Source organism: Carassius carassius, chromosome 46 (assembly GCF_963082965.1).
Source record: "Carassius carassius chromosome 46, fCarCar2.1, whole genome shotgun sequence".
Taxonomy (NCBI): Eukaryota; Metazoa; Chordata; class Actinopteri; order Cypriniformes; family Cyprinidae; genus Carassius; species Carassius carassius.
The window spans coordinates 6,678,075-6,899,841 of record NC_081800.1 but is presented as its reverse complement, the minus strand read 5'-3'; the positions used below and the strand labels follow the sequence as shown (position 1 = coordinate 6,899,841).

Below are 221,767 nucleotides of genomic sequence, written 5' to 3'. Positions count from 1 at the left end.
CATATATTTTATAGTTTTCACATTATTTGATATAATTGCATTGATTAGTTTAAAAAAAAATTCACAAACTTTATCTGTTTGATTATTGTCTTATATTTAATACAGTATATCTTCAGTTTAAACCAAACGCATGCTGTCCACTCAAGTGGACATCTGAAGATCTCTTTGAAAAATTTGTAAAAAAATTCTTGTTTTTCATGCCCTAAGAGCAATAAAAACACATAGGAAAAAATCCTGACTGAGGTTATCATAATTCATGCATGAAAGGGTTAATTCATTAAAATGTAAATTGCAAAGAAAAAATATATATATTCATGACAATTATATACAACTGTTTATTGTGTATTTAAAACACATCCCATTTATTAGCAATATTACAGAAATGAATATGCATTACATTAAGTTGATCAGTTTGTTTATGGTGAAACTGCATCCAAATGGAAATAGAAAACTCATTTCAAATACACAGATTTAAGGCCTAAATATGAATGATGAGTGTGTATATTTTGAAACGGTCACTGGCCAGCTGTTCATCGGTCAGGGATTTGAGCATAGTTATCGACCAATGCAGATAATCTGAAAATGGCCAAAGATGATATCTGTCACTGATCTCAGGACTGGGTCAGATCTGAGCCCCAGTCTTGGCCTGGTTGGAGGTACAGTACAGTACAGTCCAGTCCAGGTGACCTTCCAGCCATAAGTGACTGCAGGAAGTGACCCGCCAGCGGCAAGTGACCGCAGGAGGAGCCACACCCACAGGAAGAACAAGACAAGTGATCTTGGAAAGTATATAAATGTATATATAGACCAGGCTTTTGTGACCTTTTTTGGTGCCAGGGACATATGTATTGTTTCTTCCTCTACTAGGTGACAGTTTCATGATTGATCAAGGGCTCATCATCAAAGAACTCAACACCAGTCTGTCAGTCACTCACATACTGTCATTTAAATTTACAGTGCAGCCTTATGTGGGAAGATTAACACCCTCGACGCTCTGCTCACAGGAACACAAGAAGGTTTCTCACGCCTGCAGCCAGCAGGTCTGAAGAGGAGAGCGATCAAAGAACAAGAACAAAAGTTTAAAGACAGTTGCAGGAAGGACACGTATGAGAGAACAGGAGCATCATTCCACTTGTCTGTTTTAAGAAGTCACATTATTAAGTTCAGTATCTGTATCTATGCAAACATTCTTGTGATATCAAGAAGACATTTTCTCAGCTGGCGGGTTCTGACTGTTAAAGGTTTCAGGTCTGGTCTGAGAAAAACAATGCTGAATGCAAAAAAAATAAAATAATTTTGCTGGACTTATATGCGATTCCCATGTTTGAACAAATTTCAGTTTATGATTGTAGGGACATTTTATTTGTTATTTTTGGTAAAACAACAGTGTTGTTTTTATATTATTATTATTATATACTATTATGGTATTTATTCATATTTTGAATTAAATTTTATGTTTATATTTTCAGGGATTTTTGTTTTGCTACGCTAATCTTGTTATGTGCTTTTGACATTTTATATTTCTAATTAGTTTTTATTTGAGTTATAGTTTAATAATTTTAGTAATTCAACTGAAATTTCAGTTTTCGAATTTATTTTAGTAAGTTGCGAAGGCCACATTTCTAATTTTTATTTTTTGTTATCTATATTTCTATTGTATTGTATTTTAGCTTTATTGCATTTCACAAAAAATATTTTTTATAGTTACAATTTTATTTGTATAATTTTAGAGTTTTAATAATTTTTATTTTTATATTTTAAAATGTAAAATTTCAACTTTTTCATTTAAGAACCAGAGATCTCATCATCTTGGACAAACTGGAAAGTGACAGTATAGTGGTTATATATATATATATATATATATTGCTGGTTAGTAAAGACAGTATTCACAAACTAACAATAACAATACTGCAAAACATTTATGATTGTTTCACTATTTTATTTAAAATGTGGGTCTTGGATTAAAACCAAGAGTCACTGATTTAAGAAACACATTTTTACCTGTAGGTCTTCAATGAATAGTTCACCCGTAATTAAACATACGTCCATCATTTATTCACTCCTGTGTGGTTGCCAGCCTGTATGACTTCACTCCGAAGCACAAAATAATATATTTTAAATATCTTGCAAAAAATGTCATTTTTGCATATAAATGGATAAAATGTTTTTGTCCATTTTAAGGACAAAACAGTCCGAGGAGTGAGTAAAATGATGACAGAATGAACTTTAACACACAGGTTTGGTGTACATCTGCCATGTGTTTACATCTCTTCCCCTCTATACATCAGGATAAACTTCACACACAATGGCAAAAGCCAGTGTCCAACACATCTGTCATCAGTCTAACACGCCACAGCAACAATGGTGCCAGTCAGAGCGAGGCGCAGACAGGCTCCACAGCACTGTGCTGCTTTCAGCTCCTCGCTTCTGCCTCAGCAACTGTGTCTTACAGCTGAGTTTGACCTCAGTGCTCTTGAAGACAGACAAGACAAGTGAAAATCTTCAGAGGTTATGCCTCCAATATACAGTAAGACTCCTGGCAAATCTGTTGAGGATTACTGAGACGAGTAAGATTTATTGGCACGTCTTTGCTAAATCAGGCTTTGGTGTTGAACCCTGGTGGAGACCTCGCACCCTCTCCAGCCTCAAAGACTGTGACCTGCAGTTCTTCACACCTCTCAAACCTGAAAGGAACGGAAAGACCCTTTGTTTGCAGACAAATGTCTCTATCCAATGACTTTAACCCCCAACTCAGAAGCACCCAGGAGACCTTCTTTTATTTTTCCACTGGTTGTAGAGTATTGTAGACTAGTGTAGTACTGTATTATAATCAGGTAAGGTACATGATTCTGTAAAATGTTAGCTACATATCATTCATTACATGTAAAACCTGTATTGTTTAGGTCGCACATCTTGGCTGTTTTATCACAGGAGGATATAAGACTTGGGTATCCCACTATGTGTTCTTTAATTGAAGGTTTTCCCCAGATCTCAGGCTATAAAATCAACTGGACAATGTCAGAAGTAATGTCCTTATCTACTAACTGTAATGAGATTAGAGAGAGGTGGCCAATTAAATGGGTGCTATCAGGCATGGTTTACTTAGGAATTAAACCTGTACCAGGACTGGAGAATATTATGCAGATTATTTTCAACCAGGGATATCCAAAATTTATTATAGAACTGGAGTAAACTCACAGTATCTATATTCCATGTCTCATCTTTTTTATGCCTATATTAGGGATGAATGATAATGCACCTAATTTAAATGGGCTCAAAGTGGCATGGGACAGGGATCTGGGGGATGATTAAAGAAGAAATTTGGAAGCCGGCTGATAAAATTTGAACAGATGCTACTTGACTCCAAGCCGATTGGCTAGACTTAAACTGAAAGATATTGCAATCTGCTGGCATTGTAATACAGAAACAGGAACTATGGGTTATATGAATGTGACAAGGTGGAGCGATATTGGGATAAAATTTTACTCTTTGTTAATGATATTTTTAGTCTGTCATTATACAAGAACCCTGCCTTGTGCATGTTGTGTTTAATGCTGGTGGAGATGTGTATATCATGGAAACAGATGCTATGGTTTCTGGATGTAGAGTCATTCTGAGAGACTGGAAGTCAGATGCCTTCCTCATTTGATGAATGGATGGAACTATATCAAACATTGCTATGAAGGTGTGATCTAGAGCCTCAGGACGTTATGATTTGTTTATGAAAACATGGAGCGCCTTTATCGTCCTGACTGAGGAAGTATTATAAAAAGAGAGATGACTTCCTCTATAAGCGTTGCAGGCTTGATTTTGTAGCTTGTTTGTGGAGAGTGTCAGTTTCTTTATTCCTCAGATCATTGGCTCAGGACCACAGTGAGGAAGCTCCCAGGCTGAGGCCAGACACATGATGTCATCTGGAGGACGCAGAATTAATCAAATGACATGCATCAGATAAATAAATAAATGAAAGACGACACAGTATGAAGCATTCATAAAAAATTAAAATCTGTAATTAGTATATAGTTGGCAGAAAAGTCTTTCAAAATAGTTGTGCAATGCTCATTTGAACGCAGAAGCTTTATGTTTATATTTATCAACAAGTTACTTTCCACAGCATTATGCACAATTTGAAGAAGAAGAAGAAGAAGAAGCTCTACTATCATGGTTAAACCTCACAACCTAAGAAGAGTCAAAGTGTGTCGTAAACGTTTTCTGAATAGAACAAACCTGAGTAAACAGCGTCCTCTGGCGCTAAATAACAGTCATTACCTCAATGAGATTCTGATCCTATGTATGTATATAAACTATTAAATATCAAAGTGTAAATATTACAAAGTGTAATACTTTATTAGCCTACTTGAATGAATGAATCAGTGTTTCATGAGGGAGTTCCCAAGAAATGGAAGAGCTCGTTTATTTAGCCTTTTCCTCATTCACAGCCAAAGCAAACATGTGACATTCCAGAGCAGTTTCAACATAACGGCTCAAATGATTTATAACATATTTGAGCTCATAGCTCACAGTCTACAGTGACGGAAATCAAACATACCAGCTTATCTGACATTCAGCGAGATATTCATCATGAACACAAGCAGAACATGCTCCAGCAGAGGGCGCAGGTACATGTGCTTCAGTCTCTGCATTGATTCTACCTGAGAAATGACACAAACACATAGATCACACCACACACTACTGTCACATTCTCAGAGGAAACATCTTTGGGCTTTACAGGCACCTCTCTCTCCCAGACAGGTTCGCATAGCCTCAAGCTGTTGATTTTCCTCTCATCTTCTGGAGAAAATGGAATCATTTTTTTCTTCTGGTACCATGAGAACTTATGCATTCATAATCTAAACACAAACATGATCTAAGTCATTTACACTTAGGCTACATATAGTGGGTTTAGAAAAGTATAAGTTGCACTGAGTAAATACAGCAGGATAAAACAAAAACGGTCTCTGTCAGGCTGCAGAGCAACAAAATGTGATTGTTTTAAAGGGAGGTGATTATTTTCTAATATGAAAAATCATTACTCACTGGCCACTTTAATTAATACTGGTGTTCACTGATGCAGACCGAGGAAAATACAAATCATGCGACTGGATCTAATGTAGGAATATTCTGGGTTTAAGACAAGTTAAGTTGATACTACAGTACAATATACTTTGGTCTTCCCTTGAAGTCAACAACTCGAGGGTAAATTATGACAGAATTTTCATTTTTTTTATTAACTATCTCTTTATGTCTGAAGTGAATGTAATATTTTCTAAACGGACACTTAACTGTAATTAAATGCAAACTTATAACAGTTCAGTTTTCTATTAAATGCAGTTAGTTGAACCTTTTTGACCCACTTAAGTAGGCCACTTACATTTTTATTTGCAATGATATATATGTGTATTGACAAGCATTTATGGTAAAGCAAAATATACTTTAATGTCACTTCGGTTAAAACTTGCATAATGTATTTAGATATAATTACACATTTTTAATGATAAAGTTGCAATTTAGTAAATTTAGAATTTATTAGCATTAAATGTAATATTTAATAACAATACAGTCAAAACTATAACCAAGTACTTGCTTTACATGCTTCAGTAATGCCTCAAAACAAGTGCACTTCTTTAAAGCACAACCGAATTAAAACGTACCTTTAATTTGAAAGAATCAGTCATGAAAGTAACTCTCTTTAAGTACACTTAAGTGGCCTTTTATTTAATTTATAATTATATTATCTGCAAGTACAGTTTACAAGTACATATTCAAGTGCAATCAAGTGTACTTTTCACAGTCTTTTCGCCTCTTCTTTTTTATTTAAAAGGCAGAAATCTGGCTTACAGTAAGCCACTTAAAATGATGTAAAAACCCAAGACACAAACAATATGCATGTTAATATGATTGTAGTGTGAAAAAAAATTAAATCTTAAAAGATATATCCATACAACTTTCTATGACAATTGCATCTGAATCCTAAAGCCCAAATATTCCATTCCAAATCCAAATTAGTTTTTGTGGTCATCATTCCTTTAAGCTTTCAGACATGATCATAAAGTGTTGCAGATGTTAAAACATCAGAAATTGGAAGGTGTGTGAACTTGGAAGATGCCTTTTGCTGGTTCCCACATTTGAGAAACAACTGATGTGCTGAGATTTTAGCAGGCACAAATATTAAAATAAGCTTGGTTTACAATAGCATTGTGCTAAGACCAGCCCAGCATCAATTTGTTCGTTTATCAGACTACGGCAGATTAAAACTGAGAACTATTTGAAATACTATTTGAGAACTATTAATGAGTCCATTAAATCCAATGCTTTCGTTCTGTGAAATGCGAGCAGTAGATTCAGTACTTGGCCAAAGCAACTGTTTTTAATTTTGGGTAGATCTTAAGTGGGTTGTTCTAAAAAGCATGCTTTTTCTCAAGCTGTTTTCACAAACATGACATCAGTGTGTTGCAATCGTATGCATATGTGCAGGATCTCAGTCCAGTAGTGCTTTTGGGTCGAGGCGGAGCAGGAAGTTGCCAGTATATGAATGTGCTGATGCTGTCCAAATCAGAACGAAAATACCTGAGGATGTTTCCAGGGCTTTTTTGAATGCATGCTGGGAAGGATTCCCTAAACCGCTGGCCATTTGTCCATGCAGTTTGTGCATTTCAGTACAAAAACCTACAAAAAATCTTTTTAGTGCAAAGACTGCACTTTCCTATGCAAATAAGGGTTAATTATATAGATTCATCAAGTGCTATTTGCCAAAATCAATGTCGTGGTTTAACTAAATAGAATTTTATTTGTAAATGTATATTTTCTATAGATCATCAGATGAAGTGTCAATTGGGCTTAAATCAAAACTCACAGTGTAGTCAAGTGGACAGCATTTTAAAGAGCTGATTCAGTAAAGAAATATTGTATGGTAAAGTACACCAGACTGCGGTAATCTGCTGAATCCAGATAAGAAGATGGAAAATTATTTTCGGTAGTGTGCCATTAATTAAAGATTAAAGAGCCCAGTGTTTATCATATCATATACGTTCTGCCAACAACTGCAACTGACATTTCTGTCCTCTGTATTTCACTTTATATTCCTAAAAAGAGGTTCTGATTTCTGAGGTCCACGACAGTCGACACATCCACTTAAAATAGCTTTCGAAAGGAAGGAGATAAAAAACAGCAACAGCAACAAAAACCAAAACAAAAAACCACCAGAAAACGGAAACCAGAGCAAGCCCAGCCTCGATCACAAACCACAGAGCAGAGTAATGAGTTGACTTTCCCAAACCTCTGGATGTCTGAAGGCAGGAGGCCCAACCACAGCACACTGGGGACAGACAGACTGTGAGCCTCGAAGGCCACTGACTGTGGAGGACAGATGACAGCTAGAGTTCATAAAGCTGGACATTAAACCAGCCTACAGGATTCACTAAAGCAGCTGAGCACTGGACAATTGAAAGTATAGCAAATTATATACTGTGTGACAGAACGTGAGAAATGCTAGTCACCACATTTATGCTTTCATGTGCTGAATGCTGGCAAAAAAAATGTTCAATAAATATATGCAAACATCTTTAAATCAGGATATACTGTATTTAATTGAGATGCAAAACTGTGTAAAATAATTAATGTTTTAAATTAAGTTAAGTTTAGTTCTTTCTTGTTTTGAAAATTAATCTCTGTAAATTTTGTAAAAAAAAAAAAATATATATATATATATATAAACACACACACACACGTTTGGAGTCAGTAAGCTTTTCTTAATTAATACTTTTATTCAGTAAATATTAAATTGAGTCAATCTTTTAAACTTTTTAGTCATCAAAAAACCCTGAAAAATATAATAAATAAAAAATGTTGTATGAAAATATAATGGTTTCACAAAAATATTTTTTTTTCATCATTGATATAAGAACATTGAGCATTTATTGAATAAATTACAATTTTAATATATTAACATAAAATATTTATTTGATATTTTTTGATTGTCCAAAAACTCATTATCTTATTATTTGTCTTATTATCTGACAATTGTCTTGCTTCTGAAACAAATATAAAATCCTTTAAGGATGTTTAGAAATTTTTATTCGAAAACGACAGAAATACTCATTAAGAAACTGATTTTTGAAGTGCAGGATTCTGCATGTGAACATGAGTTAAACAGCCAAAATGTAGTCACATACTCTGCAGATGTGTGTCACACATGTAGAAACGCTTTACTTTTTCCACAGGGTAAATTTTAAGTTCATGAACGAGTGCTTCCTCTTTTTTGTCTTGCCACAAAGAGAGAAGAATAATTACATGTCGCCGCAATGCAAAAGCCTCACTGGAAATTGCACAGAAATAGCAGGAAACAGGACTTACCCGTGAGCTGTACTTGCAGATGCACATGATCTCCATGCCTGGGAAAAAAAAAAAAAGAGAAACACTGATTCTGCAATCACCACCATACCCTTGCAATTATCCTTTGGGACAGCTTAATTCACCCTAGAACAAGTCAAGCATTACACATGCACAGAGAGCGCTGGAGTCATTGATTATGACAGTGTCAGAAATAGCAGGGGCCTCAACGCTCCTCATGCTAAACCATACTGGACCTGCCACAAATGAAGATCACTGCAGGGCTGCTTGTTCTCAAAGAAACCATCAGCTCTGAGTGCGCCTGTGTTTGTTGACTTTGCACTAAGTGCATGTGTGTTCATATATGTTCATTGACTTTACTCAGTATAAATGACATTTTTCAGGGAACGTGATGTTTTTGAAGTGACCTAAGCACTGAATAATTCAAGACTTTTCATTGAGACCTTGAGAGGTAGTTTGCTTGACCTAGTAAGCCAGGACAATTAAAGGAATAGCTCACTCAAAAATGAAAAGAATTCTGAGAAATCTCAGATGTAGCTGAGTTTGTTTTATTCATCAGAACAGATTTGGAGAAATGTAGCATTGCATCACTTGGTCACCAGTGGATCCTCTGCAGTGAATGGGTGCCGTCAGAATGAGAGTCCACACAGCTGATAAAAACATCACAATAATCCACAAGTAATACACAACACTCCAGTCCATCAGTTAATGCCTTGTATATGCCTATATATATATATAATTATAAATGAACGCAGAAGGGGATTATATAAATCATGCACTGGCATTAAGTGAGTTTTACAGAAAGGTTGGCTGGAGATCTAGACAGCAGTCCACCTTTGTGCCTCCAGGTAACACAGATCACCTGAGATGAAGCCTTTGGATGTTGCAAGCTGTGAGGATTATTAAAATAAATGATTTACTGTGAACACATTTTCTTTAGTGCATATGCAAAGTCAGTGTATAAGAGTGCGTGTATAAAAATCTCCGAAATTCAAATATCACACAACAAAGGCACATGCACATACCACATGCAAACTCCTGCGAGGAACCTTGAGCATGCACAAAACGTCATCCACGATGGAATCCAAGATCCTCTGTGACCCAAACAGCTGTGGATCATTATAGTATATGTCCCTGACAGATAGAAAAGAAAACATTTCAGTGCACAGGTGCACTTGACAAATCACGTCATAAAAAAAACAATCAAGCTCCCAATATCAAATGATTTATAATCAGATCATCATTTATATCCACAGGTGGTTTGAATGAAATGGTCTGCAAAAGCTGACAAAAATGTTAAATATTTAGACATGAAACAGGCAATAACTAAAAGGTGCTGGAGTAAAACTTGCCAAAATCAAGATCTTGGGTAGTTGACATGAAATAGTTTTAAGAAAGTCCCGCAGTACGACAAGCTGCACTCTGTCTAATACTCTTATACAGAGCATTTTACTCATGCTTTGAGCAGTTTTATGGAAGAAAATATGTAACATGGATTTTTGTACTTTTAAAAATGCATTTGGTTCAACATAAGACCATGTAAAATTAACTACTGAAGGTAAAAAGTTGAATAAAAATTGTGAAAATAAATGATCACATTTTTTTACATAAGTTTGTATCGAATTTCACTTACCTTTTAGTAGCATAGAAGTCACTTTGTACAAGTTTGTAAATAACAGACAAGAGCTTCAAAATCAGGGCTGTAAAACAGAAACAAATCAAAAACAGGTATATCGCACAATATGAGGTCCAACTTAATTATTTATTTTTATTTTTTGCCTGTGCAAAACTCACTACCACATTGCTATGTGCAGGTGGTTGCCAGAGGGCCGCTATATGGTTTCTAAGATGTTCTTAGTGGTTTTTGGTGTGTTGCTATGTAGTTGCTAGGATGTTGTGAGAGGTTACTTACTGGCCCAAGTCAAAAGAGCCTCTAAGATACACTCTAAGAAAAGTCCATAAAAACAGGACCAAATGTACTGTAAATTTAAAATTCCAGGGTGATCTTTCCAAATCTGTTGGCTGATAAAGGGCAGTCACATCGGAGAGACATGTGCCTTCAGTCCCAAACCAACAGACTTGAGAAATTTGAAAGTAATAGCAACAACGGTTTTATTCATTTCCTCTTATTTATTTTCAGACAATTAGATTTGTTGTCTAATATCGGTAATAGTCATAACATAACATGAAACATGCATGAGAAATGAAGATGACTTCAGAATTAACTTCATATCTGGGTGTACGGGTGAAATGTTTTGGGGAAAACATCTCGATGTGTCATCAATTAAATCTTATGGTGATCATAACCAAATGTTACTCTGTGAAAAATGTACTGCGAGGTTTCATTTCTGTTTTTTGTTGTTCGGGATGAAATGATTGCCTTAAATGAGTGTTCATTTTCATATCTGCTATTAAACCTATCACTCATTAGGCTTGCCCGAAGGATAACAGTCATAAGGCAAAAGCCAAGGCATTCTCCAAGTTGTCAGGCCCCTCGCCCTAGAGAGGCCCAGTTGAAACCTGCTTTAAGCCTTATGGAGGGTTGATGTAGATCTGACCATACAGTTTTATTTGTTCTGCACAAGAGCTATTACACATTGAGCAGAGTGAAAACCTCCTCAGAGGATTTTAAGTCGGTCTATGTCCAAGAGAACGAGAGTGGGGAGGCGGGGTCAATCCTCTCATGAAATAACACCTATTTAGAGTCAGGAAGTTAATTCATTTGAAAGGACAAAGGTTCAGATGAAGTACTACAGACAGAGGGATAGCTATATAGAGATAAACATAAAGAACTTTACAGCCATGACTGAAGATAAAGATAAAGTACTACGAGAGGGACAGACTGCAGGTATGTGTGGATGTGCCACATCCTGAGAGACAGCTGACAGGTGAATTTTATAATTATAACATGAATTGTTATAATGTTTTCTTCTATTATTTTGATCTTTCATTGTTATTATGTTTCACAGACAGACAGACAGACAGATAGATAGATAGATAGATAAACAGACAGACAGATAGACAGACACAGACAGACAGACAGACAGACAGACAGATAGACAGATAGATAGATAGACAGATAGATAGATAGATAGATAGATAGATAGATAGATAGCATGTTTTAATTAGGCTTTATAAATAAACATGACACACACACCTGACATTGTCCCAGCTGGATCATTACTCTCAGCACAGGTGCTTCACCTTTAGAGACGCTGATGACGCCAAAACATCTGGTCTGTAGATGTGGGACACGTTACGATTATAATGCCCTTCAGACCAGAGTAAAGGTAAACTAGAAATAACACATGACATGTCTGCTCCCAACCCGTTCTCATCAATCTGCCTATAAATAACACGACTTTACACTTTCTAGTTGCGTGTAATGCATACGCCAAATGGCAATTTTGCGTGCATATGATACGCCAATCCTTCACATTAATTTCGGTGGAGAGCAGATGCGTCCATATAACACGCATCATCTTCAGCGGCAATGACGTCACCAGCGAGGCTCGTCCAGTTCACCTGATGCGCGTACACCTTCAAACAGGTAAGCAAGGGTAACAATCTTTTTTTTCTTCTTCTTTTTGTAATGATATCACGTGGTTAACCGTATTGTTTTAATTATTTCAGTATTTCTGCATCACGTTAGATGGGGTCGTGTGTTTAAAGGGCAGCGTATGCTCAAATTATGGGACAGTGGGCTGCTCAGCTAGCCTACCATTGTCATTAGCCTAAGCTAACCTCTACTGTATATAGACTTGTTGCAGTTTTAAATAATAATGATGTGACATGGGTCTTCAGCTTTTAGACATGACTGATGCAAGCACAACAAATCAACCAACCCAATATCGCGTGATAATCGTGATCGTGTAAAAAGTCCACACATTTACCATATTTTTACAATAGTAGCCTAACTGTTGCTCGACCACGTCATGTGTAGCCAATACACATTAACTACAACATATTTACCATGCTTCTCCTACTGTAACCGTAGTTTTACTCTGGTATTTGTAGTTACTAACGCACAATAACCACAACATTTTCTATGGGTTTACCACGTTAACCTAAGTTTTACTCTGGTATTTGTAGTTACTAACACACAATAACCACAACACTTACCAGGATTTTACCATAGTAACTGTGTTTTTACTCTACACTATTTGTAAAACACAATAACCACTAAGTTTGCCACGCCTTTAATACCTTTTTGTGAAGTTATTGTAATTCAGTGTTTTTTCTGTCTTGCAGTTACGTCGGATTACATACTCCACAACAACCTGTAATCCAGCAGCTCTTTAAAGAAGCCATCTCTTGTAAAATCTCTCTCTCTCTCTGCTAGAATTAACAGGGAACTTCAACTCCACGCTCCCAATGCTGATTTTGAAGAAGCTGTCAAAGGTTCAACTCTTCACAGGTAATGTTGAAGACTTTTAGTTATAACTGATTTGCTTTAATGAAAGCATCCTTATATTATTTGTTAATCAAATATTTTGGTCACAGATCATTTTAACACACTGTCTCAACATGTTTATATTTCAGGAATTTGACCATCTTGTGCATTCATGAAGAAGTCCAAAAGCTGCAAAGGCAAACACTTCCAATGGTACGTCTGTGCGTCTGAGCACCTTGACTGTACCTTACTGCAGATACATTTTTCTCAGCATTTGATGTTTCTTCAATTTTGGTTCACATAGCCCATCAGGAAGAACAGTCAACAAAGAGCATGTTGTAGTAGTAATAATTCATACAATAATCATATTATATTGTACAAGCATACTTGTACAAAATTCTACAACTTTTACTCCTACTGCTGTTATTGGCCATTACCACAACTCCCATCAGATTGTGCCCATTGTAAGAGTTTTTATATCATGAAGTTTATATTAAGTCCATTGTATTCTTTATTATTCTTTACAAATTGGTGCCGTCTCTTCCTTTTTCAACAGTACATGATATCTGTCCACACCTCATAGTCTGCCTTTCTTTCTATGGTGATTTTGCTGAACACATCTGTCTTAGAAGCAAGAGAATGGAAATGCTAGTTTAACTTTTCAAGTGCTACAAATCAGATCTTCAATGAATTTGGGCAAATCAGATCACTTAAAGCTGTTCACACAAAGACCAATAACTATAATGAGAAGTATTTTAGCATCACACCAACAGACGATTTGCTTTCATTAAAGCAAATCAGTTATAACTAAAAGTCTTCAACATTACCTGTGAAGAGTTGAACCTTTGACAGCTTCTTCAAAATCAGCATTGGGAGCGTGGAGTTGAAGTTCCCTGTTAATTCTAGCAGAGAGAGAGAGAGATTTTACAAGAGATGGCTTCTTTAAAGAGCTGCTGGATTACAGGTTGTTGTGGAGTATGTAATCCGACGTAACTGCAAGACAGAAAAAACACTGAATTACAATAACTTCACAAAAAGGTATTAAAGGCGTGGCAAACTTAGTGGTTATTGTGTTTTACAAATAGTGTAGAGTAAAAACACAGTTACTATGGTAAAATCCTGGTAAGTGTTGTGGTTATTGTGTGTTAGTAACTACAAATACCAGAGTAAAACTTAGGTTAACGTGGTAAACCCATAGAAAATGTTGTGGTTATTGTGCGTTAGTAACTACAAATACCAGAGTAAAACTACGGTTACAGTAGGAGAAGCATGGTAAATATGTTGTAGTTAATGTGTATTGGCTACACATGACGTGGTCGAGCAACAGTTAGGCTACTATTGTAAAAATATGGTAAATGTGTGGACTTTTTACACGATCACGATTATCACGCGATATTGGGTTGGTTGATTTGTTGTGCTTGCATCAGTCATGTCTAAAAGCTGAAGACCCATGTCACATCATTATTATTTAAAACTGCAACAAGTCTATATACAGTAGAGGTTAGCTTAGGCTAATGACAATGGTAGGCTAGCTGAGCAGCCCACTGTCCCATAATTTGAGCATACGCTGCCCTTTAAACACACGACCCCATCTAACGTGATGCAGAAATACTGAAATAATTAAAACAATACGGTTAACCACGTGATATCATTACAAAAAGAAGAAGAAAAAAAAGATCGTTACCCTTGCTTACCTGTTTGAAGGTGTACGCGCATCAGGTGAACTGGACGAGCCTCGCTGGTGACGTCATTGCCGCTGAAGATGATGCGTGTTATATGGACGCATCTGCTCTCCACCGAAATTAATGTGAAGGATTGGCGTATCATATACACGCAAAATTGCCATTTGCCGTATGCATTACACGCAACTAGAAAGTGTTGCTGCTCCTGCTGTCACCTGCTGATGTCCTGCCTGTTGTCAGCCTTCTCCAGACTCTCTCTTAACTTACCCCAGTAAACTGGTCAGCAATTTAAATGAAGTATCTGAACCGCAGTCCAAATTGCTACATATGTTCTCGCTGTTTGTTTGTTTGTAAGTGGGAAACAGTTTAGCGGTTTGCAGCATATTAGCGTCAGAAGTAATGAAGCAAGAAGTCATCGGAATACTAGACACTTTATGGAGATTAACAGCTAAGCGAGAACCCAGCTAACACAGTTACGTCGTGACGACGTAACTGGACCAGACCATATTCGTCGCAGAGACGTCCCAAATAACGTTCCAGCGACGTAACTTTGTGATTCCCATATCCGTCGTGGCGACGTTATAGTGGAACGTTGCTGGAACGTGATGAGTACGTCCTAACGACCAAACTGGCACGTTATGAGGACGTTACTATAAAGTACCATATTGGTCGCAGCGACATACCAAATAACGTTCCAGTGACGTAACTTTGTGATTCCCATATCCGTCGCTGGGACGTTATGAGTATGTCCTAACGACCAAACTGGCACGTTATGAGGACGTGACATTACCGGATCATATTGGTCGTAGCAACGTATTTTCACCTCACCATTACCTTGAAATACATAAAAAACTAATAAACTCAATCCATCTCTAGTGCAAAAAATAAACCTTATGAAATCGAATCGTAATCTAATTATAGGGGATTCATAGTAAATACATCAATTACATACATGAAATGCAAACCAATACAAAAACATTACATTCTAATATAAAAAAACACACTGCATTCATTCACAAATCAACATTTATTCAGCACTACGTTCTACAAATACTAAGCCAAAACATTTTGAACATTGCACCTGTTCTTTAACCATGCAAAGTGTTTCTAAGTCATGAGCACAGAAAACACATCAATTCACAGATTACACAATATAAACAATAGAAAATGTTTGTCTTATTAAGGATGGGGATAGTTAATGACGTTATCAGTGAAAATGATATATAATTATCAGTACACTTATTGATACAACTCTACATAATTTGGTGCAACAAAAAAATACATGATAAATAGATATGAAACAATTCAGCAGATACTGCAGTGAGCGTCGTATATGAGGCTCCTGGTATAAATGTCTGGTGGTGATGTGCTTTAATTACACGGCATGCAGGAAAAAATATAGGCTAATTCATGCGCACGATTTTCTATTTCATTCCCTCGATTTGCTAAATCATGTACACTATTTATACATCAAGAGAACGAATTAGTAAATTGTGCATACGATTAAGCAAATCAATGAAATGTAAAAGTAATCATGCACGTTTTAGTACATCGAGGGAACGAATTAGTAAATCATGGACATTATTTTTTTTCTTTTTCTTGCATGTCATGATCAGGGCTCTGTGCTCACTATCAGAGGATAAACCTAAACAATATAGCAATTACCAAAGAACCATAATTTTTGAGTTTCTCAGAAGAAAAACATTCATAAAGCATAAAGATATGAAAAATGAACAATATAGAGATTTCTAGCATCTCTCCTGTATTATTTGTCCCACCCGAAAAAACAAAGTTTTTTAAGAGAATGAGCGTATTGACTTTCTCAGAAGAATCTGTGATCTCTGATTACTGACTGTGGAGGAGACTCTTTCAGACAGAGCTGAGGAGGCAGAGTTAGGTGTTGGACAGCCGATAGAGACGAGGAAGAGTGTCTTACCCCAGCAGCAGAAGACAGGCTCTTCTGAGGGAAGGACAGGAGGCTTGATGCAGTGTTTTGCTGTAATAACAATGCTTCTTCTCAGCACCTGATGTTCTTCAGAAAAGAGTTCCTCTAGTGTAGAGTCAGACACTCAGATTTCTTGCAAACTGGAATCTTTTAATAACATTTAGCATATTATTGTAGTCATGTTCATTGTTTTTATTATAACACATGGAAAGTTTATGAGAAAATTGTTAAATGTGTTCTTCCTCCTCTTCTTCATCCTGGGCCTGCACGGTCAATATCCTTCTCTGGCAGCTGAAAGGAAGAATCATCTTGTTAATGTTGCTCATGTATGTTCACAACCAGTCAAAATCTGGAATCTTTTCTTTATGGTTTTCAAGACAAGTCTCTTCTGCTCACCAAGGCTATTAAAAATTAATTTAATCAAAATTACAAAAAAAAAAAAATTGTAAAAAGAAATAACAGTTTTCATACTCTTTTTCGAAATATACTTTAAAATTTATTTATCGAAATAATTATGAGGCAAAGCTGAATTTTTCAGTAACTTTACTCAAAAGGGTAAAAACATTTTGATCAAAGTGTACATCTGCTCATGACGTACATGATGTGAATCACATCTGCAGTTAGCTTACTACGGTCATTAGGTCCACTGAACTCTATTGGTAACGATGGAACTTGTGACCAATATTTTGTTTTGGGAAACGCTCCCCATAATAGAAATGATGGGGAAGAAAACTTCTGGAGAGTCAAATTTTTTCTTCATGATTACATGACAAAGTTCAAAACATTGGGAAAAAAAGGTAATCTTTGGTAAAATTACAAAAGTCTTCTTTACCACTGGTATTCAATTTTTTTTATTGCCCCCCCCCAAAAAAAATAAATAAATAAATGTAACTGTAGTTTAGACAAAAATTTTGGGCAGCATAACGGTTTTCAACACTGATAATAATCAGAAAAATTTATTGAGCAGTAAATCATCATATTAGAATGATTTCTGAAGATCATGTGACACTGAAGACTGGAGTAATTAATGCTGAAAATATAGCTGTGCATTATAGAAATAAACTATACTTTTAAAACGTTTGACCATTGTGTACATTGCTACATTTAAATGAAAACTCAACTTGTAATAAACAATGCACACATTCTCAAAGAACTTACATTCTGGTGATTACTTCCTTCCCTCACTGCTGTCAGTTCCCTTCAGTCATTCCCAGACCTCCTTGTATTTAATCTTTCCCTCAAATCTACAGAAACAAACAAATAATTTTATAGACAATTTGGATGTCACGAATTGCAATAGTTATATAACTATAATCACAATACTCAATTATATATATAATTATAAATATATATTAAATCGGCACACAAGTATCTGTCAGGATACGATGGACTCAGAGATCGAGGTGATGTTAAATAACACAACTTTATTGAATTTTAGGATAGCAGGTGTAAGGGATTCGGGGAAAAAACCCGGAGCAACAAAACATAGTATTTCGGGATCCACAGCGGGTAATTTTTCACTCAACGGGTTAGGGACTCAAATTATCTTTCAGAATAGTTCAACAAAGGGTATCAGAATCCACCACGGGTGAGTATTCCTCTTCAGATCAGTGAATGTGAATTGTCTTTTCCAGACGAGAGGATTTAAGTGAACATAAGATGCGGGATCCACAACAGGGTAATGCACATTCTTGAAATCATGTATTCCGTGAATCCAATCCCAGAATGATAACACTGGCCTTCCTTCTTACAGGATAAGGTGAGGGTTCAGCGGGAGAAACCGAGGTATCAATGAGCCTTGGATGAGTGCTGGAAGCTAGGACGTCGGTGATCAACAGCAGCTCTTCTGAGGATTACAGACAGAGTCAGAGGTTAGTGATACACAGGTGAGTATTTTCAGTGAACAGAGTATTCAACAGGTTTTCTCTAATAGACAGAGGAAATACGGTCAGTTCCTGTTGGAGGCTTGACGCTAGACTGCAGTGAGTGTGAGTGTTTTATGGAGCTGGTTGATGAGGTTACTGATTGTGAACAGGTGTGGGTGATTAGAATTCTGGGGAGATTGAACGTTGTGTGGATCGTGATGCAGAGTCTGCTGATTGGTTTCTGACAGTATCGGGATAGTATTGAATTGGCAGATTAGCATATCATTCCAGCTCTAGTTACTATAGTCAAAACAATGAAACTCTCTTCAAGAGCGCACAATAACTAAGATTTAAAACTGTTAAAAGAAAATGCTCAAAATATTGCACACATATAATACACAACATCAATATCTCTTCCCTTGGCATTTTGAACATTTCTATGAGTAATGCTACACGCTGTGACTCTGTGTTGCTTCAAGTGCATCATTCTGCGCACTGGTTGTGTATAAGCACTGCGCACTGTATAAGAGCCATACCCTTTCGTATTATAATACATTAGCACAATGAAAGATTATTAAGTCTTTCTTGTTCTGTCTCATCTACCACACGTTGCTGCCTTCATTACTGTGCTATACATTTAAAAGAAATGTATTTTACACACACACACATACATATATATATATATATACATAAATAAACACACACACACTTTTGCACATCCTGTCATACCAGTGACTGGATGTTGCTGCAATAGACTCATTTTGCAGCATTAAGGTTAACGATTAATCGATTAATTGATCGTTAATTTAAACGATGAAAATTGACATCCCTACAATGAAGTATAGAAATTCTACATTGATTTAAAAAAAAAAATGCAAAAAACGACACTGATATCGGATCGGAATTACTGTCTCTTCTCATAGTGACAGCCAATCACATTAGTTTTCTGGTATTGCATGCACTCGATTGGCTTGCGTCTGCGCTAGGGTATTTGCATAAGACGTTCTGACTGGAGGACGGCTGCATTGGCGCTTGAAAAGTTTTCAACTTCTGCCACGACCAACGGACCCAGAACTAATTTCACCATGCTTGACGTCACTCCATTTAAAAGTAAACGAGAGGCGTTGACTCCCCGTGTGAATGGGGCGTTATATGTCTGGATACCGCTGCACAAATCTTTCACCCATGAGAAATGTATATCCAGCACGGCCTTACATCCAGAACAGCAGAATGGTCAGGATGACCTGAAACACATAACCAACTGAAATCAATTTAAATGTATTTAGTCTTGCCTGAGTGATGCTGAAACAACCAGGTTTAGTTTTTCACCCAGGATAAACTGCTTCCTGTGGAACAGTCTCCATGATGAATGATCTCTTGATCCTGGATCCTTGCTGCCATCCACTCTGAGATGATTTACATGATATGTGGTTGTGTCTAAAGGGTAATGAATCAATGTTACAAGAATACTGATAGCAGCACTATTGATCCTGTAGCTTATATAAATGTTTTCAGTACCGAACAAGTCAGGAACCAAATTAGTACCAGTTCTTGAAACACATCTCTACTTGTAATAGTTGTCTTGTTGCTGCTGCCCAAACTGTCTCTTCACCTGATGATAAATATATGTGTTCATTTTGAAGCAATAAGTAATACATTTAAATTACTAAGTGGTAACAAATATATTTCCCCATAAGGAACTCACTGAATCATTGACTCAACTGGTGGCAGCCAGGCCCTAAAAAAGTGAACAATTTGTTTACTTTTTGTGAAACGAAAGTATCAGATCTATTTGAGAATTAAACTAGCATTAAAAAGCGTGCATGTGAAAAACACCATCAACACCAATAATGAACAGATGACAGAATTTACAAGCCTGCCACTTGAGGGAGAAAAGGGGAAATTATTAATCCCACATACACTGAACATGATTTCGGCAGCCTCGGTCTAATTAACGTTAAACTTCATACAGCGGTTTATATTCAAGTTCACAGCATGGCTAGCATGAGCATCATCAAGAGCGAGCAGCAGACATTCAAACAAACTAATTAACGTTAAGTTACTACGTTAAAAAATATATATAATTAGAAAGTGAATACTGTATAGTTTATCGTGTTAAATTTCAAATAATTTAAAACAGGAAAGGTTATATTAGATTTTAACAGTTAACGTTACCTTAGACCACCTCTGGGACTGATTTTGAGCTAATTAACGAAACAGAGCATTTATTTATTAAATTGAATAAGAAAACCTACAAAAATACAAAACACTACTCCTCTTTGATGGCATTTAACGTTATATCAGTTAAAATCTATGAATAAAAGTTGATTTATAGCGCTTACCTTTCCTCCGTGTCCGTCTGCTGGAAGTTGACCGTTACAAAATGACGGGCACGCGCACGTCGCGCACTTCATTTAGAATGTGACGTGCGCTGCTAGTTTAAGGTTTAAATGTTCATTTGTCCTGTACTCTTTCATTAACAAACATTATCACCATTTGCTAAGTAAATTTTTTTTGTTCTTAAACTAATGGCATATATACATATATATATATATATATAATTCATGCCATCTTTTAACATGCTTGATGAATTTTTTGTATAACTTATTTCCCAAAAAATAGGCTGTTCAAATGGTATCTTAATAATAATAATACATGTAGTGCAATAATATTAAAAGTTATCTGAAGACCAACTGACCACGTCGCTACATCGTCCCCAAAGGAACTAACTAGCGACGTCTTTTGAGGACGTGCCCACGACGTTTCTGGGAAGATAGCCGAGATTCCAAAAAATGGAACTTTACCACGACGTCCTCACAACGTCGCCATAAAGTAATGTCGCGCTGACCAAATGACGACTAACTGGCGACGTCCTCACAACGTTCTGTGTTTGCTGGGAAAATAAGGTGAAACCACTGAATCATGCTTAATAATGGTATGTTAAGTCTTTTGTAAAAAATTATCGCGGGAACATCGCCGTGCGCGCGCTGCGCTGATAATCTGCCGCGGGCGCTTGACTCAATTTAACTTTAATTAAAAATGAAAAATTGCATTTAAGAGTGTCTTTTACTTAAATTGTGTATCATATTCACTGTTGAATAGCATATGACAAGCATTTACGATAAACTAAAAATGTTTGTTCCCGTTGAAGCTGTCATGTATTTAAATATAGCCTATACAATTTATTGCATTTAAAATATATTTAATTTAAATATTTAATAGCAGGGAAAAGTTAAAATTGTAAGGTATTTAATGTGTTTTACTATTAGTGCACACATTACATCACAGTGTACTTATTTGAAGCACAAGAAAAAAATTATCAAAACAATGATTTACAATGTAATTAAAGTTAGATTGTAATGTAGGCTAATGTAAACTCTCATTACATACAGTGATACATTCTTTGAATACAGCTGTTTCTTGAATAGGCAGTTATTCTTACAGCTGTTTCTTGTTGTGTTTTTACTGAGCAAAGTATAAAGCTAGTTTGAAATGAGTAGAAGAATTGTGTTATTAGTATGTCAAGAGAGGGATCTGATCTTATTGACAATGTGTGAAAGAAATTGTGGACTAAGGGAGACAGAGGTCCTTGCCCCTGACCTGACCTAAAAACCTTCTTACGGCTCCTCGCTGAGCATCTGGGCATCTTCTCCTCTTTTCTTGAGTGACATTGACAAGCAGTTTCCGTAACACTTGAGTTTAATCTACAGATAATTGCTATCTTTCCAAAACCAACACAGCAACACCTCACAGCCGGCTCTAATAGATTGTGAAAGGGTACAAAGAGAAAGACTATCTCTCTTCCTCTGGGCTGAGGTTGTAGTCAATCTCACAAAGTGTGAGGCTTTTTGTTTGAGGGTAAGGGTTTGCTTTGTTGGGCCGAAGTGCAGGGTTATAAGGCCACAGAAGGAGGAGTTTGAGACTTTTTGAAGGGTGGGGGGCATCGGTCTGCAGGTGATGAGGATTAGCTGATGCCAGAGGCCTCTCAGAAACCAAATACAGATCTGTCAGTCTAATCCCCACAAATAGAAAACAGAGCTGCCTCGACTCTGCCTCTCTCATTCTTATTTGGCACATACCCCGCCACTGCTTCATCTCTTTCACATCTGTTCTTTGCCAAACACTGCTTGCCCTTAGCCTGTTAATGGGACCCAGAGAAGCATCCCAAAGGAGGAAGTGACTGATCGGCCCTGGCAGTAATGGACAGCTCTGCATAACCTCACAGAAGATATGAGATAAAGAATGTGGGAGGGCTTTATCATTAGCGACGAGAGCTGTGCAGCCCCTCAGGTTCAGGCATCAGGAGCATACTACCATCCTACTTTATATTTTCCACTTTATAAAATATTCATAGTTGTGGTCAAGTGTACGTACAGAATTTGTGAAATGTTTATAATTTTGACAGACTTTATTCAGACAAGTTAAGGCTGTTCTGTGGCTGCTCAAAATTCAGTGTAAGTCAGATGGAAATTATGCCTTTTCTTATACCCACTTTAGCCCTTAATTTAGTGCGTACTGTGTAAATGGATTTAAGAAACATCCCAGCAGCGTTAAACAGTCTGTGTAAAGACACTTAAATGCCACTTCAGACACACTTCTGTGCCACCTTTGCAGTGTAAATTTGCAGTGTATTTACATTTGCAGTGTAAATAAAGTTAAATGTAAATATAAGGTACAGCTGGAGGATCCAATTTGCAACTTATTATGTCAATTGGCAACATGATTGGGAATAAAAAGTGCCTTTCAGAGTGGGAGTGTCTCTCAGAATTCAAGATGGGCAGAGGATCACCAATTCCCCCAATGCTGTGGCGAAAAATAGTGGAGCAATATCAGAAAGGAGTTTTTGTTTTTTGGAATCGGGTTTGTATTTGGCCTTCCGACAGTAGATGCATTTAGGAATCTTTAAGATTACGTAGAACAGAACAGAAAAACATTTTATGGACGACCGTTTCGTGGTAATTCTGACTTTGCTATGACAATCTGGCGCTTCTGAATCAGCTACTATGTTTTGTTATTAGTTTAAATATTTGCTATTGACTGTTCAAATGCAGAGTGTGTGTGTGAGAGAGAGAGAGAGAGAGAGAGAGAGAGAGAGAGGATCACACAGTGGAGTCAGCTGTCCTAACCGTCTATGGCTTGTGTACTGCAAACACATATGAGCTTCATCACTGTGTCTTTCACACAACTCTGTTCCTCTTTCGGGCTTGAACTGATGGTAAAACTAAGGACATTATTAACTGTCTTATATGAACCTCATATGAACCCTTTAACAGAAAATGTAACAGAAAACACTCACTGGCTCTTCATGTATTGGGGTGCCTTTTTGAACTGTTATAGGACATGTTTACACATGGCAGGTTTAATTAATTTGAAACAAACTCAGGTGTGATTGCTCTGTTGGAGTGGTTCATTTGAATAAGTGTGAACACAGTCATCCGACCCTTGGTGCATACCAAACGATGAGACAATCTTTGTCTCGGTCAGCTTCCAAATTAACTCTGGTAGGGTTTTACGATATATGAATGCAACACGGACTACAAACATCTAAAATAACCAAAAACAAGACATGGTGTCACAAGATGTGACCCTAAAACTGACAGAATGCTCAAGCATATCTATTTCTTCTGGATATAGGTGATACAGTATGTTACCCATTACAGTTGGTAGAGGCATCTGAAATGCTGTCTCTTTACAGCAGATCTCTGTGAGCAACAGAGGAATTCCTGCAGCTGTTTGACTCCTTTACAATTTTATAATCTCTTCATGAGTTATCAGCTGGTAAAACGTCTCTGTACAGCACATATCATGACCACATTTAGCTTTGCACACAGCATTGTTTTGGGTGTTCAGTAAGTTTGCAAAAGCTGTCCAGTCAGGTTGTCCATATGCCTTTTGTTTGGTATCTCTAGGTTCAGTCTTAAAATGATAGTGTGAATGCTAAGCGAACCAGGACTAAATGTATTATTTTCTTTTTTGGTCTGGAACAAAAGAACCAAGTGATCCAAACTACAATACTAAGCACACCCTTATTTCAGTTGACTGAGTGTTTTGGGAATAATAAAGACAATAAACTTACTGATTGATTAACCACTCTTAAATTGATTAATTTGACAAATGCTTTTAAAAAAACAATTTAAAAATATGGAATGATACAACATAGTGTAAGCAATTTGTCACACAAGAAGTCAGCAATGTTTAAAGAACTGCAAAACAAAGTAGGCCAGAAAGAGATAAAAGTGCAGGGTTCAGACTCAAGAACGAGTATACAAAGTCCAAATTGTTTTGCAAAAACTGTCCAAGCATAAAAGAATGGGAAACTAAAGATCAGAGACCTAATGCAATTACATACAAACACATGAGCGGAAACAAGAATCTCTCCAAGCTTTCAAACAGCTGCCTGAGTGGCCATCTTGCACAAATATGTAAATCACACGGCAGAAATGTAGTGTTCCAGTCAATGCATGTGAGAAACCCATAGGACAGAGATCTGAAGCACGTTTTCTTATTTCTTCCTTCCCCCTTTCACAGCTGTGTCTCATATGTTTGTGCGGCGGTGTCAGCTTTGCTATCGCCAGTGTTTTAACAGCCTGCCGTGATGCTGGGTGTTCACCTTCAGGGTGTCTTGAAAATCTATCCAGGTAATGTAATGCATGGAGGAACCCAAATCTTTGTTGCTTCATTTGAGAGTCAGTTTACCTTGAAAGAGTTTAACTGTATCCTTCACAGGGCCGCCCCACTGTCTCCCATCCCGCTGCCTTCAAAAGGCTGCCCCCTGCCTTGAACCAGAAAACATGCGAAATAAATATTACTCTGACCCATGTCTCCAACTCTTGGTGCCAGAGTCAAACAGAGAGATTGTAAAAGAAAAAGAAAGAAGAGAAGCTTCAGAAGGCCTTTAAGTTGGTTTGGTAGAGTGTAAACACAAGTGTAAATGTCTGTTTTTTCACACTGGTATTAGCACATCTTTTGATTTCAGCGTTGTGTTACAACCTGCAGGAGCTAAACTGATTATGATTTAGGGAGACAGATTCAAGAGACAGTGGGATGGATTTAGAAAAAAATTTGGTAACACTTTCTGAATACTTTATTCAGCAAGGATAAAATAAATGACAGTAAAGACATTTATAATGTTACAAAAGATTTTACATAGGGTAAATGTTGTTATTTTATACTTTCTAGTTATCAAATGTCTGAAAAAACAACAACAAATGTATCACAGTGTCCACCAAAATATTAATCAGTACAACTGTTTTTACAATTGATGTCACGGAGCGTACGCCTGTCACTGAGCGCGCGCCTTCACCTCTCTCCGGTCTCATGCGCTCCTTGTCACCTGAGTTCTAGGACTGCAATTCCCATCCTTCCCTTCTGCTATCATTGGTTTCCAGCCCTGTCTGGTTTTCTCATCAGTTTTCTCATCATATCCACCTGTTAATCATTATCCCCCCTTTATCTGGACTGCCTGGTTCTGTGTTTCTCTGTGAAGTGTTGTTTTACCATGCTGCATGTTGCTTCGTGCTACCTTAGTGTTTTATGCTCTGTGCATCCTTGGTTTGATACCTGCTTCAATAAAGTCCTGCAGATGGATCCGACTGCCTCTACTTCGTCATTACAGAACACTTCACCACCACAGGATCCAGCAGACTTCCTGAGTCTTGCTTCCGAGGTTCATTCCCAGGCATCTGTGTTACTCACACACCAACAGCAGCTGACCAAGTTAACGAATCTCACCGAAGAACTTGTGAGGTCTGTTCATACTCTCACTCTGCAGAGTGCGGTCACTAATTCAGCTCAAGCTCCCGCTGCACCTGTGCCCGTCACATCAAGCGTGAGTACGGCTGCATGCAATCCCAAATTATCTCTACCAGAGAAGTTTAATGGCTCACCAGCTGCCTGTAGAGGATTTCTGTTGCAGTGTGAATTATTCGTCAGCCAGCAACCCCAGCTGTATCCCAATGACGTGTCCCGCGTTTCATTCATCTGCTCACTAGTCACCGGGAGGGCGTTGGAGTGGGCGACTGCTCTCTGGTCTGGGGGTCATCATACCTTTCCCTCCTTTAATGTGTTTATGTCTCAATTCAGAGAGGTATTTGAACATCCCGCTGGCGGCAAGGAACCAGGGGAACAACTCCTCACATTAAGTCAAGGGAATTCCACCGCGGCGGATTACACGCTTTCCTTCCGCACCCTGGCAGCGCAGACGGGGTGGACTGAGTCACCGCTTAAACTGCTGTATCGTAGGGGGCTGCAAACGCATCTGCAAGGGGAATTGGCGTGTCGCGATGATGGGATGAGATTTCGTAACGGATTTACCTCCGTCTCAGGGATTCACCACAGTGCTGTCAGTCGTGGATCGCTTCTCCAAGTCCTGTCATTTCATTCCCCTTAAGGGTCTACCCACTGCCATGCAGACTGCGGAGGAACTTCTCAATCACGTATTTTGTCTGTTTGGTCTCCCTTCCCTGGTAAAGCCTGCCACTGGTCTAACGCCCTTCCAATGTGTCTTAGGTTTCCAACCCCCTCTCTTCTCGTGGTCAGGAGAGCCGTCAGACCTCCCTGCAGTGGATACGTGGTTGCAACGCAGCGAGGCCACTTGGAATACCGCTCATGTCCATCTGCGACGTGCCATCCGCCACTTTCAACGTCATGCGGATCGTAGGAGACGTGAAGGTCCGCGGTATAGGCCTGGATAGTGGGTGTGGCTCTCCACCCGTGATCTGCGTTTAAGGCTCCCAAGCAAGAAGTTGCCTCCTCGCTTCATTGGGCCCTTCAAGATTCTTCGACAGAGGCTCAGGAGGGGATCGGTTCCATGCAGGCTCCCCCAATTGAGGTCGGAGGCGAGGAGGCATACCGGGTACGAGACATCCTGGACTCCAGACGTCGCGGCGGGGTACTGCAATACTTGATTGACTGGGAGGGCTATGGCCCTGAGGAACGTTCCTGGGTCAGGTCTCAGGACGTCCTGGACCCTGCTCTTCTTACCACCTACCATCACACTCACCCAGATCGTCCCGCTCCAAGACCTGCTGCTGAAAATTGCTGAGCTTTGCATCAAATAAATTTTTTTTTTACACATATTCAAGCAGAAAACAGTTATTTTAAATTACAAACATATTACTCGATGCATGGAGAGAAAGGACTGAACTATACTACATGCGTTTGAGCTCCGTCACTATATTCTTTTCATTGACTATTTTTAACTCAAAAAACAATTGTATACATCATCGTTTCTGTTTATATAACGTGTGAATATATCCTCTATTGTATTCTACAACAAAAACAATCAGAGCGCCTCGCTATCACTAGTTTTATTTTGATCTCCCGGGTCCGCTATTAGCTTTTAGCCCGTTAGCATCAGCGGCGTGGTTGCAGCTAACTGCGCTAACATTGCTAATACTCTATTCACACACATTACCACTGCTGTACTCACTGTTACTTGCTTTAATGGCGGATGAATGTCTCCACTCTGTGCAGCTCGAGCTCGAGGCCGTGGGAAAGCAGATTCGCGACCTGGAGGTGAGGCAGGCCCAGCTGAGAGAGCGGAGAACCGCGCTGGAATCATCCCGGGCTGACGCTCACAAGTCCGGGGTAAGTATACAGCGATCTGTTAACAGTCCCACCACGTCTACTCCGTGTGTTTCTCTGCACAGGCCCGGTGCACCCAGGACGCAATCTTCCCAGATGTCCTTCACTGCGACGCCGGGACACCACGGACCCTGGGTGCATCCACAGCGGAGGACGCGAGCCGGGTCCCGGGCGACGACTTCTCCCCCTCCTGCCTTCGACATCTCCATCCGGAACCGCTTCGCTCCCCTCCGCAAGACAGGACGCGACGCTGTGATCATCGGAGACTCCATCGTCCGACACGTAAGTGCTACGTTAGCCGAAGGTAAAGTGCACACTCATTGTTTGCCTGGTGCTCGTGTTCTCGATGTTTCTGCGCAGATACCCGCGATCCTGAAGGTCGACGAGAGCCCCAGAGCGGTCGTGCTTCACGCCGGGGTTAACGACACCACGCTGCGGCAGACGGAGACGCTGAAGAGGGACTTCAGCAGCCTGATCGAGACGGTTCGCAGCACGACGCCCGCGGCGACGATCGTCGTGTCAGGACCACTGCCCACGTATCGACGAGGACACGAAAGGTTCAGTAGACTTTTTGCTTTAAATGAATGGTTGTCATGGTGTAAAGAACAGAAACTGCTATTTGTTAATAACTGGAATCTTTTCTGGGAGCGTCCTAGGCTGTTTCGCGCTGATGGATTACACCCCAGCAGAATCGGAGCGGAGCTGCTCTCTGACAACATCTCCAGGACACTTCGCTCCATGTGACTAGTAAGACAATTCTCTAATAACTATTATGATGAGTTTTGTTCCACCCGCTTAAATGATAAAAGTACTTGTGCTGTAAAAACTATTAAGACTGTGTCTGTTCCCCGGATAGTGAGGTCAAAATATAATGTAGGATCTAGAAAAAATCTTATCGTAATTAAACCAGAAAAATGTAAAGTAAATGAACAAAAACAATTTTTAAAGTTTGGGCTCATAAATATTAGATCACTCACACCCAAAGCAGTTATTGTAAATGAAATGATCACAGAAAATAGTTTTGATGTACTCTGCTTGACTGAAACCTGGCTAAAACCAAATGATTATTTTGGTCTAAATGAGTCTACTCCACCAAACTACTGTTATAAGCATGAGCCCCGTCAGACTGGTCGTGGAGGAGGTGTTGCAACAATATATAGTGATATTCTCAATGTTACCCAGAAAACAGGATACAGGTTTAACTCTTTTGAAATACTTCTGCTAAATGTTACACTGTCAGACATGCAAAAGAAATCTAATGTATCTCTTGCTCTGGCTACTGTGTATAGACCACCAGGGCCGTATACAGAATTCCTAAAAGAATTTGCAGATTTCCTCTCAGACCTTCTAGTTACAGTTGATAAGGCGCTTATCATGGGAGATTTTAATATTCACGTTGATAATGCAAATGATACATTAGGACTTGCGTTTACTGACCTAATAAACTCCTTTGGAGTCAAGCAAAATGTCACCGGGCCCACTCATCGTTTTAATCATACACTAGATCTAATTATATCGCATGGAATCGATCTTACTGCTATAGATATTGTACCCCAATGTGATGATATTACAGACCATTTCCTTGTATCGTGCATGCTGCGTATAACTGATATTAACTATATGTCTCAGCGTTACCGTCTGGGCAGAACTATTGTTCCAGCCACCAAAGACAGATTCGCAAATAACCTGCCTGATCTATCTCAACTGCTATTTGTACCCAAAAATACACATGAATTAGACGAAATTACTGACAACATGGGCACTATTTTCTCTAATACATTAGAAGCTGTTGCCCCCATCAAATTGAAAAAGGTTAGAGAAAAACGTACTGTGCCATGGTATAACAGTAATACTCACTCTCTCAAGAAAGTAACTCGTAGTCTTGAACGCAAATGGAGAAAAACTAACTTGGAAGTTTTTAAAATTGCATGGAAAAACAGTATGTCCAGCTATAGACAGGCTCTAAAAACTGCTAGGGCAGAGCATATCCACAAACTCATTGAAAATAACCAAAACAATCCAAGGTTTTTATTTAGCACAGTGGCTAAATTAACAAATTACCAGACGCCACCTGATTCAAATATTCCACCAACGTTAAATAGTAATGACTTTATGAATTTCTTCACTGATAAAATAGATAACATTAGAAATACAATAGCGAATGTAGATTCTACAGCGTCTAACACTTCAGTTTCATCCATCGCACCCAAAGATAAACTGCAGTGCTTTACAAATATAGGACAGGAAGAGCTAAATAAACTTATCACTGTATCTAAACCAACAACATGTTTATTAGATCCTGTACCCACTAAATTACTAAAAGAGCTGTTACCTGTAGCCGAAGAACCGCTTCTCAATATCATTAACTCGTCGTTATCTTTAGGTCACGTCCCAAAACCATTCAAGCTGGCGGTTATCAAGCCTCTTATTAAGAAACCAAAACTAGATCCTAGTGTACTGGCAAATTATAGGCCTATTTCAAATCTTCCATTTATGTCTAAAATTTTAGAAAAAGTTGTGTCTGCTCAATTGAGCACCTTCCTGCATAAAAATGATCTGTATGAAGAATTTCAGTCAGGTTTTAGGCCCCACCATAGCACAGAAACTGCACTTGTTAAAATTACAAATGACCTGCTTCTTGCGTCAGATCAAGGCTGCATCTCATTTCTAGTCTTACTTGATCTTAGTGCTGCGTTCGACACCATAGATCATGACATACTCATAGATCGATTACAAAACTATACAGGTATTCAAGGGCAGGCTCTAAGATGGTTTAGATCCTACCTGTCCGATCGCTACCATTTTGTTTACTTAAATGGAGAGTCATCTCATTTATCATCAGTAAAATATGGAGTGCCACAAGGATCCGTCCTAGGTCCCCTTCTATTTTCAATATACATGTTGCCCCTTGGTAATATTATTAGAAAATACGGAATAAGCTTCCACTGTTATGCTGATGATACTCAGCTATATATTTCAACGAGACCAGATGAAACTTCCCAATTATCTAAGCTAACAGAGTGTGTTAAAAATGTAAAAGATTGGATGACAAATAATATTCTCCAATTAAATTCGGATAAGACAGAGATATTAATTATTGGACCAAAAGACAGTACACAGAATCTTGTAGATTACAATCTGCAACTAGACGGATGTACTGTTACTTCCTCTACAGTCAGAAATCTGGGTGTTATATTAGACAGCAATTTGTCTTTTGAAAATCATATTTCCAATGTTACAAAAACTGCATTCTTCCATCTTAGAAACATTGCCAAGCTACGAAACATGTTATCTGTTTCTGATGCAGAAAAGCTAGTTCATGCATTCATGACCTCTAGACTGGACTATTGTAATGCACTTCTAGGTGGTTGTCCTGCTTCGTCAATAAACAAGCTACAGGTAGTCCAAAATGCAGCAGCTAGAGTCCTTACCAGGTCAAGAAAATATGATCATATTACCCCAATTTTACAGTCTCTGCACTGGCTACCTATTAAGTTCCGTATCTGTTACAAATTATCATTACTTACCTATAAGGCTCTAAATGGTTTAGCTCCTGCGTACCTAACTAGCCTTCTACCACGCTACAACCCATCACGCACCCTAAGGTCACAAAACGCTGGACTTTTGGTAGTTCCTAGGATAGCAAAGTCCACTAAAGGAGGTAGAGCTTTTTCACATTTGGCTCCCAAACTCTGGAATAGCCTTCCTGATAATGTTCGGGGTTCAGACACACTCTCTCTGTTTAAATCTAGATTAAAAACGCATCTCTTTCGCCAAGCATTCGAATAATGTATCTCTTAAATTGTGAGTGTAGTTGCATCTGCATTTTTATTCTTTAGCTTGGGTTAAACTAATTTTACTTTGTTGGATCAGCAGCTATGCTAATGATGTCTCTATCTTGTTTCTATGTTTTGCCACGGGGTTTACATCCCGTGGTAACTAGGATTTACACAAGCTCCAGTCTGGATCCAGAACACCTGAGAAGAGATGATGCTGACCCTCAGAGGACCCCAGATGATCCTAACCTTGAATCAACAAACAGAACTAACAATTATTGCTACATGTGTGACTGCATCATATAATTACTATTAATTAATAATATTGATAGTTCATCATCTAGCTGACTACGTCTTGTATTATTATTATTATTATTTTTATTTTTCTAAAATCCTGTCAAACGTGCACAAACTACTAGCTACTACTAAATATTGTAGAAACATAATTTTCTGTAAAGTTGCTTTGTAACGATTTGTATTGTAAAAAGCGCTATACAAATAAACTTGAATTGAATTGAATTTCACAATATAAAAATTTTTACTGCATTTTTGATCAAATAAATGCAGTGTTGGTAAGCTTGGTGAGACATCATACAAAACCATTCCTAAACATTTTAATATCAGTGTAGATTTGACTGCAAATTCTGCAAACTCACAACTTTATATAAAATTTCATTTTATATTATATTTATCAGTATATACTGTATATATTTTGCTGTGGCTCTGTTTTTCATGCTGACCGTGAAAACGTCCTACTTTCTTCACTTGATTACTCAAATTTATATCAGTCAACTGTTTGCAGTGTGGTTTGAGCTTGTTAAGATTGAGCAGAACTGTGACTTTTTTTTATCTTGCTTTTAAAACATGATGCAATGTCAGTCTTCTATAGTGTGTAAACAATAGGGCTGTGAATCTTTGGGTAGGCAGAGATTCGATTCGATTCACGATTCATAGGTTTTCGATTCGATTCAAAAACGATTTTTGCAAATTTAGAATGATTCAATTCGATTCACAATTAAATTTGATTCGATATGATTATAACGATTCGATTCTGCATTCTTTAAGTGCATTCACAGGTTTATTTAAATGCTTCCCCTAAATTCTTTAAATGCTTAGTCAGGGGGCAAATTACACCAGCCTTTATGGCCATAGGTTAGAAAAAAAAACAAAAAAACTTTTTGACCGTATATATTCATTGGATCACTTGCTGGTGACGATGCAGAGTCCACACGCCGCTGATTGGCTGAGAAGTTTTCACTCAAAGCTTATCTCGGGCTGCTTATTGGATGAACCGCTATAATGAAAATCACTCACTACTCATAGGCCTGGGCCAAAATTCAATTCAATTCAAGTTTATTTGTATAGCGCTTTTTACAATACAAATCGTTTCAAAGCAACTTTACAGAAAATTATGTTTCTACAATATTTAGTAATAGCTTATAAGTGGTGACTGTCAGTTTGTGCACGTATGACAGGATTTGTAGAAAAATTTATACAAGTCGTATTCAGTCACATGATGAACATATTATTAATAATTAATAATTATTATATGATGCAGTCACACTTGTAGCAATATTTGTTAGTTCTGTTGTTGATTCAGGGTTAGCATCATCTGGGGTCCACTGGGGGTCAGCATCATCTCTTCTCAGGTGTTCTGGATCCAGACTGGAGCTTGTGTAAATCCTAGTTACCACGGGATGTAAGCTGCTGTTCCAACAAAGTAAGATTAATTAGTTTAACCCAAGCTAAAGAATAAGAATGCACATTTGATCAGATACAACTATACTCACAATTTAAGATACATTATTCAAATGCTTGGCGAAAGAGATGCGTTTTTAATCTAGATTTAAACAGATGGAGTGTGTCTGAACCCCCGAACATTATCAGGAAGGCTATTCCAGAGTTTGGGAGCCAAATGTGAAAAAGCTCTACCTCCTTTAGTGGACTTTGCTATCCTAGGAACTACCAAAAGTCCAGCGTTTGGTGACCTTAGGGAGCGTGATGGATTGTAACGTGGTATAAGGCTAGTTAGGTACGCAGGAGCTAAACCATTTAGGGCCTTATAGGTAAGTAATGATAGGTAATAATAGGTAGCCAGTGCAGAGACTGTAAAATTGGGGTAATATGATCATATTTTCTTGACGTGGTAAGGACTCTAGCCGCTGCATTTTGGACTACCTGTAGCTTGTTTATTGAAGAAGCAGGACAACCACCTAGAAGTGCATTACAATAGTCCAGTCTAGAGGTCATGAATGCATGAACTAGCTTTTCTGCATCAGAAACAGACAACATGTTTCGTAGCTTGGCAATGTTTCTAAGATGGAAGAATGCAGTTTTTGTAACGTGGGAAATATGATTTTCAAAAGACAAGTTGCTGTCTAATATAACACCCAGATTTTTGACTGTAGAAGAAGTAACAGCACATCCGTCTAGTTGCAGATTGTAATCTACAAGATTCTGTGTAGTGTTTTTTTGGCCCAATAATTAATAACTCTGTCTTATCAGAATTTAATTGGAGAAAATTATTGGTCATCCAATCTTTTACATTTTTAACACACTCTGGTAGCTTAGATCTCGTTCGTGGTCTCGTTGAGATATATAGCTGAGTATAAACAAAATGGTAGCGATCGGACAGGTAGGATCTAAACCATCTTAGAGCCTGCCCTTGAATACCTGTATAGTTTTGTAATCGATCTATGAGTATGTCATGATCTATGGTGTCGAACGCAGCACTAAGATCAAGTAAAACTAGAAATGAGATGCAGCCTTGATCTGACGCAAGACGCAGGTCACTTGTAATTTGTGCAAAATGGGTGGGCCCGGACCTAAAATGGTAGAGCCGCGGCTGATCTGATTATCAGATAAACCTCGCACTCTTATTTCAAGGTCGTTGTTAATGCTGTGGTTATTTTAACAGTTTCCTTCGTACATTCGGTTCATCAGCATTGTGATAACACATTTATCATTCAATGGAACTGTGCGTGTACTTTAGACACTTACATTTCTGCTCCGTCCATGCAATAAATACGCAGCTTTCAACTGCTCAGGTAACGGCGTTGGTTAGAAGCAGAGAGCCTTTGACAAACTACAGAAAAGTAAAGCTACTTCACTTTAGTATTACTGGCCATGAGTACTGAGGAGAAATCATGCATCAGCTGCGTCAGAGATGAACAGAGCGCGAGTGCAATCCTGTGACAGTCTCGGGTGGTAAACAGTGGAGCGTGTGAAGGATAGATGCGAGGCACGAACACTGTTCAAGGTCTCCATTTATTCGTGCATGTAGTAATTTAATGTGTGTATATTTTGAAAGCATTGAATCACTATAGAAATCGCGATTCATTCGATTCTTAGCGTTTTAAATCGATTACTGTCAGAGATCGGTGATTCACGATTCAAAAATCATGTTTCAAGATCGATGCGTATGAATCGTCAAGGTTTGTAATCGATACATCGAGAAAACGAGTGAATCGTTACACCCCTAGTAAACAATCAGGAAAGCTTCATTATTTTTTGTTTCATTTGATCAAGATGGCTAAAGCCCCTTTCACACTGCCATTCCGGCAAATACACGGGTAAAGTGTTCCGGCAATTGTTCCCGGGTCGCTAGATTTTGCACTTTCACACTGCCAGTGATTACCCGGGATATGTGCATGCTTTTACACACAACCCATAAAGATCCCGTAACGACACGTGACATCAGGGCGTGACGTGTAATGTACGAGTCAAAAACGTTAGGCACGTTATACTTTCACTGAAGCAAGCGAATGATCTCGGCATCAGCGCGGAAAGTGAGGAACTAACTGATCTCTGCTTCATTACAGTTTGTGCTATCACTTCGACATGGCATTAGATCTGGCTTTTGTTCACACAGCGCTCTTCCCGGGTTGAACCCGGCAAAGTTACTAGGTCCCCGACCCGGGTTCAATGCTGGAATCAATCCCGGGATGTGTTTGCTTTCACACAGAAGTCGACCCGGCAATGTTCCGGCAATTTGCCGGGTCTGACGTGCAGTGTGAAAGGGGCTTAAGTGGCTAGTGATGTCCGATTCGCGAACCAATCGTTCAATTTAACCGGTTCTTCTTAGTGAACCGGTTGAACCAGTTCACCAAATCGAACTGAATCGTTTGAAACGGTTCGCATCTCCAATAAGCATTAATCCACAAATTACTTAAGCTGTTAACTTTTTTAACATGACTGACACTCCCTTTGAGTCAGAATATGCCAATATCCCGGAGTAATTCATTTACTAAAACAGTACACTGACTGAACTGCTGTGAAGACCAAACTGAAGATGAACACCGAGCAGAGCCAGATGATGTGGAGCAGTTCTCGTTCTCGAGTCAAGAACCGGTTGCATCGGTTTTCGGATCACCAGTAAACTGAACCGAGAATCGTTTCTGTCCGACGCGTCCAATTTGAGAACTGATGAGCTGATTCTCGTTCTTGAGTCAAGAACCGGTTGCATCGGATTTCGGATCACCAGTACACTGAACCAAAAACCATTTCTTTCGGACACTTCCAATTTGAGAACCGCTGAACAGATGATACTGCGCCATGCATGTAATTTTTCAAGTATTCTGTTAAACATCGGAAAGTGTGATAAAATAACTATTTTATTTTGCTTTTTTTTAAGATGAATGTTTTTAATCTGTATATTGTAGATTATGTATAGGCCAAAGGGGTTTTCAGGGAAGTTGGACAATAATTAAGACTCTAAAGACTCTATGTTTAATAGGAATAAGGGATGATTTATGAAATATCTGTACTGTATTTATAGTTAATGATGACACATTCACAAACAGAGTTTGTAGTAAACAAAACATGAACACGAGTAGAGCAGCTGATGATACTGAACTTCAGCACGTGCCGGTAAGAGCGATTCTCGTTCTCGAGTCAAGAACCGGTTGCATCGGTTTTCGGATCATCAGTACTCTAAACCGAAAACCGTTTCTTTCGGACGCGTCTGACTCGAGAACAGCAGAGCTGATGATCTGCGCATGCGTGATTCAGCGTAAAGCAGACTGACACACAGAGCGTCTGAACCGAACTGATTCTTTTGGTGATGGCTTCTGAACTGATTCTGTGCTAATGTTATGAGCACGGGTAAACCGAGGGCTTGAATGAAGGGCAGTCTGGCGAAACGTAAGTTCATGTAATAACAAATACATCGCAATGGATTATGTATAGTAAGTGGATCATGGTTTCTGCGCTGATGACACCTAATTTATTTTGGCTACTTTATATCTTCAAGACTTAAATCCTCGTATGCACATTATTGCTGTTACTGTATTTGGGTGCGTTGTTGCAAAACTTAATGGTAAACTTTTCATGATTTTAAGGTTTTTAACTGACTAAAGTTATGATTACTGACTTTATATATTTCAATGTTTGATAGACGTGACGCCATTACGTCATCGGCAATGACCTCATTACGTCGAGCGTAAAAGTACCGGTGAACCGTTTTTTTCTGTAACAGAAATGGAGAAAAAAACCTTGGGGAAACCAGGTTCAGTTAGGGGTGCCAGTTCTCCTCTGGCCAGATGAAACCAACATGGTGTAGTTTAATTCCTGGCTGCAACACAAGTCAGATTGTGCAGAGGGCTCGCCTGGTTCCCGTGGTCTTGTCCTGATGGCTGTCTAGTTGAAGAGGTCTTTGCAGAGGACTTGTTCCTGGGGCTCATCTAGTTGACATGGTCTCTGCTGACATCCAGGGCTGCAGAGGTCATCTCTAGGTGCTGATCCACCATCTGATCTGGATTTGGACTGGATCCAGGTATTATATGGTGACCATCTTGTCTGGAAACGAACTGGATATGGGTGGCTACAGTTGACCTCAGAATAAGAATGAAACAAACTAATATTAGCAAAGATGCCCCTCTTTTTGTGGTGGGTGTTAGGGGAAGTGTACTCGGTTCCAGCTGACATAATTAATGCAGCCTTACATTACTTTAACGGTTCTGAATTATAGAAATGCAACAGTATATTATGTGAATCATGTCCTATTGCTCCATGGACAACTCTTCAGTTGCTCCACTGCACACCTCAGACCACTTCCTCATTACTGCTAACCTAGTACTCACTCCTGAAGCAGCACACACTCCAATGCAGGTCACCTTTCGATGGAACCTATGCTCACTCTCTCCATCTTGCCTATCTTCTGTGGTTTCATCCTCACTTCCTTCACTCTCTCAGTTTTCAGCTTTGGACACGAACAGTGCTATGGACACTCTTTGCTCCACTCTAACCTCTTGCTTGGACAACTTTTATCCGCTGTCGTCTAGACCAGCACGCACCACCCCATCTGCCTCCTGGCTGTCCGAGGTTCTCCGTGAACATCGCTCTAAACTCAGGGCTGCAGAGAGGAAATGCCATAAATCAAGAAACTCTACCGACCTCAGTGTGTATCAGTCTCTCCTCTCTGCCTTCTCTGCAAATGTGTTCACTGCTAAAACATCCAACTACCACAACAAAATTAACAACTATTGTGACGCTCTGACACTCTTCAAGACTTTCTCTTCTCTTCTTAATCCGCCTCCATCTCCTCCTCCATCAACTCTTACAGCTGACAACTTTGCAATTTGCTTCACAAATAAGAAAAGAACCATCAGTGACCAATTCTCCACACCGCAGACTGAGGATAACTTCACAATGACCAATGCACACTCTCTCTCCTCCTTCTCCCCACTCTCAGAGATGGACGTTACCAAACTTATCCTGTCCAATCATCCTACTACTTGTCCACTTGATCCGATCCCCATTCACCTTCTTCAAGCGATCTCTTCTTCAGTCATTCCTTAACTTACTCACATTATCAACTCTTCTCTTCACTCTGGAACATTTCCCTCATCATTTCAGCAGGCTCGGGTAAGCCCACTGCTTAAGAAACCATCTCTAAATCCAGTGCTTCTAGAAAACTACAGACTGGTATCCCTTCTTCCATTCATTGCAAAGACACTTGAGTGAGCTGTGTTCAACCAGCTCTCTATGTTTCTTGTACAGAACAACCTCCTGGACAGCAACCAATCTGGCTTCAAAAGTGGCCACTCAACTGAGACTGCCTCTCGGTTACTGAAGCCCTGCGACTGGCAAGAGCATTCTTCAAAATCCTCAGTACTCACCTTACTTGACCTGTCTGCTGCTTTTGACACCTTTAATCACCAGATTCTCCTGTCTACCCTCAGAAAGATGGACATCTCTGGAACCACACTCCTGTGGTTTAAGTCCTACCTCTCCGATAGATCCTTCAGCGTGTCTTGGAGGGGTGATGTTTCTAAGTCACATCAACTTGCTACTGGGGTTCCTCAAGGCTCAGTACTTGGACCACTTCTCTTTTCCATGTACATGAGGTTATTAGGATCTGTCATTCAGAAGCATGGCTTTTCTTATCACTGCTACGCTGATGACACCAAACTCTAGTTCTCATTCCAACCAGATGACCCGACAGTAGCTGCTCGCATTTCAGCCTGTCTGAGTGACATTTCTAGATGGATGAATGACCATCACCTTCAGCTCAACCTTACTAAGACAGAACTCCTGGTGGTTCCATCTAACCCATTGTTTCATCACAACTTCTCTATACAGCTGGGTTCGTCAACCATAACTCCTTCCAGGACAGCCAGAAACCTAGAAGTTGTGATGGATCGTCAGTTAAGCTTCACAGACCATATTGCTACAACGACCCGGTCCTGCAGATTTGCCTTATATAACATTAAGAAGATTAGACCCTTCCTGTCAGAGCAAGCCACCCAACTTCTTGTCCAAGCTCTTGTTCTCTCCAGACTGGACTATTGTAATGCTCTCCTGGCGGGCCTTCCTGCATGTACTATCAAGCCTCTGCAACTGATCCAGAATGCAGCAGCAAGGGTTGTCTTCAATGAGCCAAAAAATGCTCACGTTACTCCTCTCCTCATCAGGTTACACTGGCTACCAGTAGCCGCTCGCATCAAGTTCAAGGTACTGATGCTTGCCTACAAGATGACCACTGGTACAGCACCAACATACCTAAACTCACTAGTTCAATCTTATGTACCCTCCAGAAGTTTGCGCTTTGCAAGTGAACGACGCCTTGTGGTGCCATCCCAAAGATGCTCAAAATCACTTTCACGAACCTTTCCCTGGACTGTCCCCAGCTTGTGGAATGACCTCCCAATCTCAATTCGTACAGCTGAGTCTTTACTCATTTTCAAGAAACATCTAAAGCTCATCTTTTTTTGCCAGCACTTAACCAACTAATTCTAGAACTTTTCTTGTCTTTCATAGAGAAAAAAATAAATAAAAACCTGGCTATGCATTCTGTACTTGTCATGGCACTTGTATGTTCTCTTGTTGATCTGATTGCTTCTATTGTTCTCATTTGTAAGTCGCTTTGGATAAAAGCGTCTGCTAAATGATTAAATGTGAATGCTGGGTTAAAGAGATGGGTCTTTAATCTAATTTAAACTGACAAAGTGTGACTGCTTCCTGAACAACGCTAGATAGATTGTTCTAGAGCTCCCTTTCAATTGGTCACTTTTGACGTCGATGGATTGGGAATCTTGCCAGAAAGACCATCTTTGAGTGTAAACTAAACGCGCCAATGCACATAGATGATTTCATCCAGCTACCAATCATTACAGCATGAGCATAAATGGGCAGCAGATGCAATGCTTATTCAGCTTTTCACTTCAGAGCCGAGCGGGTGTTATCAGTCTTCTTACCAAGGATTTTTTCTGTTCTGAACGAGTCTCTGTGATGAAGTTCTGTGTGGGTGTTATGGCGCAACAGCAACTGGTCGATACTGTTGTGTTGCCATCTCCCCTGTGCGCTTCAGCACAACTAAAAGAGCACTTTCATAAAAGAGCATTTACACGTGCATCTTTGTAAAGATGATGTTACATATTTTTAAAGATGTCATTTCACATGTGCATTTCTGGGTGCGGCCTTTACCTGACACACGGGGGCTATACCCGCACATAGCGAACCCGTGGGCGGTAAGACAGTAGGGAAGCACGACTTGGGGGGCGAGAAGATTAAATCCTCCTCATCCTCCCTCCATACCCTCTTGGGACCTATGTCTGGGACTTAGAACACTTCAGCAGGTCCCATCTGAATCCTTGCAATCAGTTGAGCTGAAGTTTCTTTCAATGAAAATTTTGCTCCTGGTTGCTTTGGAATTCATCAAGAGGGTAGGGGACCTTTTGGTTGATGAATCGTGCCTGGAGTTTTGGCCGGCTGACTCCCACGTAACACTGAGACCTCAGCCCTATGTGACCAAGGTTCTTTCTACTCGCTTTAGGGCTCTGGTGGTGAACCAGCAAGCGCAGCACCCAGAGGAGCCAGATCCAGTCCTAGCTTTGCTCTGACTGGTTGTACGTAGAACGGACACAAATCTTTAGGACCTCAGAGCAGATCTTTGTCTGTTAGGGAGGTGGCCAGGAGGGGAAAGCCATCTCCAAGCAGAGGATGGCCCACTGGATAGTGTATGGCATCGCTTTGTCTTATCAAGCACAAGGCGTGCCATGCCCACTTGAGTTGTGAGCTAACTGCACCAGGAGTATGGCTTCCTCCTTGGCACTGGTGCAGAGAGCCTCGCTGACAGATATTTGTAGAATTGTGGGCTGGGTGACACCCAACACTTTCGCTAGATTCTATAGCCTTCATGTTGAGCTGGTATCCTCCTGTGTTTTCACCTCAAACAGGGAAAGAAATGGAGAGGCACCAGTCTAGTGTCGGCTTGCTATGTCACATTTTGTTATTTTTATCTAGTGAGTTCCCTGTTGGGCAAACCCTGTCGAGGTCCTCTGTCACCTTCAGCAAGCCAGATGTGGCAGAGTGTCTGAGGCCAGGCCTACACTCAATGTATTCTTGAAATGACAGTCCCACCCTGCCATCTCTATAAATGGTTTGAACCACCTTGAAATCTACCATTTGTTGTTAGCGTCCGTGCTGTCCGTGTGCGCTTCCAGATCGCTTATGTGGAAAGTGTAACAGAGGTTCAAGTGCCACCTACAACGCCTCTCATGGAGGATGTGGCTTTCCCGGGTGTTCCTTTTCCAACGAAAAAGGGCATGCTTTCCCAGTGTTATCCAAGTCTTCCTTAGTGGTAGTGCAGAAATTGCAGAGGCTGGCCCTTTTCCGGCATGATCTCGGGTTCTAGCATGGGATTAGGAGGCTTGTGCAAGGCACTTAAAGGGGAAACACCAGTTTTGCTTTGGTAGGGATTCCAAATCCTCTGTCATCAATGTGACGTAGAAAGTGACCGACTAAAAGGAACATCTCGGTTATGCATGCCACCTTCATTCCCTGAAGGAGGGAACGGAGAAATCCAGCCATTGAGTGATGACAGTCTACTATGTATCTCATGTTCCTCTTCAGGAACTCGAGCTGCGTTGAAGCGCTATGGAGAACGTGTCTAGCGTGAGCGACTCTGAATATTGTGTGTAATCAGTCCAATGGAAGAGCGTGACGTCACGGGCGTCGTGACGTAAGCGACCAGGAAGCTATCAAAGCAGGTGCCGCGCAGCTGGCGTAAGCTTCGCGTCTTCAGCAAGCACTCTGTGTGTGAATGTCCTCTGTTTGTCTTGTGAGTCTTATTTACTGTTGTCTGTCAAGTAGAGCTCCAAGTCATGTCTAAGTTTGGGTTCATTTCCATGTCCATGCCTGGATTCGAAGCACACTGAGTCGGCTCTCGAGGGAGCCGACTGCCCGCACTGTGAGAGAATGTTGGTGCGGCTGCTTCGTTCCCGGAGGGCTCTCTTTGAGGAGGGAGCCTTCGCCAGCGTTCCCCGCGGTGCTGGCCCCCCTTCTGCTGAGGCAGGTTGATGTGGAATCTGTCGACAGGGATTCGCCACCCCATTCGCCACAATACGAGGAGCTCTTAGAGGTGGTTACTCGCGCGGTGGCCAAACTAAGCATCGAATGGCCCGCAGAGAAAACAACTGAACCGCAGTGAAGCAAGCTCGATGAACGCTTCCTGCGGGTGAGTCAACCACCTCCTAGCCGGGGCCTTCCATTCTTTCCTGATCTGCACAAAAAAAAGCCTGTTTTCAGCCCACCTCTACATCCCCTCATCAGATTATTATGGCAATGTGGTGGGGATGGGAGAGTACGGCTACAGAGCGATGCCTCGGGTGGAACAGACATTCGCGAGCTATCTGTCCCCCAGAGCCACATCATCTCTGAAGGCCCCGGCGTTGTCCTCCAAGCCGCTCAGAACAACCTCGGCTTTTGTGGGCAAAGGGTATGCGGCAGCAGGGCAGGCTGGTGCGTGTCTGCACACCATGGCGGTGTTACAGGCGTACCAAGCAGACCTGCTTAAAGAGCTAGACGAGGGAGAGGAGATCAAGTCCCATGATATATCTGAGCTAAGAAGGACCGCTGATCTCTCCCACTGCACCACCAAGGAGACCGCCTGAGCGATTGGGCGGTTCATGGCAGTTATGGTGGCCGCGGAGAGACATTTATGGCTGACCCTCTCCGAAATGAAAGAGCGGGACAGGGTCTGCCTTATGGACGCCCCAATCCAGCCTTCTGGCCTGTTCGGCAATGCAGTCAGTACTGTCGTCGACAGGTTTCAGGAGGCCTCTGCTGGGGTAGACCGCAATACACGTTGCCCGTCTCGCCTCAGCGCCCTCTGGGGGCCGATCTGCCAACCCTGCCAGTGTTCCAGCACGCAGCGGTCCCCAGCGAGCCTTGTTATCAGTATCTTCCACCTGTGCGCGTAGCGGGGCTGAGACTCTCGCCGCCCCTGCGGGGGCCTCTTACACCAGAGGTCAGTCTCGAGAGACTGATTCCCTTAGTAGATTATTTAGCAGCATGGAAACTACTGCCAAATGTATCTCAATGGGTCCTGCACACAGTAGAAAAAGGCTACCGTATTCAGTTCGGCTCTGCACCGCTGATATTCAACGGGGTTACTCCGACGATAGTCGGTCCCGAGCAGGGTCTGGTTATGTAACAGGAAGTGAAAACCCTATTAGAGAAGGAGGCCATCTAGGTGGTCCTTCCTCAAGACAGGGAGTCCGGGTTTTACAGCCTGTATTTCATAGTTCCAAAGAAAGAAGGGGGGTTGCATCCAATCATAGATCTGCGGGTCTTAAATTGATCAGTTATGAGACTGAAGTTCAAAATGCTCATGATCACGCATGTTGTAGCTCAGATCAGGTCCGAGGACTGGTTTGTCACAATAGATCTCAAAGACAGGAAGTTTCTGAGGTTCGCTTTCGGGGGCGAAGCTTACCAATATCAAGTACTTCCCTTCGGACTTGCACTCTCACCCCGCACGTTCACAAAATGTGTAGATGCAGCTCTGGTCCCCCTGCGCATGCAGGGCATCCGCATTCTCAACTATATCGATGATTGGTTGATTTTAGCTCAGTCAGAGCAGGTTGCTGCTGGGCATCGAGATTTCGTTCTCGCACATATGGGGGAGCTGGGTTTGAGACTGAATGCCAAGAAGAGTGTACTTTCTCCAGTTCAGAGAACCACCTATCTAGCCGTAGTATGGGATTCGACCATGATGCAGGCACGATTGTCCTCTGCTCGTATCGAGTCGATCTTCATCTCAGTCAAGAGAGTCAAAGAAGGCCAGTCTGATGGCAGTTGCGTCCAATGTGATACCTCTTGGCCTGCTGTACATGAGACCCCTACAGTGCTGGCTCAAGACCAAGGGATTTTCCCCGAGGGGCAATCCACTTCGAACTATCAAGGTCACGCGGCGCTGCCTCCGTGCCTTGGAAATGTGGAAAAAACCTTGGTTCTTGAATCAGGACCCGGTGCTGGGAGCTCCTTGTCGCCGTGTAATACTAGTGACGGATGCATCCCTCACCGGTTGGGGTGCGGTCATGAGTGGCCACCCTGCCCGTGGTCTGTGGAGCGGTCGCCATCTGACATGGCATATCAATTGTACTGCACTGAAGCAGACCTAAGGGGTCACCATGTGTTGGTGCGCACTGACAACACATCGGTGGTCTCTTATATCAACCACCAGGGAGGTCTGCGTTCGCACCCCTTGTACAAGCTGGCACACCAGATCCTTGTGTGGTCCCAGAGCAAACTCCTCTCATTAAGAGCAGTATATATTCCTGGGAAACTAAATATGGGAGCAGACATACTGTCGAGGCAGGGGCTGAGGCCCGGGGAATGGAAGCTTTACCCCCAGGTGGTGAAGCAGATATGGAGAGTTTTTGGCAGAGCTCAAGTAGACCTCTTTGCGACTCAAGAGACATCACAATGTCCCCTTTGGTTCTCTCTAGTTCATCCAGCTCCTCTGGGACTGGACGCTATGGTACAGACCTGGCCAAGGCTTCGCCTGTACACTTTTCCCCCTATTGCTCTGCTCCCGGGAGTACTGGTGAGTGTACGCTGGGACGGGGTCCGTCTGTTGCTAGTAGCCCCGTTCTGGCCAGGCCGAGTATGGTGCTGCAGTGCTGCAGGCCTTCTGTCCTCCTCCCTTTCGGGAGCCCGACCAAGAGAAGCTAAATTGTATGTGTCCAGTTCGAGTGCTGGATGCATACGTCCACAGAGCTGCACTGTGGAGAAAAACAGACCAATTGCTTGTATGCTACGGTCCCCCCAAGAGGGGTTTTCCTGCTTCTAAGCAGACTATTAGTCGTTGGATAGTCGAGACTATCAATGCCACCTATGAGTCCTCTGGTCGTCCCTCACTGTCGGGAGCCAAGGATCACTCCACACGGGGTATGGCCAAGGCCTTCCTAGCAGGTGTGTCCATGCTGGACATCTGCAATGTTGCGGGGTGGTCCACGCCTTCTACTTTTGAAAAATTCTATGACTTAGACATGCCAGTCACTCCAGACGCTTCAGTCCTCTCGTCCTAAGCTGTGCTCTTTGGATACACACTAGGCAGGGGTTTGGTAGTCTGGCAGCGTTGGTATTAATTCCCCATAGCGCTTCGATGCAGCTAGAGTTCCTGAAGAGGAACATCTCTAGGTTACGTATGTAACCCTAGTTCCTCAAGGGAACGAGATGCTGCGTCTCGAGGCCATACCCCCGGCACCCCTGCAGGCGCTTGCTGGTACTCGAAGCTGACACCAGCTGCGCGGCACGTGCTTTTATAGCTTCCTAGTCGCTTACGTCATCCCGCCCGTGACGTCACGCTCTTCCATTGGACTGATTACACACGATATTCAGAGTCGCTCACGCTAGACGCGTTCCCCATAGCACTTTGAAGAAGAGTCTCGTTACCTCGACGAACTAGGGTTACATACGTAACCTAGACACATTTTTATAGCCTTTTGGGCCTTGGCATGGAAATTCTCATATTTTACTCAACTGCTTCGCATTTACATGACTTTCTTTCTTCAGATGAACACAAATTAAGTCTATACAGTGCAAGTGGATGGTAACCCAAAAACTGACACTTTGTAGACTATAATGATTGCTTCTGGGCAACTTTCATACTAGGGCTGCGTGATAAATCGCATACGATATTTAATGTGGATCTTGTCAGTAAAGCTGGTTCTGTAATCAGCAGTAAATCTTTCTTTGTGCTCATCTGAAGAATGAAAGTCATATAGGTTAAATATAAATGCATCATTCATTCATTTACGGGGTTGGACAAAATAATGTGAACACCTTGCAAACCTGCAATATTTCTTTTGTTAAGGTCTTTTACCCACATTTGCCTTTAATAAAGCTTCCAGCTTTCGTAGAATGGATTCATACAACTTGTCTGAACAGTCTCCAGTTGAATCAAAACATCTGCCAGTTGCTTTATAGATGTTAAAGGAAGGGAATCTGCTTCTCACTCTTCTCTCCTACAGTGGTTTATGACCCCATCTTTTTCAAAGTTTTAGCAGTTTCAGCTCTTTCATTTCTCATTCTCATTTTCTTTCATTTCATTTCTTTCAGTTCTCTTTGTTTTTTTTTTTTTTTTTGGAAACAGTAGTTAAGGTGAATATTGAGGTTTGCTGTCACTTTGCTGCAGCAGTTCTGTGTTATTTGGACATAAGTGCTTGACAGTTCCTAACATTCACTTTTGGTTTTATGGTCACGTCACTGAATAAGTCTTGCCATGCTTTGTGTACCATAATCATAATGATACCAAAAATTGGGTTTTTGAGGTTTCAGGCTTCCATGATTTGCTTTTCTTGGAAGTCTGACAAATCACCCATTTCACTTACGGCTTATGATAAACACTGCTGACTTATACTTCTGTACACTGATATACTTGTCAAACTAGAGAATAAAAGTGAAAAGTGAAGTGACTTGACGTAGCCATACAGACAATGAAATATAGGCAATGAAACATTAAGTAAAAGACAATCGCAGGGTTTTTATTTATTTATTATTTTTTTTTACTGAATCTTACACAAATTATATTACCCAATAGAATAATAGGTGCTCACATTGTTTTGTACAACCCCTGTATATCCCAATTATTCAGTACATGGGTGATGTTGCCCTTTTACATATAAGAATAAACACCCATGCATTGTTTTTCTTTTTTCTCCATCTCCTTTACATAAATGCCTGGGTTTTCTATACATTCCCTGGTAATAAAAGTTTGTTTTCAAGAGGGTGAGTGAGGCTGAGAGAAAGATTGTGCTTGAAAGAGAGAATCATTGGGAGATCTCAGGGTGCTGTTCTGCTTAACTTCCCCCAGTCAAAAGCTCCTCAGTGTGGCTATCCATGCTGGCAAATCAGCCTGTGCCCGCTGTTTACTGTGCCGGTCATAAGGGCCACCAGAGCTGGAACAAAGGGGGGTCTGTTCCTATTGTCCTTCCCCAGAATGACAGCTCTCTGTTGGGCTGAGAGACAGACTGGGGGCCCTGGCTCCCACATACAGGGACTGAGGAAAGTTTTAACTGAAACCAATTCTTTCTCTTTTCAACCAAACGCTGCCTCAATGTAAACACCTGCAGCAATTCACTGATTCTATCTGATAGAACCGGAAATCGATGTTTACATGGTTCAGACTGCTACTAATAGGCATTTAATACTGATCGAGGCATAAATTGATTTTAGGTCTAATGAAGATGGATTAACCACATTTATTTTCATTTCAAATCCAAGGACTGAAAGTATTCCTAAATGAGAAATGAACACAATAAAGGGCATAAAGCAATCTATCTTCTGAAAACATAAATCAAAGCAGCTGCTGTTCACATCTGGGTTTGCCCTGTTCCCCTGGTGCTGAAGCCACTTTAATGAGTGTACCTGACACCTGTGCCCAAGGCGAAGCTGTTGCAATATCTTTGCAACTGGGTCCTTTTACACGTGACACTAAAATATACTGAGCATCTGGAGGTTAATGTGTCAGGGGGGACAGAATAAACAGCTTAGGTGAGCTTCAGAAGCATTGCATTAAACTGAGTGTTTAAGAGGTGCTGGGCTGTAAGAGGCAGGTGGGACTGGCCTCACACAACAGCTGTCTGCCATCTGAGTCCCTACTTCTGGCTGTTTTGGTCATTATGAGCATTTATAAATCACAATGGAGTTCTCTGTACCTTCATTGTTCCTCAGCTATGAGATTAAATGGAGACTTTTGCTCAACCTTCTGCATCCTATATTCTCCCTCTTGAGACAAAGGCTTTAGTGAAGTTTAAATTTACATTACAAGTTAATTTGTTGTGGATTTGAACCCATTTAAATCCAAACTATTTAAAGGTCCCGTTTTTCGTGCTTTTTTGAAGCTTTGATTGTGTTTACAGTGTGCAATATAACATGTTCATGTTTCGTGTGTAAAAAAACACAGTATTTTTAACACAATTCACCTATCTGTATACCGCTGTTTTCACTGTCATAAAAACAGGCTGATCTCTTCCTTGTTCTATAAAGTCCCTCCTTCAGAAATACGTAACGAGTTGTGATTGTGCCAGCGGTTCCTGTGTTGTGATTCGACAGCAGCTGAGCACGCGCTGCCCTCCTGGAAACGCAATTGGGCTAGTTTTGAGAAGCAAGTGGGCAGAAGCATGTGCTGGAGATGTACTTCTAATCACAGGAGCATTTTTACTGACGAGATGCGCATGAAAATCGCGTTCGATTTTTTTTGCACAGCCCTAACATCTAGTTAACAAAGCTAAATAGCGTTGCCCTTTGTGTAATAAGTTACAGAAACTGTTAAACACACCAACTTAAATAATAAAATACACTTACCGGTTGTGGTCCATAAACAACGCCTTCTCCAGACAAAGAGGGAACTGCTCTATCTTTCAGGAATAATCTTTGTGCGAATCCGGTATTAAACTGATTGAGATTGAGGAAGCTGTCCTCAGCAAGATGTCCTCAGCAAAATGTGCTGCATATAGTTTTACATGTGGATTATAATTTTCGGGAACCAAGTTAAACATAAATTGTAACCATTAATCTCCAAGTACAGCGCCCCTGGGAAGCCCAAACAAAGATGATTGGACTCCGAGATGAAAATAACAGCGTTTCGACGACATGGCGACAAACACAAACGTAGCTCTTCCTCCTTCTCCGTCGGAGCGCAACAAGACCACGCCCCCTTTTTGTGTATTCATGTGGGCAGAGGTTAGTCAAAAAACTGTTCTAGTGACGTCATTACTGCAGGGACTAGAGGGATGTAGTCCAAACAGGTCGTTCGTTGTAGGCGAATTCTGTTAAATAAAATATCTCGCTTGGCATTGAACTTTGAGCTTCAGAATTTTACAGATATTATTTATACTCTAACAACAACATTACACACTAACTAAAGTTTAAAACATGGGATTACGAAGAACGGGACCTTTAATATTCCTTAATTTCATGTTTGTTTTTATTAACCACAACATGAAGATTGGTGAAATGAAACAAAAGCATACTATAAAAATAATAAATTTTTCAAAATTGTAAATAAAACAAAGATTATTGGAGTACTTTTTATAAGAAAATACTATTTCAGGCTACTTAAAAATTATACATTTAATTCAAGGTGTTACTTGCCATTTTTTTGTAATGATTTACTTTCAATTTCTGTATGAAAATGTATTTTTAAGTAAATCCTACGCCATTTTTATTCAGTTAAGTATATATTTAATTCTGTATTGGGACATAAATTCATGTGTAACAGATTATCGAAAAAAACTTGATTCTATGCATTGATTGTTCTTTGAATTTTTATATGTGGGCATAGCCGTTGCCAATTTGGGGATTTTGCCAACAAATTTACTGACTTTCCCATTGTTGCTGCGACTTTCATTTATTTGGGTGATATTTAAATATATTTGGTGATTTATTTTTAGCTTTTTTTGGTGATTAACATAGAAACAAACAAACAATACATAAATAAATTTAAGTCAGACAATCAGTAATTTGTAATGTTTTCTCTGTTCTCTTGTTATCATTATCTGCTATCATCAGATGCTATCAAATACAGCTGAATTCACAGCAAAGACATTGTCTTTAACATATGTGTATGATGATTTTGTCAGACGACGCCTGAATTTTAGCATTGCAGAGCATCAGATGGGAAGTTACTAAATATAGTCGCACTGGGTCATGTTATCTAAAAACAGAAACATAAAAGTATGTGAATGAGAATTGTTTCATTGGGAATTTGGGTGTATTAAAATAGGCACTTGCACTCAAAAGTGGAGGCAGATAAGCGAAAACTTATAGGGGTAGAGTTTAAAGAGACTTTTAAAAAAAAAAGTCTGTCATTTTAACTGGAAGGTCCAGTTATGACATTATGACAGGGCGAGTTTTCATTCCACAGTCTTAACAGTTAAAAGAATTAATTTTGCTGTAGCGTCATCAATGAACCATTCACATTTACAATATGAAAAGGTGTTCCCATCCGGATCAAGCTGTAAAGGCATGTGTATACATGCAGCTTTGTAAAATTGTTCAGCAGCCTTCACCGCAGGCAACTTTATAAAGGTATTTCTGTTTTAAACAAAACAAAAAAAACTCTTTAATTATAATTATTCTCTATAAAAGATTTACATTTACACATCTGGGAGATGTTTTATCTAAAGTGACTGCATTTAACACAGTTTTATCAGTTCTTGCTTTCCTCAATCGACCTCATAACAATACCACTTTATTTTTTATTTTATCGACTTGTTACTTCTATTCAGACGGTTGCAGGCTACTACACGTTTAAAACATAGGGTCAGACAGACCTCCTATTACAGCCAGCGTGTAACTAATGTTCCCTCCTTGCTTTTGAGATGTTCTGATTGTAATCTCTACCCTCAGGTAAGATCTCCAGCACTACAGATAATAACAGCAGTATAATTCACTCTCTCTGACATGTTGCAATATCTTTCCACGACGGGCAATGATGTCGCCGCAGGTGCATTTCTGAAAACGGGCGTCCATGAAGCGCGTAAGCAGCCTCCACCCGTCATTTCAGTTCAGAGGCAATCTCTGTCTGCTGATAACCCGGCTGCCCTGCCGTTATCAGTCGCCTGCGTCCTCATACCTCCCACTCTCCGCTTTGTTAGCGGAGTTTAATCGGCTCCGCTTCGCTCCTCCTCCTCCAGTTTGCCATCTACACTCGGAATCTCTGCGCGTCTACAGGTTGCGCGCTCTGGAAAGTCAAAGGATTGGTTTAAAACACACGCAACAGGTTATAAGTGCGCTAATGAATCCGAGAGCTATCTCAAGAGGGAGAAATGTGGGAACAAAATAATTAAATATACCAGCGATAACATTTCAGTCATCAACTATTTGGATTGGCTCATTTGTATTAGCGTGAAACTCTGCGCGAAAGTTCATCATGGTTTCTTTGCTGGATTTATGCGCTCTTGTTTTGTCGCTGGTTTGGGGATATTGCGTCCTGGCAGACACGGGCTTTACAAACTTTACTCTGGACAACGAGGTCCACTCTAGTTTCATCCACCGGCGCTTGAAGAGCCAGGAGCGCCGGGAGATGCAGCGGGAGATCCTGTCAATCCTCGGGTTACCGCACCGGCCACGGCCGCACCTCCACGGCAAGCACAACGCCGCGCCGATGTTCATGCTGGATCTGTACAATGCCATGTCCACTGAGGGAGACGAGGAGGGCTTCTCGTACCCCTACAAGCCTGTTTTCACCACCCAGGGACCGCCGATCGCGACCCTTCAGGACAACAACTTTCTGAACGACGCGGACATGGTCATGAGTTTTGTTAATCTAGGTAAGATGGTCACCCGCGCACTGACAGTCCTGGGATGGCAAATGCCATATTTTAACCCTGCCAAGTGAAACTGGGCCCACCTATGATGCTTATATTGAAACTAATATTAGGCTATATTAAAATAAATTAAAAATCCATAAATTCTTGTTTACTGTGCAAATTCACTTAATTGGTCATAATGAGTGTTGAGATATAAAATAATTAATTGAGTTATAATTTGAGTAAAAAGAAGCACTCAAGAACTTTTGGACACAATTTTGACAAAAATGTCCATTTAATAATCATTATTACAAGGCGCTCTTGAATGCTTTATTCTGATTGGTCAACTCATCAGTAAAACCTATTTGTTTGTAAAACGGTAATAGTTTTAATAAAATAGTTCTGGGCCCGTATTCATAAAGAATCTTAATGCAAAAAGTAGCTCTTAGTGACAAAATTCTAAGAAAATTCTTAGAAATCTGGGCGTTTCCTCTTAAAATTAAAGGAAAAATCCTAGTAAAGAAAAAAGTAATTCAGAAAGCATCTTAACCCTTAAAAGAGGTCTTAAGGTCAAACTTGTTAGGAGCACGGACGAGGACTTTTAAGAGGCTTAAGAGTTTCTTTAGCAGAGGAGAAAATGGCAGAAAGACGAAGAGGCAGAAGAAATATGTTGCAGACAATGGATGACAGTGAGTTAATAAGACACTATAGATTAGATCGTGCAGGGATCATGTTTGTGACTGATCTTATTAGAGAAGTGCTAACATCTCCAACACAGCGGCATAGTGCCAGAAATTAAAGTAGTCACTACATTACGATATTTGGTAACTGGGAAAATGCAACAATGCAATAGTGATGATTTGGGTCTGTCACAACCTTCTGTAAGCAGAGTGATCACACAAACAATTACAGCACTTTCAGAACATCTTATTGTGTCGCTGTTCATTTTGTTTCCACTGGAAATTCCCACCTTGCAGGCTCAAAAAACTGCATTTATGAATATAGCAGGCTTATAGGTGCGCACAAGCAGGGGGAATGAACCGTTAATAGTTTGTGCTATACGCTCCCATGTCTGCTTCTTGTCCCTTGCTGTGACACCCAGCCCAAATTTTCCTTTAAGAATGGCCTTGTGTTCATCCACTAACTGGGCTAACAGTAAACACTGTTCCTCTGTCCAGTTTGGCTTTCTCGCCCTTCTTGTTTTTGATTCCATGTTTGATACATTAAAACCAACATTCAAACCGCCACTTAAATAGACAGCAATCACTGTAATTGGAAAGAGTGGAACAATTTTTATCATTCTAAGCCAATCAAATACCTTATAGGAAATTAAAAGCATGGTAAATAAAAAAAGGATTCATAAACATAGATATAATGTGTGTGTGTGTGTGAGAGAACGGTCAAATAAGGAAAAATTACGCATGTAAATTCAAAGTGAGAATTAGAATAGACCCTTTGCATAAAAAAATCACTCTTTTTTTCCTTCTTGGACAACCAACCAATCACAGTCTTCAAAAGATTGTGTCATACATAGCAACAGGGTCAACCCCGCCTCCTCACTAAGATGAAAGTTTTTGTCTTTTCCTTACACAGAGTTGCTCTCAGATCGGTCCCTAGTCGCTCTTAAGCTAAGACTCCTACATAAAAGTTTTTAAGCTAAATTAAGAGTTTTCTGAGAGGATTCTTAGAATCTTTATGAATACGGGCCCTGGTCTTTGCTTCTGATTAGTTAACACAGGCTTCAAGCTGTTCAATATATTGAAACAGCTGTGGGGCAAAACACCTGCCCCTTCATGAGTTTGCTTAATAAAAGTGAAAAGCGAACATTCTAATAACAGTTTGTGCCCTCAATGTTTTTATATGTAACCATTTGATAAAATCAAAGAACCATGCCACAGTTACTATAACTACTGATGGAAAATTACATCCTTGGAGATTTTGGCCCCATTGCACCCTATCACTGAGAACATTATTAGGGTTAAAACTTAGAAAAAAACATATATTTTTGAGAAAAATTGGACTAATAGTTTTACAAGAAACTATTTAAATCTGCATAACTGTGCTTTCAATTGTTTGTTTAGATCTTGACAATGTCACAAAGTCTGGTTCCAATAGCTAAACTGGTGTGGTTTATTTTGGAAGGCAAAAAAAATAAAAAATAAATAAATGATTATGAATATGAATATGAAACATTATTATGGGGATTATATTTCTGTTCTATCTGATAGTTAGTTGAAATAAAAGCCAAAACTCAGATTGATCCTCTGTCTCTTCATGTTTTGGCATCGGTAGAAAAGACCTGACACAGAAATCAGATAATAAGAGAGCTGAGTGAATAATAACTGGTCAAAGAATGGGGAATTTTTTTCCCACCGAGAGTCTTAGATGTTTTATTTGTTCCTGGGCCAAATAGCACGCATAGTTCTCTCCTTCATTGCTTGTTTGATTTTATTAGGCCACTTATCTCTGGACAAAGTCTTAACCTTGGCATGATTTCCAAGCCCCTAATGCTGGTGAACACAAACCTATATTTGCATTGTGTGTTTTGGGGAGTGATAATAAAACTCTGTCGCATTACCAAGCGTCTGCTGTCTCAGTGCCAGCTGTGTCTTCTACTAATGTTCAGGTGTTCAGAGTTGGCTGTAAAGTCTCTTTATCATTTTTTTCTCTGCAGTAATGATATCAGCTGACAGAGGCACAAGTGTTTTGCCAAGTGCAAAGTCCGTCTCGTGCCTCATTTGCTTAACTGCAGTGAAAAAGCCTATGGGGCTGCTCACATATATACTTGCATTCAAAAGCGACAATGGAATGACACTTAACTATGGAAACCATAGTTTCTGCCAATAACAACATATAGTTGCTACTATAAAACCATGACACTTAATATATACATGTCAGTTTGATTAATGCCTTTTCTTAAGCACCATTGTAGCTACGGTTCACTGTTTTATTCTAAAAACAATAACTGTAATAACTCTGGTATTTTGCAACATGTCTTGTAAGAACGCTCCCAGGTCACCATTCAAGCAGCTTTTAGTCATCCACCTTAACCTCCACCTAAAGTGTAATCTGTGACGCCGCCTAACTTTGCCTGCCTGAATGTTTCATAAGAACCTGACTTGTCTTATCAGCGAGCTTGTTAGGTTCCTCATTAAAGCGTCATCATCTGCACGCAAGCACAACACTGCCATGCAAAGTGTGATTTATTGTCCGATAAGAGCAATTATGTTGTTAAGGGTGTGATTTGTATCATTGTTTATTGGTAAGATGGGTTGGATGTGATAGTTAAGTGACGATCTGAATTCTTCTGAAGCTATAAAACCTTTATGACGTTCCAAACCTGTATGACTTTCTTTATTATGCAGACATAAAAGAAGATATTTGGGCTGATTTTGTCAAATACAAAAAAAAAAAAAAAAACACTGAAAAGAGGGTATGCAAATGAGTACAGAATTTAAACTGTTAGGTAAACTGGCCCTTTAAAAACTGATTAAGACTTAAAAACATATTTTGTTTAGTACAATGAAAAGAAATGATTAATCTGGGAAAGGCTAATGTGTGTGTGTGTGTGTGTGTGTTTGTGTGTAAGTAAGTGTATGACTATAGGGAGGGAGGTGACAGCGTTTCTTATTCTGAAATGTGTAATTATCTAGAGGACTGCTGTATTGTGTCTATTCTGGACAAGCACTGACACAGATGGATTTGACCACAGAGGCTCGTAGATTTAAGGGCCTCTCTCTCTTTCTGCTCCGCTTGAGCCCTTCCCGTCCGTCAGCTATAATGAAACAACCTGCTGCAGCCGCTGCCACCTTTTATATTAAACACAGTGTCAACAGAGACTTTCCCCTTTGGCATTTTGCAGGAAGAATGTGCAGATATATGTATATATTTACTTAATTCTCCCCGTGGTGGTTACGTAGTTGCTATATTGCATTAGGCCCAGAGAACACCGCATGGATACCATACGATACGAGGGTTTTGCTTTCTTCACTGAATCTGTGATCCATAAACCTGACAGTTAATCATAACAAAGATGTTTTACATAAGCAAAATGAACACAAGGAAAACAAAACGATTTCACACAGAAACCATATGCGGTCCAATAACATCTAAAGGGTTTTTAATGTTTACTGGAATAGGATTTTCCCCAAATCCCTTCAAATTATGAAATGCACCATTATGTTCCCAATGGTTTTAAGAAGGAATGCATTATTTGAGCTGTTTTTTTTAGCCAATCATAATGCTGAATCTGCTATTTTGTCCGACAAACAAACCAGACAGGATGGTGTGTACTGATGTCTTTTCGTGGTTGAAACAAGATACCTTCTAATATTCATTCATGTTTATTTAGGTGCGTTGTCAGTTTCCAATGCATGATGCACATGTAACATAATGGACATTTTAAAACAGATTTACTCCTTTTAATGGCTCTTTTTCGACTTATCATCTTCATACCTTCGAATGCAAACTGAAGTTTTTCAATTCAGATACACCATTTTCAGATGAAGCAAACAAAGTGTTTCTCATAAATGGCGAAAAGAAATTGTACTTCTTGCACCCTCCATCTTTGATCACTTGTACCCTTTCCTTCTGAATGAAGCTGGGTGGCATTTGCCGCTTCTAAAATATTATGACAACACTTGTGGATCTGATTTCACAGATACTCTTCAAAAGCACAGTGGGGAGGCCTGCTGAACGACAGGCTTTAAACAAGCTTTGTTTGGCATGGCCGGACCCTCTTTATTCCTACAAATTTTCATAAGGCTGGGGCACAATTTACGACAGATATGTGGGTGCCTTGCTGCTCCAAGAGAATGAATCTTTCCGTCTGTCAGATGAAGTGTGTTTCAATTCCAGCACAGGTGTGAATGTTTGTAGTAGCACTGGAGGCAACGGCTTTGTACTTGAGTTCTATAGAGCCAGCTGTGTCTGAACTACATGTCTGTGACTTGAGTAATGTTAAGGATATAGTTTTGTCTTTTGATGATATTCAATGTCTATTTTTAATGTCATTCGTTTTAATATATATCTCCCAGTCTTAGTTGTGTCATTTGATTGCCCCATAAAGGATCTCGTACTGTTAGGTTTAAAAGATGTTAGTGTGCCTGTGTGTAGAGTAAGTGGGTAGGTCTCTGATTTCTTTGGACCCTGGGGACTGGGACATTTTGTCTCTGAGTCACCTTAGTAAAAAGCCCAGCTGTGTAAATGACCTACAGCATGTATGTAAAATGTAAACGGAACATGCAGCACACGATACGAGTCAACACTGAGTGTGTGTGATTGCTCCAGGGATCAAAAACGTGCTTTTCAGTGTGTGAAATGTTGATTCTCTTCAAGACACTCAGCAAGATACTACTCAAAGAAAACCACAAGAAGTTAAAGGGTTAGTTCACCCAAAAATGAAAATTAGCCCATAAATTACTCACCCTCAAGTCATCCTAGGAGTGTATGACTTTCTTCTTTCAGATGAATCCAATCAGAGTTATATTAAAAAATGTATTTGATCTTTCAAGCTGTTTAATGCCACTCAGCAGGGGTTGCATGCATCAGTCCAAAAGAAGTTAAATAAAAAACGCCCATCCATAAAAATAGTGTCTCACACAGATCCAGGGGATCGAACGAATCAATGCATTTTTGTAAAAAAAAAAAAAAAAAAAAATATATATATATATATATATAACGTAATAATCAGTTTAATGTAGCTTGCACCAACAGTGATCTTTTTAAAAGTGTATTTATGTGTGTTGCAAAACAGTCAAGAATGTGAACTCAATTTAAGTACACTTTGTGGCCTTTCTTCAGTTTTATTATATTATCTGCAATAGATTTTAAAAATATACATTTAAGATTTGACACGCACTACAAGTGCACATCACATACCTTGAAAAGCAGGGCAGATATCAAGGCCTTTAACTGAGTCTGTCAGACCACTTTGTAGTTCATTCCTTTAAAGCCAGAGTTACATTTTTAGGTGAGATGTCCCCATCCTAGCATGTCAGGACACTTGCAGGCATGTCCGAAGAGAGAACTATAATTTTGGCCTCTACAATATCCTTTGAGGATTCATCGTTTATATTCACCTCGTGGAAGCCGAGATGCAAAAAGGCACGAGAATGAGGCATTGGAGGCAAAGATGTGCAGAAAAGGGGTTGGAGAGCTAAAAGAAGCCAGGGGTTGTGATTGAAAATGCAGGACTGAGTGGAAGAACGACCTGCTGTGTAGTCATTTTATTTCTTCTTATGTTGTGACAGCCCATATTATGTGGATGAAAACAAATGCAGACAACACTTCATTTTCATACAGGGTCACTGGAACACCAGAACTTCATAGCAGTAACACAGAGAATGTGAAGTTCTGTTCACTATGATCAACAGTACAAGAGTACAGAGACTAGAGAGTTGCTTCTGGACTCTTCCTCCACACAAAATAACCTGTTTGTGAGTGCCTCTAAGTCACAGTTTTATGTAACAGCAGCGGATCATGACATTTGACCTAAATTGCAAATCATATTGATTGCCCAGTTTTCATCGCAGTGCTGTTAGAGAAATTAGATTCAAATCTCAAATCTGTCATATTGATGGCATGTGAATGTTAATGTTGGTCTGAACGGATGTATTAACAACCGTTTATTGAAATAAACATTTTAGTTTAGGGACCAATTCTCACTATTGACTAGTTGCATATTAGAATAGAATGACTAGTTGCATACTAGCATATTGACTGTTTATTAGTAGTTATAAAGCAAATATTAATGTCTTAGATCCCTTAATCCACCCCATACCTAAACTTAACAACTATCTTACTAGCTATTAATAAGCAACAAATTAGCAGTTTAATAAAGAAATAAATTGTTACTGAACATTTTTATCACACTGAACAGGACATCGACATTGATGTTGATTTGAACAGGTCTTAAGCCAATGGTTCTCAACCAGGGGGCCGGGACACTTGGGGGCTTTGGGGAAAAAGTAAATAAATATAAAAATAAAGAAATAAATAAATACATTCATACATACATAAATTATTAATATATATATTTTTCCAGTGCATCGGAAGATTTCTTTGGAAAAGAGTGTGCTAGAGTTCTCAAGTGCAATCACATTAAGAAGCCGTTTACCAAAAAATGACTATTGTCTTCTCACATTCATCTCTCAAAACATACATGAATTAACAAATAATGGCTCAAATAGTCAATTTTCAATTATATTAAACTATTTTCAACAATACCTTTTCTCTGTCAAATAAACTACAAGTATGTTTGGTAAAAACGCGATTAATTACAATCAAAGTTTAAAGTTAAGAATCTTATAAGTCATCACAATTATGTTGTCTACCTTTTGAAACGCCTTCAAATTCAGATGGAGGTCTAACTGGGTTTTGGGAAAGACCTAGAATTTTGCTTCGACCTGCAGTGTCTCAAAATCCAGGTGCATTTTAATATTCCAGTCAAAACCAGACTTCCAGCAGAAATGAGTCCTGATGATCTAACAGGATCTCATCTATTATGAATTAGACTGCCTCTTTCTGCAAGCACTCATACGTCCAGCAGTCTGAGAGTAAGATGGAGAGGGGTGAATGAGTCTGACCTGACCTGACCCCCGCCGTTAGCTCAACCGCACCTCAACACTTTCCACACGTCAGCTGACCCCATGCTGAGAGTCCCGTCGGGCGAGGAAATGGCCAGTCTGCTACCTGTCACGAGAAAGAGACGTCATTACCCCATCAATTTTTTTATGGGTCTGTTTTCCGTCTCTCAGCCTTGCTAATGCGCTATTGAGCGCATTAGTCACAGCTCGCTCTCATGCGATCCTCTGAATAGCATGCAAGTGGAATCTCTGATAGATAGATAGAAAGATGAGAGGAATGGAGGAAGAGAGTCTTAATAACACACTCGTGTGAGGGCTTCTCAGTTATTAAGCCTCTAATTGATTCCTGTTCTTGTAATAGGTCACATTTACATCACAGTCTCTGGAGGATTCATAAAAATCACCGCTCCTGGTAACATGAGCCACACATCCGATCATGGTGAATAAAGGTGAATGAACTTGCGTGATTTACAAATAATACTTTGCAGATGTTTAGAGTAAATGGACAATGGTGATTAAGAAATAGTCAAGTCAAGTCAAGTCACATTTATTTATATAGCGATTTATATGGTGCAGATTGTTTCCTAGCAGCTTCACAGCAATAAACAAGAAAATAACAGTAATTATGAAACAAATACAGAATTATGAAAGCAGCTCTATAAACACAATAGTGTCATTATGTAGTTCGGTTTAGTTCAGTAACAGCATTAAATGTTACAAAGTTTATTAGTAATGAAGCAAATTTGATTTAGATTTCAATAGTGCAAAATTAATTAAATTATGAAACCAGATTAATTTAGCTATAAGCAGCTCTACAGAAGACAACAGTGTTGTTATTCCCCTCAAGTCAGTTCAGTGTTGATTCAGGTCAGTTAAATCACAGTTTCAGTGTTCATCGATTATGAAAAAAATTAGATTCAGCTATAAAGCAGATCTATAGAAAACATTAGTGTCATTATCCAGCTCAGTTTAGGTCAGTTTGTTCTCATACTAGTGTGAGTGCCATCAAATTAATAAGATAACTGAATATTGTCTTGTAAACAGAGCGTACAGTAAATAACACAATTAAAAGTATATAGTTCGTTCAAAAATGGAAATCGTCAGCTACTTACCCTCATGTTCACCCCCATTATTAATTCACAAGTTTTTGAGGAGACATGTCATATGATGTTTTACGACTTATTGATAATCTGTGAAGTAGGTTGTTAAATTCTTCTTCTTGTTTGGCATAACAAAATAAAATATTATGCCAAACTACTTAAAGGTTTTGAATATATTTTTCTAAAATATTACAAAAACACATTACAAAAAAAAACCGAAAACCTACCTAATAACTATATAATAATATTTTTGTATTCTTGTTTTTTTTCACATTATTATTTTAGGACAGTTGTATTATTTTATACTATTGTACTAACTTTTTATCTTTATGCCCTAAAATATATATTAAAATACATTTTATTTCAGACACTCATAGAGGTTTATTCAATTTATTGTATGAATGAACTGCATGTATTTTTCAGTAAATTAGAATCCTGGATGTTCTACTACATGACAGTCAAACGGTTTTAACCTTTTGTTGTGAGTCACAAGAGCTGTCTCCTGAGGTTTGCTGAAAGCAGACACATGTCTGTGTTTGTGTGTGTTTATATATATATATATATATCAGTGAGCCTCGTTAACGCACAGACTCTCTTGAGTCTCACTACAACAATGGGTAATCCTTCTGGACATTGTTTTTACACACACAGATGCACGCACGCACACACACACAAACACACATAGATCTCACGCTGACACTCTGCTGGCTCACGGCTGGCAGTCTGTAATGTTTTATAGCGGCTAGGTAATAAGAAGCTTTGTTGGGGAAGCATAACGTAATAGGTAATTATGTTAGGATTAGCAATGTGCTGTCATTAAAAGGCGTCTGACTCAGTGCATATTCACAAGTGAACACATCATATCTTTGTTTTGCTCTTTATAAACTTGTATTTATCATTCATCCTAGACTATTAACAAGCTCTGTCATGGAAAGTTAATGATGCCTCATTCAGGAGGGATTCTAGGACTTTAGTCCAATGGAGGTCTTAGTCCTAAAGTGATCATGAGCTGATGTATTACACAAGTTTGAATCTCACTTTAATTACAGCACCTGTTTTGACGTGTCAGTTGTTTGCAACTTTCATCATTTTCTCATTTTCATCTCATTTTAAACCCATTTGACCATCGTACATGGCGCACAAATGGAGATGTTCTGCAGAATGTCTGAGCTGCTCTTTTCCACAGAGTGGAAATGAAAGGATGAAAGGAAGCTCATACTGGTGAGCTTCAAAAGGTTCAAGATTTCTAAAGCAACACAGATTTCTGAGAGGAGAAGTCTGAAATGATGTACTTCAAATCTATCTCTCCATCAAATGAGTTGTTTGCACTTCTTTCGTGGTGCTTTTTGTCCTTTTTGGAGCTCCACAGATCATTCTGTTGAAGGTTTCCTTTTGTGTTCTACAGAAGAAATAAAATTGTGCAGGTTTGGGACATCATTTTTGATTTTCATTTTCAGTTGAACTATCCCTTTAAATCCCTTTCTGGGCTTGTATCTAAACTCTTATGAAAAAGAAGTGCATTTAATTGTATTAAATGTGCATGCATTGTACTTTAAACGAATATAATATTAATAAAATAAAACGTTTATTTAAAAAGAGTTCACTTTAATGACTGTTTCTTAACATGGTGCACTTTGCAATAATGTCAAATTAAAAGCTTTAAAAGATTAAAAGTACATAATTATCATTATAAATAATAGTAAATCATTATAATTTAATAAGTTTTTGTTGTGCTTTAAAGAAATACACTTATTTTGATGTGTCTTTGACTAACATACTAAAGCACATGTAAAACACATATATTTTGAATGCTCTAAATTTCAGCTTCATTAGAAATATATTTAAATACATACGTTTCAATAAAAATTACATTAAAGTATATTTTTTATAATTTAGCATAAATTATTGTCATTCTTCAATACACTTTAAAGGCATAGTTCACCCCAAAATGAAGATTACCCCACGATTTACTCACCCTCAAGCCATCCTTGGTGTATATGTCCTGGCTCTTCCAAGCTTTATAATGTCAGTGAATGGTGGTTGAGATTTTGAAGCAAAGGAAAGTGCATCCATCCATCATAAAAAGTGCTCCACGTGGCTTCAGTAGGTTAATAAAGGCCTTCTGAAGTGAATCAATGCATGTTTATAAGAAACATTTCCAGCGGATGATGTACAACATAGCCGCGGAGTAAGCTCTGGTGAGAATATGCTAGTCTTGCGAGAACCAAGTTTGGTTTACAGCAAAGAAAAACCAGTTTCTTCTTGGCTTATATCTTAATCCTCCGACATTTTTCTTTACAAATCCTCATTTTGTACTTATTTTTTGTACTCTAATTTGTGATTGATGTTTTATTTTGCTGTCTCCTCTGTGCTACTGCATTCATCTCTTCTCACCAGAGATTCTTTATTAACAGAAGGCCTTTATTAACCCACTGGAGCACTTTTTATGATGGGTGGATGCACTTTTTTGAGATTTAAAATCTCAACACCCATTCACTGCCATTATAAAGCTTGGAAGAGCCTGGACATTTTTTTCATATATATCTCTGATTGTATTCGTCTGAAAGAAGAAAGTCATATGGGGTCAACTATACCGTTAACCATATTTCAACAGACAATAGAATAATGACATTTTATATAAAGATGTTTTTGAGTCCTATTTAATTATGTCAAACTTAAGTTCAGCTACCTGCATTTAATATAAATGTAAAGTATAAAACATTTCCCTTTAATTGCGAAAAAATGCAGTGTCTAAAAACATTATATTCAGTTATTTTAAATAAAATTATTTTTACATTATTTCCTAAATAAGTACTCTTTTTAAAAGGTATGTTAAAGTGTACTTTTTTCACAAAGGAAGGTTTGCATGTTTGAATCAGTTATGTGTCAATAAATGATGATTCCAGACGAACAGATCCATATTTAGTTCAGTATTTGCTTATGTTCCTCTAAAGCTCCACAGCAGGTAGGACACTTTCAGCACAGAATCATGTGGCACCATTTATTCACGATTTTCCATTTTTCACTTAAAAGGATTAGATATGTTTTTTAACCCAAGTCCACCAGACAAAACTGTAAAATGCGTTACTTTTACTGTATATCAGGCCAGTCGGATATGGCCCTTCCGGTCTTCACTGGTCAGCTGGCTCTTAAATATTCAGAGCAATGATTAAAGTGCCATGTGAGATGGATAGTTATGGCATAGCTGTTGTTGCTAAACGCTAAAACATTCAGCATAGTGTCTTCCTTCCTAATGCTTTTCTTCTTTGTTCCTCTTTCTGTTGTTTCTCCATCTCTGGCTCTGTGGAAGGGCCTTCCTAGCATTCCTACTCTCAGCGGGCTGCCCTTGGGACACTGCCAGAGGTTAATACAGATGTTTCTGTGCATCTGCTGGCCTAAGCAGCTGTGCGGGGAACTTTATCAGCTCATAGTCCACACACACACACACACACACACACACACACACACACACACACACACACACACACACACACACACACACACACACACACACACACACACACACACAATTACCCCCCACCTCCTTCTGTCCCTGTTTCTTCACACACACAATCTAATTTGAAGCACTGCTTTTCCAGCACTCCTTTCAAAGTGTACAAACTGTAGGTCTAGACATGTCAGTTCCTTCTGTGTAGAGCTAGTGTTTGCTGGTTGTTGATGTGACTGGTGCAGATGGACTGGTCTTGGAAGTTATAACAAACAATAGAGAGTGAGTGAGAGGAAGATTACCTCTTATTAGGAAGAAAATTTTCCCATCGGCCTGCTTGGCACCAAATAAAAGGGACGTTTTTGACAGAATTGGTTTCCTCTTGTTGAGTTTGATTAGTACTCTTGCCGTGGCATGTAGTCTTGTGGAACTGAAGTGCTACTCTTCTACCACTTCGGAGATCATAATTGCTGCTTTCTATTTAATGCATTTCCTTTTGCATTTGTTTTGTCACATTTGTTGCTTTTTCACTCTTCTATTCTCTTTGTGAGTAGAGTTGCAACCTGCCCGTTTGTTGTTAGTCTGAGTTCAGTTCTGTCTTACTCCCTCACACAGCTCCAGATCATCAACATTGAGTAACATTGTTACAGAGAAGCAGGCCGCAGATCTTGCTGTGCTAGGAAATATCAGAAAAATCACAACAAAAGATTCCACAGCTGTTTTCTTTTGTCCAGTCGACACAATATAAAAAAGAACAAGAAAAATGAGGAGAACAAATAATTATATATCCTAAAATAATTTTAAATAAGTTAAAATAATTAAATATCCTAATGTTTAAATATCAATTTTTTTTCCTAAAATTAAATATCCTTATTATTATTAACTTTTGTGGAATTATGTGACAAAATGTTGAAATTATAAGGTACTAAGTTATAATCATGCAATAAAAGTCAAAATAAAAAAATCACAGATTATGACAAAATAATGAAATTTTTGTCTTCATCTCATAATTACGACTTTGTCAAAAAATATTTTGTTTCTTGTCATAATTTAAATGTTTCATGTCTTAACTATAATCTGTTATGTCATAATTCTGATTTATGTCTTTCATTTTGACTTTTTATCTCATAATTCTGACATAATGTCATATAATTTTGGCTTTTTATCTAATAATTGAATTAGTATCACACTTTGACTTTTTATCTCATAATTATGATGCAGTATCTCATAATTCTGACATAATTTTCCATACATTTGGTAGCCCCAGCATATCATGTAATTCATTTAATAATTTTTTTAATCAGCCCCGCTAAAAAAAAAGAAAGAAAAATAAATGCAAGGAAAATATTATTAAATTACATTATCATATTATATTTTTAATTTGACTATAAAGAATGCTGCTTCAAATATACAAAATTAACCTTAGCAATGAATAGAAATTCGATTTTCGACTTTAATTTCCAAACAGACTTAAGACTCACTCAACACTGCAGAGAGTCCAGAAGATGGCTAAAACCCAGCCAGAGACCCGATAACCGATCACAGGCATTTCAGAAAATAAACACAGACATAGATAGATACACACACTCATACATAACTCATCGACTCTTCACAGCTGAGAGGAGAAGAGAGCCAGAGATAAAGGATGTATTAGTAGCAATGTTTGTGCTCAGATGCCTGTCTTCTTGAACTGATGCCAAACCAAACCCTGAGATCTGCACTTCATTTGGAAGAATTAACTTTTTAAAATGAAAAAAGCTTCTACAAAGAGAAACTTTATTATTCTGTCAGCTCAAAAACACAAGAAAAGAGCATTTGTTTAAAGAAAAAAACATTAAAAAGTCTAAGTGTGACATGTTGTATTTGCATGTATTCCCTGCAAGCGTCTGTAAACTGGATCTTTTTATACACAGAACCCCATAATACATCACAGGATGTTAGCACATGCCAATGAGCTAAATGAAAGCACATTACTCTGAAGCTGAGCAATAACTGCAAGCCATTGTTTACGATGACCTGAAACGTGTGTCAAATTAGTCTGAAAAATGGAAATGGCAAATATTACATCAGTTTATGCTTAAACTGCTGGCAGCTTGGAGCTGAACAGGATTCTTTCATTAATTCACTAAGTGTTTCTGGATCTAATTAAATTAAATAAACAACAGTGCAACAGTACAATGCAAACAGACTGTGATGTGTGTGATAGCGCCTTTGCTAATGTGGATTGTTGCTTACTTTGTGTGTCTGTGTTAGCTTACGCCATTCATCTGTACATTTGCATGCATATTTATGAGACGAAAAGAACAGTGTATATTGTTGTCTCTGCACAATGTTTTGGTCTCAGAAAAACACCTGGTTTATAGCATGTAATTATGTTGCTTATTCATTCATTCAGAACATGAAAGATATGCAAGGCGTTTGACTTATGTGATGTTAATATTAATCTTCACGCATATTGAGTTTAAAGGGATAGTTCACCAAAAAATTACAAATTCTGTGATCATCTACTCACCTTCAGGTTGTTCTAAACCAGTCTCTTCTACACCAATATGAGTTTTTGAAGGATGTGGGTAACCATACAGTTGATGGATCCCACTGACCCCTAATTGATTAGATGAGATTGGGGAGTCTGACATACAGCTCTGCTAGGGAGACAAACAAGAGGAGATGTAAAGTGTCAAGGACTGTGAAGGATAGAATGGGGAGAGAAGCTGAGAAAGAAAGAGTGAGGGATTGAGAAGGAGTTTTTAGGTGTCCTGCTGAGAAGCGGAAGAACACCAGTTGGGGCGGCGGGTGTGAAGTGGCTGACGGGCGTGTGCACTAATCTGTTGTGTCACCGCGGCTTCTCCTCTCATCCTTCCTCAGAGGTGTCAACCTCCTGAAACGTGTCACACTTTGACAAGGCGCTTTTTTGCCCCGCCTGCTCCATATCCCACAATACTTTGCTATTAATAAACCACTCACTCATTCCCCATACTGGGAATGTCACATAATTCACTAGACCAGATGTTTGAAATGAATCACACAGGGCCAATCTGTATAATTGGTTTGCTATTTTCAGTAATACACTACACTTCAAAAGAACAGATTTGCAGAAATGTAGCATTAAATAACTTGCTCACCAATGGATCCTCAGCAGTGAATGGGTGCAATCAGAATTAAAGTCCATACAGTTGATAAAAACATCACAATAATCCACCAGTGATCCACACTCCAGGCCATTAGTTAATGTCTTGTGAAGTGGAAAGCTTTGTGTTTGTAAAGCCCCTTTCACACTATGATTCCGGAAAATACATGGGTAATTGTTCCCGGGTCGCTAGATTGTGCTCCTTTCACACTGCCAGTGATTTCCTGGAATATGTGCGTGTGTTCACACACAACCTGTAAAGGTCCCATAATGACACATGTCACCAGGACATGACGTGTAATGTACGAGTCGAAAACGTTAGGCACGTTAACTTTCACCTAAACTGGTGAACGATCTCAGTTTCTGCGCAGACAGTGAGGAGCTAACTTATCTCTGCTTCATTACAGTTTGCACATAATTTTTATGTTGCGAATGTTGATCTGCCTTCAAAACACCTGGTAAAAGATTTGCACGATAAACTGAGTCATCACTACGACACACCCTTTACGGGCATTAGTTCTGGCTTTTGTTCACACAGAGCTTGTTCCGGGACTGAACACGGCAATGTTACTAGGTCCCCAAACCAGGATCGATCCCAGAATCAATCCCGGGATGTGCTTGTGTTCACACAGAAGGCGACCTGGCAATTTTCCAGGTCCAACCTGCAGTGTAAAAGGGGTTTAAGAAACAAGTCCATTATTAAGATGTTTTAACAACCTGTTTTTGCTTTTAAATGGTGCATGATCTGTGCATATTTCTCTCCTTATTCAGATGACACAACTTTTTCACTGCAGAAAGCAATATTACAAGCATGAACCGTCTCTAGGTTACTAATGTAACCCTAGTTCCTCGAAGGAACGAGACGCTGCGTCAAGCGCTTTTGGGAAACGCCTTTGGCAAGATCAACTCTGAATATTGTGTGCAATCTGTTCAATGGAAGGTCATGACATCACGGGCAGGGTGACGTAGCGACCAGGAAGCTATAAAGGCACCTGCCACGCAGCTGACTTCAGCTTCGAGTAGGGAAACAAGTGCCAGCAGGGGTGCCGGGAGTATGGCTCTGCGACGCAGCGTCTCATTCCTTTGTGGAACAAGGGTTACATTCATAACCTAGAGACGTTCCTCTTCAGGAACTCGAGCTGCGTCAAGCGCGTTGGGGAACGACGGCCCTGTCCCGGCGTACTCTCGCCAGAACTCCCGGGAGCAGAGCGATAGGGGGAAAGGCGTACAGACGAAGCCTCAGCCTGGTCTGTACCATAGCGTCCAGTCCGAGAGGAGCTGGATGAACTAGAAAGAAACAGAGGGGACATTGCGATGTCTCTTGAGTCGCAAAGAGGTCCAAAAACTCTCCATATCTACTTCACCACCTCGGGGTGAAGCCCCCCGGGCCTCGGCCCCTGTCTCAACAGTATGTCTGCTCCTACAGTCAATCTCCCAAGAATATACACTGCTCTGAACGAGAGGAGTTTGTCCTGGGACCACAGAAGGATCTGGGGTGCCAGCTTGTACAAGGGGCGCGAATGCAGATCTCTCTGGTGACTGATATAAGAGATCGCCAATGTGTTGTCGGTGCACACCAACACATGGTGACCTCTCAGGTCTGTGAGGAAATATTTCAATGCTCGATGCACAGCTAGCATCTCTAGACAACTGGTATGTCATGTCAGATGGCGACCGCTCCACAGACCGCGGGCAGGGTGGCCACTCATGACCGCACCCCAACCGATGAGGGACGTTACACGGCGACCAAGACCTCCCAGCACCGGGCCCTGATTCAAGAACCAAGGTTTCTTCCACATGTCTAAGGCACGAAAGCATCACCGTGTGACCTTGATAGTTCATAATGGATTCCCCCTCGAGAAAAATCCCTTGGTCTTGAGCCACCACTGTAAGGGTCTCATGTGCAGGAGGCCAAAAGGTATCACGTTGGACACAGCTGCCATAAGCCCTAACAGTCTCTGAAATTGCTTGACAGTGAGTGACTGGCCTTCTCTGATGATCCGAGCAGGAGACATACCTCCCTGCATAATGGTCGAATCCCACACTATGCCTAGATAGGTGGTTCTCTGAACTGGAGAAAGTACACTCTTCTTGGCGTTCAGTCTCAAACCCAGCTCCCCCATATGTGCGAGAATGACATCTTGATGTCGAACAGCCATCTGTTCTGATTGAGCTAAAATCAACCAATCGTCGATATAGTTCAGAATGTGGATGCCCTGCATACGGAGGGGAACCAGAGCCACATCTACACATTTCATGAACGTGCGGGGTGAGAGTGCAAGGCCGAAGGGAAGTACTCGATATTGGTGGGCTTTGCCCCCGAAAGCAAACCTCAGAAACTTCCTGTGTTGTGGAAGGATGGATATATGGAAGTATGCGTCTTTAAGATCTATTGTGACAACCCAGTCCTCAGATCTGATTTGAGCTACAACCTGTTTGACAGTGAGCATTTTGAACTTCAGTGACATTACTGAGAGGTTAGATGACGTAAGTCTAAGATCGGACGCAACCCCCCATCATTCTTTGGAACTATGAAATACCGGCTGTAAAACCCGGACTCCCTGTCTAGAGGAGGGACCACCTCGATGGCCGCCTTTCTTAATAGGGTATTCACATCTTGTTCCATCACCAGAGCCTGCTGGGGGCCGACTACTGTCGGTGTAACCCCATTGAATGTCGGCAGTGGATGGCCGACGATAGCCTCTTTCTATTGTGTGCATGACCCATTGAGATACATTTGGCAGTAGTTTCCACACTGCTAACTAATGTACTAAGGGAATCAGTCTCTTGAGACTGACCTCTGGTGTAAGAGGCCCCCGAAAAGGCGGCGAGCGTCTCAGCTCCGCTACGCTCACGGATGGAAATAACTGACAGCAGTGCTTGCTGGAAGCCGCTGCGCCCTGAAACTCTGGCAGGGTCGGCAGACCCACCTCCCGAGGGCACTGAGGTGAGACGGACACCGTGTAATGAGGTGAACACCGCTCTACCCCAGTAGGGGCCGACCTCTGTAGTCGTGACTGAAATGTGTCATGACTTCTTGGCCGTTGACCTCCCAGCCTGAAGTACGGAATAGGCTGGGAAGTCGCTGACCCAGAGCATTGCTTCAGCCTCTGGTCCCGAAGCGGGGAACACGGACGGCAACACTCTGTTTGTACGCGGAGGGGGCTGCTCCCGCCCAGCAGTCCCTCCAGTACATCTAACTTCACGAGTTAAATAACTGTCATTATATTCCGGTATCGCGGGACCGGTACAATCTATAGCGCGATCTGGAATTGCCCTTCAAATGTCGTTTCTTTGCTTTGCTCTTTGGCATTATGTTGTTTATTGGGACAGACAACAATAAATAAGACTCACAAGACAGACTTTAGACATGCACACACAGAGCGCTTGCTGAAAGACGCGAAGCTGAAGTCAGCTGAGTGGCAGGTGCCTTTATAGCTTCCTGGTCGCTACGTCACCCCGCCCGTGACGTCACGCCCTTCCATTGAACAGATTGCACACAATATTCAGAGTTGATCTTGCCAAAGGCGTTTCCCACAAAGCGCTTGACGCAGCTGGAGTTCCTGAAGAGGAACCAAAATTTAAAAACACAAGTAAAATTATATTGCACAAATGTAAAAATGAAAGCAAAGTTATCCGAATGGCAAACATTGGTCACGGATAAGTAAATAAATAAGTGTAAATCAAATTTTTTTTGACGCATTTAAAAAAATAATATGCTTGAATCAAAACTTTACATGCATTTGAAATACAAAATACAAATACAAGTACAAAAAATACAAAGAAATACAAAATCTTGTTTTTCTTGGTTATATTTTTATGTGTTTTTATTTGCTCTCAGACATTTTCTGCACGTTTATTTTTTGTATGCTTATGTTGTTTTTCCCTTCACTCTTGTTTCCACATTCTGCGCTTGCCTTCCCAAATGCTGTGGTTAGAGTTTCATGTAAATCAGGGCGGGGTTAAGCGTCATCATTGGTCTACTAGTTCTAGATTGACAGCTCCTCCTCTGGCCAATCAGATGAAGAGGGGCTGTGACATCAGTCCAACATGTTCGATTACTGCTGATGCTCAGTGTTCTGTTCACTTGCACAGGTGAAAATGGATGACTGTCAGTTGGGTTAACATATTCACATACAGGACACTGTTATATGTGTCTGTCTGTCACTGCTGTACACCTACCTGTCAATCTGTTAATGTGAAATCAGATGTCCTAGCGAGCTGTTTTCGGTTATATTCACCTGTATTTATTTGCCTATGATTACATTGCAAAAGGGAGCAGCCACTAAATGCACCGGCCTCGCGATGTCATTGATGTCCCTGGCTCAATTTTACCTGACTAATTATAAGTCTTGTTATTGTTATTACGGTTTATTTGCTATACCGTATTTTCCGGACTACACATCGCATTATTAATCTTCTGAACTTGCTGATTTATATTCCAAAGTGACTTATATAATGCATTTAATGTAAAATAAGTAAAACATAAACGTGTAAAAGCGGGCACTTCAAGGTTGCCCTGGAAAACCATTTTGTATGTTTTCTTTATTTTACAAAAGTACAACGTTTCACTGTTATTTTGAAGGTACATAAATATAGAATAAATCATTTTGAATGATGTCTTGCTCTTATCTGATGGATATAACATCTTCCGCTAATAAAAGGAACCCAAGTGTTTGCACCGGTGCCTCCCACAAACATAATCCGTTCTAGCGTTGCAATCTGTACATCGCAACCTCTTCATCATCAAAGTAAATGAGACAACTAAACATAAAAAAAGGTATTGGTGACTCAATTTAACTTGTCTTTTGTACAATATGTATTTTTGGCCGATACGCGTGAGCATTGCCTCAGCATGCATTAATTACATGCTGTGGTGTTTTTCCAAACACATTTTTTGCATATGTGAAGGATGTTGTATAGATATTCAGATACGAGAGAAGTACAAAGCCAGGCTAATAGTTCATCAACCAAATGTTACACAATGTCTATTCAAAATTTAAGGTATGTAAGCCCAGCAGGAGGTTCAGTTTTTAGATTGGTTTAAACAATATATAGGCTTAGCATTTAAAATAAAATTTTTAAAGAATGGCACTATAATGTATTTTATAAATGTACAATTAAGCATTGACATACAATTAAGCAAAACACGAGGAAGAGTGTTTTTCCTAATATCAGGAACATTGCAAATGTTTATTGAACTGTATCAATAAAACAAGAAGTACATTTCGAGTGAGCCATTAAGCATAACCATTTTCTTATTTTGCTCTATTTCGACGTAGAGTCCAAACAAAGCCACAGCAGAACAGTTTCCTCTATGAGCAACACAGTAGCATTTCATATTGAATGATTCACTTTATTCCTCACGGAATTAATCAGCAATTTGAATGAATGATTTAATGTTTTACTCCAGCAGTTCCCAATTCCAGTGTCTCTCTTAGTTAACACACCTGATTCAGATAACCAGCTAATTAGAAGTGAGCTCCGTGCATGAACTGTGTTCTGATTGATATGATCCCTATAGTGCATCCTACTCCCGGAGCAGGGGAAATCTGTTGAAGTTTACTTCACTTCTGAACATCCATTCACGGATTTGGGCAGTGCCGCTGTCTGCAGCGTCTTCACACACAGACGAGTGTGACATAATATACCTTTCACATCTCTCACAGTTTAATGCCCTCTGAATGGAACAATGACGTGAGGACTGGAATTGAGAACTGCATTTTTACTCTAAAGATAGCAACTTGCCACAACCTACAGGCTGTTTTACTTTCATATTGTTGTTATGTTCAAACGTTATATATTTTTTAAACATTAACATGATAGTTTTAGGCAACTGTATATGTAGCTATTTAAATAAACACAGTATGCAAATAAATCATGTTTATCAAATCCACCTGGCCTCTGTAACTTTCTACTCTGTAGCACTTTCGTTATCAATGCAAAAACATTACATTCAAAAAATAATTTACAGATTTACTCATTTAACATTAACAGATCGGCAGGTAGGAGTACAGCAGTGGCAGACAGACATAACGGTGTCCTGTATGGAAAGATGTTTCCCAGCTGACAGTTATCCATTTTCACCTGTACAAGAACACTGTACAACAGAACACTGAGCATCTGCAGTAATGAGATGCTATTATAGCCAGAATCAGTTTAAAGTTTAAAAAACATCTTGATGGATTTGCTTCTTACAAACATGTAGCTTTTTTTTTTTTTTTTACTTCCAACAAGTTATTAACTGATGGACTGGAGTGGTGTGGATTGTTTGTGGATTATTGTGATGTTTTTATTCGCTGTTTAGACTCTCATTCTGATGGCACCCATTCACTGCAGATGATCCACTGGTGAGAAAGTGATGCAACTTTTCTCTGAATCTCTTTCAATGAAGAAACAAAGTCATCTACATATTAAATAGCCTGAGGGTGAGTACAACATGATGAAACATTTTTTTTGAAAGGACAACATTACAAAATAGCCAGTACACAAACTATACAGTACAGTGAATGAGAACACAGCACAGATCTAAGTGCCTTGTTGCAAGCTGGGTTTGAAATACAGGAGGATGTTAGTGAGCTGTTTGGTGTAGGTTGTAAGTGATGAAGAGTGACATCATCTCTGTGGTTATTCTGTGTGTGTGTGTGTGTGTGTGTGTAACTAGAGCAGCTGCGCTCAGTTTAAATGTGAGAGGTCTGCTCGTAATCCCACATCTAAACAGGGTGTGCGTATGTGTGAAGGAAGTGCTTGGTGAGATGCTCAGCAGCTCCAGTGCTTCTTTCCTGTGCCCAACACATGTGAGAGACAGGGAGCAGCTGCCAAATTGAGTGGTTTGAGCATGTGCCCTTTAGAACAGCTTATTACAGCAGAAAAAAAGCAGACAGGAAATGTACCTCATACTTTATAAAACAAAAACAATGTGGTGACAGTAATTTAATATTAACAATGAGGGGAATGTAAGTCTATGTAGAGCAACAGACAAAGAGTATTAGAAAGACATGAGGGATAAATGATGTGTGTTTTCATTTGTCTGTGTTTGACGGTGTGTTTCCAATTAGAGGTCACATTCATCTCATAATAGCTTTGCGCACACACACACACACGCACGCACGCACGCACACACACACACGCACGCACGCACGCACGCACGCACGCACGCACACACACACACACACACACACACACACACACACACACACACACACACACACACACACACACACACAGTGTGTGATGAATCAGTGGGTTTTGGTCTGGCTTTATTGATGTGATTCAGTGGAGGAAGGAAAGCTTGATTTATGTAGTAATTAAATGCAGCACATTACAGTACAATTAAATTTGTAACATAAAACAAAAAGAAAAGGTTTTCTGTTTCTTACAGATATTCTTTTCAGTACACTGAAAAAGAACGAAAGTCATTGCATTAGGTAAAAAATAAAGATAACACATAGATAAAAGACAGCCACATTTTTCAGGCTAATCATTTAACAAAGAGAAGTTTGTTAAATCCTATATTATTAAAGAATATTCTACAGCTATATAATTGCATCTGAAATCGCACGAGTAGGTTCTTTTGTATAAATAATTTCTTTGCAACTTGTTAAAAAGTATCTTCTAAAAAGTATGAATGTAATCTGGACGTACTACATTTGCCATGTGTCTAGCAGCATCAGTTGTGTCGCTGAACATTCACAACTCATGGGATAGCAAAGTGCCCATCAGGAGCACACTTCAGAATCACATTATCCGGCTACGTTTCAAATTTGGACATACTACTTTGTTCACATCCAGTTTTTTTTTTTTGCCTGCTAGTAGTTATGTTGAATGTTTCTCTAGTTAGTTCCAACCTTCAAATTTGATTGGCTGAGCCGGTTCCAGACACGCTGTTCACCTGTGCAGTACTGGTGGGGATTTTCAGTCATTCTTCCTGCAGATTATTCATCAATACACCAGTAGGTAGCAGTGGACTATATTGTGAATGAGTCATCGAATCATTCACTCAGAAGATTCCTGCCAACACATTGATTCATTCAGGAATGAAGCACAACTACTGTTTACTCAGAAGTGGAATTTGTTTATTCTTTGACTTTGTTTCAGTCTATTTTTTTTTTTTTTTTACATTTTAGATAAAGATAGTTAAAGCAACTGACAATGTTGTATATAAAATGTAAGTTATTGAATATTAATTTATTGTTTGTTAAACTGATATATGAAATCGATTTCACACTCACAGTACAGACTGTTGTTTGTACTAACATGGCTTATATTTTATTGTATTAAATTATAATTATATTATGTAATATAATATAGTAATACACATGGCTTTGTGTCTTCTCGTTTGGATTACCGTAACGCTATGTGTCTGGGTGTGAGTCAGGCCTCCCTCTCTCACCAGCAGCTGGTTCAAGACTCAGCTGCCAGGCTATTAACTGGTAACAAAAAAGAGACCATATTACTCCTGTATTGATTTAATTACATTGGTTACAAATACAAGTGTTACTTCCTTTATAAATGCATTCATGCCACCTTTGAGCAACTTTAAACAATCTGTGTAAAGATACCTGAATTGCCACTTCAGAACCGTGTCTGTGCCACCTTTGCAGTGTTAATTATGCATACATTATGTGACAAGCTGTAGCATCATTTGTTTTTGCTGATACAACTCTCAGTTTTTTTATCTAGTATGCCAAATGTACACTACAAATGTGACATAAAAACACTTCTGAAGTGGCATTTAGGTATCTTTACACAGATTGTTTAATGCTGCTCAGAGGAGGCATAAATGCATTTATAAAGCAAATACCACTGTATGCATTGATACTCTGGGTTGAGGTGTGTCAGAGCAAGCATAAATTAATCTTTTTTCCAGGATTATGTCTTTACATTACGTCTTTTACAAAGATGATTTAGTACAATAAATAGTACAATTAACAGTCTAGTCTAAACACAATAGACGCATCATTAAATTACAACTTTTTCATTTGTAACTATCGCTGATATTTACAATGACAGAATAATGAAACCATATCCACAACTATTATCAATGTCAATTTTATTTATATTGCACAACTAAACACAACAGCTGACCAATGTGCTTTACAGAAATTCAAGAGACAGTTAAAATCATCAATATATAAATAACAAAACCAAGTATAGCTAATTAAATCATTCAGTACTGATAATCATTCAGTAACAAACAAATACAATACATTTTATTATTGACCAAATGGTTCAGAAAGGTAGGTTTTTAACTTCGATTAAAAAACAGAAATGGATTTAAAAACTATTACTTTTACAGAGCTACACAGGACTTTTACAGTGCTCTTTAGGTATTAAAAAATATAAATGTTAGGTATGGGGAACTTGTGCTCAATGTGCAGAGCTCCAGGTGGGCAACAGGTTCAGCAGGCCCCTGGGGTCACCATCATTACCTCTCATACAAACACAGCATATGCTGTGCACGTGTGTGAGACTGCAGAAGCAGGAGTGATGCAGGCCATGGCTGATAATGGGATTGTTTGTCTGTTTGAGTGTGTTGGGATGAAAAGGAAAAGCAGTGTAAACGGGCAGCTGTTCAGATACTGTGGATTGAGTTTCTCTAGCTGTTCATATAAATGCTATATCTCTCTCTTATTCTCTCTCTCAGTAATGTTTAACTGAGAGACAGAATAAGAGAAAGATACAGTAGGGTGAACATGCCGTTAGCCACTTGTTTCCTTCCAGAGGAAGTCATAAATGTGCTCGCTTGGGTTTAACTGTGCCCAGCCCCGCTGCTAATGACTGCCATGTATGTGTAGAGGAAAAGAGAAAGAGAAAAAGATGGAAGAGTTGATGTTTTAGAAAGCTGCCTCCATCATGGAAAGGTGAAGAGATTATTCAGATGAATCTGGTCACCATCCAGACACAACATGATGTTTCAGAGCAGTTTCCCATCCAGATTTTATCCTCTGTCTAAAGGAATGTGAGGAGTTTGCCCTATCCACGTTTGACATTTAAAAAAAAATCATTAGGTTTACCTTTGGCAGAAGAAACATGCTAGCAGATGGAGAAGATACTTAAGGCCCTGATATATACTTCAAGTGAAAATGAAGAACAGTGGTTGGAAACAGTGTGCAAGTGCAAACTTTCAGGAAAACTCTGTAACAGCTGTTATTTCGTTAATCTGTTAATGCTTTACTACTTTATGAACATATTTTACTTAAAAATACACTCTTCACAGTAATCTCCAGTTTATTCCTATAATATTTTCTGTAGCTCTTAATTATCAACTGAAACCAAGTTTAGCAAAGGATCAGTTACAATGATGAGTCAAAATTGTACTGGTTAAAGGGGTCATATGATGTGATTTAAAATTTTCCTTTCTCTTTGGAGTGTTACAAGCGGTTCATGAATAGATAAGATCCCTAAAGTTGCGAAGACTAAAGTCTCAAAACCAAAGAGATATTCTTTATAAAAGTTTAGACTTTAGACTTTCAAACATGCCCTACATGTCTACGTCACGATCTGGTAAGATTTCCAAAACGCCTCCAAATGTTCAGGCTAAGAAAGAAAGCGTAACTTTGTTTCTCGTTGTTGCCGCTGGCACCATGTTAAGGAGAAGCTGTGTTTTGTTGTGAAAGCGCAAATACTTTATTTGGTCTTCCAAAAGAGGACACAACTAGAAATCAGTGGTTAAGTTATATTTACAACACTGTTCCAGAATAGTTCAACCCAAACATTCAGAGGTGTGACTGTTTGCTGATCCTGGGAGAGAAGACTACAATGGCAGCTGTTCTGACTCACAGTCTGTAAGTACGTTTACATATTTAAAGGATTTGGCACTGATGATTCAAACGCGAGTTTTTAGTAGCGCTTGTTGTTCGTCATTTCTCTGCTCACAAATGCAGACATGGTTTTATGTTTACGCGACGTGATGCATTGCAGGATGCAGTAAATGGCTCGTTTGTAATGGGTTTTATTGTTATTGTTTTGACATTTCCGTCCACGCTTGAGGTATTCAGCTAATCACAACAAAATGGATAGCTGGCCAATCAGAGCACACCTCACTTTTCAGACTGATAAATCAACGCGTTTCAGAAGGTGGGCATAGAGGAGAAAAAATTATGTACAGTATGTGGAAAATAATGTGTTTTTTGAAACTTAAACCACAAAAACACATTTCATTACACCAAATACACAAAATAATGTTCTTTTTAGCAACATCATATGACTCCTTATGTGTATGGTAGGGTATACGTATGGTACTCATTAAGTAAATTTCATTCTAATACTATACACACACTGTATTGGCATCTTTTTGTCAGAGTTTCTGTTATTTTGTAGTTGCTCCATCTCTTTCATTACTTTCTCAGCTGTTAAACAACAGCCCGGACCAGTGTTGCCACCTTGATGACAAATGAAGTAGTGCAAATAAAATTTGTGTGTGAATCATTTAGCAACGAGATTGGTTGAATTTATTGAAAAGCATTTTCAAAGCATTTCCAAAAGCGTAGTTTCTCCCATCACTGGAGTACAGAGTGTGAGCAGTTACAAAAATCGGGCTGTGCATGTACTTTACTATAAGCATAAAACATAAGTGTATTTTGGGTTTAACGGATCACTAAACATTTATTTTGCTCTAACTTGTAAACATAGTGGAAACATTGGCCCTGAACATTGTTTCACAGTTGGAAAAAGAGACTGTAGTAGACTGATCAACAAGCTACTGGAAATGTGTGAGGGGTTGAGTGATATTCGTAACTCTATTTTAAAACAAGTCCAAAGTAATTTTTATAACTCATAACTTCTAAAGAGAAATAGCGCAGACACTAGAACAGGATGAAACTTTATAGTGTGCATATGTGGACCGCCTGTGTTCATGCAAACTATCAAATTGAGTATACTTGAAATATTATGGATTCGCGTCCAAAATAAAGCACACTTTAGGATGTTAGCATAGCTCTATTAGCAACTTTGGCAGATGTTGTAATATCAATTGATGCTCACATAAAAGTTACTGTTCATTCTGATTAATATTCTGAAGGTGTTTTGCACTATATTATAGGCAGTGTTGGGAAGGTTACTTTGGAAATGTAATAGGTTACAGATTACAAGTTACCCTGTTTAAAATGTAATAGTAGTGTAACTTTTTCAATTACTTTATTAAAGTAATGTAACTAATTACTTTTGAGTACTTTTTGATTACTTTTCTAAATTTGTGAAAATTAAAGAATAATAAATAAAAGCATATACATCAACTTAAATACAGTTATATAATAAGCATGTGATGTATTCTGTGTAATAAACTCCTGAAACATTGGTGTTTTTTTGAAACTGCTGTCTCTTTGTATATGATGATAGTTTTCTCAAAATAAGTAAAATGCACATGAAGTGACACAGAGCAGTTCTAGAAATTATGTTTATGTGTTCGTGTACTCCTATATTGAGGCGGCAGAGGTTGAAAACAGTGAGAGCTTCAGTAGGCCTATGTGTAGTAAATGAAACCATGTCTTTGCCATTAATTTACAGGAGGGGCGGACTGGGAAAAAAATTCAGACTGGAAAATTCAAACTCATACAAACAAATTCATGGACAAAACTATTTTTTGTATGGACCTGACATAAAAAAGGTTTAAATCTTTAATTTGGGGACATGCAAAATAATTAAAAGATCTCTCCTGAACTGCACCTTCGCTTCCATTTTTCTCTTCAGTCTCTTTATTTTGCCCTGTTATCCATCTCTCTCATTACTTTAATACTCAAGATTGAACAAAACTATACTTTACAATACAATACTCTACAATACTACAATATCTTTATTGAAAAATCCTAATACTGTACACGAGTCATGTTTTTCCCTTACAAAAATTAACCATGCTTTTATTAGCCTATATAAAAGTAAAATAACCTTTTTTTAATTTAATTTTTAATTTAATTTTTTTTTGCAAATGGATTTGTATTTATTTTTAAATAAATACATTTGTAAAATAATTTTACATTTTTGGTTACCACAGTTAAACAATAGTAACAATTTTCTCTGGATTTATAGTTAAATTTTAAAATGTTAATTTTCGTAAGGGTTGTGATGTTGTCTATCGTAGCTCCCCCTAAACCTATAAAAAAAAATCTGATTATTTTTCAGCTAAATTACTACTGTAACATTACAACAGATAATAATGATGACCTTTATATAGTATTTTGAGTGATGACTGATGAGCAACGTGCTGCTGCTTGATTAAATAAATAAAAAAACAAAGACAAAAAAAGCATCTTTACAGATTAAACTGACCTGAAAACCTGAACAGTAGTTCTGCTTCTCTGCTCCAGCTGTGCGCTTCCACACACTCTCTCTCTCTCTCTCTCTCTCTCTCTCCATCTCTCTCTCTCTCTCTCTCTCTCTCTCGCATGTATTACTCTGAGTCTGATCCAAACCGTTTGGCGCAGGCGCGGAGAGCGCGCGAGTCATGACTAACACTTCATGACTTATTAGAGATTTAATTATCAAATGGCGGATTCCCAAATGATCGCTTTAGTACATTCGGCAGGCAATTATACATTAACAATATTAAAATAGTGGGGCAAATCATCTGCCAGGCCACCGGGATTTGTCCCGGTTCTCCTGATGTCCAGTCCGCGCCTGATTTCCAACACGCAAAATGTGCAAGTCATATATTGGATTTTTTGTGCTTAATATTTACAGACACTAGTCCATGTCATGTTTTGAAATCAGTTAAATCTGTATGTGGATGTGTGTAAATATTCAAATGTAATCCCCTTTGTAATCGTTAAAAATTTCATAAGTAACTGTAATTTAATTACTATGTTTTTCTTAGTAACTGTAACTAATTACAGTTACAATAATTTTGTAATTAAATTACGTAACGCCGTTACATGTAACTAGTTACTCCCCAACACTGATTATAGGGCATGCTTACACTTGGTACGTTTGGTTCAATTCAGTTCGCACTATCGCGAATCCTCTCACTGTAACACAATGGAAATTTGTGAGATTGCCATGCACTGAAGTGACACCTCCTTAGTGATTATGAAAGAAGTGCTATTTGTGCACTTTCTAGGCTAAATATAATCCATTCAGAATTTGAATAAAATATGTTTTTGGTAAGGGCCATATACTGTACAAGCAGCAAAGTTTTGGGAGTGACTATATATCCCTCATCCCTCACATAAATGCGGGATACATTTTAAAATGGAGGAAAAATATAATTGTCAAAATAGATGTTCATTAAGCAATGTAAATAGATTAATAGACCAATAGATTAATATAAAAATATTAGAATTTTCATGTAAAAATATTATTAATTGTGTTTGCAATCATTTACAAAGTCTTAAATAAAAGACTTAAATAAATCTTACAATTCTCTCACTATACATTGCTATTCTTGTTGTGGTAAAAAGTTAATAGTTTGTAGCAATTCAGCAGTTATTTACATAATTTTATGGTAGAAACACAGTACCATCATGACGGTAACTACTAGGCATGTGCAGATGTCAGACCCCACACATAATATGTATATATACATATATATTAATATTACATAAAAAGAGAACAAATATAATTCTATTTTGTATTTTATTAATATTACTTTTAGTTTATTTAACATTTTTAATACTAATTATATATTTTATAGTGTTTTTATGCATTTTTATATTTATTCCAAAAATAACAATCAGACAGTAACAATTTGAACAATATTCTGGAAAGTTTAAAATAAGGTTCCATTAGTTAACTACTGTAGTTAACATGAACTAAGAATAAACAACAGCCTACTTCTATACCATTTATTAATCTTAGTTATTTCAACATTTACTAATGCATTATTAAAATCAAAAGTTGTGTTTGTAAACATTAGTTCATGCACCATGAATTAACATGAACTAATAATGAACAACTGTATTTGTATCAACTAATGTAAACAAAGATTAATAAATACTGTAATAAATTATCACTGTTTGTTAAGGTTAGTTAACTCATTAAATGACAATATTGATGTTACCAATTTTTTTTTTTTTTTTTTAATAGTAGCTTACTTCGGGTCATTATTATAAAAGCTCTGTAAACACTGTCACAGGCACAAAGATATATCTTTTATTTCATCACGCTGAATGCTCACTAAAAATTGATGCGGTCATCATGTTTTCAGACCATTTCAAGTTTTATTTGGACTTGACACAAAGTAGTGGTATCTAAGCTGGAGAGTTGTTTACTAACTTTATAGTTAGTCAATAACGCCATCATTTTCCTCCTTCAGACGAGAGATTTTTTCCCAAATTTCTAACCAAGAGAAATAAACTACAAGTGTGAACACACCCATAGTCAATGTTTTATGAACTGCCAACATTCTGCTGCTTTAGATGTCAATTTACAATCCCCTTTTTCTTGGAAAACGGACTAAAAATGTAGCTGACTCATAGTGAGCTAATCACACCTGGATATGATAGAAATGTCATGTAGTAAAATCATGGTTTTGCTGAACTGTAATGCAAACTAAAGGCTATTGTCTATTTTTTTTAAAGAACAAACCCTTCAATATGTCCTGCACGTTGAAAATGCTGTTCATCGAATTATGGGGTAATGATACCAAAGAGCATCAAGGGACTTCCGTCAAAGAACAGAAGACTGAAAGAGGCTGGAGAGAAGGCTGCTTTCCATCTGCTCCACATAGCCCATGAAGTCCTCTTTAATGTGGAAGCCTTGACAGAGAGATTAAATGCCTGCGGTGGCTCAGGGAGGGTGTGTTTGTCCACAGTGGGAGCGCACCTGCGCTGGGACACGGGTTTGGGGTACAGCCTGGATTTTGGCTTTTGAAGGCTTTATGGATGGGCGATGCACGTTTTCGTGTGTCATCACTTCTGGCTGCTCTGAGCCTGGAGATCTTATTTATTGGTTACAGGGCGGAACAGAACAACTGCTGCAATCATTCACTCTGTGTGTGTGTGTGTGTTTGTGTGCATTTGCAGATGTTTCTTAGACCATGGTGTATCTGTAGCCACATGCATTGTGTTTGTAGCCATGTGTTGTTTTGAGTGGATTTGTGTGTGATCTCATTTACTGTGAAGCCTTGCTTGTGTGCAGACAATGACGCCATGAACTAGGGGGAAAAATGCGAAGAGACTCATTAAATAGCTCAACTATGACAATCCTCTGGTCTCGCTCTGCTGATGCCATTAATGAACAGGTGGCTGTTTGAATCATTTGTTTCTGGTTCGGTCGAAAGCATTCAGAACACTGTGTAAGTTTGACGATGCAGCCAAATTGCCATCACCTAGAATCCAGTTCTCATGGGTTCTTCCCTAGAAATGCATAAAAACAGTGGATCCGAAAAGACACTAAAAATAAATACAAGTCATTGCATTAGATGAGAAAATGTGGCATCTTCAAATTATCCTTAGAATTCCAGTCATATTCTCCAGCTGCTGTCAGGGGGATTTTAAGTGGATGTATTAAGTCGGTTCTCCACAAGTTCACACAGTTGTCCTAGTAGTTATGCTGCTTTCACTTGCTATCAGAATTATTGTAAATATGAGCTCCTAGTCAGAAATTGGACATGAACGGCCTCTCAAGTCTTATTTATTAGATTTGCTACTTTTTTTTTCAAGTTCTGAGAGAACTATTGCTGTAGAGACTTTTAAGTTTGATTCATTTACCACATCTATATCACTTTCTCTTTCCATTGCAGTCACAACCCAGTGTCATGAGAACACTACAAATATTATTTATTTTACGTAAACATATTTTATGAGGTGGTGATTTCATATGAAATCGTACAATTTACTATGTACGAAAAAGAAATATAGTTATAAACTGTCATGAGATTGTGTTGGTCATGTATATTAATAACCATATTGTATAATATATGCCATAATCCCTATTGTATGTATTTTATACAGTGAAAACAGCTTTAATTTAACCAAATTATAGTGGAAATAACGTACAGTTGTCAATGAAAATGGATGCCACATTTCATTCAAAATCCAAAATATCTTCTGTACAATCAGATCAGAATAGATTTCTCCAAGAAATAGGCAAAAATGAATCTGGAGTTATACATTTTTCCTATTCTTTTTGAAAACAAAGCACTTCAGTGTGAAAGGCTCGTAATTTTGACTTCAAAGTGGGAAGCAGGAAATAACAGAAAGCATGTGAAAGCAGCATTAATTATAATAATCATGAATATGTTCCACAACATTCGACAACCACAAGATCACAATACTTTTTGTCTTAATTTTCAACAATATATTTAGTGTTTTATCATTTAGACTTAAACTCATTTCATGTGAAACCGTTTGTTTTTAATCAGTGAAATCACACTTGAATAAAAATTTTAAATTGTGGTTTAAGTGTGTTCCAGTGCTTATTGAGGTGATTGTACTGGTGTAGATATGAATGCAGCATGACTCTATGGGCATCTGTGCTCTGGTCTACATTATCAGGAGTGTGTGTGTGTGTGTCATTTAAGTACATTCCTGGAGGTATGTTTAAATGGTGTAAGGGTGAAGCAATGACAGCTTGGTGCACGTCATCCATAAAATCTACAGAGAAATGGAAAAGCTCTTAGAACAAGCCGTTTGATCTTCCCTGACAGAAGTACAGCAAGACTCAGGGAGAGCCAGAGAGAAGAAGGAAGAGAGAGATGTGTGTATGACAGAGATAGAGCAGTTAAAAAGTGTTGCTTTGATACACAATTAAAAAGAAATGTCCCAAGTTAGGTGCAGACTTCAGAAAGAGAATAAAGAAAGCAAAAAGAAAGAGAAGAAGAAGAGAAGAGATTTTTTTTATTGAGTTGAGATATAGGTTGCAACATTTTCTAATCTCATTTCTTCCCATTTGGCAAGCATCTGTTGGATCCATGGCTTAGCAGTAAACACATGTTCCAAAAATGTATGCTAGGTCATGGTGCTCAAATGGACGAATGAGTTTGAATCTACCTAGCAACATATCCTGTTTTTATTTCTCTTTTTATTATTATATTTTTTGTCATCACTTTTCCCTCTCTTCCCTCTACTATTACAACCTAAATGTTTAGACTTTTGGAAGAAAATGAGAGTTACATGTGTCAGCCACATACATCAAGGCAGCCTTGTTTAAGAAAAGTAACCGTTAGATTAGAAAGTGAGAAAAAAAATATGCCATTTTAAACCTCACAGTCAATTTATTTATGTTTACTTTTCTTAAATGAGACCACAATGCATGCAGCCGACAAATGTGACCTCCAGAGGACACAGCCTCTGAAATGAGATGCACCAACAATGATAACTTGTCACGGTTGGTAAACCGTGATCTCTGGGTTTTGCATTTTGTGGGTGAAGTCTGTGTGTTACGCGTCAGCACTGATTAGTTTGTGGGCGTCTCCGTTAATTGTCATCAGCAACAGCTGTCACTCATTACTCATCCCTATATATTGGCTTGTCTAGCGTCTTGTGTTTGTGAGAGCGTTGTTTCATGTTTGTGACCTATGCTTTGCTTTCTTGTGTGTTTCTGCGTTGTATGTCCGTGTCTCCCCGGATCCCCGTCCACTCTACGCAACCCACAACCAAGCAACAACACTTACCTTCCCAGTCCACAAGATACTGAAACCCCCTGCTACGGCGCCGCTCATCGAGTAATCTGCTAACCGTGTAGGTAGGAGATCCATCCACAAGACGAGGGGGTGGGGCGATTACAAGCAGGATTAAGGGGGGAAGAAAACACCGGCTTGACCTTAGAAACATGAAACACTGGGTGAACCCGACCAAGAGTAGGAGGAAGCTTGAGCCTGATCGCCAACGGATTAACCACCTTGGTGATGCGGAATGGCCCAATAAATCTGGGTGCCAGCTTACGAGAATGCACCCGGAGAGGCAGATCCTTGGTAGAAAGCCAAACCCATTGACCACACACATAGGCAGGAGGAGAGGACCGGCGACGATCGGCTGCGGGCTTGGTTCGGCCAGAGGTTTGGGCCAAAATCCTCCTGACTTTCTCCCAGGTGCGACGGCAGCGCTGGACAAAAGAATGGCGGAAGGAACCGCTGCGTCGGGTTCCTGTGATGGGAACAGAGGTGGGTTATAACCAACAGCACACTCAAAGGGAGACATACCTGACACTGCCACAGGAAGGGTGTTATGAGCGTATTCTGCCCAGGAGAGCAGTTGGCACCAGGAACTCGGATTGTTGGATGTCAGACAGCGGAGCATTCTTCCTAGATCCTGGTTGGCCCACTCACGCTGCCCATTAGTCTGGGGATGAAAACAAGAAGACAAACTCACAGAGGCCCCAATCTGTCTACAAAATTCCCTCCAGAACCGGAAGACGAACTAGGGACCCCTATCTGAAACCACATCCACCGGCAACCCATGGAGATGGAAGACGTGATCCACCACCAGTTGGGCGGTCTCCCGGGTGGAGGGCAGCTTGGGCAGGGGAATGAAATGAACTGCTTTGGAAAAGCGATCCACCACCTTGAGAATCACAGTGTTACCCTTCGACGGGGGAACCCCAGAGACAAAATCAAGGGCAATGTGTGACCAAGGGCGGGAAGGGATAGGGAGAGGATTAAGTAGACCATCAGGAGGGCGATTGACAGGCTTACATTGTGCACATGTGGGGCAGGCCAACACAAACTGTCTAACATCCGCGGCCATAGCAGGCCACCAGAAGCATTGTCGGATGGCAGACAACGTTCTCCGAATACCTGGATGGCAGACTAACCTGGATGCGTGACCTCAGAGCGCAGCGCAGCCGGCACCTGCCCGCTGGGCACTCCCCCGGCACCTGCACCCCTCGACCGGCTTCCTCAACTCGCTGCTCGATACCCCCCCCCCAGGAATAATGGCCTCGGCCGCAATCTCCCTTCCTGGGGCCTCGAACAGGCGAGAGAGGGCATCGGGTTTGGGTGTCTTAGATCCCGGTCAGTACGAGAGGGTGAAGATGAATCTGGCAAAGAAGAGCGCCCAGCGAGCCTGACGCGGGCTCAGCCTCTTGGCCGAACAGATGTATTCAAGGTTCTTGTGATCCGTCCAGACCAAGAAGGGCTGCACTGACCCCTCCAACCAATGACGCCACTCACCCAAGGCCAATCGTACCGCCAACAGCTCTCTATTGCCAATGTCGTTGTTACGTTCTGCAGGGCTGAGACGACAAGAGAAGAACGCACATGGGTGCACCTTCCCATCACGGAGGGAACGCTGAGATAGAACTGCGCCAACCCCAACGTCCGAAGCATCAACCTCGACAATGAACTGGGCCTCAGGATCTGGAACCAACAGAACAGGAGCAGAGACAATATGAGACTTTAAAATGTCAAAGGCTACCTGCGCCTCCCAGTTCCATCTGAAGGACACCTTAGTGGAGGTTAAGTCTGTGAGCGGTGCAGCGATCTGACCAAAATTCCTGATGTATCGCAGGTAGAAGTTGGCAAAACCCAGGAAACGCTGCAGAGCCTTATGGGAATCAGGGACCGGCCACTGGGCGACTGCTTCTATTTTAGCGGGATCAGGTTAATCCCTCTCGTAGAAATAATGTGGCCAAGGAACATAACAGACTCGGCGTGGAATTCTCACTTCTATGCCTTGACAAACAACTGGTTTTCTAGCAACCGGTGGAGAACCCGTCTGACATGCTGAGTGTGTAATTGGAGAGAGGGGGAGAAAATCAAGATATCATCCAAATACACAAAGACAAATTGATTAATCATGTCACCCAACACTCTGTTGACGAGTCCCTGGAAAATGGACGGAGCATCGGTAAGCCCAAACGGAAGAAACAAGGTGGTTAGTCCTGAGACCCGACATCGAGTGGAGTAGGAAAATGAACCTATTTTCAAAAAAAGGTGGAGTGTTCCTTTAAATGAACGTGGCCAAAATTATCCAGAAATCATGCTTTCTTTTAAAAATTTGTTAGGCCTCCAATCAGTCAATTACAAAAAGAATAACAAAAAACAAAACCTGTGCGGATTGAACGGAAACAAGTTTGAATTGAATCCATGATTTGGTGATAATGTAGCATAATAAGACATTTTTAAGCAATTTTTTAAAAAACTCTAATTTTTAACCATGAACACTTAATTAGGTGAAGGATTTTTAGCATAGCACAACAGCTAAATGCTTGAGCTCTGTCGAGTGGATTCTAACTGACTGTCAATGTTTTTTAACCAGCTTTTTATTTAAAATTACAGCTATTATCATTGGTGTGAACGGGCCTTTAGAATGATTATCCATTTCCAGGATCCATTTCTGCATGTGTTGATTTATACAGGTTAGTGCAGCTGTCAGATGTGCAATAGCTCTTGTTTTCTTCTGGCTTTGAACCCATAAAGTATTGTATAATAAAAAAGAAGCATCATTGTTATGGAGCTTTAGAGCTTCTGTAGAGGTCTGGGTGTCTCTGTGAGAGGCGTCACTGTGTGCCAAGCGGGCACAGGTGGCCCTGGTGTTGCGTCTGCCCTGTGAGGGGGCACCCACGGGGTTCAATGGAAGGGCAGCTCTGAATTAGAACGGTGTGTAAACAATTCCAGTCCTCTGAGAAGAGCGGGACAATGAGACACGGAATGCCCCCTGCTAATCGTCACTGCTGGGTAACCAGATCCGTGCGTGCTCTGCCTCGCTCTCTTTCACCTTACTGCACAGTAGGGCCTTTGTGCTGTTTGCTGCCATTATAAAGGTGCTATGAAAGGAGGATGAGGAAAGGTAGTGGTGGATGGAGAGGCCAAAGGATGGGTGGAAAAGGTGATGAAAGGATCTGGAGAAGGACATGAGAGAAAGGGATGCAGGGATAGAAATTAGCTGAAATTAGCTTGAAATTATTTTGTCATAAACATCAGCTAAATAGCAATCCGAAATGTAAATAAAGTGCATAGGTAGGAGAGCAAAACATATTTATCTGAGCTGAAAAGGATAAGATTGTTTTGTGTTATCAAAGGCTGTGTGGACTTAGATGATCTCTCTCCTCAAATTGCTTTAGTTTTTTATCTTTTCTTTGTAGGTTTATCATTGTTATTGTTTTATGATTTTGGGTCAGTGATATCTGTCATCAGTGTCAGTTAATTTATTCCTTTGATGTTTTCATTAACTTTATTTATAAAATAAAAAAAAAATCATATAGTATACAGTACAGTGACATGAATACACATATGGAAAGCATTTCTTTAATTTTTGCAGAAGTGAATGTTTTTTTATTTTTTTATTTTTAAAAAGAAAACCCTTATTAAGTAGTCTGGTAATTATTATTATTATTATTATTATTATTATTTATATTATTATTATGTCTTTTATTTCTACATTACTGCTTCATTACTAATATTATTTGAAAATAGTTTCAAGTGGTGCAAAGTCAAAGTCAAAGTTGTCTTTGAATACAAAAAACAAACATCAAGCAGGAAATGATATGTAAATAATATAATATATGAATTAAATGATATGTCCCCTGCAGACCTTCATGGCTGTGTGTCAAGATCAATAAATCTCTTGAAATATAAGGTAATTGGAGCTTTATTTTTGGACAAGGCAATGTTAGTTCTGGATGTAAAATGTCATATGATGAAATATTATATTTATGAAAGAATAATTTGTGATATTACAGCATTACATATTTTTATCATCTTTAAAATATGTGTAATTTTCTTGATTTTTTAAAAACATTTCTTAGATTTGTTCAGTATTAACATTATTGTTAACATGCATAAATTCAATTCTCTAAGTAAAATGGTACATTATTACGCAAACTTTTTTCTATTTTTAATTTTTACAGTCATTCAATTAAAACTTTTTTTAAAAAGTATGTTTTTTTTTAAACCATATTAAATTAATAAAACCATATTAAAATGATATTACTAATAACTTGCTAGGTGCTGGGTCATCACTTGATCGTGAAACAGCTGAGAACCACCAGATCAGATCATAGAGTCTGGAACTCACTGTGTAAAATCGACTAAAGAGAAACATTCAGCTTCATTTTCACACAGTGGAGTCTCTTTAGACCATGATTCACGGCTCTCAGTAGAGGTATGAGGATGACAGCTGCTTTCTCTGGCTCTGATGCACTGACTGAAGAGTCAACAAGGCTGCTATTGTCTCCATGTGTGTATGTAACACTCTCACACAGTGATAAAAGACAGAACAAGAGCCAGAGAGACACACAGAGAGCTATCTTCAGTCCCTGACAGAGTTTATCAATCACTGAAAAGTGAGAGTTCCACACTTTGTAGACAGACATGTTCTTCATGTTTTCTTATTGTGTATCTGAAATATTTTTTTCTGTCAGTACACATTGCACACCAAATACATTAAGCCCAATTACTGTACAGCATATCAAGCAGAAAAGTTCATTATGTGCAACCAGTCGAAATACAGAAAACTTGACATGGACGTTTTTATTTTATTTTTTATGTCGAGTACAAAAGAAGATAGTTTGAAGAATGTTGGTTGACGGTAGCCATTGACTTCCATAGTGTTTTTTCAATGCTATTCAAGTCAATGGCTACCATCGGCTGTTTGATTGCCGACTTTTTTCACAATATCTTCTTCTGTGTTCAACAGAAGAAAAACTCATAAAGGTTTGGAGCAACATGAGGCTGAGTAAATGATGACAGAATTTTCATTTTGGGTTGGACAATCAGTTTAATTCAAGCTCCTTGCCTACCAAAACACTCCAGGCTCAATGTCAGAATCTGCCCTCTTTGGAAAAAACATTCAGACAGTTTTCACAATGATAAAATGTAAAAACAATTTGCTCAGCCAGTTTGAATCAATCCAAAGCTCACAAAATGTGTGAGATGCCTTCTGCCTCAGAGTCCAGATGATGGAGGAAATAGTGACAAAGAGTGAAATGGCTTGAGAAAGAGAGACACATAAAGCTGTCTGTGGGACTACGTCTCAATCAGTGCCTCTGGAGAGTTCAAACATCTGTCTAGAAATGTGCTCTGTGTTTATGCATGAAAAACCAGAAAGGGGCGGCTTGACTTGCCTGCGGGCGGCAATAGTGCAAATGAATGTGACATGAGTTCACGGTGTGAATGTCAAGCTAACCTTTCTCTGCCGTGGAAACGTTTCGACACTGTTTTGAAGTGCTGATATAACACGGATGCCTATCTTTTACTGTTACAGTTGAACACGATAAGGAGTTTTTACCCGTGAGGCGCCATCACAGAGAATTCCTATTTGACCTGTCCAAGATTCCGGAGGGTGAAGCGGTGACTGCTGCAGAGTTCCGCATTTACAAGGACTTCATTCCGGAGCGCTTTGACAATGAGACCTTCCGCATCAGCGTCTACCAGGTGCTGGAAGAACATTCGGACAGGTACATCTACACTGTAAGCCGTGGATATACCATATCAATTATGGCACTCTAATAAGGTTATTTGTATATTCTATTTTAACTCTATAGAATCATTGGGGCTAGAATCTGTTGTTTTTTACTCTGAATCCTTGGGTCAAAATCTTAAAATAATGTTCTTGGGAGTTTTATTTCCACTTTTATCTTCCGGGCTATTCACCAGATCTTCACTAAAATTTTCACACAATAGCTAGGGACATTGCTGGCAAAAATATGCTACTTATGTTTTTAAAAAATTGACCTTTATCTCCTGAATGCAATGTCTAAACCTAAAGAAAATCTTTGTGCACATAGACCAGAGGGCTTCGAGGACGCATGTAAAGTTGCACCAAAATGGCAAAACTGCAGCAACTAAAAATCCTTAGTAACACTGTAACCATCTGATCGGTGAAGTTAAATAATGGCATACATATTCTTGGCCTACACATTTTTTAGACTCATCCTATAGTAGTACATTAATCTGATGTGCATGGAATTTTGTGTGTATCATTGAGACATGCTCCAGACAAAACTGTATCAAAATAATTTTTATTCATGTAATTTTTTAGCGGATAGAAGCTCATGATAACAAATTTGCCAATATCTTGTGATCATATCATCCAAACTTCATGAAACGTACTGATAAATAAATATTACGAGGAAAAATTCCTGTCAAGTCTTAACTGTCCTGTACAAAACAAAAATGGTTGTACATGAACATGTACATGTTAGATACGTAGTCTGGGTCATTTGTATGTGTATGTGTGTTATCTTGTGTAGGTTATCTTGTGTTTGTGAATTGGGTTCCTTTTTTCACGAAAAAACAAATCCCTCGTATGTATAAACACCTAGCAATAAAGCTCATTCTGATTCTGATTCTAATATGTTTTGAGGATGTGGACAAGCCACTCTACCTATCCATGTTGGCATCTACCTAGTTAGTTCAGCTTCTATCAAGTGACAGATGAAATTGCACTAGAATAAGTGATTGGACTTCAAACCTTTGACATCAACAACAAAATTCTGGAGATGGTCCTCACTGCAGAACACAAGATCCTGATCAAACTCCTCCCACCCGTCTCCACCCCCCCGATCCTTTAACCCACCCATCTGCCAGAGCTCCATCCCTAAACCTACAAATATCCGCCCCCCAGGTGTGGATCTAATCACACCCCCTGGAGCTTGTGTTCTGAAGTGAGGGGCTACTCAAATTCTGCAGATTTTCCCTCCAAATCAGCATCGAAAATATAGGAAAATGTCTGCAGATTCCTTGGATATACTTACAAATTTTTTTATGGTGGCTGTTTCTTGCCTGTGACTTCCAAGGAAAATCCTTTCCTCTTGAGGGCTGTAAAGCTCTCAACTCCTCTGGTCTGTAAACTCTGGACACATTTGATTTGTGTTTCCTTCTAATTCATTTTGATGCACACACAGTGCTCACTCACTCAACCATCCCAATGCAAACTTTACAGTCGCACCACACCATGTTTCCTATTCGACTCAGCGGCGCTCCTCTCAAAGAATCAGTTGTGTGCCACAGGGCTTCCCTTCACCTCACGTTCGGGACCTTCTAGAATATCGTTGTGACCCGCGCTGTGAATTGGGTTCAAGAGCGTCTAGCTCCTCCTACCTGCCGCTCGACCCCTACTGAAGACCTCAGTTGCCTCGACAGGTCTGTGGGGAACAACACTCCCCATTGTGCTCCCATCAGGGAGAGAAAAGAGAAAGAAATGAAGAGATAAATGAGACTGGATTAGGCTGAGGCAGCAGATGTTGAGTCTCTGAAACGTCTGAAGTGTGTTCATGAGCTTCCAGTCCCTCCGCTTCCTCTCCCTGCAGTGATTCCCTTGTCTTTTGTTGTATACTGACTTTCAGTCACGTTCTTTCGCTGTCGCCTTCTCTTGCTCTGAATTCCTCTGTTTGATTTAGTGCAGGGCAGCCACACTCTGAGATCAACAGCCGTTTATAAAGCCATTACTGTCAATTAAGGAAATGAAGTGCTCCCCAGGGCTTACCATCTGGAGCGTGTGCTCTGTTTCTCGCTCTCCCATTTCTCCTCATAATTAATCCTTTCCCTCTGTTTCACGTTATCTGCCACCTTCTCCATCTTTTCCTGTAAGCGTCATTCCAATCAATACTGTGAAAATAATGGAGTTTTTAATTATCAGTGGTTTACTATACAAAATCGAGAGTTCCTGAAAATTTGTTAAAGCAGTAAGGCGAAGTTTAAAGCGTTTCATAATTTTTGCAGTTTCTCAGCATAATATATGTTTTTAGACCTGGATAAAGTTGCTTTGATGCTTTCATTCGTAAGACTTGATGTTACTGTATGGAAGTCACCAGATGTTATTTACTGCTATTATTTGAGTAGAAAAGGAACTTGACAGATTTGAAAGGTTATAATATAATATAATATAATATAATATAATATAATATAATATAATATAATATAATATAATATAATATAATATAATATAATATAATATGTGAATTAAATATTATAATATAATTGTCTAAAAATACATTCATTGAATACTAAATATTAGTTTTTATTTCCATTTAAATATTTTTTTATTAAAATGTCAACATTTGTTGTATAATAGTTACAATTTAAAAAGTAAAAAAAAAATTAAATAAAAGATAAAGGTTTATAAGATAACAACTTTTACAAATTTTGTATATATATATATATATATATATATATATATATATATATATATATATATATATATATATATATATATATATATATAGTATTAATTATTATTATTATTATTAATATTAATGATTATATTGTTAGTAATTATATAAATTCAATTAAATATTATAATATGATCAGCCACTAAAAGCTAAAAAAAAAATATTCGGTGAAAATAAAAAATTAAATACAAATATTTCCATATAAATATTTATTTCTAATTAAAATATGAAAGTTAGTTCAATAAAATATGAAACATTTTAGTAAGGTGAAGTTTGAAACATTTAACATTTTTTGCAGTTCAACAGGTATGAGATATGTTTTTAAACTTGGATACATTTAAACTTATTAAAAAATAAATGTTGTAACTGAATGGAAGTTGTTCACATGGATGTTATTCACATCTACTATGAGAGTAGAAAAAGAGCTTGACTGTGTTCATACAGACAGTATTCAAGCTGCTCATGTAAGCTGATGTATGAACAGGATAAATCAAAAGTCACACCTTTATATCATTCTTTGTATCAGCATGTCTTTGATTGTATTTTCTTTTGCTTCACTTCACTTGCCTTCCATCTCTGTCCTCTTGTATGTCTTTGATTGGATACGGATGTCATTCTAGATATCTGTCACTGACTCTGCTGGCTCACACACATGCTGCAGCAGTTAGCTGGCCACAGATCATCCCAGAGGCATTTCTTAAAGTGTTTGCTTGACAAATACAAAGTTTGCAGTTCAAGGCCTTTGGGAAAGAGCTGGATACAGTTCAGCTGACACAAGAAAGATTGCATCTTCTCATTGCCTCTGATTTTTATCTTTTTGACTCGAAGGCCTAACACAATATTCAAAGCTCCTCTTCCATATACACTAAGATGTTTCTGCTGTTATTATGACAAGGTTACTTATTTTAAAACTTTATGTATTGATATGTTGAATTAATTAATGTGCTTTATTTATTTAGTATATTATCTACGATTCATTTTGTGGTACTAGTTACACTGTATGAATATATATATATACAGTACATATAAGATACTGATAGAGTGTTATTTTAATATCATTGATATACCATTATATTTGTTTTGTTTTTATTGTTATGTTTTTGAATTAGTTATTTCTATTATTATATTTTTGTTTTAATTTTAATTAATTACATTTGTAATTACGTTTTGTTTTATATCAGTATAGGTTTTATGAAGTTTTAGCTTGGGATTTTAGTTTATTTAGTTTAGTTATTTTATTACGTCAACTTAAACTAAGCTAAAATGAGAAATGTTGCCTTGAGAAATGTTGGACAGAAATTAAGTTAAATATTTTGTTTTATGTCAGTTAATGTTTATATTATTTCAAACAATTTTTTTTATTTGTTTAGTTTTTAGTTTTAGTTAACAAGAGTAATAACTGCTAAACAACAATTTAAAAGAAATGACATAAAATATAAAATATGCTACTTTTCTCTTGTACAAATGCCCATTTGCTCACATCCTCTCTCTCCATCAGGGATTCAGATTTGTTCCTGCTGGACTCGCGGGTGATCTGGGCAGCAGAAGAGGGTTGGCTGGTGTTCGACATCACAGCCACCAGTAACCACTGGGTGCTGAACCCGGGCATGAATCTGGGCCTGCAGCTGGCTCTGGAAAGTTTGGATGGTAAGTCAATGCCACAGGTCACAGGGGTCAAAATATGAAACAAGTACATCATGTTGCATCACAGACCGAGACTGCTTTGACTTTCTTAGCCCATGCTGCAGAGCACTCGGCTTGTTTTGCCTTTACTTTTGTGAGCCAAAAAAAGTTCAATGCAGAAAAAAGTTCAATGCAGTTCAGTTCAGTAAATGTTTACAGTGTCTTTGAAGGGCAATTTATTACAATGCATTTAACAAAACCTCTTCAGTGGGGTCCAAAATCTGAGACCACTGGAGAAATGCTTCTATAATGTTTTTTTTTTGCAATTTAAAGGGATAGTTCACTCAAAAATGAAAAATGCCCCATGATTTACTCACCCTCAAACCATCCTAGGTGTACATGACTTTCTTTTTTTAGATGAATACAATCGGAGTTATATAAAAAACAAAACCCGGTGCTTTCAAGCTTTATAATGGCAGTGAATGGGTGTTGAAATTTTGGAAGTCTAATAAAGTGCATCCATCCATCATAAAAAGTACTCCACATGGCTCCGGGGGGTTAATACATAAATGAGGTTGAACAGGGGGTTAAATGTAAAAAGATAGGCTTCAAGTATCATTCGGAATTCGGAATGTTTCCCTACATAATTTCCAAAAGGCTGTCAGGGCTGCTAAGCATACATTTTTTTTTTATCTGATATCATTGTAAATAGCTTACAGTGTTCTAGAACACTCTTCTCAACTATTGATTCTGTCTTAAACCCTCATTTTTAAGACTTTATCACTGATATCTTCTTTTGAGTGTGAAAAGTTTCTTAACCTTTTTTTTTTCTTTCTGGCAAACATCAATCCTACTCAAGCTCATTTTTTTTTTTTTAGCTTGACCTGGATTTGAAATCCAAAGGACGTCAGCTTGTGAAAAAGAAGTGCACTTTAGCATAGTTTTAAAAGGAATTATTACAGAAATAATGTACTTTAAAAGAACATAAGAACTTAATTGAGAACCGAATGTAATGTTTTCTGGCATTTAATTGCATGATATTTGCAATTAAATTCAAATTTGTATTATTATATACCAGTTAGCTGAACTTTAGAGTGCTTGTTTGAGTCACTCAAGTAGGATTAAAATACATCTTTATACAGTACAGACCAAAAGTTTGGACACACCTTCTCATTCAAAGAGTTTTCTTTTTTTTCATGACTATGAAAATTGTAGATTCACACTGAAGGCATCAAAACTATGAATTAACACATGTGGAATTATAAATGGAATTATATACATAACAAAAAAGTGTGAAACAACTGAAAATATGTCATATTGTAGGTTCTTCAAAGTAGCCACCTTTTGCTTTGATTACTGCTTTGCACACTCTTGGCATTCTCTTGATGAGCTTCAAGAGGTAGTCACCTGAAATGGTCTTCCAACAGTCTTGAAGGAGTTCCCCGAGAGATGCTTAGCACTTGTTGGCCCTTTTGCCTTCTGTCTGCGGTCCAGCTCACCCCTAAACCATCTCGATTGGGTTCAGGTCCGGTGACTGTGGAGGCCAGGTCATCTGGCGCAGCACCACATCACTCTCCTTCTTGCTCAAATAGCCCTTGATGCCTTCAGTGTGACTCTACAATTTTCATAGTCATGAAAATAAAGAAAACTCTTTGAATGAGAAGGTGTGTCCAAACTTTTGGTCTGTACTGTAAGTAATTGAATTTGATAACAAAGTATAACAATAATAATAATTGGTTATTAATTATACTGAATTTCAGTGTAGTCTCAAACCTTTAGAACCCACTGTATATATAATCTGAAAGAGGAAGAACCAGTCAACTGTGCACAAATGAACCTAGAAAGGTGCTAATGATCTGACTCTACATCATCTAACCTTGAGATTCAAGACCACTAATACAAATGAGGAATGCACAGGACTGATCTGTCATAATCTAGATGTGTTGATCACGAATGCTTAGTCTGGAGTTTCAGCAGAAATCACTATTAAGTGTGTTGTTTAGTCTAAGGTCAATGTTTGGTATGGATGTCCTAAATAAGTTACAACTAATGTAGAATTGATCCTATTATGTTTTTCACTCACATACTTCATCAGCAGCCGCAGTGGGAGTGTGTTTTGTACTGAATCTGCGTGAGTAGGATGGTGTGTGTGTGTGTGTGTACAGGATGTTACAGGTTTTAAGTGTTAGCATGAAAACAGGTGCAGTGTATTATGGGGCTCATGTAGATCAGCGTGCTTGTCGAGACATGCTTGCGGGACGCCTACCCTGTCGCTGTAGGCTACCGGCAACCCGGCTTTACCTCGGCGTGGAGACAGAGAGAGCATTCCTTCCTCTTTGCAGGAAACACACACACACACACACACAGACACATTAAAGCCGGTGTGTAGGTAAAAGGAGTCCAGAATGGCACAGAGACAGAAACAGATGTAAATACAGGAATTTTCTGAGTAAACGGAACTAAAAGAACTCTTGAGAGTGAGAGAGATTAGACAAAATAAACATCAGAAATTGCATATTCTTGGAGAACACACACACTATCTTACACAATTCTCTCGTTTTATAAGACTGTGACCATCTAAGACACAAACTGATTATTATATAGTGCATATTACACGATTTATTAGGCCACAGGGCTCTGACAAACTGAAAGATTGCTAAACTGTCCCGTTGAGTGATGTGTGGAAGTCTCTTAAGAACCGATTCACACATGGAAAAAAGTTTGCTTCCTGCTACACAGTTGAAAAACATCTTTCAAGGGCCCTCTATAACTTCTCTTCTGGGATTTGTACCTGTCAGCATTTCCAAGATGTTACAATTTTAAAGATGCTATTGTGTCCTCTCAGATCTCAGATGAATGGTGCATTGTGTCTCTGTATGTGCCGAAATCTGTCTGTCTCCCCCTGCAGGTCAGAGCACGAACCCATGGGTGGCGGGGCTGGTGGGCCGAAGCGGACCCCAGAGCAAACAACCCTTCATGGTGGCCTTCTTCAAAGCCACAGAGGTCCACATCCGCAGCATCCGCTCCCCACATGGTGGCAACAAGCAGCGCAATCCCAACCGCTCCAAAACCACCAAGGGCCAGGAGGCACTGCGTGTAGCCAATATCGCAGGTGTGTGTGTGTGTTTTCAATATACCGAGTACAAAAGTGTGAAGGCAGGTGAAGAAAAATAAATGCAAGGATAGGAGTAACAACCAGAAAGAAAGGTACTGAAAACAATACCATGCTAAACTATTTGTCCATGGTGATTTTTGCTTAGTGATGATTTCATCACTAGAAACCAAGACACCCTTGTTGAATGTGCACTTCAAAAGCGTATGTAAATGAAAGAAAAGGTCACTTAAGTGTACTTAGTTACATTATTAACTGTTACCATGTTATTTTATACTACACTGAAACACAACACATACAAGCTTCAAAAGAAATGACATTCAAGTATATTTTAGTTGATCATAAATGCTTGTCAGTATTCAGCACTTGAACCATATTTCAAAGAAAATTTAATTAATGTTTTTAAGTCCGGCTTAAGTGGTTCAATAAAAGCACTCCAAAGTTCAACAAATTACATTTAATATAAACTTAAACTATAATATATTTAAATTTAACCGAAAATAACAAGCAATTAAGTGTCTGGTAACATAACATTCAGTTCACACTTAGGAATAACATTTCCTTACTCTTAAAGTAAAATAATATGCTGAAGTGTACTTTCTTTTTCACAATAGACTATGTTATCAATAAATTATTTATACACAAACCAAAAAGCTAAGGATGATCCATGTTACATAAACGTCAATTCTGTCAGCGTTTACTCGCCCTCATTTTTTCAAAATATTCGACAAATTGTCCATGGAACTAAAACACAGAATCTGACATTTTTAATAATCTTCGCAGCTCAAGCTCCAAAAAAAAAAAAAAACCCCACAACTAAACGGTCTTCTGAAGCCTTATGAAAGCTTTTAATGAGAAACTATGAGTTAACAAAAATAACAGCGTGCTGGTTTGGTCCAACATGATATGAATTTTCATTTTAAAAGCCGAGCTATCCCTTTAAGGCAAAGGAGAGGCAGAGCTGAATTGTGTGTGTGTTCATGTGTTTCCTATTACTGTGTAATTCTCTGCAGGTTATTTTGCACAGTAATAGCATTACAGTGTTAAATGGATATTAAATGAATCTGGGTTGATATTCTGCATGGGTATGACGGTTATAAGTATTTCACATGACTTCAGTGACCTATACCTCATATTTCTCCATGTCTCTCACAGTTTAACATTAGCTTCAAAACCCCTTCACACATTTTAAGTCCATATTTGAAATACTTTCAGCTGTTTGACCAACAGGCCTTATCATGGAAACTTTTACATTTATATGATAAAATGATCATTATTAAAATATATGATGAAATCATCATTTCTGTAAAAGGTTTCTTTACTCTTCAGTAATCCCCCCCCCCCCCCTCTCTCTGTTTTCAGAGAACAGCAGTGCTGATCAGAAGCAGGCCTGTAAGAAACATGAGTTGTACGTTAGTTTTCGAGACCTTGGATGGCAGGTGTGTTATTGCTCACCCCTTCATTTCTCTCTTCAGACCTTCTTTTTTGTAATTGTCATGTGTAATTATCAGAAAATCATTCAAAGGGCAAATATATATAGAATACCATTTAAAAATTGGGTGTCGGTAAGATCTTTTCATGTTTTTGAAAGAAGTCTCTCCTGCTTAAAAAAAGAAAACAAAAAAAAAAAACAGTAGAAAAAAAAATACAGTATAAACAGCAATATTGTGAATTATTAATAGAATATAAAATAACATTTTATTTTAAAATGTAATTTATTTCTGTGCTCAAAGCTGAATTTATTCTAAAATAAACCAGCTTGACGGTGTTTAATTGGATTTAACCTGATTTTTATTTTTTTTTTCATTAGGCTTCTTCTCTCAGCTCTGTTCTTTTTACTTCTCACTCGACATTCCACTTTATCTCTCCCTGTGTTTATGGCTCAAACCTTTTTATGAGTCTGCGTAGCTCAAGTCAGTGTGTCCATTAGGCTGCGTTTCTTCAAAAGCACGAGCAGCAGCAGTCAAGCCTCGTTTCGGTTTACACACAGATAGTCTTGCCACCTGTAGTATATCTGTCTCTCCTGCTGGATCATGGCACATAAACACTCACTCAGAGCAGCTGGCGAGGACTCTGAGACCCTGGCTCTAGCATGTGGGTTTATATTCCCTCCGAATTCACTTATGAATCATCACATTTTACACATACTTTAACACGAGTGCAGAATAGGATTAGGCATTATTAGGATATTTTTGTGAACAATTGGAGAGATCTGTCGTACAGAATGCATTATGAAAATGAAGACCATCTGGTTGGGAAAGATCTAGCGCAGGCTTTATGACTGAAGTTGGGTGTTGTGTTAACAGATTTGTGCTCTGTCCGTCTTTCAGGATTGGATTATAGCTCCTGAAGGATACGCTGCATATTACTGTATGGGAGAATGTGCCTTTCCTCTCAATTCCTACATGAACGCCACAAACCATGCCATCGTACAGACTTTGGTAAGACCTTCACCATCTACACATCTAACCTGGCTCCAAAATGTACTTTTTTACCACAGCTGCCAATCATAAATACCATATTTCTAAAGCTGTATCTTGCTTTCTTTTAATCAAATATACACTACCATTCAATTATTTGGGTTCTATAGTTTACTTAATGTTTTTAATTAAAAAAAAAATATTTTGGGAAATAAATTAACACTTTTATTTAGCAAGGTGCATTATTAATTAATCAAAAGTGACAATAAAGGCATTTCTAATAAATTATGTGTATTAACATCTACAGTATATATTATAAAAGTCACACATTTCTTCCAACAGCAATATCAGTTTCATCAAAAATCACACAACTTGTTAAATCAAAGAAATTGATACTTTTATTTAGCAAGGATCCATGAAAATGATTAGAAGTGACAGTAAAGACATCTATGATGTAAAATAAATCAATCAATCAAATGCTGTTTGAACTTTGTATCACAGTTTCCACAACAATATTAAATAGCTTAACTGTTTTCAACACTGATAATAAGAAACATTTATTGAGCAGCAAATCAGCACGTTAGGATAATTTCTGAAGGATCATGTGACAAGCTTTGCTTCACCAAATGACATTTTACAATATATTCACATAGAAAATAGTTATTTTTTAAATATATATTTTACATACATACATATTTTACAATATTATAATTTTTTTAATCTTATACAACCCCAATTCCAGAAAAAAAAAAAGAAAAGAAAATTTGGGACGTTTTGTGAAATGGCAGAAAATCAAGAATATGTTTTTTGTATATTCTCTTTAACCTTTATTTAATTGACTTAAGTACAAAGAAACAAATCCCAATGTTTTCACTGACCAACTTTTTGTTTTATTTTGTAAATATAAACAAATTTTGATTTTGATGGCTTGCAACACACTCCAAAAAAGATGGGACAGAGGAAAATGTAACACTGTGTCACATCAACTTTGCTTGTATTAACAATGTTTAATTGTTTGCAAATTGAGGAAACTAACTGTTAAAGTTTTGCAAGCAAAATCTTTATCCAATCTCTCTGGATAGAAGACTTCAGATACTCAGCAGTCTGTGATTGTCGTTGTCTGAAGTTTACTGAAGTACTCCTGAGCCCATGCGGCTATATTTAACACTACATCATGAAGGTTTCTTATGCAATGCCATCTGAGGACGTAAAGGTCAAGCACATTTAACTGAGATTTTCTGCCCTACACAGTCTAAGATTTCTCTTGATTCCCTAAATCTTTTCACAATATCAAAAAATATCACAAAAAGCCCCCATAATCTAAAATATGTTTAAAACGATGTGGATTGTTTCAATTAATGTTAATCTTTCATGGGTTCTCTACTACATATTTCAATAAGAGACATAATTTACTTCATATGAAGTCTTAATACCTTGGGTTCCCTTAAACAAATCACAGACAACTTTGTGGATTTGGGGTTGTAAATGTGGTCTTAGTGAGCATAGGAAAAATCTTTTAGAAAACTAACTGTATGCTATATAATTGTAATATACTTTGATGGAGTGGTCCTGACTGAAACACAAGTTTTTGATTTTAATCTTAAACTGTCATTCTTACAATCTGACTAACATAAAACTACCATCTACCGTAAGTAAGGTACTTTTGTTTTGACTTTCAATTTTGACCTTTGTATTTTTTTTCTCAGGTTCACTTCATCAACCCCGACATGGTTCCAAAACCATGCTGCGCCCCTACACAACTCCACGCCATCTCCGTCCTGTATTTCGACGACAGCTCCAATGTCATCCTGAAGAAATACCGCAACATGGTGGTCAGAGCGTGTGGCTGCCACTAGAGTCCTATCTCACACACACACACACACACACACACACACACACACACACACACACACACACACACACACACACACACACACACACACACACACACACACACACACACACACACACACACACACACACACACACACACACACAATCTGACTGCTCCTCATTTGCTTATTAAAAGGACAAGTTTCCAGCAAAACCATATGAAGATCTCAGGCCAGTTCCAGGATTTTGTTTACCATGGACAATGTGCAAAATTATATATATGTACAACAATTAACATTTTAAATATTGCAAAAAAAGTGAAAGGAAATTTCCTCAAATTACTTCTCTCTTACACAAACACCAACATATGTATGCACACATATACATGCTCACATGTACACACTTCTATATGATATTTGTGCTTTCTACTGTGTAAATAGTTTTTCAATGAAACAAAAGTGTATTTATTTTCCTGTTCTTCCAACATGGAGTCTAAAACATCCTTGTCTTTTGGTCTTTTTTTTTTTTTAAATTTTGTTTATTATTATTATTATTATTTTTATATGTCTTCCACACTGTTAAAATACATGTTCAAAAACAATTCAGGATTTTTTTAAAATGTAACCGTTCCATGTTATAAAATTCATATATTATATATATATATTTCACCCCCATACTTTGGAAGTCAATGGAGACTAGCAACTCTTTGGTTACCAACATTCTTCAAAATATCTTTCCTGCTCAACTGAAGAAAGAACCTCATACAGGTTTGAAACAACTTCAGGCTGAGTAAATGGTGACAATTTTCATTTATGGGTGAACTGTCCCTTTAAGAAATGAATATAAATACTTTTTCATAATAAGAGGATGAGACTGACTGGTTGACTCCTCCACTGCCTTTCAGACCTGTTCCTTTCATTCGCTTGCTTTAAGTTAAAGTCTGAGTACATTCCCTTCTTCTTATTTCCACAGAGGGGCATTTATTAGGAGCATGTGAGGTGAGGATATCATTCCAGACTCTGATAGTGTTTTACTGCAGGCTTAGCCCAATAAATACGTTTGAATAAACACAGGTTGTTCTCTCAGTACAGCAAGCCCGTCGTAGCCCAGCGGTGACCTGAGAGATGTGTGTGTATTAGCAAGGACACACATGCAGAACCTGATTTTACCAAGTGAGACATAATCCTGGGACAACATCTTTGTTGTCCCTGGAACAACATTGTGATGAACCAATCAGATTTGAAGAACCAGTTTATAGATTTTGTGAAGTTTATGCTTAAAATCACTGTTTGGTGCTTGTACATCAGTGTCATTCATCTATCATTTCCTCTGATTTTAGGGATTACTCATGGTTTAGGTTAGGTTTAGGTGTAGGGTATGGTCAATAATACATTTTTGGAGTAAAATGTTGTTCCAGGGTCAACAAAATATGTTTACCTAGGAACACATCTAACTCAGCAAAATCAGGACGTGCGGACACACACACAGAGCATCTCTCAAAAATAATTGCAATCTATCCATATATAATTTGCAACTAACTCTTATAGAATCAAAACAGAATCCTCTAATAATATCTTGAAAATATTCATATCGATCATGAAATAAAGTTGCGGTTAGAAACAAGCTGCAGTTGTGAGACATAAAGTTACAATTGGCTTTATGTTTTTTTACTCTGAGATGGAAACAGGCTTCCATAGTTACTGGACAGAGAAAGTGATAACAAGTGATAACAAGACAAGCTCTTCTCGCCAGCTTCTTTCTGCTTTCTCTCTCTCTCCTTCTCTCTTCCAACATCCTGTTTATAGCGGAGGCTGTTTCAGATTAGCGCTAGCTCCGTGCCACCCGCAGACATCCAAATGCAGACCATGTGTGTGCGCTCGAGGTCACGGGCCGCACTCCCACTTTCTCTTTCTGAGGCGGGGGGCACAGGCTGCCCGAGAGGTCTCTTCTTCCTCCTCTCATCTCCCTCGCTCTGCCCTCCGCTGAACCTCTGCTCTCGGTAATGCAGGGTCAGAGGTTAATGGGGAGGTAATGTGGGACTAAGAGGGAAAATCTCTTCGTTGTCCCACCACCCCTCGCCAACTCCCAGAAACCATTAACATCGAAGTCTCGCAAATACTGTCATCTATCAGCACGGCTAACGTGGACTTCCTCTCGGTGTCATGTTGTTTTATGACCTCCTCTTCTGCAGACCCACAGGTCTCCTGCTCACTCTCAAAACTGATGAGAATGAGAAATGGTGGGTATTTATTTCCACCTCAAGGTCTGATCTTTGACCTCTGTCGGTCCAGGGAAAGACACACACACACACACACACACACACACACACACACACACACACACACACACACACACACACACACACACACACACACACACACACACACTTACCAAGCATGTGGTCATATCTGGCTCTGAAACTCATTTTTTAATGTATTGATTATTCACTTCTGGTCAGTTTTACAAAAAAATTTAGAAAACTTTGTGCCAGGTAAAGTGTGTGATTTTTTTTTGTGATTGTTAGATTATTATTAGGTGGTTGTTAGAGTAATCTGGGTGAGTTATGGGTGGTTACTTACTGGCCCAAGTTAAAATATCTTATTTTATCTTAAAATATATTATCCATGTTAAAATTATGTTTATTAGCAAGTATACACTAATTACAGTACTTAAACAAAGGAAAAATATATAAATATATACTGTAAACAAACGTGTACTTGTTTTATTCAAAGTAAAAAACTGAATTTTAAACTAATGAATATATATAAACTACCGTTCAAATGTTTGGAGGTGGTATAATTGTATAATGTTTCTGAAATAAGTTTCTTCTGCTCACCATGGCTGCCTTTTCTATTTGAATATATATATATATATTTTTATGTAATTTATTCCTATGATGACAAAGCTGAATTTTCAGCACCATTACTCCAGTCTTCAGAATGTCACATGATCATTCAATATTTAATTTAATTTAATATTTACCTTAATTTAATTAAATTAATATTTTAGATTTTTACATTTTTGAATAGAGTGGTCAAAAGAACACATTTATTTGAAATATGAATATTTTGTAGCATCATAAACACTTTTGACAAATTTAATGGATCTTTGCTGAATAAAACTGAAAAGGAAAGAACAAATATATACATATATATACAATATGAAACTTGTCCTACATATATATATATATATGTATATAAATAAAAAAATAATAAAGTTAAATAAATTAATAAAGTTAATAATAAAGAGAGTTTTCTCATCCATGCTTTTTCATTCTCCATGGGGTGTTTATGAAGATGTTAAATACTGAGCATTCTGACATGCCGTTATTTTGAGACTGATCTGTGCATATTCAGATGCTGGTTTTATTCCTGTAACCCATTCAAATGAGTTTCCAACTTGCAATTTCAGTAATTATAACATGACACACAGAATTAGCTCACCTTTACCACAGAGAATTCTAAACTCAAGAGACAATCACACTATGCAATAAACATTCCGTAGTTACTGGAAACCCTGTGTCTTATGTGTGATGTAATCTAACATCTAATTGAAGTAACCAGACAAATCTTTTCACAAGCCCATGTTACCAACATTTTGTGTGTGGAGAGGATATGCTGTCCTCTACTGGTCAACACGTGTCACTACATAAACTCCTTAGTACCAATTGAGCATCGTTTAAACACCACAGAATACCTGAGTATTGTTGCTGATAATCTCCATCCCTTAATGAACAAAGTACCATCCTCTGATGGCTACTTCCAGCAGGATAATGCACCATGTCACAAAGCTCAAATCATCTCAGACTGGTTTCTTGAACATGACAATGAGTTGACTTTACTCAAATGGCCTCCACAGTCACCAGATCTCAATAGAGCAGCTTTGGGATGTGGAGGAACGGGAGATTCACATCATGGATGTGCAGCCGACAAATCTGCAGCAACTGCGTGATGCTCTCATATCAATATGGAACAAAATCTCTGAGAAATGTTTTCAACACCTTGAATCTATGCCATGAAGAATAAATGCAGTTCTGAAGGAAAAATGAGGTCAAACCTGGTACTAGCAAGGTGTACCTCATAAAGTCAGTGAGTGTGTAATATATATATATAAATATATTTGTATATATATATATATGTATGTGTGTGTGTGTGTGTGTGTACAGTATGTGTATATGTACAGTATATATGTATATACACATATGTGTGTATGAGGGGCCATACAAGCCATAATTCATTCTGGCACTCTCACACACATACTGTGGCGAGTGGGGCGGGGCCGAGGGACGTGGGAACAAGGAGTGAGGCCGGCAATGATTGGGCAAATCAGTGGCACCTGCGACCCACCGCCGGTCTCGAGTCCCACGTAGGAGATGGAAGGATATAAAACTGGAGCGACGACAGTGAAGGACGAGAGAGGACCAGGCATGGGCTTTTAGTTGTGTTTTGGTTTTTATTTGAGCGCACCAGTCGTCCGTGAGGGGCTGGTGCGCTGTTTTGTGTTTATTTTGTATTATTAAAATGTTATTTGATTGTCCGCCGGTTCCCGCCTCCTTCTTCCCGATGATTAGGAAGATTATATCATTACACATACATTTCTATTCACATACATACATTTTTTGCTTTCACACACATGCATTCTCCTTTTACATACATATATTTCTATTGGTATCCATTACTTCCTGTTTAAGCAGGAAGTCACTCTCAGAGCAGGAAATACATGTGCAAGACCTCATCTGCTCTTCCTCACAATTTTACAGTTATGCTATTCAAAGTAATCCTGTTGTCTTTTCAAGTACATATTTTAAGTTTTTAACTTTAACATATCATTATGTAACCTACGTGTTCTACAGATCTGTGTACAAGTTCTAAGACACTGATTTTGATCGTATTAACAGAGCTTAATGCTAAGGAAATGTTCTACTTGTCCGATTTGGCAAGTGGTTTAAATTTTTTACTTGCCCTGGCAAAATTTTCACAGGACTTGCCACAATCAATCAATCAATCAATAAATAAGACTTATTGTTGACTGTAACATTGTATTGTAATAAATAATAACCATTTTGTACAAATAGGTACAATAGTTCGAAGATAAAAAATGAAATGAACCATGATTTTTCGGGTCTTTCAGGTAGGTCTATCTATTCCAGTTAAGGATGCACTGATCAGGGTTTTATTTATTTTACAATCAAATGAGCTGATTCCCATTCTCGTTGCCAATTTATTTAGTTCTTATTTTTCTTTTTCTTTTTTACATTTATTAAATGTTTATTTTGCCCTGTTACTGGCCAAACTAACCTTAAGTTGAACAAACAAACAAACAAACAAACAAACAAACAAACAAACAAAAATATAGGTAACATGAAGCAAGTGCACAAAACATAAACATCAGATGGGCTGAATGTGTAAACACTTGGCAATAAAGCTCTTTCTGATTCTGATGAAAATGCAAATTCAATCTCTGAGAGCAGGTGGCGCTTATAGAATACATCCATTTCCCGAGTTATTGCTGCACTGGGCTAATTAACGCTCCTTTAATGTGTATTTAACGACGGAAAAAGAAAATGCCATCGAACCTTTTCTGGAGACAGTCAGTTCTCCTCAGAAAAGCATCCATATTCACCCCACCCTAATTCCATAATTCCAAAGGACGAGGCCATGTAACCTTTTCACGATGACAATATATATATATATATATATATATACTATATATATAAACCCAGATAGCTTGCTGAAATTCTTCAGCGGCTGTCTCATCTACCTCAGCCATGCTGATCAAGACCTGCCAAACTGACAAACTGGAGCTTGTTTTTATTGTACTCAGATATGTGTAGTGTGTTTTCAGAAACATTTTTATTTTATTTGTATATAATTAATAATTAGATGTAGGTTATAACAGTCAACAGAGGCAGTTGAATGATCAGATGGCAGGTAGATAGATTTAAAGAAATTGAGTGTAAATAAATCATCACATCAGTAATGCTCTGATATGGTTCTCTGCTGGAGGCTCATGGCCACATGTCGATCGATAACTCTGCTGGATAGGAAGGGAGGGGGACATGTGGAGTGCTAAGTGGTCTGATTCAGTCATTAGACAGAATGCTTACTCATTTCTTTGTGCTCATCTCTGTGGGAAAGTACTGTATGTCGCCTGGCCTCTAGTGCTTTCAGTGGGGAAATTCAACACTTTGATATTGTTCTGCTTGTGCAGCATGAAACATCTGTTAAGAGCACAGACATCACTGAATAAATCTTACAAATCCTGTCAAGAACATGTACGGGTCATATATCTGCCCCAAAATAAACTGGGTATGGTTAAGGGATCAAGAATATGGTCATCAAGAATAATGCATTAATAGTGTATGTGCTTTATATGCACTAATACCTCTCAGGACGCGCATGATCCCAGATGCTATACTCAAACGACTCGATGACAGGATAAATCCAAGACATCTGCAAAACTTACCAGCACAACAGACACAATTACTAAAAATGTAAAGCCCTAGGCCTTTCCCATCTGTGCTTTAAGTACACATCGTGTTTGAATACTCAATCGTAAATTCGACAGAAATGAGACACAGTCTTAATGAGACCATCTCCTAATCTTCTCAGTATTTCTCAACCAGATCATTAATAACCTTGATGCTTTGGTATTTCCTTTCTATTTCCTATTTCCTTATTTTAGGCAGTCATTGTACTTTCACACCACTAGATGGTGCTGCTGCATAGTCTATATTACATAAATATTTTGGCCTAGTAGAAAAATCCTGCTATTATTCTTAAATTCTCACATTATGTCATTACACATTTTTATCAGGATAAATGTTGTCCTGTCACCTCTATACAGTTGGTAAGGCTCTATCAGGCAGAGCTGAGTTTGGAGAAGCGATCTTGTTCTCTGTCCCCTGAAGAGTGTGCAAGGGTCTCCTGACATTCCATACCATGTAGGGCAAAATGTCCTGACTACAGCCTCTCTTCCACTCTTTTTCTTATTCTCCATGCCTTCAGTATTTTAAGCTTAATACGTCAGATAAAGCGACAGAAACTACCTAAATTAAAAACAATAAGAACAAGCCTGCACTGCAGAAGGGACGTGTAAGGCAACTAAATAGGTGAAGGAGAGAGAACAAGGACAAAACCTATATGTGGCAGTGAAGTGGAAAGGTACAGTGAATCCCTGTCTCAGTCCGTCAGCTGGCTCTCGTCTGATTCCAAGCATTGAATGACTCTGGGGAAGCCACTGTGAAATAGGAGAACGCTTCTGTGCAGCTGTGGTCTATATCGGTCACTGATAATTAACACTGTTAGTCATTGACAGAGCTGCCCTCTGCCTGCTTCAACCTGCCACATGAATGTAAACGGAGTAATATTACTGTCATTGATGAGGGAAGTTTACCCTCTTAAACCCCCTTTAACATTTGGCAGATGCTATTATCCACAATGACTAAGAATAGAAAAAGTCATATGCAAAATGCAAAGATTAACTTCGAGTTGACCTTAAATCTTAAACATCACATAAAGTCCTAATTTGATTGTAAAAAGGATTTATTCCAGTTTTACATCATTTTTGCTCGATAGTGAGACATGGACACATTTATATTGTTTAGTATTATATAAAGACACTGTAGGTTTGAGCTGGAGTGTTATGATACAGTATGTAAGCTGAGATCTTGGGAATGAGCCAGAGATCTACAAATCAGGGATACTGTGGTTAGCCAGAACTTGGCCTCTTCTCATAAAAGAGCTAAATGATCTGACAGACCAGAGACAGTGTGAAGACACCGTGTGTGTGTGTGTGTGTGTGTGGACATCAGTATCTCAGTATGTATTTGAGTGTGTTTTATGCAGAAGCAGCTGAGTTTGTTTGTATTCGTAATATTCTGTTGTGACTGTGTATGTCAATATTTGGTGTGTATTTATTGTGTTATAACGGATCTGAGTGTGGTTCTAGGAATAGTTGGCACAAAGTGTGTGTGTGTGTGTGTGTGTGCTTATGGTGGAAACGGCCTCTTTTTGACCCCAGCAGAGAGCAATGGAAGTTTACTTTCTGCTAGAAACATCTCCGTCCTTGTTTCTCCTTTCATACTGTATTTTCCACACAGTCCTGAAATCTCCTGCTGGACCGTTACATACATTTCTCCTCAGTTTTACATTCGAAGTGCTGTGTTTCTTTTTTGAACCCCCATGACATGCTGTTTTAGCAAACGATAACATTCCACACAAGCCTTTCTACATGGTGTCGATATACTGAAGAAATCAGCTTTCATAAAACCATGTGTTTTCAGTAAACCTATAGGTTTTACAATGTTATTAATTTGAGCATATGAGAGCAAACTATGGCAGATATAGCTATAAACATACGTCAATGTTTTCAACTTTTTGGTTATAAAAGTAAATGCTTTTTATGTAAGCATTGGTTTTTATAGACCAAATATCAAGTTAGAAAGCACTGCTTTTGATGGCATCTATTATTGTGAAATATTTAAATGCATTAAGAAGAAATATTTGAATATTTAAACTGTTAAACAGAGAATGTTTTGGACATTTTTGAGAGGTAATCCAAATGAAATCACTGAGTCAGAGTTAGGAATTGATTGACAGAAATAGATCAAACATACACTAAATCTTTTTTGGGTCAGTAAGATTTTTAAATATCTTTGAAACATCTCTTATGCTCACCAAGGCTGCATGATCAAAGACACAATAAAACAAGCAATATTTTGAAATATTAAAACAATTTAAAACAACTGTTTTCTATATGAATGTATTGTAAAGTGTAATTTATTCCTGTGATCAAAGCTGTATTTTCAGCATCATTACTCCAGTCTTCAGTGTCACATGATCCTTCAGAAATCATAATAATATGCTGATTTTAGTTGCTCAAGAAACATTTCTAATTATTATCAATTAGGGAAACAGTTGCTTAATATTTTTTGGGAAAGTGTGGGACATTTTCTTCATAATTTTGAACAGTAGTATATTGACTTTAAATTAGATATCAAACTAAAACATTCATAAACTCATTCATTCATGTGAGCTGTGAGACAAGGGATGATTGCAATAGCAAATATTAATGTACTGTAGAGTGCATTACTATGACAAACCATTGATGGGAACGATTCATTCCAGCAGTTTTAATTTCACTTTATCTCACTGTTGGGATGCGGATCTCAAAGATTAGTTTGTGTCCTGAATCGAGAGGACAAGTAGAGGACACACACTAAACCTGAGCGGATATGAATGTTCCATTTGGAACGTCATGAAAAGAAGAATAGGTCAAGTCTGCTTAACCTGAAACACAGATGCAGCTATTGAAACGTTGGCTCCCAGACTGAAATCCACTGTCTTAAACAAGTCTCCTAAGGCCAGTTTCAACCTGCTTACTACGTCCAGGCCAGTGGAAAAGGAAAGCAATTGTGGCCGATGTGATGAGGTGCACTCTATGGCTCAGATTCACCTCTGCAGATGGCTTTGAGTTCTCTTTCATTATTAGCCAGAAAGAAACAGAAAGAAAGAAAGCATGGGAACTGCTTTTAGAGCTCCAAAACGTATGTGCTTGGACTGGATTTGGAGGAAACCTTACCTTAAAATTAAACTTCAGCATCTATTTCATCCTGCATCGTTTGTGCTGCAGACATTCATACAAGTGAATACCACAAACTGTGTCTTGAAAAATCGAAAAAGTAAATTGTCAGGTTTTAAATAATAAAGTAAAATAAAGAAATATTTCACCCAAAAATGAGAATTAGTTGAAATTTACTCACCCTAAGGTCACCCTCTGCAATAAATGGGTGCCGTCAGAATGAGAGTCCAAACAGCTGATAAAAACATCATAATAATCCACAAGTACCCCCCCCCTTTTTTTTTTTTTACAAACACATAGCTTTTTTCTTCACAAGGCATTAACTGATGGACTGGAGTGGTGTTGATTACTTGTGGATTATTGTGATGTTTTTATCAGCTGTTTGGACTCTCATTCTGACGGCACCCATTCACTACAGAAGATCCAAAGCAAATTTGGATCCTCTGGAGCAAATTTTTCAACAAATACTCATTTTTGGGTGAACTATTCCTTTAAAACAAAATGTTTTAGGTGTATCTTTTTGCATGAGAGTTTTTTTTTTCATCCTGTCTGCTTCAGTGTCAGTAATCTGTCATATTTAGTTTGGCACGAAGGCTGTGGTTGAAGGGAGTGCAGGACAAGATGTGAACTGATCTTCACTGTGACAGAGCTCTAACTCACATGAGCTCTGACAGTTAGCCTCTTCATTCAAATGTCATTTCAGACATATTTCATAGACACACGTCTGCGAAATGCTAGTGGGCAGCTGGGGCCGGACCACTGTAAGCAGTTTTTGGACTCATGCATTCATCATTGTTTGGGCCAGTCCACATCTGCTGTACAGTTTTGAAACTCTGTCAAAAATGTTTTAGACATTAAAGGATGATGGTACCTATATATTTTATATTTCATAACTACATATACTATACCATTATTTGATATAATATACAAATTATTTGAAATGCATCGATCCTGGCTTCACTTTAAAATATTGTTAAAATAAAATAATAATAAACAGCATTAACTAAATAAATAAAGTGTAAGACAGAAAAGCCTAAAAAAAAAAAAAAACTATTTAAATAAAATAGAATCAAAGTACGATCACAGGAACTTCAGAAAACATTATTCAGAAAATAAAAGAAATTGGATTAGTTGATACAAAATAAAATTTATGTTGTAATTTTATCATCCTCATATTTTACATATTTTTCTTTTATATTTCTTTTCTCAGAACTGTTGGCTCCTTTCAGTAATTACAATGAATGGGGGCTGAGAATTCAAGCTTAAAAAAATTCACTTCATATTACACATGCACCATATTAAATATTTTCTGAAGTCAATCTACAGTCTCTCTCTCTCTCTATATATATATAAAAGCATCCTTTTAAAGCTTGAAAACTCCGGGGCTCATTTATTATATAAAGAGTGACCAGCACTTTTTTCTTCAAAATCTCGCCTTTAGTTTTAAGAACATGAAGGTGAGCAAATGAAAAGAACTTTTCTGTAACATTTTTACAATCTTTTTCTGTGTTTAATAGAAATAATAGTGAACTAAAGCAGCTGGTGCTGAGCCAGAGAAAGAGCAGAAGGAATATGAGAGAACAAATAAGTGAAAGGACTGTGAGATTTATGAAGAGAGAAACTCTCTCTCTCTCTCCGTCACTCTCTCTGTGTTTGTGTGTGTGAGAGAAATAGAGAGAGAGATATTGTGTGAGAGAGTGACGGAGCTGAGTGGGACCGAGTGAGAACAGTTTTGTTCTTTCAGTGTTTTTGTTGAGTGATTGTAAATAGACAGAAACGTGAGGGAGGCTGTACTCAGTCTGTAAAGTTAACAAAGCAAAGTCCTCTCCTTATTTAGCTCTCACTGTGCGTCTGTATGAGTGTGTGTCACAGAGAGCACGTCAGCCGGACGAGACGAGACGCCACTGTTGTTTATGTGTTAGTGAGTGAGGGAGTGGGACGGATATAAAGGGAGGAGAGATAGCGAAGCGGAGAGAGAGGTGCTTCTAATTGCTTTCATTTTCCTCTAATGACCGCCGTGGCTCGAGGAGGAACGGAAACACAGATCGGCTGTCAGTCTCAGCGCACACACTGCGGAGAGGAGGACTCTTCTGGACGCACGCGCGCGCGCGCCCGTCTGCACCTGTTGAGCGTATCTGTTCACGTCCTGCAGTCATGTCCGTCTCCACGGCTGTGTGAGAGGCTGCTCGGGTCTATCACAGGTCTTCCTATCTTACAGGAGAGAGATGTCATCGCTCTATTCACGCAGCAAGGACCTTTCCTCTCGCCCCAGAAAGTCCCTGTCGGACTCGCCGCCCTCCTCCCCGTCCTACAGCAGCAAAACATCCAGAGTAAGAGCCAGCTGGCTTTGACACAATAACACTGATGTTTGATGTGACGTTACATTCTCATTTGTCACTGGAGGATACAAATGTCCTCGTTTTACAATGTTTAGGCTACTTTTATTTTTATTTTTTTGTCTTCAACAGCAGTCAAAGCAAGTTTTATGGGTTAAACATTTTGGTTTTCAAGTGCTAGTTGAGTCCAAAAGTCCACATTGAAAATCTGGGATTTAGTTTTTCATTCAAATCTGGAAACAAATTGTGCTAAAGGATTTTGAGCAATTTAAAGCAAAGAAATCCATGGTAAATGTCAGATTCTGCAGTATTTCTAGGTCACTAATCAAATTCAAGTCAATTCGTGACATTGATCATGTTTTAAAGACTTGGGAAGGTGATCATCGAGTTTTGCACGAATTTATTCCGTTCATGCAGCTCCAGTGCTGCTGTCATTAACCCTGTAAAGCCAGACATATGAAATAATAGTCAGAAAAAAACTATTTACGTTTTAAATAGGACAGTTTATATAGTATACTATATACATATATAGTCTAAAAAATCTAATGCATATGTGCTTTTTGTTTTGTATCATACTGTATTTGAAACATCAGGCTTATATGAATCTCAAACGTGAGGAAACTCAGTTTTATTCAGAGGCCCAAACTGAGCAAAAAATATGCCATAATTATGCAATATGCATACAGTTCCTCATATTTTTATGCCCAGAAAGTAAGATGAAATTGTAATCTTAATTTAGCTTAAATGTAAATCAGCGAGACCATTTTCACTGGATGAATCATGATATTTAAATGCTTAGTTTTATCAAAACTATATTTTTTATTGTGCTTATCAAAACATGTAATGCAGTGCAGTATAATGAGGATTGAGAGATGAACAAATAAACATTCCTCAAAAGCAGAATGGTTTATATAAATATATCTTGAAATATTGCTTATAATATAAACATAAGGTTTACTTTTACAGTACACATTTCAAAGCAAAATGACACGTGAACCATAACCTGACGTTTTTACAACTGTATTTGCTAAAAAAGTATGAAACATCAATCATTCGACAGAAGGCATGTGGTATATTGAGTACAACAGGTTTTTCAGCAAAGTTTTGTTTGTGTTGGTAATTTAGAAGCCTTGGACATGTCTGCATGAGATATGACACGCTAGCTTTACAGGATTAAAGGAAACAAAGCTGATTTCATTGGTAAATCAGTATGCAGTATGAACAAAGTTGCATGAAATAGTCCTAAACTTACAACATGTGAGCAAACGAATCAGTCATTGTGTTGTAAAGGAGCTTGACTCACTGCTCTCTTGGTGATTGTATGGCGTGTTTGTGAGCTGATAAGAAGTGCTGTGCTGTGATTGAGGGTGACATCAGTGAGTGAACAGAGCTGCAGTGTCTCTCTCATACACTGGACTTAGTGGGAGTCAGTGGGAGGTCATGCTTCACTCACTTTTTAAATGACTCTGGCTCCAGTGCTTTTCAAATCCTTAGTGTATGGTACAGTACTCAGTTGATGTTATATAGATGACAAAAAATGTAAAAACTTTTTGGAAGTTCTTGTTCAATTTTTCTTAAGTGGCATGGCCTTTTGGGTTACAAGTCCTACTAACCATTAGGCCATGACTGCTCATAAGAAAATATGTGTAATGTTTGTTGGTTCACGATGCAAGGGTGTTGTGGATGCTGCCAATGATTGATTTGTATTTGCTAATGCATTGCTAGGTAGTTAATTGGGTGTTTTATTGTCCACCAGATGAAAATCATAAGACTGATTTAGATATGCGGTAAAAGTAAACGGACACCTCTCTTGAAGAAACCATGTGATTTGAGGAATCATTCAACATAAACAGTGCAGTATGAGATACACTGTGAAGTTTAATATTTAGGGTTATGGGTCTGTTCAGATCCCTAACCAATGTGGGGTACAGTAATAGTGATGCTTATCTTGGTAAACACTGCTAAATAACCTATGAGGAAAATAAATCAATATTTTAGGCACTGCAGGTGGTCATTATTATTTTTTTATTTCTTTTCACCTTTTTAATCACAGTTTTTTTGTATTTGCTCAGATTGTTAGATAAGTTTTTTTTTTTTCAAGTACAAATATTACATGTTGTCTAAAAACGCATGTATAATACTGCACTGTAAACTGCAGTTGTTGCCTTACAGAAATGTCTAATATTTTGTTGGTATAAATAATGTATTTAGGTTCATTCAGTGATGATACATAATATTTTAAACTTGTATAGAAGCAGTTAATTTAGAAGTTCAAATTTTTATCAATGTGTCCCACAGAGGCAAAATCTAGGGCCAATATGGAAGTAAAATAATGACTTATGTCTTTGAAACAAAAAAGCATGCTGAATAGCACTATCTGAAAAAATAATGCATTGCATTAACAGTACTTGCATTTTAATGCCTTGTATTTCCAGGGCTTGCATTGTTAGGTCCTGAAATTTAATATAGTTGTAAAAAATCAATAATTCATATTCACGTTCCAGAATTCACTTCCAAAATATTAAATCGGTTTAAAAATACGATGTATAATAGTCGACATGCAAATTTCAGTCCATTTTATTTCACTTTCCAAATTCGTTTCCACAAATTCAGTGGTTAAAATTCGGCAGATAATTCGCCCTTTCATTCCCCAATGACGAGTAACGCTTCTCGATCAATTAATTCTGTGCGATTTAATATTTTGGAAGTGAATTCTGGAACGTGAATATGAATTATTGATTTTTTAATTATGAAAAGGCTGGTGAAATATTTTGAATTGAAATATTCACAGCTTAAATGAACAACTATATAAAATTTCAGGACCTAACAATGCAAGCCCTGGAAATACAAGGCATTAAAATGCAAGTACTGTTAATGCAATGCATTATTTTTCAGTTAGAGCTATTCAGCATGCTTTTTTTGTTTCAAAGACATAAGTCATTATTTTACTTCCATACCAATATCTGTGTGTGACAGTCCTGCACGGTCATTGAGTTATAATGCTTCCAGGTGGCTTGCAAATGCCGGGTTCGAGAAGTGCTACCAGGATCCAGTATGTACTGTTTCATAATCAGACAGCATTTGAAACACTCGCTGTTTCACTTTTTCTTTTGCCACTTCAAAACCCCATAAACAAACTCAAAGTCTGTGAGCGAACGAGACCAGTAAAGACTGTGTTTACTTCAGTGAAAAAATGCCTGTAAAATCAGCAGGAGCTGTAGCTATTCTGTCTTTAGAAAGGTAATGCAAGCACTGAATAAAGGGAGACCAGACAATTTTGAGTTGTGACATATTTTGACATAAAACTCCTGCTTCATGTATGACATCACTGACCCCACATCTCTGTCTGCAACTATGTAATTTGTCAAGGTAGAAGTTCTATTCATAACTTAACGTATTGAGGGGCTGTTTATCCAGAATATGTTTTCCTGTTGTTTTTCTATGTAACTGTGCTATAAGTATGTCTTTGTCCACTGCTTTTGCTTCTTGCATCTTTTGCAGTGTCTTGTGCTTGACAAGGCATTCCGAAAACACGGGGCTCAAGCTGAAAGAAGTCTGGTTACATTTTTTCTTTCATCTTTCATGCCTCCGGCCTGCATTTGTGAAAAATGTGTTCTGTGTGAACAAAACTAGTCAAGCAACTCTTTTGAGATGGTAGTTTGCTTCACTACAAGCTTTACTACCTTTACTGTAGCAGATGATATGATACATTCATATGACTATAAAATAATAAAGAAATAAAAATAGAAGAAATACTGAAATAAAACCCCCCAAAATATTGCGACAGCTCCGAGATGCTGAAAGCACCATATCATGAGCTGCTCATTTATGACACAATCCTGCGCTTCACTCCGAAACATGCAGTGCATACATTTATTTAATTATTTAAATCGCAATATTCATGATTTGATCATTGCACTAAGGCGTATTGTGATATTTTTGCTGAATTCCGCAGTGCTACCTTTTAAATTAAATGAATTCAAAATACATGTATAACAAACGTCACATAAACCCATTATCGCAAATTAGAATAAGCAAAGAATTAGTCTCTACTACCTGTAAAAGTATTTATTTAGGCCAGAGTGAATCAAAACAGTGATGTAGCATTTGGTCTTGCCGTTGTTAAAAAAAAAAAAAAAAGCCTGTAACTGGAAAAGCAACACTATATTTACAGCAGCTGAACATCTGTCACACTATGGCAAAGTTTACCATACAGAATACTTTTACTAGTTACTTCCCAACACTGCTCTGCACACTGTTACAGAGGTTTCATGTTTAGTGCTTGTAACGGCATGCAGGCTCACCAGATAATAGGACAATATTAGCTGAAGAAAATGCTCATGACGTTTTGTTTCCTCATTATAACATGTTTTTTTACCCCATCAAAAAAGCTGCACATGTGGGCTTGAAGTTTCCATGTCGGGTGGAGGCAGAGCGCATTAGGTCTCCTTGGGAGCGAAAGTTACAGAGAGCAACAGAATAAACACAGTGGTCTTCTAACCCCTGTGTACACCAAACAACACAATACAGGGCAATAAACAGACAAACACATCTAAATGAGTGTGTAAAAGGGTCGTTCACATTTACTCACCCTCATGTCAATCCAAAATGTGAAACTTTTTCTCACATCCAACACAATATGTGATTTTGTGATAGCAGGATCCTGTCCACTCTTTCAGTATAAAAGTGAATCCAATATTTCCAAACAAATAACAAAAATAACACAATAGTGGTTTATAAAACTATACTGTACACTGTAAAAAAATTTAATACAATTTTGAAGCCATAAATACATCTAGTGGAGTATTGTTTTTTTTTACAAGTGAATACTAGTCCAGTCTCTCTACTTCAAATTTCACTTTTAATTAATTGTGAACTTGCTATATATTTGTAAATTTACTATCAATTTCTTTTTAATATATATTTATACACTGTATTTTTTAAAGTTGTAAATAAAACTATTGTTCAATTATTGGAGAACATTTTACAAGAAAACACTACATTTCAAGATTATAAATAAATATTGCAATAGAATATAAAATTACTAAAATAAAAAAGAAATATTATTTCTGTAACGAACCTGGTTTGTAGCCCTCTCTCCATTCGCCACCAGAATTTGCCTGGGCTTTACATTGACTCTTGCACCTCACAGACTGTCACAGATCACCCTGGACTACAGTTCCCACAATGCATCTCCCTGATTACATGCACATCTGAGGCAAATTCACACGCTCTACTCTTGCTCACCTGGGCCGAGTGTTGTTAGTGTTTAGCGCTCGAGCGCGTTAGTTACTTTGCAGCGTTGTTTCCCTGACTGAGTTTCTTTCATTTCGTGTCTTTGCTTTTGTTTAATCATTCTAGTTTCATCCCGTGCCTCGAACTTCTGCCTGCCTTAGTTTACCTCTATAGTCTTGCCCCTGTTGGACATTGTCTACCCCTTGCCTGATCATCGCCTGGATATGGGTGACCTCATTGGACTATCCTGTTGGATATTGATCGCAGTGATATGCATCACTCTTCGTCTTGTCTCCTCTCTTCCTGTTTGTCGGTGTCTGATCTTAGCCTGTCTTACCATGTGCTCTAATAAAGCTTTGCTTCTGGATCCGCATGTTTCCTGTTCTGTCAGCTCCGTAACAATTATTACATTTACATTTTTTTCAGAGTGCATTAATGAAAGTTCATAAAGAAGTCAGATTTTGTTCAGTGGATTGGTTGATTCAGTTCAAAACAATCATTCTGAATGAATCATGAATCATTAATGTCCTTTTTTATGCTTGAAAGTTTTGATTTATTGTAATTAGAAGGAAAAGAGAAACAGCACATTTTTCAGTGTAAAAGACAGAACTCATTTGGGTTTGAAACTTGAAAGTTATTTTTTCTTTTCAATGAACCGTTCCTCGAACAAAACAGATCAGAAGAAACCAGCCCTTTTAAAGTAATCAAACTAATGAAAACAAATGACTTGATTTGTTTTCTCTTAATATATCTGGCTTATCATACAAAGAGCGGTGGGAGCAGCGAAGAGAACGATCTGCAAAGCAGAAAAGTCTTTTTTTGGACTTGTGTGTTGTAATACTCTTTTTGAGCATGGTGATGCTCACATTTTCCATTTTGCAAGCTGGCAGCTGGACTAGTGGGCTCTCTAAGGAGGGATGAAGTGATGAGGGGAAAGAGAGGATTAAAGAGGTTGTGTATAAATACTTCAGCATGAGACAGATCCTTTAAATGTTACAGTTTGTGGAGCTATGGGATCAGGGTGAAGCCCACAGCTGCGTGAAGCAGTCTCCGTCTGTTACTTCATAGTGTATATGAGTTATAGAGCTCATATGTGCTCAACGCATGGAGGATTTAGCAGCACTGCAGTGTTAATGCTGTGACCCGACACAGTTCACATGCCTTTGATGTGCACTGAAGGTACAGTTGTCCTGCTGCATTGATCCAGCTTTACCCAAATCCCCATTCATCCACTGTAAGAGAATTGACGTAATTGTTCCCAGATCTGTAATAGTGAAAAGGATGAGCTCTGTCAGTCAGGGTGTGAATTCCTTGGATTTGACCACTCAGTTAAGACTTGAAGCCCCTGAAGGAAAATCAAATTATAAAAGGGCCTTAAAATATGCTAAGAATAAACCAAGGTAAATATAGAAAAACCGAAGAACAAACCATTTATTATTATCCCACCTTGTTGATATTACAATCCCAACACTTCATACCCTAAACAACAATCCTTAAATAATAACCTGTTAAATCATTCAATTCAACAACACATGACCAAATAAATAATAAAATAATAAAAAAATGAAACAAATTCAAAAAGTATTCCACAATAAATTCACATAATGTGCAATCAAACACCACCTAATAATATTAATAACACACATAATATTACATGCTACCAATAATATTTTAATAACAACTGTCAGATATATACAGTTATGATATATATATATATATATATATATATATATATAATAGATAAAATTCTTATTACATAATGATTACAATTAATCCATGCAACAGTAAGTGCTTAGTGTCAGTACACACGTATTCTCATGAGATCACGTTGACACAAAATATAAAATTTTCTTTAATAGACTTTAAAATTGATTGACAATTTGGATTACACAAGATGCATCTCAAAAGTGATTGTATAACTGACAGTGTGAGTTTGATCAGAATGAAACAGTGGGTTAGCATGTCTCCTCTTCTGCATGCCTCTATCCCAATTAATCTGATTCAGTGTTATTTTTCCTAGCAGGATGGAATGTGCACAGCAGCATCCGCACTGCCTTACATGGTTTACTGTAGTGAAAGTGTGCCCTCTATTTCCCCTCCTCTCTTTCTCTCTGTAGACAGTGAGCTAAGGGCCGCCCGGTGCCCGTAGGTAATGATGCCCCCCCCCACAACAGCACAAGACTCGTCGTGATTTACCCAATTAGGACATGTTCTTGGATCAACACACTAATTAAACGATAGGATTTGGAGGATAAGTATAGCATTAAAGGAATAGTTCACCCAAAAATAAAACTTAGTTGTAAACTGACTCAACCTCAGACCATCTAAGATGTAGATGAGTTTGTTTATTAATCAGAACAGATTTGGAGAAATGTATCATTACATCAGTGACTCACCAGTGGATGCTCTGCAGTGAATGGGTGCCGTCAGAATGAGAGTCCACACAGCTGATTAAAACATCACAATAATCCACAAGTAATCCACACCACTCCAGTCCATCAGTTAATTTCTTGTGAAGTTTGTAAGAAACAAATCATTAAGACATTTTATCTTTAAAGTCCTTCCCCTGTTGTCCTCTTGTGTCAAAATCCACCATCATATTTGTTTAGAACAGTTTTGGACTGTTTTCACTTGTAACCGGAGCTTGATCTGTGCATATTTCTCTCCTGATTCAGATGAGATGCCTTCTTCACTGCAAGAAGCAATATTATGAATAGAGGACCCTTATTTTAGCTGGAAAAGCTAATGGTGGATTTGTTTCTTACAAACACAGAGCTTTTTGCTTCACAATACACACAGTTCAGATTCACAATACATATACATTAACTGATGGACTGGATTGTTTGTGGATTATTGTGATGTTTTTATCAGCTGTTTGGACTCTCATTCTGACGGCACCCATTCACTGCAGAGGATCCACTGGTGAGCAAGTGATGCAATGCTACATTTCTCCAAATCTGTTCTGATGAACAAACAAACTCATGTACGTTTTGGGTGGCCAGGATTTGGTTTATGTTTTTTGATAGGAATGTTGTTTCGGGACCAACAATAGATGCCAATCCAAGAGAATGTCCTATTTGGGGACATATTATCACATTGTGCATCATGATAACTTCAGATCCCAGAATGACCCGACGTGAGAACAGGACCACCAAAACACATATCCACTAAATGCAGACCTCATCTACATCACATGATGTGACCACACAGAACTAAACAAGACCACCAGCACACACTGTGAACGTTTCTGCAAATTTTATTGTTGTGGCTACATGTAAACACTGGAATATTTGCCTCACTTTGAGATATCATAATTATTGCCAGTAAAGCACAGAGCAGCCACGGATATTGCAGCAGTTATTGTAAGTTATCGGTGCAGGTCAAGCTCTGTTTCTCCTCCAGTGCTGCCATGATGAGGTCAGAGAGCAGGTTTCTGGGGACGTTCTGTATAACCACATAAGGAGAGATGTCTCTGAAATACTGTGTAAACGTTCAGATTGGCGCGTCTCTCCAGTGGCCAGGGGCCATGCTCTCATCCCTCTGTTTATTTCCATGCAAAAACACCACAGAATCATGCCAGAAAATAAAATATTCAGCTACTCTCACTGTCACATATACTCGTATTTGTCATTCTTTGTGTTTCTTATACAGCCCTTTTAGGTTGATTTACAATTTTAAATGATTTTTAAAATAATAAAAAAAATATAACTTAGTCTAAAGTTTGTATGTCTATATTTCTATGTATCTACTTTTCGTTTCTAGATTTGGTCATTTTACACTGTCCCAGCATTTCATTCTTAAAATGTTCATTAAAAAACATAATTAAATTATGTATAAATAAAAGTATGATAAACCAATCAGTTGTGCCATAGTTTTCTGTATGAGCATCGGTTTTGCCGCTAATAAATTTTAATTCAAAAGTAGTGTACAGCTGTTTGTTAGCAAAGACACAGTAGTGTCAGAGCTTGAATTAAACATGAGACATGTGATGTGGACATTTTTATTGTGTCTTTTTTAATCAAGTCAATGTGCAAAAAGATTGAAATATTGCTTAGTTAGTAGAGGAGTGTGATCCTTAAAAAGCTAGTTATAACATTTGCTTTAGTTTGTTATAGGAATCAGCCATTTTATTCCTTGAAATGTACTGTAATTTCCATCACCATCATTTCCTTAATGAAAAGTTGGAAAACATAATTTGAGCTGTTATGCAACCCCTTGTGAAGAAGAAATGCACTTAAGCATACTCTTAAAACAGCACTTAAATAATATACTTTGAAGGAATATACGTGTGAACTGAATGTAATGTTTTCACACCCTTAACAGCATCTTAATTGCAATTCAGTGAAAATATATGATAGTTTATATATACATGTAGTTAACTAAACTTAAAAATGCTTTTCTACCTGCTTAAGTAGGTCTGATTGTCATACTGTGTGTATATGTCATTTCAGAAATGCGTCTGTTGTCTTTGAAATAAAGTTAAAGTGTGCTGACAAATGTATATTAATAATAATATTAAAATATTTTGACTTTAAATGTAATTTTGATAACACATTGCAGGTACTGTACTGTAATGTACTGTACATGTGCTTTAGTATGTTAGTCAACACTTAAAAATAAGAGTACTTTACACCACAACAAAATATTATTAAAGTGATTATTTAAAGTAAAACTTTTCATTTAACATTATAACAACGTTCACTTTTTAAAAGTGTACTTAAGTGTGATAAGAATCAGTCATGAAAGTGTGTCTCTTTAAGTACACTTGAGTGGCCTAGATTTCAATAATAATATCTGCAAGTACAGATTAAAAAAATGTACTCTTAAGATTTGAAGTACACTACAAGTGCACATTCAGGCACAGTTTAATAAAGAATGATCATGACTGTCAGGTGGGGAAAAAAAGGACAAAACTGAATTCTCAAGGAAAGTACATACTGTATATACACAGTTAGACATCATTAGTGGACCAATTAAACTAATGAGAGCGTGAAAAGTGATTACAGTTCCTGCAGTTAAAGAAACGTCTCATTTAACAGATCTCATTTACTGTTATTAGTTTCATGAACACACAAAAAGCTCTTCGCCTTCTATCCCAAACGTTGTCCGGCTGTAGTGACTGATTCAGCATGACCTTTTTTGGCGTTGTTCAAACGTCCCCCTCAGACAGTGGACTGTTATTCCTCTCTGATGAATAATCAAATGTGCTGCCGAGTGTCCAAACAGGATGTGCTGTCTTTAGCAGAGGAACAGAGGAGATTCTTTCTCTCTGATCCGAACGGCCTTAAATCTGACGCAATGAGAATATATTACCAGACCCGTGTGGAGTTTGTACCCGTCGAGCAGCTTGACTGTAGTTTAACTACTTGAAATTATGAGTGGCTTGTAGCTTGCCATCTTTGTTATGGATGTTTCTGCTAGGACTGTCAGACCTTTACACGAGTCATTTACCATCTATGCACATCCTCAGGAAAAAAGGTCATCCAGACAGTGATGGTGGACAGTGATGTTTACAATCTGTGACTATGCACCTAAAATGGAAACCTATTAAATGTTCTTTCAGAAGATTTACTGTCTGCAAAATAAGCTCCCATAAAAACATACTGATTCATGTGCTTGTACGAGCAAAATGTAGTAAAGTAATGGCTAGTGGACAAAAATTAGCAACAATTTATTAAAAATGACCAAAAAGCACACATCCTCCTAAAAATAAGCTGTTTTGCTGTCATTGCAAACTGGAGTTGGTGTGAGAGTTTTTATTGCAGGCACACATATGCACAAGTTTGCAACAACATGATATCATGCTCTTGCTCCAGGCGTTTGTATGACAGACTCTCATTGACCGACTGAGAGGCCTAGCAGACTCAGTCAGACCTCAGTCCTAATCTTTTGTTGTGCTGTAATGAAGAATACTTATTTTAAGGTGTTGACTAAAATACTAAAGCTCATGTAAAGTACTCAATTATAATGTGAACTGTAATGTGTTACTTTTTATTACATTTTAATGTATTTTAAATGCACCAAATTGCATCTTTCATCATGTGTAATTACAAATATTTTAAATACATGAAATGCAAGTTTCAATAGAAATTGAATTTAAAGTGCCCATATTATGAATATTGAATATTCATACCATTTTGAATATTGTCTATCATGCAGTGTGTGATGTAGCTGTATGTGAACGTAAACCACCTGCAAAATTGTAAAGCAAAAGTGTACAATAAATTAAGTTATTGTCTCTCAACTGAAAGGATCAACTCTGAACAGCCTAAACGAGTTGTCAGTAATTCAAATGCGACATTGAAATTGGAGTTGGTAGACCAATCACAACAGACTGGGTCATCTGTCCAATCAGAGCAGAGTAGGGTCACAAAAAGAAGGGGTTTAGAGAGACTGAATCTCAGAACAGCTTCAAATGAATCGTTTCAGGACCATTTGGAAATTAGGTGATATTAAATGCATTTTAAATGCATTTCCCAAAACAATATTAGGAACCCTAAAAATGGCATAATAAGAGCACTTTAACATAATATTTTAATTTACAATTAATTTTTGTCAGTGCATTCTTTCTGCAGTACATTTTAACAATATTTCAAAGATAAATAATGAAAGTGCACATGAAGACAGACTTACTGTAAGTGGGTCAAAAAAGCACTCTAAAGTGCAATGAATTGCACAAGTGTCCGAAAACATTACATTAATTTTGCACATAAATATATTCTTTTAAAGCATGCTATTTTTGTAAGCACTCTTTTTGCATATTTTTGTTTCACGGGGGTGCAGTCGTTGCTATGATTAGCATAATCATGTGCTTGAATATACAGTATATGGTACTGTATATCAAAGAATATTATGGTACATTATTTTGTTAAAGTGATGTGGCTATCACCTTTATTTTAAATGACAACCTCAGCATTTTATCTAACTTAGTTTTCTTTTTCTTTCTTTCTTTTTTTTTTTAGCAAGACCGGGCCTCAAGGTAAGCTGCTCTATTCCTTGTCTAAAAACATTATTTAATATGCTTCTGTTTACTGGTAAATAAATGCATAAAAACTGGAATGATCAACACTCAGTTGGTGATTGATGTTATAAGCAGGCCAGACTCTAGTGGAGTGGAGACTGCGTCAGACAGACAGTCAGCTCGGACCACCACATTCACGCGCAGAGAGAACAGACTCGCCTCTCTGAGCAAAACAGAGGACGACTCGGCCAGCAAGGACTATAAGAAGGTCAGGATAACTTTGATTAATAAAACACTTAATGCACGTTCATTATATTAGATATTATTATCCCTCAATCCTCAGATACTATACCCAGAGACAAGGGTATTTTATGACATGGACACTGCATATATGCAAACCTAGTCAAATCAAAATACAGTAGTATATCTCTGAATACCAGTGTGTTTTCCAGTGCATACCATTAGCAGTCGTCTGTTGACCAGCGACAGGAAAGCAGCTCCCAGTGGAGATGCTAAATTAGTCCGATGAATTTGACCCTGGTTTGTTTGACTTTATCAGCTGTATGAGGATGCACTGACTGAGAATGAGAAGCTGAAGTCTCGACTGGAGGACAGCAAGCAGGAGCTCACCAAAATCCGCTCACAGCTTGACAGAGTCACACAGGTTAGAGGACAATCCCAGTATTTGAGGAGAGATTTTCTGTGGTTTTCTGTGGCCTGAATCATCACCATTATCCGCCAAGAGGTGGGACCTGTATTAAGAAACAATAGCACTGCCCAGCTCTCTGAATCCAATCAGGCTTCCAAAGGTCTGGCCTTTGGTGTAGCTCACAGCATCTGTATGGAATTATAATCTGTAAAAATCCAATAATATATTTAGATACTGGTCCAGCAGTAAGTGCTTATTAAAACAATTAGGTTTTTTAATACATATTTTGCTTTGAATATGACCTTACAGTGTTATCTTTTTACTGTTTTTCTATGTGCATTTATTCTCTTTTGCTCATTAATCTTTCCGTGAATTTTTTTCAGAAGCAGGACAGGATATCAGAGAGGTCCACTGTATTTGAATCAGAAAAAAGGGTATATGTAATCATTATATAATCATTATAGACACTTTCTAAAAAAATTAAATGTGTTCCTCTTCAATGTTGAATCTTGAATTGATATTCATCCTCATAGCAGCTCAATAACCCAAGTTTCCAAACGGTTTTAATTTAACTAAACTAAACTAAACTAAACTAAACTAAACTAAACTAAACTAAACTAAACTTAATTTAATTTAATTTAATTTAATTTAATTTAATTTAATTTAATTTAATTTAATTTAATTTAATTTAATTTAATTTAATTACTACATTTGGATAAATATTAAAACTGAATTATTTAAATAAAAGCTTTAAGCATAAAAATTTATAATAATAACATTTAAATAATTATTTAATATATATATATATATATATATTTTTATAGATTAAAGATTGTAACAGTATTATTTATTCGTTTTCGTCCCATGTGAATGTGTAGGAAAAAGAAGCATTGGAGAAGAGGGTTTCGGACATGGAAGAAGAATTTAAGGTAAAAAGAAAATGTTTGTTAAATGTGGTTTTGCTGTGTTATCCTAACCTGAGTTGGGGAGACTTTTGAAAGCATGTTCAAAGATGCTAACCAGGGCAGTCTGTTTGAATTAACGGCTGAAAAGGTTAGATCACTTATAGTAAGATTTTAACAGCTAGTGTAACTACCATGCCTGTTTTGACCCATGTTAGCCAATCTTAGACACCACAATGCTCGCTACTATCCCACACCAAGTCATGGCCACTACTCTTGGCTCTGCAGCATCTCACAGCTGTAGCAGTACACGGTGACCTAGTTCCAGCTACGCAAGGGCCGGACTGAATCCAGCACAGAGACACGGCACGACTTTTGTTCAGCATTCCAGCAGTAATTGCACATAGCTGGCATTTTGATGGGCCAAGAAAAACACAGCGCCAAATATCTGAAAGGCCAAATCTATGTGAGGCAGATGAGATATCAGAGGCTGCTGTAGTCTGCCAGGTTCAGTCGGATAATTGATCCATGTTGCAATTGAGGTAACAAGGTTTGTAGGTGTAGGTGATTGTTTAGCTGAAACCGTGGTCCTTTGTGATTCATAAAATGCTAAATAATGGCTACTGTCCCTTTGAGAGGCAAAAAAAAAGGATAACAGGGAATACAAAATTAATACCTGTGGCTCCTGACAAAATATATTGAGGTCCAATGAAGTGAAACCATCAGTCTGTTAAAAAACCCCAAACATAATTAATATTTAAGATTATTACATGTAATCCAGAGCCTCAGGCTTGAGTCTAGAGTGATGTCGGGTTCACAAACGAATCAATCTTTAGTTTTTTTTTTGAACCACTTCATTGAAACAAACTGTCCAAAAGAACCAGTTTGCATGAAATAATCTCATTTCCCTCTTTGTCTGAGGCTCTGGATTCAGCTAACAATGTTGTAAATAATGTTCAGTTTTTGCTCAGTCTGATTGTTTTGCTTCTTAAGATCTCAATATATCATCAAGAGCCACAGGTATTAATTTTATGCTGATTGATTTGCTTTTTTTGACTCTCAAAGTGACGGTAGCCATTGACTTGCATTTTATGAATCATTAAACACCACAGTTTAAGATAAAAAATCTTCTTTACTGCTCTACTCAAGAAAAAAAAGAAAAAAATCTATTGCATCTTGGATGGCCCGAAGAACATTTAAAAAATCTTTTAAAGAAACTTTGTTAACATTATTTATTATTTTTTTTTTTTTGCAATGTTTCATAAATGTTAAATATTCTTGATGGAATACCATTGAATAAGCTTTATTTTTAATAGTGTATATTTATAAAACTTTTCAAACACTCTCAAACACAGACTCTCACTTCATTGAGCTAATGAACATGAGAAATGAGGAGCACTTGTGTTTGTTTGATCAGTGATGTCACTGTTGCCCCAGCAGACGCCCTCAGTGAGGTTTCGCTACCAGCCCTGAGTTCATCCTCAGCTGGACTGGGTGAAAGAGGGGCAGATGGTGAGTGGTTTTGCCCCACGCGTGGTTGCCTGCTCACACACACCAAAACACACCCATTACAACACGGTGTGAGTCATGTACTGTAGATCATTCTTAGTCACAGATTTGTATCCTTACTCTCTTTTTTTCTGTAATGCTCTCAAAATAACTCTTACTGTAATTCCTCAACAACAGACTTACTGTCCAATGAAGACAACAGTGAGCACTGTATGAAAAACTGTGACTCATTGTGGCAAAGTGATATAAATCCCAGAATGCATTGCAATGATCCAAATGGCAAACATAATCTTGATCATAAATGCTGTGTTCATGTTGTCATTACCCTAATTACTAGATGACCCAGGATGTAAAATATTTCAGAAATACCCACAAACTTTGTATGTTAACAAGTGGCTAAATGAGACTACATAGTCTACGTTTAGCTTTTGATTTCTGATGATTGTGTTTGGGTATCTAAATTCGTAAATGATGAATAAAAAGTGTAAGACTCATAAAACTCCAAAAATAATCCAAAAGGCCAAAGTCAGAGGAAAGATCTTATTGTTTGTCAAAATCAGGGTGATACGACCTTTTTGGTTTGTGTAAAAATATGTCATTACTACAGCACCCTATGCAACAAGTAACAGTTGTTATGCAAATGCCTTTTTAATGAACTTATAGTTTGTTCAGAAGGACATTAGAAGCATCATGCTAACAGCAAACTCTTTTAAGCTCAATTTATTTATAGCACACCTTTTAAGAACTCTAAGTATCAGTTTAGGATTATTATAGGTTAGGATTATAATTTTTTCAATAGTATTACAGCACACTGTGAATGTATATTAGCACTTTTTAAGCATTTGGGATCAGTTGGACCCAGAAACGGTGGCGTGTAACATCAGACTTAACAAGTGGACTGAAAACAGCTGTTAGCAAGTCATGTCTTGTTGAGTGTTTCAAATTGATTTTATTTTTCTGATGGATGTTGCTTTAGGTTAGATAGCAGGGAATACAGCATAGGCTACTAGTAATGGAATTCTACTGAGTAAGGAATGGCTCAGCAGAAAGAGCTGAGAGCCGTTTGTCCTCAACACCATCTAGAAGCCATGTTGTGACAAATTGAGTCATAACTTGAAGCAAAACAGCTCTTGTACTGGCTATCTGTGCTGGCTGATAAGACATGCCAACCTCTGTGTGTCAAAGCAGTACGTCATTTCATGGAGTTAACCATTCAGATATCTGGCAAGAGATTCTCTTTGTAGAGACAAAACGATGAATCATGAAAGGATGCCTTGCAGTTTTCTGTTGGTTGTTCATGCATTGGAGAAACTCAGTTGCCTGGTCCCAGATCCCTAAGCCGTGAAACCACATTTGGAAATGGTGTCAGACTTCAGGGTTTCTCCACATGCTGGTTCAGGAAGTTTCTGAGGTTGACCACAGATGCCTCACGCCGCTCAATGCACAGTGTGAGGCTTATGCAAGAACATAGTGGGGATTTCTCCAATAATTAAAAACTTGATTTGATTTTAAGTAAGTGGTCAAGAAGATGTTTGCAGACTTGTCCTCTTTATCCTTTCTTACGAATGACTATAGTTGCATGTTCTGTGTGTCAGTGAGTTAATCCAACATTTGATTTATGTCCTCACTTGATTGTCTTTGCATGCTTATATTTCTATTCCCATTCTAAAGTCAGCATGAAATACGTGCTTTACTTTTTAATGTGACATTTACGAGTAAAACAAGATTCATATTATAATTATGTAAATTAATGTAAGTATTTTTTTACAGTTAAATGTGGCCATATAGAGGGGTTTTGCAATGGTTGTAAGAAATTCTGAATTAACTTGATAAAGTTTGGTCTAACTGTTCAAGTGCCTGTAAGATCGGGTCCATTAAAATAAATAAATAAATAAATTGTTAGAGTAAAAACTGTTCAAAATTTGAAAATCTTTAGCCTGTTACATCTAGTTTAAAACCTATGTTATCTTTAGCCCACTTTCTATGGTGACTGAGAAATGGCACAGCAAATTGGCCATAAGTGGATGAGCAATAAGTGGATCTCCGTATTGTGTATGGTCCCAAATTCAAGAGTTCATTAAAAAGATTGGTACAGGCAAAACTGTTCAGTATTTAGATTTAGTAAAGAATTTTCTAGACTGTTACACAACTGAAGAGGGCAGAGAAAGGCTTGCTCAAACTGATTGGCTCATTTAAAAGTAGTAATTATTATGCAAAGTTCAAGTGTCCATTGAAAAAGATTGGCACGATATATGTCCTTGGATGTCCTTAGACCACTGGACACTTTATTAAACCACGTTGTCAGATTTAATGCAGCCCTTCAGGTGGTAGAGAAATTCTTACTTGGCGTATTCTCCTTTAACAGAGGTTAATTTAAGATGATCCAAAGATATGGATAATTGAAGGGAAGCATTGCATTATATACATGCATATTCTTGCATTACTAAGTTGTTAAATTTTAGGTTAGTTTAAGAGCTAGCTCAGCTAAACAGTGAACTTCCAAACCTGTATGCATTTCTTTCTTCTTCAGAACACAACAAAGATATTTTGAAGATTGGTAATCAAACTGTTTTGGTCCCCATTCTACTGAATTTATATAATAATAATGGAAGTAATAATTGGAACTGGAGCTGTGTGGTTACCAACATTCTTCGAAATATGCACTTCTGGGCCACCATAACATTTGGATGAACAATTATAAAACACTTTTCTCCTGATTAATGTGCAAAGATAAATTAGAAACACAATAAGAATGTGTAAAAATAACGTTTGATTTCATGTTGACTTTGTTTTAACAAACTACCTGTTCATTTTTGGTCCCAAACACTCGCTGTTATGATTTCGGCCCTCTCTGTATCTCCAGACCTTTCCCGCTCTGGCTCGACTACAGGCTCTCCGCAGGGGGAACACGAGCCTCCTACAGGAGAATAAAGCCATGCTGCACTCCCTCGCTCGCCTCACTCAGACGGCCTCTCTCCCTGAGACAGATGATCTCTAGTTCTCCTCTTTATCTCTCTCTGTCCCTTCCTCCTTCCTGTTATCTCCGCTGCACCCAGTAGTCCTCTTCCTTTGTCTGCTGCTGTTCACCTCTCAGGCAGGTCTCTCCATTTCATCTCATTGTTTTGCATTGGGAAAGCTTCATCGTCCCTTCTTTCGTTCTCCCTGTTTTTATCCTGGGTTTGGGGAAGGGCAACTCCTCACATTCCTCCTGCAGGCAGCGGCTTTGAAGATATTTATAGATCTTCCAAACTAATGACCAAAGGTCTCTATACTCCAGCAATGTCCAAATCAAATCAGATCCTCTTTAGTGTGCCATTCTAGTCTCTGTCAACACATCTGGTTAGAGATGACATTACAGACTCGTATAACACATATAGCAATAAAAAATAAACATAAAAACAATTGTAAAATTGAAACTACAATAGAATACATATCTAATAGTTCTTTTTCTAAATAACATGGGATTTGTGCCTTTTATTGCTTAAAATGTAACATGACATCAGTTTGTATCATATTCATGTGCAGAAAGCCAGAACTGTCCATGTTGCTGTGCGCTTCGGTGTGTGTGTTGGTTATTTCATTTAAAAGGGAGCACAAAAAAGCTTTGTTGTTGTATCCAGTAGTTGGACAGATGTAATATGAAGTCATGAGAGGCTGTTAAAGCTTTTGTAGTTCTGGCAATGATATTTTACTGGAGTATGAGGTGAACCTCTCTATGCATGAGTACACATTCTTATGCCACTGCCAGCTGCCATTCCTTTAGAAAGGTGAATTTGAAAATCATATTCTGTGGTTTTATGGTTTAGCAATGTTTGCATGCTTTATTACATATATTTCTCTCATAAAAATGTTTTACACCCAAAGAAATGAATTTGTGGTCTAGAAAAAAATATTTTAATATACGGTGCATTTCCATCTCATATACATTTGACGCCACATGACCATTAAATATTTAAGTCAATAATCAAAAGCATTCTTCTCTCTCATTCTCACCTTTAATTAATCTCAGGTTTTGACAGAACTCAAGTCTGATAACCAGCGGCTCAAAGATGAGAATGGAGCTTTAATCAGAGTCATCAGCAAACTTTCCAAGTGAGGACGACCGGCTGGAGGAGGGGAGGAGAGGAGGAGAAACACTGAACAGAGAGACACCAAATCTGAGAACTTCACATTGACTTCAAACTGACCATTGTCATGCTGGGTAATTTGCTCTTGGTGCATCAGCTCCAGAGATTCTCACAGCTTTATTATTATTATTTTTTTTAATTCTGTTATAATTTACTTGCTCATGTCATTACAAACCGGTACGGCATTCTCTCTGCTGTGGAACGCAAAAGAAGATATTTTGAGAAATTTCCCATAGAATCATCAAATCAATGGAATGTTTTCTCACTGTTAGCCATTACTAAACTCTAAATGTTTCAGGATCAGTGTAGAAGATGATAGAATCCCTGCTGAAAAACAACAGAAATGTCCATGCTGGCCCAGCCTGGTTTAATAGTCCTAAAGATAAAGGGTCTTTAATGGCATTGGTGGCTCCACAAAAAAAATGTTTTCACATTAAGGAAAAATCATTTCCTTTTAGAAAAGAGTTCTAAAATGTAAATGTTCTTTGGGGAATGCAAAATTGTTCTTCTTTGTCATGAAAACCCCTTTTTGGAACCAGATTACTGCTAGTCTATCTGTGGAACCAGCATAAAGATTCTCTTGACCAGCTAAAATTAGTTTGTGAGGCCGGTCAACTAGGTTTCTGATGAAGCTGGCTGACTAGAAGACTCTTGCTTGTTAAGAAGCACCAGCACACTACGGATAAGCAGCTAAACCACAGCATTGGTCACCGACTGTTGTGGTCTTTTCAGCAGGGAGAAGCTGAACAAACTACCATTCCTTTAAATAATATTTGATCATCAATCCAATCGAATTATCCAGAAGCGGTCAGTTGGTCTAATACGCTCCAGTATGTTCTTCTAAAAGGATTGTTCCCACCAAGAGAAACCACTTTCCACATATCAACCCATTTGTCCTGTTTTACAATTGTGGTGTTTATATATAAACTGATGGGCTGAAGAATGGATACGTGAAACCATTGAATGGGTTTTATATTTATTGGTGCTTTTTTGTTTGTAATTAATAGTATCTATAAGGATAAAACAGAAACACATCACACATAATATGGCATTTCAGATGCTTTTCATTGTCCAGTTTTCAACCTGTAATCTTGAACCAATGCTCACAGCACTTTGTTTATGATTGTGTTTGTTGTGTATTAAAAACACACTGTAAAATACAGATAATGTAGTCAATTGCCTTTTTAGGTACAGTGCTGCCCTCTGTCTGCCTGCATGATCACAGACATCATCCCAGGTTCCACCATTTTCAGTTTACACTTCACTGAGATGTATTTCCTGTTTTTAGTGTTCTTATGTTTAAGTGTTCTATTGTTTAATTCATGTGTAATATGTATAAGTTCCATCAAGTAGCCATTTCTCATCAGACCAACAAAAGACTTAAAAAAGTTAAGTAAACTACTGTATAAAGTTCTTTACTTTAGTACTTTTTTTTGTAATAAATGTAATAACATCAGTAGACAAGTAGTATACTTATACATGTACTATTTCAATACTTTTTGGGAGTAAATTGGGAGTAAATTAGTATAATGTAGTACAGTAACCTACAAGTGATCTTATTGGTTAGTTTACTAGTTATATAATTATTTTTTCTTTGAGAACACACTAAAGAATACTCCCAGTAAACCACTTGTTTATTAGCTTTCATACTACTTTTATACTACATACTAAGTACTATAAGTAAATAACATCATATACATTATATGGTTATTTATTAATTTCACCTAAAGAAGACTTGCTGCATAAAAACTATTAAACTAGTAGTTTACTGAGAGTATATTTTGATGTGTACCTTCATAAACTGTCAACTAGAACTTGTAGACCAACAGTACATAAAGTACAGATAATAAAGAAGCACAAAACTAGCTGCGTACTGAATATTTACTACTGTTACACTGAAAGTACGTTTTCAGAAACTAAAAAGGGGCCGAATTTAGTCCCAAGAGGTTTGAAATAGTTTGAAATTAATTGAAATTGTACCCATACAAGTACACAGATAATAGAATACTTACTACATTAAGAATACTTGGAAAATAGAAGGGTTTTGCAAGTCACTCTTACCAGCTTTTATTAAATATCTGCTTCTGAAGCCACAAAACAGGTTGTAATTGTGGGTCAAACATAAAGCAAGCAAACATAAGGGATTCAGTGTTAATATAATAACACCACAAACAGAGATGTGTGTAATTAAAAGGCCTTTATTTTCTCATTTGTTTCAGTACAGAGCTGCTAACACACATGGTAAGTCTGTAGAGCTATTTGGTTCCCTTGACGTCTTTACAAAGATTGCTGATGCTCATGTACTGTCCACTAGGTGGTTGTGGGAAGAGTCTGTGAGCAACGTTTTCTCAAAGTGTCCCATCAAGGGCTAAAGCATGCGACTGATCCACACTAGGCACGACAATACGGACATGAACACACGCACACGAGAACACCGAAACATGTACAAACATAGCCTGAGGGACAGACCCTCACAATCTCCCACCGACTAAAAGAACAGATCACCACGAAGAGAAAAAAGAGCATTTTACAACTCTAGATAAGCAAAATGAAAAGTGCAAGAGAAGAATCAAATAAAAGAGACACGGTGACAGACTTTTGATTCTTTAATTCCCAGATTTGCAATGTGATTATGCCCAAAGCAGACATGAAGGCATTGGCTAGCATTTAAAAAAAAATATAAAAACGTCTCTGTTATGGGTCGTAAGAGCAGTCTCTCATTGATTTGTATGACGTAAAACAGTCACCGAGAGTTACAAAAACAAGCAAGCTGGATTTATAAGCAGATTTGTACATGGAGAGCAACTTAAATATGAAATCCATCAGCATTTTTTTAAACTGCTCCCAAATATCTTTGCTTTAAAGTAACAACTCCGTGGTTTGCGATCAGGAATGTTTCAAACAAATTTTCATTGTGCACGTTTCCATACAGGCAGAATGGCAGTGCTTGAGTAACTCACAACAAATAATTATTATTTATTAAAGGGTCTATGCATTATTATTAAGGTCACACCTACACACTCAAACCTCAAGCAATGCTGATTGAAATTAATTGGATAAGTCGAACTTCTTATTGTCCGAATGTCCAAATTATAGACTTTTTAGGTATCCCATATTGCATTTTGGATTGTGAATTATTATTAAAATGGTAAAAACAAACAACTTTTTATAGTTATACAACCATTTTAACTGCCCTTTGCCCAAAAATGCATGTGTGTACATATATAGTGGAATGGCAACAACTAGGACCACATGTATATGTTCATACAGACATCCCTAGCACACTTTGTGTTAAATCAAGGTCCTTACAAAACCCATTATGCATCATAAAATCAATAAAAAACATTGAAAAGACACATTATTAACAGAAAGACTGACTATAATGCTTAATTAAGCACATTTTAGGAAACAGTGTGGCCCTGTAGCTTCACAGACTATTTGGAATGTCGAGGAGATTCATCGTCCTATGAAAGGAGATGTTTTAGGATCATCTATATAGCTGAGCTAAAGATTTAGCTCAAGTCTTATGGCTTTATCTTATTCACACTCGCACACACAAACTTACGGTTTATTGGCTAGTTAAACGCTGATCTTATGTAAAAGATTCATAAATAAAAGCTTGTTAGAAAACAATGGGGACTCCAAGTTTTCTATAACACGATTGATAATATTGTGCTCCGGCAATTTTGTTGCCAAGGTAGAAATCAGTTGGTCTGAAAAAAATCACGTAAGAATGACATAAAGTCAGATAAAATGGCAGTAAACGTGACTTCTCTCATTGGCACTAACAGTGAAAAAAATTATAATAAAGTGTATTATTATTATTATTTTTTCATAATGATTGGTTGGGAGTGGTTGGAATATCCACTTGGAGCCCCCGCTGGAAGTTTTGACCTCCCACAAACATATTCTGACAAAGAGACATACAAATATTACTCTGAAAAAAAAATAATTTTGAATAAATAAATAAACGAATACATCGACATTTTGTTCCTTAGCAGTATTAGTAGACGGCAAGCATGCGGCTACGTTTTCATTCTATATTAGTTCACACAAAGCACTTAACATACAGTATTTGCTCATGATGTCCAGGCATGGATTAAATATGAAAATGAACATTAGTCTAGTATACTTCATATTCTTTCCAATACCCACTCACAGAAAATAAATACATATTTGATTCGATTAGAAAATATACACAGTATCTTAAGCCCCTCCGTTATGTTACTAAAATGACAAAGAACGCCTACTTAGGTACACAATATTTTGTATTATTTTTATTCTTTTGCTTCATCTCTGAAACATGCGCATCTTTTTGTACTTTAACATGCAGTATCATAAAGTAGGAACTATGCATATAGAGGTCAAAATACACGCCTATGGGTTTGGGTTTGGGGTGGTAGTAGCAAGTTGCGATTTTTTTGTGAAAGTTCTTTAGAATGAGGGACATATTAACGCAAGAGACTAAACCTAAGAGTAAACAAAGAGTGATTCCTAAAATGAGGTTTCGATACGATACTAGTGGAAAAAGAAAAGCATGATGTCATATAAACAAATGATAAATAATCACACATTCATTAGACATGAAAATGTCACATTGCACTATGAATGTGGATGGAAATACCTACTATTCCACAATCGAACATCAGAGTTATTGCAACTCATACGGAGACGTCACTGAAGCAACTTTTAAATGCCGCAAAAATTTTGCCGCAATCTTCAGATATTTTTAGGTTTGAATGACACAGAATGGTTTCGTTATGTTTGATTATATTTGATTTAAACTAGGAGAATATATAAGATAGCCCCTAAAAGCAATTAGAGTGATGTTGCATGTTGTTTGAATACATTACCACAGAGATGTTAGTAATGCAGGAAAAAGCCGCTAAAGTGACATTTCCTTATGAGAATGAATTGGTTTTTATTGGGTTACAGCTTGTACACAACAAAGTCTCCATAAAGTCTATACTCAATAAATGGTGCTTCAAAAAAAGTATTGATCCAATTCAGGCTTGCAAATTTGCTTAATTTCCCACCTATTTAATAACTGAACAAATATCACAAGATACCATCATTGCCAAAAGAGTTCCTACAGGCAATATGAGGATAAAACACACAAAGATTTAGTTCTGTCGGTCTTAAGCATAATGATATTCTGAGATCCACATCCTCACACAATGACTCATACTGTAAGCCCTAAAACAGCTTTCAAATGATACAAGCTCCCGTTTTAAACAAATGCAAACTCTTACAACTCCAATCAAGAATGCGGCATCACAAAAGCAAGTATTGAGACTGATAGAGCAACATGTATAGAATGCAGTTCCAGTAGTGCAAATAAGTTCAGCGGTTTGGTAAGATGTGCAGTAAATACACACATAACAGTGCCTTCTATCAGCTCTTCTCGTGAAACCATAAGAACGTCTGGTTTAAACCATGAATAAAACACGAAAACAAAAAGTGATGGAAGTTCTCAAAGGAATAGTTCATTCATGTTTTTTGAAACCCGTATGACATTCTTTCTTTCGTCCATACAAAAGGAGACATTTTGAAGAATGTTCACACTGAAAGCCAATGGTGACCAAGCCTGTCAAGCAAGATTTTAGTCAAATTTTGTGAAAAATAACCTAAATTTCAGTCTGTCAGATCATCAGAAGACTTGGAATTTAAGTCAATGATTCATATTTTTTTAAGCTTCACTGCCTCTGGATCATCAGTCACCTCCACTGTCTGGAAAAGAGCAGCGTGAACATTCTTTGAAACATCTCCTTTTGTGTTCCATTGGCGTAAGAAAGAAAAGTGAGTAAACAATAACTTAATTTTAATTTTTTTATGAACTATTCCTTTAATGAGAGGGTTCAGAACATCAAAAATGTACAAAGCATTGACTGGAACAAAAACACACCTTCATTTAAAGTGCTCAGGCAGAATACATTTACTACAAGAAATCAACGCAAAGAAGCAAATACACCGATGCTAACAGGAAGACGTTCCTGGCAGCTAAGAATTGCTTATTTCATGATGTTTCAAGGCTTGTCTCCTTTTTGACAGGGTTTGTTAGGATGTTGGGCAGTGGAAGAAGCCAGCTGACAGCTGGAACTGAAGAATGGAAGAAGAGGTTGTTTCGCAGGCAGTGTAATCGACACCTGAAAGATCCCTTCTGGTTGGGCAGGAGCATCTAGTCCAACTATCTCTCCAGTTCCCACATTTTATTTGATTTTTTTTATTATTCACAATGATTACCAATTCTTCACTGTCCTTTCAGACTCAACAAAAGTAACAGAACTGATTTTATCTAGATGACCAGAGAATCTAGAAGGAATGTGTTAAATTAGGCAGTGGAAGAGGCAGTGTTTTCTATCCCTGGTCCCCGATGGAAAACTGGAATGCTGTTGGATATCTGGGTGTGAGTGTGAGCTTACATCTCTTCTGGAGGATATACAAACCTATGAGCTTGGCCTGTCTTCAGGAACATCTGTGGAAAGAGTCTCTCTGCACATCTCATTTTAGCTGTAGATAATACCTCTAGTCATGTGGCCCATGGCTGTAATTCAGTGCTGATTGAGTAAGATGACTATAGTGTGCATGTTGAAAAGTGAAAGAAAGGAAGGAAGGGGGGAGTTAAAGGTGAGAGGGAGGGAAGGAAGAAGCACAGGATTACTTCTTGGCAGTGAGGGCTGCTAACGTGGCATCCACCTCCTCCTCAGGTTTGAGTGGATGCCACTGAGCGATGGGCCTGCGTGGGTTCGCCAGCATGTCGGACCAGTGCCGGAGCTCAGTGCCCTGCGCTTTGCTGCCCACCCAGATCTTCCCGATGGCGTCATTCTTGCCGATCTTATCGTAGTCGAGCACCGTGATCACAGCTTGTATTTTCTAGGAAGGAACAGATATTGCACTTAAAGTTTGAAGGAGCAGGAAAAGGCGAGCTCTTGTGTTGTGATGTGTAGAGCGTACCTGCATCTGGTCCTGTGGGATCTCAAAGCTGAAAGACTCATTGTAGTACGGGTTCAGGGTGTTCTTCTTCACAGTCGTCTTCTTCTTCTTCAGCCGCTTGCCATTCTGCAGAAGATGAATCTTCACGTAGGGATCTGCAGAGGTTTATCAGAACAGGGAGTCATATATTTATATATTTATATGTTGTATGTGTGTATGTTTCAGTTGCCATCTTGTGCAACTTTGGTTTGTGACTAGACTCCTTAAGGTTTTCCTCAAAGGAATGAGCTCTACCTTGAAGACTGTGTTCTAGCATATTTCAGATAATCCAGTGTTGATATTTTAAAACTATGAAAAATCATATTCAGTAAATGAACTAAAGCTGAAATCAAACAAAATATTACATGAAATAAAATTGAAGTCGAAGCACGAAAACTATAAAAAATAGATTACTAAAAAAAAAAAAAACTGGAAAAAAAACAAACACACACACACACACACACACACACACACACACACACACACACACACACACACACACACACACACACACACACACACACACAACATATAACCTAAAATAAATTAAAATTAAAAAGCTAATTCAAAATATTAATAAATACCTTATAGTATATGATTTATACGAAAATAAGACTGTACCCCACAGAACTGTAATAAGCAGGCTAACCAGCTCTGAAGGAAAATTGCAAGCTTATGAATCACTCTTTCCAGGGGTCAAACCTGCAACCAACCCTGTGCTTATATCATTAGGCCACCAACACCAGGTCTGTTCTATAAACACCTCCAATTTTTCTTTAAGATTGGAAGGTTAAGGCTTGTTTGGTCCCTTTTATGCTGGTGCAGCGTGTTGTTCTCAGAGCCGCCAGCAGCAGATGGCAGCAGTGAGGACCGACTGAAGGAGATGTGTGCACTGCACAAGCAGGACTGCAGAGTCAGCATGTGTGGGCTATCTCTTCTGCACTGACACTAAAGCACAGGCGTGACACAGACGCACTGCTGCAGCACAGAGGCCTGTGCATGTCTGGCAGAGACATGACAAATCAATGAAGTCATTAAAAAAGAAACAAAGGATGAGTTATGTGTCATACTCGCAAACTGAAGAGAGAAAACAGAAATAAAAAAAAATATTTTTGAGGGGTTATAGCATATGCAGGAACATCCAGTCTTCTTCGTGAGTTTATCTCTACCCATTTTCTGGTGGAGAGAGAAGAGACAAGGCACTGCTTTGTGTGTTGGTACCTGAAAGTCCTCCAACATCCATCTTTTTCAGGTTCTTAGCTTCGAGGATACAGATGGTGAGTTTTCCAGCTGTAGGTACATAGCGCAGAGAGATGCAGATATCCCCAAGCTTTTCAGGCTGTGTTGGGGAAAATGACATGGGCAGTTTTAAAGGAACAGTTCACCCAAAAATTTGTCCTGGGAGAAGTTGTGAATTTTTTTTTTTTTTTTTTTTTTTTGCGAGGCTGCCTTTATTTGTTCAGAAATACTTGATTTGAAATATTTGAAAATTTTAAAATAACTATTTACACTTTGAATATATGTTAAAATGTAATTTATTCCTGCGATGTAAAGCTATATTTTTAGCATCATTACTCCAGTGTTCAGTGTCACATGATCCTTCAGAAATCATTCTGATATGCTGATCAATGCTGCTCAAGAAACATTTGCTATTATTATCAATGTTGAAATGATATTCAACATTGATAGATATAGAGATAGATATCTAGAAAGTAATACTTTTATTCAGCAAGGAATGTTTCCACTAATACTAAAATATTATGCTATTATATAACACAGTTTTAAACATAGGCCTGTATAATAAGAACCATTATTAATAATTGAGCACTAATAACTGATAATAACTGAGTATCAAATCAGCATATCAGAATGATTTCAAAAGGATTACTTTAAAGTGAAGACTGGAGTAGCGATGCTGAATATTCAGCTTTACATTACAATTTACAATATATTCACACAGAAAACTGTTATTTTAATAAAATCTCACACTATTACTGCTTTTACTGTTTTTTTAAGCAAATAAAAGCATATTTGTTGAGAATAAGAGACTATGTTCAGTTTAATTGCATGAAAAAAGAGTAGCTTGAACATTCTGCTGCTAACATATTTTTGTTTCCTGCGGTTTGGCACAACATGGGAGTAAATGAAGTAAATGAATAAAACATCAATAGTGTCCCATCAAACAGTCATTTTAATGGAAACGTGATAAGGTAGAAAAGAACATGATTATGTAACATTATGGGTGTAAAAGCGTTTTTAGAGGCGATGGTTCATTAACTCTCATTATTATTAGTGGACGACAGCTGCTAGTTAACATGAAGTGAATGACAGATGCAGGACGGATGTACCTCTTCTTTCTCTGCGCTATCCAGGTCTCTCCATTGCTCGATAGGTTGTGCCAGGTCCAGGGTGTTCATGGGAATCTTCACCTCACCGATCACATCATGCTTCGAGAAACGGTCGAAGTCGTACACAGACATGACCAGAGTCTTTCCTCCCATTTCAGTGAATGGAATCTAGAAATCAATCAACATCAGCTCATGAGTATTTTCAAAGTGTTGGGTGTCAAAACCTGGCATAAACTGGTAATGTGCTGTAACAGATACTCTACCTTAAAATGGAAAGTCTCATTGAAGACGGGATTGAGGGTTTTCTTGTGCACCTTGGTGTCAAACTTCTTCTTCTTGTCTGGGAGAATGAAAACTTTGACGTATGGGTCTGAGGTGCCACCACTGTCCATGGAGAGAAGATCTGCAGCTTGCAGGATGCCCACTGTCAGCTACAGGATAACAGTGTCAGTCTTTACTGAGCAAAATCTGCTGTAACCTTTCATATGACTGCTGGTTATGCAACAAAAGTATAATGGAACCAGCATGATTTTTTATTTTCTAAATCTGGCACAATCTGGAGCATCACATTGAAGTCAAAAAATTTCCAGTGACTGTCAAACCTAGTAGCTTTATGTTGGTCAGCATGGCAAATTTGCATGAGAAATATAAACCAGTTGCAAAAATCTGCATAAAATATTTTGCCCTTATTCAGAATTCTAGAATGCATATATCTCTTTTGAAATGACTGGATTTCCCCCCTGAAAATGGTAAAAAAAAGGTGCTATGATCACATATTTAACTAAAACTAAAACCATAAAAAATTATTTATAAAGTATAAATAGTAATTAACTTTATAGAATAAATACCTACTGTATCACTGAAATACAATACAATATATTAAAAAACACTACAAATAAATCAAATATACATAAAATACAATAAATAAATCTGAAATAAAATTAATAAAAACTATTTAAACATTTTTAAAAATACAACAGAAACAAAACTACAAAAAATGTAACTAATCTAAACTAAAAAAAAAAAAAAAAAAAAAATTAATAAAAACGTCTCGGTTACGTATGTAACCCCTCGTTCCCTGAAGGAGGGAACGGAGATGTTACATCTGTGACTGACGAAACTGGGATCTCGCTAGAAAGACAATTCGCCTTTGATTGTTAACAAAACAAGCCAATGAATATTGGCGTGCAAGATTTTCATCGCGCACCCCACCATGCAGCACAGGTATAAAAGGAGATCATGTGCAGTCGCACATTCAGTTTATCGTTGTGGAGCTGAGACGGAAGAGAATTTATTAGAAAAGAAACAAGTCACTGGAAAAAGCCGAACACAAAACTAACACGATAAAAGCGGCCGTTTGTTTGCATGCTTTGTTAAATATTTAAATCCAAAAGCATCAATGTTTTACTATAATAAGTGATACATTAATCATAATGAATTAATTTATCAGGATTTAAAATTAGTCACACAGAAGTAAAGCGTTATGAACAGCCTGCTTATTCAGTCGAGTCTGTTTCTGTTTATTTGTGGTCACAGGAACCTATATACATCACTACATGGAGCTAAACTCTTGAGACGAGACCATGTTTACTCTGGTAATGTTAATGCTTAACGTGCAGTCTTTTGCATCGCTTATAAATATTTCTGCCTTGTATGGTGATTACAATCCACACCAGATCAATTGACTGAAAGTTTGCTCTTTTTAGCTCAACTTATTTTAAAACATTTTTAATGCTGGTGTTATAGCTGTTATCTTTCTGAAATGATCCGCGGCGCTGACGCTCTCCAGATGCGGAGAAACTCCGCCTTTGTTCATAACCACTCCTCTAGTCTCAGCTGGCCTGCTTTGGCCCAAGATTTTCGTCTGGCCAAAAATAACGGGGCATTGGCCCTGAGGAAGCACCGATGAGGCACGATCAGGCCCGGAAGTGACAGTGGAAATGCGATTGGCCCTGGCACGCACTAGCATGCCAGCTTTTGGCCTGACAGTGGAAACGCGGCTATGGACTGGCCATAGGGCAGTGCTACGTATGGAAGTCCCTGCGGTAGACTCAGCCCACCTGGGGTGAGATCACTACACAGCAGAGATGGCAGAGAGATCTCTGCCAGGGAAAGACAAGGGCTCACTGTGAGGGAAGCCGTACCGTGGAAGGATATAGATGTGGGCATCTAGCCCAGCACAAGGCTGAACTTGGGCATGCACACGAGTGCTGGACCTGACGTCTTGCGCTCCACCACGCCTGACTGCTGAGGGTGCGGGAGGAACTTCAACAGGGTTCGCCAAGAGGGAAACTGAACTGAGAAGGACTTTAGCACATGTATCCGGTCTGTAGAGGGGAATGGCACAGCAAGCGTGATTGACACTGAGCCAGTCCAGCATTACAGGCCATCTGAGGCGAGTACATGAGAGGACACAGGCTTTACACAGAGTTTATAGAATCTCACAAACATGTTAGGTGTCGCCCAGCTGGCAGCTCTACAGATGTCTGCTACCGAGGCACCCTGTGTCAAAGCCCAGGAGGAAGCCACAGCTCTTGTAGAGTGTGCTCCCACTCCAATGGGGCACGGTAAGTGATGGGCCTGATATGCTAAGACTACAGCCTCCACTATCCAGTGGGCAAGTTTTTGTTTGGAGACAGCCTTTCGATTCTACTGTCCTCCGAAGTAGACAAAGAGCTGGTCTGAGGTGAAGTGACCTCAGATGCTTCTGACTCCAAAGGAGGAGATGGCGGGCGAGTTGCGACATGCGACGGGAGTGTAGACCGCCCTGGTGGTTGATGTACACAATGGTCGCAGTGTTGTCCATAAGGACCAGTACATGGTTGTCACGTAGCCTCGATCTGAAGTGGTGCAGAGCAAGCCATACTGCAAGCAACTCGAGGCAAATGATATGCAACTGCAGGCGAGGCCCTGTCCAGGTGCCTGACACTGCATGCCCATTGTACATGACACCCCAGCCGATGGCAGAGGCATCTGTTGAAACAACAACATGCCTGGACACTTGCACTAGGGAAACCCCTGCCCATAGAAAAGCAAGGTCCAACCATGGACTGAAGGTTTGGTGGCAGGACGGGGTAACCAAGACCCGGTGCATGCCGTGTTGCCATGCCCATCTCAGGACTTGATCGTGAAGCCACCGCTGAAGCGGTCTCATATGAAGTGACCCGAGGGGCGTGACAGCGGCAGTGGATGCCATATGCCCCAGGAGCCTCTGAAACTGTTTCAGTGGAACCACCTTCCTGCCCCGAAATGACTACAGGCAGTTCAGCATTGATTGAGCGCACTCTGTCGAGTCCAACTCGACACTGAGAAAAGAGATCCTCTGCACAGGGGAGAGTTTGCTCTTTTCCCAGTTCACCCGAAGCCCCAACCGGCTTAGGTGGTTGAGTACCACGTCCCTGTGTTTGCACAACTGAGCTTGGGACTGGGTCAACATGAGGTAGTAGAGAATGCGAATGCCTGCTTCCCTCAAGGGCTGCCTCCATGACCTTGGGGAAGACGAGAAGACGACAGGGACAGCCCGAAGGGGAGGACCTTGTACTGATATCCCCATCCCTCGAACACAAATCGGAGAAACGGCCTATGTTGGGGGAGAATCGAGACGATGAAAGTATGCGTCCTTCAGGTCAAGGATATGTTTCTACGTTAACATCCTGAACGGAAGCTTGAGAAGGGCCTGGTTCAGAATGGGCAGGTCCAGGATTGGCCGTAACCCACCGCCTTTCTTGGTTACAACGAAGTACGGGCTGTAAAACCCCAACTTTATATTGGCTGGTGGGACCGGTTCTGTCGCATTCTTTTCCAGCAGGACCGCAATTTCCGCTCGCAAGACGGGAGCATCTTTGTCCAGCACAGAGGTGAACCGTATGCCCCTGAACTGATGCTGAGTGAACTGAATCGCATAGCCGAGTCTGATGATTCTCGTGAGCCAGTGAGACGGTCTGGGGAGCGCTAGCCAGGCCCCCAGAGACTGAACAAGTGGAACTAGGGGAACCACCGATGTACCCGTGGTGGGGCAGCAAGGCGGAGCTCAGGGACCCGACCCGGAAGGCACAGCGTCCCGGAGTGAGGTCTGAGTGAGTGATGCGACCCTTACCTGGCTCCACGATTGAGCAGGGGGTGCGTGACAAGGCAGAGTGCCCTTGAACCGGGCCCTGCTGCCCACTGGCAAAAGGAGAGGGGGACGGGAGTGTAGAGGCTGCCCTTCGTGCACCTCCATCCTGGCCCTCTTGAGCTCCTGGTGCCAGCTCCATGCCGTGGCCATAAAGGCTGCTGCTGAGGCCGGGTTGGAGTGGAGGTGGAGGCAACAGGAGGGCGCCCTCGGTGACGAGCAGGCGGAGGGGCTGCGTCCGGCGACTGGGTGATAGCAGCAGTCGCCGGACGCAGGATGTGTCTAATTGCCTCCATCTGCTTATGTGCGGCGGAGAACTGTTGGGCAAGCACAAGATGGAGCGATCGTGACCATCAGATGGAGCCAGGAAGTGACCACATCCAGAAACGCACGAGTGGAAAGACATCTTTAAAAAGATGCCCCATCACTCGTGGAGCTCTTTTAGAATTTGCTCTTTTAGTTTGAAAAAACACAGAAGTGTTGAAGCGCCTAGGAGGAGTTGCAGCGTGACTGCAGAATGGGAAGCTGCAGCATGCTGAGAAAAAAGCAGCAGCACTGGCAACCCCAGGTGATGCGCCGTAACACCAACACTCGTCAAAAGGCTGTCTTGATGACACTCTGCTCAGGAAACTGAAGGCTCGGCTCCGAAGCAAAAAGCTGAATGTGCGACTGCACGCGATTTCCTTTTATACCCGCGCTGCAGGGTGGGGTGAGCGATGCAAATCTCGCACGCCAATATTCATTGGCTTGTTTTGTTAACACTCAAAAGGCGATTTGTCTCTCTAGCGAGATCCTAATTTCGTCAGTCACTGACGTAACGTTGTACGTGACTGACTGAAAGGGAACTGTAATGCTATGACACTAAAATAACACTGGATGTAATTTTTTATTAATCCTTTATTCATTAAATTTGTCATTGATCCTTTACTCCCTGACTTCTTGTCCATTTGTGAATATTTCTGAGTGATAACAGACATTTTTAAAGGGTGTTTTTTTGTAAAAAACCATAGGAATAGTTTTAAGCAATTATTTGATGATGTGTCATGGTGTTTAATTCATGCCCCATTTCTAGCTGTTTAGTTTCTGTATAGAGATATGTTTCACTCCGCTTGCTGTACATTGAAATATTTTGACATGAAAAATGCACTTGATGTACACTTAAATAGCTGAAGAGCAGCATAGTATGCTCATACAAAATATGAAAATAATGTTATGTGTACTGTATAGGACACATCTGGGAAAATCTGGGCATTAATGTGAACGAATGAACAGAAATATTAAAATATAATTCTCTTAGAAATTGTTTAAACACTAAAGGTGGCCTTACCTTGTTGTCAGAGAAGTCGTAGTCAAGGGAGAACTGCAGTTTTCCGAGTTTCTCCTTCTCTTTCGGTTCCTCCTCTTTCTCTTCAGTTATTCCCATTTCTATATCTTCTTCATCATCATCATCATCTTCCTGTTTCTGGAGAGATAAAAGCACAGATGGACGTTACAGGAGAAACTAGAGCAAAGGCACAGGAAGGTAAATTAAGTTCCCCAAACATGATTCATCTGGCAAATTCGCAGCTTACCTGAAGTTTGCCAGGTGTCAAACCACCCGGGTGTTACTGTATGTAACTGTGTCAGCAATGACCTTCATAGCAACATGACTTGATTTCACTTTTCCTTTCATGACACCATTTGTAATCGTCTACTTTACTTTTGTGGAGCAAAAGACAGACAGAAGAATTCTAGTCTTTCTGAAGCAGTCTGTCCATAAATTGATTTTCAGTCTGCAGGGTATATTAAAACCCTGAGAGATGATGATTGAGTCTAAAAAACTCGCTTTTGCACAGGACGAAAGATTTAGAAGATACAGAAGATACAAGATGCAGGTCTACCAGGCCAAGGAGGGAAAAAAGTATATCCATAACAAAGATTGTATTAGTCTCTCAAGTATGTAATTTAAATAATGTTAAAATAGTAGGGATGCACGATATTGGATTTTTGCCAATATCATATATGCCGATATTTTCTAAATCATTTTGGCCGATACCAAAATATTTCCTTTTGCTTGTAAACAACACCAAGTCTCTCCTGTGCAGAAATTATAAGCAAAATAAAATTCAAAATTAATTTTGGTTAGTTTTTAACAATAACTTATTTGGTAGAATTAAATAATAATAATATGTTTTTTTGACAGTACATTGAAGCTTTGAAAATAACTATAGCCTAAATAAACCATATGTCAAATAGCTGCATTTTTTTGTTTAATATTTATGAATTAGATTATGTACTAATGTCACTGTAAGTGTAGTGTGGAGAGACTCCACCCACACACTCTTCTGATTGGCTGTGATTTTTGATTAAGCTTTCACATCACAAAGACCGAACGTGCTCTGACTTTAGTGAACTTACAAATTGCTTGTCATTGGAATCTTATCACATCACGCCCGATTATGACATGGTGTAATCAGTAAAGTAGACCAGACATTATGCTGATAACTGAAAGTCTCTCTGCTAGCCTAGCATTTGTGTCCTCTGAAAGATTGGAGTTAACATAGTACATAACCCTGTTACATGACTAACACTGCTTTGGGCTTAGTAGTGACCCCAGCAAGTTCATCCACATAGGAACATCCAGCCACTCTACCAAATTCCTGCGGTGACTGTTCATTAGATCAAGCATTTCTGAGATTTTTTATGGACTTTGAAGAATTGATTGCAGCTTCAAACTCAATGCTAGTGAAACAGCAAATATAAGCTTACTTAGAGATGTCTGCTTCAGCTTTTGGAAAAAACAAGAAAATAAAATAAACACAAGAATACAAGACAAATTAAAAGAGTTGAATCAGAATGCCTCTTAATAGAACAAAAAGTGCTTGGGGTGAGGATTCATCCTTCCTGACCACTCACCCCAAAATATACAAACACACACATTTCCGAAACACACGCTCACACACATGAAAAAACAAAAACAATTTCTTATTCTCTGTCCAATCTTAACTGACAGGACAGAATGCATTCATGCATGCCAAGCCACAAAATGCAAAGTCTGAAAATATTCCTCATTGATTGCATATTGTTCAAGCAATAGTGAATAAAACGATGCTGGCATTAAATCTGGAGGATGATTAATGATGTAACACACTAATGTGGTATTACTGATATGAAGTGTGTGGTGATTCTCTTACATAACATCAAGAGATTTGCATTAAGCATTCAGAGGCAGTCATGCTAAGTTCTAGCACATTCATCTTAGTAAATGTGGCAGATGTAATAAGAAACGGTGAAGGAGAAATCAGTCACTCACAATAAACGATTATTTGCACCAACAGCCCTGTGATCAAATTAGCATGTAATTATTAACCATGTTTATTACAATATGATTTAAGTTCCTAATTTTTTAAGTGCTATTCACTACCCCAAGAAAAAAGCAACAAAAAAACAAACACTGGCCTATCATGTGTCCAAAATTTATGATGTGCTTATTTGTAAGAAACCAGAAAATGCATGTGTGTTAAGTGGAATTTTTAATCATGAAGGCATTTTAAAAGGTTATTACATGATAAATTAAACCTTGGTTCAGTTCCTGGGACAGTGAGATATCAAAGGTGAAGCATGTAATTTCTGAGCCACTAGCTTTGTGGAATTGCAAAGATGAAAACTGTTTTCAAACAGGTTTCCCATGTCACCTGCCATTGGTCGGATAACAGAAAGTTCTGCCCCATACTCACACCACTAGTTGAGCAGAGGAGCCCAGTGTTTGGATAGTTAGCATTGCACAGACAATGTAAAGCGCTTAAAAAAGTGCTATATAAATGTAAGGAATTATTATTATAATAATATTATCATATTAGCCACATCGTCACAGGGACAAAAGGATCTTTATTGATGGATATTTAAAAGCAGCCGTGCATGCTTAAAATTTTGCCTTTGAAAGCAAATCACCAACTGTAAATATTTAATACATTTATAGATGTTTTACCATTTCTTTTCTTTTGATACACTTATTCAGCAGGGATGCATTGAATTGATCCAAAGTAACATTAAATATTAGATATAATATTTCTATTTTTTATAGAAAACAAATTATTTTGAATCCTGAAAAAAAAAGCTTCATTGTTTTCACAAAAATATTCAACATCAATAATAATGAGAAGTGTTTCTTTAATAGCGAATCAGCATATTAGTATGATTTATGAAGAATCATGTGACACTGAAGACTGGAGTAATGATGCTAAAATTTCAGCTTGGATTACAGAAATAAATTACATTTTAAAATAAATTTACAAAGAAAACAGTTTTCAATTGCAATAATATTTTACAATATTGCTATAATTATTATTTATATATTTTTTTACTGTATTATAGATCAAATAAATGCAGCCTAAGTATAAAAGACTTCTTAAAAAAACTAACAAAACGATATATTTTTTGGATATATATCTGTTATCTTATAGGGATAGTTCACCCAAAAGTGAAAATCCCTTCATCATTTACTCTCCCTCACATTGTTTCAGATCAGCCAATGCCACGTATTTCCACATCGTTTACATTAAGAGCTCTAACACTGAAAATAATACACACACTACCCAAAACATTATTTCAAACTAAAGCACACTTAATTGGCACACCCAATCACACAACAGGTCTCTTGGTGAAAGGCTGTTTCCCACACCACCTACTCCATCCCACGACTCATCTCTACATTTCAGGAAGAAAAGAAAAGCTTCTTTGTTTCTTTCTGCACAATGGGTCGTCCAGGAAAGTTACTCTCAAGTCAAGTCATGGTCATTCACTGGTGCCTGTATGAAGGGCATGCATTGGGCTTTGTCTCAAACGCTGCTTCACCTCATCTGGACATTTCTCTGGCTTCTTTTGCTGTTAGCTAAGTGCTTTGAGTAAGGGATGCATAAAGATGTTGCATAACTTATGTTAGGAATCTTTAAGGGACAGATTTGTGATAGGTGAAGCAGCTTTCAGAGGACAAATCACCAACCGTACCCTTTCAACATGCATGTTAGTGAGGATTGGTGTCTCTCAGTAAGCTAGGATGAAGTTTAAGTTCATAACCAAATGCATATCCGCTTCTAAAGGGCCATTCCTTCTACTCGTTTGGCTGTAATCCCCCATCCCGTTCATGTGGCATGTCAAACTGGTGGAATGCGAGCCCTCCCCAAACCAACCCCAAACTAGCTCCTCAAGCAACCCTCAGCACCCCTGCAGCTTCATTAAACTGAGTTCATTCCCAGCCAGTTTTCAAAGCCCAGTTCCCCCAGCCCTGGTCTGAGCTTACACCAGGCGTTCAGAGAGGGGCACTGTAAGCCATGTCACACCTACCGTAAGAAGACAGGTCCAGCACAGTCAAGATACACGGAGCACATATCAGACACAAAGCGGGAAAGATAGAGAGATGAAGAAATGGAGAGAGAGGGAGAGATTGAACTCACAGAAGACAGAATCAAGTAGAGGAAATCAAGTAAAACTTAATGGACATTTATCACAAATTTTGGTTTAAATATACACATTATGTTATTGGCTAAAACAAACATCAAATTTAACAAAAGCAATTTGAGAAGCAAACCACATAGAGACACATTTGAGGCACTTTTATTGTAGGGAGACTGAGGGCAACTATAATGCATTAAAAGTCTTAAATATATATATTTTTTTACAATGTAATTTTTAAAAAATGTTATCATGACTTAACATGATTATATCTGTTATATCTATTTTTATTTATTTACACATATTTGTATTAATTTGAAATAATTTATATTCATATTTAGTTCAATATCAAATCTAATCATTCTCATTATATCTCTATTAAATATTTTCCTTTGCCACATATACAGTAAATGGTACTAATACTGTACAAAAAGCTAGAAGACAGTATTGAGTAAGTTATGAAGGGGAAAAACTATTACAATAGGCATAAATAAAATATATCTCCCATTAATAAAAAGTTTGTCTTGATGGTGTTTATGCACAACTAAGGTTTTTGAGATTATTTCTATAGAAAATTATATATTAGGATATGAATTTTAATGATTCCCAAAGGAAAATTAGCTTGTCACAATAGCAAACATACAGCACACAGTGGGATCTGTCAAAGCACGGCAAATACAGCTAAACTCTTTAGCTGTTCAGCTATTATATTTCCAGCACAGATAAAAAAAGATTTAGTGCTGCTGCGCATTCGCTGGAAAAAGTGTCATTTTTAACACAAAAGCACAAGAGATATATAGCAAATACATTCTTTTGGAAACCAAATTATACGAACACGGCAAATGAAATGACGTGGCGGGAAATCTTTCATGTAGCTTTCCTGCTTTACAGGCAGCAAATGACATACAACACTGAATATTTTATATTCCATGAATATTAAATGGCTAAAAAATCTTTCCAGAATACCAACCATCCATTTTCTTGACCTAGAAGCTATATTAGGGATATGTGAGTGGTAGAAACACAGCCTTTTTTTTTTAAAACAGACAAGCTTTGCTGAGTCTTTCAAATATATTGCATTGTTAAAGGCATTAATCAAGTAAAAGATTCAGATTAGATTTGTATCAAACCCTATTAAACTCATTAGCAACAGATGGAAATTAGGAACTTGAAAAACATTCATCTTTATGTTTCTTTGTTTTAAAGGTTTTAAAGGAATAGTTCACCCAAAATGTAAATGTATACATCATTTATTCACTCTAAAGTCGTTCTGTTGTGAGACATAAAAGGAGATGTTGAGCAGCATGTTCAATCTGCACATGCAATCAAAGCGAACTGTGATTTTTACTGCCAAGCTCCAATAAGACAAATAAGCATCAGGTTGGTGTGAAATATAACAGAAATATTAGACACTATAATCTGAATTTATGGATTTTCATATAATTTTGGAGCTTGACATTATAAAATGCCATCTACTTTCATTGTATCTAAAATAACAACTTCTGTAACATCTCATTTTGTGTCATGAAAGAAAGAAATACAGGACTGACACATTAGAATGAGTTTGTATGAAATAAAAAATTCATTTTGACATGAACTATCCCTTTAAGGCTGAAGAGCGCTTGTGTCGGGTGGCCGTACCTCTCCTCCCTTCATGTTCTTCATTCCCATTTCTCCCTTGCCTTTCTTTCCCTTTTTGCCCTTTTTCCTCTTAAGGCAGGTCTTTTTAACGATGCAGAAGCAGCACGTGAGAATGAGGATCACGGCTACAATGGCGATGGCGATAATGGCCCAGGGAGGCACTAAAAGTGAGAGAAGGACAGAGAAAGATGGAGGAACAGAGGCTGGAAATTCAAATCTAGATCGATCATGGTCATTAAGAGAGCCAAGCTTGTCTTCAATATTACCTTCACCAATGCAGAACAGGACTAACGTTTGTAGGGGAGAATGTATGTAACAGCAAAACCGTAGCTTCATGAATATTCTAGACAAATAAAGTTTGTCAAGACTAGTGCTGTCATAACTTTTCACAAATGTTCTGTCAAATCTGCTTAGATTCACAAATGTTGCTCAGTTGGCATAATATTTAGAGTTTCTATTGAATAATCTAATCTCTTTGTATCAACTCTATTCTTTAGTTTAAATGAACTCAACATTTTAAAGAAAACAGGTTAGGCTACTAAATCACTTTTACAGTATAATTGTGTCTCTAATAATGTCTGTGCATGATGTTCCCGAAATAAGTTTGTCTTATTCCATGTTCGCTGGAGGAAAACAATGCTGGAGTGATAAAGAGTGAATGCAGCAAAAACTTTTCAGTTGATGGAAAACTGTTTTCCATTGCTCCCATGTCACATTATGTAAACTGCATTTATGACAAAGAATAATCATAATCAATCATTAAAAATCATCCTAAAAAACGATAACAACTTAAAATATGCCATAATTTTTGCTCATGCAAATATGAGTAATACATAATTCGAAGGCAACTCTACTTTTATTTGTGTGCACTCACAATATCATCAAAACATTGTGCTTTTGTAAAATAAAGAAAACAAACCAGATACGCTTCCTGCTGTCTCTGTCTCCATGAACTGTAGCAAAGAACAAAAATGAACTGAAACTCAGCTGACAGACTATTTACCTTACAGACTTGGGAAATATATTTACATTTAGATGACGCTTTTATCCAAAGCGACTTACAATTGGTATATATGTCAGAGGTCGCACGCCTCTGGAGCAACTAGAGTTTAAGTGTCTTGCTCAGGGACACATTGGTGTCTCACAGAGGATTCGAACCCAGGTTTCTCACACCAAAGGCATGTGTCTTATCCACTGTGCCAACACCACCCCATTATATCTATAGAAATCTTGAAATGTCTACTTTTAAATGAACCAATTGAAATCGAAAAACAAATACTCTCTGGTTAGGTCATCTGTATGACAGGTGCATTAGGTAGCCTTAGCCAAGACAGACTTTTATGTTGACTTGACAAAACCTAGAAAATTTTTCAGAATGTTATAGTTTAAAAGTCATACAGAACTTACAAATAGAGAGGATGTCCCATGTGTTTGCTAGATTGCTCTGGCTAGCTTCTAGGGTCATTGGTCTGGAGTCACTATGGTGTTAATGTTGTTTTTTTAGGGTGTTGCTAGTGCTTTGCTAGGATGTCCTGAATGGTTGATAGGGAGTCTCTAGGCAGTGCAGTCTGACATGGTCCAGTCCGTTAGAAAAGGTGCAACAACCTAAATAGCAGCGTCTGAAGCTCTGACATGAGTTTAGAGCTTGAGTTATATGTTGAAATGATAAAATATCACACAATATCACACATATAGTCAAATACTCACATGGAAGCTTGTCCATCTCATTGAGGAACTTGTTTTTGATGTCACCAAAGACATCATTCTTGCTGACTGGACCCTGATGCTCGGTGGAGTTGTCTGCAGGTGTGGAAATAGCAGGGGCCATGGTTAGGGCACTGGCACCCGTGGGCTCAGGGCCCACCATGGCCGCAGGCTTCTTCTTGAGCAAATTCCACTTCATGCTTAACGAATACACCAACAGAAACCCTGATGGGGGAAAAGAGAGTTAAGATGATATGAGTGTGACAAGATGCTCCTGAATCTCTGAATCTCATTCTCTTTGATGGGAACTGAATGAAACGACTTACTCACTCCATCAAAAATGCAAATGTTGCTGACATAGACATAATGTGACATACTGTCTGATCTCTTGGTTGTTAAAATGTGGTCAATAATGTGAAAGGTGATGTGCAACTTGTCAGTAAGTGGGATTTCGTATCAGTAATAGGGTTTGGCAGGATTTAATAAATGAACATAAAAATTAAATTAAATTAAAGGAGTGTACATGAAAGGGCCCGCTTATGTTTTATTCCCCCCAAAATACCCATTTTGTCTTTAGAGGATTTTTGGAAATAGACTGTCTAATATAAAAAAAAAGAAAGAAAGAAAGAAAGAAAAAAAATATTAATGACTTGAACTGTGGTTTGCTGGTTTGCTTTTATTGCAAATCTAAATGAAAACATCTGACATTCTCAGACTTTTTTTACACACAAGCAGAAGTTAATTTGCTCCTCTAAAGATTTTCAGTATTGTGGCAAAAATCTACTATTTTATATATTCTGCAAAGAATGGTAAACTTAATGAAAGTAGACTTACAGTAGCCCTCTGATTTCATAAAAAACACAGCAATATAGTTAAACAAAACTGATTTCTTATTCCACAAGAATCAATTCTCTGCTCTAGTGTCGGAGTGCCTGTCTGTACTCACTGAATAGCGTGAATAACTTAATGAAGTTGACAATTCAGTTCAGTGAAGTTGACGGGATAAGACGTTTTATTATTCAAGGGCCCATTCCTTTACTGGGAATGTATGGCAAAATGCGCTTCGCTGCAGTTATGCAATCTGACATTGCATAAGTCAAATGGCCCACAGACTGCAGGAGGAGCTCACACACAAGCAGAAGTTAATTTGTTATCCTTAAGATTCTCAATACTAGGAGGAAAATCTTTTACTATTTTATTTTTTAAAAAACAGACTGTATAATTCAGCTTGGATATAAACAGTTCTGGAATGCAAATATCATTTTTAGATGAATTAAGCAATTATGCACTTATTTCAACCATACACCCTTTGTAAGAGTTATGCTTAAAACAATAGAAAACAATTTTGCAATTAGGTGAGAAAAAAACAAAGAAACAATAAAAATATTTATTATCTGAAAGCAACTCAATTTAACTCAAAACGTCTCTAGGTTAAGTATGTAACCCTAGTTCCTCGAGGGAACGAGATGCTGCGTCAAATGCACTTTGGGGAACGCGCCCAGCGTGAGCGACTCTGAATATTGTGTGTAATCAGTCCAATGGAAGAGCGTGACGTCACAGGCGGGGTGACGTAAGCGACCAGGAAGCTATAAAAGCACATGCCGCGCAGCTGGCGTCAGCTTCGAGTACCAGCAAGCGCCGGCAGTGGTGCCGGGGGTATGGCTCCGACACGCAGCGTCTCGTTCCCTCGAGGAACTAGGGTTACATACATAACCTAGAGACGTTCCTCTTCAGGAACTCGAGCTGTGTCAAATGCAGTTTGGGGAACGAGTACCAACGCCGCCAGATTACCAAACCCCTGCCTAGTGTGTATCCGAAGAGCACAGCTTAGGACGAAAGGACAGAAGCGCCTGGAGTGACTGGCATGTCTAGGCCATAGAATTTAACAAATGTAGAAGGCGTGGACCACCCCGCAGCATTGCAGATGTCCAGCATGGATACACCTGCTAGGAAGGCCTTGGAGGCCGCCATACCCCGAGTAGAGTGAGCCTTGGCTCCCGACAGTGGGGGACGACCAGAGGACTCATAGGTGGCGTTGATAGCCTCGACTATCCAATGACTAATAGTCTGCTTAGAAGCAGGAGAACCCCTCTTGGGGGGGCCGTAGCATACAAGCAATTGGTCAGTTTTTCTCCACAGGGCAGCTCTGTGGACGTATGTGTCCAGCACTCGAACTGGACACATACAATTTAGCTTCACTTGGTCGGGCTCCCGAAAGGGAGGAGGACAGAAGGCCTGCAGCACTACAGGTCGTGGTGTAACAGAGGGAACCTTAGGAACATATCCCGCTCAAGGGTATATGAACGCTTTGATCATGCCAGGTGCAAACTCAAGATAAGTGGGGGCCACAGAGAGGGCCTGAAGATCTCTCTCCGCAGAGAGGTGATAGCCAACAGAAAGGAGGTTTTAAGTGTAAGATTTCTGTCTGAAATATCTTGAATAGGTTCAAACGGGGGTTTGCACATTGCCTCTAACACCACAACCAAGTCCCATGGGGGAATACGGGACCATACTGGAGGTCTCAGCCTCAGCGCACTGCGGAGGAAACGTGTAACTAGGGGGTGTCTTCCCAAAGACTGGCCATCGAGAAGGGCGTGGTAGGCCGCAATGGCCGCCACGTAGACCTTCAGCGTGGAGTGGGTCAACCCTGCAGAGAGCCTAGCCTGTAGAAACTCCAGAACTGTACCAACTGGGCAGTTTGCTGGGTCTAACTGGCGGTCTCTGCACCATGAGGTGAAGAGTTTCCACCTCAGGGCGTACAGTTTCCTCGTTGAGGGAGCTCTGGATTGGAGGAGGGTCTCAACAACCTCAGTTGAGAGACCAGCTGCTAACAGTTGTGCCCCCTCAGGGGCCACACCCACAGCTTCCACAACTCCGGGCGAGGGTGAATCATCGTACCCTGCGCCTGTGAGAGTAGGTCTGTCCTGATCGGTATCTCCCACGGAGATCCGTCAAGGAGCGAGACTAGATCTGCGAACCATACTCTGCCTGGCCAGAATGGGGCTACTAACAACAGACGGACCCCGTCCCGGCGTACTCTCGCCAGAACTCCCGGGAGCAGAGCAATAGGGGGAAAGGCGTACAGACGAAACCTCAGCCAGGTCTGTACCATAGCGTCCAGTCCCAGAGGAGCTGGATGAACTAGAGAGAACCAAAGGGGACATTGTGATGTCTCTTGAGTCGCAAATAGGTCTACTTGAGCCCTGCCAAATACTCTCCATATCTGCTTCACCTCCTCTGGGTGAAGTCTCCATTCCCCGTTGCCTCGGCCCCTGCCTCGACATTATGTCTGCTCCCACATTTAGTTTCCCAGGAATATATACTGCTCTTAATGAGATGAGTTTGCTCTGGGACCACACCAGGATCTGGTGCGCCAGCTTGTACAAAGGGCGCGAACGCAGACCTCCCTGGTGGTTGATGTAAGAGACCACCAATGTGTTGTCGGTGCGCACCAACACATGGTGACCCCTTAGGTCTGGGAGGAAGTGCTTCAGTGCACGATAAACTGCTAGCATTTCTAGACAATTGATATGCCATGTTAGATGGCGACCACTCCACAGACCACGGGCAGGGTGGCCACTCATGACTGCACCCCAGCCGGTGAGAGATGCGTCCGTCGCTAGTATTACACGGCGACATGGAGCTCCCAGCACCAGGCCCTGATTCAAGAACCAAGGTTTCTTCCACATGTCTAAGGCACGGAGGCAGCGCCGCGTGACCTTGATAGTGCGAAGTAGATTGCCCCTCGGGGAAAATCCCTTGGTCTTGAGCCACCACTGTAGGGGTCTCATGTACAGCAGGCCAAGAGGTATCACGTTGGACGCAGCTGCCATCAGACCCAACAATCTCTGAAATTGTTTGACAGTGAGTGACTGGCCTACTCTGACTCTCTCAACTGAGATGAGGATCGACTCGATACGAGCAGGGGACACTCGTGCCTGCATCGCGGTCGAATCCCATACTACGCCTAGATAGGTGGTTCTCTGAACCGGAGAAAGTACACTCTTCCTGGCGTTCAGTCTCAAACCCAGCTCCCCCATATGTGCGAGAACGACATCTCGATGTCGAGCCGCAACCTGCTCTGACTGAGCTAAAATCAACCAATCATCAATGTAGTTGAGAATATGGATGCCCTGCATGCGCAGGGGGACCAGAGCCGCGTCTACACATTTTGTGAACGTGCGGGGTGAGAGTGCGAGGCCGAAGGGAAGTAATCGATATTGGTAAGCTTCGCTCCCGAAAGCGAACCTCAGAAACTTCCTGTGCTGTGGAAGGATGGATATGTGGAAGTATGCGTCTTTGAGATCTATTGTGACAAACCAGTCCTCGGACCTGATCTGAGCTACAACATGCTTGATTGTGAGCATTCTGAACTTCAATCTCATAACTGAATGATTTAAGACCCTCAAGTCTATAATCGGACGCAACCCCCCATCCTTCTTTGGAACTATGAAATACCGGCTGTAAAATCCGGACTCCCTGTCCTGAGGAGGGACCACCTCGATGGCCTCCTTCTCTAATAGGGTTTTCACTTCCTGTTCCATAACCAGACCCTGCCTGGGGCTGACTATAGTCGGGATGACCCTGTTGAATATTGGCGGCGTGGTGCTGAACTGAATCCGGTAGCCTTTTTCTACTATGTGCAGGACCCATCGAGATACATTTGGCAGTAGTTTCCACGCTGCTAAATAATAATCTAAATAATCTCTCGAGACTGACTTCTGGTGTAAGAGGCCCCCGCAGGGGCGGCGAGTGTCTCAGCCCCGCTACGCGCACGGGCGGAGGATACTGAGACCGATGCTTGCTGGGGACAGCTGAGCCCTGGAACACTGGCAGGGTTGGCAGACTGACCCCCAGAGGGCGCTGAGGCGAGACGAGCACCGTGTACTGCGGTGTGTACCGCTCTACCCCAGCAGAGGCTTCCCTGAGGCTCTCCCTCCCAGATGCCCCGAGGGAGCGACAAGGGAGGAACTTATGGAACGCCACCGCTTGTTTGCGGGCCTCCTGAAACCTGTCGACGACAGAATTGACTGCATCGCCGAACAGGCCAGTAGGCTGAATTGGGGCATCCATGAGGTAGACCCATAAGTGCCTCTCCGCGGCCACCATAGCAGCCATGGACCGCCCAATCGCTCGGGCAGTCTCCTTGGTGGCGCGGAGGGAGAGATCAGCGGTCCTTCTTAGCTCTGAAATATCATGGGACTTGATCTCCTCTCCCTCGTCTAGCTCTTTAAGCAGGTTGGATTGGTACGCCTGTAACACCTCCATGGTGTGCAGACACGCACCAGCCTGACCTGCAGCCAGGGGACAGATAGCTCGCGAGCATCTGTTCCACCCGGGGCATCGCTCTATAACCGTGCTCTCCCATCCCCACCACATTTCCATAATAATCAGATGAGGGGATGTAGAGGCGGGCCGAGAATGGGCATTTCCAGGACCTGGCGATCTCTTCATGCAGGTCGGGAAAGAATGGAAGGCCCTGGCTGGGAGGTGGCTGACTCGCGCGCAGGAAGCGTTCATCGAGCTTGCTTCGCTGCGGTTCGGTTGTCTTTTCGGCGGGCCAATCAATACTTAACTTGGCCACCACTCGAGTAACCACCTCCAAGAGCTCCTCATATTGTGGCGAGTGGGGTGGCGAATCCCTGTCGACCGACTCCACATCAACCTCCTCGGAGGAAGAGAGGCGGAGCGTCAACCCCTCTCCCTGAGTGGAAGGAACCGCAGAGCGTGCTTCTGACTCTAGGGATTGGGTGCCGGATCTGGGGGAAGTGGAAGGAGATAGGGACTGGCCCGTCTCCATTCCCTCCACCGAATCCACTTGCGAACCCCACGAGTGCAGCCGCCGTTCTGCCTCGGCAGAAGCGGGACCAGCACCGCGGGGAACGCTGGCGAAGGCCCCCTCCTCGAACAGGGCCCTCCGGGAACGAAGCAGCCACACCGACATTCGCTCACAGTGCGGACAGTCTGCCCCCTCGAGAGCCGACTCAGCGTCATTCGCTCCCAGGCAAACAACGCATAAGCTGTGTGTATCCCCACCCGTTATATATCGCGGGCAGGGAGGAACACACAACCTATAACGCGATTTGGAATCGCCATCAGAATGCTTTACTATCGCCTTGCTCTTTGGCATGTCTAGGAGCTCTAACTGGACAGACAACAGTAAATAAGACTCACAAGACAAACAAGAGACATTCACACACAGAGCGCTTGCTGAAAGACGAGAAGCTGACGCCAGCTGCGCGGCATGTGCTTTTATAGCTTCCTGGTCGCTTACGTCACCCCGCCTGTGATGTCACGCTCTTCCATTGGCAAAATCACCTCTTTTTATTTGAGCAAATAATATCAGCACAATAACTCCATGTCCCTGAACTGATTTTAAAAAAAGCCTATGCAGTGTGATTCAGTTTCATTATACACATCTGACATATTTACAGAGTGACTCAGGGTCTGGATAATTTTCAAGAATTAACAAATCCTGACAAATAATGCACTTGTTTGAACAGCTTGCAACCAGCCCAGAGCTGTCCTTTTAAATGATATTACTAATTCATGGTGGAAAAAACAAGACCTGTGATCTAAGGAAATTGGTTGACTAAACGATCCCAAGTTAATTTCAACTGGCTTACAGTCGAATGAGTGTAGTAAAATGATGGAGATGCTCCAAATGGAAAATTATTGTAGCTAATTCTCTAAAAGATGGGAAGTTAATAAACAAAGAAGTTAGAGCTTGAGAAAAACAATTGTTTAACGTTTGAGGACTGATCATTTTATTATGAACACATAATAGCATTCATTGCTTTGTATGTGATTCCATAATGCCTTTGTTTATATGATTTTCATTTTGAAGCTGTGCCTTTCTGAATAAGTTATTTAGCTTCAGGTACATGCAAATATTCATGTAAGTTATTTGGATAATTACAGATAGTATCAGGCCGTATTAACACATTCATTGTCTAAATCAGACCCTAATGAGAATGTGATGCAACATTTGCCTTATCCTCTCCCTCGCCTTTTCTCTGGAGCTTCTTGTGTGCGTTTAACACGGTGATATAATCACTGGACTCACTGCACTTAAGACTGATGCCTCTGTTTACACTGAGGGAGATAGAGATGTGCGGCAGTGGAAGAGAAGCTTGTGTCCACGTCTTTGCTCAGGGGTGACCACATACTGCTCAGAGGACAACAGACACTTTGCTTTTTATGAGACACATTATCTCCACTGCACTCACACCGATTTTAAGGCTCTCAAAGACACTCCTGCTGTTTTATCTGTGTGACTGCCAGAGCACATATTGTAAACACAACAGAACAAATAAACAGATACAAATACAACAGAAGTCTGGCTCAGATAAAGCAGAATGTGATGATGTCTAAGAATCCGATGTAATCAGCAGAATGGATGTCTGTTTTGTCTTGCCAACAAACTCGCTGGCTATAACGGCACATTTGACTTGGAAAAAAGTTTTTGCAAACGCAAATAAACAGGATCAGGTCGAGTGATCTAGGAACAGAAGGAACAGAAATGGAACTGCTCCAAAGGATGCTTTTGGCAGATCGAATAAAACCTTTGGAGAGGCATCTAGATACTGTATGACTGCTGAGTTACATAAATATAATTGCTTCAGAGCATCTGCCAAACTTCTCTTGTTCAGTGTGGGAGAAATTTCTCTGAGCAAACCATCAAGAACATGTTCAGGTTATATGTCATCCCAGAATGAAACGAATTAAACGATACTCTGAAAATGAAGTCGTTAAGGTTTCTTTATTGCACTGTGATTTTAATTTCTCAATAATTAAACCCATTCCCCGTACCATTCTCATTATTGCCTTGCAATAAATAAATAAAAAACAATTTAAAAAAAAATCATAAAACAAAAGCAATATGCAAAAGTGTCAAATCGTTGTGACAAAGAGTTGTACAGCTTTTTTTTTAAATGTAAAAAGTAATGAAATGACTACATATATATATATATATATATATATATATATATATATATATATATATATATATATATATATATATATACAGTACAGACCAAAAGTTTGGACACACCTTCTCATTCAAAGAGTTTTCTTTATTTTCATGACTATGAAAATTGTAGAGTCACAAGGTGTGTCCAAACTTTTGGTCTGTATATATATATATAATAAAAAATACAAAAAACATCAACAACAGGATAAATCAACATTTTATCACAATGTGTTTTCAGATGTGCTTAATTGTGAAAAACTAAGTCTTATCATTATATGTCTTCTATTATGTAAATGGTCTTATTCAAACTGAGGTAAACGTATTCGTGATAGCAGGCAACACGAAGCACCAAAGCTGTAGGTCCTGCCAAACGTTTGGCTGAACAGAAACTATCTATCTGGAGAGAGAGTGGGTGGCCTCTACAGCTCACTGTGCATGGTGCACAATATTGCTCAAAACAACAAAATAATATATTTACAAACATTGTGTTGCGTGTGTCCTTGTGTGGATAAAATGGACTTGAATTCAATTTTACACCGTGTCTTGTATTAAAGATCGAATTGATTTTAGTACCTCCAAAACGTGTCAGTGTTACAGCCATTTTAATTGCATCTTCAATCTTGCAATTATGTTTGCATAATAATGCTTGTATCAGTGCCAGTGTGGCTTCATTAAATATTAGCCAAGCTCAATCTTCACATATACTGACAGGATCACTTACCAGGAAAAATGGATTCTTATTACACACACACACACACACACACACACACACACACACACACACACACACGCACACGCACACACACACACACACACACACGCACACGCACACGCACACGCACACACACACACACACACGCACACGCACACGCACACACACACACACACACACACACACGCACACGCACACGCACACGCACACACACACACACACACACACTTTTCGTATCAACTTATTTGAAAACCTTTAGAAACTTGAACTATAAATACATACAGAAACAGTTCATATTAAAGCTCATGAATTGAACTGTGCCACAGTATTTAAATGTTTTACCTGATAACTCTGAAGCTGCTACCTCAGCCTATTCTGGCTCATAACCTTGGGTGTGTATTGTTGACAAACTGCAGCTGTTCGACAAGTCCTCCAATGACAGATCATTTAAAACGACACAGTAAGATGACCAAGGCCTGCTGGACTCTCTAACCTTCACAGCTAGCCTCCAATTCCCTTTAAACAGCTGTTTGCTACTTTATCCCTGGCGTGAGAATATGCTCACCCCATCTCAGGCCCACAGCTGTGACAAAACTGAGCATAATAATAGAGTTACGGTGGTCGTACATTATCTAACTGCATTTTTTCTGCTTTATGGTGGGAATAATTCAAGCTGCTGCTTCTGTGACGAGTGTACAGACTCAGTGAAGTGAGAAATTAAAGACGCTGACCGGTGACGCTGTGGCTCAGGGGGATAAATCCACTGGAATGGTTGGGTCAGCTCGTAATGCTTGACTGAGGACCAGCCACGAATTTTGCCTTTTTATTGCTGTCTTACAGAGGGATGACATTGGGTGATATTTTTTCTACAGTGGGATTGCAGATAAAAGAGAGAAAACCTGTTAGTTTAACAGTAAGTTCCCATACTATATACAGGGAAAAACTGTAAAAGGTCTAACCAGACATTCCATGTAATTTTTACAGTAAAATGATGTTAATTGTACAGTTTTAAGAACAAAAAAACATATAATCTACAGTCAAAATCTGTAAACTGATATTCCCAGTATTCCCACGTGACACTCCACATTTGAAAGTGTTTAGTTTAAATAATCAAGTTTCTGAATAATTTTTGTAATCACTTATGTACATTTGGATTTTATGTTATATTTTCTGTAGTTTAATGAATGTTTATGGCATTGTAAAGTGTCAAATATAATATAATATAATATAATATAATATAATATAATATAATATAATATAATATAATATAATATAATATAATATAATATAATATAATATAATATAATATAATATAATATAATATAATATAATATAAACCATGTGTCTTGTGTCCTGATGTCAGACTGAGAAAAATGAACAAAAAAGGAAATTTTTTGATTTACAATCATAAGAATCCTAAATTTAAAATCTTACCCTGAAGACAAGAGACTCTCCTATTTCTCACATTTTCATTTGATGACTAAAAACATCTTCTAGAGCATGTATCACAGTTCCTGGATCACGTGCAGGATAACGAGGTGCTCTATCACAGCAGAGATCTTGAACAAAGATGAAGATTGTGCATTCTGTGTGTGTGTGTGTGTGTCTGTGTGGGATTCAGAGCAGTGGAATCAGCACCCTTCTGACCTGCGGCTCTTCCCAGACTCTGCCTCCATCCGCCTCCTCTCGCTCAAAGAGCAGTAGCTGGCCCTAATTAAATTGTTTTAATGAATGAGCATCACAAGCCATCACAAGACTCCAGCTGACAAACTTCAACTTTAGTTCAACTCATAAATCACTCAAACGATTGCATCCTGGGTTACTGATAGGACAGATATAATCAATGTTTGATGGTATGAAATCATTTAATATTATGATTCTGTCCAGATGAGTATTAGGAAGGTGAAGTGCTGACAGTGAAATGGTTAATTTCATGCTGTGTCCACTGTGAGACTTTTTCTATTCAGTTACTCAGATATTGGTACAATGCTCTACATGGAGAGATATTTTTTGCATAATTCCAAACAAATAGATTCTGATCCACAAAAAAATTTAAAATGATAAATAAATAAATAAATAAACATATTGACAAATAATGAGATCCACAAATAAATCTAAGAGTTTTACAAACATGAATTAAATTCACAAATAAATAAAATGAGATTTGCCAATAAAAAACATATTCACAAATATCTTTTTAGGTTACAAACACAAATTTGCTCGGCCTTCATTTATGAATGGCTTTCTGTGCATTTGTGGATTTTGAAAAATTTCGAGCATCAAAACATGCGGACAATCCACAAATAGGTAGAACTCAAGCCAATCAGATAACAGCCGCATTTAGCTGACCAATCGTAGCACATTCTCATTTAAGGCAAGGCAAGGCAAGTTTATTTATATAGCGCATTTCATAAACAATGGTAATTCAAAGTGCTTTACATAAATGAAAGTAAAATAATAACAAAAATAAAACAAGCAATTTTAAAACTTTGGAAATGATTAAAAAAATTGTCTTATTTAAAATGAATTTAAAACAGTTAGAAATAGAAAATGATTTTACATAAAATACAGCAAATACGTAAAATACAGTGAAATCAGTTCGGACATTGCACAGTGCTCATTCAATAAATGCACAGCTAAATAGATGAGTTTTGAGTCTAGATTTAAGTCTAGACCAATGTTTTAGCACATCTGATCTCTTCTGGAAGCTGATTCCAACTGTGGGTGGCATAGTAATTAAACGCGGACTCCCCTGGTTTTGTGTGAACCCTTGGTATTTCTAACTGACTCGATCCTAATGAACTGAGTGGTCTGTTAGGTTTATATTCAGTGAACATATCTGCAATATATTTTGGTCCTAGGTCATTTCGTTATTTATAAACAAGTAAAAGTACTTTATCAATCCTAAATGTAACTAGAAGCAAGTGTAAGGACCTGAGGACTGTTGTGATATACGCTCAGATTTTCTGGTTCCAGTCAGAATCCTGGCAGCAGCGTTCTGGATGAGCTGCAGCTGTCTAATGGTCTTTTTGGGAAGGCCGGTGAGGAGCCCATTACAATAGTCCACCCTGCTGTTGATAAAGGCATGAACAAGTCTCTCCAAGTCTTGGCTGGAAACAAAACATTGATTCTTTCAATGTTTTTTAAATGATAGTATGCTGATTTAGTTACTGCTTTGACATGACTACTGAAACTAAGGTCTGTCTCCAGAATCACACCAAGATTCCTGACTTGATTTTTAGTTGTTTGACCTCTAGAGTCAAGGCATGCATTCACCTTGAAAACTTATCTTTGTTTCCAAATGCAATAACTTCAACGTTTTTTCCTTGTTTAACTGAAGAAAGTTCTGGCACATCCAACTATTAATTTCAACAATGCATTGGCAGAGGGAGTCAATTGGGCTGTAGTCATTTGGAGATAAGGCTAGGTAAATCTGGGTATCATCAGCATAGCTGTGATAGGCAATTTGGTTCTTTCTCATTATTTGACTTAGTGGAAGCATATACAGGCTAAACAAGAGCGGTGCAAGAATTGAGCCTTGTCATATCATGGACGTCCACTTAGACTTATTGCTCTCCTAGACTCACATAATAACCTCTCCCTTCTAAGTATGACCTGAACCATTTGAATACCATCCCAGAAAGCCCGACCCAGTTTTCCAGTCTCTCTAGTAGTATGTTCTGATCGACAGTGTCAAACGCAGCACTGAGATCTAGCAATACCAGCACCAATATTTTAAGGGGCAGCTGTGGCCTAATGGTTAGAGACTTGGACTTGTAACCTAAAAGTTGCAGGTTCGAGTCTAGGTGCTGGCAGGAGTTGTAGGTGGGGGGGGAGTGAATGAAAAGTGCTCTCTTCCACCCTCTTAAGTGCCCTTGAGCAAGGCACTGAACCCTCAGTTGCTCCCTGAGTGCTGGATCTATATCTGCCCACTGTTTCGGGTGTGTGTGCACTTGGATGGGTTAATTGCAGTGCACCAGTTCTGAGTATGGGTTACCATACCTGGCAAATGTCATGACTTTCACATTATTTATTTTTGGGGGAGTCATGGCCTAGTGGTTAGAGAGTTTGACTCCTATCCCTAGGGTTCTGGGTTTGAATCTTGGGCCGTCAATACCACGACTTAGGTGCCCTTGAGCAAGACATTGAACCCCCAACTGCTCCCCGGGCGCCGCAGCATAAATGGCTGCCCACTGCTCTGGGTGTGTGTTCACAGTGTGTGTGTGTGTTAACTGCTCTGTGTGTGTGCACTGTGGATGGGTTAAATACAGAGCACAAATTCTGAGTATGGGTCACCATACTTGGCTGAATGTCACGTCACTTTCACTTTTTTTCACTTTCACTTTTGCCAGAGTCACAATTTAAGCGAATACCATTTATTATCTAAATGAGTGCTGTCTCTGTGCTATGATGCGGTCGGAAACCAGATTTAAAATTGTCCAGGTGTCCATTTGAGTTTAATTATTTATTCAGCTGATTAAAAACTACCTTTTCTATAATTTTGCCTATAAAAGGAAGATTAGATATTGGTCTATAATTGCTCAAAATGGTGTTATCAAGATTGCTCTTTTTCCGGAGGGGCTTAACAACTGCTGTTTTCAGGGAGTTTGGAAATGTCCCAGAAAGAAGTGAGGCATTTACTACTTCTAATAGATCTGCTTCTAAACTGTTAAGCACACTTTTGAAAAAAGATGGTGTGTCAAGATAGCAGGTTGACGATTTTAGGTGCTGCACTATGTCTTCCAAAATTTTGCTATCAATTTCTTCAAAAATAGACATAGTGTCTTTTTGTTTTGCGGCTGAATCTGTCTGACCTCTGTATTACTTGATATTAATCTTCTCAGAAAAGAAGGAAGCAAACTCATTGCATTTGCAGTCTGAGAGCATTTCAGTGGGAATCTGACTTGGGGGGTTTGTCAGTCTCTCAACAGTGGAAAAAAAGAGTATGAGTGTTATTTAAATTACTGTTTATAAGGTTTGAGAAGAAATTCTGTCTAGCTGTGGCTAGTTTCACATTAAAAGCATGAAGGCTGTCTTTATAGATGCTATAGTGAATTTCAAGTTTCGTCTTCCGCCACATATACGCTCAGCTTTTCTGCATTGTCTTTTCAAAGTCTGAACTGCTGTTGATCTTCTCCAAAAACTGATTTCTGTCTGTTTGTTTTCTTACTGACTATTATTGGAGCAATATCATCAATAACATTCTTAACTTTTGAGTTAAAGGAATCAAGGAGAAGATCAACAGAGTCTGCAGAAATGCTTGGTGTTAAAGATATAGCCTCCATAAATAGCACACTAGTGTTCTCGTTGATGCATCTTCTTCTGACAGAGACAGATCTAGATTCAGTGGTAGCAGAGATCAATATATCAAAGAAAATACAGAAGTGATCAGATAGTGCTACGTCCTTAATAACAATGGATGAAATGTTTAGACCTTTACTGATGATTAGATCCACAGTGTGTCCACCTTTGTGTGTGGGTCCATGCACATGCTGAGTCAAGTCAAAAGTGTTTAGAACCGTTATCATTTCTTTTGTAGTTTTGATTTCTGCATTGTCTATGTGAATATTAAAATCCGCTGCAATAGCAAAACAGTCAAACTCTGAGGAAATCATTGATAACATTTCTGTGACCTCTTCAACAAAGGCTGGAGAGTATTTTGGAGGCCTGTAAATAATAATAAACGGAATGCGTGGAGCACCTTTCAGCACAATCCCTAGATATTCAAAAGACAAGTAATGACCAAATGACACTTGCTTGCATTGATAGACATCTTTAAATAGAGCAGCTACACCTCCACCTCTCCTAACAGTCCTGCAGACACTCATGAAAGTAAAGTAAGGAGGGGCTGCTTCGTTGAGGACTGTTGCACTGCAGCTGTCTTCTAGCCAAGTTCATTTAGACACATAAAATCCAGATTGTTTGTGGTTATAAATTCACTGATTAGAAATTATTTATATTTCAGCGAGCAAATGTTTAAACATGCTAACTTGATGGCTGTGCTTTGTGTCTTTACATCAATCTTAGTTTGATGCATAATAGGCCGCAGATTAGATGAGTTTGCCCTTCAGCTTGAGAAGGACTTAAGACTTTCTAGCACGTGATTAAACTGAAATAGAGAAAGCTACAGGCACACTGTAGATGGATTTAAGATGGATATGAACAGCAATGTGGATCTAGCAAAGTATAAAATATTATAAATAATATTTTCAAACGTTAATTAAAAGTATTAAGAAGTTATTACATTGTTTGAGGAGAAAAAAAGTAGTTTTTTTTTTAATGCGTTGCAGGTGTGTTAAATAGAAATGCATATAAATGTAAGATAAGAGATATTCATTGGTTAAAACATTAAATAACTCAAACAATATTTCATATGAATCAGATTTACTAGTTTTTGGTTAACAGCATTCAAAGTAAATGCACAGTTTTTATTATACATGTATACTCACAAATACCCAGTACATTTAGTTTTGGATCTGATTCTTTTTATTTTTCATTATGTAATTTTTTTTTTTTTTATCTCTTTACAGTTATGTTAAATTGTGGATTATAATCTATTTATTTGTATTTATGCAACAAATCTCCATATTTCTAGGTGATTATATAAAGAGTCCAGAGACAGTCTGGTCTCACATGATTCATGTTACTCTTTCAGTGTAAAAAATAAGTGTGCTTAATGGTACTGCATGTGCACTTGTAGTAAAATAAAAGGCCATTTTAGTGTAGTTAAAAACAGTTAACTTTAATGACTTAAAGGTCCCGTTTTTTGTGCTTTTTTGAAGCTTTGATTGTGTTTACAGTGTGCAATAGGGTGTGTTAAAAAGGAAACAAGGAGGAGGGGCTAAAGGAGCACATGGCCGAGAAAAACAACAAGGCCATGTGCTGACACTACAAGAAACAAAACATAAAACAAAGATTTTTTTGCACAGCCATAACATCTAGTTAACAAAGCTAAACAGCGTTGCCCTTTGTGTAATAAGTTACAGAAACTGTTAAACGCACCAACTTAAATAATAAAATACACTTACCGGTTGTGGTCCATAAACAATGCCTTCTACAGACAAAGAGGGAACTGCTCTATCTTTCAAGAATAATCTTTGTGCGAATCCGGCATTAAACTGATTGAGATTGAGATTGAGGAAGCTGTCCTCAGCAAAATGTGCTGCACATAGTTTTACATGTGGATTATAATTTTTGGGAACTGAGTTAAACATAAATTTTAACCATTGATCTCTAAGTACAGTGTCCATGGGAAGCCCAAGCAAAGGTGATTGGACTCAGAGATGAAAATAACGGCGTTTCGCCGACATGACGACAAACACAAATGCAACTCTTCCTCCTTCTCCGCCGGAGCGGAACAAGACCACGCCCCCTTTTTGTGTATTCATGTGGGCGGAGGTTGGTCAAAAAACTTTCTGTTTCTGTTAAATAAAATATCTCGCTTGGCATTGAACTTTCAGCTTTAGAATTTTACAAATATTATTTATACTCTAACAACAACATTACACACTAACTAAAGTTTAAAACATGGGATCACGAAGAACGGGACCTTTAAGTACATACTTAAGTACACCTGTAAATGGTCTGCTTTGTAACAGCGTCAAATGAAAATATTTATTTTCAAGTACATTTATAATCAGTTTTAAGAATTTTTTGTTGCGCTTCAAAGCAGTACACTTATGGTGATGTGTTTACTAAGGCCCAATCCCAATTCTACCCCTTAGCCCTTCCCCTTTCCCGATTCTCTTTTGGTTGGAGGGGTAGTAGGCAGCTGCATATATGAAAATAAAACACCTAACCCAAAAAAAATTCTAACAAAAGGTTTCTCAGCTGATTTTTTTAGTATTATGTGTCCTTAATAACATACTAAAAGTTTACCAAAGTTTGACCACTAGAAAGGTGTAATTTTCAAGATGGTGTCCAAGATGGGCAGGGAGCCCTTAAAATATCTTAACTCCTTCATTATTTTACTTAGACAAGTAAACTTGGTGTCTAACCCCATGTTTTCTGGGTCTATGAATCCATTGGACTTGTCTAAATTGCACTGACATGATTACATACTTATGGAATACATGATTTTGTGAGAATACTGTAAGGTTTTATCAATTGTTTGGGGTGAAACAGAGATATAAACAATTTAGCCTATGTCATGTAACTCTTACTCAGTACCTGATTTTTTTTTTTTTGCTAAAACACAGACTTTACATTCAATGTAAAAGTTATTGCACCCAAAAGTAACTTAAATTGGAGTTGTATAACTTTGATCATAAACAACCCTGTATTAGCCAGAACAGAGGCCTGTGTGTGAAACCTCTAAAATGGTCACTCATTTCAATTTTAATAAGGTAATACATATGTAATGCATCCTCTATAGATGTTTTTGAGTATAAAGGTGGCATTATACTAAACCCAACAAAACTAAATTCACAATTTTCAGCAATTCAGAAGATGGTAGAAGAGAATACTGACATTTGATATTGCTTGACTCATTGAAATGTTGTTGACAGCACAGTGTATACCATTTTGCCCAAACAAAAACAGAAGGTCATTGCCGAAAAGGCTGGCTGTTCACAGAGTGCTGTATCAAAATATATTCATAGAAAGTTGACTGGAAGGAAAAAGTGTGGTAGGAAAAGGTGCACAAGCAACAGGGATGACTTCAGCCTTGGGAAGATTGTCAGGAAAAGCAGATTCAAGGACTTGGGAGAGCTTCACAAGGAGTGGACTGAAGCCGGGGTCAGCGCATCAGGAGTCATCATGCTCAGACACCTTCAAGAAAAGGGCTACAGCTGTCACATTCCTAAAACCAAGCCACTCCTGAGCCAGAAAAATAAAAACATCAGAAGCATTTCACCTGGGTTAAGGAGGAAAAGAACTGGACTGTTGCTTAGTGGTTCACAGTCTTCTTTTCAGATGAAAGTAAAGTTAGCATTTCATTTGGAAAACAAGGTCTGGAGTCTGGAGGAAGACTGGAGAGGCACAGAATCCAAAGTCCAGTGTGAAGTTTCTGAAGTCAGTGATGATTTGAGGGCCGTGACGTCTGCTGGTGTTGGTTCATTATGTTTTATCAAGTCCAAAGTCAATGCAGCCATCTACCAGGATATTTTGTAGCACTTTATTCCTCCATCTGCTAACAAGCTTAATGGCTGATTTAATTTTGTAGCAGGAATTTAGCACCTATGTCAGGGATCTAGGAGGGAGGACCCAATTGCAGTGTGAGGTAATAAGGTTTTATTGACAAAAAGACTGATACAAGAGGGTAGTGAAGTGAACAATAGATACCACAACAAGAAAACAGTAAACAGGAACAGCTAGGGGAGGCCACTGGGAAAGCTTCAGGAAACAACTGGCAGAGTACTTGGCAACAGAGGGGGCAGCAAAACCAGGATGATGGAGGAGACCACACAAGGCACCAAAGAGCAGAGCTCAGGCACTTGTTGACCACTGACTCTGAAACAGACCAAGTGCCAGGTAGGTAGAACCAGGGCAGGACACAAAGGGAAAGGTCAGGAACTCGAACACAAGACTAGACAGGACAAAGCTCCAAAAAAACACAAATTAAACTCAAGACAAGGTATAAGATATAAGCCAATGAACTAATAAAAGGTAAAGTAACAAAATAAGAAATTGCCAATTTATCCAACTTATAGAATAATCAAACAAAACCAAGAATCAAGACTAGAAAAATATTACAAATAAAAGCCAAACGCAAGAACAAACAAATTACTAAAATAAGGAGCAAGCCAAAAACATAGAACTACAAGGACTAGACAAGGGCACAAGAACAACCAGGCAAGGAGACACAGACACATATTCAGAGAGAGACAGAGGGGGTGAAAATGACCATGAACCAGCAAACACGAAAGGGTAAGGGGCACTATAAATAGGGAGGAAAATATATGAGGGACAGGTGAGCACAATAAGACTAACCAGGCTAACAAGAGGGTGTGTTAAAAATGAAACAAGGAGGAGGGGCTAAAGGAGCACATGGCCGAGAAAAACAACAAGTACAAACAGTACAAAACCCTGACAACCTACCCACCGTGCCAAAACCACTTCCAAGTGATTTGCTGACCATGATATTGCTGTGCTTGATTGGCCAGCCAACTCACCTGACCTGAACCTCACAGAGAATCTATGGGGTATTGTGAAGAGGAAGATAAGTAACATCTGAGATAAGTAACATATCTGTATTGATAAAAACAATACAGAGGAGCTGAAGGCCCCATCAAAGCAACCTGCAGTGCCACAGACAGTAATTGCAAAAGGAGCCCCAACCAAGTATTGAGTGCATAATTAAACCTACTTTGGAGATCTTAAACATTTCTGTTTTGTAATTTTTTTGGGGATTGATCTTTTTTGAGATACTTAAGCTTAAGTCATAATCATCAGAACTCAAACAAAAAACTCTTTAAATATTTCAGTTTGTGTGCAATGAATCTAGAATATAAAAAAGTTTGCTTTTTTAAATTAAATTACAAAAAATAAAGAACTTTTCCATATTCTATATATATATATATATTTTTACATGTACCTGTACTTAAGGGAAATTGTACATATTTTTCCCATAAATACGCTTTTAATCAATTGCTTTAATATATAATTGGACTTGTAATCACTTATCTATCATGCAAATATGCTAATTAGAATATAAACATGTATCAGGCACCAATATATCTGGTATAGGAGGAATACAAAGGAGTAAAGGTCATTTTAAGGACCTGGCGGCTGCCATTTTTAAAACGGGGCCTTTCTTGGAGTCAAACTTTGGTAAACTTTTAGTATGTTTTTAAGTACATTTGATACTACTGTAAACCACTGAGAAACGTTTTGTTAGGATTTTTTTGGGGTCAATACATATTTGCAGCTGACTATAGGGGTAAGAGTAAGGGCCAGATAGCCCTTCAAACAAAGATTTTTCAGGACCACACTTCAAAAGACACATAAATGTAAGCTTTTTTTTTGGCAAAAATAAAGATTTTAATGAAAAGTTATCATTTGTTTTATGTTACATTCAATTGTGAGTTCATATTAATGGTCATGTTACTCAAAGAAATGTTTGCAAAAAAATCGCTAATATTTGCTAACGTCATATCATTACAGACTGCATGATAGTGCCACAACATATGATCAGGGGGATAACTGCCCTAGACATTGATGGGGGCTAATCCCCCCAATAATTAGAAATCGCTAAACCATTTTCTCAAATATTGCCTATTCGAGAGGTAGAGAGAGAGAGAGAGAGAGAGAGAGAGAGAGAGAGAGAGAGAGAGAGAGAGATGGAAGTTGCGTGTATTCGCATCGGTGCGTTTATCTTTTTAGAGAGAGTTTACTTAAAAACAGCGATTGTATCCTCTTCAACGCTGGAAAATATAATGTAGGGATTCAGTATTTAAACACCAGCACACCAGTATATGTGTGTATTGTAAGTGCTAGACGACGAATGATGACGTGTGACGGCATAGTAGTTTGACCAACAACATGCAGGTATTGTACATAATCGACCAATCGTGGGGCTGTGTGTGAGAAAGTGAGATCTAGAACGATCAAAGCGATGCAAATATGCGCTTGTGTTTGTTTGTTTGTTCGTTCGATTGACTTGAAGCGTCGCTGCGCACAAATCCAAAAAAAACATGTTCACAATGCTTCAAGTCAAACGAACGAACAAACACTAAAGCGATTCGAAAGTATAAGGAGCCATCTGCTCTGCTCTTTATACTGCCCTACAAAGCAAAAAGGCAGTAACTACGCAGAGTGCAGAACTGAGAAAAATGACTTAAAAGTTATCCTGTCATCCAGCCTAAGTATTACTGTACAAACAACTACCATTTTTCTCCAAAACGACACACATTTCAGATAAGATGTTTTGTCACATAACAAAGGATGCCTTGAATGTCATGAAAATGACAATAACTATGTTAATGTTACTGCCTTTTTGCTTTGTAGGGCAGTATAGCTCTCATGAATGTTACACAACGATCAACCTGCACAGTGCAAATAGCCAAAACCTGGATATTTTAGGCAATATTAAAATCCTGGCTGGGACGTGTCCTGTACGAACGGCGCCTATGGTCACCCTACTTAGGGGAATATTTTCTCCCCTACCCCTTGACACTATGTTTCAAGTGACAAGGGGAAAGGGTAGGCAGAGGGGTAGAGGGAAGGGGAAGGGGTATAAAATATAATTGGGATTGGGCCTAAAGCACATTTATAAGTAATTGATTATAATTTTAACTGTAGTGCGTTAATCAGTATTTCATATATATTAATATACCAAACGTCATTATTGCAAATATATTTAAATACATTACATACAAGTTTCATTGTTAATGATATTAAATAATATTTTAGTTTACAATACATTCTAGTCTGTATATCAGCAGACCACTTTAACCATATTTCACCTACACAAAGTTAACTGCATTTAATATGTTTAAACTATATATTTTTTTCATTACTTACTCACAATAAAGCATGGGCGTACCTTAATGCTTAGTTAAAGTTAATATTTTTTTCTAACAAGTAGTCTTTTTTAAAGTAAGCTAAAGTGTACTTATTTGGTTCCACAGTATCTCACATGATCGCAATGTTTTTGGACTGAACTCTAATGCAAGCTATTTGTTCATTAACTACTCAAAATACCATTGTATACAGTAGCACCATCGCACCTTGATGATTGATATGTGCTATATAAATAAATTAGACTGAACCTGAAAACTGGAACTGAATAATCATACCTTGAGTGTTTTTTCTTACACACCTTGAGTGTTTTTCATACTAATCTAAAAAGGTGTTTCATTATCCAAGCACAGAGTTTATCGATATTACTCACTGAGACAAAATATTACAGTTATCATTATTTTTGTCTTGATTTCCAGTAAAAAAATCTAAACTATAGAAAGGCATTTTATTCTTCAGTTCTTACAGACACAATAAGTCAGTACTCACAGCACACAGTTGTCACACTATGAATGACTGATCATTACGGTGCACGTTCTGACACAAACTGCTGTCTGACGAATTAGCAGACATGACACCATAACCAATCACAAACTGAAAAATGAGTTGTTGTTGTTTTTCTCAGCATAAATTGAAGTCTTTTGGTATTGCTTAAAAAAAATTAACTATGGTAATAAACAAGAAGGAATTAGAGCTGGCATCAAGCAAATACAACAGAAACAGAAAGCTGAAGTCACACTGACTATCAGCAGAAACACAAATATCGATATCGGGAAACAAATATTTATAAACCGACAAAAAATTAAAAAATGTATGCAAACTATAACCATTCTGTACCATGACTGTCAAATGCAGGAAGTATGAGAAGAATCTAAACTGTAAGTCCCAAAGACACAGAGGAGCTTACTAAAAGATGCTGCAGCAAACCACATAATACAGGAACAGAAAGTTCTGCTGTCAAAAACAGGCCAACACTTCCTGTTCTCCACCAAGGGTGACTGCATTAACTCACCACGTTTTCATCTACAGCCTGTTACTGCTGATCAGAGCTCAGTAAGAGCATTCATTATGGCTGTCAAGCAATTACAAACTTTAATTGAATTAATTACATGACGTGCAGATTATTTAACTGAATTAATCACAATTAGTCACATATATCAAATTCGTTGGGAAAATCACACAAGTTATGTTAATTACATTAAACTATTATGGCAGATTAAATATTTTGTATTAAAAAGTGACATCTGAAACTGACCCATTAAGACAAAGTGTCGTGAAACCAGGATTATTTGAAATTATTATTACATTTATTATCAAAATTATCTGTGTATGCTAACAAAATGCTTATTCTTTTTTGTTTTTGTTTTCTTGTACACACACATTTCAGAATCAGATCTTGTCTTCAGGCATTTCATTACTGATGGTTAAATATTTCCACTGGAAAGCCATCTGATTGAGCTCGGTGAGATGAAAATGAGTGCTCCCCGCACATCCCAGCGGCTCCAGACCGCTCTGTTTGCCACTTAATGAGGGTTTTTGTGGCCCTTGGGCTGAGCTAGACGCACAAACACATGCGAGGGTGGTAACTATTCAAAAACTCTTGAGCTGTTTGAACTGCTCACATCATACTAAATCAGCTCTATGGAGATTATAACTGAAATGTCATAAATAACGAATTCATATCAGTGTATCAGTACATCTTCTCAAATCACCCTGGGTGGACTCTTTTAACATGTTTCACAGGCTTGTTTTAGCCTCAGTGCTTTATCCTCAGGGTAAAGCTGCCCTTCCTCATTATTTACGGATTGTATCTTTCAGTTTATTGTCACTTACATGGCTCTTCAATTAAGCATCTGCGTTTTTTTACTGAGGTTTAATAAGTTTTCACTGCTCCATGACAAACAGGCGAACAACCCCACCTTCTTTTCAGAGCTACAATTTTACTTTCACACTGGCTTTCAAATGTGTAAAGGTAAATTTTGATTTGAGGCTGATTAAAAAAGAATATTCTGTCATCATTTATGCTCCCTTGTGTCATTGCAAATTGATTTTTTTCTACTTCTGCGGAACACAGATAAGATTCTTTGGAAGAATTTCTCAGCTGTTTGTGTCTGTAGAATAAAAGCCAGTGGGGTCCATTGGTTTTTGTGTGTCACGTGACTTAATGTCATGATGTCACATTTGTCTATTCATTAAGTGATCATATTGCCTCAGAAAACTTTGATTTAACCACTGATTAAACCAATATACAAGTCTCTTATGTCCTTTTTGAAGCTTGGAAATTTTGGACCCCATTGACCAGTAATGTATGGGCAAAAACAGCTGAAAGACTCTTTAAAAGACTATTTAAAATGTCTCCTTCTGTGTTCTGCAGCAAGCAGAAAGTCATACAGGTTTAGAACAACACAAGGAGAGTGGATTTATTGGTGAACTAAGCCTGGTTGCAAAACACGACATTCGATTGTCTTTTCAGCAGGTCTGATAAATGTCAAGATGTTCAATGACTTATGGTTTGTTCTTGTAAACCTGTTATATGGATTCTGAAGACTGCTTTATTAGAAGTTTTTGTCCTTTGTGCAACTTCACAAAATCTGTTCACCATCTAACGGAGAGAGCAACTTGGGCATCCTGCTAAAACCCTTTTTTTTTTTTGATCCATAGGAGAAATAATTATACATGGCTTGAGTAAATAAGGAACGGATTTGTTGATGGAGTTTGAGACAGATCACTGTCACTACAGTGATGCTTTTCAAACTAATGAGCTATATTCTGAAAGAAAGAGGCATTTATCCTTATAAAAAATGGAATTCCTCAATGGAATTGTAAATTTTTTGTCTCTTGACCTCTCTATAAGACAATCCCACAGGGCAGGTTTTAAATATTGCTCCCCTGCCAATAAAGGCTATGATCCATTGTGGTACTGACCCTCACTTGTGTCTTATCTAGTATAATTCATAGCACAGAACCGTGATTCAAGACCAGATGGGAACGAGTGTCCATGATGATAAATGACACTAGCTCTTTGGTTTCTCTCAGATTTATTGTTGGTTGGCTGCTTACTGGGCAGATACTGTTTTGACTGTAATTATTTATTTAATTTAAATGATGAAACAGATTGTTTTAAATACATTAGTTGACAATAACTGGGCTGCTGACAGAAATTATAAAATATAAACTAAAGTTAGATTATTTTTTCTGTGTAAAAACCCCACAAATTTAAGGGAAAAAAATAAAAATTGTAAATGATATATAATATATTTTTATTACACAGTAAGATTAAATAGAGGATAACTGGAGATTAAAATCGAGAAAAGCATCTCACTATAGTAATCACAAGTCCCTTATGGCTGTTTCAGATTTCAAGAATCTCAAGAATTCTCGAATCTCAATATGAACTCAAATATTTATCTTCAAATTCATCAAAGACCACATTTTTGAAGATGTTCTATTCACATTAATTGGTTATCTCTAATCTAACCAAACTTAAACATTTATCATTTAATGCCTTATAATGTTTTTCTGTCATAATGTCTTATTGCTCCTAAGGAATCTGGGAGAAACATCTATGAGTGAAACAAAGTGTTCCTTGTCCTGCACCATCAGGTAATTATTCATCTAGATATCTTAGATGGTGGGTATGGTGTTGAAACCCCAATCCTTTGAATTTAAATGTCTCAAACACATATGAACATACGCACTTGTCAAAAGCACTCTGAAAAGAGCAAAAACAATCCAACAGCCTCAACATCTGAAACTGAGAGATCTGCTATAAAGCGCAAATGTCTGTACCACATTTTCGCCTTTTCTCTTATAAATCTGAGCTCAATGTCACATTGTACTGTAATCCAGTTCAGGTCCAAAGCCGTGATGACACAGCATTTGTCCTTGAAAATGTCCCTTCCTTGTGATCCCAAGTCCTCTGCAGGAGAATCCCAAGAGAGTTAGAAAAACACTTGCCAGAGAAAGAGAAAGAGAGAGAGAGAGAGAGAGAAAGAACATCTAAGGAAGTTCCCTTTTTATTTCAGCGTGTCCAATTGACATTTCCAGCATCCAATATTAGCACTAAATCAAGCATCTAGCAGAAACAAAACACATATACAGCAATCACTGTGACAGGACACACCAAACCAGATCTCATAGTAGGCTACTTAATGGAAAACAACCGGTGGATTGTTATAAATTTTCACTATGGAAATTTCTGAAGACTATAATGATGCTTGGCAATAGTATCGATTATCAAGATTTCTCTAAAGTGTTTTAGAGAAAGGTTGAAATCAACAACAAAGTGCACTGAAATGAAAGCAGACAGCAGGTATCCAGTTTCCCTCCTTTCTTTGCTCTACCGCAAAGCTGTTTTACTGCACTCCATTGTCTGTGGTCTCCCTCTGTGATCCGCTCTTATGGCAGCTGTACCAGCAAGCCTAAGCATATTGCCTTGCCACTGTTCGGTGATGGGGAGGAGGGTGTCGTTCTCATTGCCCCTCCGGAGGAAACATGGGAGCTGTCAGTGGGACCGAGCTCTGGATATACTCTCCAGGAAAAAACCGGCACCCATGCATGGATGAAGTAAACGCCCACCCGCTGACAGCTCGCGGCTGACTTTGCCCTTGCACACCTTACTGGTATCAGCTTCCTGTGATGGGTACCTGACTCCAGCCTCTGTGAGGTGTGAAAGAAAGCTGACCTGAGATCAGCGAGTAACCCATGAACTAAACTAACCGATAAAAACCGATACGCCAACTGGGACGAGCGCTAGGTGCTTGGGACACTGCAGCAATTCCCAATCAAACATCAGTTAAAACATCACTTTAGACACCAGTTTTCTTCAGACTCAACACACACACACACACACACACACACAAAAAGAGTTATCCAAGACTGACAAGTGTATGAATCACACTGCAGTTCTTTAGTATTCAGCGAGGCCAGTCTTGAACGGGCTTCCCTCTCCGCTGCAAGATTAAGTCATAAGCATCTAGTGCCCTGGACAATATTTCCAGCATCCAGTGCAGCATATCCCACCTTCCCATATACGGATCCCCCTCCCAATTTTGCAGCACCTTTGAGAAAAAACACGTTGAAAAGCTACACACCTGACTGCAGTGATCTGCTCCGTCCTAATCCTCAATGAGCATCTGGGCCATACACCAGTGAGGCACTTAGGGGTTAACGTTTCAGCGGCGTGCGAACATCTCCTGCTCGAGCTCTTCCATCAGCCCGAGAAACTGCAGTCATCCCCCCTCTTCACTCGTTACTGCAGCACTATACACACACACACACACACACACACTCCAGTGCAAACACACGAACACCCCTCCCCTCCTTCTGTGTGCTCTCTCCGCCACTTTCTCTCTCCCACATAGAACCCACCCCACCCCTTGAAATACGCACACACCCATTCACTCTCTCTCCATTTCTCCTTCCCCCACCCTTCCCATTCCATCCTCTTCCTAAGCTGCCTGATTGGAGATGCTGCTCACACAGCTCTGCATACATCCCCATTTATATTTTCACATTTATCCGTGTCTCGCGCTGTGGAGAAATCAGCTCGGATAAATATGAAACACTTCCTCTGCTGTCCCGATCAAACTCCATGACCTCAAAATACTCTGTTGTTTTTGCTGAAATGCTGCCTTTGTGATTATAAAATTCAATACTGAATACAATACAATACAGCTCTCTGGACAGAAGATGGAAATTGGAGCAGGTGACTGAATTTTTAAAGAGAGGGGCTGCAGAGGTTCTGCTGCTCACAGTATGTTGCAGCAGAGAGAATGAAATACAAAGAGGAAAACCTTAAAGTGAGGGCAGAAGAATAATGGTCAATTGATATGTAAGGGATAATGTAAATTCAGCTGGTCATTATGGCTAAATAAACTGTACATTATTCCAACTAAAACAAGCGATCTACAAATGATATGATACTTACACAGTACTTACATAGTAATACCCTAGATATAAGTAGCCTACTTCACAGTTCTGTGGAGATACTGTATATCTTACTATCCAGTAAACCAGTCACAAATAGATTTTACAACTCTTAGCCAGGCCTGTACTGTCCATGGTTTAGCTTTATTAAATCTAGCTAAAGAGCATTCCATATTAACTATATGTTGCATATTCAATAACCACAGTATTTATTCCAAATTTGTAATAAAATAAAAATCACATCATCATCAGTAAGTCAGAAGTGATGAAACATGGCTTTTTTTTACTTAAATGTTATTTGATAATTGCAAATCATTGTCATGGTTAACTTATTCATGTTAATTTTCAGCACTATTTTACATTAACTGTAAAGTTTTTCATTCATACTACTGCTGATTTTAAAAACTATTATTGGCTAGATTTACCAGTTGTAGTTATTTTAAAACTGACACTAGGTAAAATTAGCACTTCCATTCAGACACTTTCATTTTGCTAACAGATGTCCGTACTTATTAAGTCATGACTTTTATGAAACCATATGTGGGTTCAAAAAGAAAACAATTACAATTGAAAACATGATTACAATATAATCATACTCTGCTTTAAAAACGGGCTTATGGGTGGCTTATAATGCAGCATGATTGTTTGTCTTTTGGTCACATTTTAAATGGACCATCATGTAGCCACCATGTTTCAAAACATGCAATGCAAAGCTAGTGAAATTAAATTTGCAATGATAAAGACACTTAACCTATAATTCAACATGATCATATATCATTTCTTCCTACATCAAACAGTTTTGTCAACCTCAAATCAATGCAAAAACTTTTTTTTTTCTGCAGCTAATTGAAGCACCGAGGTACTAAAACCCCTGGCATTATTTGGGACCGAAAATTAAACGATAGCCATGAGGTAAATGTAATGAGTGAAAGATGTACTCTGGACAATTCCAGCATTTGACTGGTGTTTCCCAGTGTTTAGTGACTGATGTGAGAGTTAATGCACACCAGACTAAGACAGGAGCAGTGGGATAGTGCTCATACAGCGTATTCACAGTTTGATCTGCCTGTACTCTGCGTTGGACCACTGTGATTTCAGTCTTGGGCCCCCCGAAGACAGACAGCTGGAGCCTCACAGGGCTTTTATTATGTGTCACAAAAAAATACTTATCTCCCTTAAATGTGTCTGCCTCCTTCAGAGCTGATGAAAATGAAATCAATAATGCCTCAATCATTCTAAGTGGTCTAGTCCTCAATGAGAGCCAGATCGTTTGGCCCTTACATGCAGTCAATATTTGCCGCAGACACTAGCTACATGCTTAGGACAAGATTACTCACATTAACGGGCAGAACTGGATTCTTTAGAGGTAAAATCTTGGAATGGTTTCAAAAATAAATCAATGTGTAAATCAAAAAAGCTCTTTTATGAAGCAATGACACTTACATGTGCTCAAGAGTGTCAAAACACGGGCTGAGGTAACTGCTACACTGAAGAAAATTGAAAGACTACCTCATAATAAACACATAAGTTAGCACTTAAGCATTACATGTTCTGTTTGCCTCAAAATACTTTGAATGTTTTAAATCAGACTTTGTAGGAGCTACAGGGAGCCGCAAGCAGATGTAAGTGATCTCAGTATGATGGCTTTCAGTAGGAACTAGCCATTCAGTTACCACAGAGTATTGACTGATTCTGGATCTATTACACTCACTGGTGACCTCAGCTTGGACCATGAATGACTTCTGTCCTGAGGCGTAGCTCTGAGACTGGATGGAGCTCGTTCTGTCTACTCACAATAACAGTAGACCAGCCTTGACAGAAACAGGGTGAAAAATCTTTAAAAATGAATTTTCATTCATATAATGATAAAAAGATAAAAAGCCCAATAATTAAATCAACTGTAAAATTAAAATAAATAAATGTGGCTACACAATTAATCAAAATAAATCTGTTATCGCTGTGTGATGTGCGATGATCAAATTCAAAGCATTTCTCTGGATAGAAGTTTACAGCATATCACCAGCATTTATTTGTTATAATTATAATTTAACTTTCTTTTATGCAAAGGACTTTGAATTACCATTGTGTACGAAATGTGCTATATGAAATAAACTTGCCTTGCCTTGCCTATTTTGCTAAAATAAAAGCTAGAGGATATAAATGTTTAAAAAGTGATGAATTAAAAACATAAATTTTAATATTGTAAGTGTAAAATAAAATAATTATCATAATTTTCAGACTTTTTTTTCTTTTACAGGCCATTAATATATATATATATATACATACATACACACACACACACACACACACACACACACACACACAATTTTTGTGTGAATACTTTATTTAAAAAAAATCTAAATACAACACAAAAATTACAATTTGTATTATCTTATGTTTTATCTATTTAATTACATATCATGTGACCATTAACCAACATCAGAGAACCAAGAACAATCAAATGTATCCTTATATTATTAACTTTAAAATCCCAGCGTAGTTCAAGTAAGTATTTTACATCTAGTGCTAGGTACACACCAAAAAATTATATTTCTTATAAGATTTTCAAAATGTGATAGACCACAAGCATGAGGATAAACAATCCTAGATTTAACAGTTTTGCTCCTATAGTGTGTGGTGTGCCATGATGTGACAAAGACAGCACACCACACACAAACAGATGCAGAGTCTCGACTGTGAACACAGGAAATCTAGTAAAATATCGCCAGACTTCAGAATAAGCATTGCGAACAATATACAGGAAGAAATTGCAATCATAGTGTTTGGAATGATTTTCACAGAAAATTCACAGACAAAAAAAGGAAAGGGTTTGGGTTTTGGACTACACATTGCATAAACATTCGTGCTGTTGCCACAAATCAACAAGCTGATCCTCCATCTCTGCTGTCCATATCAATTTCACTTTGTGCTTTGCCATGATTGCTTCTGTCTTCCATCATCTCAGTTTCTGATTGGATATTGTTTCGTGTCACGTGATAATCTCCTGAGCGTGCTCGCGTTTGTCCTTGGGGTTCCCCCCACACATCAGGATTTCTGATCGTAAATATTAAACATGTCGAATATTTATGCTTTGCGATTGGGGCAGCTCCAACGTTCTTCCGATCAGGTTCAGACAGTCTTAACACACCTACACCAAGGGAAAATCTGATAAGATATTCTGTAGAACCATCAAGATAATCAGGACATAGCTAGGATTGTCAGAACAGGGGAAAACGGCCCAAAATTAGCCCGATTATCTTTTAGTGTGTACCTAGCATAAGCAAAACTTTGTCAGGGGGTGCTGCATTCATAAGAACCCCAAAATGACCCCAACCCTATAATCAGTTTTTTCAGAGCACTTTCACTGTCAACAAACAACAGAGTTGAAACTCTCTGAAACGCTCCACCATCAAACCACTCTGGATCCCTCAAATCAAAGTTATCCCCTATTAAACTTTTGCCATCTGGCCGGCGCTTCAGAGCCGCAAATACCAGGACAGCCATGCACAAGAACAGTTTCTTCCCCCAGGCAATCTACCTCATGAAAATGTTCCCCACTTATGAAATAAAAATGTGCAATATCCTTTATTTATTTGTTACCACCTCCATCCTAGTACATCCCTACATCTCACTCTATTCTATTCCATTATCATCTATAGCACAACTGTTTATACAATTTATTTATTTTTCGATTTATTTTGCAATGTTTGTCTATTTATATTTACATATGTGTGTTTATTTACATTTTTTGTCTGTGTGTTATTGTACTGGAAGCTTATGTCTCTAAAACAAATTCCTTGTATGCGCAAGCATAGTTGGCAATAAAGCTCTTTCTGATTCGGAAGTAAAGGGTTATTCAAGCCTGTATAAATGTTGAGGGAAAAACACCAGTGTGAAATGATGTGTTCATGATGTGAGTCAGTGCAGGTGCAGCTGCAGGAGAAATGTCTTGAAGGAGATGAGATGGAATAAGATCAAGCGGACAAGTAGTAAGATGATTAGAAAGAGTTGGAGACTTCTGCCTCAGGGAATGAAGATAAGGATTTGAACGAGTGTATGTTTGCTGGTAAGATGTGCTTGACAGATTGTGGTGTGGAAAATTGTGCACTGATGGTTTTAATTTTAGTAATGAAGAATGTGTCAAGGTTGTCAGCTGTTAATGAAGGAGGGGAAAGAGGAGGACAAAGGAGGGAGGAAAAAATCATGCAAGATATTGTTTTTATTGATCGATTTATTTGATTTAAATATTTTACATAGGAAGGGTGACAGCGCACTGCTTTAAAGAAAACTAATGAAATGCGGGATGGTATTTTCATAAAATTCTATTAATTTTACAGCATCTAGACATTAAATCATCTTTGAGAGCAAGTGGGCCCCTGGTGGTTAGGGGGCATCTGCAATTTGTGTAGGTTGCGTATAGGGATTGCCTGTGCTGTCTAAGGGGACTGGCTGACAATAAAATTTGGGAACCAAAAAAAAAACAAAAAAACAATTGGACAGCTCTCATGTTTATCCTTACCCTCCCTGGCTCCCGAAAGCTTACTTTAAAGGTTTCATGATGAATCCCCTCCTTATTTAAGCAGATACAGCCACTGGCATGGTTGAAATGTAAAATAAGCAAGGAGAATTTTCTGCTCTAGATGTTTTTGTTCAAACCAGGAGGCAATTAAATACATTTCACGAGAGTTGTAGTTACAGATCTCTAATCTCATCTAATAAATTTTAATAGCACCACTGTATTTGCAGTTTAATGTGACCATAGCCAGAGGCCTGTGTGACTCACAACCTACTGTAGTAAAACTGCTGTGGAGAATCAAAAATTATTACGTATACATTCTGCTATATCAGTAGTAAGAATCAGAAACTCAACGGTAGTAACCTAAAAACAATACTTGCTCATTTTGTTTAGTAAAATGCTTTCATAAGTGTTTCCCCAGTCACTCTTGTCTGTGTCTGCCCTCTTCAGTGTGGTGTAGTGTTTCAGGTCTGGAGCTGGTGTGAGTGCTGAGGGAATACCTCCAGATCCTGCATCCTGCAAACAGCTTGTAGCGGGAGGGGGGAGGGGGGCTCTGGCACGGGCAGGATGTTCTTGGCCACTATAAACCAGGCCTTCTCACTGGGCTTGTCTTGTTTATAATAAACAGACTGAGATATAATGCTAACTGACGTGCATTTTCTAGATGATGAGTGTCATTTCAGTGATATAAGATGGCAAAAGTACACACATCTCTCACTTAAGTAGAAGATGGCACTCAGTTTGCCATCACCTTTGGGCCATATCCTATTATACCATACATTTTACTGAAATGCAAACAGAGACAATTAGAGTGCAAGCATAATTTACACTTGTTTACCCCTGATAACATGCTGGGGGCGTATAACTTTAAATCACATGCCTTCTTAAAATATTATGATGAAAAATCTTTCACAGTAATTTCGTAATTTTTGTCAGGTAATCTTATGCATCTACACTGGAGAAAAACATAATTTTTCCTATTTTCCTTTGTTTTAATTATATTTTTTTTTTAACCAAAATAGGGTGTTGTGAGTAAGTACACACAAAATGTAATGACTGTTTCATTTCTACCGGTAGCCGGAGGGCAGAAACTCCACAAGTGAAACTCACAGAAGTAATTTAACTTATGACGTCCATTTAAGGAAATCCCTTATATGGACAAAGACATCCAGCTTTTGCTGTAGCTGAATAAAATGGCGATAGAGGCATTTTACCCGATGAAATATCAATAAAATAAACACAATTTTGCTGACAAAGAAGAGCGTAGACAGTTTGAGTGATGTAGAGAGGCACAGAGGAGACTGTTGACAAAGGAATTGTTGAATAAAGTTGTTATTTTTGTTTTATTTACATACAAAAAAAATTCATATCATATCATCGCTTCATAAAATTACGGTTGAATCATTGATGGCAGATGGACTTTTCTGATGATGCTTTTCATACTTTTCTGGACCTTGACAGTGTATTTTACTTGGCAGTCTGTGGGACAGTCACAAGCCTCCTGGTTTTCATCCAAAATATCTTCAATTGTGTTCCGAAGACGAACAAAGCTTTTATGGGTTTGGAATGACATCGGGGTAAGTGATTAATGACAACATTTTCATTTTGGGATGAGGTATCCCTTTAACTACAGTAATTTGTCATATTAAAGTATTTGTTATTTCCCATCTCTTTATAAGACTTTTTTTTTTTTTTTTTTGTGAAAGAAGCCATTGCTTTTATTCAACAAGGACACATTGCATTGATAAAAAGTGGCAGTAAAAACATTTACAATGTTACAACAATTTGTTCTACTTCAAATAAATGCTGTCCTTCTGGACTTTCTATCAAAAAATCCTGAAAAAAAAACATAAATCCACAGAAATTATATACTGTAAGTAAACTATTAAAGTAAGTAAAGTGTTTTCAACAATGATAATAATCAAAAATTATTTTTGAGGGTAAATCAGCATATTAGAATGATTTCTGAAGGATCATCTGACACTGAAGACTGGAGTAATAATGCTGAAAATTAGGCTTTGTATAAGAACAAAATACATGAAATATACATAAATAGAAAACTAACAAAATTTTATTTTCTTCCATACTTTTTGACCACATGAAGGCAAGATACAGCTTGAGTGTCAAGTTATAAACCAGATACCAAAAGCCAGCAACCCCTTAAACTGGTTTAGATCAATCATACACTAATGCCAGTTTTAAATATAGCCATATTTACTGCCCACCTTAAAATTTCCCATTTATCTGTTGCACCAAAGAGCTCCAAAAAGTCTCCTGAACGTAGAAACTTGAGCTGACATCCACAGGACTTCAGAGAGACCTCAAATGACCATCTCTGAAGTCACTGACTTGGAGAAATTGATGCCAAAGTCCAAATGGCTGAGCACAAGCATGTGAGTGTAAGTAGAGGGTAATCAATAGCTTTTATCATGGGGATTGAGAGAGCTCTCTTATAAGAGCCTATGAGCGCAGCACATTTCCATCATCTGAAACGCACTAGGCCCGATGACTTCACACCTATGAGATCTGTACAGCAAATACTGCATTGTTTTAAAACATAATTGTTAATCCATAATTCATTATGAGTGACCTCACAAGCACAGTGTACAAGCATATCAGTTCAAAATCAATAGTCTTAAACAAGTCAATGAAATGTAACCGTTTAGTTTTTCTGGTCTTGATCAACACACACACACACACACACACACACACTGAAACACTATCTCATGCATGTTATCAGTTTTTTATGTTATCAGCATCTCTCATAGAGTTTCCAGGCAACTATCAATTAGGGAAATGACTCCTGTGAAATGTTGGGGGGGGGGGGGGGGGGGGGGGGCTTTCGAAGAAACAAGTTTTGAAAGACAAAACGGATATCCCATAAATCAAAGTCCTACCCTGCAGATCTTGAATTATCACACGCTAGCACACCCATCATGGCGCTGTCTGGCTAAACAAATCTCCATCGCAAAACTGCATTGTTTTATCATGACTAGGGTTGATTTCCATTTCTGAAAATAATCTCACGTTTAAGTGAAGGAGAGAGGCTGAGAGATTTTGCTCTGAACAATCTAATCTCAAACATATTCCTTGGTACAGTATGTAAACAAAACTCCAGCACCTGTATCATTTTTGTGTTTTTTTTTTTTGTATTGGTTTAATCTGTAAGAGTCTGTTTCACTTAAATGGGTGTAGAAACTCTGAGTATGTAATTCCCAGCTTTTTTAGTTGAACTAACACAATACTTAAAGGCCCCAACATGGAAGCTTGTATCTCTGCTGTTAAATTATGTTGTTAAGACAAAGATCATTTTCAAACATTTTTATTTACAGAAACTGAGAGCATTGATATATGAATTAACCACAATCCATTTTGTGGCTAAAAATATTTCAAGAACTGCATCTTCATACACACACACACACACACACACACACATATATATATATATAAACACTTATGAAATGAAAGATTCAACAGCAAAAAATCTTCCAGGTAAATTTTGGAAACAAGCTGAAATGTAAGACTAAAATGACAGCTCAGAACAATATTGTATTATATAAGGTTGCATAGATTAATGTATTATAAATAGAGTTGTAAAGGGATGGAACATTTCTGGCAAATTTCAAGAAACTCTAAAGTTTCCAATATTTACTAAAGCCAAAATTCTGGATATTTTTTTTTTCACTCATTTGCAACCCTGATTGTAAAACATTTTCAGCTGTGACTGTTCTGATAAGGGTGGCACGGCAAAACAATGCTAAATTCAATTTATAAAATGATAATAACCATAAAATCATGTACACACTCTTAAAAAGAAATGTTCTTTATTGGAATTGATGGTTCCATGAGGAACCTTTATTATCCATCAAATCTTTACATTCCATATCCTTTGTGGTGGAAAAATGGTTCTTTTAAGAACTGTTCACTAAAAGGTACATTTGAGAACCCAAAATGGGTTTTCTATGACATCACTGTAAAAAAAAAAAAATAAAAAAACAAAAAAAACTAACAAACAACCAAAAAAAAAACCTTTTGGAGCCTTTATTTTGAAGACATTCTAAAAGGAGTCTTATCTGGTTTCAAAAGGAAGAACAAAATGTTTCAATATATTTTGTTGTAGATCTCAAACATTGATTAAACACTAGTGATTTTGACACCTGAATCTTGGGACACAAAATATGTTTTTGAAACTGTGCTGGCTCTCCACTCAAGCAAAACCACTGCTACAGTATATAAAAAGAGCATAAGAATATAAATGAAAGCATTTGGTTTAACAGCCATGTTGCTGAAGGAATAATAGACACATTCCAGCTTCTCTAAAGAAAAAAGGAAATACATTTAGAGGTTGATGAAGTGCAGCTCTGCTCAATGTCTTTGGGATAGTCCCAATCCCCATAAGAACCATAACTACTATCTCCAGATGTGGAAAAAGTCAGTGATAAACTGGTTTAATCGCTCTCTCTCTGCAAGATTTCCTTCTCTCCACACACACAAACACACACACACACACACACACACACACACACACACACACACACACACACACACACACACACACACACTTTTTAGTTTTTCAGACTCCTGCTATTTCTTGAAATTAGTGCTAATGTGAAAACACATTAAACGATTTGCTCATCCATGACTAGCGCATCCCCTTGGAAACTACACAAATCTTTCATTTCGTTACTTCATTTCTACTTCCTCGCTCTTTCGTTCCAATCCTAAACAACTGTGGCCAGCCCCACACACACGAAAATTTTTATTATTCTGACACAGACAATTCCATACCCAAATTACACCTACGCTGTCTTGTTAGCCCTTCCTACACAGACAGGAGGTACCAGGAAGCATCATTTGTCAATGACCTTCATGGGAGAAATCCGAAAGAAACTATTGCAAATAAAAACACACAGACCCGAACAGAAACGCTCTGAGGCAGAAGCTTGCAGCCCCTTGATAATATTATGGTTGTTAGCCCTCCCAAACCATGAAAAAAACAAACCTAATGTGGCAGATCTGAGACAATCACTTTAAGGAGAATTGCCTCTCCTCTTGAAGGAGGTAATTGGATCTTTCTCCAACTTGTTTTGTTTCCCAAGAGGACAAAATGACAAACAGGAAGACATAGCAGTCCCCAATGGTTGTGAATCTGTGGTTAATTGTTTTATTCATGTCCAGGTTGAAAGCACTAAGCGCTTCTGTCCACTCTGATGATTCGATTTCAGGAATGAGAACACATACAAGATGAGAGAATAGAGGACAAAATTACATGCCGCTTGCATCATGGCATAAAGTGCAAAATATTTCAAAGCAAAGCACCCTTACAAGGAACAAAGCAGACAAATGTGCTGTGAAATGTGCTCGCTATGAATGTGGTATAACTGAATAAAGAAAATGTGCTCGTCTCGTCATGAGAGTTTGGTTAGCTAAAGATGCAAAATCTACTAAGCAGGTGTGTCCGGACTCCTGGAAGACCAATGTCCTGAAGAGTTGAGCTCCAATCTGTCCCAACACACCTGCCTGCAAGTTTCTAGTAATCCTGAAGACTTTGATTAGCTGGTTCAGGGGTGTTTCTTTAGGATAAGAGATAAACTCTGCAGGAAAGTGACCTTCCAGGAGCAGGATTGGACATGGCTATATCATTTGAAAGGGTACTGTGCTAGTGACCATTCTCTTCTGAGAGTGTACATATGACACAAAGAAATATGAAGGATGTTTCAGCTGTTTTTGTACATATTATGAAAGTTAATGGGATCATTTTTCAAGCAAATTTCAAAAGGTACGCTCTCTGAAAAAGGTATAAAAGTGTATATACCTAAAATGTAGATTTGCTGTCTGAAACTGCAGTCTGGAAAAGCTGATGTTAGTTGCTGAAATCTGCATATTTCAGACAGGTGAGTATTATCAAGTTTGGAGCAAAACTCTGCAGGGATGTTGCTCTCCAGGACCGAAGTTGGTCACCCCTGTTTCTAAGGATTCCTGTAAAATTGATAGCACTTACTGATGGGTCTTCTAGGTGGAAACACCCACAGCTGTAAAACTACTTGAATATGAAGACTGAAAATTGAAATAAAAACCACTCATTAAATATGATAATGAAAAACAAATATATGGATGTGCAAGAAAGTCAGACAGTCAGAAGTTAAGGCATGCATTTGACCAACTCCTGTTCACAAAAGTTTAAAGATAACAACTCCATACTGCCCTCTGCAGGTCGCAAAGCTGTCGTCAAACATACCAAGACAGGCTCCCGGTTACAGTGGAGATGTAACAGCGGAAAGACAAGCATTCCCTCACAGCATGTCCATGCAACCGAGAACATGGCTGAATCACCATTGAATTATTCCTGTTTGATTTTCTGTAAGCCAGGTTTCAGTTCAGCCTCCAAGACCCTCCAAGACTACAAGACCCTCACAGAAACCCCTCCTGCAAAAGCTTTCCACACATTGTGCAGAAAAGCCCCATGGAAGGAGATTGGGAGTTAAGCTTTCATTTACTCCCGAGCAGATCCAGCACCAAAGCATCCCTCTGGAGAAGGACACACAATCACAGAGAGCAGGTGTGACCAGCTCAATGTAATATCTTAGCTGTGTAACACTAACCAAACTGAAGTATAAAGTACAAAAAATACTCCAATGCAGGTAGAAACGCTGCAGGGCTTCTCATAGCTTGACTTTTAGGTTTCCAGCTATCAGAAAACAGAGCACTCTTTGAAAATGGATGTTTATTGCATATGCCATGCAACTCAACGTACACTGCTATTAAGATTTTTAAGTCGGCTTCACAACAAATACTCGTCTTAGATTTCAAATGGCGATACAGGTCCGAACACGAAGCCTGATAAATAGAGACAAGCCCTGATTTTCTTCACTGAGTAAATGCAGCACAAGATGGCAGAGTTTTGTGTGCCGTGGCAGATTGCTGACAATTGGGTGTCTGTCACAGTCAGCATAGAGGTTATGTAATGAGTTTGGCTTTTGTCTCTAAACTGCTGATACTGCATGTGGAGCTGTGCTAGGTTAAAAAGAGCAGCCTTTTTGCATTCAATACGTTCAAAGAAGTGCAGAATGCCTAAGTGAGAAAGAGTGAGAGAGTGTTTTCATACACAGCAACTAGGACTCATTCTTTCTTCTAGCCTATTTTTATTTTATGTCTCACGACACACAGCAGCATGCAGTCTTATATAACACCGCAGCAAAATTTCTCACACTTAAAAAAAAAATTATAATTCAAAAAGTTAGTCAGAATGCACTAAATAGACTTGTGAACAATGAAAATTTGCAAATGTTGTTCTTTTAACTGTTTTATTGTAGTTTTTTTCCATATTACTGCATGTACTGTATATAAATAGATATAAATATAGAAAAATATGGAGCAGCACAAATGTTTCTATTAACAAATTAACTCTGATAATAATAAGAACTTGCTTCTTGGGCAGCAAATCAGCATATTAGAATGATTTCTGAAGGATCATGTGACACTGAAGACTGGAGTAATAATGCTGAAAATTCAGGTTCAAATCACAGAAATAAATTTGATTTTATAGTAGAAATATAACAGAATAACGGAAATAGCTGTTACATAACAGTAAGATATACAGTACTGTGCAAAATCTTAGGCCACTATCATTTACAGTTATTTCTATCTTTTGCTGTAGTGTGTCAGTAGTAAATATCAGTTTACACTCCCAAACATTATTTTTGCCATTATTGTTATAATCCAGTGAGATTTTTGTTTGCACAAGGAGTCTGACAGCAGCCAGTGCTCCACACAGAGATCTGATCTCCCCATCATCAGTCTGTCTGTGATAACATGGAGAAACAGAACAAACTGAGACAGACTCAATCTAGAAGAACTGTGGCAATGTCTCCAAAACACTTCAAGAAACCTACCTTCAAAACTCCCTGAAAAACAATGCGCAAGTGCACCTAGGACTAAAGGATTTATTTTTATTTTTTCATGTTTTTTTTTTCAATAATGGCACACCATTCCATGCACTGTAAACTGTAACAACCAATCACAGTGCACCATTCCATGCACTCTATACAGTAATGGCGGCACCTTGAATACAGCTGGGATCCTAGTTTTCCTCATCTACTTTGTTCTTTGTGATCAACAAACAAGGGCTGCACGATAAATCGCATGTGATCACCATCCGCATCTCGTGAGTAAAAGCCAGTTCTGTGATTAAACGTACCAGTAAATCTCCATCACGTGCTTTCAGATGGAAATTATTCAGATGCATTTAATACACAGAGCAGTAGATCACTGACAAGCTACACTATATTGCATTCAATAGATGAATTGCATTCCATTATGAACGTGATATTGCGTTGCATGTCAGTGTTAGTGTTTTTATTAACGCCATTTATGTTTTTATAAATACAGCACATATCACTAGTCAACTAAATGAATGTAACATTGCAAAGATAAATGCACTTTTGGAAGTTGAATGTAAGGGAAATGTACTTTTGGAATTTCCGTGGACTAATGGGATATTGTTCATGCTCTTGTTCATGATGAAATTTTCTTTTATTGCTGTAATTAATTTATAGCATTAACAAGATGACCCGTTGAATTCATTGTGGAAGCGATGACTGATGCATGTTTGTTTGTCCAGTGCCTGTATATAAGATTAGTATTGACCAAGTTCAGAGGCTTGCACATCGATTTCTTGCACATTCATATTTTCGATAAATAACTTTCATATTGATTCAATGTACTGTATTTATTGAATCTTAAGAAGAAGAAAAAAAGTACAGTATCATGGATTAATTGCATTTTGGGGAAAAAGTTATCAAATTTGATAATAAATCTTCGAAAATCAAAACCTGGATTAGAATTTTTAATGTTATTATAGCCTATAGATGCTATGTCAAAGTTTGAAACAAAAAATAGTGATTTTCATCTTGCCACTTGCTTGGTAAAGAAGACATATTTTTAATCAAATTAATCAAAATGGATTTATTGTGTTTTGGAACCAAACTCTTCATATATATATATATAATCACACACATTAAGATTTAATTTGCTACACACAATTTTTGGTTGGAAATACTTTTCACCCATTGCCTACAAAATAAAAAATTTTACAAAAAAAAAAAAAGGTTTTCTGAGAACTACACAAGCAAATGTCTTAGGGCTATTGCAGAGTCACTCTTACTGCAGGAGTTCTAGTGGATGGTGTGCATCATTACTTACATTGTGTTTCCTGCTGCTCGAATATACATCACTGTTTCAGAAGAAATAATTAATCACCCGAACTTTGAGCTTGAAGTCATGATTCATGGTAAAGGGATAAAAGATTATGTCTTGAAAAACAAGAAAATTACTTTAGTTAAGTCCGATACATGTACAATTGACTCTTATGAGCTGGTTCTTTTGAGTGAATCAAAAGCAAAGAACAATTCATGGAGAAATTACTGAGCTAAGCGAAGATCGATTCATGAAAGTGAAAAAGTTAAAGTTTAGTGTGTCCAAGTATGGTGTACCATAGGCCTACTCGGAATCTACGCTCTGGATTTAACCCATTGTAGTGCACACAGTTGGTGCACACCAAAGTCTCTTTCAGACAAGTCATTTCACTCAGCGGCCATCATTGAAATGCTTCTCCTACAGTATTTCTCTAAATGGGAAAACAAACATCAAATTCGCCAAAACTGTTTGCCAAGCTTACAATTAAATTTCAGATTTGAAATCACCAATGAAATCTGAAATCTGAATTTTTTTTTTACCAGCCAGTGTGCAGTATTAAGAGCATGTCTCAGAATGCTGTCTGTTTCTATAGCAACCTTTACTTCTAACTGCAGCTGATGCGCTAACTTTAACAATTAGCGATTGGCTCTTTTTATTTAGAAGGCGGGGCTTCCTTCAATAGAGCGGCCATATTGAGCATTGCTGACTCGCATTAGATGAAGACTACTGTCACCTGGTAATCTGATAAAAGCAGTTTAAATATACATTAACCAGTTTTATGTGGGTAGACATGTTAAAGTCACATGACTAGTTAAATACTCCTTTTGTTGGCTCCTGGTATTTAAATAAAAGATCTTTAAGCTAAAGCTAAAGGTTAATACTAGCTGTCAGTTTGTCATACTGCATTTCTTTCACTGTTTGCCTCAGGGAAAGATTATGATAATTTGCATTTAAGTTAGAAAAGACAAAGCATATGCTTATGCACAAGAACAAAACTGAATCTGTTTTTGATTATTAAGTACACTTACAGTGATCCCAGTGTTCAAGGGTGAATCATCCAGAGAAACATAACTACTGTACATTCATATGACTCTCTTTCTACAGTGTAATACAAAACAATGTATTGCATTGCAGAAGTGCTTCTGTGCCACCTTTGCAGTGTAAATAAGTCATCAAATGTGAACAGATGTCTTTGTTGGATATCTCAGATATCACACATACTGTACACATGCATTATCTCTTTCTGTCTAAATAACTAATTTATTTTCTATACCAGTGATTAATGGATATCTGAAGCTGGTATTCTTATACTGTACTTATGAGACGTTTTGTGTGTAATTTCAAACAGCATGTCACAGCAAAGTAGTATTTGCAGTCCATTCTTATTGAGCCACAGAGGGCTGTAATTATTTAGCAGCTGAGTGAACATTATTTTCAGGCGTGACTGTTTGGAGCTGTAAAGGGAGCAAGTGATGGATGTTTTTGGTTCTCCACACAAGCAGCAGTCCTTGTGCTGTCCAAGAGAACAGCTGGGGGAGAGCCAGTCACCGGCCAATAGATTTATCACCACACTCTTTAGGAAACGAGGACTTTTCTTCAGTGAAAGGAATAATCTAATCCAAAACAGAGAAACTGAAATAACATATAACATTAAAATAAACCACAATGTTATATATCTGGAACATTTCAGGCCTTTGGGTCAGATACCTGTGCAATTGTCTTGGCACCCCTACAAATCACCCCTGATTTTCAAGTCTTCATGTTCCGTTACATTATATAATAAAGCAACATTTTGAAATTACTTTTAGAATATATTTATAAAGGCACAATTAGAATAATTTAACAGTATGTGATATAGCATTTTATTATTTGCTTTGTATTGATACTGGTTTTAGGCAGTCTGGCCTTAAAAATTACACGAGGAGCAAATTTAGAAGCAATTGTTTTATTGATTAGACTCACTTTGTGTTGGTATAAGGCAAATGTGTTTTTTTCTTTAGACATATTGAAATTTTCACAATATGCATTTGTATAAAGTCATCTTTATTGTTGCTTGGATTATTTTCTTTTGTCATCATCATGACTAGCTCTGTGGTCTACTGGGAGTCCTAAATTATTTACAATGCAGATATTAAGGCATATTTGTTTGCTTTAAGCAAAAGCAACATTTGTATTCATCCCTGCCTCAAGTTGTCCTGGACTACAACTTGTATAATGGGAGAAAATAAAGGTTCATCTTAAAGCCTTAGGCATGATAAAGTTATTGTTTCACATAATTATGTTAGTCTAAAAAATATAGCCAAATAAATGTTCTATTCAAGTGTACTTTATATGTTCTTCCCAAGTCTCCCCAATCCACATATGAAGATATACAAATATTTTTTAGTTAACTTAAAATGTTCATTCAGTTGAAGGAACAGTTCACCCAAAATAAAAATGTACTGAAAATTGATTCACTCTCAGGTTGTCCAAGAAGTAGATGAGTTTGTTTCTTCATTAGATTTGGAGAAATTCAGCATTCCATCACTTGCTGACCAACGGATGCTCTGCAGTGAATGGGTGCCATCAGAATGAGAGTCCAAACAGGTGATAAAAACGTCATAATAATGCACAAGTGAGCCACACCACCCCAGTACATCAGTTTATGCCTTGTAAAGTAATTTATAATAATAAATCCATTATTAAGACATTTGTTACCTCAAACCGTTGCTTTTGGCCAAAACAAGAGTCCATAATCCATGACAACACTTCCTCCAGTGAAAATGTCCATCCCCTGTTGTCCTCTCACATCAGATCCACCCACATATTTGTATTGAACTGTTTGGGGTTGTATACACTTGTAATCAGTGCTTGATCTGTGCATATTTCTCTCCTGATTCAGATGATTCTGACTTTTTCAAACAAATAATATGGACTGAGGTCTCCAATTTCAGCCAAAAGCAATGATCTAAATTTTAAAACATCTTAATGATGCATTTGTTTTCTTAATAGTAATATTAATTAAAAATGACTAAATCAACCAGAATTAACGTCATAATAATGAAAATAATTTCTAAGGTTCAGACCTGATTTTTTTTTTAAAAAAGAAAGAAAGGAAAAAAAAAGTTGTTTAAATAGTTCAGTTTTCACGTTGTACTCTGTATGCAGGTCACAATCACACAAATAACTCACCACACACACACACACACACACACACGCACACACACAAACACACACTTTCTCTCTCTCTCTCTCTCTCTCTCTCTCTCTCACACACACACTCACACACACACACACACACACACACACACGCACGCACGCACACACACACACACACACACACACACACACACACACACACACTCTCTCTCTCTCTCAGTCAGACTAGTAGTTTTGACATCCCACATATCGGACGGTAGTTAAATGCTTGTAGACAGACTTAATATATTCTATAACATTTCCATGTTTATGTTTATCAGTGTGTGAAGTGGAGCCACCAGTGATTTCTGTGACATTTATTTATGATGTGCTCGGTAAAAGAATTGTACACTTCACTGCTGCAGCATTTCTATTAAATATGACTTATAAGATAATGCAGCTGATGGCAGTGAAAAAACAGCTGTTAAAGGGGAAATTATTTATCCAATAACTTCTCAATTTATTATTTCTCTGCTAAAAAAGAACCCTTTCTCGCTCTATTAGTCATATAAGCAAAGGACGGCAAACAATGTGCTGAAGTCTTTCCATATTCAATTTGTCATATCAATGCATTTCCATTTGGCTGTTTTTTTTTAAATGGCTCTGTAAACATTTCATTATTTATTTTTAATGAGTTTCCTACACTTTATGTTTGGCTGTTCAAAACTCACCACTAAGGTGTCTTGGGTGGCTTCTAGGGTGTTGCTATGTGGTTGCTAGGGAGATTAATAGGGAGTTAAAAAGTATCAGTTACTGTTAGCGAACATCCTGATGCCAAACATGGACTGAGACCGTTGTTTGGATGAATATGTAAATATATGCTATAGACTTTCCTTTCAATAACAAAATAAACACAACAAAAATGACAGCGGTGAGAAAACAGCAGTTAAGAAAGCATTTGGTCATATCGACAGGGATATTTTTGCACCAGCTCTCCAATTTGGCAGTCAAGTCATATCATGTCACATTTATATAGCTATCAGTTTCTTTAAAGCAAGCTATTTACAGTAATTAATGTGAAAACAGTGTCAGTTTCACTTTAAATTAAAATTTCTACTTCCGTTTCTACTATAAAGCCATTATCCAGTGTGTTTCATATGCATTTATGCATGCCTGAACTTGACGGATTGAACAGAAGAACTAATTTCAAAGAAAAGCAGCTACAGTCTGATTGAAAAGTCGCTAAATGATGTAATACGATAATTAGCATATTTATGGTGATGTTGCATTCTGCCTAATGTCAGCCATTAGCATCTACTCCTCCCCATGCTCACAAACTGTATTTAACACAACCATATTCTATTATAATTTACACATTTTTCCATTTCTGTTGTCAGACAATGGAACAAATATGAAATAGTGACTGAGACTGCACTGTCACATCACAGGCTGTTGAGGAAGCACACTGGAGGCACGAATAAATGAGAGCCAAAACACATAGAGAACGAATAGACCTGACAAACAAACTGAACAGGATAGGACTTTTAAACACAGGGCAATCAGGGGAACAAAAGGTTCATCAATGGAACATAATCCAACTAAACAAGGACAGTGACATGACCAAGTAAGGACAAACAGGAATAGAAACCGGGGCCAAACATAAAAAAGAGGTCCATAATCCTGACACACAATTAAATTATCCTGATTTACAGCCACAATATTGTCTGCATAAACTCAAAGACAATGGCTTCACTGTGATTCTACATTTACATGTAAAATAAGTACTCAGCGAGAAAGTTAGAAGCAACAGAATGTCTAATTTATTCACTGAGCCAGCGCACAGCCTCTACTGAACTTGCCACTCCTCTCAGCCACTCACTAAATAGAGCAGATACAGACCGAGGCTGATTTGTGGCGAGAAAGCAAGACCTCACACTTGTGGCACAGTACTGGAGAGTCTCGGAAAGTAGCTAAGGTTTGTTCAGAAAGTCACCAGATTTGTCGCTAGTTGCTTTTTTGAAGAAAAAAAAGGGGGTCGAAAAAATTCACAAAATCTAGCAACCAAGTCGTTAAGTTGGCAACAATTACTGAACCAGAGAAAATTTCCATGTCAAAGAAGGCAGAGCCCTGGAGCCACACTTACTGACCATCTATTCTCCACAGACCACTGGGAGTTCCAGTGTGTTTACCGGCCGGAGCAAACCTTTCCCCGAACTTCAGCTTTGGCAAGCTGTTTTGAACTTCTAAAACCAACTCCAGATTAACTTTATTTTGGCCTGATTTTGTTCAAAATGATATCATAGCAGTTTGTTCTTTGATTTTGCTTGAAGTAAACTGGTGCCTTAGTTGCTTCAAGGAAAAAAATCCCAATTTTCAATGAGATTCTGGTCTGTTGACATTCTTACTTTCACTGTACTTTAGTGCAGTGTCTGAAGTGTTTAGAGTGTTGAAAGGGCTGGACTGCTCTGTGTAAAGGCCTCATTTGGTATTCATGTCTTGGGAGGCCAGACTCTCTCTCTCTCTCTCTCTCTCTCTCTCTCTTGCTCTTTTGTAGGTTTGCTCTTGGTCTATATTAGAAGTAAACAGCAGCTTTGATCAATGATTCCTCCCCACTATCCAGCCTCACATGTCCACTCTCTGGCAGAAAGCAGATTGTGGAAATGGAGCAAATTTACTACTTTTTTTGTCTTGACTTTAATGCACCTCTGCGGCACCCCCAGACCAAATGTTCAAAATCTAAACTTAAATCATTTTAAAGTGCAATATATAGAGATATATTACTGAAAGGTTGTCATGAATTTTTTGTATTATCAATGTACAGTAAAACACGTCTTATGATGGATTTCATTGTGATTGTTTTGTCCAGCTAGATTGCAACATTTGTGGTGCTTCCTGTGACCGGGCATCAAAGTCCCTCTCAAGAAAAGTCTGTTTACTCTGGGACCATATTTGCAAAACCTCCAGACAGCTATTTTGGGCATTCGAGACCAAGTCCTATCTAAATTAATGGGGGAATCCTGAAATCCAAAAAAAGTGCCTGCTGAACTCACAATTAAATATCTTATTTCAAATTAGCAACAAAATCTGATATTAACTCTCTGATGAATGTTTTTCCTTATGCACAAATAGGTTTAAAAAAAAAAAATTTTCCTTCGTATGTTTTTTCAGTGCAGTCATTCTATTCAAGTTTATTTGTATAGCGCTTTTTACAATACAAATCGTTACAAAGCAACTTTACAGAAAATTATGTTTCTACAATATTTAGTAATAGCTTATAAGTGGTGACTGTCAGTTTGTGCACGTATGACAGGATTTGTAGAAAAAATTAATACAAGACGTAGTCAGCCAGATGATGAACATTATTAATATTATTAATAATTAATAATTATTATATGATGCAGTCACACTTACACACACTAGAGTGTGTCTGAACCCCGAACATTATCAGGAAGGCTATTCCAGAGTTTGGGAGCCAAATGTGAGAAAGCTCTACCTCCTTTAGTGGACTTTGCTATCCTAGGAACTACCAAAAGTCCAGCGTTTTGTGACCTTAGGGAGCGTGATGGATTGTAACGTGGTAGAAGGCTAGTTAGGTACGCAGGAGCTAAACCATTTAGGGCCTTATAGGTAAGTAATGATAATTTGTAACTGATACGGAACTTAATAGGTAGCCAGTGCAGAGACTGTTAAATTGGGGTAATATGATCATATTTTCTTGACCTGGTAAGGTCTTTAGCCACTGCATTTTGGATTACCTGTAGCTTGTTTATTGAAGAAGCATGACAACCACCTAGAAGTGCATTACAATAGTCCAGTATTGAGGTCATGAATGCATGAACTAGCTTTTCTGCATCAGAAACAGACAACATGTTTTGTAGATTGGCAATGTTTCCAAGATGGAAGAATGCAGTTTTTGTAACATGGGAAATATGATTTTCAAAAGACAAATTGCTGTCTAATATAACACCCAGATTTTTGACTGTAGAAGAAGTAACAGTACATCTGTCTAGTTGCAGATTGTAATCTACAAGATTCTGTGTAGTGTTTTTTGGTCTAATAATTAATATCTCTGTCTTATCCGAATTTAATTGGAGAAAAGTATTGGTCATCCAATTTTTTTAATTTTTAACACACTCTGTTAGCTTATGTAACCGAATGAATAGGACAAGTGGTGGTGATTGACGGTTGTGAGTACCAATCAGCAGGGAGGATCAACTATTTAAGAGCTGGTTGGTTATGGCCTGGGATGCGTCACGTCCGGTCCCTCCGCTCTTTCCGTTGTTGACAGTGGACACAGGTATGTCTCATTAGCATGTAGCAAGTTTTGTTGTTTGAGTTGTGCATGACAGTAATGATTCATGGCGATTCTAGCCTGTCTTTTCTCCTCCCTGGTTCCCTCGGCTTGTGTTGAGTGGATGTTAAGACTACTAACCTCTCAGGTATGTGCGGACTGTTTATTGAAAGCAGATTGGTTAGCTTGGTGGGGTTTGGGGATCAGTTGATGTTTCACGTTGTGTGCAGTATTCCTTGTATCTCAGCTGAACGGCAGTTATGTGAATATCGTATATTTGTGCCGGTAAAGGGATAATAGACCTTATCTCCACTTTTTCGGTAAGTGTTATGCACATAGTTACATGCTGAGAACTTTAGCAGGTGATGTATGCATTTGGTAATTGTTTTTCTGTGTGGATTTGTCTCAGGGTTCTCTCTCCCGCCCGTGAGCGATTTGTTTCTGCTATAGTTGCAGTCCCGGTTGCTTCTCCGTTGCCATACTGCGAGAGCGCCGTATCGTCCAATTAATCAGGAGGATTGTCGCTGTCTGGTTTCTCTAAATTATAGTTTAGTGTATTTTGGAGTCGACGTTCACTACGTTGTGAAATAAGGAGAAGGCAACCCCGCGGTTGCTCCTTTTAAGCTGGTCTGACTTAAGTTAACTTTTTTTTTTCTGTTTTTCTTTTTCTATTGTACCAACATCTGTATATGGTTTGTGACTTGATATGATTTTATTTTCGCCCTGTTTTTGTGATCAGTGATGTAATCAAATTGTGATTTATTGTAACTGTGCTGAAGTTTGTCTGTTTGTTTTTTTCTTTCTTTCAGTCGCCGGGGTCCCACGGGTGACTGGTCTCTTGTGGTGGTGGTGGTGGTGGTGTTCCTCCTACGGGCGGTGCCACACTTTTGAAGCGGTTTGGTTGCGTGAGTTGAGTGCACGGTGGTGTGTGTGTGCAAGTGTGTGCAAGTGTGCTTTTGATTTACTAGTTTTGTGACCTCTTCTCCGTGTTGAACCCCGGCCCTGTAAGGTTGTATTTCTTTTCTTTTCAGTTGTGTAATTAATAGTGATGTGAATTGTTGTATGTCACTTGTTGTTTTTGTTTGTCTTGAAGCCGATGTCAGCCATGCACTAACGAGTCATCATCAGACACATCCCGGTGCAATGGAGATTATTTTAATGTGAATCTCACACAATGTTTTTTAATTGGATTTTGTATTAAAGTTTTGTATTCCTTCATGATACCCACGTTTCCGCCCACTTCCTTAAGAGTGTCGAACATGTGTGACCTAAATTCTTAGGTATCATTCATATTTCCCGGGGTGAAATTCCCATGGGTGGCGTAGTCGAAACCCCTTTGTGTATGAGACCTGGTATTGCTCCGTCACACTTAGATAATTTAGAGGTTTCATCTGGTCTCGTTGAGATATATAGCTGAGTATCATCAGCATAAGTGGAAGCTAATTCCATATTTTCTAATAATATTACCAAGGGACAACATGTATATTGAAAATAGAAGGGGACCTAGGATGGATCCTTATCCTTGACTCCATATTTTACTGATGATAAATGAGATGACTCCCCATTTAAGTAAACAAAATGGTAACGATCGGACAGGTAGGATCTAAACCATCTTAGAGCCTGCCCTTGAATACCTGTATAGTTTTGTAATCGATCTATGAGTATGTCATGATCTATGGTGTCGAACGCAGCACTAAGATCAAGTAAGACTAGAAATGAGATGCAGCCTTGATCTGAAGCAAGAACCAGGTTATTTGTAATTTTAACAAGTGCAGTTTCTGTGCTATGGTGGGTCCTGAAACCTGACTGAAATTCTTCATACAGATCATTTTTGTGCAGGAAGGTGCTCAATTGAGCAGACACAACTTTTTCTAAAATTTTAGACATAAATGGAAGATTTGAAATAGGCCTATAATTTGCCAGTTCACTAGGATCTAGTTTTGGTTTCTTAATAAGAGGCTTAATAACTGCCAGCTTGAATGGTTTTGGGACGTTACCTAAAGATAACGACGAGTTAATAATATTGAGAAACGGTTCTTCGGCTACAGGTAACAACTCTTTCAGTAATTTAGGGGGTACAGGATCTAATAAACATGTTGTTGGTTTAGATACAGTGATAAGTTTATTTAGCTCTTCCTGTCCTATATTTGTAAAGCACTGCAGTTTATCTTTGGTTGCGATGGATAAAACTGAAGTGTTAGATGCTGTAGAATCTACATTCGCTATTGTATTTCTAATTTTATCCATTTTATCAGTGAGGAAATTCATAAAGTCATTACTATTTAACGTTGGTGGAATATTTGAATCAGGTGGCGTCTGGTAATTTGTTAATTTAGCCACTGTGCTAAATAAAAACCTTGGATTGTTTTGGTTATTTTCTATGAGTTTGTGGATATGCTCTGCCCTAGCAGTTTTTAGAGCCTGTCTTTAGCAGGACATACTGTTTTTCCATGCAATTCTAAAAACTTCCAAGTTAGTCTAATTCATGTGTATTTTTGGATGCAAATAGCAGTTGTGATAGATCAGGCAGGTTATTTGCGAATCTGTCTTTGGTGCCTGGAACAATAGTTCTGCCCAGACGGTAACGCTGAGACATATAGTTAATATCAGTGATGCGCAACATGCACGATACAAGGAAATGGTCTGTAACATCATTACATTGAGGTACGATATCTATAGCAGTAAGATCGATTCCATGCGATATAATTAAATCTAGTGTATGATTAAAACGATGAGTGGGCCTGGTGACATTTTGCTTGACTCCAAAAGAGTTTATTAGGTCAGTAAACGCAAGCCCTAATGCATCATTTGTATTATCAACGTGAATATTAAAATCTCCCATGATTAGCGCCTTATCAACTGTAACCAGAAGGTCTGAGAGGAAATCTGCAAATTCTTTTAGGAATTCTGTATACGGCCCTGGTGGTCTATACACAGTAGCCAGAGCAAAAGATACATTAGATTTATTTTGCATGTCTGACAGTGTAACATTAAGCAGAAGTATTTTGAATGAGTTAAACCTGTATCCTGTTTTCTGGGTAACATTGAGAATATCACTATATATTGTTGCAACACCTCCCCCACGACCAGTCTGACGGGGCTCATGCTTATAACAGTAGTTTGGTGGAGTCGACTCATTTAGACCAAAATAATAATTTGGTTTTAGCCAGGTTTCAGTCAAGCAGAGTATACCAAAACTATTATCTGTGATCGTTTCATTTACAATAACTGCTTTGGGTGTGAGTGATCTAATATTTATGAGCCCAAACTTTAAAGATTGTTTTTATTCATTTACTTTACATGTTTCTGGTTTAATCACAATAAGATTTTTTCTAGATCCTACATTAAATTTATATTTTGACCTCACTATTCGGTGAACAGACACAGTCTTAATAGATTTTTCAGCTCAAGTACTTTTATCATTTAAGCGGGTGGAACAAAAGTCATCATAATAGTTATTTGAGAATTGTCTTACTAGTCACAAGGAGCGAAGTGTCCTGGAGATGTTGTAGATGAGAGTAGCTCCGCTCCGCCTCTGCTGGGGTGCAAGCCATCAGCGCGAAACAGCCTAGGACGCTCCCAGAAAAGATTCCAGTTATTAACAAAAAGCAGTTTCTGTTCTTTACACCATGACAACAACCATTCATTTAAAGCAAAAAGTCTACTGAACTTTTTGTGTCCTCGTCGATACGTGGGCAGTGGTCCTGACACGATGATCGTCGCCGCGGGCGTCGTGCCGCGAACCGTCTCGATCAGGCTGCTGAAGTCCCTCTTCAGCATATCGGTCTGCCGCAGCGTGGTGTCGTTAACCCCGGCGTGAAGCACAACCGCTCTGGGGCTCTCGTTGGCCTTCTGGATCGCGGGTATCTGCGCAGAAACATCGACAACACGTGCACCAGGGAAACAATGAGTGTGCACTTTACCTTCGGCTAATGTAGCACGGACGTGTCGGACGATGGAGTCTCCGATGATCACAGCATCGTGTCCCGTCTCGCAGAGGGGATTGAAGCGGTTCCGGGTGGAGATCTCGAAGACAGGAGGGGGAAAAGTCATCGCACGGGGCCTGACTCGCGTCCTCCGCTGTGGATGCAACCAGGGTCCGTGGTGTCCCGGCGCCGGAGTGAAGGACATCTGGGAAGATCACGTCCTGGAGTAACACATGGAGTAGACGTGGTGGGACTGTTAACAGCACGCTGTATACTTACCCCGGACTTGTGAGCGTCAGCCCGGGATGATTCCAGCGCGGCTCTCCGCTCTCTCAGCTGGGCCTGCCTCACCTCCAGGTCGCAATTCTGCTTCTCCATGGCCTCGAACGTGTCCTCTCCTGCAATCAAAGGTAGACATTCATCCGCCATTAAAGCAAGTAACAGTGAGTACAGCAATGGTAATGTGTGTGAATACAGTATTAGCAATGTAAGCGCAGTTAGCAGCAACCACGCCGCTGATGCTAACGGCTATAAGCTAATAGCGGACCCAGGAGATCAAAATAGAACTAGTGATAACGAGGCGCTCTGATTGTTTTTGTTGTAGAATACAATAGAGGATATATTCACATGTTATATAAACAGATATATTTGTTATATATGTATATATTTTGTATATATTTACAACACATGCTTCTGTATTTACAGTATGTGCATATATCCAACATGAAAGCCAGGCTGGTTTCTAAGTAACGATTCAGCACCAAGGCCAGCAACCAAAAAACAGCACATGGTACTGAAGCAGAGACCAAGAATCAGGCGTCTCTGGTGGCACATCTTGAAGAGCATCTGTAGCCACTCTGGAAGGATGTGAAAAGTGGCCATGACAGCACAGAAATGTTAACTTGAATGAAGTTAAAAGGTTAACTGTGAAGTTCTTACTTTGACACCAAAATGGATCCTCTCATCCACTAGACTACAAATAACAGCTGAAGTGTGTAAGGATCAAATACTGAAAGCTGTTGAAGTATCTTGTGTTTAGATGCTCATTCACATATTGCATGATCAAGTATGGCTTAACCCTGTTCTGACCATAATTTGAATAAAAATTGTGCAAAAACACAATTTTGTTTAGAAATAGATTACAATGAAATTAAGGCTTAAAGGTGATTTCACCTCAGTCCATTTATGTAGAAAAAACAAGGACAACAAAATGAATGTAAACGTCAGTATGGTAAACATAAGGAGGAAGGATTTGATAGCGAAGTTGTTTCTTTTTTGTTATACTGGTAAATTGAATTAATAATTGCATAGACCACTCACTGAAATTATACTGAAACTAGTATTAGTATAATTTGCATAAAAATCAAGAGACGATCATGCTAATCCACATCGATAGATGGCACTGCAGCATTTAACAACATTGTTGTATTGGTAGCTATAGGACATTTTGTTGTAACTGCACACCACAGACATTCTCAAGTAGTAATTGCAAACATATTATGGTGGCCGAGAGAGCTCAACACGTTGCAACTTAAGAAAACACATGCAAATTAAAAAAACACCAGCAAATGAAGAAAACATCTTCATCAGTTTGACAACATAAGTGTTGCAAATCCTCACAACACATGCACATTAAGAAACAATTAATGAAGCATTGCAAATTTATTTTCATTAACCTTGAAATTATATTTAGTTGAGGATATTAAAGTTACCCATCTTAAGTAACATTTCAACGTTAATCATGTAATTATCCAGCTTATTTAGGCTAATAATATCCAAAAGATAAAGGAATCATGCAATCAGGGTGTTTAAAAAACCTCACCTTTCAGTTCACCAACAACTCCACTGACCAGTAGCCACTGCAGGATAAGCAAATCCCAGCCAGGTCCGACACTTTTTGGGGTCTCCATGAAACATTTCCATTGTGGTCAGTGCTATTTGCAGCGCATTTGTTCATTTGCATGTGTTTTGAGGATTTGCAGCGCGCTGCATTATTTGCATGTGTTGTGAGGATTTGCAACACTTGTGTTGTCAAACTGATGAAGATGTTTTCTTTATTTGCCGGTGTTTTTTCAATTTGCATGTGTTTTCTTAAGTTGCAGCGTGTTGATCTCTCTCGGCCACCATATATGATTAATTTTCGAATTAATTTCGCTTAATACATTTTTTTTATTATTATTATTTAAAAAACAAAACAAATAATAAAATCTATTATTTTTGTCATCTAATGCAAATGAAATAAAGTACTAAAAGCAATAGTTTGCAATTAAATTAAAATGTAAAATAAATAAAATTAAACCGCCCTCTGGTAAAGGATTGTCTTATGGATTCATCTTTAATTTATCATGAAAGAGAAAAGGTTTACGTTTTTCACACTATATAGGTGGAACTACTCCTTATATTAAGAAACCACATTTTAAAATTTATTTTGTACAAACATCAGAAGGTCCTGTTATTGTGCTCCATCGCAGGTCTATTAAAGTTCATGTAAAAACTGTATGTATATATATATATATATATATATATATATATATATATATATATATATATATATATATATGTATGTATGTATGTATGTATAAAACAAAAAAGGCAGCAAATGGCAACAACAATGACCTTTTAAAGCTTGTTAGCCCTTTCAATGATTTTTCAGCTAGATTCAGCTAGATTATTTTTCACACAGAACAGAACTGCTTTTAAGATTCTCTGTTGGTACTGTGTTCACTCACTGTGTATTGCTTTACTGGAAAATAGCAATTTTTTCCCTGACTCAATGAGCACATGGATCCATTCAGTGTAATTGAGAGAAGCTGAATGATTTGGGATGCACAACGAGAGCTGCATTGCCACAGACATGCAGAAGACACCCTGTCCTCTTTGAGAATCCTGTCATCTCTTGAATATGAATTGTTGGCAGAAGAGTGGCGATGTCCTCCTCTATCTGTAACCTCCTCCCAGTATCACAGACGAACACAACAGCCTATAGCACAAAGGAATACACTAATAGTGAAGCATCAGAGGAGCACAGCAGTGCTCAATCCTGCTTGCACTAAGCTCCACCCCTGACTCCTCCCTCGACTTCCCTTTGGATTAATTATGCAGCTCACTGCAGCATTTTCAGTGTTGCCTGCAGTTTGTCCTGCCAAAACTCCCTGTTCATCTCTTTCTTCCTCCTCCACTTTCTGTCTATCCCTTCTCTATTCTTAATGCCTCTATTCTTGGAGGTCTAAATTTGATTAAATTACCCCCTCCACCACCAACACACACACACACACACAGTCACACACACACACACACACACACACACACACACACACACACACACACACACACACACACACACACACACACACTCCCACTCTTAACTCTCTGCTCTTCTTACAGCAACATAACAAAAAATAAGGCTGCAGTTTAAGCTCGTCTGAAACACTCTGCTGTTGCACACATACATAAAGCTTCAAGCACTGACACGCAAAAAAGCAGAAAGCATCATGAAGAGAAACTACTGCATACTCCCTGGTTAATGCCTGGAGGAGAGCATTCAACTCATATGAGTTAAGACTGTACTGACTTGTATCAGTTAATTAAAACAGCTGTTCGTCAATACATCTGTAAACGATGCAGTTATTTAAAATTGTTGTTCTTATTTTTTATTATATAGTTTAGCTTTGCATTATTTTTGTGTATTTTTGTTTTCATCTTTGCATGACAGGAATGCCAAAAATAATGTTAAATCTATAGGATAGATAATTGCCATTGATATAGATCAGAGAAAAGGTCAGTTATTTTAAGTGCTTGCAGTGAGTTGAAGTTGTAAAAATGCATTAAGTCCACAAAGTCATTCATTTAGTTGGTATTTCTACCAAGTAAACTCAATAAAAAGTGATCTTTTGCAACTCTGATGATTGCACTTTTCTGTTATTGTTTAAGGTGTTGCCGATGCATAGTTTATTGCACAAGAACAATGCAGGAACATGATAAAAATATATCAGTCTGATTGGTTTACAGGAGTCAGGGTGAATCAGTCCACCTTGAAACCAGGTACAAACTAATCACCAGTGTTACGACCAGCTCAAGCCATAACACAAAAGAGGGATCAAACGGAAATGTTCATTCAAAAATAAGATTTATTGAGTTAAACATATAACAAACAGTAACAATAATAATAATAATAAACAAAAGTCTAGGGTTAAGGGAAAACAAAAGATTGACAACATGTGTAAGCAAAACACAATGAGCCACTCATGAGGAGAGTATCCCCATGGAGTGCCTGCTCTAAACAAGACACAACACTCTTTTATACACAACTGATTATCAATTAGGATGAGGAAGACCAATCAGGAACTCCCACGTCCAGGACCAATGGGATCAGGAGACTCAGGGACGTCACACCTCCCAATCCAAAAGGAGGTTCTCTAAAGAACCGACAAAAGAAAACAGAAATAACAAAAAATAGAACTGATGCAAAATAAGCATTTAATGTGAATATCCAACACTTAATACTCATCTCAATAAATCCCACTCCATTTCGCTCCCGGAATCCTGGGCCCTAGGATATCAGAGAGATGAAAGAGAAAGAAAAGAGAGAGAAGAAGAGTACCGGACACTACTAGGACAGTCTACATACGCGAGAGAGCATCCGCAATTATGTTATCCTTGCCACGTATGTGCTTAATCTGTAAGTGGAAAGGTTGAAGAATAAGGCTCCATCTCATTATTCTCTGATTCTTACCGCGCATGCGATCTAAGAAAGTCAACGGATTGTGGTCGGTGTATACTGTAATCGGACCACATACAGAGCTCAAATAGACCTCAAAATGTTGAACGGCTAAAATAAGGGCTAACGCTTCTTTTTCCACTGTAGAGTACACTTGTTGGTGACGATTGAACTTTTTTGAAAAGTAACTGACTGGATGTTCGATTGCGTTAGAATCCTCCTGTAGAAGAACAGCACCAGCAATATAAGCGCTTGCATCAACAGCAAGTAAAAAAGGGTTTTCAAAATTAGGAGTAGCCAACACCGGAGCATTTGCCAATAAGGATTTGGCGTTCTCAAAGGAACACTGACATTGCTCTGACCATTGAAATGGTCTCTTAGGGCTTAACAAATCAGTCATAGGGGCAACTACACTTGCAAAATTATGACAAAACCCCCTGTAGTAACCCACCATCCCAAGGAATCGTCGTAACTCACGACGGGTAGTTGGTTTGGGAAAACTACAGATTGAATTCACTTTAGCGTGAATCGGCTTCACACAACCCCTGCCCACTACCTTTCCTAAGTACGTCACAGTAGCCTTTCCGAATTCGCACTTGGCAAGGTTGACAGTCAAGTTGGCTTTAGCTAGACGCACAAAAAGCTCTCTAATTTGATCAAGGTGTTCCGACCAAGAAGAACTGTATAAAACAACATCGTCTAGATAAGCCTCACAACCGGTCATCCCAGACAACACTCGATTTATTAACCGCTGAAATGTAGCAGGAGCGTTTCGAACGCCAAAAGGCATGACTGTGTACTGCAGAAACCTATCAGGTGTTACAAAAGCAGATAGTTCTTTAGCACGGGATGTTAATGGCACTTGCCAATAACCTTTCAGGAGATCGAATTTACTCACAAATTGTGCGGAGCCAACACGGTCAACGCAGTCATCAATTCTTGGTAGAGGGTAACAGTCTGGTTTTGTCAAAGAATTTAGCTTCCTGTAATCCGTGCAAAAACGATATGAACTATCAGGTTTACTCACTAAAATACATGGGGAGCTCCAAGAGCTAAAACTGGGTTCCGCCAAGTTATGATCAAGCAAATAATCCACCTCTCTCTGAAGTAACTTCCTTTTGATAGGGTTGACACGGTATGCATGTTGTTTCACTGGCTGAGCCGTGCCCACATCAATATCATGCTCAACGACAGAAGTTCGAGTCGGAATATCAGAAAAGAGAGAGTGAAACGAGCTTACCACCTCAATTATATCAGCCTTCTCTGACTCAGACAGATGAGACAAGTGGTGAGCCAAGTTAACAAGAATCTCAGAATTATTTAACCGGCCTTCTACTTCTCCTCGAGAGGGACCTTTCACCTCTTCTAGATGGTCTTCCGCCTCTATAGATGTTTCCGAAACACTTGTTTCTGCGGTCTCAGTAGCTGTCACAACATCAACAAAAAGAGAAGGAACAGGAGTCACATAAGATTTTAGTAAATTAACATGACACACCTGTATTTTCTTTCGACGATCGGGTGTATTTAATAAATAGTTGTTATTTGGAAAACACTTCGCGATCGTATACGGTCCAGCAAACCTAGCCTGAAAAGGAGTAGTCAACACAGGTAACAATGCCAGCACTTGGTCACCTGCTTGAAATTGTCTGGACTTGACTTTACGATCGAACAACCTCTGCATCTTTCCCTGAGATTTGGCTAACTTCCGTAGAGCAATAGCTCTAGCTTCATACAGTCGGTAACGGAAACTACTTCCATAGTCTAAGACATTCTCAGGAGAATCAAAATTCGTCCACTCATCTGCTAAGACAGCAATAGGGCCCCTAACAGTGTGTCCAAACACCAACTCATTAGGGCTAAACCCTATGCTCTCCTGCACCACCTCACGAATGGCGAGCAACATCCATGGTAGACCTTCCTCCCAGTCACAGTCAAGCTCAACGCAATACGACCTCAAAAGTGACTTAAGAGTCTGATGGAACCTCTCCAAACATCCTTGACTCTGCGGGTGATAGGCACTTGAGATATTATGCTTAACTTTAAGTTGTCGCATGACCTTAGAAAAGTTTCGGGACATGAAATTTGAACCCTGGTCAGACTGAATAGTTTCCGGAATGCCAAAAATTGACATGAAGCTTGTTAAAGCTTTTAAAATAGCTTTGGAAGTAATGGATCTCAGAGGATAAGCTGCAGGGTAACGTGTAGTCTGACACATTACGGTAAGTAAATATGCATGTCCAGCCTTAGATCGCGGTAAAGGACCAACGCAATCAATAATCAAGTGTGCAAAAGGTGTTGTAACTGCAGCAATAGGTTGTAAAGGAGCTAATGGAACCTTTTGATTTTGCTTCCCTGTCATTTGACAAGTATGACATGCACGTATATAATTAATCACATCTCGCTTACACCTAGGCCAATAAAATTTTCGTAAGAGTCTATCATAGGTCTTTCGTACCCCCATATGTCCAGTCATGCTCTGATGTGATAGTTTTAAGAGGTCTTGACGGAAATCAAGTGGAAGCACAATTTGGATCCTAGGATCGAGTGAAAAGTCAAAGCTCATAGGTTGTTGTCTATATAGCAAACCATCTTGAAAAAAATAGAAGGGAGATGAAGTCTTGTCTTGTTCACGAGCTAAAGAGAACAATTCTCGAAGAGTATCATCTGCCTGCTGTGCTTTGATAAGATCATCTCGAGTCACACTAAAGAGCGGAGATAAAGAACAAGATGTGTTAACAGGGTCATCACAGATAAATGGACATTCTGACAGAAGATTAGACTTATGGTCATCAACAGCATGTGGATCATAGATCACATTTTCCACATCTGTGCACACAGTACTTAATTCTGGCTGAGAGGAATTTTCAGATACGATAAAAGTATCACAGAGAATATTTTCAGTTTCATCTGGCAGATTTTTCTTAGCCATTGCTCGAGTTATGGCACATGCAGGGTATAAATTCGGACAGTCAGAAGATCCATCTAATTTATCAACAGCAGAAGCTACTATAGGTGGAACCCCAGTGTCTGACTTTTCCCAAACATTTCCCCCGGCTAAATCATTGCCAAGGATGAAAGTGACACCTGAGACAGGAAGCATAGCACGAACTCCAACTATCACCTCACCTAACACAAGTTTAGAATCAAGATATATGCGGTGTAGTGGAACTTCCATAAACGCCATCTCAAGTCCTCTAACCAGTACATGTGTTCCTGTATCAGTACGTTCAGACAAGGGCAAAAGTCCTTCCAACAAAAAAGATTGCCCCGCCCCAGTATCTCGTAGGATGCGTACAGGTACAGTCTCATCCGAATTGGGCAAAGACACGGTCCCTTCGGTGATAAATGGTGCAAAATCAACACTATGTTTAACACTCTCCATCTCAGTGATATCTAGTTGTTCAATCTGTTTGTTAACTCGAGCAGGAGTATGATTCACATTTGATGTAGAAATTAAACCAACAGGTTTAACACCTTTCTCTTTCTTTTTGAGAGCAATACAGTCTGAGATTTTATGTCCTGGCTTCTTACAATAAAAACAGACCATCACACCTTTCATACGTGTAACGGAAGTATTATCAGGAAAATTTGACACCGCATTCTGGTGTGAAACCATCTTTTTAGGTTTAACAGAAACGCTCAACTTAGATCTACTTGAATCATTAAAATGATTAACAGCAATTTGATGAGTAAGAACAAATTCATCTGCCATAAGAGCAGCATCTGACATTTTACTGACTTTATGCTCATTGAGATACATAGCAACAGCATTTGGAACACAGTTTTTGAATTCCTCTAAAAGAATCAATTCTCTAAGCTGTTCTTTGGTGGTCACTTTTACTGAAGTACACCAGCGGTCAAACAAATTTTCCTTTTCTCTGGCAAACTCAAGATATGAACAGTTTTCAACCCTAAAATGACTTCTAAATTTCTGGCGATATGCTTCAGGTGCCAGTTCATAAGCATGCAAAATAGCAGTCTTAACGATTTCATAATCACCACTTTGTTCCATAGTCAGCGCTGAATAAACTTTCTGAGCTCTTCCTACTAAAACACATTGCAACAGTAAGGTCCAAAATTCTTTTGGCCATTTCAAAGACTCAGCAACGCGCTCAAAATGTTGGAAATACTTCTCTACTTCTTTCTCTAAAAACAGTGGCACAAGTCTAATGTTTTTGTAAACATCAAAAACAGGTGCAGTAAACAAGGTTTCAACAGACGATGCGCGACGTGGAGTTTCAACTGTTTGGGCGTGCAATTCTAACTCCAATTTCCTCAACTGAAAATCTCTTTCCTCCCTTTCAGATTGCAACTCCAGTTTACGTAACTCAAGTTCCTGTTGTAACACTAATTTTCTCATTTCTAAATCACGTTCTTTCAGTGCACAAGCATCACGCTCAGCACGTAGTTTTTCCGCATCAACACTTAACTGTTTCTCTTGCAGAGACATCTCACTAAACTTCACATTTCGATCGGCAGCATCAAGAGGAGAGGTTAAAGACTCTTCAGGATCAATATCTTGAGCTCTTACCTCTAAAACGCCCCGCTCAACAAGTGCATTTTTCACAACTTTCAACAGTGTTTCTTTAAGCTTCTTATCATTACTCGTTACCTCCACATCAAAGCGCTCGGCAATCTGCAACAACTCATCCTTCGTACATCTTTCCAGGAGAATTTCCGAAGGAAATGAGAAGAAATCCTCAATTACCGACGACATATCTGTTAAAAGATGCAGCAGAGAAACACAATAGCAAAACAAAAACACGCGTGAGACGCCGCGCTAAACTAGAGCATTAGAACTACAAATCCCATCAGCCACTTCGCCCGGAATTGTCACACATACACGCTCTAGCTTCAACCCGCACCTTGGTTATGAGATAAATAAAGACTTACCGAAAGTCATCGCTCAAATTATCCTCATACTCAGCAGGCTTCAAATACGCAGAGATACAGAAAAACAACAAAGTGTTACCTTAAATGAAAAATGAGAGACTCCAGATCCTAACTATAAACAACACTAACTAAACCTAACTAATCTTCAAAGGTGTACCGGACTCGGGGTGGTATTTAAACGCTAAACTCATGGACAATTGGCGTTTTACACCAAAAGCCTGAAGCGTACCCCCAACAGAGATTTAAAACCTCCGCCCAGAATAACCTTCAAAAATAAGAAAGGCAAAATAACAAAAAAAATAACAAACAGTGTCTCGATGGAAGGATTTTAACCCAGCTGAGAACACTAAATACATGAAGTCTACTCATTCCAAAAAGGTAAACACACTAAGGACATTAATGTATTTACTTACACATGCAGCAATCCCGGACGAGCGCCCAATTTTATGTTACGACCAGCTCAAGCCATAACACAAAAGAGGGATCAAACGGAAATGTTCATTCAAAAATAAGATTTATTGAGTTAAACATATAACAAACAGTAACAATAATAATAATAATAAACAAAAGTCTAGGGTTAAGGGAAAACAAAAGATTGACAACATGTGTAAGCAAAACACAATGAGCCACTCATGAGGAGAGTATCCCCATGGAGTGCCTGCTCTAAACAAGACACAACACTCTTTTATACACAACTGATTATCAATAAGGATGAGGAAGACCAATCAGGAACTCCCACGTCCAGGACCAATGGGATCAGGAGACTCAGGGACGTCACACCAGCATAACACAATATTCCACTTTTTCTTCTAAATTACTGGGTTCAAGGCATGATGTCACATTCCTTTTTGGCTATATGTTCCCTGTGTGTGTTCACTCCTCATGTCTAGTCTCTGTGTGTCTTGCCCTTGTTAGTTGCCATAGTTACTCTCATTAGTTGTCATGACAGTTCATTAACCACGCCCCTGCTGTTTCCATTAAGCTTGTTCTCTTGTGTTAAAATGGTTCTTGTGGTTCACTCATGGTTTGTCAGTCATTGTATGTACAGTATTTGCCTGTTTTCTAGTGTTTCCCTGTTTGTTTCTTAAAGTTTTTCTGCACTTAGACCCACTTCCCTGCCTATTCTTTCAGTTCCTTTACTCTCATAAATATAGTTCTGACAATGCAGTCTGAGCCAGACTCTGTTACATCATAAATCAAAAATATTTGAACTGAGTTCAAAAGGGAAATATGTTGACTTTACGCTTATAGTTTCACAGACCTTGTGAAACATGGCTTGGCAGTTACACAATTGTTTCTTGGAGTCCTCAGATTGATATAATAACATTTCCAGGAAGTGTTTTTCACTGTTTCTGAGCCATGAGAGACCTTATGGATCAATTTTTTTTTTACTTTTAGAATAAATATATCAAGTTTTCAGCAATAATTCAATAAATACGCTAAATGTTTTTAATTGCATAATTTCAGAACTTTTAGCACCATTGACAAACAAAACAACTAGTACAACATACAGTACAATCAGTTTGTATTTTACTCAGTTGATTGCATTGCTTCTCAAATGCTACTTGTGCTTGTTTTGAATCTGATGATCTTGCAAATGTTTTATTTTTTATGTTTATTACTGACAACTAAGGAAAATCCCAAATTCAGTATATATGGAAAATTAGAACATTGTGAAAAGGTTCAATTCAATTCAATTCAATTCAAGTTTATTTGTATAGCGCTTTTTACAATACAAATCGTTACAAAGCAACTTTACAGAAAATTATGTTTCTACAATATTTAGTAGTAGCTAGTAGTTTGTGCACGTTTGACAGGATTTTAGAAAAATAAAAATAATAATAATAATAATAATACAAGACGTAGTCAGCTAGATGATGAACTATCAATATTATTAATTAATAGTAATTTATAGGATGCAGTCACATGTAGCAATAATTGTTAGTTCTGTTTGTTGATTCAAGGTTAGGATCATCTGGGGTCCTCTGAGGGTCAGCATCATCTCTTCTCAGGTGTTCTGGATCCAGACTGGAGCTTGTGTAAATCCTAGTTACCACGGGATGTAAATCCCGTGGCAAAACATAGAAACAAAATAGAGACATCATTAGCATAGCTGCTGATCCAACAAAGTAAAATTAGTTTAACCCAAGCTAAAGAATAAAAATGCAGATGCAACTACACTCACAATTTAAGAGATACATTATTCGAATGCTTGGCGAAAGAGATGCGTTTTTAATCTAGATTTAAACAGAGAGAGTGTGTCTGAACCCCGAACATTATCAGGAAGGCTATTCCAGAGTTTGGGAGCCAAATGTGAAAAAGCTCTACCTCCTTTAGTGGACTTTGCTATCCTAGGAACTACCAAAAGTCCAGCGTTTTGTGACCTTAGGGTGCGTGATGGGTTGTAGCGTGGTAGAAGGCTAGTTAGGTACGCAGGAGCTAAACCATTTAGGGCCTTATAGGTAAGTAATGATAATTTGTAACTGATACGGAACTTAATAGGTAGCCAGTGCAGAGACTGTAAAATAGGGGTAATATGATCATATTTTCTTGACCTGGTAAGGACTCTAGCTGCTGCATTTTGGACGACCTGTAGCTTGTTTATTGACGAAGCAGGACAACCACCTAGAAGTCCATTACAATAGTCCAGTCTAGAGGTCATGAAAGCATGAACTAGCTTTTCTGCATCAGAAACAGATAACATGTTTCGTAGCTTGGCAATGTTTCTAAGATGGAAGAATGCGGTTTTTGTAACATTGGAAATATGATTTTCAAAAGACAAATTGCTGTCCAATATAACACCCAGATTTCTGACTGTAGAGGAAGTAACAGTACATCCGTCTAGTTGCAGATTGTAATCTACAAGATTCTGTGTGGTGTTTTTTGGTCCAATAATTAATATCTCTGTCTTATCCGAATTTAATTGGAGAAAATTATTTGTCATCCAATCTTTTACATTTTTAACACACTCTGTTAGCTTAGATAATTGGGAAGTTTCATCTGGTCTCGTTGAAATATATAGCTGAGTATCATCAGCATAACAGTGGAAGCTAATTCCGTATTTTCTAATAATATTACCAAGGGGCAACATGTATATTGAAAATAGAAGGGGACCTAGGACGGATCCTTGTGGCACTCCATATTTTACTGATGATAAATGAGATGACACCCTATTTAAGTAAACAAAATGGTAGCGATCGGACAGGTAGGATCTAAACCATCTTAGAGCCTGCCCTTGAATACCTGTATAGTTTTGTAATCGATCTATGAGTATGTCATGATCTATGGTGTCGAACGCAGCACTAAGATCAAGTAAGACTAGAAATGAGATGCAGCCTTGATCTGACGCAAGAAGCAGGTCATTTGTAATTTTAACAAGTGCAGTTTCTGTGCTATGGTGGGGCCTAAAACCTGACTGAAATTCTTCATACAGATCATTTTTATGCAGGAAGGTGCTCAATTGAGCAGACACAACTTTTTCTAAAATTTTAGACATAAATGGAAGATTTGAAATAGGCCTATAATTTGCCAGTACACTAGGATCTAGTTTTGGTTTCTTAATAAGAGGCTTGATAACCGCCAGCTTGAATGGTTTTGGGACGTGACCTAAAGATAACGACGAGTTAATGATATTGAGAAGCGGTTCTTCGGCTACAGGTAACA

At 38.5% G+C, this 221,767-nt stretch overlaps 3 protein-coding genes and 2 long non-coding RNA genes across 12 annotated transcripts; 2 read left to right on the top strand and 3 right to left on the bottom strand.

Annotated features, from left to right (window-relative positions):
• Nucleotides 1-16,352: 16,352 nt before the first annotated feature.
• LOC132128920 (uncharacterized) lies at nucleotides 16,353-97,194 on the bottom strand. Its single transcript, XR_009428415.1, has 3 exons — nucleotides 96,914-97,194; nucleotides 17,528-17,613; nucleotides 16,353-16,653 (listed from the first exon to the last, which is right to left on the bottom strand). It is a non-coding gene; the product is annotated as an uncharacterized LOC132128920 (long non-coding RNA).
• LOC132128919 (uncharacterized) lies at nucleotides 19,108-20,737 on the bottom strand. 2 transcript variants are annotated; one of them, XR_009428414.1, is made up of 4 exons: nucleotides 20,577-20,737; nucleotides 19,940-19,972; nucleotides 19,753-19,846; nucleotides 19,108-19,671 (listed from the first exon to the last, which is right to left on the bottom strand). It is a non-coding gene; the product is annotated as an uncharacterized LOC132128919 (long non-coding RNA). The 2 variants fall into 2 exon arrangements; XR_009428413.1 differs by lacking the exon at nucleotides 20,577-20,737 and having other exon boundaries at nucleotides 19,940-20,279.
• LOC132128915 (bone morphogenetic protein 7-like) lies at nucleotides 50,985-103,368 on the top strand. The gene is made up of 7 exons (XM_059540319.1): nucleotides 50,985-51,658; nucleotides 90,976-91,168; nucleotides 95,382-95,530; nucleotides 98,415-98,618; nucleotides 99,981-100,057; nucleotides 100,949-101,059; nucleotides 102,745-103,368. The coding sequence occupies exons 1-7, from the start codon at nucleotides 51,259-51,261 to the stop codon at nucleotides 102,892-102,894; spliced, it is 1,284 nt and encodes a 427-aa protein (XP_059396302.1). The 5' UTR covers nucleotides 50,985-51,258; the 3' UTR covers nucleotides 102,895-103,368.
• Nucleotides 103,369-114,246: 10,878 nt separating this feature from the next.
• Nucleotides 114,247-135,366, top strand: LOC132129161 (protein phosphatase 1 regulatory subunit 12B-like). 7 transcript variants are annotated; one of them, XR_009428446.1, is made up of 8 exons: nucleotides 114,247-114,783; nucleotides 126,987-127,003; nucleotides 127,118-127,253; nucleotides 127,545-127,649; nucleotides 128,018-128,068; nucleotides 128,513-128,563; nucleotides 132,909-133,139; nucleotides 134,055-135,366. XR_009428446.1 is itself a non-coding variant. In XM_059540644.1 (8 exons), exons 1-7 carry the CDS (start codon nucleotides 114,679-114,681, stop codon nucleotides 130,007-130,009), a joined length of 501 nt encoding a protein of 166 aa, XP_059396627.1. In that variant the 5' UTR covers nucleotides 114,251-114,678; the 3' UTR covers nucleotides 130,010-130,048; nucleotides 132,909-133,001. The 7 variants fall into 7 exon arrangements, 5 of the variants coding, with proteins under 5 accessions (XP_059396627.1, XP_059396626.1, XP_059396630.1 ...); XM_059540644.1 differs by lacking the exon at nucleotides 134,055-135,366 and adding an exon at nucleotides 129,974-130,048 and having other exon boundaries at nucleotides 114,251-114,783; nucleotides 132,909-133,001; XM_059540643.1 differs by lacking the exon at nucleotides 132,909-133,139 and adding an exon at nucleotides 129,974-130,048 and having other exon boundaries at nucleotides 114,252-114,783; nucleotides 134,055-135,364.
• Nucleotides 135,367-139,561: 4,195 nt separating this feature from the next.
• LOC132128921 (synaptotagmin-2-like) lies at nucleotides 139,562-182,801 on the bottom strand. The gene is made up of 9 exons (XM_059540324.1): nucleotides 182,615-182,801; nucleotides 156,382-156,603; nucleotides 154,675-154,835; nucleotides 148,931-149,065; nucleotides 143,756-143,923; nucleotides 143,493-143,660; nucleotides 142,366-142,483; nucleotides 141,127-141,260; nucleotides 139,562-141,045 (listed from the first exon to the last, which is right to left on the bottom strand). Exons 2-9 carry the CDS (start codon nucleotides 156,575-156,577, stop codon nucleotides 140,830-140,832), a joined length of 1,296 nt encoding a protein of 431 aa, XP_059396307.1. The 5' UTR covers nucleotides 156,578-156,603; nucleotides 182,615-182,801; the 3' UTR covers nucleotides 139,562-140,829.
• Nucleotides 182,802-221,767: the final 38,966 nt, after the last annotated feature.

Excerpts from the sequence above, each read along its gene's own strand:
- LOC132128915 (XM_059540319.1), top strand. The coding sequence starts at position 51,259 with ATGGTTTCTTTGCTGGATTTATGCGCTCTTGTTTTGTCGCTGGTTTGG. Across the intron at positions 91,169-95,381 it reads CTGGAAGAACATTCGGACAG|GGATTCAGATTTGTTCCTGC; the intron begins GTACATCTACAC and ends TCTCTCCATCAG. Across the intron at positions 98,619-99,980 it reads GCGTGTAGCCAATATCGCAG|AGAACAGCAGTGCTGATCAG; the intron begins GTGTGTGTGTGT and ends CTCTGTTTTCAG.
- LOC132129161 (XM_059540642.1), top strand. The coding sequence starts at position 114,679 with ATGTCATCGCTCTATTCACGCAGCAAGGACCTTTCCTCTCGCCCCAGA. Across the intron at positions 127,254-127,544 it reads CCAGCAAGGACTATAAGAAG|CTGTATGAGGATGCACTGAC; the intron begins GTCAGGATAACT and ends TGACTTTATCAG. Across the intron at positions 128,564-134,054 it reads ACATGGAAGAAGAATTTAAG|GTTTTGACAGAACTCAAGTC; the intron begins GTAAAAAGAAAA and ends AATTAATCTCAG.
- LOC132128921 (XM_059540324.1), bottom strand. The coding sequence starts at position 156,577 with ATGAAGTGGAATTTGCTCAAGAAGAAGCCTGCGGCCATGGTGGGCCCT. Across the intron at positions 154,836-156,381 it reads TGAGATGGACAAGCTTCCAT|TGCCTCCCTGGGCCATTATC; the intron begins GTGAGTATTTGA and ends TCTCACTTTTAG. Across the intron at positions 143,924-148,930 it reads ACGACTTCTCTGACAACAAG|CTGACAGTGGGCATCCTGCA; the intron begins GTAAGGCCACCT and ends GTTATCCTGTAG.